At 46.3% G+C, this 258,894-nt stretch overlaps 1 protein-coding gene across 1 annotated transcript; it reads right to left on the bottom strand.

Moving 5' to 3' along the window:
• Window positions 1-17,601: 17,601 nt before the first annotated feature.
• Window positions 17,602-214,088, bottom strand: LOC142023740 (heparan sulfate glucosamine 3-O-sulfotransferase 3A1-like). Its single transcript, XM_075015012.1, has 4 exons — window positions 213,977-214,088; window positions 121,943-122,840; window positions 56,589-57,302; window positions 17,602-18,013 (listed from the first exon to the last, which is right to left on the bottom strand). Exons 1-3 carry the CDS (start codon window positions 214,086-214,088, stop codon window positions 56,684-56,686), a joined length of 1,629 nt encoding a protein of 542 aa, XP_074871113.1. The 3' UTR covers window positions 17,602-18,013; window positions 56,589-56,683.
• Between the last annotated feature and the right edge of the window lie 44,806 nt (window positions 214,089-258,894).

Here is a 258,894-nt window from a genome sequence, read left to right as displayed (position 1 = left end):
CTCCAAGCTGGATTCATTCCTCTCCCTGTCCAGTTTTCAGCTACAGAAGCAAAATTGGGTCAGCCAGAACCACTGAGCTCCCCAAGGCAATAACACTAATGATAAGAATAGCTCAAGTTAGGAAACTATCCAGGCTTTGTAAATGTTTTATCCTCTGCCTCCTCTATTTCCAAACACCTGTCTTCAGGGCCCTCCTCAGCTTTGCTGTCCCAGCTGTCCAGAAAGCAGAGATCAGGTTCATGAGGCATCACTTGCCTGTAAGAGAGGAAGTAGGAGCAGAAACCCACTGGCTCCATTTCTCATAATACTGTAGAGTCAGACCGTGGATTCTCTTTTGCATCTACAGCAGGACCCAAAGGAGTGGAAGTAACATGAAACAGAGCCTGCCCCATGTGAAAGCCCCTTTGTGTGATTCCAGTGGGACAAAGGAACAGTACAGCTGACCTGAATGGGTGTCTGAGGATTCTCCTGGTGTGGAGATGTATATGGGTTGCACCTCCCCAAACCAGAATTCTCTGGTGCAAGAGGCAATTAGGAGGAAGGTTGGTGGCTGGGCATCCTGCTGGGTCGGGGCTTAGCAACAGGAGGCCTATACAGGGGAAGCCCAGTGGGTCTTGTGTCCACAGGGCCAGAGCTGTGTTCGTAGTCCAGCAGTGGTTGGAGCCAGCACCCTCAGGGCCAGGGCCATGTCCAGCAGCCCAGCTGTGTCTGGAGCCAACACCCCTGGGACTAGGGCCACATCAAACAGCCCAGATGTGTCTGAAGCTGGCCTCTGCAGGGCTGGCAGCTGAGGCTGCATCTGGCAGCCCAACTACATCTAGGGACAGGGCCGGAGTCTGGGGCCAGGCCAGGGGTAAGAGAACCACGGGGGCAGAAGGTGAGGGGGCTGGAGGCAGGGGTTCCAGCAAGGAAGAAGTGGAGTCAGCAGCAGGGAAGTGCAGGAGGTTGGAGCAGCGGGGCACTTCCCTTCAACCAACTGATTGTTTGGGACTGGTCAGATCCCGAGGGTGCCAGACAAGGATGGTGCAACCTGTATAGCTAAATCATTGGCGTGCTGAGGACAGGAGAAGGTGAAGTCCAAGGAGTCCATCACCTACCCTTGCAGTCTGTGTGCCAGGGCCTGAACTGGTGTCTGGCTGCTCCCAGTACCATCTCTTCCCTGGTGCATCTTACACTCCTGTAGCCACTATGCAGGGAAAGTGCAGACAAGAGACCTCTGCCTCCTGCTAGTCCAGAGAACCTGCAGACCACAGGTTACTCTGGGCTTTTCAGGCCATCTAAACATGTCCGTCAAGCCTTGTCGGCTGAACGAAGCTGACCTGAGGAAGAGCTCTTCGTGGCCCTAAAGCTTGCCCGGCTCACCAACAGAAGTTGGTCCAATGAAAAAATCACCTTCTTGCCCATGACTCCTTTTATGGTTCAATGTCTTCGTTTTGCACCATGCAAATAGCCTGTGAACTGATGTCCTTTATATAGGGGCTTGTTATAGGCCAGGGTACCCTAAACGTTAACAGCAGATGCAAATTAAATTCAGGTTGCTGCACATTTGAAAGGCCTCTTCTGTTTGCTGGCAGGCAGGCAGCATTGTATATTCACTCAGACCCTGTAAGAGGGGCTTTTAACACTTTTGAATGGTTCCTGGGTCATTCCATAGAAACAAGTCGGACAAAACTGAAGCTGGAGGTAGAGATCAGTGTGAGCCTTACCGAATACTGACATGATGCAAATGGTAGGGTTCTTTCAATCCGGTGAGTCCTACTGAGCAGTATTTGGGGTCACAGTGAGTACGGGAGGTACTTAGGGCTATGCCACTCAGGAGCCCATCATTGTGCTGGGGTTTTTGTTTGCAGAAAAGGACAATCAGCTGAGGGCACCAGGGTTTTATTGCACCCAAATTTCTCTCCACCCCAACACACTAAGGCTAGAGACCAGAGCATCCACCTCCAGGAATGGAGCGATTGTGCAGGTGACTCATTCATCCTCAGCTCGATGAGAGCTTGTTAGCGCGTGCCATTGCCGCCGGCGTCTGTTTTCTCTGGGTAGAAACAGCCGTGGTTAAATCGAGGGTGAGGCGAGGGCAGACACTGCTAGATTGGAATTGCTGCAGCAATCGGTCAAGGGGACTTGCATCACTCACCCCCACCCAACCAGGATTCAAGCCCTGTAGGTTCCAGCCCTTCTGTGAGGTCAGTGGGTTGTGCAGGGACAGGCCCAGGCTCTTGTACCGGAATGCCACAGGCTCTCAGAACCTTTCACAATGGCCCCCTCAGAGAACAAGAGGCTGTGACTTTCCCAGCCGCCAGTCGGCTGTGTCCCACCATCGAACCCTCTGCTATTTGGATTCCACTCACTTCCGTGCATTCAAGGAGTGAGATTCCAGCTGCTGTTTATACCTTGTAGCAGCACTGGTAATTCCAGCACTCTTGTGGCTGGAATTCTCCATTCTACCTTAGGGATGAGGCCTGGGCTGCTGCTCTTCTCATGCGTACACTGTCACTTGCTGCAGAGCAGGGGCTGCTCAGGAGGGAAATCATAGCCAATGGCTCATGTGAGACCATAGCCTGGTCAGCAGCTACAGATAGAGGCCAAGGGCCAGCTCCTAAGCCGGTGTAGTTTAGCCTCAGCATGACTCCTCTGAAGTCCGCAGAGTTATGCCAATTTACTCCAGTTGAGGCTGTGGTCCCCGAAGTCCTTTTTTGCTCTTTATTTTTTTGTCCACTTTTCCTCTCCTTGGATTAGAGCCGACATCTGTAAAGCTATTATGGTCTCTGCAGCAGCGTAACTTCCATAGATTGTTTGCTTTGAAAGCCCTATAAACGGCTTTACAGGCTCTAATAATAGTCTGCAGATGCAGAGGAGGAGGACTTGATGGTCAATTAATGCAAAAAGTATCCGGTGTTTTGCATGGATCCTACTCCTTGCCTTTGAAATATGACGACCTCTTAACAGGCTACTCAAAATTCTACTGAGTAGCACAAAACAAAACAAAACAATCTGAAGCAGGGCCACGTAGCAGGCAGCTCTTTCCTGAGCTGCCTGTACACTGTTGCTCATAAACTCTTGAAAAAGGCTTCCATGGGCCTTTCAAACTGTGACGGCTCCTTCACAAAAGCACCATTCAGCTGGCAGGAGCTGGGGAGGTTTTTTATAGAGCTGAACGGGAAAACGTTCTGGCAGAAAACACTAGTCAGTTAATGTGGGTGAAGTGCCCCCGCCCCAGCCCCCGGGGCAGGCCCTGACGCTCCCCACCCACCTGGGACTGAGTAACTCGGCAGAGAGAGAACGACCCCATGGCAGCATGGATGCACATTCAGGGGCTGAATCAGCTGAAATAAGCCCCAGAAAGAGAAGCATGAAAATCACTGTTCAGGTGACAGGGGATTATTCTGAGGTCTGCCTGACATGCCAGGCTGGATCAGACACAAGGAAATGGCTCCAAGCGTCAGTGTGCTTTGGTTTATTTCGTTAGCTCTTTGCCTTGCAGCCCTTCACACTGTCAGTTGTTCCAGCTCCTGTGAGCTGACGGACTCGATGAGCCCACAGGAGCAGCTTCTGGGATATTTCTGCATTGCACATGCTCAGACCAAAATGTTCCTCTCACAGGCATCTGAATCCACCAACCTACTGAGGTTCCTAGGCCTGAAACCACAGAAGGGCCTGAAATGTTGTGCTGCTCTGCACCACGACGCCTAATGTTCAGGTGCCTAGAAGCTCCCAGGAACAGCCCTGTGACAGGCTCCTTAGGCCGCTAGGCAATGAACGGTGCCTGAGAACGGGATCCCCCAGGCCAGCAGCCTTGGCAGGGAGCTGCTGAAGCTATCCAAGGGGAAATGGCAGCAACTGGGTGGGGCCAATCCCACCCTTGGAGTTTGGAGCCTATGTCCAGGCTTCGGGGAGGTGCCTTCCTCAGCTTGTGATTCATGACCTGGAAAAGACAAACATTCAGCTGCCTGAATCCTATATGGAGGGGATTCAGTCCTTGGGTGTGCTCAGAGGCCATCTAACACCACACAGAATGGCTGCTGGGTCGGGGGATGACACCTGCCTTCTAGCAGTGAGCTCGGTAGTTAGAGCACTCACCCAGGAACTGGGGAACCCCTGCCCCACGTGCACCTTCTGCCTAAGGAGCAGAGATTCAAACAGAGCTCTAACACCCCTCAAGTGAGGGCCCTCCCCGCTGAGCTACGGGATAGTTGGAGGACACATTCTCTCCTACTGCACTTGTTCCACTTCAATTAAATGACTGAATGATAATTTGGCCAGTAGGCAGGGCACTCACCTGGCAGGTGTGAGACCCTGGTCTCAGCTCAAGCAGGGCGGGGCTTGAGCCAGGTGCACAGTGGCTCTCACATTCTGGGTGAGTGCCCTAGCCTCCAGGTAGAAGGGAGGACCTCTCCCCTTGCATCTGTTTTGTGTGAACTTTGATGGTCCCAGTCCTGTAGGGGCCTCTAAGCACCCCAGCCCCTGCATGTGACTTATACACCTGCATGCTTACCTTCCCGGTTGTGAATTGCTGTGGGGCATGGGCAGGATACAGGTACCCGGACTCCTAGAGGGAGAGACTGGGCTAGGGGGTACTGGAGAAGTGAGGTGGGAGAGAAGTGAGCTGGGAGCTGCTAGGGTGAGGGCTGGGAGAGAAGAGCTCCTCCAGTGTGTTTCACTGCTCCTGTTTATCTGCAGCCTGGCCCGCTGATGGGGCTGGGGCAAGTGCTCCCTGGGGCAGTGATTCAAAAGTGTCCAGGACTTCAGCAGTGGAGACGGTTGGACCCCTGGGCCCTTTTGAATCACCACTGGAGCGCTGCATGGTGTGCTCCGTGTGGCTCTGAGGGGTGGCTGGGGGGGTTATGGTGTGGCATATGCCAGGTGGCACTGGGGTCTGGCTGCCCAGCCCCACCTCTTCCTCCCAAGGCCCCTCCCCTTCCTGGACTGTGGAGCCGAGCCCTCCCCACACCTTGCCCAGGGGTCCAGGAAGTCTGTTGAACACCCCGTCTATAGCTACTCGTAAAACCAGTGCCCCAGCTGGGAGCAGACATGCCAGAGACCCCTTGAGCTGAGGGGACTCTAATCAGAGACCTGTCCACACTGTTAGCATTATCACCCTGCTTCTTTTCAGCAGACCGTATTGCGCGTCTCTGATAATGCAACAGCAGAGACTGTCCTCCTCCACCGTTAGATACATCTGGCCCGAGCCAAAGCCCATCGAACTCAGCTGGAGTCTTTCCACTGATGTCATTGGCTATTGGGTTGGGCACACAAAAAATGGCCTTGGTTGCTCCCCTCGTCAGGTTGTAACCAAGGGCTAGCTAAGTGTGCAGATTAATGACCAGTCATTCAGGGAGAGGGGACTGCAGCCATGGTGGCATGGCTAAAATGCAAGGGAATGAATCTCTGCTGTAACCTCTACTATGGCAGATAGTGGGAACTGATCTCGTGTCTGCATCACCAGTTTTACGCACTTTTGCAGCTCTTTTGAACTGAGTTTGAGCCGACAAGGCCTAGAAGTGGCAGCCTGCAAAGCGAGGATATGAGCTCCTGCTGCTGATATAGAATGTTCCGTTGTGCATTGTTCATATGTCCTGTGGGACATGAGCACTATGGGGATGAAGCCAGTGGTAGGGATGCAAGAACACAGTCAGCTGTGGGAGATTGAAGAGTGCCTGTCCCCCACAGTACCTAAGACTTAAACTAGCAACAAATCAGCTCCTGAGGACTAGTTCCTCAGGTGACACCAGTGGCCTAACGGCATTAACTAATAGAGTGTTTCTGATTCACACGAGCTGAATATTGGGCCCAAAAGTTTCAGAGACTGGTTTAGGAGCAATCCCAAGTTCAGATGCTTTTCTGAGCCACAGACAAAACAATCCAAACTTCCTGGGTCACAAAACGGCCTGGTAGGTTCATGAGAACAGCCTTCCTCTGGCCCTGACCCTAAGCAGACAGAATGACATGGAAAAATATAGAACTTTTTTGAGGTGAATGGTGGTTTTGGTCTTGGTCAAAGGTTTGGACCAGTCTCTATGTGAGTCCTGAGTCCAGAGTTCTGCGAGACCTGGAGTATTAAAAAGACTTCAAATCACAAGCTACAGACATTCATAAACAGATGAGTGAGGTACATCCTTTGCAACAAATGAGGAGCTTTGGAACAGAGCAGGAGAAGAACCACTTGATGTTCAAATCAAGGGAAGAAAGTGGGAATGGCTAGGCCACACTCTCAGAAAACCATCATCCAGCACAGCCCATCAAGCTCTCACATGGAACCCACAAGGAAAACGCAAAAGAGGAGGACCTCAGGCAACATGGAGAAGATCTACTGAGACAGCAGGACAACAACTGGGGTACTCCTGGAGTCAGCAAGAAGTTTTGTCTTGAGACAGAGTGAAGTGAAGGAGACTTGTAGATGACCTATGCTCCCCTTGGAGTACAAGGGTTTGAGTCAAGTCTGTACAAGTCAGACTGACTGCTCCTTTCCCTTAACTTCGAGTTTTGATCCAGCTGCAGACAGTCAAATGTGCAATAGTGTACTGAGGCAACTAGTGTGATTGTGGTTTGGGGGAGTGCAGGAGTCAAAGAATAATGGATCTGATTCTCATTTACATTAAGCCCTCTTTCCATTGTTCTGGGTAACGGATAATTTACACTGCCCTGCACTGTAAAGGTCCGATTCTGCTTTAAATATAAATACAAACTTGAGCAAGTATAAGCCCCTCCATATAGCCAAAGTGATGAAAAAGGCTTTAATGTAAATGAGTATCAGGCCCTTATTGTAAAAAGAATCAGGCTTAATGTGTTCACACTTTCAGTTTCAGGGCCATGAATGTAACCACTGCAGAAGCAGGAAAGATGCCAGATGTATTTACTTTGGCCAGATGGGCTGTTTTCTCCAGTTTTCTGTCTGCAAAGGAAATTGAATGTGTGCAGTTGCATGTTTGCCTCTACCTTACACTGTAGCTACTTTATGTACCTGTGACTTCACCCCTCCAGCGCAGCGAGCACTGGCATTTGAGGCGTTTGCATGTCGGAGTGCTTGGGGTTCACGTCTGCACAGGACCAGTGGGGACATAAAAGTTTGAATGGGACCTTTATGAAGAAGGAGCCAACATTCCCTGTTCTCAGCCAGTAAGCGGCTTCCAAGCACTTTGCAGTAACATGAAACCAAGGATGCTCAAGCTGACAAACCCTGTTTGCGTCAACTAAAGAAAAGCAGCTCTCTGCCAGCTGACGGAAATGGACTCCAGACCTACTCCCAGGGAGGAAGACATTCACTAACTGTTCAAAGATGTGAGGAATAAGTTTCCTAACCAGGCTGATGATGACAATTACAGACTGATACAGGCTCAGCATCTGCATCCTCTAGCTGGTCAATTTCTCATCACAGTCAGCAAATCTATTCACTGAGAATGCTGAGTGAGACTGATTGATCATGGGGGAAGGAGGACAGAGGGCTGGGAATCCACAGAGGATGGATAACATGGGCCTTCCAGGCACAGATTCTGAGGCAACCTTTCTTCATGAGGTTCTTTTTGCACGGAACATGATCTGTAGAGCCCTGCATGGACACAAAATTTGTATCTACATCTGTATTTGCAAAAATGAGCCATGGATATCCACATCCATACCTGTGGATTTGCAGGGCTCTACAGATCTGAAGGGATATGTAAATTTAAACCTAACTGAAATATCTGTGTCAATGTGGCATGGAATGACTTTGTGTTAATTTGCACCTCTTGGTGTTCTGAACATTCATTCTGTGTTCTGAAATATCAGCCAGGTTGGCTACTGTATCTCTGTCTCTCCTTTAATTTGTTTCTCATGTGGCAGTGAAAAATCCCCCAACAATCCCACTTTGTTTGCTGTTTATTCCAAATGAGTTACTGCTACCTTAATGAACAGAAGCCTGTTAATATACATGTAATGATGCTGCTAGCTTGGTCATCAGTGGGGCTAGAACTCAGGGCTGCTGGGTGTAAAAGAGCAAGCCTGCACTGATAGATCAAAAAAGTCAGGTGTGTTCTCAGACCCATGAATCCCTTTGAATGGTCCCCACACTAGAAGGCAACAAAAAAGGTTTGTGCAGGTTGCCTCAGAATTGAGAACCTCAAACTGTTTTGGAGCCAGACATCCATTCTCTCACGTGGAGAATTTTGATTTTTTTCTAAATTGGAATGAAACCAAACGTCAGAATAACCAAATCTTCCACCAGACAGAGCTAGCTTTCTGTATCCCAGAAAAGATTGCCAGGTGCTCAGATACTGCAGGAATGGGGAGTATACAAGTACCTGAGATGTGTACACTCTTCAGATATTTGTAGACTGTTATTTTTGTGCCTTGTTTGGATAACTGATGTGTGTAGAGCTTCTCGTTTTTTCCATAAAAGCCAGTCCAGCCAGCCCCCTGTTGTTTTTGTTCCCTTTGGTTGAATTCACTGTTCCTTATTAATGTCTCTCCGATGATAGGAATGGAATGAAACATCCAGGTCTGGATGCACCAGAGCCTTCACGAGGGTAACATTTTTCAAAGGCAGCTCATTTAGGCTACAGCTGCACTACAGAGTCATTTTGAAATAACTTGTGGTCATCAATGCTATGTAACTGCTATTTCAAAATCAATTCAAAATGGCGAATGCGTTCTTTTGAAATTGGTAAAGCTCATTGCAGGAGGAATAGCGCCTAAAGAGATGCTGTTGAGATGAGGAACAGTGCTTATTTTGACAATGTCTAACTCAGGTAGCTCAGACGGTAAGGTTGTTTCATAACCCACTGGGGGAGAGTTTACCGAGCTGAGTCATGTGGTTTCCCATTGAGCTACTGAACAGAATCCAGGAGGCCACAGTGAAGCAGCTGCTTTTGAGGAGCTTCTTGTAGGCATACCCTCAGTAGCAACGATGTGCAGACACCGACCTGAGACTGGGCTGTACAATGGGGCATGAACTTGAGTAGAGTAGCCAAGTCCTGTGACAAAGGCAGATAAATGGGCCCTTTGATAGTTTCACTCTGTAACTCAATCCACATGGAGGAGACATTTCCACAACTGCACAACGCACATTGTAATCTGTGCAAAGCACAGCCCTCTTGATGCCTTGATCCGCCTTTCCCATGAGAATCTGGGGTTGGGCAGAAGGTGGGTACACTCCTACCCAGGGCCACATCCTTCCATCTTAGCAAGCCCTGGAGCAGGCAGGAAAGCAGAGGAGGAGGAGGAGGAGGAGGGGGAAAAGCTGCCTGTAGCAGCAAGCTTGTCTCTGAGCTGCTGTCTTCTCAGCAACGTGAGGAACAGCAGCCAGGGGTCTTCTGACCACCCCTGGCTGTGGTTTTTTTGGGTGTCTGGATCTCCTTGTGCTTACCCCAGGTTGAGGTGGCTGAAAGTGCAGGTCTGCTGTGGTGATGAAGGGGCAGTTGTGCAGAGCACTTCCCATCCAAAGCTGCTGAGGAAGGCAGGAGAGCTGCTGTTGCTTGGTGAAACCAACACTCCTGCCCCGCCAAGCTGGACGTGCGGTGGTAACAATGGGAGCCCTACTACCCAAAGCAGCTTGTGTGCAAGGAGGTGGGAAGCAGGCGATGTTTTTAGCCTTGTCACATCTTGCTATGGGCACCATGCCATGCGTGCCTGCGGCAGAGTCTGATTCTTACATCTGTAGAGTTCATTCTTACATTATTTATGGCATGTGTTTCAAAAACAACATTGGCCACCGTGGCCAAACTTCCCGTATTTTGTTAATGCAAAGCTGTGTGCTTGACAAGTCCTGAAAGAAAATCTGACAGCACAGGATTGCTCTGCAAGCCAGATTATGCGGTTGTGTTGTTAAAGCTACTGACTGAGAATTGCCTTTGCAAAGCCGGTCAAGAACCAAAAGCAGGGCCTATCCCTCTTGACAACTTGTGGACCCAAATTGTGCTCTCCCTTTGTCTAGCGGCAACAACCAGTCCTGCCAAGCTGGCTTACAAGCAAACTTTTGCAAAGGGGAATTTACAAAGTAGAAAAGCAGCCCAGGGACACCCTACTGGGGGGTTCAAAGTATTCTTAGGGAGGGACTATCACACTTCAAAGGAGCTGTTGCAAGGAGGATCTCTGTGCTCCTTCGAGTGCCCACTGCACTGGGTTAGCTTCAGAGCCTCCTTAAATGTATGCACAAATGGTTCAGTGACTTACAATCCAGCAAAAATCCATTGACTTGAGTAGGGAACCTTCCGAGAATGTTACAGGCTCGATTTGCCCCAACTCTAATGGACTGGCATGCTATGTAGTTAGTGAAGAATATGGCCCTGTGTCTACACAGTAGGAAGCTACCCTATTCACCAAGTAGAACAGCACATTCCAATTTCTTCAGCAATCTCCTTGTCCTTGCTCTGACGTGTGCTGGTCCAGCCTCAAGAAAGTAAAGATTTACTACACAAAAATTGGGAGAAGGGGACTTAAAAGCTTGGGCTTTTTGGGCTCCTTTCCTGAGGAAGTAGAATGGCCTGGTGTATAGAGCAGTGGATGGAAACCTGCCTTCTAATACCATCTCTGGCACAGCCTTCTTGATGACCTTTAGACATTGTCCCTCTCTGCCTCAGGATGATCCATACCTCCCTTGTAGAGCACTCTGAGATCATGATGGAGTTAGCATTGTGCTGTATTGGGTTGGTGTAACCTGCTGATACATAGAATTGGAAAAATACAGAGAAAAGCCACAAAAATGATTAGGTGTATGGAGTAGTTCTGTGTAAGGTGAGATTTAAAAGACAGGGGCTGTGCAGCTTAGACAAGGGATGGCAAAGTTGGGATATTATAGCGGTCTGTAAATCAAGAGTGGTATGGAGAAAGTGAATAAGGAAATGTTATTTACCCCTTCACCTAACAAAAGAACCAGGGAGCACCCAGTTAAATTAATAGGCAGTAGGTTTAAAACATTACCAGAAAAGGTCATACAATGCAGAGTTGGTCTTTGGAACTTGTTAGAGGATGTGGTTGTTGCATTAAACTAGTGTGAGAGAAAAGGCCAAAACACCGGCTTCAGTGGTGAACACAGAGAAGCAAAATCTGTTTCACGGACTTCAATAGGTTAAAGTGAACAAACCAGGACTAATAGAGGCCCATTTTGAACCAATCTGGCACTCACCTTATTTGTGATTCATTCCAAATCTTGCACTATCGTCAGCATTAGCTAACAAAGGCCTTGCATTGTACATTCTAAGCTCATTAGGCAGAGGCATGTTTTGGTAGCAGAAGCAGGGAGGCAAAGAGGGGAGTTAAATGTATTTTGCAATTCCAGCTTGAGTCATTAGTCTGACTTTAGAAAAAAAAATCCCCCATAGTTTGTTTCCTTCACCGCTTCGGAATTGTGCATAGCATTGCTGGCAAAGAACGGCCATGCTTCCCCCCAGTGATAGCTGCATTTCAGGACGGGTGGTCAAGCCCAAGATATGCTGGGCCAAGTTCACCCCAAATGACAATCCATTGGTCTTAGAGGCATTTATACCAGGGATGAATTTGGTTTAATGCTAGTCTGTAAAGTAATTTGAGATCCTCAGAGGAAAGATGTATATATTTAAATTAGTCAGGCCCAAATACTGCCACTGTTCTTCACTTTGTAGTACCTTACTCAAGGCTAATCATAAGGAACCTGATTGTGTCCTCAGTGTTAAGCAGAAATCCACCTTGAAGTTGGTGAGGTGTTTGGCTTAAAACATGATGTAGCCACCACCTTCAGACAGCTTTCACTCGCAGTCAGTGCGGGTAACGGGATTGTTTTCCACCTGCATGAAATCTGAGAATTGCTACACCCAGGGAAAAATGCTGTGCTTTAAGTGCAGTAAACTAACTGGTTAAGCCTCATCACAACTTTGTTTCTTACCATCTATGTTTCAATATTTTCCTTCCCTTCCAGTAACCTTCCTTGCTCTAATTCAGTCACTTATCAGAGGTGATTTCCATTTGGGCTAATAATAATTCAGGTTTTATTGCAGCCCTCGCTGCTCTGAAGAGCCATTTATTTCTCTTTATCACAGTCCAATTATTTCAGTAAAGACATTGTCTAATATGTCTTAGCCACTGTGACAAGGGCCTTCACAGAGGCCAGAGAGCCCCAAGTCCCAGCCAGAGAAGTGGTGATGGTTTCACAGAAATCTGACCTACTCTCTTCTCACAGGAACTCGCTCCTGAATGGTGTGCTCAGAACAAAACTGAATGCTTGTTTCTTTGATGTAGCTTTCTCCGAGCACAGTGGTTCTCAAACATCATTGCCCTGCGATCCCCTTCTGGCAACAAAAATTATTGCATGAACCCAGGAGGGAGGATCCCAGCCTGAGCCTGCCCAAGCCTCATTGCCGGAGGTGGGGGGACCCAACCCTGAGCCCCACTGCTTTGGGCAAAGGGGCCAAAGCTGAAGCTTAAGGGTTCAGCCCCTGGCAGGGAGTCTGCAATCTGAGCCCTGCTGCCCTGGGCGGAAGCCCCCAGGATTGACCCCCAGCAGTGGGGCTTGGGCTACAGTGCCAGGCCCCACCGAGTTTGAGCCAGCCCTGGTGACCCCATTCAAAAGAGGTTCGAGCCACTTTTGGGTCCTGACCCACTATTTTAGAGCAGCAACCTTAGTACGGCCTTCACAGCACACAGCTCATTTCCCCTTACTCCCCCTCATGCTGAGGTGTGTACCACACCCACCCGCTTTCTCTCATAAACCAAATTCCCTCCTATGAGCCGAGCAAGCCATTCCTGCTGCAGGCTGGGAAGGAGCTGAGACAGGGGAAAGAATGCTATTGTAACCTTTTGTTTTAAATAGGCAGTGCTTCGTCATCATGCTACAGAGGAGAGATTATAATCATTTGAGTATGAAAAGAACCTGAGTAAATTCCCATAAAGCAGGGGATACCGACGGTGGTTTGGCCAGCGTTCTCTCTTGATTAAAAACAGAAACAAAGGCTTGATTCAATGCGTATTCGACTCATCGGAAGACTCCCATTGACTTCAGTGGACTGGGGATTTGGCTGTTAATGCCCAGGGCTGTGACTGAACCACTAAGGATGGCAGAGTCTCTGCACGACCAGTGCCTTGATATTCAACTCATTGCTTTGGAATTGAAAGTTGCCCTATACCACCAAATCCCATTCCACTCTATTTTGCAGCTGTTCTCCTTTGGAACAGTGGAAAGCACCAATAAATTGCACCAGGACAGCAATGTCTGGCTGTCCCACTTCAGCAATGGACTCTTAAAGAGAGGTTCTAAAACACTGTTGGTTTATTAAGCATATCTTATGTCTGAATTGGCCATAACTGCATTGCGTGCTGAAGATGTAATGAGTATAATAATAACCTTTTCCAACATTTCATTTTGAAGCCCCATTTACCTGAAATGAGCTGCTTCCAATAAATATTTCAAAACATATTGCCCCTCCACCATAGCGCTCACAACTTACAAAGCAAACAGGAATGTTTTAATTTTGACAAAATGGGTATCGTTCACAGACCGGCCTTTATTCAGCGCATGGTCTTGTGGCTAAATGCCTTGCTGAGTATCACGTCCCAGGGTGTTACTTTAACTGAAGCGATAAGAAATGTCATTAAAAAGTAATGTGCCTCTGCTTTGACAATCATATTAGTAAACATTGGCAATGCCGTAGGTTGTGTGCCAGGCAGGCCGATGTTAATGGGTGTAGTAACATATACAATAGCGCTTTATCAAACCTTCTTGTTCATCTAGATTTGCAGATGACCAAAAAAAAACAAACAACCCCAAGTCTGGAGGTGTGTTTGTGTGTATGAAACCAGCATTTAAATATGCTTTGAGTTAGGATGTGAACTTACAAAATCCAAGGAATTCAACTCGAGGGCTCCCTTATAGGAGCTGATGACTTTGGACAGTGCAAAGTGACAATGTTCTGAGGGTTGCCTTGAGGTGCTACTCTCACCATGCACAGTCTCCTGTCTCCATGCGTGAACCCACCAGGGACAAGAGGGTATCTTCTGAAGGAGCATGCAGCCGAGATTAAAAAGACCCAGGGAAATACTGTGCTCACTCCAGCCATTTGGCCATGATAGCCTCACTTGCTCTCCTCCTGACCCCCCAGTTCAGCTGCTTCCCGAGCCCCTAGACAGACTGACTCCACCAGAGCACGATACAGATCTCCCACACTCTCTCTCTAGCCTGGCTGGGAGCCTGAGTCCAAAACCAGAGCTGCAGTTAATCTTTCTCAGCCAAAGCCCCACTAAGCCCTTATGCAGACTCAGAGGGCTTCAGCCACACGTGTTGTGTTGGCAGAGGGGTGTAGCTATGACAGTGAGCATCACCTGGATGGAAACCACAGGCATGGATCCCACCTCGTCTGTCACTCTCCTCCTTTCTACTTTGCCGGCAGACAATGCAGCACAGAATGAATATGTATTTGCTGCTTCTGAACGTAAAACAGAAGACATAATGGGCAATTTGTTAGGCAGGCAGTAGAACATAGCCCCGCGGTCCCAGCAGCATGGTGTGTGCTTTAAAACGCTTCATCAGGAAGACTGGGCTTAATGACATAACACAGGGAGGGCAACTTTGTGGCTTTTCACTAGAGCTGGGAATAAATGGGCTAGACAGGCACAGCCCTGATCACAGCAGCTGAGTCACTGTAGCTGGGAATGACTGTAGGCGCTGAAGTTTATCAGTCGGTCAACCCATACTTTCAGGGTCTGTTTAGACTTTAGCAGTGTTGTTTTCATATGATTTGGGTGGTAATAGAATCGTTTGCTAGATGAAACAAGCCTGACAAATATCACACCCCAAGAGATGGTTAAGTCAACAGAGGAATTCTCTTGCGTCCACTTGGCTTTCACTTCTACCTAAAAGAGCATCAGGAGGAGGAGGAGGGAGAAAAATTGTTCTCCTTGCCGCCTGAGGATAGGGCAAGAAGCAATAAGCTTAAACTGTAGCATGAGAGGTTTCAGCTGGACATTAGGAAACACTTCCTAGCTGTGAGGGTGGTTAAACACCAGAATAAGTTGCTTAGGGAGGTTGTGGAGGCTCCATCGCTGGAGATATTTAAGAGTAGGTTAGCTAGACATCTCTCAGGGATGAGCGGTGGTTGGTCCTGCCATGAGGGCTGGGGATTGGACTCCGATGACCTCTCCAGTTCTAGTGTTCTATGATTCTTAGAGGGGTGGATTAACTACCTTGATTGAAATAAAACAAAACAAAGCCAAACACCTCCTTCCATCGCTGCAGCGAGTGTCTGAATTACAACAGCATGGCATAGAACTTGTAGCGTAGACGTGGCCTAAGTAACTATTGATTCTGTAGCTAAGTGGTTCTCAACCTGTGGTCCATGGATCCCTGGGGGTCAGTAGATTATGTGGAAGGGTCTGCAAATAGTTACCATAGGTTAGCGGTTTTCTACCTGTGCTCCAAAGGCATCTGCACCTCCATTTGAAATTTTTTAGGGGTCTGCAAATGAAAATAGGTTAGCAACTACTGCTCTGGATCGCTGTGTGGTGAAGCTCTGTTCATAATGGGGTGCCTCAAGCCCTTTGGCTCTGCCCCTTGAGCTGGAGGGAGCAGGCTTCAGCTCTCCCAGCTGTTCTCATCGGGGCAGCCACACTACCTTGTCCTTCCCTAGCAGGGCAGTCAGCCCTGGCTGGGGGGAAGAGGCACTCTCCCTCTCCTGATGTGCTCTGGCTATTCCTTATTTTCCTCGTACTGTCTCCCACACTCCCCCCACCTCTCTCATTCACCTCCCCAGCTCTGCTGGCCTCTACTGCTTTTATGCCTTCCAGCAGTCAGCTCAGCTGGTCCCTGTTAATTGAGTGTGGGCTGCCACACCCTACTCCCTCCACCTGGGAGCTTAATTAGTTCTCTGTGTTCTTCCCCTAGCCCAGGCTGGGCCCTGGGCTGCCTTTCCCCCTTCCCCCTGGGGTCTGCTGGGCTGACCCTGTTACAGTGGAGAGGGGTGTAGGCAAGGCTGTGGGAAGACATGCTGGGCCCCTGGCCAAGGTGGAAGGGGGTCTAGCTCCATGCCCCCAGAAGGGGTAGGCCACAGGCAGAAGTGGTGGGGATGGGACCCGGAGTGTGCTGCATGGGGCTTCCTCAGTCATTTAAGGGCCTGCTGCTGCACGGGGTCTTGTTCAATCACTGAGCCCTGGGGCAGCTGGCCACTTGGGGACAGTTGGACAGGGGCAGCCCCCAGAGCCTGGCTCCCTGTACCAGGTGGAGGGGCTGTGGGAGGGCAGGGCCACCCCCCATAGCCTCGCTCCCTACCCAGACAGTCTGCAGGCCATCGGGGGCTGTTGGAGGGGAGCAGCCCCCCAGACACTGCCCCCCCCCAGACAGCCTATAGTCTGCAGGGGAGGGGAAGCCCACTGGAGGCTGGGGGCAGCTCCCAGAACCAGGAGGGGGTGTCATGCACAGAGGCTGGGCCCCCACAGACAGCCTGGAGGCAGCAGGGGGCATTGGAGGTGGGGGAAAGCTCCTGGAGCCTGGACAGCCTCTGGAGCACCCCACCCAACAGGTTGCAGGATGGAGAGCAGTGAAAGCTGGGGGTGGCCCCCAAAGCACACTGCAGGGTCGGGAGGCAGCTGGAAGCTGGGGTCAGACCTCGGAGTGCTGACACCCCTCCACAGGCTGCAGGCTGGGGGGCAGCTGGAGGCCAGGGCTGCCGCACAGAACCCCAGCCCCCACCAAACAAGAACACAGCCACAGATACCTCCCTCCCGGGAGGAGCTGCTGGCTGGGCAGTGCTGCCCCGGCCCCCTTGGAGAAGCTGCTGCAGCAGCAGCATCACCCTCACAGCCCCCGGTGGCCATGGTGCCCCCGTCCCTGGCCTCTCAGTCCCCTGTCCTGAGATCCCATCCTGACTTCCTTACCTCCCACGTGCCTTGACTTCTGCACCCCACCCCCTTGCTTTGAGCCCCCCGCTTTAGCCCCCACCCACCCCCTGTCCCTCCTCACCCCCAAGCCCTCACTCCAGCCTTCCTCTTTCTTCGTTTTTGAAAAATATAATCATTGAGAAAAAGCTTAGCCATTTTTCACTTATTTTCAAAGAAATTACTTCTACCAGCTTTTGTGTGTGTGTGTGTGTGTGTGTGTGTGTGAGAGAGAGAGAGAGAGAGAGAATGACAAGGTTGGAAGAAAAATTTTCAGTCACCTCTAGTATTAATGTTCAGGATTTTATAACCTCGTTACATTTCTTGCCTGAGACATTAGGACTCCAAGGCTACTCCCATTCCCCAGTTTCTTGCCCTTCTAAAGGAAGTACAATACAATACAATAAAACTTTTGAGTGGTTGGAAGACAGACAGAGTCACTTTGAAATTTAAGGGGAAGGGAACTTCTCTCTGCTCTGAGCGAGCGTTGCAGAAGGAGAGCTTGCAGTGAACTAACTCCCATAAACTCTCTTCAAGTCAGACAATAAATTAAAGGATGTGAACAGAGAGAGTTTATGTTTATAACGTCTTTGGAGAGTCCTAGAAATGGCCCAAGGAAGAATGATATGATTGGCTTCTACTGGGGTCAAGTTTTGAAACTATGTTTCATTCAGTCACTTAAAATCTCACCGGCTCCCAAGGATGGTGCTACTATTACAAAGGCAAACCATTTTCTATTCAGTAGTGTAATCAAAGTAGTCATATAGTTAAAGACACCAGCTGTCTCCTTCTGTGACTGGCTCAGTTGCAAACTACAGAATGGAAAACATATGCAACATGTATTAAACATTTTTAATTCCAACAGAGGAGTTCCATTTGCAGAAGGTAAGTAATTAACAATAATAATGTCACTGGTGACAAAAATATTTACCTTTGTTTACACACGTTTGCTCACTGACACAATCACGGCCTCACCTGCTAATGTCCTTCTTCCATGCCTAAGGTTTCAGGAAGTCCCTCTAGCTGGTGAAACTTCCGTGCCCCTTGTTTCTTCCTCTTGCAGATGATCTGCAATTTTCAGCTAGAGCTGAGTGAATAGCTCACAGTGAATAATAGCTTTGTCTTCTTCCTTGCCACTGTCTTACTCGGCACTGGTGACTTTTATAGCCTTCTTCCAAAATTCTGGACTGCGCACCTGGTTGCCCTGCAAACCATAGAACCACAGAAGATAAGGGTTGGAAGACACCACAGAAAGTCATCTAGTCCAACCCCCTGCTCAAAACATGATTCGTCCAGCCAGAGCTTTGACAAGCTTGACCTTAAAAACCTCTAAGGATAGAAATTCTACCACCTCCATTGGTAAATCATTCCAGAGTTTCACCGTTCTCCTAGTGAAAGAGCTTTTCCTAATATCCACCTTAGACCTCCCACATTGCTACTTGAGACCTTTGCTCCTTGTTCAGTCATCTTTCATATGAGACTAGCCTAGCTCCATCTTCACTGCACTGTCTCTCCCCTCAGCTTAGTATCATATATGAATTTGCTGAGAGTGCAAGCCAGCCTATCATCCAGATCATTAAGAATGACATCGAATGCCCCAGGACCAACTCCTCAGCACTCTGCTTGATACTGGATGCCAACTAGACATCGTGTTGTTGATCATGTTGAGGCCAATGATCTAACCAGTTTTCTGTCCACCTTATAATCCATTCTTTCAAACTATATTTCTCGGCAAGAATGCTGTGGCAGACAGTATCAAAACCTTTGCTTAAGTCAAGGTATATCACATCTACCACTTTCCACATATCCCACAGAGCCAGTAATTTCATCATAGAAGGCAGCTAGGATGGTCAGGCATTATTTGCCCTTGATGACTCTATGCTGACTATCCCAGATCATCTTCCTCTCCTCCAAGTGTTTCAAAATGGATTCTTTGAGGAACTGCTCCATGATTTTTCCAGGGACTGAGGTGAGGCTGATCAGTGTGTAGTTCCCTGGATCTTCCTTCATACCTTTTTAAAAGATGGTCACTACAGTTGCCTTTTTCCAATCATCCAGGACCTGCCCTGATCTCCAAGAGCTTGCAAAGATAATGGCCAATGGCACTGCAATCACATCGGCCAACTTTCTCCACACCTCAGATGCATTAGATCTGGCCCCATGCACATGTCCACCTTTTCTAAATGGTCCTTAATCTGTTGTTCACTATTGAAGGCTGCCCACCTCCTTCCCGTTCTGTGTTGCCCAGTGCAGCAGGCTGGGAGCTGACCTTCTCTGTGAAAACAGATGCAAAAAAAAAGCCTTGAGTACTTCACTTTTTTCCACATCCTCCGTCTGTAGGTTGACTTCCCCATCCAATACTGGTCCCACACCTTCCCTGACCTTCTTCTTGTTCCTAACATACCAGTAGAACCCCTTCTTATTATACTTCACATCTCTTGCCAGCTGCAACTCCAGTTACATTGTGGCCTTTCTGATTAGAACTGACCATGCTTAAGCAATATTTTCGTACTCCTCCCTAGTTATCTGTTCATATTTCTTATAATATTCTTTTTTCTGCTTAATCTCACCCAAGATTTCTTTTTTAAGACAAGCTGGTCATCTGCCATATTTACTATTCTTCTTGAACTTTGGGTGGGTTTATTCCTGTGCCCTAAAACCATAATAGAAAACATACTCAAAACAATCAGCTTAATCCCCAAATGGATTGCAAAATTCTGCAATACATTTGTCTATTCCCTTTGGTCTTCAGATTGGTTTTTTTTTAATTGAATTGTTACAATTGCATATACAGCGCACATTTCAGCTGATGCACAACTGGAGCTGCTTGGAAAATATTTTTGTCATTGTAATCAAAGTTTTCCATAGAAAGTTTTGAGTTTTGAGGAAAAAATTAAAAACTAAACTATTGTAATCTCAGAACTAGGAACCTGCTGACAACTATGAACTCAAATATAAAAACTGGTAAGTTATGGAGAATCCACCATTTAGACCAGTTGAAACCAGCAAGTGGCCCAAGCCCCACACTGCAGAAGAAGCCATCCTGGCCCACCCTTACTAATTAAACATTTTTTCCTAACTCCAAACATGGGATCAGTCAGATCATGAGTATTTTGGCAAAACTCACGAGCCAATCACCTGGGGAAAACTTCTCTGTAATAACTCAGAGCCATGGTGCACAATAGTCGTCCTTCTTTGTGAGTTTTGGTGGTGCACTGTGGCATTTTCATGGCCACAGTTTACCACACAAAATGGAAGTCAGACAGTGATCCCAGTTTATAGAGGAGAATGAGAACACGGGACACCCAAATCACAACACCTGTGAGGTGCTCGGATAATTCTGAATTAAAATGGCTTTGGCTTTTTGTGAAAGCGTTTTTGAAATTTGTCAGTTTTGGGGTGTTCACTTTTATGACAAAAAATACCAAAATTTCCCACAGAAAGCAGACACTTCTCCTGATGAACCTTGATTTGCCAACAATCTGATTTTGCATTGAAAAACAGATTTGATGGAAATTTTCAGCCAGTCCTATGCGTAACTTCTTCAGCCTAAGTTAACTACATGAATGACCATGCCAATTTCAAACTGTATTCTTATTATAGTGTTGGAAATTTGTAGGATAATTTTCATCTTGAATAAGCTAGCCAAGAAAGGAACCCAGTCAAAGAACAGAAACTCTGCCTCATGTGACAAGGGATTTGAGGGCTTGTCTACACTTCCATGAAGATCAACCTGGTCGGGGTTGATCTTCTGGAGTTCGATTTCACGCATCTGGTAAAGATGCATGAAATCAATCTGTCTGGAGTCAGCAGTCAACCCCTTTATGCCTTGTTACTGCGAGGAGTAAGGGAGGTCGATGGGAGAAATGCTCCTGTTGACCTTCCTTAGTGGAGACTGTCACAAAAGTCATTTTCTGATATGTCAATTCTAGCTGCGCAATTGCCATAGCTAGAAGTGCGTATCTGAAATTGACTTTCAGGTCTAGTGTAGACCTGGCCTAAGTGACCAGGACAGTATAAATGTGAATCTTATAGTCACTTATATCTTCTTCTAACCATAATCTCATCTATAGGGTCAGGTCTTCAAGCCCTTCAAGAGTATATAAATATTCATTTCTTAGATTTCTTTTGCAAAGTTTTACAGACAACCAAGTTCTTGACTCCAATCCTCCTTTTCCAACCAGGCTTTGGCCCAGATGCGATCGACTTCTTACCAGTATATGTGTATGATCTTAAACACCATTCTGGCAAATATTCAGAGACAGGCACTTCATACCTCATTCGTCTGCAGTGTTTGTGATGATAAATCCCAAGGGTGGGGTTTTCAGAAGCACTCAGACTAGGCCTGTCTCTGCTACTGTTGAAATCAAAGGCAGTTTGCCCTCTGAGTTGAAAAGGAGCAGAAGTAGGCCGATGCCCCATGCTTTGCAAGTGTCCAAAGGCTCACAGAAGAAATGCAAACAGGGCTGAATCGAAATTCACATTCAAATATTCAGAGAAGATTGTTTCAGCTCTTTGCTCATTTCAGCTGCTGGTTGGCGAAGTAGGTCTCTCTAATGCATCGATTTTGTTTGGCTGCTTCTTCTGTGGCAACAACAGCTCTTTCTGCCTAGCCAAAGCCCTTTCATCTCTTTCTGCTCCCCACCAAATCCAATCTGACCCTTGAGATCATGGAAATTTCCACGGCCTCACAACCTGCATGGGAATTGATTTCAGCTTGTCCTGCTCCCAAGTTATTTCTCCCACTGGTGTCCCACCAGCTTCCATGACTACTTATTCTGCCCAATGAGGCTGTGCCCATGACAACAAGCCCATGCATGGGCCCACAAGTTTGGCACACAGAGTACCTCCTGACTGAGGCATGGCTGAGTGCTGGCATAGATGTTTATTCATAAGCTCCTTACCCAAGGATCCTGCTAACTCTGTGGTTCGTGCCTAGTGATCTTTTTAAGCAAGATGGGAGAGGGGAAGGATAACTCAGTCCAGTCTTTCCCTAGCTGGCGCCACAGAAAAATGGATGATTAATTCATTTATAATTTCACTGAGGATAATATGTGCTCTGTGTTCCTCCCATACGCCTGGGGCTCAGAAACCGAACCCACAGCCAAAGCCTTGGTCTGCAATTCCTTTAAAGAATGACGGCATATAGTAGGTTTTGATTACACCTTATTTAAACCTTGATTAAACCATGGCTTGATTATTCATGTGTCTGGGTATTCATGTGATGTCCTAAGTGATTATTTCAGTGGCATAGGAAGCACTGCTCAGTATGACCACAGTCAGCTAGCTTCAGGCGAAAGAAAGAAAGAAAGACGAAGAAAGAAAGGGCTTTCAACACCAATACCATCATATAAATGGAGCTTTAATTTCAGTAAATATAGGAGTTTGGGGAATTAAACAATGTACTGCAGACGCTGAAGTCAAACACACCAGCCTTGTATTAGTATGTGGAAACTGACAAAAAAATGTGAAATGGAGCAGCACAGTTTTCTTGGCTAGTAAGAAGAACCTGTGTTACTCTTCTATAGTACAAGCTCCCAAAATGATGGGAAATGCAGCCATCTCTGGCGTGGAGGGCAAAAGGCAGCTAAGATTGCCAACTGGTGCCGAGAGCTTTTTCTCAATAATATGATTAACAATAATTTTGGTGAGGAACAATGGTGAAAGCCCCGTCTGTCAAGAAAAGCACTATAGGACGTCCAGTATCTTGGCAGAGTACGCTGGGTGTCACATTATGAAGGCTTTTCTGAAGGGTCTTTGCACAGTAGAATCGTAGAATCCTAGACCTGGAAGGGACCTCAGGAGGTTATCGAGTCCAGCCCCCTGCCCAAAGCAGGATCAACCCAAACTCAATCATCCCACCCAGGACTTTGTCAAGCCAGGAATCAAAAACCTCTAGGGATGGAGATTCCACCACCTCTCTAGGTATTGCATTTCAGTGCTGCTCCACCTTCCTGGTGAAATAGGTTTTCCTAATATCCAACCTACACCTCTCCCACTGCAACTTGAGACCATTGCTCCTTGTTCCGCCATCCATCACTACTGAGAACAGCCTCTCTCCATCCATTTTAGAACTGTCTTTAGGAAATTGAAGGCTGCTATCAGATTGCCCCTCCCTCTTCTGTTCTGCAAACTAAATAAGCCCAAATCCCTCAGCCTCTTCTCATAGGTCATATGCTCCAGACCCCTAATTATTTTCATTGCCCTCCACTGGACCCACTCTAAGGCATCCACATCATTTGTATACGGGGGCGGGGGAGGGCAGAACTGGATGCAATACTCCAGATGTGGCCTCACCAGTGCCAAATAAAGAGGAATAATCTCTCTAGATCTGCTCAACATGCTCTTCCTACTGCACTCCAATAAGCCATTAGCCTTCTTGGATACAAGGACACACTGTTGACTCATATGCAGATTTTCATCCACTGTAATCCCCAATGCAGTGCATGGACTTGGTTTAACACCATCAGAAGGATGGAGGCATGTGATGTGTAGAATGCAATGTAACAGAATGAACGGGGACACATTTCTTTTAGTCATGTGAGTTTTATGTTGACCACATCGTCTTGTACCAGAACTAAACACAGAGATCCCAAATTCTTTCAGCTCAACCTTGTGTTACTGTGTACATAGACTACTTCAGACACAGGCTCCCGGGGTAATTCTATCACAGAAACAGCACAAAAATTTGCAAGCTGCTTTGAATAATTGCATCTGATCAAAGGGCTAAGTTTGCATATGTTCAGAGACAGGACCCATTTGCTAGCCAAACTGTGTGGTTAGAGGCAATAATAGGAAGAACTTAAGAAACTTCATGCCCGGCTTATGTGTAGCTCATGTTTGTCATGGATCCCACTGGTTCCAGTCATCATGCCTCAATTGGAGTATTGTGTTCAGTTCTGGGCACCACATTTCAAGAAAGATGTGGAGAAACTGGAGAAGATCCAAAGAAGAGCAACAAGAATTATTAAAGGTCAAGAGAACCTGAACTATGCGAGAAGAAGACTGAAAGAACTGGGCTTGTTTGGTTTGGAGAAGAGAAGACTGAGATATGATAGTGGTTTACAAGTATCTAAAAGAGCGTCACAAGAAGGAAGGAGAAAAATTGTTCTCCTTGCCCTCTGATGGTAGGATGAAAAACAATGGGCTTAAACTGAAGCAAGGGAGGTTTAGGCTGGACACTAGGAAAAACTTGCTAACTGTCAGGGTAGTTAAACACTGGAATAAATTGCCGAGGGAGGTTGTGGAATCTCCATCATTGGAGATATATAACAGCAGGTTAGACAGACATCAGGGATGGTCTCGACAGTGCCTTCTGGGAGTTGTAGTTTGACTCCCTCATTCTCCCATTGTCTTCTATACATCAAGCTTTCTGGTTGGACTACATTTATCATGAATTATAGACTTTCCCCTTGTTGAGAAGTGGTGCATCATGGGAGTCTCTGGTGATGTTGTATCATGGGAGACGTAACTTGGTGAGGGAGTGCGGGTTATGGAGCACCATGGGGACATTGGGTAACAAATTCACAGCTCCTTTGGGACCCTGTGGCAGTATATTGCAACTGACTATTTTGTGTTTGGCCAAACACCAGAAGTTTTTTTGGTTTTCAGAAGTTGTGGGTTTTTAAATTAAAAATTTGATTTTTTTAACAGAAAATAGATACTTTCGAAAAAAAATCTTCAGTTTTTATGGAAAGTTTTGAACTAGTCCTAACTAAATGTGGTTGTAAGAGCCAAAAGGAACAGAAATTTGCCAGTTCAGTTAATTCAGAGTATTTGGAATTCAGATGGTTTTCTTTGTATGCAGTCTACAGATTCAGAATTACTAACAAATTATCTAGAGAGTTTCAAAATCTAGCTTTGAGCAAATTGCAGTCTGTTCACAGGAATTCTATAAACTGATCAAAATCATCATGGCTACATCTACACGAACCCCAAACTTCGAAATGGCCACGCAAATGGCCATTTCGAAGTTTACTAATGAAGCGCTGAAATGCATATTCAGCGTTACATTAGCATGCGGGCGGCCGCGGCACTTCGAAATTGACGTGCCTCGCTGCTGCGCGTCTCGTCCCGATGGGGCTCCTTTTCGAAAGGACCCCCGCCTACTTCGAAGTCCCCTTACTCCTATGAGCAGATGGGAATAAGGGGACTTCGAAGTAGGTGGGGTCCTTTCAAAAAGGAGCCCCGTCGGGATGAGACGCGCAGCAGTGAGGCGCGTCAATTTCGAAGTGCCGCGGCCGCCCGCATGCTAATGAAGCGCTGAATATACATTTCAGCGCTTCATTAGTAAACTTCGAAATGGCCATCTGCGTGGCCATTTCGAAGTTTGGGGCTTGTGTAGACACGGCCCATGTGAATTACTGGTTATGCATTTTTATGTTTTATTACAGTGATGTTTGGAGGCACCAGACCAGAAATGACTCCGATTGTGCTAGGCACTGTATAGATAGAGCGCATTAGACAGGTCCTTCTCCAAAGAACTTATAGCGCCTTGTCCTATTGTGTAATGGTAGGCAATCTGCATTCAAGACTCAGCAATTTAAGGACATGCTGAAGGCACACATGAAAAAATGTGGCATTGGTGTTGATGCTTGGGAGAACCACGCCCAGGACTCTTGGCAGTGGAGAGCAGTAATCCACAAGGGGAGAGTCTATAACAGAGCAAGAAATTAAATGTGAGTTTCTCAAATACCAGACTAACCTGCTAACTAACAGACCATCCATCCTTCTGTGTGCCAGAGCGGGAGTTAAACCCAGATCACCTGCATCCGTGGCTGGAATAACTTGCCTGGGGCTGGTAGATTTTGTGGGGACCTCTAGGTTCTGGAGTGAAGCCAAAATGATAGGGTCAGAGTGCAGGAGGGGGTCGAGGCAAAAGTTGGGTGTACAGGGGGGACTCAGGGCAAGAGATGGAAATGGAAGTGCAAGGTCCGAGTGGGAGTTAATGTATAGGAGGGAGCTCAGTGCAGGAGGTGGTTTGTGGAGGCAGGGTCTGGTGGGGTGTTAGGCTGCAGGGAAGGAATCATGACAGAAAGTAAGGGTGCAGCCTCTGAGTGGACATTAGGGTGCAGAAGGGGCTTCAGGGCTGGAGGCTTGGGTGGGGACCATGGTCTGGGCAGGAGGGAGGGTACAGAAGGAACTCAGGGCCGGGGTGTGGGGCTGAGCAGGAGACAGGTCAGAGAGGGGATCAGGGCTTGTGCAGGGGGGTTGTAGTGCAGGGTGCTAACTTGGGCAGCTCCCCTTTAGTGGTTCTGGCCCTGGGAAAAGGAGGTCAGGGGTAGGTGGCTCTGTGCCCTGCCCTGCCCTGCACTTGCCTGCAGGCACCCATTGGCCATGATTTGCCACCCATGGGAGCTGCAAGGGTAGAGCCTGTAGACAATGGAAGGATGCAGGTGGAAGGAGGTTCAGACAGTTGCTCCAGACCAGTGGAGGCAGTGAGAAGAATGGGATCCTATGACGCCTCGTTCCCCACCAGGCAGGGCCAGAATTCAGGGTTTTTAGCTGCTGTAACCCCAACCCCAGGCTATGGGGGCCCTGCAGAAAGAAGTGCACTTTTGGTAGCCGAGAAATCTATTTGTGGGGGCTCCTCCCCTTTACCCTGAGCCCTGGTCTGCAGCCCCTAAAGCCCCTTTCTTAATCCAGCCCCTCCTGCCTCTCTGTCGCGAGGGTCCTTACCTAAAAGGACCCATCTTCCTCCTGACACTGTCATGTTGTCCTCCAGCCGACTCGCTGGGCAACCTGTTATTTCAGGATCATGTGAGAAAAGATTTGAACATGGCCTGCCCTTAGACATGAGATCAGCTCAGAATGGCATTCATGACTGACACATTTTTACACCCTGAGCGCCATCCCCAGATCAATCTAGCACCTGGTGTCGATGCAGCGGGTCTGACAAAAGAACCTTCCATTGACCTTGCAACTCCTCTCCAATATGCTGGGCCCCCCGCCATCTTCTACACCACGGGTGCCCCTTACGGGCCAGGCCATGATCTTTGTCCATGGAGTTGGGAAAGCACTGGTATACCAAGGCAGGCTTTGGCCTTTGCTGCTTTTACTTTACCTGCTGACCAGTTCCTCTCAGGATCTATTCAGAGCAGTTTCATAAATGACCCACCCCCATGCTCTGCTTCAAAGGAAGGAGCCACTCATAAAGCATGGGGATCTCCTTTGTCATTACTTGAAACTCTGTCCTTCCCCGCCCCCCAGCATGTCCCCCTTCTCCAGCTTGAGTTCAGCAGGATGAAAGTTTTGATCCCAGCTGTCGACCGCATGAGCAACAGCCTTAACTCCTGGGGACTTTGATGCTGGTTCCAACCTCCAGCTTTTTCCTCAACTCCTTGTTGGTAGAGGAGGCACTCCTGAAGAGGAGGAAGTTAACTCAGCTACTGTACAAACGAGCATAATATGAATGGTGCCCAGGGAGGCATTTGGCCCTCATTAACAGGAGTTCAGTAGCTGTTTTGTCATTTTTCTTGTTTGTCATAAAAAATAAATACAGTTTAATAGATGATCTAACTGAGCAGGTTTTGGCAACCAAACTGGCCATGTCCCATTATAAGCTTGATGTGTGTAATTTAAAGCAAGCTGGGATATAAAACCATTTCCAGCTCAGGCAGGAGAGAGTGAGAGAGATTTAGATTTTGATTGTGCAGAAATGAAAAACAGCACATTCTTGGGGAGTGTATTAAATCATGCAGCATGTTTTATGGCGCTCAGGCAATAAGCTGCCTATTTTGGAATACTTAATCATGGCTTTTTTTTTTCAATTGAAAAGTTTGCATTGTTTTAAAAAAGATGTTTTATGGGAAAGGAACAGCTTAAGAACCTTAATAGATTGTATGGAGGCCAGGAAGGAATTTGAAGGGCACTTCCTGTGCACTGGTAGGTCAAAATTGCCATCAGTTAGTAAAAATTTAAGAAATGTCCCTTTAGACTCTAGGGAAATTCAATAGATGATGGGGGACAAAAAATATAACAAAAAACCTGGGTTTCAGACTGGTGGCGTGTCTAGATTTGGAGCAAGGTTAGGGAACTGAATTTAATAAGCATCTCCACTTTCACAGAACAGCATTAGGACTTGATTAGCTGGAGCCCACTGGGCTGGTGTGAACTTTCATTAGGAGAATTACCACTCACACAGCCTCATGGTAGCCACCCAGTGGAACACTCGCGTTATGCCCTGATTGGTCGGACCGCTGCTTGCTCTTATTTGAATTTCATCACTAGCTCTTACAGTACAGCACAGAATTCTGCTCCTGGAGGGAGCTACATGATACAACAGCAGTAACCTGGGCTGCATGTGTCTAACTGAAAATAGAGGGCCAGATTTTGTTTTTTTGGGTGTAAATCAGCAAAACTCTATTGAAGACAGGAGATTTATAGCAGCTGAAGATATGGCCCAGGACTGGGCCCAAAGGAAATTTCCTAGGTCCTGAACAAGCGTACATCTGTGTAGCTCCACTTCCGTCAATGAAGGTGGGCTGATTTACGTCACCTGATCATCTAGGTCCCAGTGTTAAATTCTCAGGTTAGATGACCAGTGCAATTGAGGACTAACTCCATGGAAGTCATCGAGTTTCTCCAGAACTGAATGAGTCTAAGTGAAACAGGAAACTGATTATTAGTATATTATATAATAATAATAATGTCACCCTGCTTTTGAGGATGAGATGGAAAATCTCAGTTCATGACAAAGCATCTTCGCACTGCTTATAGGCCAGTTTGGGAAGAGCAACATTGACTGCACTGACCAGAGCTGCTTTGGTCTGGTTGTGTTCTACACTATATTCAGAGGTGGGGGAATATTGCAAAAATGTATTTATAGCCTGGCTGGTAGCATCGCCTATTATTAAGTTTGACAAATTCTTCCCATTTGAAGAGCCTATGTTCAACTGCTTCTAACTTTGCCAAAGTTTTAATCTTTTGGGCTGACATTTTCTACGCTTGATGTGTTCCTCAGTTTCTGGGGCTTGAGACTCTGCGATCTGATCTGCAAAAGGGCTGAAGTCACTGGCCGCTCTGCTTTGAACAGCTCAAGTGCTCCTGAAAGCTAAAGACTCTGAAAAATCAGGTCCTTTGTGTCCCAGATTGGATACCCAAAATTAGTGGGTTCTTTTGACCTTAGTGGCTCTGTGTATCAGTTCCCCATTTGTAAAATGAGGATAACAATACTGCCTCATCTCAGGGTGTTGTGAACAAGCCCACTGACATGGGAGGGGGCAACTGAGACAGATGCCTCAGGGCCCAGCGATTCAAAAAGGGCTTGGGGCTCCTAGCCTCTGCCACCACCACTGTGGCAACAGTGGCAGCCCTGGGCCCTTTAAACCAGAAACTGAACACTTGGCAGTATAGGTTGCTTCTAGAGGACATCTCTTTTGTACTCAGTTCTGGAACACAGTTGGCCTGCTCAGTGTCTCTGTGACCCCATTCAGGGCTCCTTAAATCAAGCATCCCCCCCGCCAAAGTTTTCACAAGCTTCTCTGCTATAAACGGGGAACATCTTGCTTCTGGTATATTTCATGTAGTTCATATTTAACCTCGACTCCTGCTAACTAGCACAAAGTTTCCCCCTTGACCTGAATGCAATCGCCCAGCTAGCACTGGGAATATTTGGCTCATTGTTTTAAATCAGAGAAAACAACTGAATGTAATTGACCGCCATGAGTTTACCATATTTTAGGTAACAGGCTGCACCTGTGTATAACCCTGGGCTTGACACCCACTCTTTGAGCTTGCTAGGCAGGTGAATGCGCAGGGGAAATGAGGGGAATGATACTTCCCAAAATCCTCTGCCAAAGCCAAATGGCTCCCTCAGTAGCTTGCTGTAATTAAAAGCTTGGCCACTCCGAAAGCCCTGTCTTGCCCAAAGGCCTAGGCAATTAGATGGACTGCTGAAGTTGCCTGGAAGGTTAACAAATTCAACCTCTCTTGGATCAAGGGAGTAAAGGAGTTCCAAAGCCAAGGACTCTGCATGGGAAACGGCCTGTCAGCACTTCTGCCACGTTTCTGTGGAAGGTGCTCAATTTCAAGCACGTCTCCTGATGACAGCTGTGGCAGTGAGCACCAGCTCTCCTGGAGTCAGGTTCCAAACCACTCAGGGCTTTCAAGTCAATGTCTTGAACTTCACCTGTAAACATGCTGGCAAGCAGTGCAGGGTTCAGAGTACTGGTGTTGTGTGCTCCCCATGCACAAGGCTTCTGCTTGACACACGTCCTCCAAACAGACCTTAGACAGGACCTAAGAGGTGCACAGACCCCTCTGTAGAGGAGTAAACTCCACCCAGTATTTATCACTATACTTGCCGGTCCCATGGGCTATTACGTGAGATACACTTGAAATAGTATCAAATATCATACTAATTAAAACACATGGCAGGACAAAATACATTCTAGGATGTACTTCGCAATTTTCTTTGTCAGATTAAGCTCCGTGGTCAGGCTGTGTTTCACCTGGGCACTGGCCCAGCTAGTTGAGTTGAAATAGATTGATTTTCTGTTAAAATACTTCAGTGTTGGGTATGTTTTTTTTAAATGACGAAAAAGCCTGTATTTTTATGGCAAGGATGTACTTCTTGTGAAAAGTTTTGATCCTTCAAAATCCCAGGTTTCCACTGAAAAACAGTTTTGATGGACAATTTTCAACCAGTCTTATTTTTAAACAGGCTCAACAGTACAGCAATGCATGCATTCTGCAGTAATACCTAGGTAACTCCAAAGGCCAGGACACCTTACCGATCTGACTATGCTAGGCTTCAGATACACCCTGTGATAGGCTTGTGTGATGAGTGGGGTCTTTCTTACACTGCCAGATGTGAAATTATGAAGTTAAATTTCTGAACAGCCACCTGAAAATACCTCAACAGACTTTCTTCGCAAGTTAAAAGGGGTACTTGCATCATGCTACAATGAGTCTTATTTTTTGGCCATGGGTGTGTTAGAAGATGACTTCTCCAGAGTTATGTATACATGGAATTGTACTTTGGTTAAGAGGCAATAGATACAGTATCAGATAAGTAAGAGACCTTGGACTTTTGTAGTGAAAACTTCCTGCAAAAGTTGCCCTCTACTGGCTTGTATGGGAATTCTCACACCTTATATGGCAAGGACCTGATTCTGTCCTCAGACTCAAGGGCACTGACTTGGTGGGCACTTTGGGGCTGGAGGACCCACAGAAAAAACTAGTGGCTGCTCAGCCCCCACAGGCAGCACCAGATCGGCTCCTCCCCCCACCCCACTCCCGTGCCACCCACTGCCAGTGATCAGCTGGTCAGCTGTGTGCAGGAGATGTTAGGAGGAATGAGGGCAGGAAGAGGTGGTGGGGAGACTGGGGCAGGAAGAGACATAGGTGTGGGGTCTTGGGAGAAGCAGGTTGACCCCCTCTCCCTCATGAGGAACTCGGCACTTCTTCTCAGATGCGTCCAGTGCCTCCTGACGTTCCTGGAAGCTGGACAGCCATATGCAGGGGCAGCCCTATAAGTCTATTCTCAGAGCCACAGTGAGAGTGACAGGTCAGGAGCCTGAGGCTGGGGACACAAGACTGGGGCTCAGGAGATGAAGCTTCAGTTCCTGGCTCAGCCACGGTCTTGCTCTGTGAGCGGAAGCAGCTGCAGTTGGACTCCAGAGGGTGCCTTGGCAGGGAGGAATGGCTGGAATGCAAATCAAGGCTGGCTGGAGGTGAGGACTTGAACACAGGACCTCTGGAGCTTAGGGCAGGAGCCGCTACACTTTGAGCTAAAAGCCCATCCGCTCTCAGATCAAGGTGTAGAGGAGACTCCTTCTTTCTCTGTGTAAGTGGTCCAGGTGCCACTGCATGGGACAGTGACCTGCATCTAGGCAGGTGGGTTACAGAAACGTGGCAGGAGTTAGCTAGTATTGTGGTCCCCTGACTTCATTTGCATCCGCCAAGCCCCAGATCCATTCTTCCCCTTGAGTATCCTCTGCTGGGGAAAATTGGTGTAGCTGTCTTGACCACCATGGCATTACACTGACTTACACCAACAGAGGATCAGGCCCTGTCTGCTTACCAGAAGAACTTGGGTTCTGCTTGGTGTCTCGTACAACAGAGAATTCATCTGTTCTACTCCGTGTTTCCCACATGTGGGGTCCATGTACTTCTGCAGCCTATTCAGCAAAACTGAAACTTTTTGTGTAATTATGGGGAAAATGCCTCAATCGGTGTAAATCAACAGAGTTCCTCTGCTTCAATGGAGCCACGCCAATTTACATCAGCCAAGGATCTGGTCCAGAAACTCCCCTGCAGACCTGACCCTATAGTCCAGTCTTCTATCATTGATTTTGTTTTCTCCGCTCCTTTCCGAAGAACGTTGGGCTGACACACTTGGGCTGCGTAAATAGTTAATCACTACCTTAGTGCTTGCTCATGCCTAGCTGACTTGGAAATGTGCAATCACAGTTCATTATGTATGGAGGTAATTAAGTGTGACAGGTCAGGGATCTGGATTTGGCTCTACTAGCTTGTCTCCTGCCAAATACCAATCAGATGCTGCATTTTTCCAAAGTCATCTCCTTCTGATGGGTTGGAGAGGGATTTACCTTCATACAAAGACAGCGCATCCTCCCCACCCCCTACTTCTCTTGTATTTTATTAATGGGCCAGACGACGATTTCACCAAAATTGTTGTGCTTCTGATGCTAGTCCAGCTGGGGGGTGGGGCTGCCTCTGAGAGACGGAGCCGGCCGTCCAAGCGTTGGCCAGGTCTGGTTACTTTCCTTCCTTGTACTGTAAGTGGAAAACCAGAGAGCAGTTTTAGAGAGGTAAATGCAGGATGGATTTTTTTCCCCATTCTGTTGCTGACTTGGTTCACGCCAACAGATGAGTGATCAATAAGACTGGATACGTGAAAAAGGAAACTCAGCCCAACCCTAGGCCTTTGGTTCTCTAGGGACGTGTTTTGCGGATTAAAGGTTAACTCTGCTGCTCAGGGAAACAATCTAAAAATACTTCCCCCCATGTGGCCCATGGCTGTTTTCCTTGTATCAGGGATAATTATGGCAGGCTAAGAAATGAGACCTTTCTCCTTTGATTCTTTCCATGGTTTGTCTTGGTCTGGCTTTTGCTTGAGTAATAAATGGTCACAATGATCTATGTATAAGCGGCAGAGCTCCCGCCACTGGCTTTAACAGTCTCTCTGTATTATCATCATCGTCTGCTGTTGTTACTAGTTTAGTGACTGAAGCAGAAACTGTCGGTTGATCTTGCACCATTGAAATCAGTGGTGGATTTGTCATGCGACGGATGCAAGAGACAGCACTTAGGGAACATTGAGCTGAGGAGGACAGGACTTATCAGTGCCTTTGGCGGTCTCTGTGAGTCTTATCATCTGTGTGGGAAAGCAGGTCTCTGTTTCTCCTCTTTTGCTGACCATATTTGTGCACAGGGGAGGAAAAATTTTGTTCATGAGAATGTTTGTGGCAAAGTGTCATGAATAGCTACAGTTGCTCATGCAAATTTGCACCCACGCAATTATGCCCCTCTGAAGGTCTGGTCTGATGCTCTCGCATATGACTAGAGTGCAATATACACAGCAGTTAGTGTTAATTGCAAAGCTGCTTAATTACATGGCGCACAGGGAAAAGAAAGGAGGCTTCCAGCAAAGTTCACGCTGATGTATATGAAATCAAATTTATGCACTAAAATATGACAATCAGAGAACCCAATGTAGACATCAAGGGCTGAATTCTGACTTCCCAAGAACTTTTTGGATTAAATTCATCCAATGCACTAGGCCTGTGCAGCACAAGAGCTCCTTCAAATCCTTCTTTGAGGTGGGACTCAAGTACAGCATCAACCTAGAGCAGCTGCCTTTGCAAAGAGGTGAAATCCCCCTGCACTAGGGCAGAATTTCTCCCCAAACTCGTATAAATGAACACTACATCCAGCGGTCCCCAGCCTCAGCACATGTGCTGGTGTAACCCACATGCCTAGGTGTGGATCACTGTCCCATGTAGTGGCATCTAGACCACTTACAGGGAGAAAGAATGAATCTCCTCTACAGCCTGAGCTGAGCCACCAGCTGGCTTTTAGCTCAAACTGTACAGGCTCCTGCATGAGCTGCAGAGGCCCCTGGTTTGCACAGGATAACACTGCTCCACTGAAGCTGAGGATTGGGTTAGTAATGCTAAATTGTTATTATTTGTGTCCCTGGACCGCTGCACTAGTCATGGCCCATGACCAAAAGACAGTCTCTGCCCCACACTTGCGTCGTAAATCTAAGAGGTAAATGTCTCACATTTACAATTATCTCAATTAAAACTTGAACTCACTGAGAGATGATACATATACTCTGCATAATGTTTCCTTGTATTTTTTCAAAAACAATGAGAAGTCACCATGGTACCTTATATACAAACAGAATGTCTGGAGCATAAGCTTTTATGGGGAAAGACCTGCTTTGTGTTTTTTCAGTGTTTCGTTGAAGCAAAGGAAAAATCAGCTTTACTTTGGGCGGCTGTTGGGGGGGATGAGGGAGGGGGAGGGAAGAATGGTTGCCAAAAAAACAGAAAATTCGGATCAAAAATAAAAAATTCAGTGAAAATTACCATTTTGATCAAATATCCAATTCTCATCAAGAAAGGTGCTGACAAAAGAACACTTCAGATGAATAACTGCTGGTTTTCTTTGTCTTAAAGTGTGTTAGGTCTGTTTTGACTTCAGAGTTCATCCCAGTGGGAGCACCCTGGTGCCTTTGAAATGAGGACTTTGAGAGTGAAATCAGCAGGGGTTATGGAGAGGTGAGCCCTGAATTAGAGGCAGACCAGCATCTTGTTAAGTAAAAAGAGGGAGTAAAACAGACCAGGAAATCTATTGGAATAATGGACTCTGCTGGTATAAATAACTGAATCAAAACCATGCCTGGACTAAGTGGCCCATCTGACAGGCAGCATATACAGTTCTCCTTGTGACATGCAAGAAGCCAAATGGGCAGCATACGGTGCCTCCAGACCACAGAAGGGGGACAGGAATGATGCTAAGCACGGCTGTGGTAGGCAGCTCCTTTTCCCTCTGCTGTCTGGCCTCTTCTTTCCTTTGACTCATATGGCCTCAATTCCTTCCTCAGCAAACAGTGGGGTCTGGAGGGGACATCACACTGCCCACATGAACAAGCAGAGAAGCTAGGCTTTCCTACCTGAGGCAGCCCAATGGGAGCTGACGAATACTAATGCAATTCCATTGAGAAATTGAGGCTGGGAAGCAGGAAAAAATTCCTAATGGTGCCATGTAGTCCACAGTGGCAGAGCCTCCCAAAGGGGAGTGGCAGATGCCCCATTGGTTTGGGTCAATTGAGGCAAGATTGGACAAAGCACAGAAGCATACACTCTAAAGAACAATCCTGAAGTGGCAGGAGCATGGCCACGTGTGGGCAAATAGGTCTACACTCACTCTGCCTTCTCTGATTTCAATGAAAGATTTGATTAGAAACCATGGGCACCTCAAGTGAGAGGATCCCGTGTAAACAAAGACTTTCAGTAAATGGTGATTGCATAGCTACGGGGTGAAAATCACTCGTGCAGTGGGTTAGCATAAGGCCAATGGAGTAAAAGACCTATACATCAGAATTCTGCAAAGGGGTGCTGGCCAGAGGTGAACTGAACGTTTGGGTAAACTCAAGTATGTTTCCCATGACAAGGAACCAGAGACATGCAATTTAATCCCAGATCAGAATGTAGGTCCCAATTCTGTTCCCACCAGAAGGTGCAGGTAGTTTGAATCTGGGATTTTGGTCTCGTCAGACTCATCATTACTTGGTCATTGCATTGTAAGCCAGATGCCTGGTTGGCTTCAGCAGATTCAGCTCCCTTTCGTGGTGAACTTGGTCTCTTGAGTTAAAAGTGAAGAAAGAAGTTGTATCGCAATCCCCAGCGTTCAGAAATGAAACCACTACCATCTAACAACCACAAATGAAATCAGCCCAGGTTTGGGACAGTCTACTAAGAGACCGCTTGTTAACAACATGTGTCTGAGGCGACCTCACAGGGTTCCTTCCAAGGAGAGGAGCTTCAGTTATGCACTCAGTTCTCTTCCAGTAACTACCTCATATTGTACCATGCCTAAGAGAGGCCACACACAAAACTAAGGTCCCGCTTGTTCTGTTGAAATGCACTTTGAGTGATGCTGTCACTATATAATAACTCCATCGGTGAGACAAGTACAGTCCTTATGTAGATAGGGAGACTACTACTGTTGGGTTGCTCGACAGCCCCAGTCTCTCAGCGTCTCCACTGTGCTGAGCGTATACTCTATTTTGATCTGCTGGAATGTCAGCTACTGATTACAAACACAGAGGGTTTTTCAAAGCAGAAAGCAACCCCCGGCATTGTCATATGTGATCTGTACATCCACTTCCCAACAATACCCGACACTCAGGCAGTGTCAGTTGATGACAGCTACATTTCCAGTAAAACTGGGACCAGAGTGCTTAAAAAGGATGAAGATGTTTTGTTTGTTTTTTCTTGATCCTCATTAGTAAGTTGTGTTCAGCTACAGAGGCAAACAGCTGCCCAGAGCCTAAGTGGAGCCAGTGAAGTACTGATGGCGCAAGGTGTATATGCTCTGAGGAGTCCCTCTGTGCTTTCTCTGCCACAGGCAGAAAGGATAAATAAAAGGCTCCTCATTTATTTATGATGCAAATAGCAATTGTGCTTTAAGACTCAATTATTTATTTAAAGCCGCTACTCTCAGAGGCCCTGACTTTTGGTGTACACAAGGCATCTGTCTGGTTTTACTACCCGTAAATGGCCATTTTGCTACTCTGGTTGTTGCCATTACTATTGTCAAAAACCTGCAGCGCAAAGCAAAAGCTTCACCGGGGCAAGGGGAGCGCCACTCAGGTCCTGCTTCGTTAGTGGAAATAGCGCCCCAGCTGCACAGTCTGTACACCCCCCAGTTATATCATAAGCATTGCTGCCCATCCTGCACTATCTAGGGCGCTGTCCCAGGTGAACAGAAATCCTGCTGGTTGGTAGGTGGAGTTTCCCCATTAAGGGAGAAGGGGCAGTTGCTTTGGTCTTCCAGTCTGACTTCCTGCATAACACAGGCCGAGGGCTTCTCTGAATTATTTTTTGCTACGGGTCCAGTAGCTGTTGTAGATTCGAGAAGAGACCTCTTAGAAAAAAACATCCAGCCTAAATTTAGGCCAGGTCTACTCTAGACCTGAAAGTCAGTCCTAGATATGCAATTCCAGCTACAATCGACTCATCTGGCCAACTCCACTGAGGGAGGTTGACAGGAGAAACTAGACGCACAAAATCGAACCCCAGAAGAGGGACCCTGAGTGGGTCAATCTTCTGCGGTAGTGTAGACCTGTTCTTTGAGAAGCTAAATAAACTCAGTGCCTGGTGCCTCTCATTATAAGGCATGCTCTCTCCTCCCTTTGCTTGCATGGCTCTTCTCTGACTCACTCCAATTTATTAACATCTTTCCTGAACTGTGAACACCAGACCTGGACACAGTATTATAGTAGTGGTCACACCTATGCTAAGAACAGAAGGAGGCAAAATAACTTCCCTGTTCTCTGGTTACACATCGAAGAATCTATCACTCCATCACTCTGGGAACTCATGTTTCCCTGACTGTCCTCTAGGAACATCAATTTCTTTTCAATCACTGTTTCACAGAGAAGACCCTCATCCTATAAGGACCATATAGTCTACGTCTACACTAGCCCCAAACTTCGAAATGGCCACGCAAATGGCCATTTCGAAGTTTGGGGCTTGTGTAGACACGGCCATAATGTTACATTTAGCCAGACTGAAGCGTACGCTTGTGCCCAGCTTAGCAAACAATCCAGATTGCTGTGTATCAGTTGGCAAGTCTGTCAAACATTATGTGGACAGTTTATGAAGCAAACAAACCAACTCCCTTGCCCCTCCCCTGGATTCCCACTTTTGACAGAAGTAACTGGCGGCAGATGAAGCATCGGTATGTTCTTTCTACCAGAAGGAAAAAGCCTTTTTAAGCCTGAAAAGCCAACAAATAAGATGTCCTGGGGTGTCTGGGGAGAAGTGAGGAGTTTGGGGATGTGAATGAAGCTATATGGAGCTTCCTTTCAAAATATTTAGCAAGCTTCATGTCTGAGTAAATGGCACCAACTGAAGACAAGCAGTGTAGGAGTAAATAGGCTGCCTCCCGCGTGAGTTAAGGTGACCTATCAGCAGACCCATAGCGCAGGGATGCGCCTGGATAAACACCTGGCAGTGTCCAACCAGAAATGTAATGTGAACTAAAATACAACAGACAGGGGGTGTGGCAGGGCTGGGCCACTCACTATGGGGATCAGGAGGAGCACAAAGACTCCCATTGTTGAACACAAGGTGCTTTGATGCCCAGTCAGGAAACCCCCTTAGCAAAACAAAACGTGGCCTCTGTCCGCCCTAAGGGACACGGGGATACATTCTCCAGGCCCTCTGGTCTGTGTGTTTAGACTCATGCCACACTGAATCCCATCTAGGGGGAAGAGCCACTTGGCAAGGCTATGAATAGCGGCTTTCATCGGCTGTCATTTCCCATTACGGCCAATATGACATGGAAGTGCACTTGCAGTGGCCTTGAAGCTTGGGAGTTCAGCAGGGCCCTGAGAAGGGGAATTTCCTCTGCATCCTGAGGCACAGAGATATTGATCCCCATTCTCTCTTTGCTCTATTGAGCCTTTCAGATTTAATCCTGTAAACGCAACTTCATCTGAGCGTGCGGGTTCACTAAAGCCCACTGACTACAGGGCAATGGCTCACCTCTGCCTGGTGGGGCTCGCAGACGTGACCCAGGCCTCAGTGCGTGTTATGACATCTGAAATGGGCAGTGCTGGAGGGTTCAGTCCCAGCCAGCTTGATACAGCTCTGCACCCTTCTAACCTGAATAGGTGACAGATTTAAGACAAACAAAAGGAAGCTTTTCTTTGCACAGCGCACACCTGTGGAACTCCTCGCCAGAGCATGTTGTGAAGACCCAGACTTCAACAGTGTTCAAAAAAAGAACTAGATAAGTTCATGGACCTTAGACCCATCAGTACTCATTAGCTAGGATGGGTAGGAATGGGCCCTAGCCTTTCTTTGTCAGAGGCTGGAAATGGATGACAGGTGAGGAATCACTCAATGATTACCTGTTCTGTTCATTCTCTCTCTGGCATCTGGCATTGGCCACTATCCAAAGACAGGATGCTGGGCTAGATGGACCTTTGGTCTGACCCAGTATGGCTGTTCTTATGTTCTTACGGCTGGGAGCCTGACAACAGGGGTTTTCGGAGACCTTCTCAATCAACATTCCGGCCATTCTGCTAGTGCAGAGAGGTTTGTCCTATTGTTTTGGGGTGAATTTTCCTTTCTGCCTCACCTGTGTGTGCTGTCTGTGCACCAGGTGGCCACCAATGCCACTCCATAGCTGTGTCTACACGTGCACGCTACTTCGAAGTAGCGGCACTAACTTCGAAATAGCGCCCGTCGCGGCTACATGCGTCGGGCGCTATTTCGAAGTTAACTTCGACGTTAGGTGGTGAGACGTCGAAGTCGCTAACCTCATGAGGGGATCGGAATAGCGCCCTACTTCGACGTTCAATGTCGAAGTAGGGACCGTGTAGATGATCCGCGTCCCGCAACGTCGAAATTGCCGGGTCCTCCATGGCGGCCATCAGCTGGGGGGTTGAGAGATGCTCTCTCTCCAGCCCCTGCGGGGCTCTATGGTCACCGTGGGCAGCAGCCCTTAGCCCAGGGCTTCTGGCTGCTGCTGCCGCAGCTGGGGATCCATGCTGCACGCACAGGGTCTGCAACCAGTTGTCGGCTCTGTGGATCTTGTGTTGTTTAGTGCAACTGGGTCTGGGAGGAGCCCTTTAAGGGAGCGGCTTGCTGTTGAGTCCGCCCTGTGACCCTGTCTGCAGCTGTGCCTGGCACCCTTATTTCGATGTGTGCTACTTTGGCGTGTAGACGTACCCTCGCAGCGCCTATTTCGATGTGGTGCCGCGCAACGTCGAAGTTGAACATCGACGTTGCCAGCCCTGGAGGACGTGTAGACGTTATTCATCGAAATAGCCTATTTCGATGTTGCTACATCGAAATAAGCTATTTCGATGTTGGCTTCACGTGTAGACATAGCCCATATGTGGCTGAGTTTCAGGGCTTGGATGCATGTCACTTTAAAGAATAGAAGCATGTCAGAGGAAGACACAGGAGTCTAACAATGGAAGGTGCTCGGTGCAGAGCATTTTAAAATACCCTTAATTAGGTGCTTAAATGGGAGTTAAGGGCCTCTGAAAAATCTGCCTTCCTCCCTGCATCATCCATGGCAGAGACATCGTTATTTTAACTAGCAGGAACAGACTCCGAAGAGCCTTGTGGTGCCAGCCACACAGCCCAAGATAGAATATCAAGTGTGAACCTACCAGCGAGTTGTAAGAGAAAGCCAATGGTGACCATGTCCAGGGAATTCTGTGATACTAGGGGCAGGGTGGACCTGACTGGTTTGCATACACAATAGTAAGCTTCTTGTCACTAAGATGTCACCTCCTGAACAGAGGCAGTGTGGGCTAGTGGAAAAGGCTCTGGATGGAGTGTGGAAACTGGGTTCTATTTCTGAGTCTGCTATTGTTCTCTTGTGACTGTGGGTAAGTTGCCTCTTTGTGCCTCAGTTTCCCCAACTTTAAAATGGGGGTTAATGGCTCCCATGCTAAACATGTGGAAGTCTCTGACTGGAAAGCAAGCAGTACTATTGCTCGTCTTACAATATTAAATTAGTCCATTTTGAAAGGGAAATTTCTTAGTGCCAGCTTTAAAGTTCTCCACTGGAAAATAATACGACAGGCGTCTGTGCTAGCAAGATGGGTGGTGGGGACACACTGTCTGATGTTGATGCATACATTTGTCAGGGTATAGGGAGCGGGATAATTCCTTGGGCTCTCTAGCATCTCCCCAGTGCAAAGCCACAACCCACCCGCCCCCCCACCATGTCTCGACCCACATTACACAAGCACACAACATCAGAAAGCCACCTGAGTGTGTCAATGCACTAACCAGCAAAGCCACAAGCAGTGAACACACATGCACACAGAGCAGCGCTTTGCACTGGGGAGCTTTTAAAATGAATTGTGCCAAGCTCATCAAATACCATTTTGAATCTGTCATTCCTTTCATTTTCACCAGACATAAATTTTAATGTCGCCTGTCTCATTTCTTGCTGGAGACAAGCATTCTGCTGCTGGAAGGAACAGGGGCTGCGTCTGTGCTGGTGAAATGAATTTTCTACTTGGGGGGCCGCCAGCAGAAGCAGATGAGTTTTATGATAACAAATTGGAAAGGAGATAAAAAGGTAGACGGGAGATTCTTGGATTATGAGGCTCAGCTTTTTTTTTTTTCAATTCTGGGTCTTGGTTATTGGGACTTTTATTTTACTTGACTCGCCAGGAATGCTGCTACATTTCAGCTATAAAATATGTGAGCGATAGAGCTGGTTAGCAGCCTCCAGGGTCTGCAGGGTTCTGGATCCCTAGTCCTGGCATAGGGTTTAATTCCAGTGTTGTAGGCAGGTCTCCAAATAAAGGCAATGTGGGGAGTTCTGCGACACTGCAAGGCAACAGGCTATATGGGGGAAGGGAAAGCAGGCAGAGCTTCTCTAATGCTGCAGGCTGGGACCGAGCCAGAGAGAGAGGAGCCCATGGGTATGTGGAGCATGAGAGGGTCATAGAACGTTAGGGTTGGAAGAGACCTCAGGAGATCATCACGTCCGACCCCCTCTGAAAGCAGGGCCAACCCCAACCAAATCATTCCAGCCACCGCTCTGTCAAGCCTGGCCCTAAAAACTCTACGGATGGAGAGTCCACCACCTCCCCAGGCAGCTCATGGCAGCACTTCACCACCCACCTAGTGAAATAATTTTTCCTAATATCTAACGTAGACCTCCCCCACTGGAACTTGAGACCATTGCTCCTTGTTCTGCCAGCTGCCAACACTGAGAACAGCCTGGCTCCATCTTCTTTGCAACCCCCATTCAAGTAGTTGAAGGCAGCTATCACAACCCCCTCGCCTCCCTCAGTCTTTGCCACTGATCAAATGCAGCTTAGATTTTAATGGCTAGGGATTTCGGGCAAGTGTTTTCCAGCCTGTTTTGACACAAAGCCTGGCATGGCATTGCTATCTCTCAGTGCTGCTGTCTCCAGGTCTTCATCTTAACTACTCTTTTTCCAGCAGTGCATTATGAAGAGTGGGAACTGGGCTCAAATGTTCAAAAGAAACAAGTCCAGACCTACATATATTTCCATGAATAAAAATTCTGGAATACTTTAATTGCAAAAATGTGAACAGCTACTGAGAACGTGAATGAATCCCTGAAGGCTGATGAATTCCAGAGGAGACATTTATGCATCCGAGAGTTCCCATTGGATAAAAGATTATTCATGACTTACTTCTGTTTAAAAGATTTGGGGGACCAGAAGGAATACCATGTGCCTTGGTTGACTCATCGCTACTGAATGGGAATAGTTCTTAATCAACACACGGACTGCAAATTGTTTGTCCAAACTTCTTAGCAAAGAGCAACAGATGGGGATGCATTTGCAGGAACGAGCATTCATTCGAGAGCAATTTGTGAACAGAAATTAAGGATAATGTCAGTGCTTAAAAAGGTTGGGCCCCATCCTTGTGAAAAAATTAAGTGAAAAATAAAATACCAATTGCATATTCACTGCAGAAATGTAAAGACCGATGTTTGTTCAGTGATGGACTGGGGGCATCTGGATCACTCTACTGACCTATAAGGAGCGGAGGAAATGAAGGCACTTTTCTGCTATTGCTGGGTCCGAGGCATCTGTTTTGGGGACTACAGTGGTGACTTGTGACAGAGATGAATATCTGAGTGCACTCCCTTGCTGACTGCTCTGAGCCTAACCAAACTGCTTGCACTCGTACCTGTCTGGCGGCAGTGCTTACAGCTGGAGAGCCCTGGGATGCTTTGGGGCATCCAGTTTAACAATCCCTTTGCTGCCTCTGGGGCACTCTGTCTACCTCTGTCCCTGGTGGGGCTCACCCAGCCTTTGTCACTGCAATTTCTCCATGAGGTCTAGATGCTCTTTAGTTCCTGAAGCTGAGGCCAAAAGCCCCACATATAGGAATCTACAGACTTAGAGCCCGGGACCATAGAGAAGGGCAGCTGGGCCACCAGTGATTCTGTTTAGGCTGGGTTTCTGCAGGAGGACCGGGTGCAGCTAGGCCCTGCAGCAAGTTCTGCCCCATAGTGCCTCAGTGGCAGCTTCCTGCAGCCCCCTGATTGGCTCATGATGTCATATAAACCAGTGTGCTGCTATGGGGAGTGAATGACACACGTCAGCCTCAGGAGGCCGGGGGAGGGCACTCGCCGGGCAGGAACGTTCTCCACTGGATGACCAGCATCACCGTCTGGGCTATGTCAGGCCTTTGCCTGGAGGAGCGCTGCATCAGGAAATGGTGGGTGAGAGTTACTGACAGTTGACAGTGGTTGAATAACCTGGGGGGGTTTTCTCCTATTGTTCAGAAACTACATGAGTGGTGCTTTTACACCATCAACATATGAAGCAAACAGTGTTGTGCTCCTTAGCCTTGAGGATGATGTCTGTGATAATGGCTTAGGAAGAAGTGGGGCAAAGTGAGGTCCTCCCGGGGAAACAAACACACCTCTAATAATTGCATCTGACATGTGTCGAGTACCTTTTGTGCCAAAGGATCCCAAAGCAATTTACCAACTATGTATACGAATCACTTCACCCGCCTCAGAAATGCAGCCACCTCTGGGGAGGAAGCTAGCAGCTGTTTACCATTGCACAGCAAGGCTGCACACCGGTCCCGGGCAGGAAGCGAAGAAGGATGCCTTAGTCAGTTGGACTTGCAGTGAAGTTTATGAAGGTCAGATGTCGATGTTGCCTTTTTAATTGCCATGCCCCCATTCAGGGTCGCCAAAGGACTTACTGTCTTGCTCCTGCCAAGGTGCTGCAGTCTCCAAAAACTCACCAGTGATGTGGGCATTGCTATTAAACCTCTTCGCAAAATTGTTACCTCCATCATGCAATGGCAGCAATGTCGCACTGGGGCACCCAGTCATTGCTGACTGTGAGAAGGATAGCAAGGTTTTTGTTTTAGGTCTCCGCTGTTGGTGCTAAACAAGCCTTGTCTTGCTTAGAATCCTAGAATCACAGGGTTGGAAGACACCTCCGGAGGTCATTAAGCCCAAGCCCCTGCTCAAAGAAGGACCAATCCCAACTAAATCATCCTAGCCAGGGCTTTGTCAAGAGGAGCTTTAAAAATCTCTAGGGATGAAGATTCCACCCGCTTAGCATGTGACATCAAACAGAACAGCCCGGGGCAGAGTTCCCTGTAAGCTGCATGCTCCGCCCAGAAGAGATTCAGGGGCTGCCCAGCTGATTAGAGAACACTCACAGCTCTCAGCATAGGTTCCTATGGCGGTGCACATCCCTCAGTGATGTATTCTACCCCTGGATTGAAAATAATAGAGGGAGTCTTGCCAAGGGGGTAGGTTTACACCCACCAAACCTAGCAATACATCTTCATGCCCCGTGTAGTAGTTGCAATATGATAAGCTGTGTCCCTGCATATTAAATGTGACTGTCTTTTCACTCTGTGCTTATAGTACCTACTACAACAGGGTCCTGGTCCACCCCTAGGTGCCTCACATGCTATGGCAATACAGCTAATGACTCATTAAACCCTCTTTATAGGAGAAAATGCAAAAGCCAGCTGTATGTATGCGGAATGCTTGGCAATTAGATTAGTGATTTATTTTGCACATCCTATTTTTCCCTATTGCTTTCAATTATGGACCACACTGGAGAGGGTGGATAGCAATGAGCAGGATGAAAGCCTGTTGATTCTGTTCCATAAGTTCTGACCTAGAGGAGATCATATTTCCCAGCCCATGTCTTTTAGTCATTTCCTTTAGTTGTAATTTGCATTCCCCAAATCATGGGCCTTGGGGGAGAGAACGAAAGAAATTACCTGGAGAAAATGCAGGTCCCTGAGCCAGCTCCCCCACGGGGGTAAATCTGAAGGGTGCCATGCTGATTTGCACCAGCTGTCAGTCTAGCCTCCTACAAATCAGTCAAAGGACTTTTAAGTGTCAGGACAGATTCTGATCCCACACTGATTTCACACCCGTAGAGATCGGCAGAAGTAGAAAAATATTAATCTTTTTTTCATGCATGTTTCCTTCGCAAGTTGCCTTTCAGACAGGGCAGAGCCTCTTAAAAAGTAGGCCTGTAGCAGCTGTAATTGTCAGATAATTCCTTTAGTTCTTTCAAGGCCTATGAGTGAGGGCCCACAAACATCTGGGGGAAGTAGATGACAGGCTGTGAGCAGGGAATACTTGTAAAGACCATTGACAGTCAGAGAGGCTGCATTCAATTCAAAGAGCATGGATCTCCGCAACAGGTTGAACCTCTCGAATCTGGCACTCTCTCATCCTGCAACATCTGGCATGATTTCAGTTAGCCGGACGACCACTTATCATGGGTGTGGCCAAGTTTCCCATGGCCCCATAAAGTTTTTTTTACAGGCACCAGCCCTGCCTCTCAGTGTTCTGTGCTGTTATTTAGCTCTAATTTAGTCCTAAATGTCTTCTAAGAGCCCTGTAAGCAGTGGAAGTGTTGGTAATGTGCTAGACAGTATTGACCTCCTGCAGTCTGGCATATTCTCGTTTGGCACCTGTCAGGCCCTGAGGTCTACAGTTGACCTCTATCCTCCCCCCATCTTGCAAGAATTAAGGAAAGTCAACAGGAGTGTTTCTACCATCAACCTCACTCAGTGAGGACTGCCAGGTAAGTCAATTGTAGATATGCTGACTCCAGCTACGCATCTGATGTAGCTGGAATTGCATATCTACAATCCATTTGAAGGTCTCGTGTAGACCTGGCCCAAGATTTTCTGGTCTGGTTCCTAAAGTTAGGCTCCTATGACTTAAACCCTAAAATCACCAAGGTTCCTGAGGCCTGCTCTCCAGTGAAAAGTTAGGTGGACCCAGCTACTTCACTCAGGGGTGTGAAAAAGCCACACCCCTGACCAACACAGCTAAGCTTGCCTCACTCCCAGTACAGGTAGTGCTGCATGAACAGAGTTTGCCTGTTGATCTCTCAGGCAGTTACTCACCTGTGCTGACCAGAGACCTCCTCCCATCAGCACAGATAGCGTTCATACTGAAGCACTACAGAGCATGGCTGCCACACTCTGACAATCCAAGCATGGACGATCTCTACTTTCGAGCAAGTAATTTGATTTTCCAAATATGCCGAGCTCTTGTTGAATTCATAAGGCTTTCAGTCAGATCCACAGAAATGGGAGTGGTCTGCACGTCTGAAAATTAGGTCCCAAATATCTCGCCAGGGATTCCACTTTGCACCAGGAACACAGGAGTTCTAATCATGCAACAGCATCACCTCTTGTTTGCAATGTCACACATCCATTAAAAATGGTCATGAAGCCAAGTCTATTTGCATGCAAAATACCTTTGGTGAAAAAGCAAATGAAGTGAGGTATGCAGATTATTATTTCACATCTAAGCTGAACTATTCCTTTATACAGTGCTTGCCATGCGGCATGAGAGCCTTCTGAACACCACACAATTATTTCCTTATTTAAACTAAACTCTTTAGTTATACTTGGGGTAGTCCTGTTTGGGTGGGGTGTAGAACCCACGTTGTTAACTCCGGATAACAATAATTAAAAGAAAATAAAATCAAAACACCTCAGGAAATAAATGGAACATTTTTCTGTAAAAGCCAAAAGATTATATTAAACTTCTGTGGTCTAATAAACTATGATGAAGGTTGGGAACATATTTTTCCTGGGACTTAATCTGTTTATACATTGAAAAAAAGTAAATAGAATATCACTTTACTTGACCACACAGCGAACCTGATACAGCATGACTCTGCTGCTGCATGTTTCCTGGTTAAAAATTTCCACCTTAAGTTTCACTTAATGAACCGAAAGTGGAGTATATTCAACTTTGTATGCCGTGTGTGATATCCTGGCTCCACTGAAGTAGACTTTGACGGGGCCAGCATTCCACCCTTCGTGTCTTCAGCTGAGCTCAACTGATTTACATCCACTAGGCTTTGACCTCAATCAAGTATCTGCCCCTTTTGGTACAGACGTTAGTCATTTGGAAGACTTCCCTAAATCAGAGAAGTGTGGAATGGACCAATTGATTAATAGGCATGAGCATTCAGGGCCAGATTTTTCAAGGTGTTTAGGTGCCTAAAGAGGCAAGTATAGTATGTGCCTAAGTGACAGAACAGGATGAAATTTTTCATCCAGGCAGAGTGAAGCAATTTGTGGATTTGGGTTGGTTTTGGAGAATTGTTTCAGCTGTAAAGGAGCTATCAATCCAGCGGAGATGTGTAAACAATTTTTTCAATGCTTCTGAAACTCTCACATTGGAGAAACCCTCCCAAAATCACAACAAGACAGTTTATTTCAAGTGGGCCAAAGCATTTTGGGGGACTTTGCTCATAATTTCATTTTGCCAAAATGCTTGTGGATTGAGGTGACACAGTACGCACCTCACTCTGGCCATCCCCAAGTCTTTTCTTTTGCCACCAAATTAACAAATGTGGTCATCATGCAGCTCTCCCTAGTGAGATTTATTTTAACAGCATTTAGGCAGGCAGGCACTTATCAAAACTCCAGTAGGTACTTGTCTGTCTCTGGCAGGGCCTAGACGCCTTTGGAATCTGGCCAACAGATCATGAGGGCCACAGAAATTCCTGTTTGGTAAATAAGAGTACAATGAATTTACACCAGCGTGAGAGAATAATTCACCCCTTGTTTCAAACCATTTTAAACATCTGTATGTACATGGGATCATTGCTCCTAACATAATTATTTTCAAGTGAAGAAAACTCTTAGAAATGAATAATTTTTCATTTTAATATAGATCATATACCTTCCCACACCTTTGCATGAAAGCTATCAACAAAAACAAAGCACAGCCTTTCAATACCCGTAAACTTTATTAAATGTGTGCTTCTTCAGTCTTAAATTAAATTAAAAATTAATCTGGTCCATACAGAAATAGAACCAAAGAGGGGGAAGCAGATGATCACAAAGCAATGGAAAACCAGAAAACATGTACAAACAAGATGTTATTTCTCTGTTTGAAAATACACAGCCACGTCCCCTATGCCGGAGAACTAACTCAACACAAGCTAATGTATGTGAGGCGCCAAAGAGGAGGCTGGGTATCAGAATTATTTAAAATAAATTAAATTAAATTCAGGACATAAATTTTCATATACCAAGAACGTCATTGCTTGAAATAACTTATGCTGATATCTGGCCCCTGCTGGACTATCAATTGCATTAAAATACAGAAGCCTCATTTCTTTGTAATCCCACAGCATCGTGGTGTGTAGGTTCATTTCTAGTGTTCGAAATATTTGGATAAGACAGTTCTTTGTGAGGTTATGATATATCCTGTGGCAAAGAATTAGCCCAACAGACTAATGTTGATGCAGCAGCTTTTTTTGCAGGAAAGCACAATAACAAAAACCCTTTGAACACAACAGTGGAAAGTTCACTAGCTGCCCTTGAAAAGTAAAACCTGTTAGTCTGCCTTGTTCAGATCCCAGCAGGTCGGTCCCGGTTCAGCAGTCTACCCTGATTCAGCAAAGCATCTAAGCATGTGCCCAGTGCCCAGCTTCTTAAAGGTATTTCCACGCCTAATTCTCTTGGAAATCAAAGGGAGCTAGGTGCCTAGCTGCCTTGGAGGATCTGGGCTTAAATGCTTTGCAGAATTGGGCTGGATTTAAGCATGTGCTTAAGTGCTTTGCAGGACTGGGGATGCTGAGTCTGATCCAAAACTCAGGGAAGTCAATGGAAAGACGTAGTGGGGGTTTTTGCCCCATTGCACCAAAGCTGTGTGCTGACTTTGAGCTGCGAGCGCACCCATGTGCCACACAAAAGGAAGCGCCACATACCCAGCAGGTCTGATCACAAGGCTGTTAGCTACTGAAAACCACTGGAGGTCCAATTGTGTACTCATGCCCTGAACTCCCACCTGGCCTGATTCCAACATCACACCCATTTACCCCGGTGCATTGCTATTAGTCACAATATGATAGCACCCTGGAGCCAGTCATGAGCCTGGATCCCTTTGTGCTAGGTGTGTACAAACATAAACCAACACCACTCATTTCAGAGGAGACTGATGCAGAGTGGTAATGTGATCAGATTGAGGGTAAGTGGGAGGGGCCTCTGTGTAACCGAGAGAAGGCTACGACCTTCCATCCTGATACAGAGCTTTAAAGAGCCACTGTGAAAGGCTAAATGGTGGATATGAAACCCTTATCTGGGCCCAAGAACACTGCAGCTTATTAAAAATGGAAGATTTTTAGAAACCTAATTCACTTTTTACCACTAAGTCCACTCTCCCCTCCCCCCCGCCACTTTACTCCAATGGGGGGGAAAAAAAAAATCAAACACTTTAAATCAATTTCACTTCCCAGTTCTTCCCACTTACTTAGTTCTGTTGAGCTGTGGGTTTCCCTAGACAGGGGACAGGTTAAATTCATCCCACACCCTTGTTGAGGCCTTTCAAAGGGGACTAAAGACTTAAAAGCCCTTTGGTTCCAGATCCTCAAAGTTAGTTTAGAAGCTAACTTTCACTGACTTCACTTAAATACCTTTCAGGCTCTGAGGCTTATATTGTATTAGATTTCAGTGGGATTTGCAGGCTTAACTTTTCTTAGGCGACTAGGAAAAGGGCAAGCTTCAGTCAATCAGGGGAATTTTCAAAAGTACCAAAATGATTTAGGCGTATTGCAAGTCAGTGGACAGGCAAAATGAGTCAAAGGTAGAATGACAGGGCTAAGAGTTTGTCAACACACCAAAGCTGCATCACAACTGGTCTAGGTAAAGCAGTACAGTCCTTATAATGCAGACAGAGTTACTTTAGTATAAAGATGTGTTATAGTTGTACACTTCTTCCTGAACGGGACAGGGACTAAGCTCTGCAGGGATCAGCCATTGTTATACCAGTCTCTGTCCACATCAGTCAAGTGGCTGTAAGAATATTGGTTAACCCCGGCTCACTCCCTGCCCAAACAGCTGTCATGGTACAAACTCTGTATATGCAGCAGGCCTACCGTGTCTCGCAAAAAACATCACGTTCAGACCTACATGTCCTTGTGCCTGTGAAACCAGCTCCGTGTGCCTCAGACACGTAGTATGTTTAAAAATCCCACCTCTTACTTTTGTGAAACATTTTTGTTGTGTAACAAAGCATCATTTTTGACCCTCAACAACTCTACAGTGTCCCTTTCAAATGATGCCATTTGCTCAGTAACTAAGGAGTTGAGGCTCATTCCCGCAGCTGGTGCCATAAGGATGTTGGTTTTGATGCCTACTAGCTGTCATAAGGTTCAGGGGGAGAACCCTGATGCATCCCTCTACCTCTGTCTTTGCATCACTATTTGTTCCTGAGTTATCCCACTGAATGCTTTTATTGCATAGCTAGTAACAGCAACAGACTTAAAGATTAAAAGGAAACTATCACTTCATAAAACCTACTGCTCCGTGATTCTGTTAACAAATGATTTAAACGGGCTGATCATCTTCTCAAATGGAGATGATGGCTTACAAGGGATCCGAGACACCAAGGCTACATCTAACTAGAGGGTTTTGTTGACAAAACTCACGGATCATCTACACACAAAATGTGTTTTGTCTACAGAAATTGTCGACCAAAGAGCCATGCAGATGCTCCAGGGGTTGGGGGCAGGGGCATGTGTTGACAGAGCAGGTCAAAAGATCAATCCACTTTTAGGTGTAGACACGATCTGTCGACAGAAGTTTTGTTGGAACAGGTCTTCCAACAGTAATGACTGTAAACAGATGCTTCTAGTGTAAATGTAGCCTCTGTCTGGTAAGCCAGTGGGAAAAATGGAAAGTCAAGACTGACTTTTTTCCCTGTGTGAGGTTGCTTCACTGGCATTCTTAGGAATTCCCAATGCCTGGGCCTGTGGCTCCTGGGCTAAATGCAGCAGTGGACATAAGTTAAGAAGGATTTTTGGTGTTCTTTGTACCTCCATCTGATCAACCTGCAGGACTGCTAGGCTCTCTCCAGGTATGTCTACGCTCCCATCAGTGCTCTGAATGCAGACTGAGGAGCCAGACCCAAGCTCGCTTTAACCCAGCTAGCATACACGTCAAGAGCAGGGAAGCTGCAGCAGCAGTGCATGGCCCGTACAAACCTCCCAGAACCCTGGCTAGTCACTTGGGTGGCTAGCTTGTGTGGGCATGCCTTCAGTGATATTGGTAACCAAGTTAGCCAGAATAAAGCTAGCTTGTATATAGCTGAATATGTTGCAATCACATGTCCCTGGCAGTGCAGACAGATCCTCAGATCTTAGAATCATGGATTCCTAGGGTTGGAAGAGACCCAGGAGGACACTGAGTCCAGTCCCCTGCCCACAGCAGGACCAACCCCAACTAAATCATCCCACCCAGGACTTTGTCAAGAAGGGACTTAAAAACATCTAGGGGTGGAGGTCCTACCACCTCTCTGTGTAACACATGCCAGTGTTGCTAAGCAGGGCCCAGAAAATTTGAGCGAGTATGAGCATTCAGAGCTACCTCAGTGACCTAGGAGAACAAATCCAACTGGCTTTCAAGACAACTGTGTCGCTTCTCAATATCCCACGCAGGAACGCCAAGATAGCACCTGGGAGCTAATTCACCCATTCCTTTGAACCCACCTCTAGCACGCCGTGCGTGTTTAGTCCAGGCTGCAAAATGACACTGAGGTTTGTTGATTAGTAACAGAGAGAAAGGTTGTTGAGGTTTGTTGACTGCCTTAAGAACTTGCAGCCACTGGAATCACCAGAAGCAAATAAAATGTTCAGCCATTATAAATAAATATTTTTAAATGAGTATATATTCCACTGCCAGGAAGTTCAAAGTTCAAATGACTCCCTCTTGCACAGTAATGTAGCTTTGGAGGGTGGGGAAAACACTGTGTAATGTAAATATACAAGAGAGCGTCTCACATCAGTCAGAGCTGTCTGGAAACACACTCAAATAGGCCACGTTTCAGAGAAGGCTTTCGTTTCCCTTCAATGTGAGAAATACTGTAGCCTTCTTTAAAAGCAAGGGAAGTTGGCACCAGACCTCAAATGCACCTTTTCAAAGTGCTGGGGAGGGGAGTAGTTATTCAGATGCGCAAGTCCCCTTCCTCTGAACGGATGTAGTATGGCCAAAACAAAAAGGGCACAGCCTGAAAGCTTCCACTGCTGGTTTGGACAAAATGTACTGGGACCCCGCCCCCAAACTAGGGATCTGATCTATGGCTGATTGAAATCAATAGGAAGCTTTCCAGTGAGCGCAGTAGTGTTTGATCAGGCTTTCGATGCTTGAACGGAGCCAGCATTTCATCCACAAATTGAAAAACGTGCTGGGTGCCAGAATCAAGTCACCTTGATGACTTCAGGCTTTGGTGAACGTCACAATGCAGCTGTACCTCAGCCCTGCAAGGAACCAGCCACTGTCTTGTTGTTAGGCTTAACTGCTATGGCACGAAGGAGGTGATGTCTTTGCTCAACGGTCAAGCCTTGGAACCAGTGGTGGAACGCGGTGTGGTCACCTATATTGAGATTGCTGTTCAAAGAGAAACACCAGCAGGACAGCTGTACCCAAACTAGTGGCCTGAATGACACAAAGCAAGCGCTTTGTGTACATCCCTTTTGTCAAGCTAGGTGATAGCAAAACAAATAAAAAAAGGGGCAGTTTGCTGGTTCCCCTGATAGCTGAGCATGACGACAAACTATAATGCTGGTCAACGCATTTCATCTGAAATTTCACAGAAATATTACAGTAAAAGATGGAAAAGAAACACACAGGGTCATTGATTTTTGCTAAAAACATCTGCCAACCTGCTCGGTTTCTCACATTTTGAGCCAGTGAATGGAAGTGAGGGGAGGCTGACAGGGAAGCTTAACATGGAAAAAAAAGTTAACAGCATTTCCGCTTACCCAAAAGAAACTTTCGGGTTTGAGTTTTAGGTGAAAGCCAGGGCACACGTTGTTTTACTCAGCTGAGATGCTCCTGTGGCTTTTTAGAACCACAGCTGGCCCAGATCTGAACAACAGGTGACCCCTGTAGTCACTACGACCCCAGCCCTTAGACAGACAGCAGCAAAGATTAAGACAAAGGGAGCCACTGTGGACTCAAGCGAGCGCGGTGGCTTTGCTTTGTTCTGGGCTGGGTTGGACTGATCTGATCTCTACCTTCTGTTCATTTGCTTAAGACAGTTTAAAATGTTCACACGGCTGTTCTACACCATAGGATCTGGCCAATTAAAGTGGGAGCTGGAACATTCTGAAACAAGAACTGAGACAGGAGGAGGACCCTGTTGGCTGGAGGTAATCGGGACACTGTGTCTCGCATGCTGGGCAGACAGCAGAGAAGATGACTTCACGGTTTTCTGGCTCTCTACTGTTAGCTTGCTGGCCAGCTGTGACTGGCCTTGGTATGAGAAAACCTGAGCTCACATCAGGCTTTATGGGATCAACAGGTGGAAGAAAGTCTTGGGGCCCAGCCCTTCAGAGAGCCTGGCAAACATTAACATGATTTTAATTAGACTGGGAAGTTGGTCCTCTCTGTGAACCCACCTGAGCGTGGTTCTGCAGCGGTAAGTGCAACAGCTCCCTGAGCCACTGCAGCCTCAGCACTGTTTAACTCTTCTCTTCATCTGGGCCAGAAAAAAGCTGGGAAGTAGACTCAGGTGTAAGGCCCAGCTCTAACGTCCTCTTTAACCGCGGTGCTGCTGGTGGCCGATGATGCATTGGTGGCCCTGGACTCTTTTCTTTGCCTTCAGCACAGGTAGACAGGAACAGGAGGGACCCTCTGCAGGGCTAGTGGTTAATTTTAAACACAGCACCTTGACCTCCCTGATGATGACATTATTGCCTTCAAATACTTCCTTTACTCTCCTGTGTTGTGATGCTTAAAAAAACCCAAATAATCTTGACATTTCAGCAGCTGGTGTGCTGTGACCACTGCTTTTCATGCTGACTGTCTCCTTGTTACCCGGTGCTCCCCTGGCTGTCTCCATCGTTTGTCTGAGACATTAAACTCCTTCTGCAGAGACTCATGTTTTGGTCCTTTTCAATGGCATTCTAATCCATGAAGTGCATAAACTACTGTGAATACAACAATAATAACCTAATGAGGCTGATGACAAAAGGTCCATCTAGCTCAGTATCCTGTCTTCTGAGAGTGGCCAGTGTCAGGCCCTCAAGGGAATGAAGAGAACATGGAATCATCCAGGAATCTCTCCCCTGTCACCCATACCCAGCTTCCGGCAAACAGAGGCTAGGACACCAGTTCTGCCCATCCTGGAGAGGAGCCACTGGTGGACCTGACCTCCACGAACTTCTCTGGCTCTTTTTTTGAACCTCGTTATAGTCCTGGCCTTCACAACAGTCTCCAGCAAGAGGTTCCACAGGCTGACTGTGTGCTGTGTGAAGAAATAATTCCTTTTGTTTATTTTAACCCTAATGCCTATTGATTTCACTTGATGACCCTCCTACTCCTTATGTTATGAGAAGGAATTAATAACATTTACTTACTTACGTTCTCTGATTTTATAGACCTCAATCTGTAGGTGCCCTGGATTCACCTTCATTGCTTAGTCATCCCTTTTCTAGCTGAAAAGTCCCAGTCTAATTTCTCTTTGTACAGAGGCTATTCCATATGCCCTCATCATTTTTGTTGCCCTTTTCCTGAATGTTTTCCCATTCCAATATATCTTTTTTGAGACGGAGGCAACCATATCTGCATACAGTATTGAAGATGGGAGAAGAACATGGACTTATATAGAATCAATATATTTCCTGATTTCCAAAAATCATGTTGACTTCTCCCAAACAAATTAGGTTCCCCTCTTTGTCTGACAATGTTGTTCTTTACGGTCAGGTACTGTGATAAGGCATCAAGAATGCCTGGTATTGTAACAAGAAGGATTATTTTACTAACATAATTTTTTAAAAAATCTCATAAACTCAGTCTGCTCTTTCTTGTTTTCTCCCTGCACCTAGGAAAACACTGCCAGTTTGTTCTTAGAAATGCAGCCATTAGATTCTCACCACCCTTGTGAATGAGGTTTTCCCTTCCATCACTGTTTTTTTTTTTTTCAAATTAACCTTTGCTACAATATTTTCTGAAGTCAAGAGGGTCTTGGTCAACTTATTCCTGACTCTGGCTTAGCAAGATACCTCACACACATCTCCTAATCATGTAATTCTGTATTTAAGAATATACAGGACATGCAATCTCCCCCACAATAACGTCCCACAAAGGCCACAACCTCAAACTCTGTGGATGACGTCCAGTGGGAGGCATGTTGACTTTGTGAAGTTTCTGAATGGGAGACTTGAAAGGGCCAGGTGAGCAATGAAATAGTGACATGGGGAAGAGTACGGGTTGAACCTCTCTAATCTGGAACTTTCTTGTCTGGCAACATCCACAATCCAGCATGATTTTAGCTAGCCAGGGGATCACTTATCGTAAGTTTAGCCAAGTTTCCTGCAGTCCCATAAAGTTTGTTTACAGTTTGTTTACCAGTCTGGCTCTCAGTGTTCTGTGCTGTTATTCAGCTGTAATTTACCCCTAAATGTCTTCTAAAATCCCAGTAAGAAGCACTGGTAAGGTGCTAAACAATATTAACCTCCATCATCCAGCAAATTCTCTCATCTAGCACTGGTCAGGTTCCAAGGGTGCTGGAAAAGAAAGGTTCAACCTGTACAATGATGGGAGAAGCTGCTTCAGAGCCATTTGGCTGGACAATGGCCTTTAAATTACAGTGCAATTCTCATGTCAAAATCTACTTGTTCCCTTCCCCCACTTTCTTCATCCAACCCCCAAATTATTTCAATTTTATCTTAACCGACCCTTTTCCCCAGGCACCAAAAAAATGCCTTTCTGCTTTTTGAACCAACACCCCAAAATTTCACAGGAAAATTGATAAAAAGAGAAAATACATTTTGATCAAAAATTTTCCACAGGATAAAGATGACTCTACCCAGTCTGTGATTTTCAGATGCCTTTAGAGCCTTAACTCCCATTTTCAAAACTGACTAAGATACATATGAAAGGCACCTGGGCACCTCCCATAGGAGTTAGGTACCTACATATATTTAAAAATCTGTCCCTCAGTCACCAAGGGACAAATTTGTAAAGGTATTTAGGTGCTGTGGTGCTTGCTGTTGCAATATGTAGCTGATTTAGGAGCCTAGGTTACATTTTAAAAAGTGATTTAGGCATTTAAGAGCCTTAAGCTTAATGACTGGCAATGTGATTTCGGCTTTTAAGAGACTAAATAATTTTTGATGAGATGTGGGTGTCTAAGTCAGTTAGGTCTTACGAGGCTGAGCATGGCAATGCCCAAACATCTTTTATAATGTGGGCCTCAAAAGCTTAAATCCTATTGACTTTCATTGAGAGCTGGGCTCATCTATGTGCCTATCTCATTTAAAAATGGTATGCAGGCTTCTAAGTCACTTAGGCACATTTGATAATGTTACTCCTCAACTCTTCTACAGATACAATGTCAGATCCTGGAACCATTGACAAAAATGACCAGATCCTTGTTGAATTCAATAGCACCAAGCTTTGGCCCACAGCCTGGTCCACAGAAGCAGACACCAACCTGCTGCTAACAGAGAAAAGAAAACAAACCAAGCAGTGACATCGTGTCAAAGAAACAAATAGAATGAAAAACATTTTCAGCACAACACTTACATTTTTGTATTTTTCTCTTCTCTACCAATATGTAAAAATATATATGTATATATATATTATATTTTTCTTTTCTTAAATTATTCTTTTTTTCAGCCTCAGTCCCAGCCGAAGTCGTGCCCAGTCATCTGGTAAAACTTCATGTTGAAAGGCCTGTAGAACTCCCGCAGTCTCTGCACCACCTCTCGGTCTATGTTGGGGTGGGTCCTGCCTTTCGTCTTCCCCAGGCAGTGGGGTTTGCTGCTGCCTTCAGCCTTCTTCAGGCAGGGGAAGCCCTTGGTTTTGTTGAAGTAGAAGTGTTTGTCGGTGATGATCCTCTTGAGGCCCAGAAAGTCCTGGACCCTGCCCAGCTCCCCGGCGGGGTCGCTGATCAGCCGCTCCCCACTGACAAAGAGGATCTGCCCAATGGGGAAGTAGAGCAGCCAGTTCTCCAGGTGCTTGGCATAGATGCCTATCTGGATGGCGCTCCACGAGGTGTCAATCAGGCCTGTAGTCCTGTTTTTGAAGGTCAGGCTCTCAAAGGTGGGGATATCAGGCTTCTTCGAGAGAGTCTGCGTGTAATCAGAGATGGCTCGGGTCACGGGGTCCCGCACCACCACGATGAGCTTGGTGCCCTTTGACATGGCGGAGATTCGAGCGGGCGCTTCCTTGGTGACGAAGTAGCTGGGGGTTTTCTCCATAGTGATCTGCCCGTCAAGGGTTCTGGGCATCAGGTCCCTAACCAGCAGAGTGACAGAGATAGAGAGAGAGAGAAAATATTAACAACGAACATCATTGGAGATGGAGCACGTGAATACAGGCCACAGCATGGCTGACAGGATGGTGACTTGGGAGTAAGCACTGGGGTGACCAAGAAGTTAACTCTACCTCCTCCTGCACAGATGGTGAAGAGGAAGGGCTATTATATCCTAATTCAGCAACGTACTAAACACAGGCCTAATTTCAAGTACGTGAGCAGCCCCATTAACGGCACTGAGATTGTATGTTTCTTCAAGTGAGGCATGTCCTGAGAACTTTGCTGAATCAAGGCCTATGGGGGCTCTTCAGGAGACAGAAGGGGAAAACCGGGCTCCAAATCAAGGATCATGGGCAGGCCTGGGTCCAAGTAAGGGGCTTTCCTAAATGCTTGGTGGGTGACTTGATTTGTTGCTATGATCTTACTGACCCTACTTATATTGCTCCATTTGCATCTTCTTCCCTATTCCTTAATTGGATCAATTCATTAACCAAACAGTTCCAGCCTCACATGGTACCTCCTGGTTGTGTCAATAACAGAAATGCAGCCGGCACAAGGATCATCTCTTTCTTGCCATTCATTAAGGAGTATTCCAAAGGCTGAGAGCATGAAACCACCCTGGTAGCTAGGGGGCAGAGACTATCACCGTGAAACATAACAGAGAAGAACACAACACCATACTAATAAAGCCAACGCAACAAGAAAAGTAACATTATCTCATGATCCATTACCAATGGAGTCACCATAAATACATCCAAGAATTTTGGTGGGAACCAGTTCAGGCTTCTGGGGCTGATCTACATTGAGATATAGCCTGGAGTAACTATTCAGTTCTAGCTCCCCATGGGGACACTCTCGGCTTACTCTGCTTTGGAACCGGTTAAGCTAATCCATACAAACGCACGGTCAGTGAAGAAAGTGGACTGAAAACTATTCAAGAGCACCAACATGATCTTTGGATCAATACAGGTGTTACTAATGATACTGCCTATTTATGTTCAATGGGACCAAATTCTAAAGGAACAAAGTCCAGAAGTTACTGGGGCTCTAGTTTCTCTGAGGATGCTATACTGTCCCAGTGCATCCACGAAATGGGATCATTTCAGAGGTGATGTTAAACCTTTATGCACAGAGAAATGAGTCTGAGTAAATATGAAGGATTTTAAGGTAATTACATGTGTCATAGAAGTTCTGTGTGATCAGACCTAACTCATGGCAAGGTATGGGATTGCTACGAAGCAAAAGGCAGGCTCCAAATCTTGAAACTACCTGTAGAGGCAAGTCAAAGGGCGACAGAAAGGAAACGCGGTTACCATGATGGAGAACAGAGGCATTGGAAGACTTACCCCGGGTCACACAGAGCATGTTGCCCAGCAGTGAATTAAGTCTAAAGCCTCCCGAGTCCCAGTCTAGTGCATTATCCACAAAATCATTCATCCTGTTGTCATTGAAGTTGAGCAGCCACAGTGTGTGAGCTGCACCATGTCTGGTCCCCTTAGACTCACGCCACCATACTTGGTCACCTCTGAACCAGCCCAACATCAGCAAAATGCCAGGGTTTCAAAGGCACCTGCCCTGGGCCAAGCAAGATGCTACCTCTGATCTACTTTTTTTTGGTGTGAATTCCCATTGCAAACAGTTCTGCCTGCTCGTCTAAGCAAGACAACTGTGCATGGGCATTAAGTTTGAACTCTGTGTGAATCAGTGCTCTCAAAGAAACCACTCCCTTTGCCCCTGAAAAAACACAAGTTGTAGTCAAACCAGCAACTGACCCCAAGCCTTTGACCTCCTGCCGGCACTAGAACTTAGTGCCATGATGAACTGCCCCCATCTATACTGTGGTTACTATCTGACCATGGCCACATCTGGATTGGAAACCTCTGCAAAACCCCAGCAAAATTAAAGCCATTGATCAAAAAGGGCCCGTGAAAACCCGGTCTGAGTTGTTAGGTTACAAATGAGATAGAAACAGCTGATTGCTTCTTAAGGACTGTCATGTGTAGCAGATGCTTGCACCATGTGCAGCGAACTGACCCTTGACAAGCCTGTGGACAAGCTGGACAGGGCAGTTTTTATGACTAGCTTTACTTGTGCAGCAGCGCGGACTGTAGCAAGGCCCATTTTGCAGGTATTCTTAAGTCAGCTGTTCCACTGAGACATGACACAGAAGAGCCACAGTAACTCAATGGGTCTATCTGTTATCAGTAAAGGGAGGGGCTACGGAAAGGGCAACCCACCATTGCAAATGAAGAGCTTCGTTTCCTTCTATTTGTTGTTTGCTAACTCTTACAACCCCAGCTGGATTGTCCCAGTTAGGAGTTGAAGCCTTTCTGGGAGATCCTTCTTTTAGTGGGGCTCTAGGTCCTATCTAACTGCTCAAGAGGAGAAGACGATTTCCTGGAAAAGGAGACTTTGGGATGGTTGGACTTATTCATATTTGGCCATTTGTAATGCATAGCTACTTCCTCCAGTCTCTGCCTACCAGGGCCTGTTCCCCACTTGAGCCTAACAACTCCTCAGGAACAAAGTGGCTGGAGGAAACCTCTGTGGTGCTTATGCCACTGAGGCCGGGACAGTGCCCTGAGGCTGAGCACGCAGCCTACAGACAATGGTCTCCATTTGAGTAGCCTGAGGTGGATACAATCCTGGCTGCTCCGGCTCCATGGCCTTCGAACGACTCACACCAAAGATGAATGTGGCTCAGGCAGGACATGGGTTCTCAACCTGGAGGTTGTGGCCCAACCGGGCCAAGTGGGGGAGGTGTATATCAGTGCTCTCCCCAAGCCCTTCCCATTGTAACAAGGGCTCAACAGCATGGAAATGGCCAGCAACACCAGCCGAGAGAGTCCAGCTAACAGACTAGGGACTGCTAATTTTCTACACCTGTTGTCGTAGCCAGTTAATGCAGAGCCATCGGTCATTATATGCCCCAGTGTTGCTGAAGTCAGACACACCACAGATACCAGAGCAGACCTGCAAACCCCTTCTTCTAGATTCACGGCATGACATGCCTTGCAGACAGGCGATCAACAATGCAAAGCAGTGCCCTTTTCCCATCCCAACCCAACTCGAAGGGGTACCAGTCCCTCGAAACAACAGCAGAGGATTTCATGCAGCTATTGACCACAGGGGACGAAAGCTTTGTTTCACTGCATCTCTCCTTCCTAGCTCAGATTTGCAAAGCGAAGTTACTAAATCTGACCGAGCCCAACGAGTCCAGTGCTTAGGTGTTTTTGGTAGTTTCATTGAGGACCTGCCTGCATCTTTTAATGTTTATAGACCTTTAAAAATCTGTCCCTCAGACCTTATAGCTCTATCCATCCATCCTGTAAATGAGCTCAACCCCAGCTCGATCTCATGAGCTCACAGCCCAAGATGACAATGTGCCTTATTATTGTTATTACATGTCTGAGGTCTCACGGGATATCATTTTTGTGTCCAGAAGAAAAGCTGGAAAACAGCCAGATTCTCAAAATTGCTCAGCACCTCAGAGCTGCCACTGAGAGTAACGGGACTGCAGTCTAAGTCCTGGCTTGACAAGTTCCTAGTTGGGATGGGCCCTGTTTTCAGCAGGGGGCTGGACTCAGTGACCTCCTGAGGTCTCTTCCTACCCTATGGCTATGTCCACATTACACAGTTTTTTCAACAAAATGGCCATTTTGTCAATAAAACCCGTGGGGTGTCCAGATTGCGAAGTGCATTCTGTAGACAGCAAATGGACAGAACTCAGCACTTTTGTTTACAGTTGTTCCCCGCTTGCCACGAGGAAGATGCTGCAGAGATCTGTTGACAGAAAAGGCCTCCAGGACATCGTGCAGTGTTGTTTTGCCAATATAGCAGCCGGGCAGTCTGGTCACCCTCTGTCAACAGAGCAGATCACTCTTTCGATGTGCCATGGTCTCTGGACATGCTCTGTTGAGAGTTGTGTCGCAAGACGTTTTCTGACACAAACTTCTGCCAAGAAATCCCTGCAATCTAGACACAGTCTATGATTCTCTTACTTCTCGAAATCAGGTGTGTACATAGGAATGGTAGGGCATTGAGCCCTTTTTAAACTCATAGGAGCTTCCAGAGGAGTTGTAGGGAAGAATTCAATTCTCTTCAGCCATGGAAGCTGTATTTTTTTTTTTTTAAAAGTAGGTACACATGTATAGATTCACATTTTACTCAGTTTCAGAAACATCCATTTATAGCAGAAGGTAAATTTTTTCCCTTCTCAGAAAGCATCAACTATCAGATCCTGGCATTGCAACTATCACTGCATTGTCAGGCCTGGGAGGCTGGATGCAAACAGCTGCTACCGCCTCCAGCTTGGTTTTAGCTTTTTCCTCTAAACATGAAACACGGAGCACAATTAGCAATAAAGCCAAAAGAAGCAGAGACCAGATCCTGGATGGTGGCAGCTCATTTCAAACAGCATCCACTGCCTTGATGTCTATGCGCCTCTTACTGACGCGACAGCCAGTACCTGCAGCCTGACTGGGAAAACAAAGGAAAATTTCCCTCCACAAATTGGGCACTTTTCTCTCAATTGCAGCAGTTGGCTTTGGCCTCAAAACCTTTATGGGCTCTGTTACAACTAGGCAAGGACTGAATGAGTCAGTGGATAGGATGCAGTGAGAGATCCATGATCCCCAGGTCAATCGAGCCAGGCCTCCAACGCTTTGGGAAAGCTGAAGTGGATCCTGTTGCAAACCAGTCAATGAGGCAACGGCAGCTCATGCCCTAAAAACCGTGAATTCGAACGTAGGCAGCGGGGACAGAGAAAGCCACTTTAACCACCGCCTCTGGAGTCAATGGACACTGACCCTTATGGGAATGCAAACTCAGTGGGTGTCTGGGTCTGGTGAATAACAACGCCACGTGTCACCTGTTTGCCCAATTGGCTCGGCCAGGCTCAGCATTCAGTTGTCTGTGCTGGATCTATGCTGCAACAGTCACTTGTGACAACACTGTCTTGCTGGGTTGTGCTATGACATTATGGCGCTAACCCTGTGTCATTGCAGTAGAATGACCCAAACTGACCCAGGGATAATCTGCTAATCATCCCCATGTCACTGACACCCCCTGTCAGAGGAAGGGCTGGTGTGTGTGGCCTTCCTTCAAGTGGATTAGGTAAGGCACTGGACCCGAAAGAACTAATTAACTCTCCTTTAGTTGAACACAGTCGTTAGAATCATTTCTACTACAATCCTTTCCTTCCTTGGCAGTCACTCGATAACAAGTAGGATGTCTTCATGCCACCCTCCTATTTGCGAGTCTGTTGATGGCTGACCAGCCTGAATGTGAAGCGGCAGGTCTCAACACAGAAGGGACAGGTATTGGTAGCTGTTGGAGGAGCATGGGGCAGTTTTTGCCACTCTTTTCTTCTCTGTCTCTCCTCGTCTGCACTGCGGTGGGACCTCTCTAATGGTGCTACCCCTTGCAGATTACTGCTCTGCACTAGGGACAGTCGTGGACACGCTTCTCCCAAGCGTTGACACCGATGCTGCACTTTTTCACGTGTGCCTTCAGCATTCTGTTACAATATTTACTCACTTGTATTTCTTCACTTTAGATCCCTGGCACAACTCCTGCTCAGGCCAGGTCCGCACTAGACCTGAAAGTCAATCCTAGATTTTCAATTTCAGCTCTGGCAATTGCATAGCTGGAATCTGTATCTAGGTTCGACTTATCTGGCCGTTCTCCCAGAGGGAGGTTGATGGGAGAAACTCTCCCATTGACCTCCCTTACTCCTCATGATAAGGAGTACCAGGGTCAACTGTCAAGCCCTGATAGTTCGATTTTGCGGGTTCCCACCAGGCATGCGAAATTGAACCCTGGACGATCAACTCTGGTCAGGTTGATCTCCCAGTGAGTACAGAGGTACTTTCACATGCTGCCTAGCACATACATGACAAATGGCAACTTTTTCAAGAATGTAAAGGAGGCTTTAAAGAACTAGTTTCAGCTGGGCTACAGAGCCTACATTTCTCTATGGGTTATTTGAGTCTAGCTCAGGCTGGTAGCAACTGGAAGTCAGTACTGTGATCCATGAGCTGTACGCAGTGAAGTGACTGTGACATAAATTGACACTTTCATAACAATTCCTAATGGACAAAAAAAAGACCCATCATAAACGGCACCTCTGCTGGAAGTCGTTGTCTTTGCATGGCTGACGTAAAAGTAGAGCAACAATTATAATTTTACATTCGGATGGTTAAGCCAGATAATTGCATTGGCAGCAGCAAAGTGTACAGCTGTGATGCCTCCTACATGGTTGTGTATCAGGCACTGAGTCAGTGTATGTTCCATGGTCGGTTCTAGGTTACCACAGACGCATGCTGCAGTGTCTCTAATTTTCCATTTGAGCAGCAAGTACCCACATCTGCCATAGGTTGTGCAGATGTGGTTTAGCGCTACCCATGAGCTTTGTGGGACGTTGAAGCCAGGGATTTTCCACGTCACGTCTTTCATGAGGTGGTTATGACGTTGCTAACTCTGCTCAGCTTCCCAAGGTTCAACAGTTCCACTGCTGAAAGTAAAACACGTGTCCATGTGATTTTACATGGCAGTGAGGAATGCTGTTAAGGTCCTGGTGGATAGGAAGAAATTCATTTTTCACCATCCTCTGGAACTCCCCAAAACCCACTGGGAATTGCTGGGAGTGAGAGGGATGAACTGAGCTTTGAGAACTAAGCTATGGAAGTACACTGCTGTATGAACTTTACCGAGCAAAAAAGGGCCCAAATCATATGCACCAATCACTGGCACTTACATGGAATCTACTACTGTCCAGCTGAGTGCTGTGCAGTATTTTGTGCAATTAGCCTCACAACCCACTATGACATAGGGTAGCATCACAGACCCATTTTACAGACAAGGAACTGAGGCTGATCTACGCTATGTCACCTAAGAAGTCTGTAGTGGAGGAAGGAACTCCCAAGTCCCTCACTACAGGAACTCTACTCAGCTATTAAAGGACAGAAAGGTACTTGGGCAGGGTGCACATTGCAGCGCTCCCAGTATGTGGTGGATGGTTCCCGTATGCACAGCTGCATAAAAGGGAGTTGTCTCCTGTCCTGTCCCAGCAGCTTGCTGATGGGCTGATTGTACTATTAGGTGCAGAGCCCTGGGACACTAACGGAGGGGGCAATCAGCAGGGCGAGAGGAGCTCAATCAGTGAGGATCCTATTTCCATGCCAATGCCATTGAGCACAGCATACACCAGAGGATGCAGAAGTTACTGGGAAAACAGTGTCATGCACTGAAGCTGATGTTTATGCTTATCGTTGGCTTTATTCCTGCTTCCCAGGCCACGGCTCCTAAAGGGCATGCAGGCCACTAAGTATCTGCCAAACACCGATGGGAATGAATCAGAAGTGAAGCCGAAGCACAATGACAACTTGTTTACTCAAAGCTAGGTTTTCCGGAAGGCACAAAGTCATTAAAAGTCCAGGGACTTCAAGCACCGCGGTCCCAGGACCGCGTGGCCTGGAGTCTTATTGATGTTATGACGTGGAGTTTACAGCGAAATACAAGGGCTGCACTCAGTCTCCTTGGCTCTTGGCTGTACAACACATTCAGTGGACATCACAGACCTGGACGGAACTGTGCTGACAACTGGGAGGAAATCACCATTCCCACTCAGCACGCAGGCACCATTTCAGGCTATGCAACAGGACAAAGATTCAGCCCAACAGCTGTGACAAGCACTAGAGATACATGCCAGGCAAGAGAGGAAAGGTAAGCTCCCTGCCCTAGGTGCAGAGGGGCTGTGAAGCCACCATGTAATGCTGCAGCTGTGAGGGTTCAGCACACATGTAGCCCTAAAGCACCCCTCTGCAGAGAAGGGCAGGACAAGAGGATCCCTGTAGGAACTTCTCCCTGGGTCTCATCAGTGCATTAACATGCGGGGGAGCCACCACGGAGATGAGTTCCTGCTGCAGAGGGTGGACAATGACATCTCCAAAGCCTGGCAATCATTGCACCGTGTAGCCATACCATTGGGGATCAGTCCAGCCCCAGGGTTAGGACCCACCCCCTAGAGAAGAGGCAGGGTTTTCGTTGCTAATGTTGGTGATAAATCACTTCCAGTGACACTCAGAAGATATGGGAACATTTTTGCCACAGCTCAATGTTTTTCATTACAATGGAAAAAACTGGCCCTTTCTCCCCAGTCTTACAAATTGGTAAACAGTGTCCGACATTTCCATACTGACCTTCCTCCTAGGGAGCCTTATCAACTGCAGACAGGAAAGAATTACTCTCAGCCATTGATGAAATGCGGCCACTTCTGGGGTGGAACTTGGCAGCTGTTTAACAACTGCACAGCATGGTTACACATCATCTTAGGAGAGGAAGTGAAGCAAGACAATATCTTACACACTCTGAAGACTACCCTTTGTTTCCAATCTGCCAGGTCAGAAATTACTGGTTAGACCTGCAGTCCCTCGCATGGCCAAATAGTGCCAGCAAAGTCACTGGCGCTGCTCACAGGAGTAGAAGAAGTGAGCATGATCAGTCTCTTTGCTTGATTAGTGCATCTCTCTTGCTGCCCTTCTGGATAACCTGGTGTGCCCTATATCCCCATGCTATCAACTTGCTATTCAGGTCCATTCTCTGAGCATAAGGATAAGGCTGTTGTGTTGGCGTCTGGCCAAAAAAATGGAATCTGTTTGTCACATGTGCAGGAGAAGTCCCACTGTAATCTAAGGATCTCTCAAGATCATACTAGTAGAAGGAATGAGCCCTACTTGCAACATATACGCATATAAGGCTTACCTACTAACACACTAATATGCACATCCGAGCCTGTAGCTTTACTGGGGTTAGATCATATTTTGTGTGTTTACACGCACATGAGCTGTGACACAATGGGATGCTCCCCCTGAAAGACAAGAGTCTAAATCTGTATTGCAACAACTTTGGCCATTGAAGGACATAACTGGAATCCTTCATCAGTGTTCATTCTTCAGGTGTTTTCTGTTCAAATGAATAATAAATAGTAAACCTAGAACTTTCTAACCATAGAGTGTAAAACACTTTACAAAGGAAGTCAGTAGCATTACCCCCATTTCACAGATTGAAAAACCGAGGCACAGCCCAGTAAAATGACTCACCCAAGGAAACTAAGCAGGTAAGTAGATGAGTCAGAGCCAGATCCCAGATTTCTAGAGCTGCAGTCCAATGAGTTTTGGGTGAGTAAAGGCTCCAGCCCTAGGTGAATTTAGAATGCAACCAGCAAACAGCTTTCTTGTTTTCAACAGAAAGCAGCCAATAAAGAGCTGTTCCCATGCTAGCATAAGGCTCCCCACTCCTGGCTGTGAAGAACTGGTGGATGCAGTCCCACACCATGAAAGAATGAATCCCAGGAATAAAGGTGGGACTATTTCAAGAAGGAGGCAGAGGGAGTATTTCAAGAAGGAGGCAGAGGGAGCTGTCCTTGGTGTTGTGTGGTTCATTTTTCTAAGCTTCGGTAAGGTAGATCATTACTTTTCAGCGTGAACTTGGTTCCTAAAACCAGAATAACTTTTTCCCCTTATTAAAGATAAATCCCATCAAATATGACCATTCCCAATGGGATTTCCAGCTTTGATCCCACAGGGATAACACAAGGCTAGCTTCTGATTGCCAAAAGTTGGGTCTGGACAACAGTAATGGATCACATGTACTCCCTCTGTTCTGAACACTCGCTTTGAAGTAGCTGGCATTGGCAGAAGACATGATACAGGGCTAGACCGACCATTGGTCTGACCCAGTATGGCCACTCTTATGTTTTTCAGTACTTGGACATTGTGGGATAGGACTGAACACCTAACAGCAGCAAACCACACTTGCCAACCAGACTTCTTGCTACCGGCAGAGAAAGGCCTGGTGTGTATATCCTCAAGGATACATCTCTGTCAGTGACATCAGTGTTACAAATGATTTAATCGGATGCTACTTCAGCTGCAGCAGCAGTGATGTGTCTTTGCTCTGCTGGGTGACAGCATGATTAAAAATGAAGCCTGCTTGTTAATGCAGAATTATCACGGCTTTGCATATGTGGCAGGTGGAGATAAAACAAAACACATTTCCTTTGCTGCTGAAAGTCAACAACATACACGGCATTAAAACAGATTGGCCCAATAAGCCACCTAGTATTTGAGACGGGGTAAAGGCATTTGGAGGTCCTTTGTCCCTGTCTCACAGTGGTTTGGGCCTCAATTTCTTGTTTGCTGTTTTTCTATCTACATTTCAGATATCACCCACCTGGGTAAATACACTAGCGGTCTATTTATTAACTGGATCGGAGTGAGAAAATCAGACCACATTCACCCTAGAAGCAAAGAAATCCAGCCTTCTCCACAAAGCTAGGTGATTTCCCTGTTCCTCATGCATGGAGGTGAGTAGCACAGGGAAGATTACTGGGCAGAAATTTTTCAACACAATGGTTTTGGGGCCAGAAAACGCTGATTAATTGAAACCAAAAAACTTTTCAGATGAAAGGATGAGGTTCAATAAAACTCTTTTGTGGCAGGTTTCTCAGGTCAAGGATGGAATTACTGGTTAAAACCAGTGAGAGCCCTAAGCACTGAATGATGGAGAGTCAGTCACTGTCTCTGGCCTATCAATATTTAATTATTTATACACACTAGAACAGTTCTGACATGAAAAACTAAGCAAGACTTACCCCCTTCTGATTAAGGCACTCACTTGGGATGTCCCGGGGAGAGAGTCAGATTCAAGCCCTGTCTTTGTCTAACTTGAACATGTCTCTCCCAACTTAGCGTTCTAATCACAAGGATACTGGCTGTCGTGGAGCTCGGGGCTCTCATATTAAAAAAATATTGAAAGGCCTCAGTTATCATTCTGTCTCTCTCTCTCTCTCTCTCTCACATGGTTTTCATAAAAAAAGCAAAAACAAAACCACCCCCTCCCCCCCAAAAAAAAAAAAAGGTCTCAATTTTGTCCCCATACTGAACAGGACATTTTTTTGAAATTTTAAAAATGTTTGTAGAATGGGAAAACCATTCACTGACCATGTCTAACTGGGAAAAACAACTAAGGTTCCAGCCATGTATGGTCTTCACTGGTCACAAGAAACTTAAAATGGCCTTAAGGTGGATCCAGACAGAGAGAACTTCTGAATTCCTACTGAGCCTAGACAGATGGGCATGCCTAGTTCTCTACCTACGTTCTTCTGTGGGCACCCATCATTTCTTCTTTCATTCCCACAAACATCTTCTCTAGTCACACAATTTGACTAGAAAATTTCCCTGCATCTATTCCCCAGCTGCAGCTTGTTCTGGATGCAAGCTGAAGCGATACCACTGGGAAGCAGCATGGACATATGGAACCTTCCCCAGAAAGAATGGAACAACTGGACCATAGATACATAGGGTGCCTTCTCAGCAGGACATCCAGGTCCGGGCTCACACTAGCTGGTGCGACAGACTGGCATTGATGCTGTCCAGGGATGACTTGGACATGAGTCATTTCTCCCAGTCACAGCATTTAGTTCTCCTTCAGGAAAACACAGTTGGTCCTCCTCTTTTCTCAAACTGGTTTTAAGAGATGACCTTTCAGTGCTACTTCCTTGAAAACAAAACTTGTTATCACAGCAGATTTGCTTTCCCCCCACAGCTCTCAAAAGCAGAACTAAAATTTGCACAAGACCAGACAATGAAAGGGAAACTGCTGTCTTGTGACCGATAATTTGCTGCATCTGCATGGTTTGCATATGTACATGAACTAAAGCCAGAGTCTGCCTCTGCCTAAAAATATTAAACCTATCCCTAACGTTTGGCTGATATGAGTAATATTTCCAATCAGCTACTCTCTCTTGGTGTGAGCCGTCCAATGAGACTATCAAGTTTTCTTTGATTAACTACTTAGGCAAAAATGACTGACTGAGCCTACTTCTCCCTTTCCTTGGGTGCCAGATGAAAAATCAATCAATGAAAAGAGCCATTCCAGCTTCTAATCAAGACTCTGTGGGAATGGAAAAGCCAAAAAGACGGTGGAAAAGATTCAGAGACATCAAGAAGGAAAAGAGAAGGAGATGTTTGCATTAAATGACTTATGAGCCTTATGCAACACCCATTAACGTCAAGGACAAGTCTGTCCATTGGTCTTAGTGGAAGTTGGATTGGGCCACAGCCATGTAGAGAGAAACGAAGGAAAGTGAGATATGGACATAGACACAGTGAGCAGCTAAGGACTTAACTGAAGGTGACAGTGACTGATTTTGTATTCTGTGTTTCTACAGAACTCAGGACAATACGCTGCGTCCGTGACTGGAGCTGCTAAGCGAAGGCAAGATGTCCAGTCCAACTGTCTTGAAAAGGCTGGTGTCACTACAGAAACATTTGCTACTGCTGCTAGGGTTTTATGTTGAACTTCAATACAGAAACACATATGGGAGCTAGAAGGTACACTTCAGACAATCAGCGACAGAAGTGACGCAGAACTGTCCACGATATCAGTGAAAAAGTCCAGTACTACTGGTTTATAGATATAACGGACACTAAGGTTTCCCTCAGCACAGGGAAAAGGGGCTCATCTATGAGGGACTCATTAAACATTTGAAGCATCTTATTAGGCAGGATGGCAAGGAAATGTATATAGAGTTTGGGAAGGAAGCCATCTGACCCAGGGCCCCAACCCATAATTTTGTGTTCTTAATCACTTCAAAACAAAACAAAAACAAAAACAAAACAAGTCCTGTAACATCTTAAAGACTTAACATTATTTATTAGATGATGAGATTTTGTGGGACAGACAATGACTACACTATTTTGGTAAGTCGGAGTATTTACTCACTTTACATTCCAGGAAATACAATTAAAATTCAGGGCCACTCAGCTGAGTGTTAAGAATTATTTTTGGATGTCTAGTCTTACAAAAGAAGGCAACAGAGTGTTTGTGTCACTTGTTCTACTACAGTCCAACCTGCTCCCCCTAGAGAAGTCCGTGAGGATGGAGCAATCTATGGATGAGGTGTCTTGGACACTTATTTCACAAAGTTTAGATTACTTTTGCCAAATGCTTGCCAAGGAATGGGGGAGAGCGAGCTCTGGAACAGGGGAAGGAAGAGCACAGGAAAAGAAGTTCAAGCAAAAAACATACAAACATGAAACATACACGTAACAACTCTGTACCACGCATAGTAGGGCTCAACGAAAAGACAACAATTATCAAAAGCTAAACACAACGAACAAAACCCAATCACAAGTTGTGGAAGGGGCAGGCTGGAAAGACACGCCAGGTAGGCCAGGAGATCCACCATCATCCATTAAATATGAAATTAATTCTTAGTAGTAACAGGCATCTTATTTTTAATCTTTCCCCTTAAGAAGATAGAAAGGGAACATGTGCTCCAGAAACGTAATACTTATTAACTGGTATATCAAGGACACACCTGTCTGTTATCTCCTATTTGGCATTGGTTTGCCAAGCCAAACACCAGAATATTAACATAGCTTGGTGCATGGAGAGACATTGTACAGAATTACTTACCCAGGGCCATCTGCTTCCCCCACTTTTATTTGACAGCCAAAGTTTCAGCTTCCCTTTGACATATTAAATAGGCCTATCACAAACAGGAAAGAAATCAAATTGGTCCCCCAAATTATCCATTTCTCTGCCAAGGAGCACAACAAACCATTCAGTTGGACAAGTAATACTTCTGCATCCCTTCAGGTTCATGTACTTGAGGTCTGAGCTTAAAAGGTGTCAGAGTAAGAAAAGGGCTGAAGAAGTTGGGAGGGAGCTTGGGGTGGGGGCAGAAATCACTGAACATGTAGCTCAGCAACCTACACTGATCCTCTCCTCTGGTCCACTGACGACACAACTACAGCGCTGAGCTCCTGTGCAGCCATCTCTTGCACTTTCAGCACATGCCGGACTGTGAGGACCCCAGCAGTCACGCCTGGACAAACAGCAAGGTCTCCCCGGGACCCACTTCTAAAAGGGGTGCTGGAGTCCTCAAATTTCTACGGGTCAATGGAATGCTGCACCACCTGGAGGTGATCTCTTTGATGTACATCAGTGCCACGCTGCCACCCAGGCCTTGTATAGGCACAAACAAATGGTTTGTGTTGATTAGGGTGTTGATTCATTAATGCTCTAGCATATCCACCAGAGCAGCAGCACTTGCAATTACTTGCACACAATTTAAACAAATCCACTCCCTGGTCAGATCACACCCATGAGATCAACTGGGGATGAGCTGTTCCCTTAATTCACCTGCAGGGTGCTTCATCTTCAGCCAGTCGGGGAGAATCAATAGGTATGTCCCAAAAGTTAATAAAGTATCAGCTTGGGACAGAAGAAACATTCCAAACCCATAAGTCAGTCAGTCACAGTAACTGGAGAAGCTCGAAAGTGTAGGTAGTAGCAGAAAGAACCATTTGGAGGTAAACTTCATATAAAAAAAGAACAGGTACTCAATTCACCATGGACTATTGTTTAAAAAATGGGTTCCGGAACACGTCCAGTTCCTCACAAACCTTATGTGATACTGAGCTGGAAACTTTATCAAATATTTGAGCCCTGGCTGCTTCGAAAAGCTCCTTTGCTGTACTAACTCTGTGCAGCCACTGCTTTTGCAAACTGTCAGAACAAATCTCCCCCCTGCCCCAACCCAACAGTACTTTCTTTCCCACAAGCTAGCTGCCTTACTTCCTCTTTTACAGTAAATCTGACAATCGGTGCACAAGGTTTGGCATCCAAGGCTAGCTTAGGAGCCAGAGACCTAAGTGCTCTTTCTAAATCTAATTTAAAAATCATCAGGCAAGCTAAGCACTTTGGAAAGGAGCCAAGGAACAAATTCTTCCTCTGCTCCTTTAGGTACTCTTGTAATTCTCAAATTATTGCAACAAGACTTTCCTTCGAGGTCTGCCACTTTAAGTCTAAGAGAAGAGATGTCTGAGAGGCAGAATCCTTATCTTCCACTGATGATATTCTCCCTTCTGCGGTCTTCACCTGTCTTATCAGCCCTGCACAAGAGGAGTTAATAAAGGTAACAGTCAGTTTTAAATTTGTGGCCTTGAAACGTGCTATATCCTCACTCCTACAACTGTCTCCAGAATGGCTATCACGGAGCCAGTGTGCTCAGTACAGGTTGAACCTCTCTCATTCAGCACCCTTGGCACCTGACCAATGCCGGACGAGAGAATTTGCCAGACCTTGTTCAGGAGATGCAGGGTCTACATCCTCATCTTTTGGCTATTTGTAAACCTCCTGGTAGACATTCACCTGCTGACCAGAGACTTTGGGTTACTTTTTTCCTTTCCTGGGGGAGCTGGTCAGGTAATTGGGACGGAAATAGGTACAGTACGTTGCTCTAGAGGTCAGGAAATCCACGCTGCAAAGCTCCCCTCCCTCTCACCAAGACTCTCGGTGCTTATTTTTTTTCCACCATTTTCACTAGCATGGTGCTATGCGTTCCAAGACAGTGCAATCCAACAGAAAGGCCACTGGATTGAGAGTTAGGAGTGACGAGTATATTTATTCATCTTGCTTAAGGATTTTGAAGGCATGTTTCACCTTAGCTGAAGATGAAACTCCACCACTGCCTGATCGATGGGCTGTTTCAGCTCTACGTGTACTGCACAATCTCCATTTCTATCACTCAGGGATCGTCTTTAGGGCCTCCTGCCAGAGCAGGAACAACCATTACAGCCACATCAGTGATAAGACTCCCATCAATGTTTTTAATATACCACCAAACTCAGGAACAACTTTAAAAACAAAGTGTTTACAGACCCGTTCAGATTTAACGTACAGGAACCTGACAAAACCGTAAACAACTTTAGAAATGCTGTTGCGCTCTACCCACTTCTTGGGTTCAAGTAAAAACTGTATTTTCGCTGCTGAGCGTGTTTTAAAATGGGCTTATTGTTAAAGAATATCTCTGTGTAAAAGTGACACCAAATTACGTGCGTCTGCTTCCCATGTGTTTTTGAGTCAGGTCAGACATTTCCTTCATCTACGAAAAACATTAGCACTTTTGATCCCATTAGCACTACAGATTCATGACAGCTGTAAGAGAGCAAACTGATTTCCATCCTGCACCATCAATTAACTAACACTGTCAGGTAAATTACAAGTGCAGAATCTTTAGGCCTGTTCCTGTGAGGTGCTGAGCATCCTCCAGTCTGTCTAAGGTACTATTACCACAACCATCTGAACCCCTCACCTCCTAACTTTTCATGTACTTTTCCTGAGAACGCTCATCTGAGGTAGAGAAGTACTACTATGCCTAGTGCATGGTTGAGAAACTAAGGCAGAAAGTAACTAAAGATCAGATGTTTAAAAGGGACTGAGGCAGCTAAAATGCAGACAGGCAGATAGTGGGCTTTTCAAAAGTGCCTAATTACCAAAATCCCACTAGATGCCTGTTTGCATCTTTAGGTTCCTAAATTCTTTTATAAATTCAGACTTATGGTCACTTTGGCTAGGTCTACACAGCAGTGTGGTTTTGGAATAAGGTATTCTGGGCGACTTTTTCTGAAATAGCTTATTTCAAATTAGCGTATGTATACACAAAATGCGTATGGAAATAACGCTCAACTATGTCAAAATAGAGCATTCACACACCACAGTTCCCATTTTAGCTTAGAGCCCCGGGAAGCACTGTGGTTTATTTCTAAATGGCCCCATTCCCTGCCTATATAGCCCCTATTCTGAAATACGTATTGTGGACTAGGTGCTATTCCTCGTAGAATGAGGTTTACAGAATTTGAAATAAGCCATCCACTATTTTGAAGTTATTTCAAAATAGCAGTTTTGCTGTGAAAATGTTCGCAAAGTTAGTTCAGAATAGCAGTGGTTATTCCAGAGTAATTTTGCTGTGTAGACTTACCCTTTGTGAGAAAGCAGGGGCCAGAATTCTGATCTTCCAGACGCTGGGCTGCCACTCTAACCAGTGGACAAGCCTGCCTGTGTGAACTGGTAGAGACCTGGCTGAGCTTGAGGTTCTGGCTGCTAGAAAAATCATCTTTGATGCTCACATAGAACACAGCAGATCCAGAAATCCCTGAGTGGCAATAAGTACAGGATCCCACGCCTTTATTTTTAGAGAGTTAATTTTATGAACTCTTCTCATGCTTTAAAAGCAGTAATATGCTGAGCAACTCTGCCCAGTGCTGATTACAATTCCTTTTCATAGAAAGGTGCCTCATTCTTTCCCTCTGAAATTAAACTGCTCTGTGGCTTGGTGCTGAAATACAGTTACTGATCTCAGGCGCTCCCAGAGACATCTTTATGGAGGAGGACGCCTCTATTTATTCAAGCAAGCCTCGGTATTTATGTATCTCATTACATCTGCAGCCTGTAGCATCTGTTTCCACGCTAGATCTGTCAAGCAGCATCTTATCAGCAGAGTTCCTTCTATTCACTCCACTCCTTTCACCTCCCTGATAAGTAACCTGATCCTCATTCTAACCTCTTTTAAATAACAGAAGGGAGAGAGGGCTAAACAGACAGCCTGAAAGACAGCAAAGCAAGGGCTTGGTGTGCTCTGCACATGTCAGAGCAGCAGGGCTTGACAGATCCAGGGCTGAAGTCAGCCCCTTAATTAGTTAAACTAGGATAATTGCAAGACTGCTGTCCTATAGTCACACGATTGCTTTCATACATAAGGATCACAAAGTCCTTTACAAGCTTTGCAGACATGCACACTATTGACCACCAGGGCTGGGCAATAAGCTGCAGATGGTTCTCCAGAGGTGAGCCACTGGTGACACATTTACCTGTGTGTTTGTAGGTCGGGCCGCTGGCAGCTCCCGTTGGCTGTGGATCACTGATCTTGGCTAAGGGGAGCTGAGGAAAGCAGTGCAGACCATTGGACGGGAATGGCAAGCCATGGCAACCAGGAGCAGAGAGCAGCCGTATCTGCGGACATGCAGGCAAATAAAGTACCAGCAGCCCTCCAGGGGCTTATCCTGCTGAACTGCATGTCTCCCACAGGCCACTTATAGCTCACCATGGACCACACATATGGGAATCTTCTGACACTCAAGTACAATCTGGAGAAACCTGACTGACTCTGGTGGAGCTACTCAAGATCTTACAAAGCTTTTCTAGACCAATGCACTGCCCTGGGGAATTCCTGCAAGGGACGGTTAACAAGCAAAGGACATTGCTGCTCTGGTCTTGATCATCTTCCATGTGACCAGAAGAAGTGTGATCTACTGGTCCTCCCTCTCAGACCAAACTTCTTGTACCAGTTGCCTATCCTTGCTTTAGCTTTGGAAATTGCAGATAGCACCTCTCATTAGGGCCCTTCCAAATTCACAGACATGCAAAATTCATCACAGGTGGTGGAAACTGGTGTCCTCCAATAATATCTGGCTTTTTCTGTGCTGTCACCCTACATGGATTTCATGGGGGAGACCAGCATTTCTCACATGACTCCAGGAGCTGAGTCTTTAAGACAAACACCAAATATCATAAGATATGATAAAAATCACAAGAATTGGTGACACTGTAAGAAATGCTGGAAGTCCCATTGTTTGGCTAAAGCACACATGAATCTCCTGGAATGACCGTTCTTGCATTGGTCATTAAACAGTCTGGATGGTACAGCTTTCCATCCCAGATTCCCACAATGCACTGGTGAATCAGATGTGTGGTTTTCAGACGCTCTCCCTCCCCAGACACATACACACACCCTGAGCAGCTCCACGGATTGGGCCATCTTGCCCAAGTTTGTGCTCTCAGGATGTTTTGCTAACAAGATCCTTTCACTAGCCTAAAGAAGTTTCACCGCCCTCCCAGCTCCCCAACAAGCAGAACATTCATCTCCAGAACTTATGGCTTCCCCTCCTCCTCAAGAGAAAACACAAAAAACCTCACATACTTGGGCTTGGGAAAAGCAGCAATTAGTTGGATGGGAAATAAACTGGTCCTACAACAATGACGACACCTCCGCCCAGGAGAAAGAACTCAGCCTCAATGCACCGAGGCGCTCGCAAGGCTCCCCGCCGGCATGCAGGGCTCATTAGTTCACACCGGGGTGATAATCCCAAACCCTGGACCAGCCGTCAACATTTAAAGAATTCCATCTGGGAATCTGAGTTTAAAGGGCCTTGTCCAATGGTTGAGCCTCAAAATGCGCCAGGTCTTAAATCTGCTGTAATCCTACATAACAAGTGGGCGGGGTGTGGGAAGAAAAATGTCACCCTGTGGTCAGAGTGGGTTTAGGGCTGTCAGTAACGTACTGGAAGTAACGGTGGCTATTGTGCAAACTGCCATGCAGTTTGCACGTTTGTGTGAGCGCCACCCACTGGTGAGCACATATTACAGAGATCTTCTGTGCCCAGTCCATGGAGGAGCTCACCGGAGGAGCCACTTAAAAAGCTGTGGCTCAGGCTGTAAAAGTTAATGCTTTCAGCACTCCGGTTCAGTAGCCAAGATCGTGGCTGTCACACAGCGGAAATCAGAGTCCTCCTGTTTGAGCTCTGGGAGCTGAGGAAGGGGAGAGCTAACTGTGAGGCCAACCCTTTCTGCGCCAGCTGGCAGACCAGGCGTTGCATGCCCGCCGCCGGCACTGAAAGAACCTCTCAGCCGATGCTCCTCCACGGGTACCCTGGCAGCGTGCATCTCTCCCCAGTGGGCAGGATGCCTCCAGAAACAGCCAGGTACTGGTACAGGACCTGCCAACATGCCCCACAGCAGCAGTGGGTCCTAGGGTCGTAGAACATCGCCTTGTTGTGTGTTTGCATAGCACCCAGCACACTGCGCTCCTGGCCCATGACTAGGCAAGACATTTTGCTAAGAGGGACCACCCATAGGCCCCACCCCCTGTAGCTCCCAGTGGCAGCGATTTGTCGTTCCCGGTCAATGGGAGCTGCGAGACATGGCAGCCAGAACCTCCCTACAGTCCTTTCACCCGAGGGCACCATTCCCACTGTGAGCTGTGGGGGACAGTGCCTGAGGACCATCAACATCTGCAAGACGTCTTGCAGCCTGCAATGAACTTCCCTTAAAGGACCACATGTGATTGCCCACCACTGCTCTACAGTCATACAACAGCAACAGGTAGTGCACTGCTACAGCCTCTTTTGTGGGAGGGTCCCAAAGCATTGTACTCTGATGGGCTGATTAAGCCTCGTGGCATAAACATCATGGTTATGCTACAACTGTTTTATGGGGGGCGGGGGGGAACTGAGGCACACAGCAGGTAAGTAACTTGCTTGAAGTCAGAGTGCAGAGAATTGGCAGAGGTAGAAAGAGACCCCAAAGTCCTGAGAATCTCTTATTTTAAACCAATTCTCTAGGGAGACTTTTTTTCAATATTTAAACCACCTCCCTGCAGCACTGTGGGACTGGTCACGTCATCACCATTACATCCCAGCAGCTGAGAGTCAAACTCGGTCACTTGCTGGTCATGCTAACTTTAAACCTCCTTGCACCTAAGAAAATACCCCAGAGAAATTTTGCATCAACCCTTCCACATCTCCAAAAGAGGGATATGAACTCAGGTCTCGAGCTACTGATGCACAGAGGAGTATTATTAACCTATTGTGCTCCAGCTCTCAGCTTGCAGACAGGAAGGACTGCATTTTATCTCCTAACGATATGTGAAATGCATCAGCAGCTTTGACAGGCGAACTGGCGGCAGAATAAAATTGTTCATCAACAGAGCTGTTCCTGAATAACTCCACGTGCAAAGCGCTAGGGTCATCTGCACTTTGCTGTGAATTCAGAGACAGAAACAATCCAAGGTGAGAAGCAAACACGTACAGCATCACAAGATAATGACAGAGTGTAGGCTTACGATTAGTCACAGTTAGGATTTCTAGTCCAGACCCTCGGATGGTGTAAAGCAGTAGAGGCAATGGAGCTGTGCCAGTTTACCCCAGCTGGGGATCTCGCCTTCTGCGTGCATGCAGCCTTGAGAACCGCAGGTTACAATCCCTCCCGCCCCCCCATGTTGTAAAGGCAGTGCCTGAAGGAACAGTGGGGTTGGACCATACTGTCCCCCCACTGTGATTTCAGTGGTAGAATTAACCAACCTGTTAAACAGAAATACCTTTTGCCTGAGTCTATCAAGCTATCTTCCTTCCCTTCCACACTTGCCACTATTTTGGTAGCTCCCAGGGACACCAGCGTCATGCACTCACTTTACGTAATGATCCAATCAAGCCCAGCATCTTACGTTCCCAAGGGTTTCCAAACACTTCAAGAGTTTGAGCCCTAATCCCAAGAGGCAGCAAGCACCCTGAAATCCTCCCAGTTTCGATGCCTCACAGAAAAGACTCCTTAGTTCAGAGATGCACAAAGTAGGGGATGGGGGAAGGGACTTTACATTTCATAAGCACGATCAGCTGCTGGGTCTCAGGCTCATCCATCTCATTAAAAATGTTGAACTATGTTATTGTTTTTATGTCTGTGTATTTACATTTCTATACCAATTAATAAGCATTTTTTTTTCCTTTCTACATACTTATTTTCTTACACACACCGAAAAGGTGTTTTTTTATATGAACCCATAGCCAAAATTTCCATAATTTTGGATTACAATAGAGAGGTGGGGGAGGTCCCACTAATTAGAGACTGAAAGGGGGGCCCCTGACTTAAAAAGTTTGCTCACCCCTGCTAGTCAATACATGCTTCACTAACACTCTTTGCCGCAGCACCTGGCTGCTCCTTAGAGGTCTTCTTTATAGTATGTCTACACAGCAAAGTTACTTCCAAATAACTTTGCTAGCATCTACATCAGTGGTTTTCAACTGCTTTGCTGCAACACAGGGGTGTGCCATGAGAACTGTCCAAGTGTGCTGTGAAGTTCCGTCAATTTCCCTCCCCCCCATCCCCCCCGGCTCTTTGCAAAGTCACTGTATGTGTGCGGTGAGGGCATGAAATCAAAGACTCCATCCTAGCTGAGACTCAAGCAGCAAGGCTGCCTGAGTCCCTACTGGAACAGGGTTCATACATTTCCACTCAAAGCAGGTTTGCAAAGAGCCACGGGGCAGGGGGGGGAATTGATGGCCCATGCCAGCCTTACTGCCTGAGTCTCAGCTGGCACAGGGTTAGTTAATTTCCCCCACCACAGGGGTTCTTTGCAGATCCACCATGAGGTGAAATGCCAAAGTTGCAGGAGCCCATTCATGCCAGGAGGCAGCTGAAATTCTGCTTCCTGGCCCAAACTAGCTTATGTGGAGCCTGCCTCCTGTGTCAAGGAAGGAGGGAGGGAGGGACCCTGCTGGAGCTGACACAGTTTAAATGCCGTATCCCAGCTCTAATATGTTGGCCAGGAGGGGTGATGTTTATGAGCAATCGATTCAGCTGAGAAAAGCGGGTGTGCTGTGGAATTGTCTGTCTCATTGAAGTGTGCTGCGTTACCGGAAAGGTTGGGGACCACTGATTTTCACAATGCATCCATTATTTCAAAATAGTGGTTGGCTTATTACGAAACGGGTAGACTGCATTCCACAAGGAACAGCACCGATTTCAAAATTGCTATTTCGAAATATTGCTGCTGTTGGGTAGACCCAGCCTGAGCTGCAGATCTAGCTTGATCCAGTGCGGCTTTTGAGGCTTTACAGAAAGCACAGGGCAGAGCAGGACAGCTGCTCCTTGCCCTCTCTTTGTTACTGGATCTGAAGCATCAGTGAAGCCTTGCTGATTGGCTTGCTAACGATGGAACCAGAACCCTAAGGGACCGGGCAGGGATAAAAAGGAAGGCACAGAAGGGTGGGGAAAATGGGAGGGAAGAGAGCCCTGAACACAGCTTATTACTGATTACAAACCCCCTCCATAATTGCTGTGGTCAATTATTGATGAACAATGCTTTTCCTTTCAGGTTGTCAGGTAACCTGAGACCCGGCTGTCAGCAGTGTTTTGTCTCCTAAGGAAGGAAACAGTGGCCACGAGAGGGAAATCCAGCATCCCACCATCCTCTGATTGGACTGGAAAACGGACTTGTATGAAGAAGATCCCAAAAGGAGGATATTTCAGAAAGTGCATCTGGGCTTCTCCCAGAGGCGCGGTGGGCTCCTAAGTGCTATTGACAAGCAGAACCCCTTTGATGCCATTAGCTGAGCAGACCATTGATTTTCCTTTCGTTAACAAGAAAATCATTTGAGTTTATATAATCTGAGCACTTGATGGCCCCTTTCGTCTTCCTGACTGGCTGGTTCTGTGCAGTTGTTTTTTCAGTGTTCTCACTTGCACAAGCAAACAGTTTCAATTGCCCTGGTATTTTCTAACATTTGCTGCAGTGGCTGCATCCTGCCCGAGTACTCTCTTGGCACTTTCCCTGGTCCCTGTGAGCTGTCCACCCAGCGAGACTGGGCTATTGTAGTCCAGGGCCTTCAAACCACCCACACATGGGAGGCTTCATACAGCCCCACCTCCTGCGTCATGGCTCCGCAATGCTTGGGGTTGGTGGTGTGGGCAGTAAAAATCAATCATTCACACAAATGCCATCCACTGGGCTGACAGGATACCCGCCTTGGCTTGTGTCCCCCTCATGAAGACCCCTACCGCCAGCAGCGTGATCAATAGGTTGGTGAGCCCCCATGTGATCCTGGCGCTCAAGGCCTTCGCACTGGGCCTGCTGGCTCATCTGTCCTTGCCACCCACCATATGCAGGGGGCCTCTGATCTGGCTGTTCTCTCCCCAACCCCTTTGCTGATCTGTTGATCTTCCCACCCCATGGGAAACGAGGAAATGGTATTTTCCTGTGTCTTTAAAATAACGTCCCTCCTCCCCAAGCCCACAGGCCTGTCAAATATCCTGCACCAGCAACGGCCAACAATTAACAACATTATAACAATAATAACAACAACATCTTTCTCCTTTTTTGTCCTGACTTTTTAAAGGGCTTTAAAGTGGGTAAATGTAATGCACCCCTCTAGGTGTGTAGTCTCAGAGAGGTAGCCGTTGATGAGGTTCAGCACTGGGGCAGGGCTGAACCCCCTGTGGGGTGAGGGCAGATAAGGACTTCCTCTCATATCAGATGCTGCTACCACAAAGAGCCCAGTGGCACAGGGAGGCCCTAGGACATCTGTCACTTGCTAAATCAACAGTGAATTATAACAAGCAAAGCAAATGGGCCCTGCTCCAATCCCGATGTCATCAGTGCAGCTCCCAAATTAGAAGTGATTTCTTATTTCCTTGACAGACCGGCCTGGATACATTCAAGTTGCTTATTGGCTGTTTTGTTTGCTTCTTAATAAAAACCGACACCCCTTACTGTGGGCTTACACAGACACCTCCATCGTCTCCCATCCCGGTGATTCCCATTGTGCTTTATAATGTTAAAGGAGTTCTCTCTCACTGCCTCACGACCTCATGTTGTGTGCAAAGTGAAAACATGACGACATCAAGTTAGGATGGAAACATTTCACACGCCTTCTGCACAGGTGTAAATGATGACTCAAGCTGCAAGGAGCTGGCCAGTCAGTCAGCTCAGTGGTTGCCGTTTTCTTTGCTTTTTTAAACACATTTTTAAAAAATGCCTCAGTGTAGAGCTGGTTAAAGATACCACATGGACAGCTCTGGAGATGTGAACACAGATCTCTACAGGCCCCAGAGAGGAAGGGGCAAAGGGGGAATTGAATAGCCAGGTCCTGGGGCTCCCAGCCACCACAGCTGCTACTATGGGAGTGGTGGTGACCACAGCCCCAGGCTCTTTATATCACTGCGTGAGTGTGGCATCACAAGCTCCACGTGGCTCTGAGAGCTTGCTGGCCCTGGCTCCGCCCCTTCCACCTGAGGCCACGCCCCTTCCAGGGGACTGAGTCCCCTCCACCAACTTTGCCCAGGCATGCAGAGGCTACTGGCTCTGCTGGAGCTCTAGAATCCTCTGCTTCACCATTGCAAGGGACCTGGTATCACAAACTTCTGCCAGAATGGGCTGGTTGGTACAGGAGACAGGCACAATCAGATTTCTGGGCCTGAACCAATATCCTAGGTCTGAGCCCTGCCTAAGCTTTGTGGACATGTCTGCTTTCTCGTCCTGGATTGGAATTTTGCAACTGATCCATAACTTTCTTCACATTCCAGTAGTACCTAAGGGCATCAGCTAAGACTGAACCAACTGTGGTGCTCATAAACGTGGCACCAGATTGCATTGTGCCCTGAAGATCTCGTAAGCTAAATAGAAAAGACAGACCCAGCATATGAGGAAGAAAGTACTATCTTCACTTTCCAGATGAGAAACTGAGGCACACAGCAATGAAGGCCCAGGTTTTTTTAAAGACTATTTTTTTCAAATAGCCTTTACTGTGATTAAGGTTTTTTTACTGTGCTCAAATTATCAAAGTCTAAGTGATTTTAGGAACCTAAATGCTTTCAAAGGGATATAGGCACCAAGACTGAATGGGATGGTCTTCTACATTGCTAAATCCCTTTTGGGAACGAAAATCAGGCATCTAAAGCTATTAGTTATTGCAACACAAAGCACAACGTCTATGTACGTTCTTATGTACGTAGCTTTAAAAATCTGGGCCTAAGTGAGCTACCCTAGATGACGGTGGGAGTCTGTAAGCAGAGCTAAGAATAGACGATAGGTCTCCAGAGTGCCACAGGAATGCCTTAATCTCAAGACCATCCTCCTCTCAGGACTCAAATACTTCACATCCAACCCTAGCCAAATGGTAGGGTTTAGAAATCCTGATCCAATTTTTTTTTTTTTTTTTTTTTTTTTTTAAAGCTTGAAGCCATCTCAGTTTGTGGGGCTGAGCTCCTAGCACTTCTGCACAAGGCAGAAGTAACTCGTTGGATACGTCTACACTAGAGAGTTCTGTCAACAAAACTTGGAGTGTCTACACATAAAATGTGTTTTGTCAACAGTCAGTCAATAAAACTTGGCACTTCCGCCAACAGCGTTCTGTCTCTCTGTGATGGGGAATAATGCCTTTGTCAACAGTTTCTGGTTCACAAAAACACCGTGTAGCTACTACGCGGGGAGGCGGGGGAGGGCACACACTGTCAACAGACAGGGCTTCCAGGTCACCAGGAAGCCCTGTTCGCTGAGCTTCCAGTTGGCTGTTCTGTCAAGAGAGCTGCAGGGCAGCCTGGCCATGCTCTGTCAGTAGAGCTGATCGCTCTTTCGGTTTGCTTTCATGTGTGGACATGATCGGTCGACAGAAGTTTTGCAAGAAGATCTCTTCCAACAGTATCTTCTATCAAAATATCCCTGTAGTGTAAGTAAACATTGTCAACTGGGGGTGGGGGATGACCATCAAGTGAGCTGTGAACTACCACAGATGGATTGGAGCTTTTATATTTGGGAAATGTTCATTTCAACCCTCATACTGGGGGAAAATGAGAAACCTCAATGAAAAGAAAATCCCACTTTGCCTTGATTTGAGAAGCTTAAAAAGAAACAAACACTGCCACGTCCAAGTTCCGACTAAGCAAGACACCTTAAAAAGGAAGGTTGGAGAACTGTCTATTATTTGAATGTCTCTCTCTAGGCCTCATTTTTTGATAAATTAGCTTCAGCTTCATTACTTCATGATATATTTCCCCTGACATTTAATTATACTTACCCCAAACACATTAAGCCAATCAGTCTGAACAGCTTCTTATTAATATGCAAATTTCTCCTTTGAAAACCCATGAATCTGTGAAAAATCTCTTTAGGCTTCAATTAGGTCCACTCAGGAAGTTGTGTACCTCACAGAGACACTCATTCCATTCACTCCCTGGATGAGTCAGCATTCACTAGTTGTTCCAGCTAACTACTCTGGCAGCGGCTTGTGGCCAGCGGAGGCGGAGATGGGGGATGAGGGGCAAGGAGAGGGAGAGGACAGAATGGAACACCGATGACAAGCCACTTAAAAGATACAGCCAGTAATTGGGAAATCATGGGCTTTTCTGAAAGCATGAGTGGTCATGTGTGTCTGAATGGCCCATGGAGAGCACATGCCCTGAGAAACAGGCTTCTTTGGTTTGACATTTTTGGAAGAAGTTTCATTTTTCACTTCAAACTGATATTTTGGAACTCAATTCACTGTTTTTTTTTTTAAAAATATATATATATATATATAAAAATTAAAAAAGTCAAAATTTGAACAAAACATTTTGATTTTATTGAAACATTGCAAATGACCACAAACCTTTTTCTCACTAGACGTTTCATTTTTTCCCATTTTTGTTCCATTTTGCAAATGTTCTCTGAAATAACAGAATTTCCTGCAAAATAAGAAATCCAGTTCCTGCCCAGCTCTACCGAGGACCCAACATGTCTAGCCACTGGAGGGGGACAAACGGCAAGGAAGAATCAGAAGGGACTTCACGAAAGTCAACTGACGGACATCAGGAACTGAAATGTGATCACCGCACTCATTTCACACAAGCCACTGAACTGGTAGAGCAAGAACTTGTCACTAATGAAAGCACGGACGTTAGCAGCCTAGTTAAGGATGATCCAGTCTTACATTACCAGTTCCCTCTGCACTCACAACTCAAGTTATCTTGAAGATGTTTTTTCCCATGTTTTCAATTACCCCCAGGGCAATTTCACAGTTGGGCCACACGCTCCTGTGTGTAAATAAATAATTACCACACAAAACGCCCCAAATCTGGCCCCACCACACCCACTCCCCATTAGAGTTTGGGGCCTCCTGGGCCAGTCCTCCCAGTAGAGGGGTGTGAAAGAGGAAGACAGAGAGAATATGAAGGCAGGAGAGCTTTGAGGCAAAGATTTCTGTCCCTTCAGTCCTGCTGCAGAGGGGAGGGGATTAGAAACAGTGAATGATGGGCTGAGCAAGTGTGAAAAACTGGGGTGGGGGTGGGGACAATAGGTACCTATATAAGACAAAACTCCAAATATCGCGACTGTTCTTATGAAATCAGGACACTTGATCACCCTAGGCTCAGGTAACAGTGTTGGCTCAAACTACAGAGCACAACTAGATGACAAGGACACCTAAGCCGCTGTCTACTTTCAGCCCACTTGGACTTAAAACCCACTTTCAATGACGTTTGGCCAGTGACTGCATAGCTGAGAGAAATAAAGTGATGTCCTAGGACCTGCGTGCTGAGAAGCCCATCTGCTCAGCCCAGGCCAGGGCCAGAAGCAGCCTCCATTGTGAGTCAGCGGTGACTACATCCGTCCATTACAGAGCAATGATTGAGAGATGACAAGCAAAACACCAAAGCTATCATTCGGACCGAGAGCGCAGGCTGCGCAGGAGATCTCACGAGAAGGGGCTTTGCTTGGTTTCAGGATTTCCAAACATGCTGAAGAAAAGCCAAGAGAGCAGCTTTGCCTGTGGTATTGGGGGATATATACTTCTGGTCCCAGCCACAGCCCACAAGTGCAGAGACGTATGGTGTGGGGTAAGAGAGATTGAAAATGAGCTAGTTGAAAAATGAGTCAAACCCATAGTGAAAAAAGAACTTTTTCCATCAAAATCTGAACTTTCTGCCAAAATAATAATACATAATAATACTCAGAAGTTGGTATTTTTCTTTCCGTCATCTTTAATCAACAGCATCCTAGGACAGTCTGTGGGCAGCTCGTCAAGAGCTGTGGTTTAGTATTTGAAGACAGGATTCTTATTTTAACTAACCAGTTCGTTAGTGTTCACTACATCCCTACTGGCCTTTCTAAATGCCCATTGCGCTGCAGTATCTACTTACTGTGCATGCCTCGTAGGTACACATCTCTCCACCCAAATAATAAATCCCTCATGACTCTCTTTGAGGGGGGATTATTTAACTCGGTATCTGAGTGACAAGACCCTTCCAAAAATACCAGCGTGCTTTTCTCTAGGCTTGAGATGGTGCTCTCAGAAGCAGCTCTCGCTGGGGTACGCCTGTGAACAGAGGCCAGCTGTGCCCATGTGAGTGACATTTCCCTGCAGAACACTCGGATGGTAAGCAAGAAAAGTTTGTCTGCCACACTGTCTGTGGGTGACAGCTCACACTTAGTCACTCCCGAGGCCATGAGCCAGGCAGAAAAGCAAGCTTTCAAATCTCGCAGCCCATGTTGTGGCATGTGTGTTAAACTCTTCTCCCTCCTCAGTGACCGTGCAAATAACTTGTGCCTTTAAAGAACTCGCCCTGGCACGGAGGCTGGATGGAGAGAAAGGTAAAGACCTTCATGTTTTACTTCCCCAGGGTAAGATGACTAGAGGACAGACATGCCAACATGCTGGCAGCAAATGCAGGTCTTTTGGCTTCTGACTGCTAGCAAAGAAGTCTCTGCTTGGGGGCTACTGAAAGGTGCAGCAAAGTCTCAAATTCACAGCAAAACGGGGGCTGGTTTCCCATGCAGAAACTCAGTGATTGACTAATATACTTTACTTTAGTAAAACATACATATGCTGCATTTTGGGCCCTCTGAGCTGGGAAGGATTCCAAGCTCACTTTGTAAGATGCCACTTTCAATTTTTCTATTTATACTGGGCTCATCCCAGGTGTTCTACCTGCTGCTGCTGCTCCTAAGACAGCACAGGGATCCGTTGAAATTATTCCAAAGAGCACCAGGATTCCAACCTAACTCATCGGAAGGGCATAAGAGAATATATTCCATACTTCCACAGTCCTTCTGACTATAGAACACACATTGCATAGTTCAGGCTGGTCTGAAAACAGACTGGATAGAACTGGCTGAAAAGAAAAAAAATATATATAGAATAATTTTTCATCAAAACAATTAAGTTACATCAAAATCAAAATGCTTTGTGGGAACATGGGCAAAAGTCTCAAAAGGAATTGTTGAGTTTTGATGAGGTGAAATGTTTCATTTTGATTCATAGATTATATTAAAATGTAAGTGTTGATGGATTTGCAGTTGATACTATATTAAACATTTTAATGTATCAGTCAAACCAAAATGAATCAAGACGATAAAAATCAAAACAGCGCATTTACCTCATCAGAACTAAACAATTCATCATGATCCATGACAAATGTTTGGACCGTTTTTTATTTCCTGCAATTTTCATTTTGCACGACATTTTGGCTTTTCCATCTGATTTTCTCTGGAAAAAAGTCAAAATGTTGGAATTTCCCATTGACTGCAAATTTCAGTTCCCAATCAGATTCATTGCTGAATTGCTTTCTTTCAAGACCAGGTCTGCAGTTTATCCCAAGAACAAGCACAACAGAGAGACAAGGGGTGCATGTTATGGACCACATTTCCCTACCAATGGAGCTCAAACCTACACGGGGTTTAGAGCTATGAAGAGTTCATTCCTCATGGGCTAATCAGAACTTGAGCTCTCTAAGGCCTTGTCTACACTCACCAGCGCTGTCAACCTCATCCAGCAAAGCAAACAGCTCAGCTGAAGTCAATATACCTACTGTGGCACCTTACGGGGGCTGCTCTCCCGCTGACACTAGCTACTCTTCTCATCTCAGTGGAGTCCTGGTATTGATGGATGTGAGCTTGGAGATTGTTTTATTGTAGACACGATAAATAGATAGCAGGTGGATTGGCTGATCCACCAAGTAGTGCACACAAGGCCTACGGCTACCAACAAGAGCACCGATTCCTTTTCTGATACATGTGCCTGTCCACTAGGAACCAGGCTGAAAGCACTGCCCATAGAGTTTGCCTTCTGACACAAACACCCAGCCGCTCCTTTCAACTGGAGCTGGCTTTGAACCATGACATTAACACGGGACAGAAAGATGAAAGGCTCAGTGAACTCTTCCCAATATGCCAGCCATTCTCTGTCAAGGCACACACCTTGTTAACCAGCACTGTGGCATCTCCCCCACACCTGTGTCCCCAGACAGGGCAGGGAAGTGACGAATGACAGAACAAGGAGCAATGGTCTCAAGTTGCAATGGTGAAGGTCTATGCTGGATATTAGGAAAAACTATTCCATCAGGAGGGTGGTGAAGCACTGGAATGCATTACCTAGAGAGGTGGTGGAATCTCCATCCCTGCAGGTTTTTAAGTCCCAGCTTGACAAAGTCCTGGATGGGATGATTTAGTTGGGGTTGGTCCTGCTTCGGGCAGGGGACTGGACTCAATGACCTCCTGAGGGCTATTCCAGCCCTAGGATTCTACGAAGGGAAAGCAGCTGAAAATGAGGAGGGGCTGAGGTCTGTAACTTTGTCTTTCTTCCAGCAGGAGCCAAGTCTCAGCACTTCTCGCTGGAATAATAAACCAATTACGCTCTTACTGTTTCATTTCAATGGGAAGAAATGATGCCAAGGCCGAAATGTTTATATAGTAAGATCAGGGAGGAAGTATAAAACAACCTGGGAAGAAGAAGAGGAATGAAAGATGGAGGGAGGGAAATTAAGGGGGGGGGGGTCCTGACAAATACACAATCATACTTCACAGCAGTAGATCGGTACCCTGCACCTCTAAGCACACCTGAACTGGCCAAGCAAATCCCCTTCCTCTCTCTTTTTTCTAGAGCAAGTAGCATATTTTGCATTTGGGAAAATGAGGCCCAGAAAGATTAAGTGACTTGAACAAGGTCACAACAGGAATCTGCAGCACTGTCCAGAATTAACCCAGCTCTCCCAAATCCAAGTCCAGTGTCTTGCCCACAAAGCCACCTTTCCTCTTTACCGGCCTGACAGTTTTCCCTTCACATTTGCGTATGACCCGGCTTGTCTTTAAGGCTGATTTGTCAGCCATTTCACTGCTGGAAACAGTCAAGAAATCTTTTTGGTTTTGAATGAACTTAGGAAGGGTAAAAAAAGTCAAGCTTTGTCGTGCCTTTGTTTTAAAAAAAAAAAAAAAGAGGAGCCAGTACTCAGCCAGCCGCCTGCCCACCCCCAGACAATCCTGCAGCTGGGGCTGCTGAAGTGCCAGCACTCAGTCCTGGCAAGTACCAGCACAAAAACAGCACTGGTCAAGCTAAATCAGAGAAAGGGGCTGCAGCAAGAAGCAGCAGCAAACAAAATCTTCTCCTACATCCCCACATCTGATGAAGTGAGTCTGTGCTCACGAAAGCTCATGCTCAAAGCTTTTCTGTTAGTCTATAAGGTGCCACAGGACCCTTCGTTGCTGCTTCTCCTGCTTTGTGAGGCTTAATCCCCACCCACAGGAAGATCCAACCCCAGAGAGGAAAAAGTAATTCAGTTTCCAGCTCCATTCAGCCTACCAAGAACTGGCCCAGTTCACCTGTCCAGGTGATCTCGATGGCACTTAGTCCTGCTTGGAGTTCAGGGGGCAGGACTCAACGATCTCTCAAGGGTGCCTCCAGTTCTAGTATTCTATGGTTTTAAATCCACCAAACCATTCCACAGAGACCAAACGATGCTAAGAACTTTCAAGTACCCCTGACCTCAATGACACGGGAACCACCACCTTCAAAGGGCCATTAGGCAGCCAACAAACCACTCAGCCATCCAACCGCGCAAGCCCCGAGTGCAATTTCTGCTGTAAAACGAACGCCAGTAGGTTGACTTGCCGCTGAACCAACGGCTTGTCAACAGAACCCGATATCCTTCCTTGCAATCGGCCAGGGGATGAGGAGGGGCCTCTCCCACCCTATATAAATATATGCAAGATCAAATCTGTTAAAATTATACCCGCCACTTTGTTTTCTAAAGGTCCCAGTTTATTCTTGGTTACAAGAATGAGGATAACGATGAGGCCGGCTAGGAACACAATCCCTTCCTGTATAAACAATGTAGCCTTCGCTGACTTTAAGTGCATCATATGGCATATATTTTATGTATGTTTATATATATATTTTTCAAACTGACTGGAGACACAGAGTGATCTTATATCATCTAGAAACAACAATCTTATTTGGACTTCTGGCAGCTTTCCCTGCAATCATCCCTGTCACAGCTGCCCCTCATCTCCCCTGCGGGCTGCCGGTGTATTTTGTCCTCTGCCCCCATTATTTTTCACAAAGGCATATAAATCACCGTGGAAACTCTTATTATCTTATTTTCCCTCTGCTTCCCTCTTGTCTGTTTTGAGAAAAATTAATGCATTTGTCTCCAGAAAAAATGTGCAGTCTCTATAATTCAGTTTTAAAACAAGCACAACTAGCAAATGGAAAAGCCCAGGGTAGGCGACTCATTTTTCATGCGAGTAATTGAACCCTTCCCTTCGATTTTTCCTTTGGGTGTTAAAGACAACTGATGCCTTCATGGAATTTGCTGCAATCTTGCACATGAAAGGGAAAAAGCAAGGCAGATCACATACAACCAGCTGCATGTTTAGAGAGGACTTTTCAGCTGAGGCTAAGAGTTTGCAAGAATGACTAGTGATTTTGGACACTCTACTTAAGACATCTTATGGGCAACAGATTTTCAGTAAGCGGATGCCCAGCAATTCTGTAAAACAGACCTCTCTACAGTGATTCAAACTGGGCACCCAAAAACCACAGTGCCCCCAAAATCATTAGCAGTCTTGGAAAATCTTGAAAAGGCGGGAAAATAACACATCCAGCACCCCAAATACCTGATGTGTGGGAACACTGATTGGTGGATGTGATGCAAACCAAGCTATTTAATCTCTATTTATTTCTGCATAAAAATCTCTCTCCTCTACAGATGCTAATGGCAGTTATGGTCTGTGTATCAAAACTGGAGCATGCCATCCACCCACAAAAAGGCAACATGAATTCATTTAATTCATTTGACAGTCTCTCTCACTAGCTGCGTCTACACGTGCACGCTACTTCGAAGTAGCGGCACTAACTTCGAAATAGCGCCCGTCACGTCTACACGCGTCGGGCGCTATTTCGAAGTTGAAATCGACGTTAGGCGGCGAGACGTCGAAGTCGCTAACCCCATGAGGGGATGGGAATAGCGCCCTACTTCGACGTTCAACATCGAAGTAGGGACGTGTAGACGATCCGCGTCCCGCAACATCGAAATAGCGGGGTCCTCCATGGCGGCCATCAGCTGGGGGGTTGAGAGATACTCTCTCTCCAGCCCTTGCGGGGCTCTGTGGTCACCGTGGGCAGCAGCCCTTAGCCCAGGGCTTCTGGCTGCTGCTGCTGCAGCTGGGGGTCCGTGCTGCATATACAGGGTCTGCAACCAGTTGTTGGCTCTGTGTATCTTGCACTGTTTAATGAAAGTGTGTCTGGGAGGGGCCCTTTAAGGGAGCGGCTTGCTGTTGAGTCCGCCCTGTGACCCTGTCTGCAGCTGTGCCTGGCTCCCTTATTTCGATGTGTGCTACTTTGCCGTGTAGACGTTCCCTCGCTGCGCCTATTTCGATGTTGGGCTGAGCAACGTCGAAGTTGAACATCGACGTTGCCAGCCCTGGAGGACGTGTAGACGTTATTCATCGAAATAGCCTATTTCGATGTCGCAACATCGAAATAAGCTATTTCGAAGTTGGGTGCACGTGTAGACGTAGCCACTGAGTGCAGAGTGTTCTTCTAACCCTGGAATAGTACAGCCAGTTATAGACTAGTTGATGTAAATTTAAAACATATGAACGGCCACGCAGGGTCAGACAAAATGTCCATCTAGCCCAGTGTCCCATCTTCTGACAGTGGCCAATGCCAAATGTCCCAGCGGGAGCAAACGGAACAGGTAATCATCAAGTCATCCCTTTCCTAATGGAGGGATCGTCCCATTTAGAATGCTGGACTTGCATTAATCACAGACATTCATCCCAACTCTCATAACAGTACAAGTTATGGAACTAGCTAACATGGGCACGGCTGAGGCTCAGCAGGGTGGGAAGCTAAGCAGGAGGGTAGGCTGAGTGCAGGCTTAGCGGGGGGGGGCAAGGCAGTTGTAAGGGTCGAGGTTGAGCACAGTAGGTTTGGACACAGGGGTTCAAGCAGGGGGACCCAGATATGGGGTGGGGGGTCCAACTGCATAGGGGGTGGGTCTGACCCAGGCCTGGCATCCCCAACCCTGTGCTCTTGTAGTGGTGATTTAGCACTCCGCTGGCTGTTCCAGGAGCCTGAAACGATGGACTCGCGCAGCTGGGGAGGGAGAGCACATCGGAGGAACAGCCACGAGTGAAACCCGAGGAGAGGAGCTTTTGGCAGAGGAGCCCTTGAGACAGGGTGCGCGACAGTGGCAGCGTTTAGAGGAGACAGCAGGCAGCAGAGCTGTTGCAGGGCCAATGAGATCTGAGGGCATTTCAAAGACTCTAGTTACATTTGTTTAACACATGTGAGCACTTGGGTATAGCAGGAGATGGGTGTTGGGGTTCCCTCCCCCTGAATGAGGACTTTGCAAAGGGAACCACAAGCTTCAGAGGGTACTTAATTGAGTGGGGCAGGGCCAGGAACCAATTCTAGCTCCGATGACGTATAATCATAAATTGGAACTTAACGACTGTTCCAAGACCCTTCTCTCCAGCGCTTTTTTCAGTTTCATTTCAAAGGTCTGAGCCAATGGAATTTCCTTCCCTGCCCTTCCTTGGAAGACAGTTGTACACACCATGCCACAAGGTCATACTCCCTGATGCTGGCCCTTTCCCCTTCTCTCCTCCTAGATAGACTGGCTTGGATCATCCAGAGCCAGTCCACATCAATTTTCAGCCCTCAGAATACACTGCAATGTGCCAGGTATTCTTTATATATGCATCTGGGCTCATCAACTGACAGTTTTATGATAGAGATGGCCATCTAAAGGGAATCCCCTCAGAGAATATACACTGTTTCACATTATGTTGAGAAGTGACTTCTTTATATAGCACTATATTTTCTGTTCTGCTGCTCCCAGGCAAAAAAAATTCCTCTATTTGTATTACAAAAGGAGTGACCGACCTCTGGTTATGAGCTCACTTCTATCGAGTGACACAAGTTTACCCATGAAGTCATTTTCACAGTTCCAGTGCCAATTCTTTGTCCTTTTGCGAGAAGGACCTGAACTGGTAGGAAAGGGCTCCCTGTTTTCCTGCTCAAGTGAAAAAGCAGAGTGACAAAGGGGATTGGGGGACCTTAAACAGGATTGCACCAGCCTGATTTGCAAATTCAGGCTAAGGAAAGGGACAGAGCAGCAGAGAACTAACTGGGCATTCCCAGGACTCCCATCTCGGCCTCCGCAAGCCTGCTGTCTAACAAAGGATTTTAGCCACAGTTCCAAAGGTCACAAATTAAGAGGTTTTCTCCCAAAGCCTCTCTACTCAGTTATTCCCACCTCACACCTGGGAATGTGGCACTGTTTCACCTTATATCAGACGGAGTCATATGGAGAGGGAGAGAGAGAGAGTCATGTGCATGCAGGCCCATGCTTTCTGGTGAACAGTCAAGTGAGATGCCAGGGGTGAATTATTCTGCATGCAGTGGCACAGAAAGCTAAAGCCATTGTCCACAATTAGAGGCCAGTTCTGTCTACTGTCCAAGCACTTGAGCTCCAGGTAGCTTTGGGCCTGTCATGTTGGAGTCAGTGAATTTTGTAAGACTCAGACCAGTCAGTTACAGAAAGAAGCAGCCAAATGCAAAAAAGATGAATGGCCAAAAAGGACCCCAATTAGTGCCCTTACTTCTAGAAGTCAGCTTGAGCCACTTGGGCCTCAGATCAGTAGGCCCTCCTGGCCTGAGCCAACTGCAGATATTTGGCCCTTAATAAGTGTCCCTGGGTTTTAGACACATTTTTGGATTCTGTTAGTCACCAGTGGATTCTCCCATGCAATAGCTCCCTGTACTGGGTGCTAAATCACAAACAAAACAAACCTTTCCTGGATTCCTGATCTTAGTTAGAACACGTGTTCCCAAAAGAAGGAGAAAAGATGAACAGAGAGCTTCAGTAACTGGGGCTGCCACTGCACACAGGTGACCCTTCCTCGTCTGGCACCTACAGGACCTGACTGGTGCCAAATGAGATAATTTGCCAGATCATGGGAGGTCAATATTGACTTCCACATTAGCAACACTTCCACTGCTTACTGGGCTCCTAGGAGACATTTAGGGGTAAATCAGAGCTAAACAACAGCACAGAACACTGAGAGCCAGGACTGGTGACTGTAAACAAACTTTTGAGACCATGTGAAACTTGGCCACAACCATGATAAGCGGTCACCCGGCTAACTAAAATCATGCCGGATTAAGGATGTTGCCGGATGAGAGAGTGCTACACTAGAAAGGTTCAGCCTGTACCACTGTAGGCCGGTTACTGATATTGTAGGACCCACAGCTTCCTACTTTTGCTGCAACATCATGGAATTCAATATCATCCCCCCCATATCAATGTTAATGAAGAGGCCAGACCACTGATTTCAAACAATCCCGTCCACTCAGTAAATTGGAAGTAAGCAAACAACATACATTAATATGGCTAAATGTAAATGTATACATGTAGGAACAAAGAATAGAAGCCACACTTATAGAATGAAGGATTCTATACTGGGAAGCAGAGAGTCATGATGAACAGTAGGGTGGTCATGAGGGATAATCAAGATGAATAATTGTGGCTAAAAGGGCTAATGTGATCCTGGGATGCAATAAATAGGGAAAGTAGAGGAAGTGAATAAGGATGTGCTAGTTACTCCTTCTCATAACACTATAACTAGGGATCATCAAATGACATTAAACGACAGCAGGTTTAAAACAACTTGTGGAACCTGTCAACCTGTGGAACTCCTTGCTAGAGGAAGTTGTGAAGGTGAAGACTAGAACAGGATTTAAAACAGAACTAGATAAATTCATGGAGGATAGGTCCATCAATTATTAGCAATGATGGGTGGGAATGGTGTCCATAATCTCTGTTTGCCAGAAGCTCAGAATGGGCAACGGGATGGATTACTTGATAACGACCTGTTCTGTTCATTCCTCTGGGGCATCTGGCATTAGCCACTGTCAGAAGACAAGATACTGGGTTACATGCTCCTTTGGTCTAACTCAGTATAACAGTTCTTATGCCTCTGCTGTATACATCGGACATACTGGACAAACACTTCACCAAAGAATGAATGGGCACAGAGCAGACGTTAGGAACCTGAATACACATAGGCCTGTCAGTGAACATTTCAATGGAGTGGGCCATTCTGTTAAAGACCTGAGAATATGCATTCTACAACAAAGAAACTTTAATAACAGATTACAAAGGGAGATGTGTGAACTGGGGTTCATACTCAAATTCAATACAATAACATGACCACAACACAAATAGCAATTACCTTCCGCACTACAAGGACTGTTTCCCTTCCTTTGGTGGTATTAATGATCTCAGGCAGGACACTTAGTATCTTGCACCCCTCTCCACCCCCATACCCCTTGCTTTAGTTGTATGCATCTGATTTGTCATTTTTTATTTAAAAACAATTTTTTTGGACTGCTGTGTTATATCACTGTTGGCCTGTACTGGAAACGGCATATCTCCAGATCTGAACAAGTGGGTCTGCCCCACCAAAGCTCATCACCGAATAAATTATTTTGTTAGTCTTTAAAGTGTTACATGGCTGCTGGTTTGTTTTGTTAGAATACAGACTGACATGGCTACCTCCCTGTTACTTCTGAAAAATGTTCAAGCACTGAGCTCTGTATTTAGGTCAAACCAATCCTTGGCTAAACCAATGTCACATCTCAGAGAGGCAGATTACCTACACTGACAGAAAACACCTTTCCATCAACACAGGAAAAATCTAAACTATGGTGCCACAGCATCATCCCTATAGCTGCATTACTATAACAACTGCTGTGCAGACAAGATCTCAGTTGGCTCCTCTGAGGCATCTTAAACTTGGCCACCAAAATCAGCATTCCCTTTTGAAATCACTAACCCTGATATTTCAAAGTAATCTCCAAAAAGCCTGTCACCACCATCTAGTTTCTGTTTTTAATTCTATTGGGTTTTTCATCAGCAGAGAGTTTGATCTGGAAAGGGGGCTCCTTTTTGTTTCCCAAAAGGCTGCACGTTCACAACAATGCCATAGTTCCTGCAGCCATCAGTTGTGCTGTTGCAATGGTATCAACTCTGGAAGGGCCAACTGCAGGAACCAGGGAACTGGCAAAAAACAGAGAACCTGTTTTCATGCAAATGAGCCTCATGACAATAGTAATAATATGAAAAGAAAAGGGAAGATGAGCAATGCATTAAACACATCAGCAACAGTGATTCTACAGCAAATGCTTTTCAAGGGTTCCCACCAGGAGCTCCAAGCTTTATTTTACCCTCCTAAATCAAAGCAAACCGATTCCCATCAGCTAAACCACCAGCACAATGGAACCTGGTTCACTATTGTTTAGAAACACAGTGCACATGTGAGATGCTATTGTCCCTCATTTGATTAATGAAGCAATCCCACTGATGGGGCAGTCCATGCACAGCACCTTGTTACTGACCCTAGCCAGGGACATACCCTTGGTCCATTAACTCCTCCAGCCCTCCCCTTTCCTACCAGCGTCAAGTGATGGTTTATGAAAAGATAAACGCACACAATAATCCTGGGTGAAGGGCACTGATGTATGTGGTGTTAATGAATGAAATAATCAGTTTGGTAATAAACAGCCTGTATATTTGTCAAGAGGGAACAAGCAGGACATTAGCATGCTACCACTACAGAATCTTTATCTCCTGGGCTTGTGTTTGACAACCACCCTGAGATAGTCCATGAATAAAATAGGGAGTAGTACACAGACATAATTAAACTGCCAGTGTGGATGTACCTAAATGAACTTGATATCTTAATGACACTAGATAGCATGCCAGCAATGCGGGTAGGAAAGCGACATGCATAATGAAGGCAGACATCGGGGCTGTCAATGAGGCGTCCCCCTTAGGGGAACAGCCTCACGAACAGCAGCTCCCTGAGCCGCCTTGTTATCCTAGCAGGACTTGCCATCCCTTTGGATTGGTTTGCATTCTCGAGTGGAGAGCTGTGTTTTATCAGAGCCGGAGGTGGCTTGTTCCCCTCGCATCTGTGTTGGAGGCTGTTTTTGATGGGATTTAGAAAAGGTTGCTTTCAACGTGTGGCCTCTCTGTCCAAGCTAGATCTACATCCTGTCCATCCCAGTTGTATTGACTCTCAGCAGATGCGAGGTGCTACAGAGCATAAGATTTGGCCTGAGAACTTGTTTTACCAGTGATCTACTATGAACCTTTAGGGAAGTCCTATTACACCACTACCATCCCATTTCCCCTTCCTTCCTTGGTCTTGACTATTCAGACTGCAGGCTTCTTCGAACAGAGACTATCTCTCAGCCTGCATCTGTAGCATACACAGGCTCTTGATGGTATCGTAATACTAATAAATAACTGAACGCAGCTAAGCACTGCAGAGCCCATGGATCTGCTGAAGGGACCAGACTGCACCAGTTCTGCCGCTGATGCCAGAAAATCGACTACATGGCAGACAATCCAGTCTCACAGTAAAGGCAGAAAGGGCCTCCCTCCACCTAATCATTTTCTCCTCCACGCTGGCAGTTCAAACGTGACTCACCAGCTTTCAAAGCCTCAAGCCCCTGCCAACTGAGCTACTGTCAAATGTTTATTAGCAGTTGCTGGTAGCAAGGCTTTTATCTTCAGCCACCGAAAGGCAGGGAGGAAGGGGGACGGTGTGTGTGTATATAGACACTAACCTACAATGTACTCACTTGCCACTAGAGATGAGCCTTCAATAATGGAAAGTCAATGAAAGGCAACGAAGAGCCAGACACACTTTGACTTTCATCACTGTCAGTTCTTCATGAATACAAAAGACCTGAGTCTCCAAGGCTAGCCACATATTTCTGAAAGCCCTCAAAATTACTGAACTTTTGAGATGAATAATAAATGGACTCCAGGCCAGAAACATGCATATAAAGATCAAGTGGAGAACTCTACGAAGTACAATCATTCATCCCCAGCTTACTGTGTGCATGATCTCTCCTAATAGGGACCCCACCCACATCTTAGCACATGAGGATACCAGAAATCAAGCTGATTAGATTCACTGTTGAGCCACCACACTTATACCAGCAAGAATGAAAAAAGAGTCTTCTTAGACCTGAGCTACATGTAAAAGATTAAATACACAGGGTGAGGGACACAGGCCACTTTCTGCCTTTCCAGCTACCTGGACTCAAACATTTGCTCTATTTTCCTTCCACCAGCAGAACCTAAAGGAAAAAAACTTCCCAAACTCAGAAAGTTCCTGGCACTGTGGAATTTGCTTTCTCATTTATACTCCAGGGTCTTGTTTTGTCAGTAAGCAGCCACCTGAATTAGAGGCTTACTTACTGTCTGGGGGTTCATTTAGCTAAGCCTCATAATAACTTATTTAGGGCACTGAGTCTACAAGGAGAGTGGGATTTACTCTGCCTTGGCAGGTGCATTCTATTTCAATAGACCAGCCTAATGAACAATCAAGAGCTCTGTGGTGATAGAGCTCAGCTCCCTGAGCAAAGCAGGAATGAAGCCTCAGCCCAGAAAGCGAAGGAAGCCACTGAACAAACTTCACTTTTGCTCGTTGTGGCAGACTGTTTGTAACACAGAGGAAAGTTTTTGAGGGACAAACAAGAAGAGGTGCCTTACGCATTCAGAGCCCCCCACTGACTCACTGTCTCTTCAGGTATGAGTGCACTGGAACACACCAGAGATGGGCATCTCACTTAGAAGTGCTCCAAATAAGAAACATACTAACATAAGAATAGCCCTACGGGGTCAGACCAAATGTCCACCCAGCCCAGTATCCTGTCTGCCGACAGTGGCCAATGCCAGGTGTCTCCAAGGGAATGAACTGAACAGATCCAGATCCCTGTCTGTGAACTGAAACATGCCAGGACTACCCCTAAATATACACTAGAGTCTTACATCACAGACCACAGACATCTATTATTAATAGCCCTGCTTCCATACTCCCTCCTTTGGAGAGGAAAGGTAGGCATTCACGTGGCACGCGGCTCAGGAGGTAATTGCCAGTTATTGCTCTAATGGTTCCAATTTTAGCAGCAAATGAGCAATGTACAGTATTTGTCTTATTACAGAAATAATCATGGGAAATTAAAGGGCACACCACAGAGAGGGAACATTTGACCAGTTTTGCTAGATATAACCATGCCAATGCAGACATTTGACAGGAGAAGAGCCCCTGCCTGCTGCTGCTATCATTGCAATATATTTAAACATAAAAAGTTCAGAGTTTATGTAACTAACCAACACAAAATGGATCCACTTTCTTTGTACTAGGTGGGTTGCCTAGGTGTCCAAGAAATCATTATAAAACCAGCATGGACATTCCAGATGTGAACTCATTCTGTCTCCCTCTGCGAGGAGATACGGAAAACTGCTTAGTGGAAACAAGAAGAAGGAAAGTACAGCCAGTTTGGGGAGGGAAAAAATAAGATTCAACAGATGCAACAGCCCCAACTGCCTTAGGGAAAGTCAACTTGGAACGCGACTCATTGGAATTAATGTAGTAAATTACAAAGCAAAAATGAGCTATTAAAAAGAGCTAAAAATAAATAACTATTGTCCGGGCCAGAAAAGGAAAGGGCTGGTTCAGAAAAGCTCTAATCTAAATAATCAGATTCAGAAATGAAGAAGTTGCTTACCAAGTAATTATTTCCATCTTTGCAGGAGGGATTATGGAACTGTAGAGCAAAACCAAATGCAGACTGTCCTGGGCAGCAAAGAAAGGAAAATCAGGGGTGTTTAGTTAGCTTTATATATGCAAGGAACAACCTCACAACCAGGATTATGGAGGAAGGGAATCTGGATTCATTCAAGAGCAAACTGTGCATAGTCCCAGGCAAACGGCATTCAAAGCAGAATGCCATCACTTCACATTTGCCAAAGTCTTCGCAGATCTTAACAACTGGCTCCTAACAGCCCAGCTGAGAGGAAGGGAAGCATCATTATCCACATTTAGGGGCCAGAAAATGCTGGGGTGGCCAGAAAGTGAGTTCCCAAGGTCACACAGCAAAACGGTTGCAGAGCCAGGATTAGAATTTACCAGTTACATGTGACAACTGGCATTGCCTGCAAAGGTGTTATAGGGATGCCAAAATCCTCCTGTCCTGATTCTCAGCTGGTGTCATCCATGGACTTCAATGAAACCAGACAGATTTACACCAGCTGAGGATCTGATCCTCACTCCCAATTATTTAACCACTGCACTCTTCTGTGAAAAGCTCATCCCCGTGCAGCACTTGTACGAGATAGCAGTGGTGATTCATTAGATTAAACAACTCTGCCAACCCTAGGAGATTAAAGGCACTTTAAATATGGAGCCTTAGATTTAGAACTGTTATTTAATACTGCTTAGATTACAAGGCAAATCCACTTTATAAAACATATTCTGGTTTTGATTTGCCCAGTGAGAGAAGCTAAGGACTGCATGTCTGGAAAGCTACTTTTTCTGAGCTTCCACCAACGGGATTCTAACAGAGTCAGAAATACTGGGCGGATCAAACAATGAAAGACCCACCCTCTCATACCAAATACCATTACAAATGCTCCCCTCCATCCCGCCGCCAAACATAACAAAACCAACCCTCTCGACAACTGGGGTTTTTTATAACTTTCTATGGCCCTGGATCAAGATGAACTTTCTGTCTCATCTGCCTGGCTGGAGGAGCCGGGAGCTCTCTGATGAATGGATTAGTCAGGCTGTCTAGTTTTACTTGAGCAGTGTCGCCACCTCCCACAGCTATCTCAGTTTTATGGCTTCTTCTAGCAATTCTCTTCCAGTGAGTTGCTCCAGGCAGAGCAAAAGGCACTCTGCTCCAGCGGACAGGGCACAGGCATAGGACTAAGTGGCCTTGGGGTCTGGCTCAGCCACTGACCTTCTCAATCTTCCACAGTCCTTCTGCCCTCTGAACGTCTCAGAGTCCCAAATGCTGAGACTAGCCTGCAACCCTCATGCCAAGAAATGTATCAACCCTGGTCCTTCGGCCAGCCGGCTGAGAGCCCTAACTTGCCGTGCCATCAGCCCTCTCCAGGGTCCTCCCTGAACAGCTCTGCTCCTTCTCTCCCTCCCGGGCGAGCGTCCATGAGAGGGGGCTTGTACTTGTACTTGTGCAAACCCCTCCGCTAAGAACCCCATGTCCCTCTCCTCCCAGCCCACTCTCAGGGCAGATCTACACTAGGCAGGAAAGTCGATTGTAGATAGGCAATTCTAGCGATGTCAATTGCGTAGCTAGAATCGACTTATCTGGCCGTCTTCAAAGAGGTAGGTCAACCTCCCTCACTTCTCACGATATCAAGGAGTACAGCGGTTGACCGCCAACCCCAGATAGTCAGTTTCACACATCTCTCCCAGGTGCATGAAATCGAACTCCGAAAGACTGACCCAGACTGGGTCAATCTTCCATGTAGTCTAGACGTATCTCTAGTTCCTTTCCTCTTCAAGCCCTTCTTGACTCCCCAGTTCATGGCCTCCTCTCTCTGCCAGAGGTTCTGTGACCCTAAATATTAGGGGCCTCATTCTCCTCTCATGCCTGTGCAAATCATGAGTAACGCTACTGAAGTCAATGAGGGACAGCAATGCAAAATGAGCAGAAGGGGCAGAGGAATCAGGCCCAAAGGGCACTGTGTAAGGCAGGGGACATTCGTGGGACCTGAGGAAACTTGCAATGCACAAACAGCTTTATCTAAAGCCCACAGAACTCCATGGAGAGCCAGAGCCTTCCACACTGGCTATAAATGCACTGACCAGGGAGGGAAAGGGGTCTGCCTGCAAAACGAGAGACAGGTGGGTCAGCTCTGGAGGGAAATTCCTGCACAGTTCCCAGCAGCAATGTAGGTGTCTCCCAAGAGAAAAACAGAAGCTGGAGCTTTTTGACTGCACAGGGTTCTTTTCTTCTAACAAAGCGCTGTAATAGGATAAGCCAAACATTTAGCCCCTGGGCTTAAGAGATCAGATAGAGCTCTGCTTCCCCTCCACCTCTTTACTGATCATTTCCTTGGAAGCATTTATCCAAGGATGCTAATTGGCTTGAGCAATTCTTAAATGCATTTACCATCTTTTGCAGATCCCCCTGCAGATCCGGAGAGGCCAGGTAATTGGAGCAACTGATGGACAGCAGAAACTCTATCCCGTCCAGGAAAGAAAGCAAAAAAAAAAAAAAAACAACCCAAAATAAATACAAAACAACCCCCCCCCCCATACACACACACAAAAATCTGTATCTTATTGCACTCTGAACAGTTGCAATTATAGTCAGGGGATGAGAGAGGAGATGGGCAATCTAAGAGGAGGCTCCGAGGAGCTACGTATCAAATGGCAAGAAAAAGACCTGGATGCTCTTGCCAAAGCCATGCTGTCGCTTGCAGCAGGCACTAGACTTAGACATGATGATTAGTTCCAGGGCCACCCTAGATCTCCTAGTGACTGCACATGAGAGAGAGAGAGAGAGAGAGAGCGAGCACGATGCGGTGGGCAGGGCAGACAAGTCAATTGTTCAAAAACAACAAGAAGTTCTGCAGCTCCTTATAGACTAACCGATTGTGGAGCATAAGCTTTCGTAGGATGTAAAACTCACAAGCTACTCTACAGGATGTGATCTGAAGAGAAAGCAAACCCCTTCTATGAATTGTTTTGGTAACCTATGTGGCAAGTGAGGAGAGAGATCATGACGCTGAAGCCTCCTCAAATGTGGGCATTAACACACCCAAAGTGAGGTTTAACAAAGCCCCAGGGTGTCATAGCATCAATCTTGGCCTGGCCAAGGGAAACTCAAGGAAAAAGCCTCCCTGTAGGGAGAGGAAAAATGTCTCAGTGTCTCCATTCGTTTTGAAATGCACAGCAGGGCTTGTCTGTCCACTAGGTCAGCTGAGCGCGCTGTGTCAGACACAGCATATCCTGTCACAAGTGTGACCGCTGAGGCAAACAAAGGGGAGAACGAAACGCCATCCAACTCCTGACACTGCCGTTCCACCAGGCCTCCTCTGATTTTCCTTACACCCTGGGATTTAATTGCCCTAAAAAGTGCCCAGTGTGAAAGCACGATTCAAAACCTGAGGAAACGCAGTCCCGATGAAAAAGCTTTGGGTGCTCCAACCTTTCTGTCTTCATCTCTCTCTTCCTGCATCTCATTTCCCCGATGGCCAAGCTCTTGAATTTATGGGCTGTAAGTTTTGGTATCCCACATGGACGGAAAAACACTGAAAAGATTTCCAGGGGCTAAACCCAAGCCAAAGAATCAAATATCAAGGCACAAAACACTAGGCACCAGAGTTTCTGCAGCCTACAGACAGGCTCCACAACTGTAAAAAAAAATCTTATATTCACTATGACAGTATTTATTTTAGTCTTTAAAACACGGGGGAGGGGGACTTTTGGCAAACTTGTGTTAACTGCAGGGCCTGTGGGTTTTTTTTTTTCTTTTAAACAGGGGAAGTGTATATCATAAAAGGCTCACGAACACTACAAACTAAAGCCAGCCAGCTGTCCACTAGTTCCGCTAGAGTAAAAAGAGTTGCACATAACGCTAATGAGCCCCTTTGTCAGATCCTTTCTTGTCCTTTTGGGGCAGGGTATCCATGCCATTTCATTGCACATGGCGGGGGGGACCGTGCTGGGACATACAGGCGCTGTGTAATGGAAAGTAAGCTGGTATACCTTCCACAGAGAGGAGCAGGAAAAGCAGCAGTTCAGCTGAGCAGAGGGCGTAAGAAGGTGCATGTTAAATGAGGCCCCCCCCTTCATTCTAATGGACATCATCTTCTAGAGCAGACAATGCAACATGGCTCCATAGCACGCCCTACCTCCACCCTTCCAATGAATCCCACCCAGGCCTCTCCACCACCCAAAGCCCTGGGTCTGCTCTGTGCCTGCAGCACCGGGAGTGGGGGGATATCGGCCCTTTCCAAGCTGGCCCAAGGATGCAGGAAGTGGGGGTTTCTCTACACTCCAGCTAGTCCTGCTGCCACGACTCCTACAGGGCTTACAGCAGTGGGAGGTGCCCCATCACTGCACCAGCCCAACTGTCTGCACAGGGTCCAACAAGCCTGGTAGTGCCTAAGTTACAGAACCACAGACTCCTCCACACCAGCCTACGTGTTGGTAAATGTCAATTCTACCCAATACACAGAGGTACATATTTCCATTGATAATAATCAAAATGTACACAGGAACAGTGTGAGAAAAATGCCACTTGAGATAATAATAATAAAATAATAATAATAATAAATATATTTTGATTTAAGCACATTTACTTTGTATATTTCAACAGGTGGCATTGGCAATTTGTGTTTTAATGGTTATTAAGTTTGAAGTGGTTGAATCTCAGCATCTACTGTCATTAAATAATGGTCTGGCCCTCCCCATATAATTTCCCATAACTGGGAAAACTGAAATGAATAAAAATCGAAGGGGTAAATGCTTATTACCTATAATTTTGTGCAACTGTGAAAAATTTAAATACGCTTTAAAATGAACATTGATATTGTTCAATAAAATTATAAAAAAGTTAAATTCTGCCAACACTACCTATAAGTCACATTTGAAACAAACCTTGCTGCAGAGCCACTAGTCTAATTCCAGAGCCACTTTGCAGTTTAACCCAGATTTGCCCAATGCAGCCATGACCAGAGTCCTTCCCACTGTATCTAAATCTCTCGTCCCACTCAGGTTCTCTCTGACTCCTTTACCAATTACAACTAAAGGGAGAGAATCCATGCTGTAACAAGCACAGGTCTGGATGTTCCGGTTGCTGAAGAATAGGGTGCATAAAAATCAATGATTAAAAAAAAATAAATCAGGTGTTCATTTAAATCAGATTTTTTCAAATCAGCAAAATACTAAATTTCTCAATTAAAAAATAACAGTCAAAATTAAATCTCATCACATATATGCTACACCTATACTTACAGTCTCATAAAGCGAATGAATGGCTTTAGTCTGTCAAGCCCAAAAACCAGTTCTTGCCGCTTGAAAGTTCTGGGCTTTCCAATTTCTGAATCTCAGCAGACTAAAAAGTAACACGTAAAGACAGACAAGCTAGATCCGGTTTGCTTTTGTTCCATGCATACAAGGTGGTGGCACATGGCAAAGGAGTTAGTTAAGACCTTGTCTCATGATAAAGAGAAAGAACAGAGGCAGCACAGAAAGCAACAGTGGAGTGACATAGAAACAAAAAGGGAAGACACTGTTCAGAACTCACACAGCATCCTGTATTCCCCCACAGAAAAACTCTCATGGCTTCTGGGTAAGACAGATCCTATCTGAGAATATTTTGAAGAAATTCATTCCTGGGGTAAACAAGGAAAGTGTGTCGAGTGTAAGCAGTGCAAGAAAACGATACTGGGCCTAGTTGCAAGAATGAAACATAAGGAAAACTGCTTACTGGGAGAAAATGATGTGGATGAACTGGTTTAGTAACTTAATTCACTTTGCAATGCATCATTCTACAAAACTCTCTCTCTCTCTCTCTCTCTCTCTCTCTCTCTCTATGCCTTTTACTATAAGTGTGACTTGACAAGTGAATTCCCAAGCTGTTTGCTGTGTTGGATGTAGTCAGGGAAAAAACATTTAGGCTACGTCTACACGTGCACCCAACTTCGAAATAGCTTATTTCGATATTGCGACATCGAAATAGGCTATTTCGATGAATAACGTCTACACGTCCTCCAGGGCTGGCAACGTCGATGTTCAACTTCGACGTTGCTCAGCCCAACATCGAAATAGGCACAACGAGGGAACGTCTACACGTCAAAGTAGCACACATCGAAATAAGGGAGCCAGGCACAGCTGCAGACAGGGTCACGGGGCGGACTCAACAGCAAGCCGCTCCCTTAAAGGGCCCCTCCCAGACACACTTTCATTAAACAGTGCAAGATACACAGAGCCAACAACTAGTTGCAGACCCTGTATATACAGCACGGACCCCCAGCTGCAGCAGCAGCAGCCAGAAGCCCTGGGCTAAGGGCTGCTGCCCACGGTGACCACAGAGCCCCGCAAGGGCTGGAGAGAGAGTATCTCTCAACCCCCCAGCTGATGGCCGCCATGGAGGACCCCGCTATTTCGATGTTGCGGGACGCGGATCGTCTACACGTCCCTACTTCGATGTTGAACGTCGAAGTAGGGCGCTATTCCCATCCGCTCATGGGGATAGCGACTTCGACGTCTCGCCGCCTAACGTCGATTTCAACTTCGAAATAGCGCCCAACACGTGTAGACGTGACGGGCGCTATTTCGAAGTTACTGCCGCTACTTCGAAGTAGCGTGCACGTGTAGACGCAGCCTTAGTTTACCTAATTCTTGTGGCTTGTTTTAATTAGTTAACTAGGTTTGGAATCTACAAGTATAGCATACAGGAAGACACAAATATAGTTACCAGTTGCAACTGTGATTTTTTATATTAAATAATACATGCCCCTTATTTTGGAACATCATTGCCATAGGCCATAATGGTCAAGCCATAAAGTCTATGCCCTATTTTACATCAACATGATGCCATTCTGCATATGCTTTCTCAAAAAAAGTACCAGTAAGTTCTACAGAGCTTACTCCAAAATTAAGCATACTCAAAGTACAGTCAGTCTTAGTTTTATGGGTTAACTTAATTCAAGGTCTCTTTCAGTGATTTAGATCACCTTGGTTTAAAATGAATCCACTCTGCTGCAGAATGAGCTGTGGATGTTCTGAAATGGACCAAGGCACAGGCGGAAATGACATAACAGATCAGAATTGGGTGGAAGCTGGACTCCACAAATCATTCTTTAGTTAGGCAAGGAAGACAGTTGTATATTTAAAAACAAAACAAAACAAAACAAAAAAAACCCATGACATAAAAGAATGGATCTCATGTATTGAAGAAACTCAGACAACTTGAAAACCAGCAGCCTGTAGCCCAGGAGGGCTGGCAGGTCCCAACTGCTAAAGCAAGCAAACTGCTTTCACTTTCAACAAAAGCAGGAAGCCATCTGCTAGTGATTGCTCTGCCTTGTGCAGACAGCCTGGAGTAGGGGAATTTTTACATCTCAGCAGGGCAAGAGCCCTGGTTGAGCAGTATCACTTGCTGATGAGGTGGGTTGGAGGAAGGGTGGGGCGGGTTTCGTAACCAGAGATTTCCCTCTGGCAGCCCTGGATTTTGGGGTGGGTGTTAAGGGCATGTGTATGAATGAGTTGGGGACAGAGTATTAATTTTTGAACGGTATGTTTTCGGATGAAGGCAAAGACACTTGAATGTCAGCACTGCAGAGATGAGTGCATCAGAAGCTGAGACATCCATACATAAGCCAGGATCTGGACGTTAGCTGTCGCTTCGCCAAATGGCCTCCTCATCATCCGTAATTAGGAAACAATGAACAGATGAAGCCTATAAAAACACACACTCACCCCTGAAATCGGCAAATACAGCCTCGCTTTTCAGCCGGGGCTCAGGGATTTCTCCAAGCCCTGATGTGCAATGTCAGGAACAGCCAGGCAGGTTTGAATGCAGCACCACTAGACCACATATTGTATGCTGCCCTGCCAGTGACGAGTGACCTGCTGCCTCCCTGCAGGCAGGGCAGACTGGCGCGGGCACAACTGAAACAACTTCCATGGAGCTGCGTCTGCCAATGGCGAGGCTGAACCTGACTTGAAGCGTCCAACACCATCCAACTTGCGCAGCGTACTTGGGTCAGAGTGTGAAGTGCTTCCCCTGTCTCGGCCCCTTCGGAGACTCTGCAGCCAGCTGCTTGCACTTCCTGCTGTTCTTTATTCCTGAAAGTATGAATGTGAATTTATTGCCCCTGAAAGCGAGGGGCCCTCAGCACAGGCTGCATGCAGGCACTGCAGAAGCAACAGGCGGCGGGTGGCAGGGGGGGGAAGCACCCACCATCCTTTGCTAATGAACCTCCCTCCCGACCTTAATCAGCTGGAGGTGCAGGGTCCCTCATAGGTCTACTGAATATTTGCCCTTCGCAGGAAATCACATTCTGGGTTATAGTGGCGATTGAGGCCCCAACCTGGTTCCAACCAACTGTCGTGTGGGGAGCAAGGGCCAGGCTTGAACAGCTCCAGCTAATTGCTCTTTTTGCAATCCCCACCTCTCCCCCTCTCAGGCCTTCTCAAACACACAATCCCGTTTTCCCCCTCTCAGCCGCCCCTGGGCAATGGAGACTCCTTGACACCCTGACACTGCTATTACAAGGATTAAAGGAGATAATGGCCAGTTACTTGAGTACACAGAGAACAAGAGGGAGGCATGCGTCTAATGGCAAACACTGGCAGACTCTGTTGTCAAGGGGCACAGCAGAACACTCATGCTTTCCTTACTAATCCCCTGCAGAGCCCCAGATAATGCACTTTACCTACTTGTGTCAGGCACGGTATTAATTAACTCAGCTGGGAGGGGATGGGGGGATAGTGCTGAGAGATTTGGGCTCTCAGCATAATGGCACAAGCAGAGAGCGGGCCCCCAACTGCCCAGTGGGTCAGAGAGGAACACAGCCCCCTGGTGCCAAGTGAAATGGGAACGAGGATCGACTTCGTCCTTTGAAGCAGCCTGGGCAAGGGGCTGCAAGAGACAGGGTGCTGGACTAGGTGGTTCACTGTTGCATGGCCACATGAAGTCCCACCTCACAGAGATCTTTGTGACGACTTCTCATCTCCGATCTGCTCTCGCTGCTTCCTGCCAGCCCCGTCCCTTAACTTGTCAAATCAAGACTCTGGATTTCCATCCTTTTCTGTACCAGCAGCAGCTGCTGGCTCCCCTTTGCTCCCACCCCCCACACACAGCCCCAGTCTCCTTCCCCTTTCTTGGTCCCCTGCCTGTCTCCCACTTCCAAACTGAGCTGGGAGTCCTTCCCCGCCGGCACACCCTGTCCGACAACTGCGGATGCTCTATTGCTGTGATGCACATCGCATGTTCATAAGAAGCCCCACCATGGCACCGAGCGCCAGCCAGCCCCAGTGGGAGCGTACTCTTTCCCCATCTTGAAGCTGCTCTTTGTCTAACTGATTTGCAAGCCCTTTAAGGCAGGGGCTACCTCTTTCCACATACCTACACAGCACCTAAGCAAATCAGGTCATGATCTCGCCTGGGGCCTATGCAATAGATACACATAAAATCAGTGACCCAGCAGATGCAGTCAGACAAAGAGATTCAGGTGTGCCATAGGTGGTCTATAGAAGCCACCAGACATGTTCTCCTTAGCTATACAAGTGGTATACACAGTCTGTGCCCATTCCCTGTGTGATCAGAGCTGAAAGACCATGTGCCTTTGTGGCCCAATATAATATCAGATGCAGCGGAGGTAACGCTGAGCACTCAATGGGACAATACCTGGCTTTAGGTCTTTCTTTTGAAGGATGTAAACTGTCCTGATTATTTCACAGTCACCTTCATTCAGATACTAGTCTGAGAAAAGCCATAAATAAATATTAACATCCATACTGTGAGCGGCCAGGCTCTGCCAAAACACCCCTATCATCCAATGCCACTGCATGGATCCTAAATTGTTTTGTAGATTGCAGGCAAAGGATCACTTCCCAACCACTGAAATTCACCAGCCCTGGGCTGGAATCCAGCAATCAGTGGATGCTGGTCAAAAGCGCCCATCAGTTTGGGAAGCGGGAACAAACAGTAGTGCAGCCGCTTGTAACCACTGGATCAATTTTTAGGGATGGAGACTAGAATTACCTGAGCTGGCCGACAGCCAGGACAACAGGACTGACGCTGTGTAAAAGGAGTCAGGAGAACTTTCAATGACCTCAAGCAGAAGGACCACTATGTCCGCTATAGAATGAAAGGTAGCACCTCCGACCGTACACTGGGAACACCACGCTGGAAAGACACTGCCCAACAGAACCTCACCTCCACATCTTTCACCTGCCTTGGCGCTCCCCCACCCCACCACAACAAGAAAACAACAACTGCTATTACATGCCTAGGCAGCAAGAGGTCCTATGTTGTAGCACCAGCTCTGCCTCTGACTTACTAGTTGACCATGAGCTAGTCAATATACCTTCCTGCCTCAGTTTGCCCATCTGTAAAATGAAGATTATGATAATTCCAATTACCTGATGAGTACGTTGAAGACTCATTAGTCAATGTCTGAATGCGACTCTGAACATCAAAAGGGCAAAGTATTACCACAATGGGGAAGCTGTTATCATTGGTAAAGGAGGGAGAGGAAACATTTCCAAGGGGCTGCACGAGGGTTAACACACCACTATTGTCGTTGCACCCAGGAGCCCCAGTCGTGGATCAAAGCGGTCAGTGGAGAACAGCACAGAGGAGTCCATCCTTGGCCCGGACATCCCTGCATTCTGAAAGATCTCCACATGTGTCTCAATTCTCCGGTGCAATGATGGAGCATGGCCTCCACTGCCCTGAATACCACTACTCCCAGAGATAATACTCAGGCTAGGTCTACGGTACCAAGAAAAATCAATGTAAGATATGCAACTCCAGCTACATGAACTGCATAGCCGGAGTTGGTGTCTCCAAAATCTATTTCTTCTGCTGTGCTCAGAGCAGGAGGTTGACCAGAGAAACTCCCTTGTTGACTTCCCTCACTCCTTACTGTTTAGGAGTACCAGGGGGTGACTGTGGAGCCCTAATGGTTTAATACAATGCGGCTTCACTCGGTGTGCTAAATCAAACCCTGGAAGACCGACCACCAACACACTGATCTTCTGGTAAGTGTATCTGTACCCCTAGACTCTAGACTAACCCAGCCGTCATTGAAATCAACAGGACTATTTCCATTAACTTCGCTGAAGTTTGCATGGGCCCTGTGAATCTGTGGGGCAGTCTGCAGATGGAGAAAATATGTCTGCATATATAAGGGTACTGCAGTTCCATAAATCTGAAGGGGCTTTACAACATTCTATTCACTGGTGTATGAGGTGTTTGTTGACATTCAACATTTAGCATTCTCTGAAAAGTGAAGCTAAACCGGTTGGCATTGCTCTTTACAGTCCTGGTATTCCTCGCTTTAGCCAGTCAGAATGTGAAATTTCTGTCCTGCAGGGAAGTACAACAGTTCAAAATTTCTCATGGAACAAACACTAATAAACATAATTTGGGACCAGTCAAAACAGTTCCGTTTGGTACCATCAACACAGGATGATATGAAATAGTATATCATATTCAATACAACAAATTAAGATCTTATCAAAGGTGAAACAAAAAAGCTGTAGTGAAAAGCTCTGACGTTAACAAAACAAAAAACACAAACATCAAAATGATTTCTTTCAACGCTTTCCATCTATAGATTCATTGACGATCAACACGTTCCCACAAAAACTTTCAATGTGAATGAAGCTGTCTTTCCCAACAAACAACCTGTTCCACTAAAATTTTTTCCACCAGTTCTCCCCAGTGACATGCGATTGGAGTGTCCCACACTGCAGAAGAATATATTAAAACATCACAAACAAAATCTTCCTTATTGAAATTGAGCAAAACCAAACCGTATCACAATAAACCAAACTGCAATCCCAGCACGAGCAAAACTCTCATTGAAATCAAACCCTTCAGCCCACCAGACCAGTGGTGCTCAACCAGAGGTATATGTACCCTTGGCGCTAAGCAGAGTTCTGTTTCTCAACTTTTTTATGAATTAAAAAAATTGGAATTATTTTATGTTCATCTATTTTTTTTTATTTACCCTTTATGCACAGTCATAAGTATGATGGCAAGTTTATTGCCTATTGGCCATTTCTTCCAGCCAACCAGTTATGATGAAGTTGTTTAAATAAATGTGTTGCAACAGTCAAGCACCCCTGCGGTAAAGCATCGAAAAACCCTAAACAAGAAATCAATGCCAAACGCAGTTTCTGGCTTCCAAAGCATCCCACAGGCTGAAGTGGGGATTTTTTGTCTTCTTTTTGCAGTGTCCTCTGTTGCAGCAGTAAACAAGGAACGAGATTTGTAGAATCCAGAAGACTGGGGACATGCAGACAACAGCACTGCAACAGATGGTGCTGCAACAGGAAAATTACTTTATAAACTTCTCTGCAAAGACAAGAAAGCAATGACCATGACAGGAACAAAGCCAGGAGAACCTTGCAGAACCACATAGTTGATAAAAAAAGAAACACCAAGAATAATTCGACTGCAAAACTACGTTCATTTACTCTCTGATTAGGGGCCTAATTCTGATTACTTGGATGAGGAATGAAGGTGGAGCCAACAGGCTTACTCCCTGTGAGTAAGGATTCCTCCCATCAGGCTACCAGGATCAGGTCCCTTCATTTGCAAACTGTGTGGAATCTTTGCCTAGCGATTGAATTTTCCAGAAAGTAGATGTGCGCCAAGAGGGCTTGAAACAGAGAAATCTGGGGTGAGGAAGCGAATAAGTATATATCGCTAAACTGCAAGGGTGCAATCCTCCAGTCCCTATTCACACACCTAGCCAAACCAATTTACTCTGGGCTCCTCCTGTGAGTAAGTGCTGTAAGGCTGTCCCCAGGAATGTAACTACAGCTGCAACCTAATCCGCTTCCCTTCTATAATAAAGGCACTTAATGAGAATTTGCAAAGATTTATGACCACAACAATCACGTCTTCTCCCCTTATCCCCTTCCTCCTCCTCTTTCAGCACACACAGTTTGGGTTACTCCAATATTCTCTAGGGAAAGAAAAACATAATTAGTCTCTACGAAGTGTTAATGTGTACAGGAGAGAGATCGGACAGCATTTTTATCCTCAGGTTTTCTCAACACTCACCTCTGCTGAGCACTTGGGAAAGAAACGATTCCTCTTATTATGCTTCAAACGACATGGGGACAAAATCCTGGCTCCAGTGACGTGAACAGGAATTCTGTCATTGCCTGAGTGGAGCCAGGTCATACCCAGGGACCAAAGACACAATACAAATTACAAGCAGAGTCCCCCTGAACATACCAGCACTAGTGGCCTCTGTGACAGATATCTGGGTAAGTGAGAGTTTGGAAGATCAAAGATAGGACCAGCTACTCAATACAAATGGAGGTAAGTCTATCCCTCTTCTGCTGCCACTGCACTTCCCAACTTGGGTCTAGACAAGCCCTGGCTGTGCTGAAGCTTTCACCAAAACCCCACAAAGGTCTGGTCTACCCTGAAGAGTTACCTAGCAAAGCCATGTCCATCGGGGGGAGGAGGGGGCAGTGAACACAAACACACCTGGACTGGCACAGCTGAGCTGACAACCTCCAGTGACTCCACAGCTAGGCCTACCAAATTGCCACATTTGGAATAGTGTGTCCAATTCGGCCCCCTGCTCCCATTACCAAAAGGATATGGATGCAAGGGAGCAAGTCCAGCAGAGGGCAACAAAAATGATTTGGGGGCTGGAGCACGTGACTCACGAGGAGGGATTTAGGCGTATTTTACCTATAGAAGAGTGAGGGGGATGTGATGACAGCCTTCAACTACCTGAAGGAGAATTGCGAAGAGGATGGAGAGAGGCTGTCCTCAGTGGTGACAAATGACAGAACAAGGAGCAATGGTCTCTTGTTGCAGTGGGGGAGGTCTAGCTTGGATATTGGGGAAATCTATTTCACCAGGAGGGTGGTGAAGCACTGGAATGGGTTACCTAGAGAGGTGGCGCAATCTCCATCTCTAGAGGTCTCTAAGCCCAGGCTTGACAAAGCCCTGGCTGAGATGATTTAGTTGGGATTGGTCCTGCTTTGAGCGGGAGGGAGGGGGGAAGACACGACTTGATCACCTCCAATCTTATAATTCTTTGATTCTAAGAGGGTCTCTACCACCACAACTAGCTTTGTTTGGGGAAGTGCTGATCCTACACTGATGGAAACCCCGCTTCTGTCAGTGCAATCTCCTACAGTAGACAGACCCCCAGGTGAGCTGCCTGAGTCTGACCCTGCCTTCCCCTAAGGTACATTCTTGGGTCATTCACTCAAGATGCTACCCATGTAATTGCAATCACACTGCTATTTTTGGGCACGAGCACAAGCAGCGCTATCACTTGCATGCCTACCCAAGCTGGAAATTACATGGCCCTGCTGCTGCGTGGGCATATCCTCAGTCTTAATGGCAGGAAAATGGATTTAATCCCTTCCCATGACAGCCAAATGGCATTTCAACACTGGATTTCCATGAAACTGGGCACAGAGAGTTTAGCCGCAGAAAATCTTTGATATATCAGGCCCAGACTGCTCAGCACCTACAAACAAAACTGAGTCTTCAACAAAGCTCCACTCCCATGCAGACATTCAGACACGAGGCCACGCTTCTGAAAGAGCTGCCAGCTCTGCAAGGGAAACCTGGTTGCAAGAATTGCAATGTGAGCTGATGGGTGCGGGGCACTCAAGAACATCTGACTGCCAACTCTACCTACCTGGGACCAAGGGTCTTTTGAAAACCTAGCCCAGTCACAAACCTGCTGATGTAAACAACGAGTTACCCTACATGGCTAGAAATGAAAGGAAATCCCCTTAGGCAAGAAATCAGCAGTGATATTTATTTGAAAAGAACCAAAACAACCAAAACACACCCTATGGCTTATTCCCCCAAAACATTATCCACCCAGCGTTAAGTTTGGGCCCCACCAAGTGCTAGGGATGTGGAATCAAATGTTGCTCCTTTAATTTTCCGCCATGGAAATACACTAGATGGCGCTCAACATCACACAGTGAAGAGATGCGAGGAAAACTACCTAAAGACTCCCAAGCAACCTCAGATTCTGCAGATGCAAAAACTAAGACACAGAGTAGCTAAGCAATTTGCCCAAGGTCACACAGGAAGTCTGCAACACAGCAGGGATCTGAGCCTGGTCTCCTGAGACAAGCGTAGTGCGTGAACTGCTGACCAACCCTTTCTCTCTCTGATGATGTCCGTCTTTTTCTTATGCTGCATTTGAAGACAGCAGCCTTCATCGCCCACTTGCCACATTTTCAAATGAGCTTCCTGCTATCCCTCAGCTTCCTTGAAATGGCCACAAATCAACCTTACTGTATTCACCTCCTTGAGACCTCTCCTTTGCCACAAGACCTACAAAAATCTCAACAACAGTCAGTGTACTCGGACCACTCTCCCTCACGCTGGCCAAAACTGTCTCATTGTACTCCCCTCTCAGTCTGACCAGTTGTCTCTTGTCTGTACTGCAATCCCATTGGGGCACGGATTGGCTTTTGGCTCTGTCTGTGCAGCACCAAGGGTTTGTAATCCCCTACTGCAGTACGCACACACACAAATCAGGGAACCCACTATCTTTTCTACCCCGCTAAGCTCAATATAAGTAGGTTCAGAATCACTGGTGCAGTCTGCAGGCAATGCCATCATGTTTGGGAAATGGCAGAGTTCATAAAATGAGGCACCTTCCCCCCAAACATGTCCAGTTTGGCTTTCATGCCGTTAAGTTTTCCTGCACTCCAGCCTTCACAACACAAACCCACGCTTGGAACCAAGGAACCAGACAAAAACCAAACACCACCATCCTTGAATACAAATATAGGGAAGCTTACATCAGCTTTCATGGCCAAACTTCCAACACTGAGCACATACTGCCCGTGTACATAAACCAGGAATTAAAAAGAGAATCAAATGCCGTAATGTCATTAACAGGCCACAGAGAATACAAACTACATAAAGACTCGCGGTGGGGACCCATCAACAACTAGAAACAAATGACTGTCAGCCACACTGTGTGATGAAGGGGAAAAAATCTCATTTAGCCTGAGGAAATGGGTACGGGACATAAAATCTCCCTACTAGGCCTAGCAGTATGAGTGTGGATGGTTGCGGCTCCCAATCGCTAAAGCATCTCCCCTGAGAGTGAAGAGGGCTTTAGGGATTTACAGCAAGTTGTTTGCTCTGAGCAGTGCTTTACTCAGGATGGTTGGGCCATCTGGTCTGATCTGGGCAGCTCTCACTCCTCCGGCCTCATGCTAGTTCTTTTTAAAATATTTCCCTCCTTGAAAACATGTAATTCTACCCAAAATGCATATGCTCCCTCTGCTCACTGGCCGAGTGGCGAATGGCTCCCACTCCATTCCTTTGAGCTATGCTGTCCAGACAAGCTCTGGACACAGGACCTCCAATCCCAGAGGCTCACATTTCACCTCAAACTGTGCGTGTGTGACCCAGGGCTTGAGGCACAGGGGCTGGGAAAGTCACAGCACAAGGGGGCCCATTACAGCTGCTCCCAGCTGCTCTGAGGTTTTCCTCCCATCCTTTTCAGGAACTGAACGACTCTCGGCTCGGGTTGACCCTCCTGCATTAATGGTCACATTGGTAAAAACCCAAAAGGATATTGATACAAAGACACGGGACTTCCTAGATCTTGAGACATCAGGGAAGAAATGCCCGCCATCCCACTACCCCCGCCAGAGAAATCCTTCATCTCTTGCAGAACACTGTAGCTTAATGACATTAGCCCGGCTTTCTCTAGTGCAAGTGGCTGCAACATTACAAAGGCAGGGAGATTAAAACATATTAAATAAATAAGTCTCTATGACTGGCAGCATGAAGACATTCCGATGGGTGACTGAGGTGGTGCACAGCTAGCAACGGGTCAGAAACAGGGAGGCTCAAACACATTTTTCTTTCAGACGTTTCTTGCTCAACTGCATTAACCCCATAAACTTGAAGTTTCCCCCAGGCTCTATACAGTCACGTGTCAGAGAGACAGGGCAGTAGCTCTGTTAAAACACAGGCTCACCTGCTATTGAACTCTGTCAACTCAATAGACTTGTTCAGGACGAGAGCAGGGATTTCTGCGTTTTAAAGTCAATGAGACCATTGTGGGCAGTATTCCCTCCTTCCTTCCCTCATGAACTGAGTCTTTGCAAAACTGAAATGGAGAAAGCTGTTGTAGGCTCTGAACGTCTCTGGATATTCGACTCACAGGCAAATGCACATGTAGGTATCATACCTCCCAAATACTGTAGTCTCTGTGATTGTGTTTTTACATAAGAGCAGCTGCCTTTAAAACAGACGCAATGCAGCCTAAGAGGAGAGGTGATTATTCCACTTGATTTAACATACAGCATTTTAGATCAGTTACATTTACTGTCTGGAATCACAGAAAATGTTGGGACTTCACAGCTTTGCTGCAAGCTCCCTGACTTTGGAGCTTGCTATCGTACACTTTAATCCATCGATTAAAAATAATCTGATCTTGCTGCACTTCTGGCTCCCCAAACACTGACCTCCCTATTAAAGGCTCTCACGATAAAAGATGAACTTTAGTAGCGGTTGCATGTTACTCCAAATAGATCCAAATCATCCATTAGTCTCTGTGATCAGAGCTGCTTTTCTTTTCAGCCTGTGAGGGGCACTGTTGAGACAATATACAGTCAAATCTGTATTTAAACAATATTATAGAGTCTAATATACAGTCTCTCAAGAGTCCAAAGACAGCAACTTCATGAAACATGTAAAATCCACTGCTTCCCTGACTCTTCCCTTTGGTCTGCTATTTCACTGCCACTGTCAATAAACATCTATGAATATTAGCATCAAAAGGCTTTTCTATTTCAGCATAATGACCCTGGCCCTTTTTGTTACGTTTTAGGTAAGGCATTCAGTGTCCATGGAGATTCCCTAAGGCTACCAAAAGTGAACTAAAATGTTTATATCCTGTAATGGTGCTGTTTAGTCTGCCTGCTTGAAAATAAAAATAAATCTGAAACCTAAGATGGTGACTCCAAAGACAAGCAATCAAGAGATACTAGCAAACATATGGCAATATTCCCAGTATTTGGTGGGACTCAAAGAGTACGACAAATGCATGTAAAGATTTTTTTAAAAATAATGTGATTAAATGGAGCCGTTTAACTGATTGCTGATTTTCTGACCATGCGGTTCTGACATCTCTGGAGCTCCATGTTAGTAAGGATTACTCCCAGGAGTAAGGGTTGCAGGTTTGGGGCCCTTGTAATGAATAATCCCACACAAAGAATGCACTGTACAAGCAAAACAGTGAAACTCAGCCTGGACAGCTAGAGAACAGAAGCAATTAATGTAAACACTCAAGTATCAAATGGTAGAACACAGTGATTACACAAAGAGCCTGGGGGGAACTGTTCACTTGGGCAAGAGCTAGCAGATCCAGCCCAAATTCTGACAATTAAATACCCTCAACTAAGAGAAATCCATTCTGCAATAACATATATGTCTGGTATATGATATGATTTTGTCATCTGTGCTCACACAAGACTTCCTGGACTGGGCTAATCCAGTGCCATCTCCTCTGTGATGACTCAAGGAATCCTCTATCGAAGAAACAGATTTCCTGAATTACCCACCACAAATAATGGCAGACCTGTTCCAAAGCCACGTGTTTATTTTTCAAAGTCAAGAGCTGATTAAAGTTCTTGAGGTTTTCAGATTTGGTTTGAAGGTCTCCTTTCTGATACAGAGTCAATGCATGAAAAATTGGATAAGTGCACACTAAAAATACCACTCTGCAGACAGCTTTGGCCCTCGCAAAAGGAAATCTTTATTCTCACACAAAAAGCACACCCTGCAATCTGAGAAAATAAGGTGCATTCTGCATATTACGACATACGGAAGTATCATGGTCTCTTCCCTTTGAAAAAAGCACTGCACAAAACTCCAGCTAGATTCTGACTATGACGATACTGATTTCATTATAATCATCACAGTCTTAACCCAGTACTGCCCTCCACTAAAACAACAGAGTTGAATGTCAATTGGATAGAAGTTTTAAGGTGACTTCAAGTCCCTTCTTTTTTTTATCAGATGCAAAATCCCAATATTTCTATTGTGCAAAAGTTGGATCTGAGAATAAGTTGTCCTCCCAGTCATTTTCATATGAATTTGCCAGAGGACACAACTTTATTAACTTTAAATTACTGACGCATCAGGGGAAAAAAACTAACTAATATCACTGGGAATACCGCCTGTGGCTTTAATTTCTGTTCTCTCATTGTCAAGGGCTTCCACTTATTTTCCTTTCTTGTTAATGAAAAATTAATTACTTTAGCAAAACACAAAACAAAAACATCTTAACACTTGCAATCACTAAACATTTTATTAATACTCAGATTGGCTAAAATTATATGGATGTAATTTACGGTTTTCTTCACACTTAACATGAAGGAAATATATTTTTAAAGGTTCTGGGTTCTTAAGGGCTTTTCACGTTCATTTGTTTTATTCTGTAATATCTGATAACATATTTATTTCCACACTGAGTTGTTCCTTAAAAATACAGCCTTACATAATTTTTTTTTCCAGGGATTACTACCTTATTCTACAAATAGAACAGTAAGTTTAAGAGAACTTTGTTTTGAGACTTTGCTGTACATAATATTTTTCCTCATTAAAAAGAAAGATGAGCCAGATATTTTACCAAAAAAAGAACAAAGGCAGGGCTCTCCAGCATACAGCTAAGTTTTCATCTACTTCTCAGTTTAGTTTTTCTACGATGAGACTTAATTTAAAACACAAGAAGTTCAGCTTTCTTGCAAGGAGACTTATTTTGAAGACTCTCTAAAGAAATATTCACACCAGAATGTCACCTAACATTATCAGCCAAATAAACTTTCTCAATTTTACACTCTTGAGGAATCCCATCATGTGTATGAAGTACGCCTGCAACTTCTTAGCTCAGCATTTCACTTGATTTTTTAAAAGTCTTTAAGATCGCCATAGCAGAAAAACACAAATGATAGGACATTAGCCCTGACTTTCGAAATATAGTTAGACCATATACAGTAAACTCTTTCAAATCCAACACTCTATCATCCAGAACTTTCACATAACCGTAAGTTTTAACCATTTTAACCACAAGTAAATGTTAGTTACACACATCTCATAGAACTGAAAGGGACCTCTGGAGGTCATCGAGTCCAGTCCCCTGCTCTCTTCGCTGGCCCAAGCACCATCCCCTCCTCTCCCACCCCTCTCGTTTTTTTTTAAATAAAATTTATTTGCCCCAGATCCCTAAGTGGCCCCCTCAAGGATTGAACTCTCAACCATGGATTTAGAAGGCCAATTACTTTTTCCCTACGTACAGTATAGCAAAAGTAAACACAAATAAATACAGCAAATACAGTATTAGTTTACCATGTACATTACCACTGTTGTTGGTAAATAAAGTACTCTGCCCACATTTCTGTTTCTTTATATATAATCTTGTTTTTCTTTCGTGTTATGCAATGCTAGGTATACCTCTCTATTATCCAGAATATTTAAATATCCTGCAATCTCCTGATCCCAGGGCTGCCAGATATGAGAGTTTACTGGATAACTTGTGCCAGGTCTATACTACAGACGTAACCTGACATAAGGCAACTTATGTCTCCCTAACTCTGCATGCATCTACACTAAAGCGTCACTTCTTCTGATATAATCTGTCCACTACCCTGATTTAATTCCACATCTGCAAGAGACCCCATTCCTGTCTGCTTCTTCATGCCTATACTTTGCCATCACCCCACCCTCACTCTACCCGTTCCCTACACTCCAGGGAGCGTAGTGTGGACAGGTAAAACTGATGCAGTAACTCCAGAGAGGTGGCCGTGTCCGTCTGTATTCTAACAAAACAAACCAGCAGTCATGTAGCACTTTAAAGACTAACACATTTATTTACTAGGTGAGCTGCTGTCATGGGACAGACCCACTCCTCCAGTAATTGCAGTGGCTGTATTTCGACATAGTTTATGTTAACTTAATTTTGTAGCATCAACTTACTCTTAGCCTTCAAAATATACCTTAAAACATCCCAACCATTTCCAAAACACCCCTTACATGGCCCTTCCCTTCCTTAACAAGGAGCGGGAGAAGGTCTGAGTGTGTGTAGCTTTTCTGTTTGTTTTAATCACTAAGAAGCCCTGGGAAGAAAACAAGCCAGTCACTAAGAGGATCATTCACGCTAAGTGGCTGAAAACTTTTGAAGCCTGTTTCAGGAGCTGACTGTCCCGGAGAGAAACCCTCCTTAGTTTTCTGTGGGCACCACACACCTGGGATTCCCCCTACCCGGACAGGATTAGGAAAAGTGGGGTGCTGTTTCCCCGTTCCCTCCCCAACCCTGTATCCACCTTGCTGGTGGAACTGAGGACAAATGAGACATTGCTGATGCTGTCCCATGACCTGACCCAAGCGGGCATTTGGGAAGGGAGGCAGGACACTGGAGAGCAGAAGAAGCTTTGAGATCAGGGTTGGAAGGGGGCACTATGAGGCTGAGGAGCGCCTTTGGGGGTCGGGGCTGGGAAGCTGGGGGCTACAGGGACCAGGGGAGAGGGAATCATGATTATCAGCCATATAGAAAGGATGATCATCATGCCCCTCTGTGTGCGCTATGGCCAGGCAGTGACACCCGTTGAGGGACATGGTGGTGGCGATGATCAGTGCTATAGAAATAAAGGGCAGTGAGGCACCATAGGGGCTGGGGCTATGGGGTGTCTTTAGGGATCAGGGCTATGGGAGCAAATCTAAGGGCTACAGTAGTTTTGGGGATCAGGGCTGGTGGGGGTTTGGGGAGCAGGGCCATGGGGGTTGGGTATTGGGGTTCCAGGCTACAGGGAGCAGGAGGAGGGGAGGGTCTGGGGGCTATAGGGGTTGGGGTTCCAGGCTATGGGGAGGCATGGGTGATGAGGGTTCCAGGTTACGGTGAGCAGATGAGGGGGAGGGTCTGGGGGCTATGGGGGTTGGGGTTCCATGCTGTGGGGAGGCGTGGGTGATGGGGGTTCCAGGGTACGGGGAGCAGAAAAGGGGGAGGGTCTGGGGGCTATGGGGATTGGGGTTCCAGGCCGTGGGGAGGGGTTAGAGATTGGGGTTCCAGGCTGCCGGAGCAGGACGGGGAGGGCCTGGGGGCTATGGGGGTTGGGGTTCCAGAGCGTGGGGAGGGGTTGGACATCAGGGTTCCAGGCCGGGGGGAGGGGTTGGAAATCGGGGTTCCAGGCCGGGGGGAGGGGTCGGGGAGGGGGGTTCTAGGCTACCGGAGCAGGACGGGGAGGGTATGGGGGCGCTGGGGGTCAGGGCTGGGCAGGGAACCTCCGCCCCGGCCGGCCCTCCCCTACCTGTACCAGGCGAGGCCCCGCTCGTAGCCGCGGTCGAAGAAGTGGGGCTCGGCGCCGGCGGCCCGCACGTCGGGGTGCACCCGCAGGAACTCCAGCAGCGCCCGTGTGCCGCCCTTCTTCACGCCCACGATGATGGCCTGCGGCAGCCGCTTGCTGCCCTCGCCCAGCAGCAGCGCCAGCGCGCCGGGGGGCTCCCCGCCGCCGCCGCCGCCCGACCCCGCGCCCCGGCCGGGCGCCTCGGGCCGCCGCCGCGGCCTCGGCCGCCTCCGCCGGGCCTGCCAGGGAGGCAGCGCGGCTGGGGAGCCCGGCAGCGGCCCGCCGCGTTGGGGGGCGGCCGCCAGCAGGGGCGCGGGCGGGCCGGGGCAGCGCGGGGCCAGGCAGTAGCACACGTAGAGGGAGGTGAGCAGGGACATGAGCATGAGCAGCAGCTTCCTGAGGACGCCGCGGGGCAGGGGCTCGGGGCCGGCGGCGGGGGCAGGCGGCCCGCTCCCGGCCATGCTAGGCGGCCCCCCAGCGGCCAGCGGCGGGGAGCCGGGCCGCCCCGGGCCGCATCGCCCCCGCCCCGAGCCGGCGCGGCCGCCTGGGGGCTCTGCAGGGCGAGGCTTCAGGGGGGCATCAGCCGCGGGGCTCCGCAGCGACGAGCGCGCCCGCAGGCTGCGACCCGCCCCTGGCCGGGGGCTGCTGTCACCGCCCCGCCGGCTGCGGCCGCACGTGCAGCCGGAGCAAACTTCTGCGAAGGCAGCGAGCGGGACGCGCCCCGCAGCCGGGGCGCTGCGGAGCGCAGAGCCGGGGGGCGGGCAGCCCGGCTGGCGCTCCAATGGGGGCAGAGGGGCGTGGGCTGCGCTCCGCACCCCGCCCCTGCTCGCCGGCTCTCGCAGCCCCCACCGGCGCCACGGTCCTGTCGGCACAAGCTCGGGCAGACCGGGGGGCGGGGGGGAACAGCTCGTAACTCGCCCCCAGCGTCTGCGGGCTGCCGCTGAACCAACCCGCAGTTGGCTTCTCTGTAGGGAGGAGGCGCCGGTAAGATTGGGCGTAGGGGGGCTCTGGAGCCAGGCCCTGGGGTTCTGCAGGCGTTGGGCTAAAGCCCTGTCCAGCTGCACAGTGACTGGTTTACTTTCTAGTGCGGTGTGAAAGCCTCCCGGAGGATTGTGTGCTCTCCCCAGCACTCGACAGGAGCGCTGAACCGTTCTGCACACAGGATCTCACCTGTTAGGGTCGATGGGGTTTCCATGATTTCTGCAGAACTCTCCTTTAAGCCGTCTTCTAGAATTTCATTGCGAGCTGGTTCAGAATTGTGGGAAAAGGCTCTCGGTTCTGTGAAACTCCCTTTCCCCTCGGGGCAAGACAGCCCCACCCAGATCTGGCTTTGTACGCATCCATCCATCTAGGTTTTCATGTTCTATCCATCATGGGGGTGTAGGAGCACACATTTGTGATTTAGGCCCTGATCTTGCAAACATTTATGAACATGAGTACCTTTACATAAACCAGTCGTCCCACTAAAGTCAATAAGACTACTCAGCAGGGTTCCCACTAATATTTTCCATCGATGGGTGGACAAAATTTTGTTATGTGCACCAAGGCATGGGGGCTGAGCACCCCAATAGAAACATGCTGCTAGTTGTGGGTGCTGTGAGCTCTCCGCTAATCAGCTGAGTGGCACCTAAATCTCTCCTGGGCAGCCACCTAGTGCTGAGCTTACAGGGAACACTGTAAATGTGTGAAATTAGTCTCCTGCATAAATCCTTTCAGGATTCTGGTTGCAGGCTAGCAGGAGGCAATTTACAAGGCACACGAAGTCCTGAAACCAGGTACAGTCCCAATTATTTCAATGGACTTTGTGCTTTCAGGATTGATTGCTTGAGGGGGCTCTCAGTTTATGATAAATATAAATGTATTGCTTTCAGTATGTATTATCCTGTGAGAATAAATAACATGTTGAAAATAGCTATCAGCTTCATGCCTGAAATGTCTGATACTAAGAGGTCCATTATTTCATTGCCTGTGGGAATGTCCTTTTAATGTGAAATGTTTGCCATACATTACAGAGTTTTTAAGGAAACTTGCACATGGAACACTGGACTTAGATCTTTTCTTCTGTTTATGTGATGTGAATCTAGCCAAGCAATAAACTTCAGCTACTTGGAAGTAAAGCTTGTGCATTTTCAGATTATTGAATGAAGAGAAAAAAAATGCAATGAATATTATTTAGCTATCTGCAGCATGGGTTATGGCTGCAGACAGAAATCAGACTACAATACATAACAAATATTTACAATGAATGCCTTTATTAGGTCTGCTTAGAAATTTGACAACTTTTTTTCTCATTTAGCAAAGAAACATCCTTAATGTACAATTTCCAGCCTCTCGTCCCACTCCTGATACATGGTAACCAGAGAAGGTTGCTTATCTAAAATTAGGAAACTACTTTATGGACCACAGGCAAGATTTTCTGAGGTACTTAGGTACTTTAAGATGCATAATGTTGCACCTAGTAGTATTTACTAAAGGGCCTGAAGATGGTAGGCATTTAACTCCAGCTAGAATCCATCTGCATCCTTAAATCCCTAAATGTTTTGTAAATGTATCCAATACAAAGCCGACAGAAGTCACCAAACAAACTTAGCTACTTCGGTGATATTGGAAGCAGATCCTATATAACAAATCTGATCAATTTAAGACAGCTTTCAAGTCTCAGAGGAGTAGCTGTGTTAGTCTTTATCCACAAAAAGAACGAGAAATCCTGTGGCACTTTACAGACTAACAGGTTTATTGAGTATAAGCTTTCATAGCCAAAGATCCACTTCGTCAGATGCCCATGACACAGTTAGAATTCTACACCCTGGTTGTTACTCTTTTCCAGACAGTTCCAGAATAAAAGTGTTATTTTACTGTAGAGGGAGGGCAACAAAATCAAGAAAGAGCAAAAGTGAAGCTTCCATCCAAGAGCTCATTGACACGGGGGCATCTTGGGTGTGCATGCACAAGTCCCATTCATTTCATTTAGAGTAAAAGGCAGGGATCTGGAGGCAGAGTTTGGCACTAATTGTGATTCAGGGTTAAGTGTCATTGACATTTCTATTCAAAATTCATGCTTCTGGGTGTAAATGCTCCTGGATACGGTACTTCTACTGTTAGAAATATTAGGTGAGTACAATTTGTTTTTTTTATATTCCTGAACATAAGTAACTCAACTGTTTCAAAACAAAAAGCAGTCAAGTAGCACTTTAAAGACTAGCAAAAAGTGCTACTTGACTGCTTTTTGTTTTGATAGTGTATAGACTAGCACGGCTTCCTCTTTGTTACTATTCAACCGTTTCAGTTTCAGTACAAAATAATCCTATTTCAGAGCAATTCTTGTGATATTTCAGGAAGTTTACACTTCAGACAAAGGGGTGTTCAGTCTGTTTGGGTTCCAGAATGCCTTGTGTGGGGCAGGTTTCTTTAAGGGAAACACAAGCAGGTATGTGAAGCTGTGAATGTTATTCAAGTTATTAGGGGAAAAAGCTTTTGCGGGTGATTTCTGAAAGACCCTAAAGGCTCTGGATCCATCTAATCTTCCTTGGAAGTTCATTTTACAGCCAGAGACTGACATTGATTGATTGCCAGTGTAATCCAGTTTGAGTTTCCACATGTCTTTGTTTCACTTTCTTCTTCTCCTCCTCCTCATTTAAATTGCTTATTAATGTTAAAGATGTTATAAATAAACGAAAAAGAAGTATAAAATTCTGCAGGTGCTAAAGGGCTGGTTCCTGAGCTGATCACAGTATTTTCTCAACCAGATTCCTTGTTTACAGCTGAATCTCAGAAAACATTGTTTTTCTTTAGTCACTCAGGCAAACTTTTTTTTGGAAGGAAAAGGAGTGAAATGGAAGAAGTTCATTGTTAAAATGTTTTTAGTGCTTAGGAGTTGCAAGACTTGATCTAAAGCCCATTGAAGTCAATGGAACTTCAGCACATGCTTAGAGTAAACTGCATGAGGCTTTTGCTGAATCAGGGACATAATGTGTTTCATCAGTAAATTTCAGAGCTCTTTTCAAGGGTGGTTGAGCATCTTTATCCACCTTTTTACCAATGGGAACCGAAGCATTAGGAGGTGAAATAGCCCTCCAAGTCAGAGCACAGCTGGGAACGGATCTTAGGACTAGTTATTCTCAGGCCTTTGTCCTTAGCCTGGAATCGTACTGCCCTGCCTGACCAGCAGATACTGGTGCTAATGTTACTTACAGATCAGAGAGCACTGCCCACACCAACTCACTAGTTTCTTTGGCTTCTCCTTGTTGGGGGAATTGATCCATCCCGTGTCTGGCCCCAGCCCAACTAAATGATATTACTGTAAATGTTTCTCTTTGTCCCATTTCTGGCAATGAGCACGGTTCTCCCACTGAAGTTAACGGCAAGACACTTGCTGACTTCAATGGGAGAAGATCTGTTCTACGATCTGCAAATACAGTCGACATCTTCAAAAGTGGTTAGTGGCGGGGAGGGGTGCTCAGTTTTGGCAGGGTTACAAATTAAGAGGCACCATAAAGGGACCTGATTTGTGGGAAGTGCTGAGCAGACACCATCTGAAAAGTGGGTCCCAGCAGACGGGTGTTAGGTGCCTAGAAGCAGGACTCCCATTTGCACATGTTCTCTAACTTAAGAAGGTTTGTTCCAACCTATTTAGGAGTCTGTGGGCCTGCAAGTTACAGCACATTATGCCTTGGATGTGTCGTTAATGGGTGGCCAATGACAGCCTCCAATGGCATGTCACTATTTTTTTTTTAAACTAGCAACTCCCCTAATGGTGATAGGACCAGGCATTAAATTGGGAATTTGGGGGTGAGGCGACAGGGGCATGGAGGGCTGCACATCCTGACATCTCATTATAAGGGTGGAAGCCAAAGGGAGTTGCTTGGTGTCAGGAAATTATCCCAGAAAAAAATATCCCATTGTACCGGGGAGGTGGGGTGATGAACAGAGGAGAGAGAGCCAGATTAATAAGCAAGGGGCAGGCTGACCCCGAAGTGGTTTGTGTGACAAAAGCCCCTTCATTTAGAATGAATAGAGACAATAGCTAATGGGGATGGGCCAGCAGCAGCCTGAGGATTTGAGAGCCGGGAGGAGAGGAGTCAATAGAGGGTCCTGTTTTACCCAAATCCTCTATTGATCAGTAATCTCCTGGGCTTTCCCCTCCTTGAAACTGCACTGAAAGTTCAAGGGCTTTTTGCCTCTGAATTGTGTGGACGTACGTATTGTCTGCGAAAAATTCCAGTGAGGCCACCCAACTCATAGCATGGGTGATCCAGCTGGAGACATATTTAAAGCTGGCCCTTGGAAAGCAAATGCTGTTGCATGGATCACTGGGCTGCAGAGCTTTCTCTTGCACTCTGGCTTTGTCCCATTGGGTTTTCATCTTGGATCGGAGCAGTTGGGGTCTCAGGGCTCTGTGGTCTGCAAATATCCCTTGCTTTCCTTCAATGCAGGGGGAAAACCCATAGGTCCATGAGGGTATTGCAGGGGGGTCTGTGAACAAAATAAAAATAATCATAGACAATAAGTTTTAAATAAATTGCAAAGTTACATCCAATTATTGTATTTAAATGAAACATCTTCCAATAATGATATTAACTGCTGTCCAAAATTCTATGTTATGGATCCTGTTTCATTTAGTGACATGTATGTAATGGCTAGAATTGGCTTTGGGGGAGGTATGCGAACAGTTTTGGGGGGGGGGTGATTGGAGGTTTGTGAGGTTGACTGGGGGTCCACTCTCATGAAGAGGTTGGGAGCCACTAAGACCGCCAGGATGAAAGATGACCTGGTGTTTTACTGGAGGAACATTCTGATGGGATTGGCACAGAGCTCAATGGAACAACAGGCCAGGATTGTTCTGGGTTTCTAATTTTTCCTTGATCTCTACCAGCAAATGAGACTAGGTGCATCCTTAGTGGGTGGGGGTTTGACAGAGTGAGGACAGCTCCTTGTCTGGTGGAGATGAGTAGGTCACTGAGACTGACTCCAGGGCAGCTACGCTGGTTCACATTAGCTCAGGATCTGGCCCATTGTGTACATCTCACCCAGAAGCTCATTTCCTTCTCAGGGGCTCTCTCACCTTCCTCTGCATGTGCATGTGGGTCACTTGCCAGGATTGTCTGGGATGACTCACTCGTTTCCCTGCCATTGTGGAATCCCTGAGCACTGACGCACCTGACTCACGCCTGTGGCCCGTATCACCTGGTCTGCTGTGGGTCTCATTTCAGTTGTTAGGGGGTGCTGCTGGCCTGTGATATACACAGGAGGTCAGGCTACAGGATTCAATGGTCCTTTGGCCTTAAGCACTATGACTCTACATCAAATTTATCAGAAAATGAGTGTTTTTCCCCTAGAAAAATGTGATTTATAGGTTTTTCTGAAGCGAAATGGATAATTTAAGGAAAGCAGACCCTGCTCCCCCGCCAGATCAGTCACCAGCATAGTCAGTATCGGTATGCACACACTAAGTTATCCTGGGTGTATGGCTTGCAGGAAAGCAGGTGGTAATTCTCTGAGCAGAATACCAAGAGTGCACTGGAAAATCTTGCTTTAGCTGCTGCAGGAGGCAGTGTCCCCTTAAGCCTGTTGTCTGTATCCAGGGCTGAAAATCAGCTTCACCCACCTGGTATCCGATACCCTGTCCCAGGCAGGGAATAAAGATAAACCAGCATGACTAGCAAGCTGGTGTAAGGAGAGGGGACATCTGGGAGATGCTGAGGTAGGAACACCTGCCCATGAATTAATAAGTGCCAGTAAGACGAGGAGGCAGAACAGGATTCAAAACCTTTCCAGCTTCTTGATAGAAAAACTTTGTGCTGTGATCAGTGACTTGGTTGTCCCAGGCACGCTACTGATTTCTACAGAGCCAAAGAAGTGGATTGTGCCCTCCCTGAGACTCCGTGTGATTCCAATAAGGGAGGAGAGACTTTGGCCCTGAATGCTGCATTCTGTTGTACAGAATACAACTTGGGGGGGGGCGGGGGGGGGAAATGGATCTAAAGTTCTAATGAGCCTGTAAACCAGACTGATTCCCACACCTTTCCATATGATATGGAAGCTGGTGGTTTATTACACGGGTTTCCATAGCCTTCCAACCGATCAAATATCCTGTAAAATCAGTTCTGCCAACAGGTCCCAGCATGCCCAGGACCAGCTGGAGAAAGGGGTGGGTGCCCAGCTGGGAATTTCCATCTTTCGCCGCAGTCTGAGTTTCCATTTCAGTTTTTTAAAAGAAGTCTCCAGCTGCTTTGTTAGCCAAGATATCTTAAAAGCAGGACCTGAGTGTACCCAGCACAGCAGTGCCTGTCTGAGTTTGCAGAGAGCCTGACCTCGAAGGTCCACTGTTTGACCTGCCCCATTCTTTTCAGTGAATGCCAGCTCAGATGCTGAATGATGACACTTTAAATGGCAACTTTGTTTGCTATTTCACTGCTCATCAAAGCACATGCTGGCCTTTAGCAACACCAGCTGGGACTGGAAGGGCCATGATGGGGTCCATTTTCCTGGGAAACATGAAATAAATGGCGAAAGGCCCTACACTGCCAAGCACAGCAGAGGGCACTGTATTTACAGCCTTGCATGGGGCAGGGTCTGCTCTCCCACCTTTTGTAACCCTTCGCTCCCCGAGGAGATGAGCTAGGAGGTGGTGAATGCCCAGTACATCATGTACTCCAAACCTCCTTGCTAGGTGCTTCACCTGCATTGCTGCACTAAGAGCCCTTCCCTAGTTAACGTGAGACACTGCACTGCACTGTATCAGGAAGTACAGCATCAGGAGCAAGCAGGCTGGAGACTGTATGGTTTAGTTCAGGGTACTCTAAGAGTCTGAATCTAATTTAATTTCTGCCCCAGATAATCTTCTTCCCCTCCGGCATAACCAGGGGCATCTTTGGGATAAGCTGGTGGGGGGCTTGGGCTGAGGGGGAGACTCTTTGGATGGGGGATGTTGGGATATGGGGGGTTGTTCAGTCAGAGAGGGGATGGGGAGGTGAGGTGTTTGGGCTAAGGGAAGGGTCAGGCTGTTTGGGTGAGGGGTGGGGTTTTTGGGTTGAGGGGTTGTGTGTTCAGGCTGAGTAGGGGACTGTGTGCGGGCTGGGGTGGGGGATTGTAGGGGCCTTGCAGGGGGTTCAGTCTGAGCAGGGCTGAGGTGATGGCATGTTTGAGCCAAGTGGGGAGTGGGATGCTCTTTGGGCCTAGCAGGGGTGGAGTGGAGGCAAACCAGGAGTGGCTGGAGCAGAGCAGGGGGACAGTGGATGGGCCCTCTGGAGAGCCGAGGTTGTGGGGGTGGTAGTCCATGTTTACAAAAAACCCACACACAGAAACTCCTGCCTACCAGCCTGCATTCCTGTCCCTGATTCTACAGGAAATTTTAGCATGTGCGATCCCTTAAACCCACCAGTAGCCCATGGCTGCAGTGGGACCAGTCCCAAGCTTGCTGTTATGCCTGTGCGTTAGCATGTTACTGAATAACATCTGAAGAGCTGCATTGGATTCTTATCTTCACATACAATCTTCTCCAGATTCTGATGCTAAAAAACTAATGCAGCTCACAAGCCACTCACTGCCTTGGACACACAACTCATAGAAGTTACAAGCCAGTATCTTGCATGTTACTATTCCAATGTCGTTTAAAGACCAAATATACATAAGAGCATCTGCTCCTCTGTGGGACAGAGGCCTTGTCTTGAGACCAGTCTGCTAAGTCCTCACATGCTGCAGCCATACAGTCATCGAGCCACATGGCCCAGAGCCCAACCGACACAACCACAGTGACTGGCATGAAGGGTTATGTCATATCCATGCACCTTTGCAATGCTCTTACTTACCCCTGCTTGTGTCAATTCACAGAGGTCAGCATTTTCTTGGCCCTTCAATGGGTTTCTAGAGAGGTCAAGTGCAAGAATCTACCTCTACAACTCTCTTTGTGTGGCCTACATAGAACCAGGAATGGCTGCATCCTTGTCCTTTCTACTGTCCCAGAAGCAAGCAGCTACAGAGCCAAGGAGAGGAATCTGCCTTCCTTCCCATCCCTCCTGCACTGCAGCCTGTGAAGTGGAGCCCCCAGAGCAGAGGAAAGGGCAGTGAACCACTCTGTGCCTGGCAAAAGTATTTTATGAGTTAATTCATGTGTGCAAAGCACCTGGAGAGCCTTGGATGAAAGGCAGTTTCCATATAAAACAAATATAAAATAGGTCCTACTATTACTGAGTCATGCCAAGTGTTTCACATCTGAAGCTAGCTGTGACACACACAGACTTCCTCACAAAAATTCCTGCTTACAGGAATGTGTGGGGTGCCTTTTTTTAAACGTGGACAGCAATATTGTAAATATAAAGGAGTTCAAAATAGTCATGCAATGATTGTAGATAAGTGAGGTTAATGAAAATTTTGAGTGGAAATGGTGATTGGTAAAATAATTTTGTTATAAAGTACTATACATGCACACAGCAACAAACATTTTATAGAAATTATCTCCTGGGATCTTGATGTCATATTGTCAGTGAAAAACAAGAGTCCAAAATATTTGTCCCTTCCCTTTCCTCTTGCTAGCAGCCAAGGGCATGCTGGGAAGTGTAATCCTTTCTCTCCTCCAGGGCTAGCTCTCAAGCAGGGAGCTCACCACAGAACTACAGCTCCCAGGCTGCCTTGAGTTCCTCCATCAGACCCTGCAAGCTCCACCTGCACAGTGCAGCAGAGAGGAAGAGAGAGAAACCGGATATGGTGGGTGTTTGTGCTCATCACACACATACACTCCCCTGCATTTGGGGCTGCCACATACACAGTCTGTATATTTCATGGACAAGTCGGTGTCCCAGTAACTCAGTATCTCCCGCACCTTGACAAAAGCCACAAGACAGGCCAGGTTGGCATGTGAGTACAACCTCCTCTTTGTGCAAACTTCATTCATGGAGCAGTGTGTTACTTGGGATTGTCTGGCAAGCTGAATTATCAGCCCACCTCTAACATTAATTACAGCCTTCAGTTACTGCTGGTAAATATTTACCAGAGTTCTGCAAAGGAAGCCCACAAACTGTTCCCTGATATCACTTTGTACGGGTCACTCGAGACAGCTTTATTAGCTATGATGGGGACTAGACACTTTCCTGCGGCCAGTCAGGTGATTTTGAAACAGTTACTTCTCTGGTTTATTACCACTGTTTGTGTGTTGCTTTTCTCGTGTCCAGCTGACCAGTGCTGCTGGTTGGATACAATCACAATTCAGCACACTCTGAAATGGCAGTAAATACCACTCGGGGTGCTTCATTTTTAAAATATTCTCAGTTTTTAAAGAAGTCCAAGCCAAACCACACAAGGAAAATTGAACTCTATATCTGATTCACAGTCCTGGATTAAAATACCAGGTATCTTTCCACTGCCAATATCAGGGGAATTTGCAGCAAGTTCTTGAGGACAGGTTACGGAAGTGGGAGCCACAACACCAGGGTCCTCCCTCCCCATCTTCACCCTGAGGCTTCCTCTGGAACTCAGAGCAATTGACATCACCACCCTCTGCCTCAGTTTCTGTGAAATAGAGCTAACAATGCTCAAATACCTTAGTAAAATGCTTTGAGATGTATAGGTGAGAAGCCTGAAATAATGGCAGATGGTGAGAAGCTATGAAAGAAAACCAAACGCGCTCTCATCACAACAGGCCTGAGCCAAAGCCCACTTAGTTAATGGGGCTCTGAGAGGGTAGACCCAAACCCCAGATTGAAACTCTCCTGAACTTAATTGGGACTGTGGTGGGTGGCAAAACCCAGATGTGAAATCATGGTATATCTCTCATGCACATTATTCTGATCCAGGCTCCCAGTGCATTCACTGGATCATCTTGGCTCTCCATGATGTTTCTGCTAAGATGTCCCTTTCTCCTTGAAAGGTTTTGCATCAGGGTTCCTGCTCAATTCTGGCTGAGGATCCAGGCTGGCGACCGCCCCAGATAACAAGACTCTTGGTTTGGCCAGGTGGGGTGGATTGCAATAGGTAAAGTGCTAACAAATTCAATCAAAGCAGTGACAAGGAATGCTTCTTTCTGCTGGACTAGGGAGTGACAGAGACAAACTCAGATCCTGGCATGCGAAATTTGCCTTCCCTAAATCTCCTTGGCTACGTCTACACGTGCACCCAACTTCGAAATAGCTTATTTCGATGTTGCGACATCGAAATAGGCTATTTCGATGAATAACGTCTACACGTCCTCCAGGGCCGGCAACGTCGATGTTCAACTTCGACGTTGCTCAGCCCAACATCGAAATAGGCACCGCGAGGGAACGTCTACACGTCAAAGTAGCACACATCGAAATAAGGGAGCCAGGCACAGCTGCAGACAGGGTCACGGGGCGGACTCAACAGCAAGCCGCTCCCTTAAAGGGCCCCTCCCAGACACACTTTCATTCAACAGTGCAAGATACACAGAGCCAACAACTAGTTGCAGACCCTGTATATGCAGCACGGACCCCCAGCTGCAGCAGCAGCAGCCAGAAGCCCTGGGCTAAGGGCTGCTGCCCACGGTAACCACAGAGCCCCGCACGGGCTGGAGAGAGAGTATCTCTCAACCCCCCAGCTGATGGCCGCCATGGAGGACCCCGCTATTTCGATGTTGCGGGACGCGGATCGTCTACACGTCCCTACTTCGATGTTGAACGTCGAAGTAGGGCGCTATTCCCATCCGCTCATGGGGATAGCGACTTCGACGTCTCGCCGCCTAACGTCGATTTCAACTTCGAAATAGCGCCCAACACGTGTAGACGTGACGGGCGCTATTTCGAAGTTACTGCCGCTACTTCGAAGTAGCGTGCACGTGTAGACGCAGCCCTTGTCTGTTTGGGGTGGATACAGCACCCTCTAAGTCTTGTCCCACAGGACTGTGCAGAATTGCTGTGCTCTGTTAAAAAAGTGGCAACATTGCTTCCCAGAGGTGGTTACATTAGTAGTGGGTGAAGTGATCTTTGTAGAAATCCATGAAGCTTTGAGACCCTGCTGGGGATGAAAGGCATTGTGCAAATGAAAGGGGAAAGAAGAAACACCAAAGGCAACTAATACCATAGGAGAACGTGAGAGGGAAATGATAGTCCTAGTATTAATTTATCAGTCTCTCCATCATTTGCCTGCCTGCCCATCTGCCTCCTTACACAGTGCCTCTGTCTGACACAAAAATTAGCATTGGTGAGTGGGGAATTCGCCTGGGATTGGAAAGTTTATACAGAAATGGATTGTGAGGATTTTCTCTTTTCTTCTGAGGAATTAGCTGATGCCTTTTTGCAGCAACCTGAAACTCCAGCCTCTCCAATGGCAATAGTTTACGTGCACTGGGCAAACCTGGAAGCAGAACAGAAAGCGAGTCAAGGCTGGGAACACTTTGTTCTAATGCATTCTGAGGACATTTTTAGGGCTGGGTTTTGAACAACTTTGGAACACAAAATGCAGGTGTAATGTCACGTCCGATTTGCATGGGCAATTATCCTGACTGTGCAGGTCATTACCTGATTTGTACAGGCAACTTGTCCACTGGAATGGTTTGGAAAATCTGGTCCTTATTGTTTCACAGAACGGAATCACCCTGTCTACAGCAGAAGATTTTACTGGGGTGCAGCTGCCGATGCTGCAATGTTGCTAGCGCATGTGCACGCTCACCTGTCTTTGCTGATGCCAGGTGCCTGCACTGCAGCAGACTATACTGGCAAAAGATGCACTGCACTGCAGGTGTGTCCACCAGGCGACCTGCAGCACCATGAGATTCAAGTGTGGACCACCACAGAGATGTGCCAAAGTCAAGTTTTACCAGTAAAACCGTAGCATGGCCATGCTGTTGTGCACCTGCATCTATGGGTATGTCTCGACTAGACAACATGGTCAAGGGTAGCTGACCCCTAGTGTCAATCTCAACCAACTAAATGAAGAGACAAGGTGTTATCCCTCATTTAAACTAAAAAGGTTGACTTGAGGTCGGAATTAATTAACCTCAACCCACCTATGCTCAATTGTTTTTCCTGGTCCAGATTTAGCCAATGTGTAAGAACTGGGTCCTTTTCTAGTTTCCCAGGTGATCCCTCTCTGTTCCTAAGGATCCCTCTCTTCATTCTGCTCTCTTCCTGCCTGGGCCCTATATCTTACAAAACCCATGTCTCTCAGTGAATTGTCCTTCGGAATATGCCTACTGCTGGCATCTGAACAGATATACTGTAGTGGGTCCCACCAACAAAAGATCAAGATTTGTAACCCACATCCTTTGGAATATGCTTAGAGGGCATCCCCACCCCCAAAGCTAAGCCAAAACCAATCTCAAGAGTTTTCCTTATTGCCCCTTCCTGCTTCCCAGTGCTGAAGCCTCTTAACAATGAGATGGAAAAGCAGAGCTAAGGAAATGGGAATAAACAGGAGGTTGTCATTTAGGTAATGGCCTCGCCACATATTTTCTAGTGTTGCATGCAGTCGGCATGGCTGGGAAAGAGAGGTACACGGAACTAACAGGGCCCATGAGCATTGCATTGTGTCATTTAGTTTTGGTTAAGGTTGAGAGCTTGAGTGGTTGATCCCCGCAGTTGTTTGTCTTGGTTTGATCATAGTGGGTTGCCTGGTCTTGTGTATCTAGCAGTGTGTATTGGTGTATAGTGCAGTGCTGGGCCAGGATGCTGCTGCAGTACATATAGACAATAATGTTCATGCACATGTGAGTATTTGCATATATAAGAAAATTTGCATGTATGATTGTGGCATGTGTGTGTATTCATACTTGTACGCATGAATACATGTGTATGTCTTATGTCTGCATAACTGCTTGCATGTTTGTATGCAAACATGTATGACCACATTCAAATGTTCATATGCATATGTGTAATATGTGCATGGATTTGTGTGCCTGCAAAGGTGTGGAGTGCAAGTGTCTTTGAACATGGATTTGCATGCATGTATGTGGACTTGATACCACATGAATGCGGAGGAGAACACTTGTAGGCTGAGGCTGCCTATGTGAACCATATATGAGAAAACTCCAGCCACCTTGCTAATCACTTTGGTCATTAGAGGATTTATTATTGGCCCAGTAAAGTTCGCACATACAACGAGTGGAATGAACCTCAGGGGGGTTCTCCTGGGAAATGACTGACATACTGGACTCATTTCAGGCTGGGAAGAGGTCGTCCATAGCATATACTATTTTTTCTACTGGCCTGTTCCTTTAAGCCTGCAATCCTCCCCCTCTTTGTTTTACTATTTATTTATTTATTTTGGTCTATTAATATCAACAAAACCTGCCAGGGTACCTCACCACCAGAGTTCAGCCATAGCAAATCCTCCAGACTCCAACCATGCCGTCAGCTTTCCCTGCCAGCCCCACTGCCTGAGTAAACTGTCTAAGTACTGTATGTACCCACATGACAAACGGAGGCTGGGGAGGCAATGCTTGATGTGCCCCATGGGGACAAGCCACCGCTTCCACACCTCCCTGTTGTTATAATATTTGTGCCCTTATCTCCACTTCGACATGACTATTCCCATTCACTTCGTGATACAAATTTGGCACAGCCTGACATAAACTTCATTACTTCGGGCCACCAAGGGAGAAAGTCATTGTTGTAAACTTTCTCTCCTCACCCTCTGCCCCCACACCTCCTTCTCCTTGCTCAGTTGCATTATTTCTTTACAAGCCAACAAGAACAGAACCAAATGTTTCACATCTTCTCTCACCGTTTGGCCATTTGCATGAGAATCCGCAGGCAGTGTTTCAATGATGCACAACTTGCTGGCTGAGAATGGGGGCTGGGGCCAGCTTTCAGAGCCCCTTCTTGCTTCTGCCAGATGTCCTGGGTTAGGACACAAAAGAGACACACCCAGAGCTTTAACAAACCACCTTCTTTTGGGTACTAATCGCTCATGAGAAGGAGGGGGTTTTGGGTGCCGGTGAATATCACAGAACTGATCCCCAACCTCGGGTCAACCCTTTTTAACCTCAGCATTTAAGGGCTCTGTTGTAAGCATTCCTACTTTCTTGCATCAGATCTATGAAGCAAAAGCTAGTTTTAGGGCTAAAGGGGCAGGTTTTGTTTAACAAATCAATAGTGGCAATTCTAATGGCAGATCATACTGTCTAGGTGGGTTTGGCATCAGCTAGGAAGGAGGTTGAAAGAAAAAAATCTACCTCCCAGAAACTGCCAAAAGACAACACAAAACCCCCCTTAAATATCCCCTTCCCCAACACTTGCCCCCCCGAAAAGTCTTCTTCCACCTCTGTCCCCCCTCTGAAATGCAGCCCCTTGTCTGCTGAAGAATGTACTGGCCCGCATGTCATCCTTTAAATCAGTGCCAGTAGGTGGGGTTGGCATGTGCAGAGCTCTGGCGAGACAGCAAGCTGAGATTTTCTGGAAGACATTTGATCTTTTTCCTTGCTGGCCAGTCGTTATGAGCTGTTATTTGACTGCCCCAGCAGTCGATGAAAGGGTTGATATTGACTTGAGCTGGTAAACATGCTTTGAAAATTGTAACTGGGAAAATGATACTTTGAGGCCACCCTGCTCCAGGTCCAATTTTCTAGCTAGCAACCATCCCTATTAACCGCTCATATCCAGGAATTCTGTGGCTAAATGAATGCTTGAGGAGGATGTATATGCATGGTACAGGTCTGCAGGTTCCATCGAGTTAACTGCTCTGAATTTGACTTCTAAGCATTGGTTTTTGGCATTGAAGGGCCATCCAGGCTTTGCCACCAGTGATGCTGGATGGACAAGATCCTTGTTTCTCTCTGGGCACGATAGAACTGAGGTCATAGATCACATGGTGGTCCCTGGAGTGATTCCAACACTGTCAGTTCACACGCAAGGCCGTGCTTTTCTGCGTAGCTGGCTTGCTGGTTCTGGGCATGCTTGGGACCTGGCGTGTCCATCTCACCATGAGGTGAATGGAGAAACCCACCCCATAAACCCAGTGACAATTATCCTGGGAGCTAGTTCCTATGGATCAGATTTCAGCTCCCAGGGCTGGGTTCAGGATTTTCTGCATCTGTCGTGTCCAAAATTTTTAGATTGCTCTTAAGCTGGTAGCATTTAAATTGATCCTGTCCATTCTCAGCCTCTTCCATCTCAGGATCCCATCTCACCAGGCCCATCCCTTCCCTTCGCAATGAATAATGTGGGAAAGGCAGGATGTTCTCCAAGCCCCTGGCACCTGTTGAGGTGCTGGCCCTCAGCTGTTCTTCAGCTGCATTGTGTTATCAGAGCCTGCTGCTTGGAATTCATCCCTCATGCTAGTAAAAGAAGACTTTATCCCTACCTAGCATCTCCCAACATCACTATGGCTATGTCTACACTAGCACACTACGTGGAAGTAGCCTATTTCGAAGTAAGAACATCGAAATAGGCTACTTCGACGTGTATCGTCTACACGTCCTCCAGGGCTGGTGCCATCGACGTTCAATGTCGAAGTAGTGACGGAGAACGTCGAAAGGAGCCACCCCGGAAGGAAATGCGGAGTGTCCACACACACAAGCGCTCCCTGTCAAAATAAGGGGCCAGCAATGCACCAAGCTGCTCCCTTAAAGGGCCCCTCCCAGACACACTCAGCCTGCACAGCATGAAATCCACAGAGCCGACAACCGGTTGCAGACCCTGTGCACACAGCATGGACCCCCAGCTGCAGCAGCAGCAGCAGCCAGGAGCCCTGGGCTAAGGGCTGCTGCATGCGGCGACCCTAGAGCCCCACAAGGGCTGGACAGAGCGTCTCTCACCCCTCAGCTGATGGCCGCCATGGAGGACCCTGTTATTTCGACGTAGCGGGATGCAGATCGTTTACACACGCCCTACTTCGATGTTGAACATCGAAGTAGGGTGCTATTCCCATCTTCGGATACGAATAGCGACTTCGACGTCTCGACGCCTGACGTCGATTTCAACGTCGAAATAGCGCACGGTGCATGTAGACGTGATGCATACTATTTCGACATTTTGCAAGCTACTTCGAAGTAGCCGGCTAGTGTAGATGCACCCTATGGGTATAAGGAAGGAGAGCATGATTTGCCCTGTTTTAGAGAGGGCTGGATGGGGGCACAGCTAGGGTCAGAGCTAGCTCCAAATCCACTGAGATCAGCGGGAGTTTTTCCACTGACGTCACTGCACTGAGCCCAAGTCAGGGATGTACTTCTAATACCATGGAGAAGCTCCACCACTCTTCATCCCTAGGCCTCTCTCCACCATTAACTGAAACAAGGGGAATGAGTGCCTGCTTTCACCATTCATTGGGGAGACAGGAAACAATATCACGAAGACAGACATCATTGAACTGGACAGACAAGTGGGATCATAAGGAAGGTGGCGCTTGGGTTAGGTTCAGGTCCCTGACTACCGGTGTGACTGTGGGCAAGTCACTTAGGCTGCTGCTACCCTACCATTCTCCCATCAGAGGTGCCACAGTAATGAGGCAATTTGAAGCAGGCTAATGGGGTGCTAACAGGCGCCTCATTAGCATAATGGTGGCCACGCGAACAGACTTCGAATTGCAGATTGACAGTGAGGATGGGGGCAGCTTTGGAATAAGTGCCCCACTTGGACATTCCCTTACTCCCACAGCACTAGACTGGAGTAAGGGAATGTCCAAGTGGGGCACTTATTTCGAAGCTGCCCCCATCTTCACTGTCAATCTGCAATTCGAAGTCTGTTCACGTGGCTTCCATTATTCTAATGAGGTACTGAATATGCATGTTAGCGCCTCATTAGCGTGCTTCGAATTGTCTCATTACCATGCCACCTCTGACCGGAGAATGGTAGTGTAGCAGCAGCCTTAGTGTCTACCTCCCACTGAAATCAATTGGTGTTAGACATCTAAATACCCTTGTGAGTCCTCCCCTCTCCCCATGTCTCATTTCCTTATCTGTGCAAAAGGGATAATAGCATCTCCCTACCTCCCAGGGGCACTGTAAGGATAAAGATGCTAATGATTGTCGGGGTGCAATAGTAATGCAATGGGCCCATATAAGTCTTAAGACCTAAATCTAATTTAAAGTGAGTTGTACTGAGACTGTTTATAATGCACTGGAAGTTCCCTACCCATACAGTGTATTGGGATGCACCAGTTCTAGTTTGGATTAGGGTGACCCTGTGCATACAGTGAATTTGTTCTGTGACCCCATCCTCCTCTTACAGACAGCTCTGTGCCAGGCCCACTTGTTCACATAATCCATTTGATTGGCGAGGCAGCCTGAAGACAATTTAGCCCTGATTGGGTAAGCAGACTAAGGGCAAAGGGGTAGGCGAGTGTTTTAATGTTCTCTGGTTTTGCATCAGCCAAGCTGAGGACAGAATTTCAAAGCTGCTCAAAGGATCGGCATGCCTTACATGTCCAAATCCCCTAGGCCTGAGACTGGCAATGTTTTCAATCTTGGGATGCCCTCTGCATGGGAACCCTCCCAGGTAGCACTAAGGGAAGTGCAGGTGATTATGAGACCCTGATACCTATTTGCAGCTCACCTGGGAATCAGGTTAAGAACCTCTGATCTAGGTGGCTTGCAAAATTTGAACCTTAGGTCATTTAGATAGCCAGATCCAGATCCTCAGATGTGTTTTAGGATCCTACCAATAATTTCAAGTTAATTACATCGATTGAAGTTGAGAGCCTAAATTGCATCTAAGGATCTGCATTCTTACTTGTGCTTGTGCTCAATTCTTCAACTTTCAGATGACTTAGAAAGCACCGACAAGGACCTGCTGGCACTAAATAAAACCTACAACTATTTGTCAGGTGCAAAATTCAAGACCCCGTTAAAGCCAGACCAAAAATCAAATGCTGTCCTCCCAATGCAAGGCACAAGTGCGAGGCAGGAGTGCCTCTGACTTGGGCTGTCCCCTTGTGTCAGGGTGCATTTCTTCCCACGAGTGAGCTTTGTAAAAGGCTGCCTTTATTTCTTTCTTTGTGAACCTACCCAAAAAGTAGCTCACAACTCTAAATAGTTTCAAAATAAAGTGACTCAAGAAATGAAATGAGTGCAATGCCAGGCAATTTGTGACCCTCTACAGGGCTGAAACCTTGATCAGATTTAGAGCAGTTAACTTGTCGGCCTTGGGAGAGTGCAAAGTAGGAGACAATCTAGTCTGAGCTGGGTTTTGTTTGTTTTATTTTTTCAGTGCAGGAGCACCTGCTAGGTCAGAAAACAGTTGGCCGCACCAAGCAGGTGTTGCCTGGCCCCCTGGAGATGCTTTCCAGGCCTCTCCTGCAGAATGAAGCCCCAGGAAGAGCATGGCTCAGCTGGCTTTCAGGCATGATGTTTTTACTATCACTTTGTTTAAATGATGCTTTCACCATATGTCTGACATCACAGTTAATCCAGATTTATGGCAAACATGCAATCTCAGGATCCCAGCTCTGAAATCCTCCCTGTTCCTACTCAGTACTTCACACAGCCAAGGAAAGGCAAGTCCCAGGGCCAGCCAGCAACAGAGGCTGCTGTGGGAGAGGGTCACAGGGTATAATACTCAGCTACTTCATTGTCTCAAAGCCTCAGCGTTCACACTTCACAGCAGGGCAGGGTGGCACCCGCTGAGGCAGTGTAGGTGTTCCCACAGACTTCAATGGATTAGGCCCTCAGAGAGCACAACTGCATGATGCCATGTTGAGGGGGTACAGGGAGGAAACAGATTGTTCCCGGTTAGAACCCCCTAGCCACTACGGCAGCCCATGAGCCCAGATGAGCAAGAGGGCTTTCCCTGGGTTAGTGGAGGATGGGGCTGCCTCCCGGCAGGTGGGGCTGTGGCGGTGGGGAGGTGGGTGGAATGCAGAGGAGAAACAGGGAGAGGGGAGGTGGGCAGAGAAGAGCTGGACTGGGTAGCAGACTTTTGGGTGCCTTGGCCCAAATTCTGACCTCACAGTGGTGTCAATCTTGCGTAACCCCTTCCAGTCAGACTGTGACACCGAGTGAGGACAGGGTACAAGGCCTGTCACAACGGAGGTCCCTGCAATTGAAGGAGCACCAGGGCTGTCCCCTGGGGGGCAGGAAAGAGGCAAGGCCATGACCCTGCCACTTCTGCTCACTTTCCCTGTGTGGTGTGGGCAGGAGCCTTTCCTCCTTCAGAGACAGCAGGTGATGCTGAGTTTAGAGATGTCCCTCGTCTCTCAAGTGCCTTGACATCTGTGAGGTGCCAGAGGTGTCAGCTTCCCCCAGGACAGCGGAATCCCACAGCCGGTCTTCAGCGCTGGCCCTGGCTGGGCTCAGCTGCAGCATCGGGGGAGGGACGGGGTGGGGGCCGTGTGTGTGTGTGTGTGGGGGGGGGTGTTTTCCCATAGAGGAGCAAACACCACACCCAGGGTCCAGTCCCCTCACGCACTGCACGAGTCTAGACTGGATTCTAAACTCTGGGGCTTGGACCCACCAGTGTAGCTCAGAACCGGCACAGAGGACCCGAGCAAGGCCCGGCATGCTCCAGGGTATCCGCAGACAGACACCCACATATACCCTTCGAAGCTGGCTTGATAACTACGTGAAAGGCCCGCTCACTGCGTTGGAGGGATGCTAGCTGCTGTACATCCCCTCGGGGAATAAAAAGGCACGTGAGGAGGCAGTCAGTAGAAGGGCCCTCAGACCATCAGGCCTTTGAGGTGGTCCTGCGTGCTTGGCTCGTGAGACACTAATGATGAAAACCGTTTTGTATTGTCCTTTTAGGAGTCAGCCTCACAGACTGGGGATGTATTCCCAACCGGCATGTTATATGAGGCCCAGTTCCACGCAGGCCCATGTTACACACTCCTAGCTGGGTGTTGTTAAGCAGGTGAAGTCACCTTTTCTGATACCCCCATCATGCTGATAGGGTCTCCTCCCGTTCAGATGACTCCTCTCTGGTTAAAGCACCCAGAACAGGTACCAGAAACAACCTATGACTGTCTTGCAAGGTTTCGCAGACCCAGAGCCTTGAAAGTAGTTTGTAGCCAAACTTCCAGGCAGCAGTTTGTCACTGCAAGCCTCCCTCGTGGCATTCAGTGGTCAGCGCTCTGGGCCCGATCCTGCAAAGCACCGAGCACTAGCGCTGGTCAGAACACTTTCACCTCAAGGGCATTGCAGCCAAGCGTGCTTCTTCACTGGAGCTGACACGCTTTGCAGCGATGTTTTGGTTTGGACTGAGCCTTCCCTGGAAAGGTGTGTTAAGTGAGCATGATCGGCCATGAAACAGGCTGTCCTAAGTCAGGCAGCGTAGGGAGGTGCAGTTGGCTCTCCCACATCCCTGGCCAGTGCATGCCCATGTACATTTAAAAAACCTCCTTCTCATTCCCAGGCCAAACCAAAACAGAGAAATGTGGAAAGCTGCTGTGAAATGGAACATTCCTCTGGTCAGCCAAGTGAGCACCCCCACGCCAGTGTGCTTAGAGCCCTCATCTCCCACTGAAGGGCTGGGCCTGCAGGTCCAACCCAAAATGCAGAGGGCCTGAAAATGAAGGGCTCCACCCCACCGCCCCCTGCCCTTCCTGGTAGGTCTTGAGGCAGTTTTGTTAAGAGCTCCAGGATTTGGACACCTGTGGCCAATGGGAGAGGGCACTCAGCAGAGGTTTCTCAGCTGTGGGATTCACTCCTCCTGTTCGCTCACCAGAGTGAACCTTGCTGACCTTTAGACAACGGTGTATAAGGCCCGTCTATTTTTTCAGGCCGTTGCCTGAGGAATGTGCTAAGCTCTGCTCCCTGGCAGAGCTGGCGAATCTCTTTGAAGTTGACATTTATCAGTAAATTGCATGTTTGGTTTCCCAGCTGAGACACACGTGCTGCTATGGCCTACGTTGGAGGCCTACCTCCCCATTGTCCTGCACTGCATGCAGCCATTTTGCACCAGAGCAAAGACCTGCCCCACTCTGAACAGTGGTGATTTGCAGCCATCTTGTGGTGTTTGTGACTGCACCTGGTGCAGGTCATGGTGAGTCAGGTCCTGCTTTGTTTGTCTTGCACCAGTGTAGTGACAGGGAGGGAGAGGCAGAGGTACATGCCCTAGTGCAGACATGCTGCACCAATGTAAAGAAAGGGATGCACCCACTTCTTCTCTGAGCAGCCCAGAGGGGGCCATCTAAAACTAAATGAACAGCAAGCCTGAGCTGTGTGGTGAATTCCATTCATGTCTGGGCCGAAATTCAGGGCTCGCACTTTTCCCTCTGCTCTGCTGCAACAACCACACTAGCCCCAGCTGGGAATTTGTGTTGTACCGCTCCGAGGTTAGGACCTATGAGTGAGAAGGCCAAACTCCATGGAATGGGGCCAGGTGAGCCGCAGGGCATCGTTCTCTCTCTCCCCACTTTTGCTGAGGGAGAGATGTGTTGAACCTTGAATTCCCCTCCCACCGCGCAGCTCCCTACCTCCTTCCTTATCCAAGAAGTTTTTATATTGAATAGCCAATCACTCTAAAAATGCCAGTAGCACCAGCATTGGCTTCATGCTCATGTGGCCATTGATGGGCTGGACAGCCCAGGGGTTAGGGGGCTCCTTGGGACAGCAAAGTTCAAATTGCCCCTCTTCCATGGCCTTCCTATGTGACCTTAAGCACTTGGCGTCCGTGGGCTTCAGTGTTCCAGCTGTACATAACAGCCCTGCCCTGCCTTACAGGGTCTGGGGAGGACCAACGTGTTAAAGGCTGGGAGGAGTTCTCCGTGCCCCCTAGGCTGAGCACCATGCAAGGCATGTTCATGAGCAGGTGGGGGAGAAGAGGAAAAGGGTCAGAACTAAACACGCCAGCAAACAGTAGGGGCACACCCGTGTTTGTGAACTAGGGTGGCATTTCTCAGAGGCGTCCACCAGGGGCTTTCCTGTGGCCACAACAGCCTCCTGGGCGGTGACGGGGGACAAAGCAGTGGCACTCTTTCCCTGCTGCTCCAGAGTATGCTGCTCTGGTCCCAGGTTCCAGCCAAGCAGCGGCAGGAGCTCACCTTGAGTGGCCATGCTCCGGCCACATGGCTTCATCCCCTTGCTGCAGACTCTGGCCCTGGGCACCGCGCCCTGGAAGTTGGCTCTGACCCCCAGCTACGGCCATACACCTCCTGCATTGCCACTGGCCATGCAGCAGAGGATGCCAGCCCCTGGCTTTGATCACGCAGTGGTACAGCTCACCACCCACCTCCGTCGTCCCTGGCTCCTGCTGCCTCCCCCACCCCACATTATCCTACCTTTACCCCAGTCCCTGCTGCTCACTCTGCTCACCGCCCCCATCCAGGACTCAAGTTGCTGAGAAAGGTGATATTAACAAACATACAAACATCATTTGTTCACAGCAGATTTATTAGCTTGCTGCGAGGCTGTGGCAAGTAATTCACTATATATTTTAGAGCATGTCTGTCTGTCCGTCTGTGGTGCTACATTTGAGGCCACCAAAAATTTGTTGGGAAACCCCCTTGAACCAGGCGACGATGATTACAGGAGCAGCTGGAGGGCTCTGGCCCCGTTGTCCTGAACACTGTACATATAACAGAAAGACGATCCCTGCCTGAAAGCAATAATGCAGCAGGGTTCTGGTCCAGCCTAGTTTCATGCATATACTTAACTTTTACACCCACCAGGAGCTGGAACAATTTGTATAGTGGGCTTACTAAGAGCCAGTGGCCCAAACTGTAAACCCTGAACACGATGGAAACCATTCCAAGCCAGGGACTGTGGCAACTCCGATTTCCAGCATCTTGGGGAAGGAGTCCCATTTGCACCTGGATGAACTCCTGCATGAGGCCTTGCAGAAGCTAGGAGTGGCTGTTTAAACCAGGAATCCAATTCAGTGCAACTTACAAGAATCTTACCTGAAAACAAGTGGCTAGCACACTGCCGAGTGTGACTTGACTGTCTGATTTTCTATCTGTTTTACTTCACCAGTAATTCCCTACTTTCGTAACCAGATGGGAGTATGTTTGCTCTGTTTGATGGAGCCAACAAAATAGATCTCAAACAGATAACAACATGGCTGCTGGGGCTGGCATTTTGCAAGCCAGTCTGGAGTTTGCTCCTGGCATATGAGGTGCGTGGAAGTAACTGAGCCAAAAATCTCTCGTGTCCCTATAAAATGTAGAGCTATAGCACAAATGCCATTTTTGTCCTCCAATAAACTGAGCAAAACAAGTGACTGCAAACAAAGGGCTAACATGGGCAGAACTGGCTTTGCTAAAAGTGCTGCCCTGTGGCAGTATTTGATAGTCCGTGCAAGGCTCTGTATTCTGATGCCAGGCAATCAAGAGCAATTTAGCAACACTGCATTGGGACTTGAGGTAGAATTAATTGCTCTTAAATTGCATCCTTCCAGCAATCTGATAATCTGGTCCAGCAGGAAGGTGATGATGGCCAATAAACATTCCCTCCTCCCTACAGAAAAAACCTCCCCAAGAATTTGAAGCTTAGAAAGGAGCTCTTTTTTAAAAAAATCACCTGAACAATTCTTCCCTTTGGTTTGAAGATGATTCTTATATCTATCTCTAAATGTAACAGGTATCTCCAGAGATTCATAAACAGACGAGCACATGGGCGAGCACACACAACTAGCTGTCATCAGGCCTCCAAATTACATCTCCCCAACTTTCTGAGTTTTAGTTTGAGGCAGTTCTTAGCATACAGACACTTTCATAAAAGCGCCTTCAGCTAAAGGCCTCAGCATGCTTTACAAACAATGATGAATCAAATCCCACATCGTCCATGGACTCCATTATAGAGACATACTGTACCTCTGTGAGATGGCTTACATACAGCAAACTGATGGCAGAGGTAGGAATGGAAACTGGGAGTCCACTGCTGTCACCCTACACTGATTTATATTAGGGAAAAAAACAGATTCCTACTGGCAGAATTTGGTCCATTGCAATTACTTGTTAAATCTCTCCTCTTTACATGTGGCACAAGCAATACAGGCAGAGTTTCCAAAGGGGACCTAGGAGTTGGCATCCATTGACTTCCCCCAATTCCCACAGGTGCCTTTGAAAAAATCACAGTTTAAAGCACCTAGACTGAAATCTCGGAGAATTTTCTTCCAGTGTCATAACCATCTGACTCCATTTTGGGGGAGGTGAATAGAAAGGCACCATGCTTTATTCAATCCTAAAATATGCTGGTGTAAGCTTGCAGTATAATTGGAGTTATTTCAGGTTTACATTGGTGTACCTCGGGGCAGAATTTGACCCCATATGCATAATTTATTACTTAATATTGGCCGATTTGCTTATATTGATGCCTTGGTCTAACAAGAGGAGACAGGGAAACCCTCCACAACACTGTTCCTGTCACCCCCAAATTAGATTTTATTAACACAGATCACCCACAGCAAAGCCAGCCTACCAAATCCATTAATCCTCTATCACCATCAATATTATCATTGCCACAAACCCAATAGAAAGCATTTGTCAGCTCTCAGTAATAAGCCCTGAGCTAGCATGAAGATCTCTGTCTTTCACCGGGTGGCTCACAGTATGTTATGAAATATTTATGAACCACCAGCCAGATGTCATCTCAAGCATTTTGTTTATGATGTTCACAGTGGGCACAGGGCCTGAAGAGCACAAGCACTTCTCGGCAGTGTCACCGTCAGGTTCAGACACTCCCCCACACATGACAAGAAGAAAACGACCCAACAAAAAGAGGGGTTGAATATCCCAGAAGAAAGTGGCAGCTGTCGAGGTTAGGGCTTATCCAGTCCCAGCAGTGACACATACTTCCTGCAAAACATTCAAGATAACATATTTGCTCTCACCAAATAAGCAAGGAAACCCCACCACATACCTTAAAAAAGTTGAGATGAGGACTAGTCAAAAAAGTTCTCTCAAGGCTTTCCTCCTCCTCCATAAAAAACTGAGTTAGTGACAAAAGTTTGTTTTGTTGCTCAAAAAAATGTTTTCTATAGAAAGTTTTGATTGGCCTAGATAAATTGGAGGATTGGGCCAAAAGAAATTTTATGAGGTTCAGCAAGAACAAGGGCAGAGTCCTGCACTTGGAACAGAAGAATCCCAAACATTGGTGCAGGCTGGGGACTGACTGGCTAAGTAGCTGTTCAGCAGAAAAGGACCTGGGGATGACAGCGAATGAAAGGCTGGATAGAAGTCATCAGTGTGCCCTTGTAGACAAGAAGGCTAATGGCATATTGGGGTGCATTTCCAACAGATCTAAAGAACTTATTATTCCCCAGTTCTGCCCCCCTCCCACCAGTATAGAAAGGATGTGGATATATTGCAGAGGGTCCAATGGAGAGCAATGAAAATGATTAGGGGGCTGGAGCACATGACCTATGAGGAGAAGCTGAGGGATTTGAGCTTATTTAGTTTGCAGAAGAGAAGTGTGAGGGGCGATTTGATAGCAGCCTTCAACTTCCTGAAGGGGAGCTCTAACGAGGATGGAGAGAGGCCATTCTCAGTAGTGATGGATGACAGAACAAGGAGTAATGGTCTCAAGTAACAAAGGGGGAGGTGTAGGCTGGGTATTAGGCAAAATTATTTCACTGGAGGGTGGTGAAGCACTGGAATGCATTACCGAGAGAGGTGATGGAATCTCCATCCCTAGAGATTTTGAAGTTATGGCTTGACAAGGTCCTGGCTGGGATAATTTAGTTAGGGCTGATCCTACATTAAAAAGGGGGCTGGACCTGATGACCTCCTGAGGTCCCTTCAAGCCCTAGGATTCTATGATTCCATCTTTTTTTTTTTTTTTTTGTCAAAAAGTCACATAGTTGAAGACCGAAATAAGAAGACTGAAGAATGTTTCAGCCAAACTTTTTAGACAAAAATCTCCCTAGAATTCAGAAATGGTGCCATGGTGTACTGAGAGCTTCATGATTGTATTCTCTATTGGCTGAGCTCCCCAGGGATACTCCATCTCCCATGAAGCACTGAGGGCTGCATCTGTATAATGTGGGCTGCATCTCTGGGATGGATGTATTACCTGTCCATCTACAAAAAATAAGTAAAATAAAATTAAATTAAGGATTAGTATTGGCTCTATGGTAGCAGTATCATTCCAGTTGATCTAGTAGCTTTCATTTCACCACAGGCAAATGTCTGCTGAGAGCATTTTGAATTAGCAAGATAAACTGTTCCAATTAATTCATTTACCTTAACGTTAACCTGGCAGAGTGCACTGCCACCCTCACTTCTGCATTGCTGCTGATGGCACAGCAGGGCTGAATGCATGAAGAACACAGCTGCTGGTGCTGCCTACAGAGCCCAGGGAAATGGAAACACTCTTCTACCCACCTTGAAAGACTACAGTAGGGGTCTTATGTGTACTGCTGTACTGAGGGAAGCTCTGGGAGCTGCGGGAAAAGTCCACAAGCACACTAAGGGGGGTGATGACATTATGAGCACTGAAGTTTCTGAAGCAGCATTGCAGAACTAGGATATATATATATATCTCGTAGAGCTGGAAGGGACCTTGAGAGGTCATTGAATCCAGTCCCCTGCCCCCTTTGGGAGCAGGGCAAGTGACGGAAAAGCCAGGGGCCAATTTACTTTTTTCATACTTTAGGCTTAGGCCTTTAAACATTTTTAGAAGGGGAGGGGATGGGAGGGATAGGTCCAACCAACCAAAGATGCAATTAATCCCAAGACAGCATGCGTAAGACCCCAGTACTTCTTAACTCCCACTTTTGTCTTCAGCATATGGCTGAAGTGTTACCTAATTTATCCAATCATGGACCAGACTTTCATGGTGCTTGGTGCCGCACAAATATACCCCCAAAGGGCAGCCCTGTCCCAGAGAATTTACAATTCAAATACAAGCCAAAAGACAGATGGCTACAGAGAGGTGAGCAGAAACATTGTCTCTTGACAGGTGCCTTTGACTGGATGATGATGACTTTAGACAATCCAAAAGCTCCCTTGGTTTCTTTCACAGGAATCCCTGGCTTTAACAGAATCCCACAAGCTCTCTGTTTAAAGAGAAAATACTTGAATTCATTTTCATCCTTCTTAAGAGAAAAACACAAAACATGGTTTTCATAACCTGATTAGTGCAGGAAAGAATGCTTCCTAGAGCTTCCCCCGGTACTTGAAAGTACAGGGACATGAGCTTAGCCTGGCTAAGGTTGGCTTAGGCTGAGGCCTCAGCTACTCGCAGAGTTACACAAATTTAACAAAAAGCATTTTAAAATGTTTTTGCTAAAGAGGTGCCAGTTCGTGTGTGGACACTCTTAATTCAGATCAACCATGGCTACAATCACCTTAGCTTAAGTGAAGTCCTTGATGACTTCATCTAATATAAGCTTCAACCTTCCAGCATGATTCAAACCAAAATACACACCTATTTCACTAAACTGGGTATTAAAAAAAATCTGATTTTAGTTATACAGGTTGTCCCTCTCTCTCTCATCTAACAACATCCATAACTCAGTCTAATTTCAGTTAGCTGGACAGCGACTTAGCATGGGTGTGGCCAAATTTTCTCTGGGCCCATAAAGTTTGTTTACAGCCACCAGTCCTGGCGCTCAGTGTTTCATGCTGTTATTTAGCTATAAAAGTTACTCCTAAATGTCTTCTAAAAGCCTAGTTAGCGGTGAAAGAGTTGGTAATGCGCTAGACAATATTGACTTCCTCCAGTTCAGCAAATCCTCTTCTCCAGCATCGGTCAGGACCCAAGAGTGCCAGCGAGAGAGGCTGGACATGTACTGGTGAAAGCAAATCCTGATTCTTCGTGTTTCTTCTGTACATTGATGCAAATCAGTCCACAAATGTTCAAACATAAGGCCAGATCCTCAGCAGGTGTGAATTGCCACAGCTCTCCTGAAGCCAATGGAGCATGGAAGGTCTGCCTCATAAAGAGCACCTGATCTTCCGCCCTAACCTGAATGACGAAGCCACTGATGTGAATATTTACATATTATTTGCCATCCATCTAACAACCTTTCACACCACAGTTTTTCTTGTCTTGCAGCACTTTTCACAGTACAGACAGGGAGAGAGAGAATGCGGGCAATTTGTCTTCTGGCTAAAGAGGTTGGATCAATATATTGCAATGGGAGAGCTATTCCTAGAAGAGTAATCATCTTCCCATGGGAAGGTATTGCTGTGCAGACCAGCACCAAGAAACAAATTGCATAATACTGGCCAAAGCCTGGAGAGTCCCACTGCCCCCATTATATTCTTTCCTCTCCACACAGAAGGCAGAGGCCTGGCCAGAGCCAGGATTTGCACATGGATGCAGTGTAGCCATCTCCATGTACTAGGAACTCACAAGACAGACCCTGTAAAGTCACAAAATGAAGCTTCTTTAAGCTCTCAAAAGGAATGAACAAAACTTACAGAGAATTCAGCAAGCGAATCACTCATACACATAATAATCACACATACACACGATAATTCCTTTTCAGTACTCACAGAATCACGGGCACTTTCTCATGCTCCTCTACTAACATCATATATGCCATCATGTGCCAACAATGCCCAGATGCTTTGTATATTGGACAGACTTCTAACTCCCACAGACAAAGGGTCAATGGGCACAAAACAGACATCAAAACACTCCAGATCCACAAAACAGTTAGTCAACATTTTAATGGAATGGGGCATTCTGTCAATGACCTAAAGGTATGTGTGTTACTGAAAAGGAATTATCGCACCGTTTTGGAAAGAGAAACGGCCGAGCTGGCTTTTATATTCAAATTCGGCACATTAACACGTGGTTTAAATCGTGATGGGAACTTTCTGAGTCACTATAGGGGCTTGTCTGCATACTTGGCTCAGTCTAATTCTTGACGTTCTCCCCCACGTCTCCACTCTCTGATTTGCTCACCTTGATTATCTTTTTCTGATTTGTCCTCCTTGCTTTCTGTTTTTGGTTCTCTGTGCCTTAAATATTGAGTCTGTCCTGGTCTGGCTATGGTCTGAAGAAGTGGGTCTGTCCCATGAAAGCTCACCTAATAAACCATTTTGCTAGTCTTTAAAGTGCTACTTGTTTTGATGTTTTTTGTTTTGTTTTGATAAAGATTCATATTCATATGCTCCTTTTTGTTTTGATAAAGATTCATATGTCATTTCATGTTTCAAACACCTTTCTGGAGGACAAGTATCAGAGAGGTAGCCGAGTTAGTTTGTATCTTCAAAAACAAGAAGTAGTCCTGTGGCACCTTATAGACTAAAAGATATTTTGGAGCATAAGCTTTCGTGGGCAAAGAGCCACTTGCATCTGCTTATGCTCCAAAATATCTCTTAGTCTACAAGGTGCCACAGGAGTTGTTGGTATTCCGAAGGACAGTGATCCATGCTGGTGGTGGTTTCTGCTCAATAAGAATGCAAAGCAGAGTGGACTGATGCATGTTCATTTTCATCATCGGAATCAGACGTCACCAGCAGAAAGTTGCTTTTCTTTTATGGTGATTTGATTTCTGCAGTTTCCTCATCAGAGATTTGTTCTTTCAAGACTTCTGAAAGCACATTCCCCACCTCATCCTTCTCAGATTTTGGAAGGCACTTCAGGTTCATACACCTTGGGTTCAGTGCCGAATCAGACTGTTCTCACTGGAGACCACTCTCCACAGAGCAGGGTGCTGGTAACATGTAGCACCTACACCACAGGAGACTGGGAGGGAAGCAGAAATAGTTTTCCTCTGAAGACATCAGTAAAGTGTATGAACACAGCCTGTCTCTAGACCATCTGGCTGCTGATAATACAATATTAATAACCACACGCAAGTAAACCAGGCTTCCCTGGAGGAGCAGGGTTTCAACTAGACAATGTCAAAAAAATTGATGTAATCCAAGTTCTGATGCCACTGATAGCAGCTGGCTTTGGAGGAGGGGTTGGGTTGGGACTATCTTCTTATGTATTTACATGGCTTCTAATATAGTTCCCGAAAGGGTCCAATGTTTCAGAGGGGTGTCTTTGGAAGACGAAGGATTAAAGATTGATTCAGCTGAAAGCCTGGCAGCCACAGGTCAGAAGACATCTCAGGGAGTGTGTGAGCACTGTCCTGTGAGGCTGAGCACATTCCAGTGGGAGACGCAGCTCGGTGGTGAAATGGTCAGGCAGATGAATAAGCTGATAAGGAGTTTGGTCTGTTATGTGAGGATAAACTAGCGTGAAAAGGTGCCCCAAGGTGCAGCTCCCTAGTTATAATGCGCAGTAATGTGTATGAGAGGGACATCACACTCACGCTGTACTGGAGATGTTCCCACCTCCCACACCATCCACTTTTTCCCCACGTACTCAAGGCTTTACTGTCACAAGCTGGTAAAGGACAATAGGGATGGGAAATATGGAGTAGGGAAGGTTTTACTTCTACATAAATCCTCATGATCCTGACTCCCTGGTGACCCCAGCAGGCCCCCAGAGCTCTGCAGGGATTAACTCAGCTCTTCTGGGCTCAGCCACCACACCCTTCGCTTGCAGCCTGTGTTCCAAAGGCTCACCTAGCTCCCCCTAATGTAAAATGCTTTTTGTGCACCTGTGACATACGTGCCCTGAGGAAAGGAGAGTCTGGGAGGAGATGCGGACAGGGACATCTGGATTAACTGGAAGGTATCTGTGATAGGAAGGAGGAAGATGGATTGGCCTGGGGCAGTTCTTTTTGAATCAAAGAACAGCAGGCAGGGGCATCTGGGTGGGACAGGGATTAGCGTGCATCTCACCATTTTTGTGCGGGGCATTTCAAACCAGGGCAGCTGCTGTTACAAGAATTTGGGTGAAGTCCCATTGCACTTAGGGATGGATAAGAACTAGTATAGGTTTCCCAATGTGATAACTAAGGATACCCACCAAACATCCAGATAATGTGCAGGGGGTCTGGATAATATCGCAGTCCCTGAATTTAAACAATAGCACCTCTGTAATTGCTCCGCGCTAGAGCAGTTCTTTGGCTGCTGAGGGTTGGATGACTGGCAGATGTTTCTCTGGGAAGGTACCATTTTCAGAGAGCGTTATTCCCAATCATAGCATCCTTCCAATGACAAACAGGCCAGTAACACCAGAAGAGCTGTTTTATCCATGGTGGGGAGGGTCTTCTAGCCTGCAGTACATGTGAAACTTTTGCAATGGAAAGTGAAGCAATTTTAAATTCTGAGACAGGTTTTTATTGTTGTTGAAAACAAACACGTTTCATGATTCAAGTGACTCTGGAACCATTTGGTTGGAATTTCCATTTAGCACCAGACCAATTCTGACCTGAAAAGCAGCAGCTTTCCTAGCGCGAAAAGCTCCTTCTGACTGACAGGGGTCACTACACATCAGCACTCCAACTTTGAAATCCAAACGGCTCTGCTTTAGGACCCAGTGGCATAAAATTCAGCAGAAATGCAACGCCTGCGTGGGGTGGTATAGTAAAACACTGTCGGGGGGAGGGGAGCAGGCACAGTCATTTTCATGTGTGTGTGTGTGTAAAACACTATCTCCAGAGACAGAGCTCCCCTAGCAATGCAGAATGGGCAAAGGCATGGAGCAGGAAAGAGCTGGCTTAGCAGCAATTACCAGACCTGGCTGAGAGATCCTGAGGTGGGCCTCACCTCAGGTTGCTAGGTGTGTGGTATTTGACCGGAAAGCCTAGTTGAAAAGGCTGGTGTCCCTGCTTGGCACTTCCAACTGAGCCACTTGTGGGATTAGAAAGTTGGCAACCCTAGCCTCACCCAGAGTTACCCAGCCAGTACCCACTGAAATCATGTAAACCCAAGCTCGGCAAGCTACTTGGCTAACTACTTATCTATGAAGAAACTTCATTCAGTTCTACCTCAGAGCTGAGACAGGATGGTCCAGTGAACTGGTCTATGAGTCAGGGAATCTAAGCCTTAGTCCTGGCCCAGCTACTGAGCTTAGACCAGGCATTTAGCCTGTTTCTGCTCTGATTAATTTAGGCTATTATTGCACCTCAGAGAGCAGGGCTGTGGTTTGTACAGCACCTACCACAACGCAACTGGACAGTGTGCAATAGCTGTATCCAGCTCCGAGGGCTTTAACAAAAAAAGTCAAGATTTAATTCAAATTCTTCCTCCCTCCACATCCACGCTTCAGAAATCCCTAAACTCACACCCCAGTAAGGAGTACTTCTATTAACAAAGCCCCAGCACAGCTACGTTCCTGTAGGTGGCCATTCCCCTGGCAACTCTAATGCCTAATTGGAAGCCCTCTGGGGCTATAAAGAATTTTAAAGAAAGCTGGGTTCCTTCCCCAGAGTCCATTTTGGGAAAGGGTGGTCCCTCCTGTGTCTCTCTGGGTGATTGTCAGCTCATCTGGCTATCCATTTTCTTCATTCCAGGCTCTACAGAACTCCGCCCCAACACAACATAGCTCAGTCTGGTTGGGTTCCCTCAGTGCTATTGCAATATAAATAATTGTAATAATAAACAGCACAAGGAGATTGAAATGAGAAAGTGAATAATCAAAAAACTCTGCTCCCGAGTTCTCTCGGTGCATTGACAGTTGAGTCTCCCACTGAATTCAGGCCAACAGAGCTGTTATACAGAAAGTTTGCTTCTGCAGAAACTATAGTGTATATTTCATCTGACACTGGTTAAAGCAATTTCAAACCACCTGTAGGATCACATTGTAAGGTTTTCCCAGAATGATCAAACAAATGGGCTATGAGGTCAGGTACCTACTTCAGAGACGGCAAATATTTGATACTTTTGTGTTAGAGGAACCCCTCTTTCACCAACAAAGTAGCTGGATGGTTATGCAGGGCTGTCCGTAGGAGGAAAATTCTTTTCTGACCACCTGAGGCCATCTGCTTTGCTCTAAAGCTTACAGACTAGCCGATGCCTTGCTATAAACATAGTGTTGTCAACTCTTGTGGTTTTATAGAAAGTCTCACGGTGTTTGGAATTTTTCCTAAAGCCCCAGCTTCTCGAATACAAGGATTTTATGGCAATCTTAGTTTTCATTGCTTTGCAAAATGATAAAATTATTTTGAAAGCCTTTCCCATGCATGCAAATGGGAACTGCATGCTCTGAGCCTTAACCTTAGACCAGCTGTGTAAACTAAAAGTAAAAGGCAACTCTTTGTGAAAAACACCTATGCTGCAGTTACATGACAGTGATCTGCCAACAGATGTCACTGCCTGAAGAGATTTCCTGACAAAACTTCTGTCGACAGAGTGGCCGAAATGTCTGGCAGCTGTCTCGACAAAACAGGTACCTGGAAGCACAGCAGACATGGCTGCCCATTTTTCTGGATGCCCTGTCTGTTGAAAAAAGCCCACCACCCCAGTCCCTGAGCATCCACACAGACTTTTTGTCGACAGAATCTGTCAACAGCAGTGGTATGCCTCATGGCTGAGAGGCAGAATACTTCCCGTGAAAGTGCTGAGTTTTGTCAACGAACTGTCAACAAAACACATTTTGTGTGTGGATGTTCCACAAAACTGGGATTTTGCTGGCAAAATTTGCTAGTGTAACCATAGCCCAAGACTAGATACAACTGGGCCAGATTCTCCCCCCTCCTGAGAATTAGGCACAATTCCAGTCCTACTGCAAGAATCAGAGAGTTAGCTGTGTTAGTCTGTATCTTTGAGAACAACAAGAAGTCCCGTGGCACATTATAGATTAACAGATATTTTGGAGCATCAGCTTTCATGGGCAAAGACCCGGTTCATCAGACACAACCAAAATATCTGTCAGTCTATAAGGTGTCTACTGCAAGAATGTAACCGGAGCACCAGATTTGTGTTGACCTTATGATTGCTAGGTGAAAATCAGCTGCTTATGAAGATAATCTATCAGTGAGATATCCTGCATATCTTAAAATCCTATTCTAAAGTTCCATTTTACTCACCCACCCACCCACTGTGTCTGTGCAGACATGCTAAATTTAGTAGCTGCTTATTTAGTTATCTAAAGTGTTCTAACTAATCACTGCCTTTTCCTTTATAGACTGCCGGTTGGGTCTCGAGGCAAGCTGGAATGGAGCAAATGGACAATGGGGAACATGGAGCTGCATTCAAAGAGGGGTCTTGTTATTTTTGTACCAATTACAAGTTTATGGATCAGGCTGAAAGGTGTTTAATATGTTGTAATATTTAGACACACTTGGCTCCAACATTTATAGGGGCTGTTTGTAGCAACAAGGAACATGCGCTCACCCTGTAAGTATGTGGTGCTCACATAAAAACTGCACAGATGTGCTGGCGAAAAGAAAAGAAACCCAAATCGACCTGAGAAATGGGGAACAAGTGTTTCTGGTTGCATTGTGGGCACCAAGTGGGAAGGTGAGGAGGTAAGTGATACCTGTCATGCTTTCTCCCATCAGCTGCTGCCTACGTTTATATGGTATTTTCTTTTCAGGTCCCAAACCCCATTGCACAATATTATAAAAATGCTATAAAATATTTTACAGCATCGTACAACTGTATTTCTGCCAGGGCGTTTAACCCCTGAGTTGCATCTCCTCTAGCAGATGCCTGGCATGTGTCCAATCAAAAAGCGACTCAGACAAATCTGTGGATGCATTTTATAGTCTGGGGTCTCTGTAGAGGCATCTGAAAGGTGCCAGATGGGCAGTCTGAAGTAGATAACTCATGGAATCAACAGCAGCTGGTTCAATGCCCCACACTTCTCTGCCCTGGGGCATCAGTCTGATCTATGTGCCAGAGTGGAGATTAACATCCATGTCTACACTTGGGAGAAACTTGCCCAGGACTGTCCCCACTGGAGAGTGGTAATCTGTGAGGGGGGTGGAACAATCTGAGAGGTCCTGCTGCAGCACAGATGATGGAGAAGAAGAAAAGAGGGGCAAAAACTGCACCCCCCTGACCCCGCCAACAGCTACCAACACCTGCCCCTTCTGTGATAAGACCTGCAGCTCCAGAATCAGATGGGTCAGCCAAGAGAGGGTGACATGAAGACATCCTACTCATTACTGAATGACTGCAAGATTCTTGGACTATTCTGTGTTCATCCCTTGCTAAAGCACCACACAGTGCTGATTCTGGTGATGGATTTGGTGAAGTGGACACTTCACTGCTAGGAGCCTGACTGAGACTCACCAAATTCTTTAGCAGGGAGACCACAGAGGGGTACAACTGTTGGACCCTACTGATACCTGAGAAAATTTGAACCAGCCATCTCCAAGAGGTAAAACGTCCAGATTCCATTGATAGACCTGCGTGGGGCAAAGTCATAATGCATCACAATGGATTTAGAAATTACAGAGGTTTGTTTTCAGTCTGATTTGAAATGAATGAAACCTTTTGAAATCTTCGGCAAAAAGGCAGGGAACCCTAGTCCTGAGGCAGTCTTCCAGGCAGCCCTCCAGGGGCAATGGGGCCAAGGGCCTGGAAGCTCTGTTCTCCAACAGCTCACCAAGAGGGCTGTATCAGACATTGAACTAGGTTCTGCTGCAACTTCATCAAACTTGCACTATCTCTTCAAAACATTCCCAGTGAGGCAAATTGTCATTTGCAGATGAAATATTTTGGTTTCCTTCAGAGGACTTCCAGCCAGTTCCGCTCATTTGCATGTGTCTGAGTGTACCATAGTGGCCAGATCACTGGGCTCCGACACCGGAGATGTGGGCTCCATTCTCAGCTCTGCCACTAGTCTGCAAGGTGATCTTGGGCAAGTCGTTTCCCTCTGCCATGCCTCATTTCCTCCATCTGTGCAATGGGGATAATGATACCAGCTTCCTTTGTAAAATGTTTTGTGCTCTACTGATGAAAGATGCTGGATAAAGAGGGAGAGCAGCATGGTGTTGGAGAAGGAGACATCCCTGTTCTTGAGACCTGCTACCCCTTCAGACTGAAAGTGAGAAATTGAGCCCTTTGAATCTACTCTATCGAGGAAGGGCTGAGTGCTTAGCCCGTTAGACCCTTGTACTGGGCATGCCTGGATCATAAGTATGGAAGCAGGGACACATCTCAGAATGGGGCGGGGCATGGAGAATCCAGCTGGCCCCCACTCCTCCCAATAAATATTGCAGCCAGCTTGGGAATTTTTTATATGGGTTGGAAAATTCCAATGAGTTCCTGAGGCCAAAGGCCCTTCTTTTGCAGATGTTGGATTCTGCCGCTGCCAGCAGTCAGCCCTTGGCCTATCGTTTGTTGTAAAGAAAGTGCAAAAATTAGCCAGCTGTACTTGAGAGATTTTCATCTTTTCCTCACCTTTAATCAGAAAAATACGCAATAAGCGGGTCTGACGGGATTTATTCTGGCCTGGGGAAAACTCACCCCTGCTCAGTGGCCTATAAGCCACTTAAAACTCACTTAAACCTTAGTTTCAGGAATTAAGTGGACCAAAGTGGTGTTTTAGCTTTGGGCTGGCCCATGCCCTGAAGGTGAATTTTCACCCTGCACCACAGACCCACATAGAACCCTGGGAGACAGAAACTGAGGTACCTTTTGTCTACAGCGAGTGAGAACACATTGCAAGTTGTGCTTCGTTGTCTGCCTCCCAGGACTATGATTTGGTGTGTGGTGCTGAGTCCCAGGCTAGAGCAGCCTAGAAGACAAACAGTTCCTCAATGTACTGAATCCCAAGGTGATATTTTGTTTCCAGCCTGAGTGTTCAGTCGCTTTCCCTCCATCCCTTCCTCTTTGAAATCCTAAAGCAACCTGCGGTGTTCCATGTCACCAGAGACATTGCAATAGTTTAACGAGGCGCTTGTGCCAACATTTCCCCACAGGCCAGAGGGCTTGCAGGGAAGGGCCGTGAGAGAATGGGGGGATCTATTCAGTTTTCCTGTTTAAACAAAATGGGTTCCATAAACATAAAAGAGAAAGCCGTTCTTGGCGGATACACGTATAGTATGAGCCTTGACTGGGAGTGTTTATACTTTGTTTCTGGAACCCAAATGAAATCAAACAGAGGTCTATAATGGGAACCATTCGGCACAGCTTTAATTACAGTGCTTGCTACCACCGCCTCCCAGGTATTAATTAATAGCAGAGCACAGGGGCCAGCTGGCACAACTTGAAAAGGGGGCGAGGGTGAGATCCTTGGGTGAAACTCGGGGTCTCCTATCTTAGACAGTGCCTGCTGTCAGGTTCCATCCGCTCCATTCCAAAAGCAAAGGGTTTTCTCCTCAGAATGCGGACATTCCCACCAGGCCCACAGAAGGCCTACGAAGCCATGAGCCAGCTGCTTCCAGAGACCCCCATTGTGCTGGGCACTGTAGCGAGACAATACAGTGTCTCCCGCCATGGAGAGCTTACCAGCTCCATGCACAAGACAGAAGGGGGACCAGTGATGATGCAGCTTGCCCGAGGTCACAGAGCCGCTCATGAGCTGAGACAGCGACAGGTCTCTTGGTAACTGCGTGGTACTTCATAGAATCCTAGGGCTGGGAGAGACCTCAAGAGGGGGTCCTCAGTTTGCTAGGCCACACTGCAGCTCTGTAGTGCACTGGCTTAACTCTGTTCCTGAGTCAGGGAAATTCTCTCCCCAGGCTGTAGCTGCTTTTGGACAATCTCTCCAAAAGGGGTGCCTCAGTGGGGCTGGAGTGGGGGAGCCGAATTTGGCCGGTAGTGTTTTACTCTTGGCTGGTGAATTGACGGTGTCGGAGGTTGTAGCGAGGTGCTGTGGCTTTCCGGCTTCCCTTGCCCCCACTCATCCACCCCACAGCCCCATAGGCAGAGGAATCCTCCCAGAGGCCTTGGTAGGCAGAGCCAGAGCACCCTTGCCCCACCCTCAGAGACTGACACACAAGGCAGGAAATGGCGGAGTGGGCTGCACAGAGCTCATTAAAAGAGTGGCCACTGAGCCTAAAAGACAGCCCTGACCGGGCTCCTGAGAACTGGGGCTGAATGGCCTGTGCCAGACCTCCAGACTGGTGAGACTGGTCAACCGGGCAGGGCCACTCGTTTGTTCTGTTTGTCCACCACCTGTCGGCATGGGTCCTGCTCCATAAATGGGAATCCCATCTGCTATCATAATCCATTCTAATAAACAGCAATAATAAGGTCCAGCAACTCCCACAATAAGGTCCTCTCTGGGGCCTGCGTGGACTCTTGTGCTTGGTGAGGGACATTGCATAAACAGCAGGAGTTTCTGATACCCAACTGTCTGGTCTGTTATTTACAGAAATTAGGCACATATACAGAGTGAGCCTCACCCCCAAAAGGTTATTATCCTTGGAGATGGCAAACCAGAGGTTCTCTTTTTTGTACCCTTGGGCATCTCTGGCTGGTTCTAGTCGATGGCATGCGGGCGAAGGATCATGATAAGCCCAGGCTTAACGTTGGGAATCAGGGTCACTGTAATTTCCTGTTAATGCAATGAGCATGGTGCATCACCTGCATCATGTCATCTTCTACCACTAATACTAACGATGATGATGATAAATAAAGGCTGGCCAATGCCCTCCTACAAAGTCTGAAGATATGAAGCAATCAGCAGTGCCCGGGGAAATTCACCCAAGATCTTTTTCACAGATGTGTGTTCTGGTGCAGGCCTTTCCCTCCAGCTTGGTGCCGTTTGCAAAAGTTTGACCATTTTCTAATTGCTCATGCATACCGACAATAAAAGCAAAGCCAGTGCTAGGCAGAAGCAGGCTAAACAATTATTTAGGGGCCCAAGCAACTCCAGGGGGCCCCCACTCATTTTTTCTTATAAAAGCACGTCTGTTTTATTGCTTCAGGGGCCCCAAAATATTCCTGCTGAGGGGCACCTCTGGGCTAGCATCAGCTGTGCATAAAATACATGCACACAAGCTGTAACATTTATTTACGTCCTCAAAAGAATCATAGAAATGTAGGGCTGGAAGATCCCTCTGCTGGGGCAGGATTCAGTGTACTCACCTATTCCCTAGGGGTGTTTGTCTAACCAGTTTTTAAAAAGCTCCAGTGATGGAGATTCCACAACCTCCTCACAAACATTCGTTCTGGAGAATAGGCTTTACAAGCACATGAGCCGTCACTGCTGAAGTCAGTGGAGTTATTCATGTGCACAAGGACATTTCCCTGAATCAGGCCGTGCAGAATTAGGATTATAAATGTTGGGACAGGGTCTGTCATTTGGTAAAAGGGAGATTTTCAAATGGGCCCACAGGAGTTGGAGCAGCTCCCCAGCTGAAAGAGAATGGGCTTGCTGTCCTAAATTCAACAAGAGTTTTTGAAAATCACCACCTATATTTGGACAGGTGCCTAGAACAACAGAGCCCTAACCTTCTTGACACCTTTAGGAGCTATAACAATATGGAGATTAAATAATGCAATTAATAGAAGCAGTAACAGTAACAATGTATTGGAGTTGTACCATTGCTGCTATTCAGAGTGTAGGTTGTTTCCTGCCCTTAACTATTCTACACAAAAATACACAAAAGTACAGATGCTTGAAGAGGCCAACATCCACACATTAAATGAGTTGCACCCAAGCAGCCACACATACACAATGCGACTATATGTAAACACACACCAAAGCACACAAATCCAAGTGCAGACAGACGTAAATCAGATAGAATTCCTATTATTAAGCCACAGACAAATACATGTATACACTACATACACATTTATTATTAGGGATGTAGCATCAGGGATACTTCTGCATTAAGGGACAGATCCTCAGCTAGTTCAAAGTGATGTAGCTCTATTGGTTCCATAGAGCTGATCCTGGTGGAGTTATGCTGATTTATGCCCTCTGAAGATCTGGCCTTGTTTTCATTTTATATCCAAACAAGTTGCCCGGTGAATTGGAAGCTAAACTTCAACCATTCTGAATCTAGGAGTTAAACACTGTCCTGAAATTGAAATAGACCATTGTGCATTATGTCCATTCTGTCTCTGCCTGTATCTCTACTGATATGGAGGACCATTGCACAGAGAGAAAAGACGTGGTGGCCCTTTCATTAAAGAATTACGTCTTTTCTTCAGCCTAGCCCTACTTTACTGGTTAGTGGTTTCCATCTTTCATCATGCAAAGTGAAATGATTAAAAGAGAATTACTGGAATTCCGCACATCCCCATCACAGATCAGGCCTGGTCATTTGGAAAATAAGTAATGGGGATCATTTGTTAATGTCACTGTTAAGTGATGATTTTTTAATGCTTAACTCGCAGGGCATATTTCCTCTTTATTTCCAACTTTGTTTGTAGATCTGTTAATTTAATTAAATCTCTGCTGTCAAAGCAATGTTCAAGATGAGCAACTGTGAAAGATACCTGGCTTGCGCTGGATAATTAGAGCATGGGGTGGGAAGGTTGGGAATGGCTCAGATTCCTAGCAGAAACTGACATACCTGGTAGAATATAGCCACTTCTGAACGATGCCTGCTCTCAGCGAAACCTGTTCATTTTTTTATTCAATGTGATGCTCCATTTAGAATTTTCTTTTTAAACAACGAAAAAGCATGTTAAAATACTTGCCCTGACTGAAACGCATGAAATGTTCCCATCAGCCCCAAACTGTATTTGTCCCTTTTCAAGCTGCCAGCTTCTATGAGGCATCACTATGATAAGCAGTTGCAATGTGCAAACCAGGCAGCAACAGTCTCTTTTTGTTGTTGTTGTTGTTAGCGTGAGGGCCCCAGCTTTCCAGACTTCATTTAAGTTACTAATTCACATCCATTAGGTTGAATTTCAGTTTCAAAAGAAATTCCATTTGTACCACAATAAACAGAATGGAATTGCATGGTTATGAGTCAGTGGAATTTCCCTTTAAGAGGCCTGTAAGTGACTGGTGGTCTTCAAAGCATTTAAATCCAATGCACGCTGGGGTCCACAGTGTGAACAAGGGGACCATTTATTGAGCCCATGATTGCAGCCAGGTGATGGTGTCCCCAGGGGCCTCCCCTTTCCGCACAAACGCTTTTATCCATCCAGGATCATCTTTGGGCAAAACTTCATCTAATTTGTTCAACAGCCTTTGCACCAAGGGAGAACATTGTGTCGCTGTTTTTCCATTAGGAGGGATTTTAATGAATGCCTTGGTTTGTCCCATGGAGTAGATCTCACCACGGCTTTCTGCCCGACAAAGGCCAGTCCTGCAAACAGGAACAGAGAGGGGAGCTACTGAGGGGAGATTCTGGAGTAGCACAATGTCCATTGGGACTGCTTGTGTATAAGTAGAGCCATCCCCGCCACAGGATGAGGTGGGGTGGTCACCCCAGACCCTGTGCTTCTGGGGGCCCCATGCAGGCTGCCTCAGCTCTCCAGTGGAGAGAATGGGGCAGGATTACCTGGGGCAAGGTGCAGCAGCAGGTGGCATCAGCAGCAGGAGGTCGCCCCCCCGCTGTACTCACCCTGCGAGCAGCGCCAGTGGCAGCCTACTGCACTGTGCCTTCCCAGCACACTGAGCCCTGCTTCTCTGCACCAGTATGAAGCAGCCTCTGCTCCCCAGCACCTGTACCAGAAGCAGGGCTCTGTAGGCCAGGAGGGGAGCTTAGGGGAGGTGAGTCCCTCCTGCTACTGTGCCCGCCGCACCCTGCCCCAGGTGATCCCTGGCCTGGTTGGTCAGAGAGGGGAAAAGGGGTAGGTTGGAGTTGGAATCGGGGAGGGGCAGGCCTGCCATTCAGCAGAGTTGCCCAGGCCGCCCCCCTTGGGACGACCCTAGCAATAAGATGCAAAGTGGTGGCATCCAAGGATACCAAGTACGTGCTAAACACAGGTACTCGCATGTGGGTCTTCATAGTCACAGTAGACGCTGTAAATGAAGTCCTCAATTGAAACTATAAAGGGCGCGATCCATAGTCTATGCAGACTGAAGGATTCCTACTGCTAAACACAAGGACAGGGGATCATGCAGCCAGTCCAACAGGGGTCCTCAAACCCCCAGGAACCATAAATCATGTCTAATGAGAGAGCAATGAGGGAAACTTTTCTTGATGCTGGGAGACAGGGAGGGACAGTGGAGACAGTGTTGTGCTATACTGCAGCTGGACACTGGGTCAAGGTCTGCCATTAATGGCAGACTGAAGGGATCATAATCCAAACAGTGCATAGCCCTGTTCTGGGTGGGTTGTCTCTACCCCCAGAAGATACTCAAGGTTATCTGCCTGCCCTTTTTTTTAAGAATGTCTTGGCTATGTTAGTGCAGTTTAGCCCACCACTAAAGACTTGTTCATTTGAATTCAAGTGGTGTACTTGAGTGCAGCCCACAGGGCTTTAGAGAACGTTAGGCAACATGCCTGGTGACAAACAGAGTAAAACTATCAGCTATCCTTGGTTAAAAATACAGCGGTCCAGGTCCAGTGCCCTGCCCAATGGAACAGTCATTCTCAACCAGGGCCATATGTCCGCTTGGGGCTACGCCAAGGTCTTCCCGGGGGTGCATCTTGTCACCTAGATATTTGCCTAGTTTTACAACAGGCTACTTTAGGAAAAAAAACCTAGAAAATTCAGTACAGTCTAAAAGTTCCTTCAGATGATGACTTGTTTCTATTGCTTCATATGACTTACACTGAAATGTAAGTATAATATTTCTATTCCAATTCATTTATTTGATAAGAAGATGGTAGAAAGTCAGCAAGTTTTCGGTCATTGTCTTTTGGAATATTTGTGCATGATTTTGTAAGTAAGCAGTTTTTAAGTGAGGCATAACTTGGTGTTATTCAAAACATATCTGACTCCTAAAAAGGGTACGCTAATTTGGAAAGGTTGAATGGCACTTGTTTCAAGACCTCAGATTACTTAAGGACGATGTTTCTCAACTGGTAGTATGTTTATCCTTACACAAGGGAAGTCTGGGGGTACTTATACTTTTAAAGGGGCACTTTATAAGCAACAACCACTGGCGAGTGGAACATGTGACACACACTGAATTACTGAAAGCCAGGTGGTGCCACAGGGTCACACCCCACGGCGGGGCTCTGTCTTCACTGCTGAATTAACTCAAGTTGTTTACAGGAAGGTTAATTCTCTGGAGATAGTCTCATTTAAGAGAAAGCACCTATGTCATGCTGTAACAATCAAATTGCTATGTCCACACTGGCCCTGTACTTACTCCTCTGTGAAGCTGAGATTCCTGGGAGAACTTCTCATGGTTCTTAGAGCTGCAGTCAACTGAGCTGTTCTCTGAATTCTAACTAAGAAAGAATTTGTCTGTCCTTTCTGGGCACATGGGAGGAAAGGTGGAAGGCTACACTCAAGTGGCACTATGGGGTGCTGTGTTGCAGAACCAGCCTGGGAACACTGAAGGGAAAAAGTCAGGGAGCCCACTGGAGCTGATAAAAAAGCAATGTCTCCACTTTCTTAGGGACTAAGGAAAGAAGGAGACAGATTCATTTTTCTCAGAGAAAGAGGGCCAATGAAGGAGGTGTAACTCTGTTAAATTGTTACAAAACGTGGACCAACTGGAAAGAGTCCAGGTGAATGTAACAAAAATGGAAAAAGGTTCAGAAAACCTGACCTATAAGTAAGGTTAAAATAACTGGGCATGTTTAGTCTTGAGAAACCAGGAGCTTTTTCAGTTATGTTAAGGGCTCTCCGTGTCTAATGAAGGTAGGACAAGAAGTAATGGACTCAACATGAAGCCAAGGAGGTTTAGGTCAGACATTTAAGAAAAAAATTCCATCTCTAAAGGCACCTAAGCTCTGCAAGAGGCTCCAAGGGAGGTTTTGGAATCCCCACTGTTGGAGGTTATTAAGAACAGATTGGACAAACACCTGTCAAGTAAGGTCTAAGTATACTTGGTCCTGCCTCAGCACATGGGTCTGGACTTGACCTTTTGTGGTCCTTTCCAGCCATATAATGTTATGATTCCAGTTTTTCTGTATCCTCTTTATCCCAGCTCTGGATTTGGCTAAAATCTCCTTAGGAACTAAAAAGTTACAAAAAGTATTTGTAAATAAATGCTTAAAAATAGCTGAAATATACACAATCTTCATGGGGAATGGAGAGAGCAGCTGCTGCACGTAGGGTTGAGCGAACACACAAAATATGTTGTTGGTTGTAAATGTTTAGAGGAAAGTTCCAGGAGACTGTATCAACTGGGGCCTTGAATGAGAAGCATGACATGGATGGGTAGCGTGGATAGATTATGTGTTATCGCGGTCAGTATCCCATAGAATCCTAAGATGCATTTTCTATTCTGCATCGTGCTTGGCCTTTGGGGTGTGTTGCAAAGTGCAAGCAGAAGTAAAACTCTTGGAAGTACCACTTTTATTCTTTAAAATGCTGCTCTCTCTCATAATGTATGCAAGGGATGTCGAAGCCCTGAGCTGGCCTTTTGCATGGCAACTCATGGGCTAAGTCCAACTCCTAATGAAGTCCATTGTAACTGCCCCAGTGACCCCAATCACAGGCTCTAAAATTAACATAGATTTATGATTGCTTGGGCTTTTTATGCACTTTCCCTGCATTGTTGATAGAAAATAAGGACAGGCCAAGAAGAATACTGCAGATTCCAGCCGCCCTGAATTTAGGGAAGGAAAATATCTGCGCTTTGTACATGGAGTCTATCTCTTGTGGAAAGGAACTCCTCCCTGACCTCACCTCTCCCCTGCCCACTGTCACTAGTTTCAGACTGACTTCCTGGGGTTTTTTTTCCCCTGGAAAGAGTTTTAACATTAATTTTGTTCAGATTATTTTACAGAGTCAAATGAGCAGACCAGCTGGAAAATGTTAATATAAGAAAGAAAGAAAGATAGAAAGAAAGAAAGTTACAGGGACAGATCTATGTGTTCAGTTTTTACCCTCCATGGTATTCCACCCTCAAAACTGCAGTGTTGGATTACCTTGTGGTAGTGGGTGACTACCATCTGCCTGTATTGTTCATTATCTTTGTTTGTCTGCCTGTCTTCCTACTGAGCATTATACTGCACACCAAGCCAGACAATGCAAAAATAACAATATTTTAATTACATTCAGCATGTCCAAGTCTCCTGTATTAGGTGGACATTGGGCCACTGAAATGTGATGTTGTTTTGGGTCTGGGCAGGGTCTGGGTTAATCAGTGTCTCAGGTGACACCAGTGGTTTCCATTCTGCTACTGTGCAATAAAGGTTTAATGAAGAAAACAACCCACTGGGCTCTGTAATGAGCCATCAACATTTGGTTGGAATAGTCCATATTAAAGGCATGCAATTGGCTTCTTGAAAACAAAGCCGTGTCTCTCCCAGCTATTCCTCCCAGGATAAAATTTGGTACCCAGCCAGTGCATTACGACAGTTGTTTTGGGAAACTCTGATTCAGAACAAGCCCTCAGTCAGTAATGAGGCTTGTCCAAATGGCCTGGGACTACCCTTGTTTTCCTTTCAATTAACGCTTTCGGATGAAGAATGCAAATCATTTTCCAAACAGAGAAGAAGCAGAAGGGGGAGGTAACAGGACAAGGCGGGGGTGGGGAGCAAAAGGAGGTATGAACCTCCAGCTCACTGAATCTAATCTTGATTTGTCTTGTGGACTGTAAAACCCTTTAATGGTGACTGTGAGTGAGTTCAGAATTAATAACCTTTTAACTGTGTGTCATTAATGAAGAAGGTTATGGCACATTCTTGCCCCATCAAGTTACATTATAGCAACATTCATTGGCCATTAACCAAATGTGCTGAGTGCTGCTTTCCGGGTAGCAGTTTGCTGGGAGAGGGGTTTCTGGACAGGGAGATGATAGGTGAGTGCTGGGGGGGGAGGTGACCACTGCTTATTTGGGGACAATTAGGTGACATCTAGTGGTAAAATGCTGCCCTGGAAGTAGCAGAGGGGAGATTGATGAGGTCTGATTCTGCCAGTGGGGTCACTAAAGGGCTTCCCCTTCCTCTTGAGCAAAGTGAAAGAGGGTCAGATTTTTGCCAAAGTAGTGTTTCCCCAGACAGGGTCAGAATATGCAGCCTGGTGTAAATCAGCATAATTGCATTGACTTTCCATTGACACCAAGCATGGATCTGCTCCTTAGCTTTAAAGCAAACTCCCCCACTCACTTCTAATTTTACAGACTGTCTATCTAATAAACCCACTGTCTAAGTGCCTCTTTCACTGGCTGACATTCACTGCTGTGCACAGAAACAGCACAGGGTCTAGGTATCACTGATGACTCACTCAGCCCTTGGTTGAGAAAGGATGAGACTCATATGCAGAGTTCATCAAACACATTTCTCAAATGAAAAAAAGTTTCCATTTAAAATTTAGCCTATACACATCATTCTAAATTTTTTTCATTTTTTAGGGGGAGGGGTCCCCTGATCTTCTGGTTTTCTGATGAAATGTCATCACACACACACCCCACCCCGCTCAGTTTTTACTTTTTTGCAGTTTTGCCCTTTTTGATTTCTGGTTTCTCTTTGTTTCTGCCTTCTTTTCTCCTAATTCAGCAACAGCCTGGGGAAAAGCAACGGGCAGTGAAATGGTGCAAAATCAAAAAAAAGGAGGGGAGACAACTCCTTCCTCACCTAAATGGAAACAAAAATGTCTGGGAAAAAAGTTAAATCTGTGAAAAGTTGCTCCTTTCCAAAACGTGCAGATTAAAAACAATTTCACCACTTTCAAATCTTTTTGTGAATGCTCTTTACCAGTTTTGACATGAGCTACTCATCAGTATTTTACTCACCACCAGGAAGTTGAACTCCTGGCTCAAAAAAGTATACTGGTCCAAACGCTTAGCTGATGTAAATAAGCAGAGCTTTGTTGACTTGACCTGCTTAACTACAATTCAGGCAAAGTTAGAATCTGGCATTATGTGGTAAAATGCACAGTTTGGGAGTACTTCATTTGTCATGGGACACATCCTACCATCCCAGTTTTCTCTCAGGTTAAATTCCCAGAGCAGCCAATGGGAGTTTTCCTAGGTAAGGACTGAGGGTGAAATTTATGGCATCAAATTCTGTCCTCAGTTACATAGTGTAACTCCAGACAATTTAATAGCTCTTTTGGATCTTCTCTGTGCAACTAACTGCAGAATTTGGTCCAGGTCTGTTAGACGGTTCACGAGGCAGTGAGGCAGTACACACACTGCAATCACTTCATGTCCACTGGAAGGGCATTCGTAGCCTCAGAACCCACTGAGATGCAAAGGTAGCGGACCCTCTGGTAAATGAATTCATGTGACCCCAACCTCCTGGTCTCAGAACGCACAAGGCATCATGGTCTGTCTAATGTCATTCCAGGCATATCCAGTTAGCCCCTCACTCTTCTCCTTTCTTTGAGTTATGGAAGCGCTAAATAAATAGCAGGGGAAAAGTTGACAATATAATTGATGAATTGTTTACCATCGCCCATGCATATAGTTACCATAGTCCATTGGTTTCCACCCATCAGTTTTTCCCACCACTATTACTAAAGTGACACACATGTAATGCAAGAGCACGTAAAGTGAGGTGCATGCTGACTGAGCTGTGTGGTCCCTCAGCATCCAAACAAAGTGCTGCTAAGGTTCAATCATCACAGCCCACAAATTCTAGGTACGCAAGCACAGTTAGAACAACTACCTTATTCTGGGAAAACAGCTGGGTTATGACACTCTTCTGGCCAACTGAGATGGAGGCCATCCACTCAGTAGCCTAGCTTGCCTACTGCTAATCCACCAGCTCTGGGCCTCAGTTACCTCAGAGGGTTCTACTGGGACATTGGATGTCTGCCCCTATGGATTGTCTTGCACACTAGATGTTTAGAATAGACTCCAACAGCCACCATGAAAGGTTCCATATCTCATCACTAAGAACCTGGCCCAAAGATTATAGACGTAAGTGGCAATACTCTTTGTGATGTCATTGGGGGCTGGACTGCACCCATAATCCATACGTTATGCAAGCAATATTAAGTTTCCCCTCTTGAACCCCTCCTGCATAACGAGCACTTGTGAGGCTACATAAAGAAGCTACTACAGAGAATTTCTTTCCAGGTGTTTCACTCCTGGGTCTAGCCCAGATGTTCAGGATCTAACTGATTGTCACATCTGGGCTTGGGAAGTAATTTTCTGCCAGGTCTGATTGGCAGAGACCTTGAAGGGTTTTGCATTCCTCTGCAGCATGGGGCATGAGTCCCTTGCTGCTTTGAACTACAGGAAATGACGGAGTCTCTGTAACTTGAAATCTTTCAATCTGGATCTGAGGACTTTAGTGACTCAGCCAGATGTTAGTGGTCTGCTATGGGATTGGGTGGTGGAGGTTCTGTGGCCTACAATGTTCTGTGGGGCTGACAGCCACTGCGGACCTGGGGGGCAAGGTGTGGAGGGGCTTACTCCATGTCGTCCTCTGAAACTGCTTGGAGCCACAGAGCGCTGCTCCCAGGGTGCTCCCAGCCACTGCCTCTGCTACTGCCGCAGCAGCGATAGCTGGGAACTCCAGGCCTCTATGCCATTGCCTTCCTTGTCCCCCACCACAAGCCTCCTTTCAGCCGGCCTGACACTCTGCAAGAGGTCAGACAAGGTGAATATGGCGGTCCCTCCTGGCCTATGGGTCTAAAGCTTATTAAGCTGTACTATTGCCCACTTTACAGGTAATGTGCTACACGCTCTACAGCTAGGAAGGAAAGTGGGCACAGTAGTTTGGATGCTAGTTGAGGACTTAGACTTTAGTGCATGTGCCCACTCCACCAGACATGTCTTGTGTGACTCTGAGATGGTGCCATAGTCACACAGCTTCTCGGGTTTTCATTTGTAAAATTGAAGTTTTGAGGCTCAATGCCTTGAGGAGGAGGAGGTGCTCAGATATTTGTGCAAATGGGGAGTGGAAAAGGACATCAGCAAGGAGTCAGGACACATAACAGCACATGTAGTGAATCAGCCATGGAAGTGCAACTGACTAGAAAGAAAACAGAAATCGACCAGGGGAGGGCAAAGTAAACTCAACATTGAACATGTTCTCAGTGAGACACATAATTATACACTTCAATGTACATGCTTTCTAGTTCAGGCTATGTCTACACTTCTGGGAAGATCGACCCTAACTGGGTTGATCTTCCAGAGTTTGATTTTGCACTCTTGGTGGAGATGCACGAAATCAAACAGTCTGGGGCAGGCAGTCGACCCCTGTACTCCTTAATCTCACGAGGAGTAAAGGAGATCGATGGGCGAAACTCTCTGCATGGGTGGCCAGGTAAGTCGACTGAAGACAAGTTGATCCTAGCTACACAACTGCTGTAGTTAGAACTGTGTATCTGCAATCAACTCACCTGCTTAGAGTAGACCAAGCCTCCATGGTAGAGGCAGACAAATGCCAGGATTTCTTGAGTTTCTGATCTGATTTTTCTCTTTCACCATTTTAGTTTGCGAAAGCAACGAGGGGTCCAACAGATCCAGACTAACACGGCTACCCCTGTGATACATGACACCGTTTTAGTCTGGTCATTTCTTGTCTAATTGGTCAAACACTTCCCCCTCCTTTTCCCCCCCAAAATGAAAGCTCAATTCTCTTGGATAATTTAACTTGTTATAAAATATTGAGAATTAAAACCTAATGGAAAAGAACTAAAATAAATATTTTATATTTGACTAGCTCCCAAACTCCAGAATGGAAAGCTGTTAGATACTGTTCTATTTATTCAGCAGGGAAAAAAAGTTTACTGCTAGGAAAAACTTATAGCTCATTTATTTATTCCCCCTGCAGCTGTGGGCTGCAAATTGTGGTGAAGGGGAAGTGGGATGGAGTGGGGGAGGGGAGGAGAGCTTTGCTCACTGAAAGGCTGTAAATGTTGGTGCATTGTTATCAATATTTTCGCTGCAAAATGAGACATTTAAAATCGCCTTGTGGCATTCCACCTTGTGTGTGTGCTGCAAACAGGACACACAGACGAGGGCCGTGTGTGGCTTCAGCTGAGAGTGGAAAACAGTCATAGAGCTGTCCTAAAAGGATTTGGGGCAGAGGAGCCACTCACCTGGTCTTTGGGGCAGGCAAGATGGTGAAGCTCCAGCCCTGCTGGCCTCTCTCTTGTAGCTGCAGCTGCAGCTGCCTGCCGTGGCCACTCTTTGTATCATGTCCCTCCTGCCTGTGTGCCTCCCTCCTCCTCTTGCTCCCTACTTTTCCATGTTCTACAAAATCCTGGGATTTCGGGCACCTCCCACTCTCCAGCACAACCAACCCCTGAGCTTGGCTTAAGTTAGGCTAAGAGGAAGCTGCACACCAAGTGTTGTGGTCATAGCTCTAATGGTTTAACAGACAGACAGATTCTAAAATATAGAGAGAGATTTGCAGACAAATCCTTATCTGAGTGGGATGAGCAGACTGTGACAGAGGTGTGCTCTAAGCGGGCAAAGCACCAGACTAGGGAACTCGTGAGGGATTGGTTCTGTGTTTGCTTTGGCTTCTGGGTGACCTTGTGTGAGTCATTTCACTGTTCCGTGACTCAGTTTCCCCATCTGTAAGTGGGATTCACCATACTGCTCCCTTCTGTAAAGTGCTTTGAGATCTGCTGAGACAAAGTATTGTGTAAGAACGATGCTTTGTTTTATTAGGTGGGAACTGGTGCTGTGGATGTCAGTTGGTGTAGTAGGTACTCACAGCACAGAATGGCAGCTCTGGTCTTGTTCCAAGTCCATTTGAGTCAGTCAGCAAAGTCCCATTGACTTCAATGGGCTTTAGGGAAGAATTTTCACAATCAAAATACACAATGCACGATTGAAATAGTGGTGTCAAATGCATTTGCCTTGCAAACACACACACGTCAAAGCTTCACAAAACAAAGCAGCCATCACGTAGCATTTTAAAGACTAACAAGGTAGTTGGATCTGAAGAAGTGGGTCTGCCCCACGAAAACGCATCGCCTAATAAATTATTTTTTAGTCTTAAAAGTGCTACGTGACGGCTTTTTTGTTTTGTGAAGATACGGACTAACACAGCTACCCCCTGTGACTATGGAAAGCTGATCTACCTTCAGGGATACTCCCAGACAACGAAGTGAATGTGGGACTTATGAAGGGTATGTGGGGAATAACATCCTTCAGCTGCAGAAATGCCACAGTACAGACAAGACCTCTAGGAACTTCTCATGGTGCCACCTTTCTCTGGTGGGTCATGTCAATGGGAAAGAGTGGTTGAGACCCTGTTTAGGGCCTGATCCAATGCTCATTGAAGGCAGGAGAATGGCTCATGGATGTCAATAGACATTGGATGAAATCTATGTCCATTTTATAAGTACATATTAGTTATTTAACTCCCACTGGTCCTTGAAGCTTTTTCTATAGAGCTCCCACCAGCCTTCTAGCACTGACTCTTCTTCTACTTCTGGACAAGTCCAGGGTTTGTATGGCCTGGATAGACTGGGTGTGGGAAGGGGCAAGCCCTCCTCTTGGCTAATGGTGGAGCAAGGAGGTATCACATGGGAGGCGGTCGCCTGGCTGCAGCCCCCTTTGTGTCCCTTCCCAGCAGTCACCACTGTTTGTGGGCTGCTAAAATGTGGCAAGCAGAGGCACAGACCCAATTGGAAAGTTGACCTGGGGTCTGCAGTGGTATTCCCTAGCTTGAAGACAGCCTGAACGGGGGTGTTATGAATATTGCACGTTCTCAGCCCGGCAGTTGACCCAGCAGAAGAAAGGGCACTAAACTGTGGGCTTCTCTGTGGACAACACTGCTGGGCTTGACCTGTAGATGGAGGTATTCACATACTTTAGATTGATCAGAAAAATGGAATCCCTTTTCAGGGACTGGAAACGTTATTTTCTTATTTTGCAGACTCTTCAGATCAGTGATACCCTGACTGAGAGTTGTGAACAACAAGCAGCACGCGTGGTATTAAAACACTGTGCGATTTAATTATTAACTAATCCAAGTTATTCATCAGTCAGGATGCTTCTCCTTTGCCATTGCTCAATTGTAGCTGATAAACTTACACTTACAGAGAGTTAGTTTGTATCTTCATAAAACCAAAAAGCAGTCCTGCAGCACTAACAAAATAATTGATGAGGTGATGAGCTTTTGAGGGACAGACCCATGAAATTCTGAATTTCCAGCTCTGAAGAAGTGGGTCAGTCTCACAAAAGCTCATCACCGAATCACTTATTTTGTTAGCCTTTAAAGTGCTACAGGACTGCTTTTTTGTTTTGTGAAACTAATATTTTATAGTCATTTTGCGGTGAGAATCACATATACTAAATATGTTCCATTGTGCTGTTTAAATACGACTATAGCAGTGTTTCTCAACCTTTTCTATGAAGTAGCTCTTTTTAAAAAAAAAATTATAAGTACTCCCAGACTTCACTGTCCCACGTAGTGACACGTAGACCACTTACAGAGAACAAATGAGTCTTCTCTACAGCCTCAGCTAAGAACCAGCTGGCTTTTAGCTCAAACGTTTAGCTCAGGTTTGAGTCTGCCTGTGGGCAGTTACACTTGCATGAGTTAGCTGGATGGCATTGATCATGGAAAGATAAAATGCTTGTCACTCTGAACATAGACCCCAATACAGTGTAGCATTTAAACTCATGGGTAACTTTAAACTCATGGATGAATCCCATTGACTTCAGCTGGACTTCAGATTAAAGCAAGTATTTCAGGAAAGCTCGCTATTCAGGCAGCATTTAAATACAGGTTTAAGTTCTAAGCATGTGCCCAACTCCCACTAAAGTCAGTGAGACTTACATGCTTAAACATAAGCAAGAATTCAAGTACTGCCTTGATCAGGGATGCCTTCCTACAGAGGTTTGAAATTGTTCTGCAGCTTTCGACAGCATATTCTTGACCAGCTCTGTCTCTTGCTATTTTTGTAGGGAACCAGGAGAGGCAGGGCAATGGACCATGTGCCATAAGGAGGGGACCTATAGTCAGGCCTATGGATGCAGGGAGGAGCAAAGGGGGTAGTTGCTCCAGGATCTGGTGATACCAAAGGGCCCAGAGCTCCCAGCTGCCATGAGGAGAAGCCAGTGGAGCCCCACATCCTTTCATTTGCTGCCAGAGCATCGCGTGGTGCACTCCAGGCAGAGCTGGGCCCTGGGAAATGAAGTTGCCATCTGGACAGTGCTGAGGTCTGGTTGCCTGGCCCCGCCCCTTCTGCCCGAGGCCCCACCCTTTGCTGGGACACGAACCAGCCCCCTTCCCCTCCCACCGCCGCCTTACCCAGGGGCCAGGTGAGGCCATGGGCCTCGCTGCCAGCGACATGAAAACTTTGGAGAAGGGCTGTCACAAGTCGAGCCCTGCACAGACACGCAAACATGGCGCCGCATCTGGTCTGCGTCTGCAGTGCCCAACTCATCGTCCCATCCACACCCCGGATTTCACTTGCCCCCGTGCAGCCAACCATCTGAGGGAGGGGTATGGAGCATAGATCAGCAGGGGGTGGGGTGGGCATGGTCATGCAGGGAAGAGGCAGGCTGCATGAAGGCGAGTACCAGGGGTAAGGGGCAATGGGGAAGGGGGGTCGGGGCAGCACAGGGCCAGGGCGAGGGTCTTGGGAGGAGGATGGGGGAAGTGAAGTGACTTGTATTGTGTGTTGCTGCTTCCAGGGGCTCTGACCGACAGCACCCAGCTGCAGCTGCGTCTGTCAGATCACAGCAGGGCAGAGGGGTACAGTGATGGGGCCCTGCCCATTCCAGTCCCATGGTGGCAGGGGGGACACTGCTGCCCAGGAACTAGCCGGTGCCCTGGGTGTTGCCCCCGCCAGCATCATCTCCAGCCCCAGCCCCAGCCCCAGCCCCAGCCGCAGCCCCACAGAGCTGGGTCCTCCCTACTCGGAGGGGAGCAGCTCGCTGCTTTGCTGGGAGCCGTCTTCTCCCAGATATGAGTCACCTCCCCCCTACGTGCTCCCAGCTGCACTAGCCAGCAGCACAGAATAGCACGTGGGGTGGGCAGCATGTGCCCCTGAGCTGGACCCAAGTCAGTGCTCACCAGGTGGGGGAGGATGGGGGCTGGCCAGGGCCAGCACTTGGACCCTTTTGCAGGGAAATTTTGGAGCTTGTTGTGTCCCTTCCCTGCCAGCAGAATAAGGGCCTGTCCTGGTACACCTCCCCTCCCTGGCCTGGTGACTGGGTGGAGGGTGGGGCAGCGACCCCTGCATGGGTATCTTCTGCACTATCTGTAGAAATCTACATCTGCATCCTCCGATGTGGACATCCTCAGATCTCCAGCAGTAAGGGAGATCCAATTTTTCTTTCTAATTGATCTGGGTTTTCATGTAGTTCCCTCTGAATCTGCTTTATATGTTGAAGAGGTTTTAATTTGTGTTAGGATACATTTAAGATTTCATGGATCAACCAAAGGACCTTATTATCAGGTTGCCTCTGCACTGGGCCCTTAACTACATGTCTGTGCCATGATGTCTAACTGATATATGGCACTAAGGAAGCCTGGAGAGAGGAAGAGACAGAGAAAGTAGATGGGACTTCTTAAAAAATTATTGAGAATCTCCGTTCAGAAATAGTCAGCTACAAAGGGGGAATCTGTTCAGCTCATTATCCTTTAATTATGAAAAACGAGCAAGACAAAAACCTCCCCCATTGGTGATTATATTGCAATTCATAAAGCAACTTCAGGTTTCCTTGAAGTAGTTATAAAGCTGGCAACAATATTTCTGATTTATTGTGCCATCTGGGGACAGACAGAACTGTATGGCATTCTCAAAATCTGTTGACATCCATTCTGATCTACGTTTTGATTGTAAACATCTCCCTGTTGTTTCAAAGCATCAGAAGCCAGCATTGTGCTGTGTAAGAAAACAGCATCAACAAGGCTCAATTTATAATTTCACATAAACCTGGATGATGGTCATCATTTTGAAACATCAGGTGAAATGCAGGAGTTGACTGAGTGTCTTTTTGACTCTGCACTAAATTCAACCCTGAGAGTTTGACACAAACACCCTCACTGGTGTGAAACTTACCAAATAATTTACATACATTTGCCTGAGAAAGGAAATCACTTTTTCTAGATGTCCATAATAAGCAAATAGAGATATTGCCGTGGAATGTTACAGGATATATTTCTACATCAAACTGTATATTGTAGTTGCATTGCTTTATTTCCTCTTTGCCTTAAACCTAATACTCTCACTGTCTTTGTTATCAGTTTATATCGCTGTCAGTAACCTACAACTACTCTGGCTTTTTGTCTCATGCAGTGTGGCTGAAATACAGTGTTCTGATGGCAACAGGCGGCTGCTGTTAAGTCTCTGGAAATTCACCATCTACATCCAAAAGATAAACATGTCCCCTATTTGCTTTAGAACTGATACATTAAAAGCAATGAAATTACAAGTAAAAATGTGATCTCTGCAGCTGTGGCGGTATGCAGAGGACCCAAAAGGTAGAGTGTATTGTCTCCCAATAATTCCGTTTAAACAGACTGTTTCTCTTTTGTGCAAGTCAATAAAGCTAGTGGAAATGACTCTGTGAGCTCAGTTGTCTGTTTGCTTTATCAGCATGGGAAATTTAAAGCTAAACATACAAAGTGTCTATTTGTAGAGACATAATATAATGTCCATGGAATTCCGTTTCCAACAACAGTGAATCATGTGTTTCAATCCCAACAAGTACTTAATATAGTGAGTCCATAAGAAATATGATGAACGTGCTCCAGAAGTGATGAAAGGACCTTCAGTTTTCCTCATGCTAGAAAATCACTGTGAAAACATACATAGAGTTGAGACAAAATTGACAAATTTATCCTAATGGGTAAAGAAAACAGACTATGCCTGAATCCCCAGATAAAAAAAGAGTGTGAGATACATAAGTTAATGGAATTCACCTGTAGCTGGGTTTAACCCCAGCTGAAGATCTGGTGCAGTATATTCTAGTGACCAGCTGATAAACAGAGTCTTTGTGACATAAACTGCCTCCCCCTCTGGGCTTCTTCCTTTAATTCCTCCCTCACGAAGCTGCATACTGATTGGTTCTATTTTTATATGGTTAAATTGGATGTTACCAATGATTGTGTAATTGTTCTGCACCACAGGAAAAGAAAGTGAAGAGAGCTCCAGAAAATACCTGCTGAAATGCTGTAGGCCCTGACCACGAGCATAAAATACCAGTGGAAGCATTTGACCTTCCTTAAAAAGGGGGAGGGGGAGGCATTCTTTAGACTCTTTCAAACAATGTCAGTCTGTCACTTTTCAGACTCTTTAATTTTTTCCAGCTGTAAATCAATCATCCTATTAACTCTTCTCAAAAGTCTCCCACAAAGTTATCTGGGGACCGGCTGCCTGACAAGCCATTTTTGCAGAGCCTTGAGAATAACGTTCCTCTTGTGCACTTGCCGTGATGTCATGAGTATTCACTTATGGCTTTAAGTGATCCCCTGTCACAAAGCCTCCTTCTTCACACGCTGCAATTATTCCGCTATGAAAGCGTATTACGTTAGGTTTCTTGTTTTAAGAGTGATATCACTCCTTGCTTTAATGTCCAGCCGGCACAGCAATTTTCACACCCCGACACTGTGCTAGCTGATTGAATCCTTTAGTTTATGTGGCTGCCTGCATAAGGCTGCCATTGATGTGTCTTACATGTGCAGAAGGCAAAGGGGCTCTGATTGATTTGAACATGGATACATATAATATTATGTGTTTGTTCCTATGAAGTGGACATGGCCAAAAATCACCCCGTTTTCCAATGTCCTGGTCTCTGCCAATTATATCTCCATGGCTAGAGATGAGACAAAATGTGGGGAGGGCTCTGAGAAGTGAGTCTGCCCAATTAAAGCTCATCACCGAATACATTATTTTTCTAAAGTGCTACATGACTGTTTTTTTTAATTTCCCAGCTGTCTGGTTGATGCGTCTCACCCACATGCTCAGGGAACATCTACACTTACTGGGAGATCGACCCAATGAGTGTCGATCTTCTGGGGTTCGATTCTGCACGCCTAGCGGGGACGTGTGAAATCATACTACTGTGGTCGACAATCAACTCCTGTATTCCTCATTTTCGTGAGGAGTAAGGGAAGTTTCTCTCGCCGACCTCCCTCATTGAGCACGGTGAGGTAAGTCTATCATAGATACGTTGATTCCAGCTATGTAATTGCCATAGGTGGAATTGTGTATCTAGAATTGACTTTAAGGTCTAGTGTAGACCTTCCCTCAGGATCTTACTGGCTGCCATATTTAGGTTGGGGAAGAAATTCTGCCCCCCTCCCCCAAAAAGGTGGGGAGAGACCCCCTGAGAGGACAGGTTCATCTCCCTCTACAGTGTGGCGCATGAGTCACTTGCTGGTTATAACTAGAGTAAATGGTGGGTTCTCTGTAATTTGAAGTCTTTAAACCCGGGTCTGAAGACTTCAGTGACTCAGCCAGAGGTTATTGGCTTCTTAGAAGAGAGGCTGGGTGAGATTATGTGACCTGCAAGAGGCCATCAAGTCCTGGCTCCCGCCTTGATGAATCAGATTAGCAACAACACTGCACACTAGCATGGCCAATCTGTGCTGCATCACCAATGTATTCTGACTAAAAGGCTGTTTAAGTGACTTACATGAGGGTGATCATCTAGTTGCATGGAGCTTTCTCAGGGATTTTTATTCCACTCCCTCTCAGCCCCCGACTTTGCTTCTGGTGTAGCAAGCGATGAGATTGGTATATTCTCTTGCTGCTCCAACCTTCAGCTGCATATTTAGTTTCCCTGACAGCACAGCAGCCAAGCGTACATTAGACCAGCCCAGATGCTGCTGTAACATGGTGGTGTGGGACCACTACATAAAAACATAAGGACAGCCATGCTGAGTCAGACCAATGGCCCGTCTAGCTCAGTACTGTGTTTTTGGACTGTGGTCAATGCTAGGTGCTTCAGAGGCAATGAACAGAACCATCAAGCGATCCACATCCTCTGTCGCTCATAGCCCATGTTTGGCAAACAGAGATGAGGCACACTGAAGAGCATGGTTCTGCATCCCTGCTCATCCTGGATAGCAGCCATCAATGGGCTTTGCCTCCATGGACTTATCTAGCTCTTTTCTGTTCAAGTAGCAGCAGCCTGGGCTCCCCTACCCACCACCCCTGTGGCCCCAAGGAAGGGGGAACACGAACCTGCTAAGATTCATTAGGCTGCTGAGGCCTGCCTAGGCTGTTGGGCCCGACTGTGACATTAACTAGGCCACTGGGCCTGACTGTGACATTGATTAGGTTGCTGAGGCCTGCCTAGGCCACCCAGCCAGACTGAGCTCTTAACTAGGCAGCTGAGGCCTGGCTGTGGGTTGGAAGTCTTCAGCAGAGGCATAGGGCTGCAGGCCCTGCCACATGCTGGTATGTGTATATCTTACCCAGGAGAGCTCATTACCTAATAAATACACTTGTTAGTCTCTGCATTGCTACAGGACTGCTTGTTTTGTGAAGCTACAGACTGACATAGCTGCTCCTCCTGGAGGGGAAGTGCCGTCACCTCTGCTCTGTGTGTTTCCTCAGAGGCTCGAAAGTGTGCAGTGCAAATCTGTCCGACTCCGCTTTCCTAGCAGGGGGCCTAGTTTTCAGAAGGCTCCAATGGACATGAGCCCTGTTGCTGATAGGGCAAATTTAATTCCCAAATTCCACAGCATATTTACCACTGGCACTTTGGAATTTGTGCCCCAAGGGCGGCTCATTGGAACTGATTACTACTGTGCCATTCTGCCTGCAAGGTGCTTGGTGTAACTGACAGACATTTCACTAGCAATTTATTATTGGGAGTGACTGTGTCTTTGTGGTTTCAAGTGCCAGCAAAAGGTCAGAATCTATTTGCAATTACCCTAGTGTAAATTCAGCAAAGTCAATACTAGTATTATGGGTTTACATGGCTGCAATGGAGAGCAGGATGTGGCCTAAAACGTTAAACGGAGCTCTTTGGTAGGGAGTCAAGACGTGCCCCATGGCCAGGCGTAGCTTGCAATTCCACCACGTGCGAGGATCACAAAAGGATGAGAGGGAATGGAACTCCAGAACAGGATCGCCTCCCTATGGGTTGATGTCATCTGCATGTTCATCTCCATCCCCCATACAAAGAAGCACGCTGTGCTACGCTTTGCGGGAGACATCCAGGGTTAGATCTTCAGTTGAAATCAACAGACCAATGCTGATTTACACCACATAGGATCTGGACTCACACTAGCTCGAAGGTGAATCTTAGGGAGAATGAGCGAGAGTTTAAAGAGCACGCCCCAGCTGGGCTGACAGCAGGATTTGGTGCCACACAGCTGTTGCACCAGGAAGGAAGGATGGTCTAGAGCCTGGGTCCTAGCCCCTTATCTGAAAGTCATCTTCATTTGTGGAGGAACAACTTTTACCAGGAGGGTGGGGAAATGGAGGGGAGTAAACAGGATAACAGGGGAATACTGTGCGACTATTGAATGACCCAGAGCATGGACAATGAGACACAGCCTCTGGCACATTTCCAGCCCACTGGGTCAATTCCAGCCTGGGAAGGAAATGACTGCAACTGACTTCAATGTGCTGGTTGTTCAAGGGCCAGTGTGAAATAAGTTGCTAGGCTCAGTCTAGTTCAGACTGCACGAATTGGCCTTGTGGTTTTTGTGCTAAAACCAGACTGCATGCCAGGGAAGTGGAATGTTGAAAGATCGCAGAAAGCTGGTATATTTTGAACCCTTAAAACGTGGAATTCATAGACTCATAGACGATTAGGGCTGGAAGGGACCTCAGAAAGCCATCTAGCCCAGCCTCCTGCTCAAAGTATTCCAGGCCTGTTTGTGAGCATACATACACCGCTTTCTTTTAAATATAGGTGTGTATTTGCTTAACCTGGCCTGCACAGAAATGTGGCTTCTGACTCAGGCTGTGCAAACTTAGGTAGATCACCAACCTCTCAATGCCTCCTTTCTTCTTTCTGGCAACAATACTATCTACCAAATCTGCAATCTGCATTGGAGAACCAAGCATGAGAACTGCTGCATAAACACTATATCATTAATCATTATTACTATTGCACCGAATATAACCATGATGGTTATGCTGTATTGTCGAAGCCCCTTAGGTAGAGCCTTGAGCAGATACAAAATTCATGTCTGAGGATGTGGATAACCATGGATATAGGGACATTTGTGGAGCTGCAGGGCTCAGCTAGGAATCGCAGCAGCAAAAGCAGCAGCCTGTCAAATCACCTCTTGCAGGAGCCAGCCCCTACCCTGGGCAGCCCCTTGGGCAGGGCTGTTCCACCCTCACCTTGATCACTGGTAGGGGCAGAAGACTCACTGGCAGCTAATCGTGGTCATGCTAGTGCAGGGGTGGGCAGTAATTTTCACAGAGGGACCATTCCACCAATGTTGGTGCTGGCTATGGGCTGGCTGTGGGCCCCCTGGGAGGGGCAGGACATTGGGCAGAAGATGGGGTGGGGGTTACAGAGAGAGACAAAGCGTGTGTGTGCGAGAAAGAGAAACACTTTGTGTGTGTAACACAGACTGTGAGCTGCAGGTCATCCCTTCCCCACCTCCTACAGCTGGGATCAGCTCCCATTCCTTCCCTCTCACATAGTGCCAAAAAGCTTCTGGTCCCATTCTGGTGTGAGTCCTGGCATAAACTGGTGGAGGGTGGGGCAGGTGACCGTGCTGCTCTACCACCACCACACAGATTACCTTGGGAAGACGTGACCCCAGGTACCACAAGAGGTGGGTAAGTTCTAGGGGCCCAGCCAGGCAGAGAGGTCCAAAAGTGTGCGAGAGATGTATGGAAGAGAGTGGTGTCACCACTCCCTGTATGAACCCTCCCACCTGAAAGAGAAGAAGGTATTACCGAGTATTTCTTTTTAACAAGGCTGAGTCAACTTGATGTTAATTTCAACGTTTCTATGCATTGCTTTGATTGATTGATGTTGAACTTGCTCCAATCTGAGTAATGTTGCCAGGTGTCCTGCATTCAACATAGAGGAGTATGGTCACCCAAGTCATCACAAACTGACATAATGCAGGCAATGCAGGACAATGACCTGAGTAGGGGGAGTGTGCGAGAGGTGGGTGCTGTCCTATTATAGAAAGCCTTTCAACTCAAGACTCCTCAGGTTCACATGCCACTTTGCTCATCCCCTCTGTGGTGGCACACACAGGTGAACTCTTTAATGGCACACAGCAACGCTACAAAACAATCTAGGCCAGGTAGCAAATTAGCCTATTTCATTCAGTTCTAGTGATCCGGAGATAGTAGACACACAGAATGTAATGCCCAGAGCTGGAATTGGATCAGGACACCAGGCTAACTCCACAAGGGCTCTCTAACGACCACCATGGGTGAGTACCTCTGGTTTATATCCCACGCAGAAAATGAAATAAAGAGATGCATTATCTTTAGCAACTTTGACTTCCGTAAAGAATGTAGAGGTTTTTTCTGTGCTCCGTAGAGTCTTCCATAAGGCCCTACAGAACCTGTATCTTCCCCACTGTCTGGGGTAAAGCGACTTCCGATTCAAGGGTTAGGTGTCCTGGCTTCCATCAGCATGGAAATAAATACACCCTTTGCAACATGCACCTTTTTATCAATGGTCTGACTCACTTAACAACTCTCCAAAATCTTTGCTCTAGAAGAGGTACATCAAGAAGCCCAGGGCTCTCTCCAGATGTATCCTAATGCTTCTTGGTTCTTGGCAATACCCACCCTTGCCAGCTCCTTTAAGCTTCCAGAGGAAGAAAAGGAGACGCAGGAGAAAGGTAATGACTAAAGAGCGGCAAAAATTTGGCGAGTTTCAGGGGAACTTTTATTGAGTTTCTTTGGACATTGTTTTTTACCCTCTGGCTGTGCAGCAGCTGGGCTTGAAGTCTATTATGAATCATATTAAGAAAGTTCTCCAAATGGGCAAAAGCACCAAATGCTTGTAAGGAAAAGCTGGAATAAGGAATTAATGACATGGGAAAGGTTATTGTTTATTATTATAATTAGCCAAATAATACTGGGCTTAATAGCGTTCAGACATAGACAGCAGAGAGGCAGAAGGTTCTGGGCTGTAATCGCAGTTCAGAATGTCTTAGACCAAGGATGAGCAATGGTCCCAGAGCAACTCCAGGGCTGTAAATTTGTCACTCTTCCAGGAGCTCTGCTGAAGTGAGCAACTCTATGAAAGCAGGTTGTAAGTGCATAGACTGGCAGCTTGAGAACTAATTTGAGAACAATGGTGTGTGTGGGTGTGTGTGCGAGAGACAGAGAGACAGAGAAACGCCTCTTGACCTCAATGGGAGTAGAGTTAGTCCAAGGCTGACTGATGCCCTCTTGGCACCCAAAGACTTGATCCAAGTCCATCTGTGGTCCATGGAGATCTTTCCATTGGCCTCTGCAGGCTTTGAATCAGATCCCAGAAAAGCTGTAGGGCCTAATGCAGGGCTGGGCAATAAGCAGTCTGGGGGCCAGATGTAGTTTGCCAGGGTTGGCCCCAAGTGGTTCGCCAGACGCCTTGTGGCCGCTTGCAGCTCCTGTTGGCTGTGCTTTGCTGTTCCTGGCTGCTGGAAGCTGCAGGAGGTGGTAGCCTGGCTTGTTCTGTCTCCCGCAGCTCCCAGTGGCTAGGAAAGGTGAACCACTGCCCACAGGAGCTGCAAGCATCTGTACCTGTTGGCATGCAGGTAAATAAAGCGTCTGGCGACTAACCCTGGAGCTAACCCTGGCCATTTATTTCCCACCCTGACCTAATGTTAAGCTATGAGCTCCTCCAAGAAAAAGTCACTGTAAGCAAGAGGAAGGAGCTGGATCTTGTATGCCCCCTACGTACTTGGGCTGACAAGGGAGAGTTTCTTGAGGTACTTTAAAAAGCTTTAATGATCTTTGATTTGTTACTAAAGTACAGGAAGGAGAAAGACCCCAGATATCACTTCATGATAGATAGCCAACGTGAGGCTGAGGGGCTGTAGAGCACTTACAAGTAATAGACCCATGACCCACTTGACATTGATTTACACTGCAGGCTCTCCTGTGGGGTGATGCTGCGCAGCAGGAAGCTTTACACGGGAAATGGAGTATTCTTAAAACCACTAGCTGGTTATTTCATGATGACCTGTGCAGCGACTGCTCCTTCAGACTCAACAATCAGTGGGGCTGAAGCATAATCCCAGCCAATAAACAAATGCACCAGCTGGCATCAGTGCGCTGGCAAGAACGCTGAGGCAAAGCCAGACTTTGTGACTGTCGCTTCAAACAACTCCACAACCTCCGGCAAGCGGGGTATCCTCAGAGGGTCTCAAATCGGGGGTGTGTGAAGAGCTTACACACTCTCACGGCCTGTGTGAATGAGTCCCAGTTCCAGTGAGCTCATCCTTTCAGGGCATGGCTGAAGCATAGTAATAAGAAGAAACTTGCTGTACACATTCTGCATGTTGATGTCCGTAGGACCTCTGGACTGATTGTTGGTGGGAGTCAGTAGCTATTGCTCCTGTTGATTTCGGCTATAACTGCTCAGCACGTGTGAAAATCAGGCACATCCATGGTCTGGTATGATTTTAGTTAGCCAGATAGCTACTTATCATGGGCATGGCCAAGTTTCCCGCATTCTTGCTGTTATTTAGCTCTGATTTACCCTAAATGTCTTCTAAGAGCCTAGTGGAGGCGTTGGTAATTCATTTGCCGGCAGTGATGTGTATATATACATCCAACAGAGGCTGACTATAGGGCAAATGATTCCCACCAGATGCCCTGTGAGGTAAGTTTTTCCACCAGGTAAAAGAAATAAAAGCCCGAATTTAAATGCAGGGAAATTGTTTCTCTTGGAGTTCCAAAAAAGCAGCAGTAGTAATTTACAGAGTGAATGGAGGTTTCTGTGCACACAATAATGTTTGTCTTGGAGAAGAAACCATCATAAATCTGTGGCCTGCACCATTGCAAGGATTATCTCAGCTAATTTCAAGACCAAGTTAATTAACCAGCACTTGTTGCCATGTTAATTAGCCAAGGGTGACCTCAGATGCATTTGTCCTTTTTGTGATATTTAGCCTGAATGGGAGAATGTGCACCTGTGGCAAAGCTGTGGCATAAACAGACTTGAAGCCTACTTTGAGGTGGGTAAATATACCCCCACCCTTCTGGGTTAATGTGCTAGTAAAAAGGACTATGGCCGTCTCAGAGGGGTAACCATATTAGTCTGTGGCTTCACAAAAAAACCAACCAGTCCTGTAGCACCTTAAGGACCAACAATTTTATTTATCAGGTCATGAGCTTTTCTGGATAAGACCCACTTCTGCTCCAGAATCTGAAGAAGTGGGTCAGGAGAAACCTAAACATCTTTTGGCTGCACAGGTGCGTGAACGCTAGCATCCTGGAAGAGTCGAACATTACCAGCTTGGAAACCATTATCATTCATCAACAACTTTGTTTTCTGAGTAGGAGGAAGGACAGAGGAGTGTTGAAGGCCTGAGGAAGTGATATAAGGACATGCTGAAGACACACATGAAAAAGTGCAGCGCTGGCGTCAACACTTGGGAGAACCTTGCCCAGGATCGTCTCCGGTACAGACGGTAATTCATGAGAGGTCCCGCCGTGGTTCAGATAAGGAGAGGCAGAGAAGGAGAACAGAGCAGTAAAAACTGTCTTGCACCCAACACCTGCCACTTCTGTGATAAGACCTGCCACTCCAGAATCAGCTGGTCAGCCATCAATGGACTCACAAATAAAAAGGTGACTTGAAGACTTCTTACTCATTATCAAGTGACCACCGAGAAAGAAAGGGCTGCTTGTTTTTTTGTGGATTGTGGCAGGACCTTTCCACTTCTTCCTTTTTGGCCTTGTAAAACTGTACCTTTGCTTTGGGTTTGTTATGCCAGGTTTTTGGAAATAGTCATTGGTACAGTAGTTGCCCTGAAATTTTTTCCAATACAACTTTTTGCAATCAGGTAAGGTTAGTGCTGTATTCCCTAAACTTAATATAGGGAATACTTGTTTTGTTAGCAATAAGTAATGCACCAGGGATGCAGAATTTAGGAAAATTATCTTTATTGGGCATGCACAAAGAGGCCAAGTTATATGGTAAGATCCCTGTTTTTAGAAGCTGTCTGGCCACCAGCTTGCACACCTAAGCTCCAGGTATCGCACAAAACTAAGTCACCCCTGAAACCGAATCCTTCCTCTCCAGTTCCATTCATTATATTACAATGCTAAGAGTCCTTGGGCACCTTCCTGTCAGGTGGCATTTTCTAAAAGCGGTCTAATTCTGCCCCTTTTGAAGTCAGTGGTAAAACTCGCATTGATGTCAACAGAGGCAGATACTGAGAGCTTTTGAAAATCTCTCATGGTTACAAAGAAGGTTGAAAATCACTGTGGGGTGCCACTAAGTCACTGAAGCCACAGCTGGTTGAACTATCATTCGTTTGACAGCAGTGTGATTAAGTGGCCAAGTCACAAACTTGGAGCAAGGAAATATCTGTATTTTGATCTTGTCTTTTGTACTTATTCTGTCTAATGCCTTGGGCCAGTCACTTAATGGCCCTGCCTCAGTTTCCCCATATGTAAAATGGAAATGATAATATGCATCTACTTCTCAGAGGTGCTAGGACTGGCTAATATTTCTAAAGCGCAGAGTCAGTGGGTGATATGTAATTCCTGTTGTGTGGGGCTGCAGGCAGTGCTGGATGTCACAGCCTGGGTCCCTCCCTGCCACCAGCAGGGCTCCTGGCTGGGCTCTCGACTGAACCTGGGCTCCCCACAGTGAGGCTGCCCAACAGTAGCTGGATGCAGCAGCCAGATGCAGCACTGTGGCTTCCTGCCCCAGGCTCCTCAGGGTGGGCTGCCATCAGGGCTCCCTGCCACCAGTAGGACTCTGCAGTTCCAGGCATAGCCGGAGTGGTCTGGTTCAAGTGCCCTCTGCTCCAGAAACATCCATGATCCTGCTGGACAAGTGATGTTGCTGGATGAGAGTGTGCCGGCCAAGGGACTTCCAGCCTGTATTATTATTATTATTATTTTTACTGTTACTATTATTAAGAATCACTTACATTAGAACACTATTATTTAACTTGTAAGATGTTTCCTTCTCCCCATCACAAAAGCTTTGTCAGGACTCAGATTTAAAGATGCACTGTTATGTTAGTTATCTTGATCTAACCCCAGGAAAAGCTCTGGGCACGACAAAGCCTTTTTTACTTAGCACACGCAATGCTAGCCAAGTTAAGGCCATTAACTACCAGACTTACATGGCTCCCGCAGCCATAGTATCCAAGCTACTCACAGTTCTTTAATGTTTTACAGAAGGGGAACATGACACGAAGTGACTCTGCCCAAGGTCATAGGGCAAGATTTTGGCAAGGCAAGGAACTCATCTCAAAAGCTGTCAAGCCTAGCACCTTAACTTCAAGACCATACTACCCCCCTAACACAGATGGAAGAATTTAGAGTTGGAGGCTTGGTCTACAATGGGAAAGTAAGTAGATTTCAGATACGCAATTCTGGCTATGGCAATTGCATAGCTAGAATCACCCTATCTGCAATCGACTTACCTGGCCATCCTCACTGAGGAAGGCCAGTGGGAGAGTTTCTTCCATCAACCTCCTTTACTCCTTGCAATAGTGAGGAGTGCAGGGGTCAACTGCTGACCCCTGATAGGTCAATTTCATGCATCCCTAGCAGGAGTGCAAAATCAAACCCCAGAAGATTGACCATGAGCAGACTGAGTAACGTAGACATGGCCTAACTCAATTCAACTTGCCTAATCTTGACTAGAGTTTTAGAAAGGGGAAGATCTATCTGGCTAAAACAGTGTAACACCTTTAAATCCTGCTCTAGACATAGGCACAGTCCTGAGAAATTTATCTGACCAACTGGAGAATTTTTCCCTATAAACAAGTTGAAAGTCCCACCTTGAACTGGTTCACAAAAGATGAAGTTTTCCTAATTTCCTTGCCTGCGCACTGCCCCATCTTACCGTGACTCCCCTGGGCTAACTTTGAGAACCTTCTTAACAGCTGAATCCATCCCAGCTGAAATAGTTTGTTGTTGTTATTAACCAACTATTATCCTTTCAAAAAGTCTGCATGAAAATCCCTAAGCTCTTTTCAGTTTCTTCTAAGGAACTTCTATGAATCACTGTTTTCATAGGATTGTGCTGCTCAGCAAATCATAAGCTGGAAATGAGATGCTAATTGACACAATCAAGTTTGTCTCATATAAGTACCTAAATGAAGAACACCAGTTAAATGGGGAAGGGGGCAAGAGGAAGAGAGGATATTTGGAGACACAGGACTGTGTGCTATTTGGAGACAGTTTAATTTTCTGCTGCAGTTCTGTATTTCATTTCGAAAAGAATGAAACAGCCAGTGTGCAACAGAGGATTACTTTCCAAAATTAAAGTTGTGCATCTAACTTGTTTCATCTCTGGAACGTTACTTTCTTTTGCACCATTACTAAAAATGAGAGCACTGGAGAAAGCTTGTCTCTCTTGCTACTCATAAGAAAATGAGTTGGTTTGGATTTGCTCATAAAGATGTCAGTGGGTTTCTCTCAGAGGCTTCATCAACATAACAAATAGATCCCCAAATGATTGCCAATGTTCTATACAAGCCAGAGCAGTTTTCAATGCTTTGCAGAACACTATTGGACATGATTTTCATCATCTGACAGTTACAGGAAAAACGTTGCAAACAGCATCAACCTTGGTACAACATTTCTCAATCTAGCCAAAGCTTTTAGCACAGCTGGTCTCACAGGCCTCTGAAAACTGCTTGCTAAATTTGGGTGTCCAGATAAGTTTATTAACATTGTTTTGTAATTCCATGAAGGCACAGCTGCACGATAGTGATATCATAGATCCATTTCCCATCGTGAATGGAGTGAAACAAGGATGCATTCTCTGTCCTAGCCTTTTTTGGGTTGTTCTTTGCTGGGATGGTGGAGAAAGCCAATTTTTGCATTGACAAGCTCTTGCAGGTCTCTTAGTCTACATGCAAATTTCAAGGTGATTGAAGCATTATCCAGGAACTGATCTAAACCAATGATTGCATTTTGGTCACACAGTCTGGAGCATCACTACAAGGTTTTACAACCCAGTTTGCTGAGGTGGTTTGGTGCTTGAGCCTTAACTATCAGCCAAACAAAAACAGCCACCCACTCTACGGCTTTATCGAGATCCATCAGGAAGCTGGAAGGTACAGGCTGAACCTCTCTAGTCCAGCACTCTCTCATCCGACAAAGCACTTTAGCAGAGCCAGGATTTGAACCCAAGTCCCCGCATTCCAGTCCAGAGCCCCTTTGCTGCACGAGAGACAGACTGATTCTGTGTTGTAACGCTGTGTGATGCTCATGAGGGGATGCTGTGTCATATCATCATCAAGGTGCATCTGCGCATGGTGGCAGAACTTCATTACTTGGCAAAGTCAACTTTACAGTGGTACGATGCCAAGTGGGGACCCTTGGGCAAATCTACCCACGTCTCTGACAATTTTGTGTCCTTGTGCCAACACCAACCATTCACGTTTGCTCATTCTTCCGTTCTGCCAGCAGAGAATATGGAAAAGCCCCACTCCACCAGGTGGACTCTCTGGGATGTGATTAGGGCAGCCCAGAAAGTTTTCCGGAAGTAAGCAGGTCAGCTGACATAAAAGGCAAAATCATTCCTTATTTTCAGCTCCTTTTCCTCCCTTGTTCACATGTATTACACTTCAGTGCCTTTCATTGCAAGTTAGTAATGGTACATAATGCATGAATAGCTAGGGGTTTCTGTTGTTAATGTGGTGTAAGGTTACACCTGAGCAGAAGGTAGAGCTGAGAACTAAACATGATCCCAGCCTCTGTTATTTGACCACCAAATATGCGTTGCTCACATTGTCCTGTATCTGATGTTTCTTTTGTTTTTACTGGACAATCATACATCCCAGCAGTCTCAAATATCCTTCTATCTTTGTAATGTCAGAAATTTCCCGCAAGGCTTGGCTGATTTGGAAGAGTATTCCTACTCATCCAAATATAATTAGACAGGTGGAGTTATAATGGCATAACTCTATGGTGGGGACACTTATTTTGTAGTCACGGTGAGGATTTTTTTGGTGCAGCACAACCTCCCGCCCGGTGACATATGCTAAAGTGAAACAGGCACTTATTTAGGACAGTGTAATGAATATGGCACTGAACACGGCCTCACTAGACCCGGGCGCTAGCCTCAGCTTGTAACTGGGTGCCCTTGGCACCAGTTCAACTCAACTACTCATATTTCACATCTGTGAAACAAGGTGGACAATATCAACCTCTGAAATCTACTGCTCAGAAGCTGTGTAGAAGGAGGAGGTGTTATCACTATGCTGGAATAAGTGTCCAGGCAGGGGGTTATTTTGGTATTACTATGTCAGTTTAATTTAATTCTTACCAAAAATACTTCCCTGTTACCATCTCTGGCATGGAGTGTAGTACCTCTGGACAACACACATCAACCCTTGGCAACAGTTCAGGTCAGGGAATGAGAACTATTGTGCCTGGAGCTGTTCTATAAAAAGGGGGTTTTTCCTTAAATTTTCATGAAAAAATTAGTCTATTTTTGAATGAAAAATTTCAAATTTTAAGATTTGTGAGAAATTTTCAGTGCACAAAATGTAATTACTCAAATAAGAATTTTTCCAGGACCAGGGACAATTTTCTCTACTCTGGTGTTAAGTGCCATGGAATCTTTAACAGCAAATCTCATTGCATGCTCAAAATTTCACTAGCATGAGACCCCCCATTCACACAATGCTAGAGTGCTGGTTGAATGCTCATACAGAGGAGAAGTAATTAAGCAAATAATTGGACACTGTAGCTTCCAACAGATAATTTGGAGCAAACCTGATTGCGTGTCTATTGTAAATTAAACAACATGTACATTTTTGTTGGAAAAATACGTAATTTATAAACATATTCAAGTTTTGTGTTAAAATCAATTGAACAAATTTGTCATTGGGAGAGAATAGCATAGAGCATGTATTGGCTTACCTTACTATATTAGCTATTTACTTTCCCTAGGCTATGTCTTCTCTATGCAGAAGATCAGCTCAGTTCAGGGTCAATTTGCTGGGGTTTTATTTTGTGCACCTAATAGGAATGCATGAAATCAAACTATCTGGGGTCAGCAGTTGGCCCCTGTACTCCTCAATATCACCAGGGGTGAGGGAGGTCAACGGGACGGTTTCTCCCATCAACGTCCATCTATGTGGATGGCCAGGTAAAGCAATTGTGGATAAGTCAATTCTAGCTATGCAATTGCTGTAGCTAGAATTGCGTATCTACAATTGACTTGAATGTCTAGTGTAGACATGGCCTTAGAGTGCCTACCTACTGGCACTACTAGCTCCTTGGGTCAATGCCCATCCTTTTTGTTCTGTGTTTGTACAGTGCCTAGCGTAATGGGGTGCTAGGCCATAACCTGGGCTCCTAAAGCAGTACCACAATGCAAATAATGATTAGCAATATAGATGTAAATGGAGTAAAGGGAGGAAGAATATTTACACATACCTGGTCACCTGTCTGGAAGAAATGCATTAGCCAAACACAAGTTATTAGGCTTAAAATAAGAGTAAGCAGGTGAAATTTAAGGAGCAGAGTTATACAAGAAGTCAGACTAGATCAGGAGTGGGCAAACATTTTGGTCCAAGGGCCTCATCAGAGTATGGAAACTGTATGGAGGGCCATGAATGATCATGAAATTAGGGTGGGGAGATGAAGGCTCTGGCTGGGGGTGAGCTCTAGGGAAGGGCCAGGGATAGTGCAGTAGGACTGAGTGGTTCAGAAGACAGGAGGGGGCTCTGGGCTGTGCATGTGTTTGGAGTGAGGGGAACAGGGGGATGAGGACTCTGGCTAGGGGTGGGGACTCTCATGGTTCCTTCAGCCCTTCAGTTCTGTGACTCTGAATCTGTACAGCAACGAAGGGTCCTGTGGCACCTTATAGACTAACTGAAAAGTTTAGAGCATGAGCTTTCGTGAGTTAACTCACTTCTTCAGATGCTGGTCCTGGAAATCTGCAAGGCCAGGTATAAATAGGCCAGAGCAAGGCTGGGGATAACGAGGTTAGCTCAGTCAGGCAGGCTGAGTTGTATTGTCATCAGTAGATCTGGAGGTGTGAACTCCAAGAGAGGATTAAACAAAGTTTGATTAAACAAAGACTGTGAATGGCTGGCTAAATACAAAAGCAGCTTCCCCTCTCTTGGAGTTCACACCTCCAGATCTACTGATGACAATACAACTCAGCCTGCCTGACTGAGCTAACCTCGTTATCCCCAGCCTTGCTCTGGCCTATTTATACCTGGCCTTGCAGATTTCCAGGACCAGCATCTGAAGAAGTGAGTTAACTCACGAAAGCTCATGCTCTAAACTTTTCTGTTAGTCTATAAGGTGCCACAGGACCCTTCGTTGCTGCTACAGATCCAGACTAACACGGCTACCCCTCTGATACTTGAATCTGTACATTTATTTAACTGGGAAGGACTTGAGACACATGAGCAGTAAACTGTATGGTCTGCCTTGCATTTGATAATTACACAGTGCAAAGAAACAGTTGCAAAACTTAGGCCTACGATGAACACAGACCCTGGGAGAAAGCTAACATTGAACCTTCTGAAGCCATCTTTGCCCCTGCAGGAAATGCAGGTGCATTATTTGCTTCTGGCCCATCACGCAGTTTTGAGGTAAGGCCTTCTGAGCCTCAGTTTGGTTTGAGTCGAATCAATGAAGCACCACAGCATTAGCTTACATTACATAAGACTTACCCAACAGCAGAGTGGGCCGTTTGGAGCAATGGTGGTAGGAAGTAGATCACTGGCACATCAGGATGAAATATTTTACTTGCTCCTGTTACAAACAACACCTAATACAACAGGGGTTGAAAGATAGCAGAGATTAGATACCTCTCTCTCTTCTGTTGGGTTTCTTGGTGAATTCAGCACTTTGTAAGCATTGGTGTGGCAGCTCCTGAGATTGTATCACAAGTCTCGCAATCTATAAAACTTGTGTTAAAGTTCTAGCTCCTGGAGTCCTGGGATTATATGAAAAGTCCCAGATTTCATTTAAAGGGAGGACTGTCCAGCCTTCCCAGTTTCGAGGAAAAGCTTGAGAATGTGAACATTTAAAGGCTACAAGACTGGAGGACACATAAAAGAACCCCCACAGATTATTTTTAAAAAGCTCATAATTTTTATGCCATTTGAAGGTTCTTAGACTGGATTGCCGATTTCACAACAGGGTTTAATTCCATCCCTGTCAGGGTATTTATGTGGGTACCTTCACCCCATCTCAGCCACACAAACCAAAATATATGCAAAAAATATTCAGGAGAAAGCAGACAATACATCTGAAATTAACCAATATGGCAAATCTCACCAATGCCATGCAAATGCACACTAAGAAAAGAGCCACGTGCCCAGGCACAGGAATTTGAAAACAAGCTTCAGGGACACCAGCACAGGAGTATAAACCCAGCACTGACAGGGAAGAGGCAAGGGTTGCTGTATATGTTCAGGTGGTCCCACCACTCTGGCTCTGCTACTCAGCATGGGAGGGAGGAAGGATTTAGACAAAGCTGACATTGCAGATAGCAAAGGGGAAGCCCTAAAAAGGAGTGACTCTTGAATTAGCAGGAGTCCCCAGTCCAGAGTCCCTCCCTCCCCCCAGCTCTGTGAGGAATCCCCAGGAGAAAGGCCAGAAGGAAGAGCCTGACTGGGCTATCTGGCCACAAGGACTCCAGGAAATCTGCTCCCTGGGCATGCCTGATTGGAGGTGATGCCCTGGAGCTTTTTTGCTTTGTGTTGGAATATTTGCTTTTCTTAATGCATAACAAAATAAGCAGGCCCTGGCCCGCTGCAAAGACACTAGGGCATAGGCACTGACTGGGCCAGCCTCAAGATGGCGAGAAACACCAGCCCTGGTAAGGAGACACTCTAGGCCAGACACCTCCATGTAGGCTGAGCAGGTTTAAAATGGTGTAGGTTTGTGAAACTCCATATGTTTGTGTGCTCTCTCTCTCTCTCTTTCTTTGCTGGATTGTCCTTACTGTTCAGTTTCTTGTTGTCATAAACCAATTACCCTGTCCAGATATTTGGTAAACGTCCACTGTTATCATCCCAAGACCCTGATTTCATTTAGACCGTCCCTGTGCTAGCTTTCTGAATGAATTTTATTCCGGTGAGGCCTCAAAGAAATGAATGATCTGTCATTCCAAATTCGAAACCTCGGCTGCAATCTGATCTGTTTGAGCCTGGCCCAGAAGAACCCTGCCTCATCCTAATTGTCATCTTTGGGCTATTTTTAGGCAATGCAACTGCCACCCTTTGGATATGATGCCATGAAGTGAGTATGAAGGATGACAATTGATTATCTCAAGCTGTGCGGTGCGGTATTAGGGAGAGAGGCCTCAGCTGTGTCCCATCCTGCCCACTCTACAAGATGAACTATTCCATTTTCATCCCTCTTAATTAAAGTGGGTAGAACACTTACAAGGGGAAGCAAAAGGTTATGCTCAGTAAACAATGGGCCTTGCAATTAAAAGAAAATGCTCCTATAAAACCTGAATAAGAGTCAAATGCTTTAATTTGTCCTCCGCTGCCTTTCACTGCACAGTGCTCTTTACATCCATGAGACAAGACACATCCCTGTCCCGAATGTGCTGCAGAGACCAGACCATGCCCAGAGCACATGCCTTGATGCATATCACACCAGGGAGTACGTAGCCTGTGGGTAAGCGGGCGCTATTTCCAGATCTGAAGATGTGGGTCTGCCCCATGAAAGTTGATCACCTAATAAATTATTTTGTTAGCCTTTAAAGTGCTACATGACTGTTTGTGTGTTTTGATTAGCCTGTGTACGCAAGTCTAACAAAAGTCAGAAGGGGTAAGGAATTCTGTTGTGCAAAGCTTTTAAGTGAACCATGACAATATAAACAGCAATTTTTAAGATGGGAGTCTCAGGCTAATATTGAATCCTCTCCTTACCTACATGTTTGAAAAAGCTCCCTTCGATTATTATAAGGGGAAGAATTTGTAACATCTGTTTCCACTCTTCCAGCACTGCCAGATTTTGCAATGTTGTTATGAATCTGGTGATTTTCACTAAAGCCCCAGCTCCTTGAGTCATAGGATTAGGCCTCAGCTGGAGCGCTGGGCACCACATTTTGGGAAAGATGTAGAGAAATTGTATAGGGTCCAGAGAAGAGCAACTAAAATGATTAAAGGTCTAGCAAATATGACCTATGAGAGAAGATTAAAAGAGTTGCATTAGTTTCACTTGGAAAAGAGAAGGCTGGCAGGGGACACGATCACAGCTTTCAAGTATCTAAAAGGGTGTTATACAAAGAGGAAGGAGGAAAGTTATCCGCCTTGGCCTTTGATGATAGGACAAGAAGCAATGGGCTTAAATTGCAGCTGGGGAGGTTTGGGTTGGACAATAGGAAAAATTTCCTAACAGTCAGGGTTGTTGAGCATGGAAATAAATTGCCAAGGATGGTTGTTGAATCTCCATCATTGGAGATATTTAAGAACAGGTTAGGTAAATATCTAATAGGAATGATAAAGATGGTGCTTGGTCCTGCTGTGATTCTATGGTTGTTGAGTGAGGATCTCTACTTACAGTTTTTGAAAAACTGAATTTCTCTTAGTCTTCAGAGTTGCAGTAAAAGTTTGACAACACAACCCCTACTGCTATTAAACTAGACAGTAAATTAGAAAGAATCCAAATATCATCATTTTTAAAATGACATGATTTTTAAGGACAATATGATTTTTTTTAGCTCAGACTCCTGTTTTTTGAATGCTTGGAGCTAGCAAAGAGGCTTACCACCCTGTATTCAGTTTATTTACTTTTTGCACTTCACTTGGGGTAGATAGGGAACTTTACTGGTCAGTTTCGTGTTTAATCAGTTGCCCCTGTGGCTTCTAGTGGGACTTATGAATAAATAGATCTTATGCTGGCTGTCTATGAATGGACCAATGTCACCCAGATTGAACCTGTTCTTGCTCCCATTGAAATCAGTTGTAAACCTCCCTTTGATTTCAAAGGTGCACAATCCACCCCAGTGTTGTATGTTATTTTTTCTCTGCCACTTTGATTGTGTGGCCTCCCAGACTATACACAAATAGTTGTGTGTGAGAACTTCTGGTGTGAACACTCATGCACATCTACTTTTGTACAAATATTTCCAGGCAAAAACGTTTATGACATTCTCCCTGTCTGTGACTCTTCAGGACAGCAAAATTCTAATCACACAAATAAGGCTGCTACTCTTGTCACAGTGCATGTGAGTCTCTTTTATTGAAAGACAATGTTTGGATGTCCTTTTCTGAGATACTGCACAGCTCTGGCAAGCTTGGGCTGAGCCTTGGTACCAATCACATCTGGAGAATGAACTAGAAAAGGGAAGTCCACCTGGAAAGGTTTCCACATTCCTTATCAGCCAAATGATCCAGTACAACATCTGCTGTACGAGCTCAATCCTGAAGTGTCCTGGGCCCTTCTAACAGGTACCACATACCCTTAGCTTGCAGGATCAAACCATAAAGGACGGGGCGCTTGCAATGCATGTCCATGCCAGATTTAAATGCACTCATCAGGGGATTCTGGCCTGACAAGTGGATTATTCCAGATACACAGAACTAAGGAGAGCAGTACACTTCCAGTTGTTGTAGGCAGAGGTCACTGGGAGGATGTCTGTGTATGGGAGGTACAGGTCATGTTCTTCTTAAATTCATCTGTGTCTTCTCAGTGGTTTCTGTTTCCCTGTTCTTGCTACCTCATCTTTCCATGGAGGAGGACTTTTCTCTGCTTCCTGCTGTGTCTGATTTGGAGATAATTTGTGGTGTGATTTGTAAGGAATTCTTCCATGCACCAAACACCCAACCTGGACTGATGCAGATCATCTAACCTGCTTAGCCACAATGTCTTGGTGCCCAGTGTTAATGCCCAAGCGTAAAAGATATTCACCCTTTTTTTTATAATTGAAGCAAAATGAACAGCGCTGCATAATTACTACACAAGCAATTTGCAGAAGTGCCTTGAGTTTATGAACAGATACAGATTTTGTACCAGGAGAACTGTCAGAGTGTGATTTTTGAGTTCAAATGATGCATGTAGACAAATTTCTCTCAGTGGTCATTTTAAGTAAACTCGATTAAGGTTCACAAGAGTGAGGTTTAGTTCCCTCTTCTGCCACAGTAACCCTGTATGACTTTAGGGAAGTCACTTAGCCTCTCTGTACCTCTCATCTCCATCCATAACATGTGAATAACAACTGCTTTCCTCCATCCTTTCTCTTGTCAATTTAGATTGTAAGCTCTTAGGGGCAAGGATTGTCTCTTATGGTATGTTTGCCTTCGTCTCAGTTGGGCTCCCTGGGTGTTAATAATCTCCTGTACTTTGTAAAAACATCAGGATTTCCAAGAACATTCTTGTCAGAAAACTCATTTGTAGGAAGCAAACAGACAAGGGGGGCCCCCAGTGTAGGTTAAGCAAATGCACATGAAAACTCAAGGACCCATGGAACCATGAAAGGTCAGGCCTGGAGTATAATGTCTGATCAGACACAGACACTTAGGTCAAGTCTACATTAGACCTTAAAGTCAATTGTAGATATGTAATTCCAGCTATGGTGATTGCATAGCTGGAACTGAGGTATCTACAATCGACTTACCTGGCCATCTTCACTGAGGGAGGTTGATGGAAGAAACTCTTCCATAGACCTTCCTTACTCCTTGTGAGACTGAGGACTGTCAATCCCCATAGTTCGATTTCACATATCCCCGCTAGGGTCATGAAATTGAACATCTGAATATCGATTCTCCACAGAGGAGGAGGAGGAGACTGAGAACGAAAATCCTTTTGTGCAATTGTTCATTTTACAGCTAAATACAAGGTTTGAACTAAATTTATTTAGCAGAAGCACTTGCCACACATTTCAGGATGAAGTTTCTTCATGGAACGTTAAGTATTGTTTCAGGGGCACACTTGACTTCTGTAAATCTCCCTGGATGAGCAAACTTTTAGGTTATCCTGCCTGTTTGCCTGACAGTTCATGATAATGCTAACACAACGAAACCCCCGAATCACACTCTCTCCAACTGCAATCCTTTATGTCTCACTGTCAAAACCACACGCGGCTCTTTCAGTTCCTCCCAGCTGCTCCCCATTCTCCTTTCACCCAGAGTAGTGCTGGACAGATCCCGGTTTGAGGGGCAAATTCTGCGCTCATTTAGACTGTGTCAATCCAGAGTGCACTCATGGACTCCTCAAAGTCAGTGTTGACCATTCATTTGTGGCCTGCAGGCTTAAGAAATGGGATGTAGATTGGAAGTTGGAACATGCTTATGTTTACACAAACCCCTCCCCTCCTGTTGCTTCTCCCAGTTGGACTTAGAAAACTGATTAGGGTGTGGTAGAGGGAAGGTCCCCTGGGGCCAATTAACCAGAGACTTGAATAACATCCAGACCTTATTAGAGGATCACTGTAAAGGACCTCTTGAATTTACAGCCTGATCCCCTTTATGGGATGTTCTCTTACAAATAGACATGCAAAAAAGATGCAGGAGGACTTTGAACCTAAACCGATTTTTGCTTATGCAGACAGCAAGACTTGGACACCAGTGTTGGCAACTTGTGCGCGTGAGTTTGCATCCCAGTATACTCAAGTGGCAAAAGACGACCTCTTCTCTCAGCAGGAATGCAAACTAACTGCAAAGGCCACCTTCAGGACAAAGACATGACATTGCAGCTGGCTGTTGGCATAAAATTATCGGCTAGAAAGCATAACACTCCACACTTCTACATCTACTTTAACGTGCTGGGGGACACTGCTGCATCATTGACTGGAGATGAAAGTTAAACAATCCTGTCTGTAAGAATGACTCTTAATTATCCAGCATCTTTAGAACCAATAACAGAAGGATACTGGTAGAACTGGCAATAGACAAGGTCAGAAAAATGGGCTACAAATAGACACTTTGCATATTTCACTTGCAAATTTTAAGGGACACAATTAAAATGAAATCTAGTCAATCCCAGAGAATAAGCTAAAAGTAGTTGCAGGTGTCGTTTCTCATCCAGGTCTGTCTTTCTTTCTTTCTTTCTTTCTTTTTCTTTCACAAAAAGGGGGAAGACTAAGTATAGGACAGTAGTAAAACTATATGCAGTGATTTTAGATGCTGCCTGTAATCAAAAACTGGAAAATATTTTCTGACAGAAAAGTGACATTGTGAAGTTGTCAGTGTGCCTTTAAGAGGACAGATGTAATACTGCAATGCATATGTGGGAGTTAGCTTCCTCTGCATGCAGCTCAGGGCTGCACTTTTTAAGTCCTGACCTCCAGTGTTGCCCCCACAGCTGTGAACTCACTTAAAGGGAAGGCCATTTAAAAACCAGGCTTCAGATAGCTTCTTCTCTGCAGCAAACTTCATCAGACTCTATTTGCAGAGTAATCACCAGAATGCCTAGTTCTTATTTACCCTTCTCATCAGTAAATCTCAATGCCTCATGCATAGTTCCCAGCGTAGGAACAACCTATAAGGTCACTCCTTTGCTGCTGTGATGAAGTCTGAGCTGGGAGCAGAGCACAGAGTGATGGAGAAAGGCAAAGATTCCAGACGGCCTCTTCTGGTGCTGCTGTGTGGACGAGATTAGTCAGACAAACCCTGCTCACCTGTACATTAAGATGCTTGCTCTACTCTTGGACCCTGCTCTAGATTTGAGCTAAGGAATAGGGTATGTAGGTAAGGGATGGGAAGCCTTCAGCCCTTGGACTTCTCGTATGAGACAAGATAACGGAAGGTATTTCAGCAACAGTTCACATTGAATTATGAAGTTAACACAGTTGCCCGTTTGGAAGTGCAACAGAACAGAGCGCCTGGATGTGCACATCATAAAGGCCTGATCAGAAGCCTGGAGATGCCAATGGATTTCAGCCAGGGTTGGATCAAGCCCATGCATTGCTCAACAGACATTCAGACTAAGGTCTGGGCTTCTGCACTGGGAACAGCTCCAGAAGCCCTGGAGAGTGAAAAGCCATTTCCAGGAAGCCTCACTGGAGTCACCCAGGTTTCTACTGGCAGAACAATCAAATCACCCTCATGCATCACCTATCCTATGAGAAGCCAACTGGACGTACCAGTTTCTGCAGACTCCAGCAAGATGTCCTAGTCACGTTGCCCTTTTGATTTACAGCGGCATGAATTTCACGTGAGGCAGTAGTATTTTATCAGTCTGAGGACAGGCTAGAGACGAATGGCTCAGCCTTACAGAGGTAAACACATCCGCCTTTGACAGGCCTTTCTTTCATTAAGGATGAAATGACTGATGTAGTTCCAATAGTCCAGCTGTGGGGAAAGGCACCAGCAAGCCCATTATCAGCCATCTCCAGGAAAGAGGAATGCTTTAGGTAGTAATGTGGTCCTGGATACTCTAGGCGCTGTTGAATGGGAGACCAGCAAATTGGGAGCTTGGTTTTAAATCTGCCAAACAGAGCTAGGAGTTTCTCTTCATGGTGCTCTAAACCAGTGGTTTCCACCCTGGTGGTCCACAAGGAGATTGGAAGGGGTCTGTGAAAAAAATCACAGATAAATAAAAGCAGGTGTCAGTGCCAGATGTAGAACAGCTCAGTCTCTGCAGCTGCATTCACAAAGCCAGTGATGCTGGCCAACAACCAAACTGAGATATTCCTTTCCTTCAGGGGAGTGGTAACTCAGCTGATTCTTGGAAGAAACCACAGGCTGCCTTAGCAAACCAGAGGTGAATCTATACCTAGGCTTTTGCAACAGCTTAGGGACGTGCAAGGAGACACTTGGATGTAGCTCACAGACTGCATTAGGCTTCCAGAAATGCCTGATGTCTATTTAAACAACACATTTCTAAAGAATGACTCAGGGCAGGAACTCCAGCCAACTGAGCCATCCTAGCACAGACAGGCTGAAAGATTATGGAAGTCATAGAATCCTAGGAATGCAAGGGACCTCAGGAAGTCATTGAGTCCAGTCCTCTGCCCAAAGCAGGATCAACCCTATCTAAATAATCCCAGCCAAGGCTTTGTCAAGCCAGGACTTAAAAACCTCTAGGGATGGAGATTCCACCGCCTCTCTAGGTAAGTCCCTGGGACATGAGAAAATGCAACCAACTGGGTAAATGTGTCACTCGAACCTTGGTAGCCTCTCCCAGTTGATTTTTTCCAAGTTGTGTTCTTTTTTATTTCTGGGCTTCTTGGCAGTACCAAGTGGTGTTGGTAGCGCAGTCATAGATTGTATCTAGACACAGGTAGATCAATCAATCCAGGAACAAACAACATCATTCATTTTTCACGTTCACTATCTTGATACAGCTTGAACCTCTCTCGTCTGGCACCCTGGGGACCTGACGGGTGCTGGATCAGAGAATTTGCTGGAGTACAGGAGGTCAATATTGTCTCGCAGCATTACCAACAATTCCACTGCTTACTGGACTCTTAGAAGATATCTAGGGGTAAATTAAAACTAAACAACAGCATATAAAAGTGAGAGCCAGGACAGGTGGCTGTAAACAAATGTTATGAGACTATGTGAAACTTGGCCACATGCATGATAACTGGTTATCTGCCTAACTAAAGTCATGCTGGATTATGGGTGTTGTCAGATGAGAGAGTGACAGACTAGAGAGGTTCAACTTGTACTTCACGAACCTTTGGAGAACTATTCCAGCTGCTGTGTTAAGTGGTACACTTGGGTGAGGTGGTGCTGAATTCTGAATGCTCCAGTACATGATAGACTCCAAGGAGTTTTCCTTCAAGAAGTGGAATACAGTCTCAATCAAAATGTTTGGTGGGAACCTGTCAATCTGGATGAAAATGTCAAGAAAGTAGTCAGAGTGACTTGCTCCCCCTTTCCTGTTTCATTGTGGAATAATTTTTTGGTTTGCAATGACACAGTTTCCCACGGCTGGGAAGTCCCACTTCAAGACCAGTTTGCACATGGAGTTTAGGAGATCTTTTGTGCCGTCGCACTGTAGTTCAGTCAATATAATACAGGCCTGCTCCTGCTCCCATGAGTCTCACAAGGAGGCCTCCAGTGGCAGGAGCAGCAGGCCCCATGTGCTATTCAGGGGAGCTTCTGAGTCCCAATAAAGCTAGTAGAGAGGGTTTACAAAATTGCATTTGGGGGGTCACCCTGATGCTAACAACCTCCCAAGAAGCATCCAGCTTGGAAAGGCAGCGACACCATGTCAAGCACGTGTCCCAAAACAAGTAAAGTGACTGCCCCATGAGCTCCCTGACAGACGGCTGAGGCTCTCCCGTCTCCCTTTGAGTTAGATCTGATTTACCAGAAGGCAGCTCGTGAGCTCTGGTCTTGTGCTCCTGAAACCTTGGGCTCTCAGCTCCCTTCACTAATGAGGCCCCACGGCCTGCTTTTCTCTTTTCCTTTTAAAGGGCCCAAACACCCCACCCAAGGAGAATGTACTTGAAAGAACAAGATACTTCCTTTGTAGCAAGAAACAAATGATGATTAATGTGTTAGTTGTAATTAATCTGCAGTGACAGATTAGCGGCACAGTGGCGGTGCCTTTCCTTGCTACAGGAGCCAGTGCTGATAGGACAGCTGGTGAGAGGGGACACCAAATTCAATTTGCTCCTCATTTGCATACATATGACAACCATCTGTGCTAATAGCACTGCAATGTCTCTATTAGGCGCTCTTCTCGGGTGCTGGCTCACCTAGATTCCAATTAGGCCTTTAAGTGGGGAAGCTTAAAGCATAAATATTTGCCAAGGGGAAAGGATGGCTGAGTGTGCTGCAGTGTATATTGCCTTTTCCTTCAGCCAGAAGGCTGAATTCAGGTAAGGCTCTGCTGGTGCAGTTCTTATCCTAGATTAGCTTTTCCCCAGCTCTCCTCCCCAAGGCACCCTCCACCCAAATTCTACAAGCACCGGCTCGCGGTGAAATATTTAAGCCCTCAGTAGCAAATCTGAAAGCAGAGTTGAGCAGTGTTCCCGGTAAGCTGGGCACTTGGCTGGCGGGCCAGGAGGGATTCAGGTGCAGCCCAGCTGATCAGCTTAGCGCCCACAGCCAGTCACGTCAGGCACCATGCGTGTCTATTGGTGGTGCGCCTTTATACGTGCACATAACAAGATTTATTCTGCCCACGGCTGGAAAAAATTAGAGGGAACCCTGGTGTTGGGCAAAACTCAGAAGGGCTTTTTTTGCGGCACTGACTGTGTGTAGGCTGGAATTCTCCTGGGAACTGGCTGTCTCGTGAGATCCCAGTGCTAGCCTCATGAGGAGAGTATGCCACACTGGGGCACTGATTTGCCTTGTGCTTTTTGGCCCTGCTGTTCTGAACCTGGATGAGCAGAAGCAGCCACAACGACACGTTGTGAAGAATATTAACCGGGCTTTTTCTGGAGTGCATTGCCTAGAGAGGTGGTGGCATTCCCACCCCGAGAGGTTTTTAAGTCCTGGCTTGACAAAGTTCTGGCCGGGATGATTTAGTTAGGTTTGGTCCTGCTTTGGGCAGAGTGCTTGGCAATGGAGCAGAGACCACCCCCAGGGTTTGATCCCTGCCAAAGCTCACCCTCTGCTGTCGTCTCTATGGTCAATACCCCTGTGCTGGGAGGATATGGGCTGGCTCTGGTAGGCTGCCCTGACTGGACACAGGTGTACTGTGTGGCCATGCCCCAGCTCAGACAAGAGGCCCAACTCCCATAGGCTGGTTGCTCCTTGGATGCTGCTTGTCAGTGGCTCTTTTCCCTTGAGACCTGTTCCCAGCTCTCCAGAACATCTTCACTTGCCAGAGCTGGGGAGGGATACAAGCCCCCTGGACAGGCTAACGTTGTTCCCCTGGCTGGCAAACTTCAAGCGCAGCATCCAGCTCTCCCCTGCCCCGCTGCCCTCCCCCAGACAAATTAGGTTTCCTGTCAGAACTGTCTTTAGTACCGAATGATTTTCGCCTGTGTTCTTCAGCTTGTGCTGTTGGAGAAATACATTTCCCCGGAGAGCTGGAATGGGTTTAAGGTTAAAGGCCAGTCCATCAATCTCCCCCTTGCCTGTCTCTTTTACCCCTACGGCTAAGGCAATTCAGCGTGGCGTTTAAGGAACGGCCTTCATACAAACAAAGGCCACTCGTGAATGCGCCCACCTCTGTCTCTGTGATGGGCGCAAAGGGCGGAGTCTTTCAGCGAGTAAAGGAATGAGCTGATTTAGTCAGCACTTCTGGGGAGCTGTAAATAGGGAGCAGCTTTTGTTCTTCCTGTCCTTCTCCCATTTATGCATCAGGTTGCTAAGTTTGCCTGTTGCTGAGCTGTTGTGAAGAGACAGACCAGCCTAGTTTCCAAGGTTGCAAGAGCAGGAGAAAAGCTGCAAACCCCGAGAACTGTGTGTACAGGGCTGCACAGTCTTGTGCGGGTTAATCCTGAGCAGGGTGCTGGGAACACCAGGAGATGGTACATGCTGAACTCCCTTCGCATTGTTTTCTGGAAGGGACAAGGGTTTGTGCTCCACTCCCCAGCCAATGTGCCCAGGGATTCAGCCTGGGGGTATGTCTACATAGCAAAGTTATTTCAAAATAAATTTGTGAGCATCTACACAACGTAACCAGCTTAGTTTGTAATTGGTAAACCTCATTCCACGAGGAATGGCACCTATTTTGAAATAGGCACTGAGTAGACAGGGAATGGGGCTATTTTGATATAAACTCTTCTGGACGAGTTTATTTAGAAATAAAGCTGTTATGTAGACAGTGCAATCAGGGGCTCTAATCCGAAATGGGCTCTGTTGCGTGTGGACACACTATTTCAGGATAAGTTTTGCTCCGTGCTTTTTTTTATGCCAGTACATGTCAGGACTAAGTACCAGCACCTTGGCAGCCCCAGCCATGGGAACCTCAGTGGGGAAGGGAGAGGAGCTGAATGAGTACCAACTTCTTTTTTTGTTTTTTTTTTTTTACAAAAGAAAGTACAGGTTTTGTTTACTTTAGGGCTGCCCTGTAGTGTGGACGCATTATTCCAGAACAGTTTATTTTGGAATAATAACATCAGAATAAGCTAGTCCAGGATAACTCTGTAGTGTAGACATACTTGGGATTTCAGGCTATGTCTGGTACAGCCAGGATCACAATATGCAGCTCATGTAAATGGACCCACACTAGCTTGACACTAGCTAGCCTGCAGGCTACATGAGCTGCCAGTTACAGCCCTGGTTGCAGGGTAGATATAGTCTAAGACAGTGTTTCTTAAGCTATTTGAGACCACAGAACACCAAACAATAATATTTTTCTGCAGAACACCTATGAAAATTTTCATCGAAAACAAATGTATTGTCAGACCAAAAACAAACAAACAAACAAACCAGCAACATATACAGCAAAATCAGACTGAAGTAATTTAATCATGTATCATAGAAATGAGGACGTAACATTGTATCTGGTTTGAACGACAGAAAATAGAGACTGTCAGTGTATGATATCCAAAAAGTGCCAGAGGCTCACGGCACACCTGCAAGTTGTTCACAGAATGCATGTGTTCCGCAGAACAAAGTTTAAGAAACTCTGCTCTAGGGGCATGGGAGCACAATCCGCTGGCAACCTTTATATGGAGGCCATGTGCCTCCACACTGCCTTCCTCTTACCTCCTGGCCTCTGGTACCTATCCCGCTCCAGCCCAGCTCTCAATGCGCCCTGCAGACCAGGAACACCCCTGAAGTTGGAATTAATGTCTGCAAACGTCCCCCTTTACCCGCACAGGGTTGGGTAGCTCTGAGGCTGCAAAGAGCAGCTGCTTTGTCTCTGCAGCACAGCACCCCATCTGACCCTCGAAACTTACAGATTGGGTTTACTAGACATTTCCAAAGTCCTAATCTGGGGGTTTCACTCGGGGAAGTGTTCCACCCCTAGGCTGTAGGTATGAACCAGAAGCTCTTCAGCTCGTCAGCAGCTGCTGTTCCAGCATCCACAGGCTGCAGATTCTAAGTTAACCCAAACCAGCATGATCTAGTGTCACGTTTCATACTTGACTCTACCGTTAGTTTAATCCTCCACCCAATAAGGGCACGGAAACGTGACTCCTACACCGATCCATACAGTGCAGGTGCTACATAAAATCAACTTCAGGCAGAGAGTTGCTGTCTGGAGATATTTGCAAATAATGTCAAATGACCAATAAATGTAAACGTTCCTTGCTTGGGAATTTGTGACCACTGAGAAGCAAAACTCAGCACCAAGTTAGCTCGTGTGAATTAGTCTCCCACCTCTGTAAACAACATATATCTAGGACTACCCAAGTAGCTGGACTGCTTAAGACTGAGTGAATCTGACCTACAGATATGCTCCTTATTATGCTGTCATCTATACCCCTCCCAATTTCCAATGTATTTCTCCTCCCAACATCTGCACGAGATAGGAAAATCCCTGTTCTGCCAACAGAGAACTGAGGCACAGAGAGGCTAAGTGGCATGCCTAAGATCAAGTAGGAAATCATTGGCAGAGCAGGGACTTTAACTCAGCTCCCCCAAATCCTAGGTAAGTGCCTGAACAATTGCACCATCTTTCTTAGCATGCAGCCCAAGATAAGCCTTTCCATGGGCTGTCTGGAGATGTCAACCTGGGAACTTGAGCATCAAAATGCAGAGCTCTACCATTTGAGTTTATGTGATGGGTGGGAGGTGACACATCAGCCCTCAGAGGAGAGCGCTCTCTGACTCCTGGTAAGGAGCATCTCTGCTATTTCCAAGCTGGCCATGTCTTGCATTGCTTCCTCCAGCCCAAGACCAGGGGGGCCATCTAAGCAGAGGCACTGAGCTTACCCACAGAGATGGCCTTGATGGCTGCTTGGGCCATGTGGCTGTGTGGAAGGAAAGTACAGTGTCAGAAGCCCTGACTTCACAAGCTTGGATCAGTTATGCCGTTTGGTGGTGTTTGACAACGCTGGAAGCTGCAGGCGTTTCCCTAGGAGGATGGGGCAGGGCTCAGGCTCTGCAGTGCCCAGGCACACAGACTCTCTGGTTTCACTGTGTACAGGAAGATTGTTGGTAAAACGAACCAGGCAGCACATTTCTGGGCAACTCTTGCTTTCTGGGAATCCCGCTATTAATCGCATCAGAACTGCTACCCCGGATCAGACCCATGGTCTGTATTGCCCAATGCCTTGTCTTCCAACAGTGGCTTCTGCCAGATGCTTTACAGGGAATACGCAGAATGTGGCAAATTATCGAGTGATCCATCCCTTCTGGGCCAGCCTGAAGGGGAGCTCTAAAGAGGAAGGTGAGGAACTGTCCTCAGTGGTGTCAGATGGCAGAACAAGGAGTAATGGTCTGAAGTTGAAGAGGGAGAGGTGTAGGTTGGATATTAGGAAAAACTACTTCACCAGGCGGGTGGTGAAGCATTGGAACGCGTTGCCTAGAGAGGTGGTGGATTCTCCATCCCTTGAGGTTTTTAAGTCTCAGCTGGACAAGGTCCTGGCTGGGATGACTTAGTTGGGGTTGATCCTGCTTGAAGCAGGGGGCTGGACTAGATGACCTCCTGAGGTCCCTTCCAGCCATGTGATTCTGTGATTCGGTCTCCCCTTCCAGTGGTCTTACAGAGCAGCCGGAAGGGGCTGTAGTGGTAATCCAGCCTATCCCCCTGCACATCACAGGCTGCTGAACCTCACCCATCCACTCTTGTAATAGACCCCTAACCTCTGGAGGAGACCCTGGAGTTTTCAAATCCTGTACAGAGGAGTCTGGGGGCAGCACATGGGGCAGCTGATCTCAAGGGGTACAAGTGGTTATCAATACTGAGGGAAAACACAGCCACACACAAACTCACATCCCAGAACCCCACTACTGCTGCCAGCCACCAGAGTTACCTCAGGGAGAGAGATGTACCAGAGAGGTCACCATGTTAGTCTGTATCTGCAAAAACAACAAGAAGTCCTGTGGCACCTTACAGACTAACAGATATTTTGGAGCATAAGATGCATCTGATGAAACGGGTCTTTGCCCACAAAAGTTTATACGCCAATAAATCTGTTGGTCTATAAGGTGCCACAGGAATTCTCGTTGTTTCTGAGACAGAGAGGGGTAGCTGTGTTAGTCAGTAGCTTCACAAAAACACAAGCAGTCCTGTAGCACCTTAAAGACTAACACATTTATTTATTAGCTTTCATGGGCATGAGTTTGGTAGTACCCTACTAATAGATCTTTGCATTACGAACCTCAAAATTAAAAATTAATAAGTGTGGGTTGATCAATTTCACTTTTCTACTGAGGAAAGCCTGATCAGAATGCATTTGCCTCTTGTCTCCTAACCCTCTGCTTTCTCTGCCCAACACAAGTGAGCTCGGGGTAAATTCCCTAGGCAAAGCCACAACGCAGGCAGCTTCTGTGGAGCACATAGATGAAGCCTGGTGGTGTATGTTACGCTGCAGCAGGTGCAGAGTCTGCATGTGTCACTCACAGATTTAACTTTATTTCCTCTAGAAACAAAAGCCAGGGGGGCCAGGAGGGAGAATCTCTTCTGGGGCTCATCTGGTGCAATTAGGAATGATCTAACCTTTCCTGGGGATGATCCGCTGAGGTCTCCTGATAGAGATGGGACAGCTGGCAGGGGCAGCAGCTAGCAAAGTGGGGAACGAGATGAACACTGCACGGCTGGGTATTTATCTAGCACTTGTGTAGCACTGAGCTGAGCACCAGGGACATGAGACTGACAATTCCCAGTGTGCAGCAGTGCAATGCTGAAATTCCAGCCATTTCACTCCTTCAGCTCCCAACACTTTCTTGTGCATGTTGAGACCCTGGTTCTGCCATCACCATGCCAGTGTTGCAAAATCACAGTGCTCTCAGGTTGATTAGCTGTCGGTCCTGCCTATATTAGGTATACCTGCGCCGGTGGCAGAGCTGGGCCCGTTTACACGAGCTGAGGGTCTGGTGCTCCATTTCCACCACTCTGGTGGAAAAGTAGCACAAGTCTCTAGCTCAGGGGTGAGCAAACCTTTTGCTTTTCACCCCTGCAATTAGCAGGCCCCTCCCGCTGCACAACCTGTCTAATGGAATCCAAACCGATGGAAATTTCGGTTATGTTCATATGAAAAAAAAAAAAAGCCTTACGGCAAGTGTAAGACAATGTCTGTCGAATGTAAAATCTTTATGAATCGGCCTAGTAATGTGACTACACAGTCATAAAACCAGCAACAGATTTCAACATTTGCGATGAGATGGATGAGCCTGAGACCTAGCAGCCAATCATGCTGCACCCCTGATGAAATTTGATGCCCCCCCACTTTGTTCACCCTTGGCCTAGCCCCTCAGAAAGCCTGCCTTGGTTAGAACAATTGGCTGAAGAAAACCCAGAAGCCTCCCCGCAATCTTGCCACACAATTAACAGACAACATCATGTTCTGAGGGAGGCGTGTGCCTAGAAGAAGATTGATATGATAAATAATGCAGCCCCCGCTGTGGCACGTTTGAATTATAGAGCAAGACTCTCATTGGAGACAGAGACATGCTAATTACCCTTCACCGGGGAGATTTCCTTATTCCACTATCCATGCAGGGTCCTGACAGCATTAAGTGCATCCCTCTTTGCTGCTTTAATAATCAGCACTGAACCTAAGGAGCCCGTGTGCTGTCATTAATGATTCCCATCTACACAGCAAATTGATGCTGACAAAATAGTCCCTGGCTCTCGTGTTTACAAACAGAAAAGCCACTGAGGTTAGTTTATGCACACCGTTATCTGCACTGGAGACAAGCAGTTATCAATACTGAGAGAAACCAGGGGAAGAAGTCGGCGCCTGAACCATAAAGTACGAAGCAGAGAGAACAGAGCTGGGAGGGATGGACAGGAGCTCCCTCTGTTGTGCATAGGTGGAGCAAGGGGAAAGACTGGCGAGTCACTCGGGAGAGGATGGGTGGCCCAGTGGTCAGGGCACCAGCTATAGGTGCTGACTTTCCCTCCAGCTGAGGGTGAGGGGGTGATTCCTGCCCCTATAACACACACACACCTAGGTGTAGTTCCCTGTCCCATGTGGTGGCACCTAGACCACTTACACAGAGAAAGAATAAGTCTCTGCTACAGCCTTGGCTGGCTTTTAGCTCAAGTTGTCGACTGTCCTGGTCAGAGTCACAAATATGCTGCATCTATGAGCAGCTGCATGGGATTCTGGAGCAGGGGCCCGATGAGTGTCCCAAAGCTGGCCCTGGCTATCTCCCAAATGACTCTTCAGGCAGCCTTGGGCAACGACGTTGTTTGTTTAAGAGCAGGTTAAATAGACACCTGTCAGGGATGGTCTAGACGGTGCTTGGTCTGCTGAGAGGGCAGGGGATGGGACTCGATGATCTCTCGAGATCCCTTCCAGTTACAGTGTTCTGTAAGGAAGAGGAGGAGGAGGAGAATGCTCAGCAGGCCAGGGGAGCATTTGATCTCACCAGCAGCCAGGACCTTTTTTACTACTTGGGACCCAATCCCTCCTCCCAGGACACATTGCTGCTAGACCATGACAGTGGGAAGGGACTTCTGGTGAGTTCACCTTTTTAACCGTGCTACAAGTGAGTTAAGCTGATAGGGTGTGATCTGTGGCAGCCATTCTACCTCCACAGTGGGGCTCCCCAGAGCAGGTTGTTAAAGCGTCTGGAGATGGCACGGGAGTCCTCCCTGCACATCTCCACAAAGCTCTCACAGGGGTACTTTTTAATCCTGCTCCCAAGGTCTGTGGGGACGGCTGCCTTCTTCCAGCCTGCACTGTAGGACACCTTTCCCCACCAAGCCAGCAGGAAGCAATCTCGTGTCACTGCAGCACAAAACGCAGCAATGTAAGGTCCAGGTTTCTGGCCACATTCACTCAGCACCCGTTTCCTATCCTTCCGTGTGATTCAAAGAAGATGGATATCATGCGTGGCAACCTGGATGGAGCAAGGGAAGCTAGGTAAGGGAGTGTCTATGCAGCAAAGCTATTTCGGACTGATGGGTGCTATTCTGAAATAACTTTGCAAGCATCTACACAGCAACCCACTATTTTGAAATATTTCTGCTGCCTACTTCCCCGGCTCCTCCAGCTATTTGGCTTTCACAGTGCCGAAGGCCAAAAAACCCACAAAACAAACAAAAAATAAAAAAGAACACACCTATCATTGCTAAAGCCCTGTAAATCAGTGTAAATTCTATCTATTTGCAAATCCACAGATATCCACAGGTATCTGCACCCACAGATCATCTTTGTGGCTATGGATGTGGATACGAATTCAAATTTTGTATCCGTGCAGGGCTGTACTCACGACCACCGAATGATAAATCAGGGTAAGTCACATGATTTCCCTGCTTTACCTTTGTTTTCCACCCAAGTTGTCAGCTGACTGTAACTTACAATAGCATTAGCATCAGCCTAGAATTTTGCTCCAGCTGAGCAAATGTGGGTGCTCCCTCTGAAATGGGGAGGTCGATTACTGGTAATACCTAGCCACTAGAAAATTCAAGTGCCTAGAGACTTTGGGGAAAAGCATACGCTTGTAGTGATTCCTTTGACTAAAGAATCAGAGCAGTGAAGTCAAGTCAGTAGTTGACTTCTAATTCTATTCAAAATGGTCAAATCACTAGAGGGGGACAAAGAGCTACAATTTTTAGCAGTTCAGGCCATGTAACTGAAGACAGCCAGCCAGATTCCTCTCTCTTATACACTCACGTCAATCCAGGGTGACTTGGACTCCATCGGACTCACTCTGCATTATACTGCCATAAGTGGTTTACACTGTAAAATTAAATTCTGCCTCATCACTGTGTGCACAAATGGTCAACAGTAGGTGGCCTGGGGCTTTTGAGTTCTCAGCAGTGAAGTTTTCTTCATCCAGTTTTTTCATCTGGAATTGCACAGAGTTAGTCCTTGTGATTAAGCAGGCTGCCAGCTGCTTGACACACAAGCCTTGTTCAGATATGTGAGCCCTCTCTGCAGCCACCCAACAGCAGAGTGGGGATGGAAGAATGGACATTGGACCTGCTAGTTCTAGGCCACCAGCAAATTCCCCTACGCTGGCTCTCCAGACAGGTGCTGCTGGGGATGCCAAAGTCCTGTTGTATGTGAGCTGAGCAGCTCCACAGAAGGCTTGCCCTGAGCAGAGGTCTCAGGCTTTTGGGCAACAGAGGCTGAGGGAGGAAGTTTCCTCCTTTGTCACTTACTGATAAAGATACATGTGACACCCCCTGGGGCAAAATACATCCCCTAGATAACTTCATAGCCTGTACTGATATTACCACAGGGAAGAATGGGTCTCACTTGATGTAAAAAAGGGTCTAGACGACAGAAGGCAGCAGGGAAGGACTCTGGCTCTAGATTAGATTTCTCCAGGCAGGAGAAAAGCAGATTGATGTATGGTAGGATTTATAATGGATCTGCTGGGAATAGCATAGGCAGTTTTGTTGCATGGTTTATGATCTGCTATCCCATCACATTATGGAGCTCACATGTGATTTAATTTCAGCTTCATTTACTTCAAAGGGTAACTTGCCTTTGTATTGTGTCATCATGTGCAGCTGTAAATGCACAGTCACAGTGTGCAACAGCATTTCTTTATTGAAACGAGGAGGCACAGAGCACGGTAGCAGTTCTGGCTGTATCTAGTAGAGACTCACCTCTACGCAGGGTTGGATCCGTGGGGATGAGGATCAGCAGGGCTCTGCCCCGGGTCAATAGAGCGTCCAGGCTCCATATACATTGAATAGCCACAGTGAGCTTCAGCAGCATCGTGGAAATGTCTATCAGAGCCACTCATTACCTGGCTAAATCTGCCAAATGCTGCATTGCGGCAAAGGGCGCCTTAGGCTCCTCCATCCAGTCGGTGTCAAAGGTTGATTCTGAGGGCAGGAGCAGAGCTATTGTTCACCTAACTCTACTCAGCCATTTGCTAGCGCACCTCAGGACTCCCCCCTGAGGGAAGGGCATGTGGTCATCCCCATTGGGTAGGTGAGGAAGCGAAGCACAGAGCAAACGGAGACTTGCTCAAGGCCATCCACGGAGGCAGCGGAAGAGCAGGGAATTGATGATTGGCATCCTAGATCCTAGGCTAGAGCGTTCTGCCCTCCCTTTCTACTTCCGGGCGCTCTGTGGGGAAGAACCCCACACCCCGCTGAAGAACACGGTTAAACCAGTGCAATTGTGTGTTCACACCACATTGGTTCAACTTGTTCATGCAAAGTGGTTTTAGACCAGGGTTAAACTGAGCACCACGATTTACATCATCCCTTTTGGGGTAATGAAAAGTCCAACAGGTAACAGTCTAATGGCCTTACAAAGGGGTCTTAGTCTCACAGCTTTCCCTTGGGGGGTTTCCACTGCCATTAGCCCCTTTGGAGGGATCAGAGGGCCCAGGACTCACCTCTGGAATCTCCTAAACAAGAAACATAGAAACTAACTAGTTTCTGCTTTCCTCAGGCTTGTCCTCCTCCCCCCACTGAATGCCTCACAGGACACCCCTCCCTGGGAGTCCAGATCTAGCCCTTGTCTAGCCTCACAGCCAGCACTTAGCTCCACTCACAGGAACTGCTTTGCCTGTCTCTTTGCTGGCGTTCCCTGTCAGGGGAGGATCCCAGACCCAGTCTTCTGCCTGGGCTCTCTCATCACAACTTCAGTCAAGCCAGAGAATAACTATGGTGACTACTCAGCCTCCTTTAATCCTCAGCTTCTTCTTGTGTTATCACCACCCTGCTCTTTTCCAAGCTGATTTCCACCCATGAATCCTGGTCCACTCTCCAGGTGCACCCAGTAGCATAACTGGCCCCTCAGGCCCACATTAACTCATTCAGGGCCTTTACTCTTCCCAGACTCTGCAGGGTCCTTTCCAACATCTGTTAAGAGCAATGCTAACCAAGTCTTTCTCCCTGGAGGCCTAGATCCTCTCTGAAGTTTTCAGTGTCTACCTTAGCTAGAACCCAAACCTCAGGGCTAGAACCCTGGCTTCTGGCTCCAGGCTGATCACAGAAGCTTGCTCTACACCTGGACTTTTACCAGTTCACCCACCTAGGTAGCTGTTCCCAAGACACGCCTCCCCCCCCCCAAGGCCACCTGCTTGCCATCATCTGCCCTTAATGACCTCTTTATTAGCCATCCAGCTTCTCTCAGCTGCAATTCATCCTTAATTCAAATCACCCAGCTTCACTCCAGCTAGGCTTAACTCTAACTGGAGCCTGGCCCACCCTTATGGTGCAGTCGCGTACACTAATTGTTTTCCAGGTGCAAATAATTGTCTCTCAGCCACAACCCATTAAAGCCTCATTCCAGGATCTCTTCATTTAGACACACTTTCTGGTAGTTCCTCACATTCTTTTCCCTTCATAAGTGTGGCCTTATGCATCCTTTATAACATGTGCACATACACACAGCCCCAGCTCCAGGAGTCCTGTGACTACATGAGAACCACAGTTTTTATTTTTTAAAAAAAGTTAGTCTAATACTTACAGAAGGTTGGAGGGAAACAAAGCAGAGAACAAGTAACAGAGAGGAAGCCTTGCTAGTCTATACACTATCAAAACAAAAAGCAGTCAAGTAGCACTTCGAAGACTAGCAAAATAGATTATTGGGTGAGTTTTCATGGGACAGACCCACCTGCTAGTCTTTGAAGTGCTACTTGACTGCTTTTTGTTTTGAAAGCTGAGAAACTAGAGGAGAAGCAGCCCCACTCCAAAACTACTGTATAATTATGATACATTTTTAAATACTATATTTTGAGGCATGACTCAATTTTTTTAAGCCTTAGATTTGGCACTACTGGATACATAGGCTTGATCAGAAGCTTACTGAAAACATGGCTTTGAATAAAGTGCAAACTTATTTCCCATTACAAATCTGGTTGAAAAAAACAAGCTACCTACTGCAGCATGAAGCCAATCTGTGCTATTCACAGCAACGACAGGTCAATAAGTCAAATTTTGTGGCCACATTGAAAAAAGGCTGCAAAATAGCATGACTCATAATTTTTGTAATTCTTCCTGCAAGCACCAGAGTAATCCAATCCCGTGTTTTCAGGAACGTCACTAAGTGATAGTTCCTTCATCCCCCACATGGTCCATACAGCAGACAGCTGAGTAGACGTGTTGTGTTTTCCTTTTGTATGGTTTTGGGAGGGTTTCCTTTTTTTAAGATTTTGGGAAGTTGGTTCATTACTTGCAATTGTTTCATGCGACTGTACCTTGGCTCAAATTGTGCACTATGTCTCTGATGATTTGCAAGGGCAGCTTATTATTCATGGGAAACCCCACTGCTCCAGCCAACTCACGGCTGCTATTCCTGCACCTGGACTGGATGACTGAACATTTAATAATCAGGGGAAAGAGGAGAGAGCAAAGACATTTTAAAATGGCCTCATGGAAATGATTGCACAAAGGCGCTCAGAGATACTCGGAGTCCCGTGTTAGCCGTGCTGGAAAAGCCCACCCCTCAGCTGGGAAAGGCACTCATACCACAGCCTGTGGATCCCCTGGGTTCTCTTCCATTACCATCCCTTTGATGAGGCTGGAAGGTCAGTCGACTGCCGTACTGCTTGGGGAGCACAGTGTCAGAGAAATAACAGTTTCAGATTTCACACACTAACAGCCATGGTTTCCTTTTCCTTGAAAAAATAATTCCTAGGAAGTGAAATGCAGAGGTGCAGTAAGGCAATGTGATTAATATTCAGAAAGGGCCAGATCCTGGAACGGGCACCTTGGCTGAGTACAAAGGCTGTGCACAAGGGATTTCTGCTGGGCGTGGGGTCTCGAATCTTCTCTCCCAGGCCACAAAGCAAAAGAGGAGACATGCCACAGCCACGGGGTCATAAATTATATAGCAGCTGTTGTGCCTGGGCCTTGCTGGGCTTCAGCTTGCAAATCGGAGTAGTCATGACTCAGCCATCCCATCCCCCTCATCTCACCAGCTCACTCCTGGGGCATAAGGAAGCCATCCCTCTGGTGAGGGCAGTGACAGGCCTGGCTTCCAGATCCCCTCTGCAGACTCCCATAGCTGAGCTGGCCAGGTCCAGCGACCTTTGTGTTTTAGGCTCCAGTGCATGGTGGCAGCGGCTGCCTTGCAATTTTTTAAATGCACCAAGTCCTGGAAACCAGAAGCCACGCTTTTCACTGTCAGCCATAACTCAGCCATAGTCCTGAAGGAGCGCAATGCACCACATTTGTGTTAGGGTCACAACCCAAGGGCTGAGTTAGTCACCGCAGGACTCGTGTGCATTTAGAACCTCAGCCGTGCATTGCAGCAACCCAGTTTCTTTGCACACAGAGTGTGGGACTCAGTCTGCCCTGGGCAATCCCTGTAAATCTTTGCAAAGGCAGCAAGGCTTGCGCAGAGAAGGAGAGCTGCCTGCCAGTGCAGACCCAACAGCAGCAGAGGTGTGAAATGCTGACACACCAGCTGCCAGGCCCATTTACATCAGCCCGATTGGTCTCATAGGACAATAATAGATGTAGAACAAATGATGATGGGGAGCCGAAAGTGCTATTACTCATTATTGAAACTTTGGATTATTCTCTGGCCAGTGCTAAAACCATAAAGCTGGCAGCCAGCGGCCAAGCCCTCCGTAACCTCTGTCACTGAACTAAAAGCTTTCTGAGGGCGAACAGAAGTGCCATAAATCTTGGGGGTGACATTAAACATTTGTCACAGAATCACTTAGGCCTTCTTTTAATCTCTTCCTTTCAGCGAGCTCATCATAACAAATAACAAGGGGACGTAACCCCCGCCAGAGGAGCCCCCGTCCCACGGCTGCCGGAAACAACCAGTGGCTCTTAATCGACCAGACAGGCCAGCTGATCAGTAAGACCAGTGCGCTGTGTGGTCTTGGAGTCCCCTCCTAAATGGACACAGGCCCTGCGATGTTTACACCGGCTGCCTGTTGCTGCAATGACACTGGCCCTGCAAATGTTTTAACTTGGGGGGTTGTGTGTTTTTTGTTTTGGGACCATCCTTTAATCTTGCTCCAGGCCAGGAAGGAAAGTAAACTATTTACATTGCCGGCGTTAAAGGAGATTGTTCCTGCGTTAACGTTGCATTTGGGAGTGTTAAATCTGTCTCTCCTGGTAAACTAGGGATGGGTTTTATCAGATGGCTTGTCCAAAGATGAATCCCACCCATGACTTGTCATTCCTCTGCCTGGGTGTTTCCTTATTCACCTTTCTCTGAGATGAAAGGAGTGTGCAAAGCCCCCATCGAAAGGAATGCAGTGGCTGGGGAGAGCACCCTTGTACGATGCATTTTGAAGCTGTACATTTCTGTAATCAGGTAAGAGAGAGGCCAACAATCCCAGCTAGAGAAACGCCACGCTAATGAACGGGATTTCTCAGTGGTTAGAGCATTGTTCTTGTGAATCTAGGGTTGTGAGTTCCCTCCTTGAGGGGGCCTTTCAAGGGCCTGGGATAGGTTAAATTAAAAATCTCTCTCAGGGAGGACAACAGGTCCTGCTGTGAGAGCAGGGCACTAAACTTGATAACTTCTTGAGGCCCCTTCCAGTTTTATGATATGAACAAGTCTGCCCAAGTCCTGCACACACACTTCTGCCATCCCAGTCCTGGGCTACAGAGCCACCACTTTCTGGGAGAGAGCACAAAGGAAGTAGAACTTCACCAAAAGTGCACTAGACTCAGTCCTCCATTGGAGAAGTCACCAAGCCTAGTTTTACATACGTAATGAATGAAACTGATGATATCAATACTTTGCATTTCCATGGCTTCTCCAGCAGCTTCAGATCAAAGCAGCTCTGTCTGCTGGAGAAGTCTCTGCTGTACAAATGGGCAGACAAAGGCATGGAAAGGTTCATGACACACCCTTGGTAAATCAGCAAACATATGGGAGAACCAAGAAGAGGCCTTAGCACCCAGCCCTATATCTTCTTCCTCACCAAATCTCATATAGGAAAAACATGGCAGAAGTGTGGGTCCCTTTGAGCCCAGGACACAGTGGAATGGCTGGTTTCACTTCCTTTTCTCTGCCTTGAATTACTGTTTCCAAAGTCTTGCTGGGAGTTGACATTTGACCACTGGACTTACCAACTCAACAATTTTGCTGCTCCAAATTAGAGAACCCTGACACTGACCAACAATAACTGCTAATCAGATTCATTCCCCACTGATGAGCCTTCCCCACAACTGCTCGACAGCAGGTCCTCCTTCATAGCTGATAAGTCCTCCTGAAACCCAGCCATCCTAACCCATTGAGAAGTAATTTTCAATCCTTTGACAACACAGGACTAAAGAGAGCTCCCTGTAGGCCTGAGTGGGGAGGTCTCAGCTCAAACATAATATAAATGTGCCCAAGCCAAAACTCTGGATCTAAACTCCTTTGAAAACTGGAAGTTAAGATGAGGATCAGTCCCGAACTTCAGGTCCACATCTCCATCAAGACCATCACCAAAGCCCTGGAGCAGACACCTTTGAGTGCTAGGAAAATTCGGATCTGGAGCAGAAATTTGCAGCTCTGGCTCATCTTTAACATTAGCTCTGGCCTCATCTGCCCCATGTACACACTCTGGAGCCCAGGAGTGACAAAGAAGCATAACTCAATTCCCCGCTCCCAGCTAAACAAAATAAGAACACTTACAAATTATTAATGTTTTCCCAACAAGAAATCAAACCCAAGCATGGACCATATATTGCCCTCAGCTGCACCATCCCAAACTCACTGATGTCAGTATTTTTTCCTGGTGTAAGTGAAAGGAGAATTTTCTCCAGTGACAATGGGGATACGGGCCAAAAAAAAAAAAATGCACCTAAGCTGCTCATGCAAACACCTCTTCTTCATCTGGCGGTCATAAGTAACTGTTGGTAGCCTTGAGAGATGCCCGGCCCTCTATGCCCCTGTCTAAATTTTAATTGCTGAAAGGGGATCCCCACCACCCTGCCTGTCTGGGGAGCCCTCCCAGCATCCACTCCCCTCACAAGTACCAGTCAACCCTACAGGCAGTCATCCCTCTTACGAGTTGGTCCTGCTTTAGGCAGGGGGCTGGACTTGATGACCTCCTAAGGTCTCTTCCAGCCCTTGGATTCTGTGATTCTATGAGTTCAATCCCTATTCTGAATGGAGCTTAGGTGCATGGTGCTTAGCTTCGGGCCTGAACCACATGCAATGGGCAGGTCAGGTAATTGCAGCCAGCTTCTTGAATTTAATGGAAATATTGGGGTCATGAACAGGCCCTGCCGTTAACAGGTGAGGCGGTTTAGAGATCTGCTGCTGAGTCAAACGAGGAGCTTTTCCTCTGGCGGGGTGGCTGGACAAACACCAAAGAAAAGGGTCTCCTCATTGTGAAAGACAATAATATCTGGCTCCAGCCCTTCTGGAGTATTTGGTTATCTAACTCCCTCTGAATTCAATCATAGTTGCATCCCATTGAGTATCCATCTAAGTTAATTATGCTAGTACCAATCACTTACAAAGAGTCAGTAATGCACCTGTGATTCACACACAAACAGTGTCTCCAAAATGCCTGGCGGGAATTTACTGTTCTTCTGTCACAAAACAGAATTCAAAGTCAGAATTAAACCTCCACCCATCTTTAAGCTGGTCACAGCGGATTAGAAGAGATGACTTCTCATTGATTTGGCCAGATAAATCCTTAAAAAGTGCCCTGGGGCCCTTGGAGTTCTGAGTCCAGACCTATCCTTCAATAATGGGATGTAATGTACCTTTAGGAATTATTATGTAGAGGGAATGGCTTTACTGGTTACAGCAGATGACTGAAAATTAGGACTCCTGGGTAAGCAAGGAGCAAATAGATCTTTTTTTTTTTTTTTTGGACTTTCCAGTGAACTGAAAAAAAGGGGGGAGAAAAACTCATTTTGGGTTAAATAAAACATTTTGTTCAACCTGAAAAGAAACATTTAGTTTTGATTTTGTGCATTTTTTCATGTTTTAAAATATTGTATTATATCAACAGGAATTTCAAACCCTTGAGTCATTTTGGTGTTGTCAAATCGGCATATTTTTCTGAAAAAAAAGCAGTCACAAATTATAAAGTGCTACTTCTGGTTTCTGTTCCTAGATATACTGTATAATCTTATGGAATTCAGCTAATCTTTCTGTTCCATAGAAACCCACCTTTAGGGTGAGTATAGTACAATACTAGCTGCCTCACAGGTTTGCTGCAAGGGTTAACTAGTGCTCATAAAGTGTGTTGGGATCTTCAAAGGAAAGATGTTAGAGAAATGCAAAGAATTATTAACGTGCATTTAAAAGAGCTCTGACCTTCCATAAATATTAATGCATTACAGTGAGGTTTCACCATGCAAACAAATGCCAAACGTTCTAAAATATTGATACTAATGTCCCCATTGTAGTCTCCAGAGAGTAGCCATCGGAGGAGTCTATTGAAAAAACAAAGAGGTTAAAAGCAGCTGGAGTGGGAAAGCCTTGAAGTTCAGAGCACCGCAGTGGATTTAACCAGAGAAGATGAGTCTGTTAATGGAAATATTGATTGTTTCGGAGGTTCACGGCTGCCAAACCAACCTGCACATATGGTACCAGTTTTATTGATATATGAATGAGATTAAACATGACACCTGTGTCAAGCAAATCCCTGGGTACCATTTAACTAACACTTAAAGCAGCTGCTTTTGAAAGATTACTTTCAGGCAAAGGCCACCCAAATAGAACAATATAATCACCGTAAGTACTTTCCCAGTTCCCGACAAATGGGAATTCTTGCCTTCTGGTTGCACAAACTAACAGTATTAGTGAAATTCAAACAAAGGGGCAAGTAGTACCTGGATTTTCTCTCTGGCTATGTGTTGGCATCAGATCTCCTGCTGTGATCACCAGGCCCAATCATAGGGCTCTTGGGGCCTCCCTCTTATTAAACTGGAAAAGGGTCTCCTTGTGATTTTGAGCTGTCTGACAGAGTGTTCCTTTCCAGGTGGGATTTCATGTGAAATGAAAAGGAGTTTGGGGATGCTCCAAATACATTAGGCTCTGAGCTGGCTCATTAGAGGAGGTCTTGGAACAAATTGATACACTAAACAGTAATAAGTCACCAGGACCAGATGGTATACACTCAAGAGTTCTGAAAGAACTCAAATGTAAAATTGCAGGACTACTAACAGTGGTTTGTAACCTAGTCTTTAAATCAGCTGACTGGAGGATAGCTAATGTGGTGCCATTTTTTTTAAAAAGGGCTCTAGAGGTGATCCTGGAAATTACAGGTGGGCAAGTCTAACTTTAGTGCCAGGCAAACTGGTTGAAACTTCAGTAACGACACATAGGTTAACATAATTCGCTGGAGGAGAATCAACATGTTTTTTGTAATGGGAAATTGTCGTTCACCATTCTACTACAATTCTTGGAGGGGGTCTAATAAGCATGTGGAGAAGGGGGAGCTGGTGGATATAGTGTACTTATATTTTTAAAAATCATTTGACAAGGTCCCACACCAAAGACTCTTAAGCAAAATTGTAATGCCGTAATAGGAAAACCCTTTCGTGGCTTGATAATTCATTAAAAGACGGCAAACAAAGTGTAAGAATAAATGGTCCATTTTGAGAATGGAGAGGGGTAACTAGTGGTATGCCCCAGGGAGTTGATACTGGGAGTAATCTTCAACATATTGAAAAATGATCTGGAGAAAGGGGTAGCCAGTGAGGTCGCAACATTTGCAGATGGCAGAAAACTGCTTAAGACAATTAAGTCCAAAACAGACTGTGAAGAGCTTCAAAAGGATGTCACAAAACCAGGTGACTGGGCAACAAAATGGAAAATGAAATTTAATGTTGATAAATACAAAGTAATGCATCTTGGAAAACTCGAGAGATCTTGGACCCATTGGGAAAGTTCTCTGAAACATCTACTCCATGTGCAGCAGCAGTCAAAAAACCATTGTCCTCTAGGTGACAGCTCCTAACATACCTAAAGACTGTGACCAGGTCCCTCCTCGGCGTTCCTTTTTTTCAAGATTAAACACTTTTCTTTAACTTGTCCTCATAGGTCAGGTTTTCTAACCCTTTTCTTATTTTTGTTGTTCTCCACTGGACTCTCTCCAATTTGCCTACATCTTAACATGTACCACCGAAAACAGGACACACTACTCCAGCTGAGGCCTCACCACTGCCGAGTGAAGCTGGTTCACAAGAGACACTCCTGTTGATACACCCCAGGTTGATATTAGCCTTTTTTTGCAACTGTATCATGTCGCTGGGTCAGATTCAGTTTGTGATCCACTGTATGCCCCAGACCCTTTACTGCTAGCTCACAGGTGATCCCCATTTTGTATTTGCATGTTGAATTTTTCCTTGCTAAGAGTAATACTGTACACTTGTCCTAACTGAATTTCATCTTGTTGATTTCAGAGCAATTCTTCAGTTCATCATAGTCATTTTGAACTCATGTTTAACCTTCACCAGTGCACCATCAGCCCTGAGGAAGCTTGGAAAGCCAAATGGACCATACAAGAAGTCACAAATGAACACCTTGTGGAAAAACCCAGCAGAGAAGGTTGTAGAATCATAGGATTGGAAGGGACTTCACAAGGTTATCCAGTCCAGTTCCATGCACTCATGGCAGGACTAAATATTATCTAGACCATCCCTGACAGGTGTTTGTTTAACCTGCTCTCAAAAACCTACAATGATGGAGATTCCATCACCTCCCTAGGCAATTTATTTCACTGCTTGGTCTCCCTGATAGGAAGTTTTTTTCCTAATCTCCAACCTACATCACCCTTGCTGAAATTTAAGGTCATTTCTTTTTGTCCTGTCATCCAGAGGTTAAGAACTCTTCTTCTCCCTCTTCCTTGTAACAACTTTTTTGTACTTGTAAACTTATGTCTCCTCTTAATAGTATCTTCTTCTCCAAACTAAGCAAACCAATATTGAGTCTGTTCTGGTCTGGCTATGGTCTGAAGAAGTGGGTCTGTCCCACGAAAGCTCACCTAATAAACTATTTTGCTAGTCTTTAAAGTGCTACTTGACTGCTTTCTATTTTTTTTCAATCTTCTCTCATACATCATGTTTTCTAGACCTTTAATCATTTTTAACTTCTCTCTGGACTTTCTCTAACTTTCTTCCACCCTTTTAGTTTGACATATGGAATCATGTTGTATACAATTTTTCAACTAGCTGTGCAGCAACCTTATAGTAATGTCATCTAGACCACATTTTCTTAATTTGCCTGTGAGACTGTCATGAGGTGCCATTTCAAAAATTATTCTAAAATCAGGACATATCTTTTCTAGTGTGTTCCTTATATTCACAAGGTCAATAACCTTGTCAAGGAAGGAAATTAGATTGGTTTGGCATGATTTGTTCTTGACAAATCTATGTGGGCTATTAGTTGTTACTCTATTGTCCTCCAGATGTTTAAGAGACCTCCATTTCGGTAGATGGTCCCTTATTATATCTTCACCTACCCTGGGGACTTCAATATTTTTTCTTTAGCCATAGAGGCATTTTCCTCAGTTTTGTGTCTCCGAATAAGTATTTCCCCAATTATCATATCAGGCTGTCTTTCCCCAGCCTGTGATGATCTTGGAAAACCTAGGAGACAGGCAGGCTCTTTGAGGATTCAAGCAACACATGAAGCAGGTTGTGAAGGGTGTATAACAATCACAGTGTGCCGGCACCTGCTCCCTTAAGCCAGTCTAGTTCTTCCATGGGTGGCTCTTTCGTGACTTCTATTTCTTTACCTCCCAATAACTGTGGGAGATTTTTGTGTGTGGAGTAAAGGCATATAACTGTCCATCCATCTTTTGGAAGCAATAGCAAGATTCTTGAGTAAATTATTCCAGAGTGACATGTTCAATTAATAATCAATTTCATCGTTTATTATATTTACCATCTAATCTAGCTGTCCATCCTCTGGGTCAATCTTCACAGTTAAAGCTGAAGACAATCTTCTGCAAAACTGATAACTGAAGTAGGGCTGGGGGATGTGTTCAAAAGCAATTAATAGGTTATTCATGACTTGGCTCTTAGCAGGTTAACTATGGAGAAATCAGCAGCCCCTCAGCGGTCACGCACACACTTGCCAATCTTATATGATTAACCAGATGAGAAGAACCAACTGCTTTAATTGCTAAGTAAAGCCAAGATGTGATCTGATGGGAATCTGAGCCCAGATACCACCCCAATAGGGGTTGTCAACATAGAGCTGGTTGGAGGATCAAGGCCCACTGCATAGGAGCGTTACAGAAATGTCTAAGGGATTTAGGAGCACAAGTCCCATTGACTTTCAAGAGCATGGTTAGTTGATTAATAATACATTACAACACAGCCAACCCCCTGGGGCTGGCTGTTTTATTGTGGGGGCAAAAGTAATTTCAGTGTGTCTTGTGGTTCTAAATCCATTAGGTGCTTTTGAAAAATCTCTTTCATAGTTCAGGAAACAACTAAGCATTTGGGTTGCAGAACACAAGATGAACACCAGAGATGTACTGGTTGTGTCATAGCTTCATGAAGTTGCTTGAGTTGGCAACACTGGTGGCTTATGGTTGTGCTTAGTGGCACAGTTTCCCCATTTAGCAACTGGTGTAAAATCTAATGCAGACAAAGCACATACACAACACCTTAATTGCAGCATCTGCCCCCAGCTCTTTGGCAAAATCCTACCTTTTATCCTCTGCCCAGTCCTGCTGCACTTTGCTGAATGCTGATGCGGCTTGTGACAGCAACATCAGGTTTATAAAGGCATCATCTGCCAATGTCAAAAGTGACACAACAGAAAAGGACAGTCTGCCACTCCCTGTGTTCTGATCCTCTGCCGACAGCATTGGTAGTTCAGTCATGCCTGAAAACCACAAACAGATAACTTCTGCCGGACAGCCTCTCAACCTACCAGGATTTCTAATAACGTGACATGCAATATTTTGTCTTCCAATATTTCCACCATTGTGTTTCTTGTGTTTTTGACAAATTGTCCTCAACCGAGCCAGGAGCTTTGGGTGTATATGAAAGCTTCTTCTAAAAGGCTCAGCTAATATCCCTGGCTGGTCTTTGCCCTAGATTTACCAGTGTCTCAAAGTCTGAGAAGGAGTCTAGGCTGCTGCCCCCTTTCCACCTTATTTCATTGTTAAGTTCAGCAGATGTAGTAGGAAGACCGCCTGAGACAAACACTCTTCTATCAGAGGCCTGGTATGAGGCAGGAGCCGCTCACAGAATTTGACAACAACAGGGCTGGTACTGAAGAAATACCATTCCTAAGGAGTGCTAAGTACAGCATGCTCACACAAACACATGCCAATTGCAAGTTGTACCAGAACATCCCAGTATTAAGAATGGTACAGAAATATTCCGCCAGGATAACAGGAACACACTGATCCCGCTTAAAAGATAAGGTCAGGATGACACATAACAGAGCTGTCTTGCTTGAACCGCCATGTACAAGATGATGGCTGATAACTGTTCCATTGGGGGCAGTAATAGTGTTAGAGGCGCAGTACTAATGTTTGTACTGGGATATAAAGATGTATGTCAGAGAAGGATCATGGTCTGGCCTAGGGAAGAACAGAAAGTCCAGAAGTTCACTGGTTCATGGTTAAGGGCATACGTGTATTGGTGGTCCAATAGTCTAAGGAATACTAGTACTGTTCTTGGTCAACAGACTTCATTCCTTAACAGCGCTTGTGGTCGTTTGGCTGATCTCTCACAGCCTGCCGGACCAGCTGTCTGCACAGGGCTAGGGTGGCACACAGCGGGAACCCATACACGCCACCAAACACCTGTCAGCATCTAACTAGAATACATATCATGGCTACAATGCCAAACAATAACTAATAAAGAGCCTTTTGCCATGGTCCGAATCAGACCTTATGTACACATGCCTCTAGCAAGGTTACCTCTACACTGCAGTAGGCACAGACTAGGCCTGCTCAAGCTGGAAAAACAGCCATGTACCAAGATACCCCAGGGAGCAGCGCAGTCTAGCCACCTAAGTACAAACCATCTGGATACCCACATGTATCCTGGGGCAGCCAGCTCAACCTGGTGCCTGTGCTACCCCTGGCTACACTACTATGTTGAGTTTGCTAGCCTCACGCAGAGCTCATGAGTGTCTGTCAACCCATGCTGGGAAGCACACTCCTAGCTGCAGTGTAGACAGACACTGAGAGGCAGCTGCACTGAACGTTCAGTTGTGTCAAGGACAGGCTGTGGGTGGCCATGTCAAGTAGCTAGAGACAGAATCTGCAGTCACAGACAGGTGTTGAGTCGGCTGGGTCAGGGTACCAAGCAGGAAAGTAGGGGCAGCAACTACAAGTCAAATACCAGGTGAGCAGAGTTCAGCCCAGCTGTTCAGACAGCTGCCTGTTCCTGCTGGCATACATAGGGTCAGTGAGCCAATCAGCCATTCTGGGGCACCACCAATGGGACCTCGTGGGCAGAGCCTCGCACTGGGGTGGGGCTTTAGGGGGTCTCAGGTAAGAAGTGCGTGCGAGCTGCAAGGCGGCAGATTGGAACAAGGTGGTTCCTGAATCAGAAGCTGGTATAAGTGAGCAGAGCAAACTCCATTGGCCTCAGGAGCTATGCCAGTTCACAGCACCTGAAGATCTAGCTATGGTCATGAACCTCCCTAAAAGCAGGGCAGGCAGTGCTGCCCTAACCACGGTTACAGCTTCTACGCTGTACTGCCCCACTTCTTCCCCCAGTGCCCTGGCCCCTGCTTGCTCCTCTTCCTCCCTTCACTCACCCTTATGGCTGGTGAAAAGTGATGGGACCATGGATCCCTGCCCCCACCATTCTGGCACTCTTGTGACCTCCTGCCTGTGTTACTGGTTACCAGGCAGCTTTGATGTCAATAATGTTTCCTTGTGCTCCTCAGTTTGTGTCCATCTCTTGTACTGTGGTTGTGAACTCTTTAGGGCAGGGGCTGTTTTTTGTTCTGTTTTGTGCAGCACGAAGCACAACGGGGCCTGATCCATGACAGACAATAATGTGAGCTAGTGCCATGCAGTACGTAGAAATCTGCCCCCTGGAATCAGATACCTTTTGACTTTTCAACCCTACAGTCCTGCCTGTGTGGAGACTTATGATTCTGTTCCAGCAACATGCTTAGCACCTGACTGCTTCTGGTGTCACCGCCTCTGCTGCTTTAGCATCCCTTGTGTATTTTGAGACCCTCTATGGTTGTTAGGAAAGAGAAGATTAAAAAGACTGGCACTTCCAGGACATCAGAGATACAAAGGGTCCCTTTATCCAGGAGACATCTCTGCATTGTGTGTAGTATTTTACCTGTTCAAACGGCCACTCCTGGAGCCCTGAAGTACAGCCATGTGCCAGTTAAGTATGGATTTTCACTTATGATTCTCTCCTCCCCCATAGCTCGATAGTTTTGCAGGTTGAGAAATCCCCTTAATCTCCAGTGAGGGGTTTAATGCTGCACGTGCTGTTCAAAAACTGCTACATTAATGGCTCTGAGAGGATGATTTTCCACAGTCTTCTGGGACTGATATCTCTTATTAACTCTTCATGGTCCTGTAAGAGGGGGATGAATGCTTTGCTGGTGGCCCAGTGTACAACATAAACCTTTCATTGACTTAGGGGTGTCAGTCTCATCTTGCTGACAGCTATTGTACACACTGAGTGACACCCGGGTAAAGGAACAAAGCATTAGGCTTACTCTAGGGAAGTGCCATGTTAGAGTTACCGCAGAAGCCCAGAGCTGCCCCAGAATCTTGCCTAAGAGCAAGAAGTTAGTTTCATATTCTTTAAGTACATCTGCATCGGGGCTGACAGCCTCAGTGGGCCCCTGGGCAAGGGGGGGCCCTACCCTGCACCCCAGGAAGGGGCCTGGCCTCAGGCAGAAGGGGTGGGGCTGGAGGCAGTCAACCTGCAGAACCACCGGGACTGCAATGCACCCCCTATTCCAGCCTGTGGTGCTCATCAGCACATCTGCCCTTAACTGCTGCCCGGGGTGCTCCAGTAGCAATTTAAAGTACTCACAAACAACTGTAGCAGCCATGGCAGCTGGGAGCTCTGGGCCCTTTTGTATCACCACGCCCCAGAGCAACTGCTCTCTTTGGCCTCCTGCCGGCAGGCTTGTGCACCTGTGCCATTTCACGTAATTGGCGCATCAGATCGAACATCCTTAGATGCTGCTGTAAGTGCCAGGTGGCAACAACCACTTTTTGGCCAAGTTTGGCCATTGGGAAAACATGGGACAACTTCCCAAATGACACATTTCACTGAACAGGATGTTAAACACACTGGAGCCGTGTCTACACGTGCACGCTACTTCGAAGTAGCGGCACTAACTTCAAAATAGCGCCCGTCACGGCTACACGCGCCGGGCGCTATTTCAAAGTTAACTTCGACATTAGGCGGCGAGACGTTGAAGTCACTAACCCCATGAAGGGATAGGAATAGCGCCCTACTTCGACGTTCAACGTCGAAGTAGGGACCGTGTAGTCGTTGCACGTCCTGCAACTTCGAAATAGCGGGGTCTGCCATGGCGACCATCAGCTGAGGGGTTGAGAGACGCTCTCTCTCCAGCCCCTGCGGGGCTCTATGGTCACCATGGGCAGCAGCCCTTAGCCCAGGGCTTCTGGCTGCTGCTGCGGCAGCTGGGGATCCATGATGCAGGCACAGGGTCTGCAACCAGTTGTCAGCTCTGTGTATCTTGTGTTGTTTAGTGCAACTGTGTCTGGGAGGGGCCCTTTAAGGGAGCGGCTTGCTGTTGAGTCCGCCCTGTGATCCTGTCTGCAGCTGTGCCTGGCACCCTTATTTCGATGTGTGCTACTTTGGCATGTAGACGTTCCCTCGCAGCGCCTATTTCGATGTGGTGCCACGCAACGTCGAAGTTGAACATCAACGTTGCCAGCCCTGGAGGACGTGTAGACGTTACTCATCGAAATAGCCTATTTCAATGTTGCTACATCGAAATAAGCTATTTCGATGTAGGCTTCACGTGTAGACGTAGCCTATCGCTGTTAGCATAGGCAGGGCCCTCCATATTTAAAACCGTGCTTGGTGTCAGCCATCATAATGACATAGGCCATGCTGCTTTAGGACACTGGAGGATCTGGCCTGAGAGCCTCAAAATTTACAGCCTATAGCTTCTGTTTGCATAATATTTTTTCCGACCATCACTGAGGCAACCCAGAAGAAAGGGGACCCCTCTCCAGACTCAACCACAAAAAAGAAAACATCTCTTGGAAGCTGCAGTGAAAGCAGCTAGTCACATCAGAGCTAGCCCTTTCATTGGGAAAGAGGTTTCAGCCCTATATACATGCTCAACTCACCTCCCCAGGTGAGGAAAATGATGATGGGTCATGTGATTCAATTAGGCTCAGTGGGATAAATAAGGGAGAGGGCTGGGGCTAGGGAAAATGAGATGGTACTAAATGTTTGGACAAGCTGGTAGCAAGTGAGACATGGTCAAATCAGAGGGGTAGCTTACCAGGGCAGAGGGGAAGCAACAGAAAACAGAAATGACCCTGACTGATCAGGTATGATCACAGACAGAGTGGGAACAGTCAGGGAAGAGGCTTTTATAAATCAATCAGAGCTAGCTGATCTTACCTGAGTTTGACACAGGCCTTGTAACACACACACACACACACACCCCGTAGTGAGAGAGGAAGTTGGGGAGAATGGTGAAGAACATGAACACTACCAGAGACAGTGGGGAAGGTGAGGAGGTCTCACAGGAAGCGTTTGGGGTCCCTGCTCCTGGAAACCTCAGGACTCAGCCAGAGGCTGCAAAGGACTGGTTACTCAGCCTGGTCAGACCAGGCAGCTCCTACCTGCTGCACTTTGAGCCAAGGGATCAAAGCCAGAACCCTGGCAAGGGCAAATGGGCCCCATACTATGGACTGAACAGAGGACTGGGGCTCAGGAATGGCACTGATCCTTCCACACAAGGTATCTTCAGGGACCTAGAGAAGCTAGTGCAGAGCCAGGTGACCTCTTGTAGCCTGTGAGAGGTGGTTGATGGGTGCAGAAAGACTGTGAGGTGCTGGAGGAGAGCACAAGGCAGGCAGAGGTCTTGAAGGACTCCAGGTGGGAAACAGGCCTGAAAATACCTCCTTAGGAAATGGCAGGAGGCAACCCAAAGGAGCCCAAGAGATGCTGAAAATGGTGTGTGCTCTGTGGCCAGAATTAGACAGGATACCTGCCTTGGGAAGAAGGGACTGGCCCAATTTGAGACTAAGGCAAAGAATGTGTCCTTCTTGCTTTGAATTTAGACTAGGGATTGCTGCTATCCTGTCGGGGGGAACTTTTGTTACAGGGCTTAACCAGAGGGCCAAGTCACTGCAGTAGGCAAACCAGACAGTGGAAGTTCTCAGGGAGGGTGGTGAAATGGGAACCTGAGGCAGAAGTACTCCAGAACCATCTCTGGCCATGTAGGGGTGCTCAGGAGGCACTTATCTTGCTCTATGGAGTATTTTTAGCCCAGCTAAAACATTTGAAAGAAAAAGGAAAATAAATGAATACTCAAATTGTTAATTCCTTGACCACCAGGTCTAATGGCTGGGTTAATGGGTTTCCAGCCTTGTCCAAGTCCAGAAGGGTGTGGAGCTGGAGGTTAGGGTTCAATGATGCTGGAACAATTCTTAGGTGGAGGTGCTAAGCTGTGTCCCTGCCCAGTCCCACCTTACGCTGGACACACATCTGACTGGCCCAAGCTGGGGCCACAGCTCAGTGGGGTGGTGGAGCCCCCAGCTGCTAGGATCCCAGGGCTAAACAGAGAAGTCTGCAAGGCCAGCAGCCAGGACTCCCAGATGCAGCAAAGATAGTGGCTGGGGTCCCCTAGACCTCATGGCCAGGACCTATTCTTCAGCCTGTTTTAAAATAAAGCTTATTTTTTATTATTTTTTTATTTACTATTTTAGAGTCTCAAAATATCCAGAATTTTGAAATGGGCTATCTCTTCAGTATCTGCAGATGGATACAACATCATCATCATCTGTAGCTCTTAGGCAGTGCTTGTCATTCAACCCACTTTACAAAAGAGGTCAGTAGCATTCTGTTACACAGATGGGGATACTGAGGCACAGAGCCAGGCTGTGACTAGTCCAAGGTCCCTCACCAGGCCAGTGGCAGATCTGGGCATGGAACTCAGGTCTCTCTAATCGCTGTCCAGTGCTTTATCTGCTAGACCACACAATGGAGGGTTTTGCTCAAATAGGGTCCTGAAATATCACCAGGCTTCATGCAAGTAGGGAGGAAGGATCCCTCCTGGTTGGCCATAGATGTGGGAGATTCAGGCTGAATTCCCTGTCTCTCTGCAGATTGTCTCTGTGATCATGGGCAAGTCACTTAATCTCCTGGTGCCTCAGTTTCCCCACTCAGAGCCCAGAAAGAAGGTGAGCACTGTCCATGGAAACATCATGATCTGATGCCCCTGTAGGTACCTGAATACATAGATGTGGATTCATGACCATAAACCAATTTTCCTAGGCTGAAACAAAAGTAATGCTTGATGCCTTTAATAAACCTAGGCATGCTAGTCATGGATGGGGACTTGTGCAAAGTGTGGCAAACATGTCAGAACTAAAAGATGGGCCATGCCCCCAAAAGTTGGCAGTTCAAGTACTTTACAGGAAGACCTTCCAGCACTAATGGTTTGGTTGCAAACTTTCCCTCTGCTAGGCTAACATAGCTCATTATTTCACAGCTGGTCGGTGCTCCCAGGCCCCAGCTGAGCCCACCAGCCCTATTCAGCAAAGCGCCAGAGCGCGGGCTTCTCTGGAAGCATGTCCCAAAGACCACTAGGTGGCAACATCCCTGAAATGCCTGCTCCAAGCTAAACATGTGCCCCAGTGCTGTGCTGACCCGAGATGGATTTCAGCACATGCTGGATTAGTATCTCTGCGCTGGCAGGAGGCGCTCCGAGCTCTCCTCACCTCCTGTGGCTTGCGGCCTCTTTGGATGACATCATCCACTTGGAAGGAATATTCAGTCTCCCGTGGGGCTGTGTGGGAAATGACTTCACACCTGTCCTGCTTAATGCAAGGCATTCGGTGGGCAAAGATCCCTTTCATTAAAACCGATAGATGACACTTCCTCACCATAGTCACAATTCAAAGCATCCTGATCAAAGTGCTGGGAATTAGGATGTTGACATGGGATAATTATGCCTCTCTTCACACTGGCACCAGTGGGTAGCTCTCCTTCGTTCCTTTCCCTTTACGCGCCACCTGGCAGTTGAAAGCATCTGCACAGAGCTGGTGGTTGTAGATGTATTTGCTGACTCTGAAGGTCAGCAAATCCCACTATGATTAGGCCTTGAGGTGACAAAACCAAACCTTGACTGTTACAAGTGAGGTAGTTCAGTGTAGAGAGAAAAGCCTAAAAATAAACCCTAGTAGCCTTTTAAGGCAGCTGAGCACAATGCAAAATCCATGTTATAAGCAGGCAGGTTTGCATAGCGAATGGGAGAACTACAAAGCCAATTTTGAGGAGCAGTGATATTATACTTGTCTCTGGTATTGCAGCACATTTAGAATGTTGTGAGCTAAGATATGCAAAAACCAGAGGAAAAGTCAACACAGCCATGGGGGAAATACACAGGGACAAATTTCAGCTTGGAGTTTAACTCCTGTGGCTCCAGCGAGATTGATCCAGGCATGTAGTTGGTCCACAATGCTTATCCTGATTTACAAAGAAACCTAAGCGAGTTAGGTGCCCAACTCTCTTTGAAATCTAATCGAATTTAGTAGCTCCTATTGGTAGCTCCTTTGAGTTCCATTGAAAACCACACCTAACTAAACTAAAAGCACCTGAGGGTCCAGATTCCGGCCAGGGACTGCGATGGATTTTTCTTGCATAACCCCATTGTTTAACTATTCCTTGTGAGTATTTTGCCCAGTCTGCCTCACATTTCAGCTCAGCCATGTTTACAAATGTCTTTATAGTCACATCTCTGCAAGCACTTCCAGGAACAACTTTCAGAATCGGACCTTCCTAAAATACCACTAGCTTTGCCCATTGTCTCTGCTCTCTCTGGTAGTAAGCAGAGAGGTGATTAGATCATGCCATGCTCTATTCATATGAACGTTTCTAAATTCACAAATTGCCAACCAGTTCCAGAAGACACCATGGGCCAGATCTAATGCCCAGTGAAATGAGAGGGTTGAGCCCAATAGACTTCAACAGGTGTTGTAGTGAGTCCTCTGTGAATGGACTCACTCTTCTATGGGAAAAATCAGGAAATTCCTCCAGGTAGATTGTGAGCGCTGGTCCTAAAGTGATTCTGTCAAGTGTTTTAACAGTCTTAAAAAGATATTCACCTGGCCTCAGTGAAATCAGCTTATGCAGGATGGTTATTAATGTTTTTGAAAGTGCAGTCTGCTGATGTTATCTGGAAACATTTGGGGAATGAGGCAGTCCGATTCATCAAATTTTCTGGTTAACAGAGAGGTGTAATTGATCAGAAATGTGCACCCCTTATGTGTGGGCCATGTCTATGCTAGAGAGTTTGTCGACAGAAGGAGCCTTCTGTCGACATAACTCAGGGACCGCCTACCCCCATAAAGCGTTCTGCCGACAGATCTCTGCATTTGTCTCAACAGTGTTACCCCTTGAAAATTTGAGGAATCACACTTCTGTCCACAGAGGGGGCTGCCAGTTCACCGGGTAGCCCTCTCTGCAGACCTTCCGGTCTCCCATTCTGTCAACAGAGGGCAGGGCAGCCTGGCTGCTTTCTGCTGACAGAGCAATTCATTCTGTCGATCTGCATTTGTGTGTAGATGCACTGTGTCGACAGACATTACGGTTGACAGATGCTTTCTAGTGTAGCTGTAGCTGTAGATGGCAATTTGAATAAACCCCAGAACACTAAATTTTCACTTACCGTATAAAGACAACAATCACTACACCTGTATCACATTAAAATTTAACACTTTGCTTAAGGCATTTATATAGCTATTTATATACTCAATGAACATGGATGTGTAAACTTCTGCTGTACTTCACTGCTGCTGGCCCTCAGCTTCTGAAGTCACCATGTGCTCCGACACTGGCACAGCTTCAGAATGTAGGTCTGGAGTGTCACCACTGTCGGTCAGTAAAGAAAAAAAAGGTATAGTGCCATTTGTGAAATTTCCCAGTTAACCAAGAATTCTGGTTAGTAAAGAGTTGGATAACAAAGAGTGTGCTGTACTTTCTCCATCTTCTTCTTTTTTTCTTAACACACATTCTCCTTGGATCCCCACTCCAAAGAGGCAAGTGGCCGGGATTTCAATGTTACACTTTACTGCTGTGTAACCAGAGAGACCCATTGGAAATTAATATTTCATAGCAGACCTTTCCATTCCTGCACTGCTCCATTTATCCCACATCTCACCATCTTCTTCCCCAAGTGCCTGGCACACTTCACATCGACACTGAGCAGTGTGGACACTTCAAAACCAAAGCAACACTGCACACCCATAATTATTCCCCTGGGAGTAGCCATTCAGATTAATCAATCTCCCCCTGTGCACACACAGCCAGCCAGCCACTTACCCAAGACCTGTTAAATTCTTGAGGCAACTGTGTAACTGATAAAACACAACAAACCAAACCTGTTAGGCTTGAGTGGGGGAAAAACCTGCCCCTCACTGGTAGAAAGGAAATATCTGTACACAATGGGTCCTCTCTAGCAAATTACCTCCTTCCCCCATGCCTGCAAGCCACTCACACTAATAGGGTCTAATTCTCCGCTGGTGGCATTGCAGCCATTCCTACTGAAATGTCACCTGACGTGACAAACAGAGCTTTATGATATCTTAGCATGAGTATGCCAGCAAATCGGCTGAGCTATGCAAGAGAAATGTCATGTTTATACAAGTTTATTTTTCATAACCAGCTACCCAGGGAGGTAAGCAGCTGGAAACACATTATGAGAGTCATTACAATATTTAAACACAAGCCGGGTAATGTGGATAAACAATAACACTTCTACAGCTAGCACATTCCTGCTCCAAAGCCTGGCAGCCTAATGGGCGCTTTCTCTCCGTCTCTGGTGTCCAAAGAGTTAAAGGAATTTCCTTCCCAGCTGACATCTCTGTCTGATGTTATGTGGCACTTTAATACTATTTAACTTCCACACTAAGATCTGGGTAGAGGCATCCATGGTCAGGTGATCTGTCTGGCTACAGGAGTGGTGTTGGCACAGGTGATGCAGCCTGTCCAAACCATGCTCATTGTACTAGGACTCCCTCCTATGAACTCCCTTTCAAGTTCCCCTGTTTGTGATCCCCTGTTCGCAGAGCCTCTGGCTTTTAAGGCCTTCTCTCCCAACTCAGCCCAAACCCCTCATTCACCACACATAGGGAGAATGATCCCAAGGCTGACTGAGAATGATCAAGAGTGATCAAGGGAACAAAGGCTCAGATAGTCTCCAGATACACCGGCCCAACTGACACAGCAACTGAAATAACTTGAGAAAGAAGAAAAATGCAAACAAGATTGGGAAGGGAATTTTTCATGAGAATATAGTAGTTTTTCAGGTCCACAAGTTGATTTCTGCTCAGAGACCTAACCCAGGAAAGCCAATAACCAGAGGACTTGCCTAGGAAGTGGAACACACAGTTTCAAGTCTTTGCTCTCTGGGTATCAGCCAGCAATCTCTTGTGCACTTCCTACATCCTAGGTCATTGCCCTGATGACTGGGCTATAGGGTCATCTGATGCTGGCCTCCTGGAAATTTATTTATACCAAGTGAGACAACTACTAAGTAGTGACTGAGCAACCGATGCCAGCATAGCCAATGGGCTGGTGATTAGGGTGCTCCCCTGGACTATGTGAGATCTTGTCCCTGGGCTGAAGCAGAAAGAGGAAGGACTGGAAAATGGGGGCACATCTCTCTCTCTCTCTCTCTCTCTCTCTCTCTCACTCCCTCTCTCTCCATTTTCACCAAAACAACAACAACCCAAAACCAGCCCTGCCAAGCTCTGATTTCATTCCACCACAGACTATGAAAGAAAGTCCAAAATCTTAGATGTTCATTGGAGGGGAAAATCTACTTACGAGGCTACGCAGAGATATTGATTACTGCCAGGGGAACTGAGAAGCCACAGGCCAGATTTACATCTCCTGGCAGTGGCTGTGGCCCACTGGCTTCACTGAAGCTTATCCAGTTTACATGAACTGGAGACCGGTCTTGGTAGTAATCGCCACTCATTGTAGGAGTTTCACTAATCTTTTTTATTCCAGTTAGATGGACGTAGTGCTTCTGAAATTCATGGTGACAAATCTTTCTCTATACAATGAGGAAAAACTGGTTAGGAGTTCTGTATGTTTCTCCCATGTGCTGCCCCACCAGTGCATGCTGCTGGATGTTGGGTGGGTGTTTTAATTTCATGGCCATTTAATCCTTGGCCTTTTCTGAAGTTGCCACAAAAAAGCCCATTCTTACAGGTAGTTACACGGGATGGACACATGTCTGCTGGGAAATGGAGTGAGATCACAAACTGATTTCACATATGCAACCAGATTTCAACTGGTGTGACCTACAGGTAGACGACACTAGACAGCTGCTAATTTGCTCTGCTTTTCCAAGTCCCCCAAATAGACTTGTTCATCCAAATAAAGCCCATGGATAGTTTGTGAAGTCACAGTAAAGCCCCAGAGAAGTAACAGTGTCATAAGTTGAGGGGTGTGGAGCCAAGAGATTAGGGTCTTAAGAACAAGAGAATGGATAGCCATGACAAAGTTACATCTAAATGACTTGGAAGAACATGAATTAAACTCACTCAGTTGCTCTAGAAAAGAGTTCTTGTGCTCATAGGACCCATTCAGGCCCCCACTGAAGTCACCTCAAGATGTTTCATTAATGTCAATGGGAATTGGACGTAGCGTGTAATGTTGAATCTGAACAGCAGGAGTACCAGCTGAATTGGCCTGTTCTAGGGTGCTGCGTATGATGCTGGATTCCATTGGAATTTCCCATCCCTAGTCTAGCCATGATTAAAATGCACCCTCAAGTAGACCTTCACCTGGTGTAAATTGTTTCTCTGGAGCTGCCAGAGCTAGGGATCTGCTCCATGGGATCGAATTCATTTGTAAAGCACCAGAGTTACATTAGGCATGAATATGGCCCACTATCACAGGAGCAAAGAAGTCTCGGGCACCAAATTTTGCTCTAGTCTAGAGGCTCTTTGGCATCTCTTGTTCTAGTGGAGAGAAAGATAATGCCATCATTGATCTAGCCCATCAGGTGCAGAGATAAACATCTCTGATTGTATCTAAAAAAAATAGAAAACATCTGACAATAAATTATCATCCACCCCAGCCAGCCTGTCTGCCCATGAGGAGAGCTGGGGCTTTGATCTGTTCCTTTCATGCCGGGGAGCTGGCATACAGAGGCTTCCTTTTGACTTTACAGCCCCTCATCTCCGGGTGACATGACAAGCAGCTTGTCAAGATCCATAGCAGATGCTCAGGAAGAAGCCACAGCCGTGCCTCTGAGAGGGATTGTCTCCAGATTCACCTCTGTAAATGTCAGACACACCATGTTCTTCTCAGCAGATCACTGGTGCCTTCCATTAAAGGAAGCTTTCCTTCGAGGTGCTGGTGCTATGTTTTTTTATGTAGAAAAACACATGGTGCGATTTTTAGGACATAAGCAACACAGAGGTCCTGTAGTTGCCCTCTGCAGAAGGGTGGATTTTCATGTTTCTGTATCGTCCATTACATCCATGTGGGACCAAGAGGACTCAACTGAACTTAGGACCCTGTTGCACCCTGTACTGTACATATATTGCACCTCCTGCCCTGCCGTGTCGTCAGCAGCACAGGTCAAACCTGGGATGTCTGGATCTAAAAGCACAAGCTTCTGATGCATGAGCCAAAATACCTCTATTAGTCAAGGCTGTAACAGATGCTGAGCCACAGCTGTAGATAGGCAGAAAATGCAGGTCTCCTGGCTGCTCTGTCAGTAACCTGGTGCTAGACTGCTTGCTCTGGTCTTGGCAGTTAAGTGAAGGAGGAGCTGACTATCAATTACTTTGACCTAAAATGCCATCTCCCATTTTCAACACTACTCATCTAGGTCTGACTCTGGTCTCAACTGCACCAGAATAAAAGAGCCTTGATCCAGTGGGAATGAATGGAATTACTGTGGAGTTACAGAGGAATAACTGAGACCCAACAGTGGACAAAGCGGGTCTTTACCCATGACAGCTCACGCTCCAGAACATCTGTTAGTCTGTAAGGTGCCACAGGACTTCTTGTTTTCCAAGATACAGACTAACTCAGCTACCTCTCTGATAATGGCCAGTTGCTCAGCGCGGGATCACAAATGGCCTTTGCTGTGATGCTCAGAGTTACAACTCCTGCTAACTCTTAAGCCCCTAGGAGATCACAGGAGCAGCGCTGGGCTCCACAAAGCAGAGGCGGGTGCCGGGGCTCCCTCCCCGTGCAAGGAATGTGCAGAGATACATGCCTGAGACTACTCTGATCCACAACAACTAGCATGTTAGGTGGGCAGCCACTTGAGTGAATCATCTGGAAATGCCAAGGAGAGGAGCCTAACCCTGGGACTTGGGCCCCAAAGTACCTTTGTGTCTTCCACCCTGGCTGAGCTGGAATCTTAAGAAGTTTTTGATTATTTTCTCTTTTAAAAGAAAGTTCTTTACTTCACCCTTAACGCTTTTCTTGCCCTTTACAAAGTGATGGGAATGAGGTTGGATGTTTTGCAAGCTTCTGGCAAGGTTTAATAACATAGTACGGTTCTTTTCCAGCAGACTGCACTACCAATAGGCTCAGATGGAGAACAAATCTATTGCCCTGGAGCAAATTGGCCACTTCATGTGTCTCTTGCAGCTCCAGGGGTAGCCGGGGACCAGACCTCATGCAGCGAGCCATGCACTGATTTGCTCTTGAAGCCAGCAGCATGAGATCTGTGAACCCCTCAGATGCAAATAGCACCTTGTTCTCCAGAGCCATGGCCAAAGATAAAGGGAAGAATAGAGTTACACCAGAGCAAACATAGGAGAACTACCCTGAAACCAGTGGAATTACTGAGTTTTAATTAAGGTAAATGAAGTCAGCCTTTGTCTCAATTACTTTTAGGTAACATAGATTGACATTTTCATCTGAAAGTTTTCCCTTCCAAAACAGGCTGATTGAGAAATTTTCACAAAAAATCCCCCTTTTACCAAAACTTTCCAGACTTTTGTTTGGGGGTGAAGGAGGAAAAACCCTCCTTTTTTTTTTTTTTTAAATTTTAGCTGTTTAGTTGATGGGTTTTTAAATGATAGGCAGATAAAATAGCAATTTATTCACTGTAATAATAGTAAACTTCTAGTTTAGCTTCATAAAAATGCAATAACAAAATATTGCAACAAACCAAATGAAAACAATTTGATGATCCCTTATAACAATAGCCATGAGGGCTGCTTGCTGAATTTTGCCCAGTCCTTTTGGACAAAAGGAAGAAGCCCAGGCTATGTTATTTCAGCAGACCCAGGCAGCCTGATGCATGACACTGCCTTAAACTGGAGTCCATTACAGGCTATGTGCCTCCATTTGGAAGGCAGGTCACTTTTAATGCCACAGTGGAACATCCTAGCTTGAATTTCCTACAAGATCTGGAAGATGTTTGAAGTTACGCATCACGTCAGCATTGAGATGAAGTGGATGGCTTCCCCCGTATCTCAGCTGCCAAAACGGAGACCAGAGAGAGCTATGGGTGCATCCCACAAAGGGGGAAGTGTAGGCAAATCACTGCCAGGGAACGTCTCTTTCATCTTTCTAGAAGCCAGGAGATAAAAATAAGCAAATGCTCATGTGACTGTCTTGCCAGGTGGTGTTGGGAGCAATAGGGATGATTTCAAAGTTCAAGGGGTCCCTCTTAAAAAGGTTAGTTCAGGAGCTCACCCAGAATTCCAGGATCACTAGCTAACTTCTTTTTGTGCATTTAGCTGGCAGTACTCCTTCCTCCTTCCCTGCAAAATGCACTGCGCCAATGTTTGAAGCCAGGAAAGGGTTCTTAGGTGAAAGGGGAACACTGCATCAGTCTGGGAAAACACAGCGGTTACATGTCTAAGAGTGAACAAGTAAACTAGTTGTCCCTGGTAATTTTGCTTGAAATCTATTAGCTTCCTTGGGCTTTCAGGGGACTGTGCAGGGAGGAACATGACAAAGGAACTTTCCTCCCCACTCTGGACTTTCTGCTTGAGCTAGGTGGCCTGCATCCCCAGTGGCCAGTGCTGCACTGTCCCAAGGGAGCATGGGCTACTGAAAAAAGGGTGTGGCCAGGCCCTGTGTTCCCTCTAAGCTGAGTGCTTGGGTGGCAGCCCAGGAGCGATTCAAGTGGTGTCCAGCTGATTAGCAGAGTGCCCACAGCCAGCCACAGGTGTTTCTATTGGTGGTGCACATCCACACATGCTTCAGTGAACATAATAAAAGTTATTCCACCCTGGATGGAAGAAACTAGAGGGAACACTGGCCAAGCCTCAAGCAACATGCAACACATCCTACCTGGGAGGTGGGGGAGAGCAGGACAGGGTAGGGCCTGCTTCTACGTTCCTGCTTCCCAGCCAGGCAGGCTTACGCCTGCAGGATGGCTCCTATGTCACTCCACTCTTCTTTAAGAGCCTCCAACAGGCAAGGTCAGGATTTTCAGAACAAGTTTCATTTTATCAGCTTTGCACCCACTTGCACTAGCCAAGAACCTGGCCTAACATTTTAAGTTCCAGTGGCCGTTTCTCAGCCTGCCCGACCCCCTTCCCCGGTGGCGACCCTCTTACTGAGATGTGACACTATCGCTGAGGGAAGGAGAAAGGGCAGGAGATTGGGAGTCTGTTTCCACCCAGGAATATGCCATATTTTTCCCAAATGACTACACATGAAGCTGCTGCTGAGCTGGTTTGGCCTTCTCTGCTGCTAGGCTCTCAGTCAGCTTCTATTCCAGATCACCTCCTAGTAAAGTGAGGTTCCTTCTGCACCGGAAAGTGCTCAGTTGCAGGTGGGAAGGGTGTGGAAAGCTCATCCTGCCACCAACACTCAGCAACTGAGACACACATGCAGGCACCTCCTCAGCTGTGGCTGATTGATGGCCCATTGAGGGCTGGCATAAGCTGCTGCAGATGAGAGATCAGCTCAGGCTGAATTGTAAGCCAAATTCACACCTACACCGGACTCAAGCCTAAATGAGCTGGTCCCAAGATGGTCCCATTACTTGCTAAATTAATGTCTTCTCACACACCTGAGTCAGTGCTGCTGCCCACTGCTGCTGTACTACCTGTGGAGTGAGTGGCGCACACCTTCCTGGCACACTCACTCCATAGCATGGCGAGATGGTGACCAGCAGGAACTGACCACACAACTGTCACCATGCCAACGCCAAGGCAAGCAGGAGAGCTGACCCAGGCCCATCCTGAGAGGGTCCAGTTGTGTTCCCACCACCTGTCTTAGCCCTCGCACTGCTCGTCGGGTCCTGTCAGTTTCAGGTCAGCGGCATGGCTCTACTGCAGAGTGGCCAGAAGGAGGTTGCCAAGGAGTTTGAGGGGGACTCTGCCTCACTATGGACCCCTAGGAAGTGGTGTGAGAAGTCAAAGCCTCCAAGGAGAAAGTTCTGGAGAAAGTTGCTCCGGAAAAAGGCTTGGAAACACTTGTAAAAATAGCTCACAAAACAGCAGTGGGTCAGAGGAAGCTGCCCTTAGCTGCTTCACCCCTTACCCATGACCAGGAAAAGGGAGGTAACACCTCTCTCACAACAGTGCCAGAGGCCAACGTTTATTGAGTCAAGACTGAGGCTAAAGAGCTGTCATAAATCACTAGTGGTTTGTTGGTTGGATTCTATAATCCCCCAGATGGGACGGGACTAGAAATGTATGTCCGGACAGCTCAGACGGGAGGCTTCTAGCCTGGCTCGATGGACTGGCGTGAGCTCCGCTAGCTCTAGCATGGTAAAAATAGCTTGGAAGTTGTGGCTCCCTCTGGAGTTGAGCTCTGAACCCCATCCCCAGCCCTCAGAGCCCAAGGTGCCACTTCTGAGTCCTGTCTACACGGCTCTTTTTGCAGTCTGTCAACCCAGGCTGGGGAAGGGAGGCTCACTGCTGTGGGCTGTATAGATATACCCTAAGTGACTTGGCTGGTGGCTGAGATGTGAGAAGGGGTGACCCACTACATGCTGTAAGGGGCAGGTACCAAGAGGTGCCAGTGTTAAAGAGGCTTCAAGTATTAGTCAGAGTGAAAAATAACCAGCAGAATGTTTCGTAGTGGCAGAGGTTGAACAAAGTGGAAGAGGAGCAATAAACCATCTGACAGAGGACAGGAGGACCTCATCACAGATGGCCATCAAATGTTTATCCAATAAAAGCAAATATTTAAGTCTATGAATAAGCAATGCAATTTTCTTGGTTTCTAGGCATCCAAACAAAAAAAGGTTAATTGATGTGAGAAATGTAGTTTTCTGTATTGATGGTCAGTTGGTTCCACTAACAGAAGAACTGACTCAAACTTTCCACCAGTCCTAGATGAATACAGGGTTTGGGTAAAGAGAGATCAAATACCTTCTGATATTTTCCCATTTCCCTCACCATTGTAGTTGCAGACAGAAGTAGAAGCAAAAATGATTAAATATTGTGAGATGGTCTTGCCGCATGGCATTTCCAACTGAACGAGAAGAAAAATGGCCAGAAATGTTTGAAGAGAGCTTTTCCTTATGAGGTTATCAGCCCATTTCTATGGACCCACAAGTTCAGAGAAGTATCAGAGAGATGGGGTGCTTAGATAAAACAAAACACTTCCACGTTCTTCTTCTGCTTCGTCGTGTTGTGAGAGATGCGGGTCAAGATGAAAATTTAAGCTCTAGAGCTTAAATGTGGCCAGACCTCTGCGTCCAGAGTTCTGATTCAGCCCATCTTTTGCACCATGCAAATAGCCCCATTCCTTGTGTTCTCTAAGGCTTTGATCTGAGAATCAGTAATGTAGCTCTCAACCCTTCAAGAACCAAAGAGGTGACACTGTCCTTTTTAATGAGTGATGGGAACCCAAATTAAGGCTCATGATATAAAAAAAGAATGACGCTTGAAAGGATCCCTCATTATTTCTGATGTCAAATATTTTACAGGGAAATCAGAGATCAGAGCAGATCTGTGGGGAAGGTGATGAATTTGGATCCAAGGGAGTGATGTTCTGCACCTCGTTGCATGGTGCAGCAGAATGTGAGGCGATTAGCTGCCAGGGTACAGTGACGTCACTTCAGCTTTGATTGCTACAGTAATGAGCTTGTGAAAGGCGAGATGGTGTCTCTCTCAGAAGTGTCAGACGTATGTCACATGTCCCTGGAGATACAAATCTGTCAGGGATGTATGTCTGTGGATTTAAATGAAAACTAATGTTATTTTGTATTATGAGAAAATAGCTTTGAAACTCATTAATTTCAAATGAATTTCACTCTAGGAGTTTGGCCTCATTTGAAACACTAGGTCAAACCCATGCAAACCATTTATTTTTGGTTTTGCTTAACTAATCCAGTGGAGTTCCTCATTTACAACTGCCTAAAGAGACAAAAACGTGGTTGACCTTTGTTTTCTTGTCCCACAAACATTTGCAATGACAACTCTTTTCCAAATTGGAAATGTCAAAATACTGGAAATTTTTATCAACTGAATTTCTGAAAAAAGGGGGTGAACGGTTCCATTTCAGTAATTTTGTACATTTCATCCATTTTTTTTAAATTGTAGTTGAACTTTGAGTTTGAAATTTTCAACATTTTGAGTCAAGAAATTTGAAGCTGCCCATTTCCTGTGAAAAGTTTAGGTTTCACCAAATTGGCATTTTTAAAGAGTTTTATTCCAGATTAGTTCAAGAAGAGACTCACCCTGCCCCCGTCCCCACCCCAATGTCTGTTCACTGTTTGCAGCTATTTATCAGGTTTTATCAAGCATAAGTTCTGTGCCATTTTCTCCCTGGAACCTCATTTATACACTGACTGTACACACACTTAAGCATGTGCATAATTTTATTCATGTGAATAATTTCTATTCATTTCTTCGGGACACCTTGCATGAGCAAATGATATGTATGTGATTCTGTTTTTAAATGGATCGAAACCTTAAACTCTGTTTCCAAAAATGTCTTATTTATCCATAAATTTCTGAAAATACAGGTCAGCTTCTCAAGTGCTATAATCTGCATAAAAAGTTGATGTTTACAAAAGACCTAATTTACACAGACTAAAGAACTTTGTTTTAAAGATGATCCACCAGGAGGAAAAAGCAGTTGATGAAAAGTTTAGTAAATAAACAGGTTGAGTTCACTCCATATATTCACAGTGGGTGATAAATCAGAGCTGGTCAAAATATTTTTGGTTTCTTTGCCATCAAATCTCAACTGATTCAAAGAAATTCACTAATTTATTTGGTGACAACTTAGTTGGGAAAGTTCTTGAGTGCAGGAAAGAGAGAGATAGGGACTTTCCAATGTCTGGTGGTAATGGTCAGCAACTGCCTGATATTCAGGGTAAAATTTGAGAAATATTTTTTGAGTTTTTCAACTTTTCACAAATAATCCAGTGGCTGTATGAATACTGATGAATACACATAACTAGGGTTGGCCAGAAAAATCACCATTTCATTTCACAAAACACTGAGAGATTTCAAAAATTGTTTTCCTTCTGATGTGGAAAAAGGCCAAGATGGTTTGAGAGTCTTGGCGATGAAGAGACTGACCATGATACTGTAAGGTCACTGGGATTGGATATGAAGAAGCCATGTTCAACTCCCCTGTTCCAAATCGGGATGAGTAGGTTAAACAAATAACAAATAATGAAGCTATTTTTTTTTTCTGTCATCCAATCAGGAAACAGAAATAATACTAGTCCATATCTTAGAATCGTAGAATGGTAGAACTGGAAGGGACCTCAAGACGTCATCAAGTCCTCATGGCAGGACCAGCTGCTATCTATATCATCCCTGTTAGATATTTATCCAATCTGTTCTTAAATATCTCCGACGATGAAGATTCTACAACCACCCTTGGCAATTTATTCCAATACCTCAACAACCTAACAGTTAAGAATTTTTCCCTAATGTCTAACCTAAACCTTCCTTGCTTCAGTTTATGCCCATTGCTTCTTGTCCTATCGTTAGAAGCTAAGAAGAATATATTTTCTTCCTCCTCTTTGTAGCACCCTTTTAGGTATTTGAAAGCTGTTGTCATGTCCCCTCTCAGCCTTCTCTTTTTCCAAACTCAACAAATCCAATTCTTTTAATCTAATCTCATAGGTCATATTTTCTAGATCTTTAATCATTTTAGTTGATCTTCTCTGGATCCTCTCCAATTTCTCCACGTCTTTCCTACAATGTGCTGCCCAGAACTGGGTACAGTACTCCAACTGAGGCCTAATCAGTGCAGAATAGAGTAGAAGGATTACTTCTCATGTCTTGCTCACAATGCTCCAGTTAATGCATCCCAAAATCATGTTACTTTTTTTTCCAGCAGTGTCACATGGTTGACTCATACTCCACTTGTGGTCTGCTGTGACCCTAGATCTTTTTCTGCAGTACTCCTTCCTAGGGAGTCATTTCCCATTTTGTATGTGTGAAACTGCTTGTTCCTCCCTAAGTGGAATACTCTGCACTTGTCCCTACTGAACTTCATCCTACTTTCCTCAGACTTCCTCCAGTTTGCCCAGATCATTTTGAATTCTGACGCTATCCTCCAAAGCACTTACAACCTCTCCCAGCTTGGTCTCATCTGCAAACTTGATTAACGTACTCTCTATGCCCTTATCTAAATCATCAGTGAAGATATTGAACAGAACTGTCCCCAAAACTGACCTCTGTGGAACCTCACTTGTTCTTCCCTTCCAGCATTACCATGAATAACTATTCTCTGTGAATGGTTCTCCATAAAATTATGCACACACCTGACAGTAGCCCCAACTACTGGTTGCATTTCCCGAGCTTACTGATAAGAAGACCATGTGATACTGTATCAAATGCTTTACTAAGATCTCGGTATACCATGTCCACCACTTCCCTTTACCCACCAAGCTTGTTATCCTATAAAAGACAGCTATCAGGTTGGTTTGACATGAAATCCATTCACAATTTATTTGCAAACCACGTGCACATAATAAATGAGAACTGCAGCTTGTTGGGAAGGAAAATTTTTAGCTGTGAAATTTTGAGGAGGGACGCAAATCATTCTCGTCAACATGTTTTTACAATACTTTCAAATTCTTGTTCAAAAACCAAATGGCTACAAAATATTCAGTCTTAGCCAACTGGCACCTGGCTTTTCACTCAGGTGGTGAAGGCTCACACTCTAAGCTCTAATAGTCCCAGCTTTGACTGCCTGCAGAAGATCGAGGTCTGCTGGCGTTGGAGGTGCACATCATGACATTACCCTATTGCCCAATGCCTACAAACAGGAGCTGATCCAGGCTCTGGTTGCTGCCGCGCACACCTGGGTGGCCTACAGGGTATCCGGGGTGGGGGGCAGACTCTGGGGGCAGCCCTGCCTTCCAACAGCCCCTCTGCAGGCTGTCTGGGGAGGAACCAGGCTCTGGGGAGATACTCCATCTCCAGCTGCTCTCCCCACTCCGCCTCCACAAATCTGCAGGCAGGCTGGGCAGGGCCAGGCTGCAGGGGCTGCCCCTTCTCCAGCTCCCCCCTCAGTCTGCTGGGTGTCTGCAGGGGCAGACTCTGGGGGGCTGCCCCCCTCTAACAGGCCCCACCAGCCTGCAGACTGTCTGCGTGGGGTGAGGTTCTGGGGGCTGCCTCCCTTCAACATCCCCCTCTGCATCCTGTTGGCTCTCCATGGCCAGGGAGCTCTGGGATGGGGCAGAGGAGCTACTTACTGGGTCTTTGTGGTGATGCCCCACTCTGCTGGACACTCTCAGTATCCTTCTGTCTGTGCCCCCCCACCCCATTTTGCCTCCTTTCTCTTTCTTTCCCCTCCCTTACCATGCTCTGGGAAATCCTGGGAATTCAGGCATTTCCCATTTTCCAGTACAACCAACCCCTATCCTTGGTTTGAGTTAGGGTAAGAGGAAGCTGCTTACCACATTTTGTTGTCGTAACTCTTATGGGTTTAAGAGAAGTTCCTGAACAAATATAGCACGGACAGAAGGGCGGACAGATTCGGTGTGGCAACTCTGAGCTGGAATCCTGAAACCCCACTGCATGTATTGATAGAGGCACTTTTCAAGGGAAGTCTTCACTTTCCACCTGTGTGTAATCATCCCCCAACTAACACACAAAGTGGAAAGGCAGGAGAGCAAAACTTACACATAAAAAGACCATTGAGTATATTCCCTGTGTGGTTTTCACTTTATGTTGGTGTCACCTTTGGCACATTCTGCTTTATGAGCGTTAACTAAACGAGTCTCGCAGGACCCAGGAGAAAGATGTTTCATCCCCATTTCGCAAAGAGCTAAACCGAAGCACAGAGAAATGGATTAGGTGATTTGACAAGGTCACAGAGTTAATTCTGTATGAGAGCTAAGACTAGAACCCAGGTTTCCTTGCTCTGTGCTTTGGACCTTAACACCTGGAATGTCCTCTGCACTCCATTTTTAAATGGCTACTTCTGAGAAATCTGCTGAAGACTTCTTGTTCAACATTGGCATCCTCACAGATGCAAAAGGGAAACTGTGAAACAGCTGGTCAGGTTCCCAAGTACACTGCACATGACTGGCTCTGATTCAGAAAGCACAGGCCGTCCTGTATAAACCGGGAATCGGCAAACTGGCGCCCCGTTTATAAACATGAGCGCTGGCAGCAAATGCTCACAAAGTCTCAGCTTTGTAAATTGTTCCCTGATGTTTTAATTTAGCACAGAAACTAAAATCAGATTGGGCCAGATTCTATAGCCCTCTCCTAGTTTCTACTCAAGTCCCTGTTGATTGAACAAGTTATGGCTAAAACCTGCAGGAATGTGGCCCAACAGAGAACGGAAGCCAAATCTTGTTTCCACTGCAGCTTAGAGCAAACCATGTAAATTCCATCAGTCAGAGTGACCTCATGCTGTCATTCTGCCTGTAATAACACGTCACATGTCTTTCCATGCATTCTCTGAGAACAGAAACAACATGAGCCCACATACCTTGGTAGAATCCAAATTATTCATTATATGGGCTCTGAAAACACCTTTGAGCCAATTATTAGTTACCCAATTAGTGCGCAAACATCTAAGGTTTTGACGAAAGAATAAAGAGTCTTTTTAGTGTTTGGACCAATGTAACAAGTCCTGAGAACATGAGGCATCTCAGGACTATGTAACTTTAGGAAATGGCTTCCATTCCTGGTATGGGCTGACTGGGTTGTAAACGCACTAATGGAGCTACCAGGCATGTTTTTGATTAAATTAAATTAATCAAACATGAAACATTTTTTGGAGACACATGTTTCAACCAAGTCTTTCTAAAAGCCAGTGTTTTGAGCTTCATAAGCCTGGTGGTTCTGGTATTAACTGGGCTGTGAAAGAGCCAGGTTCAAGGCCTTGTTCTGCTCCTTGTAAATGCTCTGGGATGAATCAAGCAGTTCAGATCAGCTGGTGCCCAGTCCACCAGACTATAGAACATCTGACACAAGCATATTTGCTATTCTTGGCTGAAAAACTCAGGTTTTGATTTGAAAACCAACAACTCAATACAATTCTGTTCTCACAAAAACCATCAAACAGTCTTGTCTTTGATCCAGCGTGGAACAAAAACGGACTCTGAGCCTCTAAGGCTACGTCTACATGGCAGCATTTTTTTTTTTTTTGGAATAAGCTGTTCTGGAAGAGAATTTGAAATAGAACATCTACACACAAAATGCATATTGAAATAGCTCTCAGCTATTTCGAAATAGAGCCTCCAGACGGACTGGCCAGCAGGGCACCCTGGGTAGGGCTGGAAGCCCCCCAATTTGGAATAGCCCCATTCCCTGTCTATACAACTTTATTCCAAAATACCTATTTTGTAATAGGCTCTATTCCTCATACAATGAGGTTTACAGCTTTCCAAATAAGCTGTCAGCTATAATGAGATTATTTTAAAATAGCGGTATTGCTGTGGAGATGCTTGCAAAGTTATTTCAGAATAGCAGTCATTGTTCTGAAATAACTGCTGTGTAGACACACTCTAAAGTTGTCATGCGATGGAATGTGCATCCTCCAGAGACTTACTCATGTAATGGGGCAGATTAACAAGAACAAATCTATCCTGGTTGGAAACAAACTACTTCCCACTCTCCCTGTATAAAGATACATGTCTTTCTCTAGCAGGTAACACTCTGACCTGCTCTGTGACCCTAGGCATGTTGCTTTATGTCTCTGTGCCTTGTCTAGTTATACTATAAGGTCTTTGAAGAAGACGGCGTCTATCTGTACAGCCCCTTCCACAATGGGGCCCTGCCTGTTTGCTGCAGGCCTGTACATGTTGCTGTGTAGTCATAGCCCACAATCAACAGCTTCAAATGTTCAAATATCAGGGCACTTCAAAAAAATATTTTCAGAAGCATCTGGCATTGGCCCTGGGTGTGATCCAGGGTGTGATCTAGACTGGTGATTCCTATACTGCATTGCCTGTTATTTAGCGATGTAGGTAGCCAATGCAGATTATACTGATGCTGTCTCTTTCTTTTTATTGCCCATTTCTGATTTTTGCCACATTTTTCCTAATAATACAACAGCCTCAAAACTTTAACTGTTAAAATGTGTGTGTACAGAGCAATCGAAGACCTGCAGCTGGCCCAGGTCAGCTGACAAAGCCCTAGGCTGTGCAGTTAAAAATTGCAGTGTAGTTACATTAAGATTCACACTGGAGCACAGGCTCTGAAATCCCACCCCTTTTCCAGAGTTTTAGAATACAGGCTCCACCTGAGACCTGCATGTCTATATTGCAAGTTTTAGCTGGGTATCACAGAGCAGGTGAACCTGAGTCAGTTGACCCAGGCTCTGAAATTTGGTGCTATGTGTATTTTTATTGCACTGCAAACTTATCCGTCGATTAGTATATGTGTTTTGAGAGTGATTGTGTGTGGGGTTGTGGGGTGATATTCTAGGGTGCCGGTGGAAGAGCATCTGGCAGTAGCAATGACAACAAACCAGCCCATGTCCTGCCCACTCCCATTTCCAGTATAAAACCTTTCTCAGCTTTGCAAGATCTTAGCTATTAAACTTCATTACTAATCATTTCTAGATAAAGACAATTGGAGTAAGTGAGCTGTTCGTCAAACATGAAAAGAAGAGAAGCTAAAGTTTAACAAGTTATTTTGATCAGTGTTTTCAAAGACTCATTCAATTACAGCTGCATCACCTAAATGGGAAGGGTTGTTCTTTTATTTATATCTTGCTAAAGAGAATATTAGATCTCATTGTCTGCCTTCCCTTTTATTTCTGCTGCTCAAATGCTCAAGCAAAAGCCCTGCTTTATAAACAACCAAGCTGGGAGTGAAAAAGAACTAGAATTAAGTTAAAGGATGTAAAATTTGTGTGTGTGTGTGTTTTACAGTCGGAACTTCTTTGTGGAACTGCTGATGTGTTCAAATGATGAGAGCAAATCCTGATTACAGTACTGCTCAGCTCTGCTAGTCCAAGTGGCTGACTGATCTCTGCAGATAACTGAAACTGTTTCAGAGACATGAGTTTGGAAACGAAGCATGGGAAAAGAGATTACGGTTTTAGGATTTGTCACATGCATCATATGGAAAACAAGAAGGCTGTGTGTGCTGGAATGAAATTGGCAAGGGGAAACAGAGAATGGTGCACTGGGGACACCAAGCTCTTGCTGGAGAGGGAAGATGCTGAATCCAGATGCTGGAGCATTTGCAATGGGAAGCCTCTTGGGTTTCATAGCTCTGAGTCACACTCTGCCACCATAGTTTTTCCCATGCTCATCTTATTAGTCTGATTCTTTTATATTTAGGGACTGATCCAAAGCTAGCTGAAGTCAATGGGATTTTTTTTTCCATCAGGTTCCATTAGCTTCAGTTTAGATCCCCTGATTTTATTTGCATAGGCACAATTATAGAGCTAGCGGCTTATCGAATTGACAGAGTAAATCAGAATCCAGCCCTCTGGCTACTCTGGTGCTTTAGAGACAACATTGACCCATGGAACTGTCCAAGGTTTGTTATAAGAGCTGAGAATGGTGTTCATCCCTTTCCCACATTTAGAACTCATCTCAGCCCCAAGGCTTTGCTGAGATTCTGAAGCAGTAACGTGCTCACTCACCACACATACATATTGTGCTGGTTTCTGAACCAAATTGGAGAGTTCAAAAATACCAGAAAAAAAACAGTGCTGGGGGTATTTTTTTTACTAGGACTAGATGGAGAAGAACTTGGAATCATGCCAATATTTAAGATGTCTCTAGCCCTGTTCTGTAGATTAATGCAATACAAATAGCTTTGCAAAGTACACAAAAGAATCATTTGGCTGTTTATGTGAAATGACCCTAAGTTCCAAGTCTGTATGGCTCATTTTCCTACTTGTAGGGTTTTCTCTGGGTGTTAATCACTGTTGTCTCGAGCAGCAGACCTGAACCAAATTCAGCATCTAGAGCCTGGCCAATCAGGTGTTAGATAATTATGTTGTGCCTTGATACTGAGCGGGCACTGTGTGTTATAGGTCCCCTTCTGTGCCCAATTGAGAGGCTAGTGGTCTGTTACACCTACTGTTAAGGACCCCGTTAGCTCAAGTAGTAGCAGCTCACGCTTTAGGCTGCGCAAGGAGTGTTCTGTGTAAGCTAAGTGCTTGGGCAGCCACCTGGGAGAGATTCAGGTGCCCCCCAGCTGATTACCAGAATGCCCACAGCTGGCAGCATGTGCAGCATGATGGAAACACATTTGAACATGCTTTGCTCATGAATAGAAAAAAATTCCAGGGAACACTGTGTGGAAACACCCATTTAGGTCACAACTGCATATACTATTCCTATCCTGAAATATTGCATGGTGTTAGTATGCGTAACAATCATAGAATCATAGAACACTAGAACTGGAAGGGACCTCGAGAGGTCGTCGAGTACAGTCTCTGCCCTTATGGCAGGAACAATGTGTATATACCTGCCAAACTGAAGTGTCCACTTCATGCATCTGATGAAGTGGGTTTCAGCCCATAAAAGCTTATGCTCAAATAAATTTGCCAGTCTTTAAGGTGTCACAGGATTCCTTGTTGCTTTTGCTGAAACAGACGAACAGTGCAGTTTCAGAGAGGTAGCTGTGTTAATCAGCTACAGCATTCCACCCCAGAGATGGCTGCAAGTCAGTGAACAGTGAAGTGCCTCTGTACATAGTTTGTACAATGCTTTGTGCTTTGCAATCCTTCAGCGTGAAAAGTAGCATGTGGGCATCATATACATAAATCTAAAATGTTGTTATTTAGGATACAGCTATGAAACTGGGGTCTGCACTAGCCCAAATACAGGTCAGCTTTAATCATTTGCACTGATAAAGGAGAAATGTTCTGAGGTAAATAGTAAGAAGTTTAATGAGACCAAATCCAAAGTACTCCACTTAAGAAGGAACAATCACCTTCACACATGCAGAATTGGAAACAACTGTCTGTGAAGAAGTACTGCAGAAAGGGATCTAAGGGTCATTGTAGACCACAAGCTAAATTTGAGTCAACAGTGTGATGATGTTGCAAAAAAAAGCAAACATGATTCTGGGATGCATTAGCAAGAGTGTTGTGAGCAAGACACAAGAATTCATTCTTCCACTCCACTCTATGCTGATAAGGCCTCACTTGGAGTATTGAGGCCGGTTCTGGGCACCACATTTCAAGAAAGTGGTAGAGAAATCGGAGAAGGTCCAGAGAGGAACAACAAGAATGATGAAAGGTCTAGAGAATATCAGCTATGAGAGAAGACTGGAAGAACTGGTTTTGTATAGTTTAGAATACAAAAGACCTAGTGGGGACATAATAGGGGTTTACAAGTACCTAAAAGAGGGTTACCAGGGAGAGGGAAAATGTTGTTTTTCTTTGCTTCTTGTTCTATCCTCAGAGGCTACTTGCTTAAACTGCAGCAAGGAAAGTGACATTAGGAAAAACTACCTAACTGTCATGCTGGTTAAACACTGGAATAAATTCCTTCGGGAGCTTGTGGAATCTCCGTCGCTGGAGATATGTAAGAGCAGGTTAGATGGACTTCTATCAGGGATGGTATAGATGGTTCTTGGTCCTGCCTTGAGGTCCCTTCCAATTCTAGTGTTCTATGGTTCTGATTGTTCTGTCATCTCTGACAACTGAAGAGATATAGCTCCCTATAGATCATCTATTGTAATAACAAAGGATTGTTGCAATCAGCATGGGCTAGTAGGAAGACTCTGTAAAGGAAACTAGAATAAGAGTTATATAACAGGAAAATGTACTCCTCTTTGGAGTGATAGTTACACCTGATTTAGCTGCTGAAGGAAGGGAAAAACCCAAGACATTAAACCTCTTATCATCCCGATAAAGCAATATTGGAAAAACCTGTTATTTGGCAGCAAATGGGTTTGTTAACTTCTAAAGGGGTATGTGTTCGAATGTGATAGGGAAAGAAGCATTCATGAGAATGTTCATTGGATCAAACGATGAATTAATCCTTTGAAGAAAACTAGCATTTCAAATCTGCAACTTTAAACAATCTGTCAGGAGTCTGAGTCACAGAAATGCAGCTTAATCCTCTTCATCACAGCGGGATGCAGGGACGGTGTGTTTTGTGGCATGGCTCTGACAGGGCTGTGGGCAAACAAGAGCTATATCTGCTCATGTGGGACTGACTCCCTGTCTACCGACAGCACATAATCATCTCAAGCCTGGCCAGAGTTGCCCTTTAAAAGCTCTGCATTCCTCCTTCCCTCTGCTCTGACTCTCAAAGTCGGCCTCAGAGGCCAGGGAGGAGCCTTCTGAGAAGAAAGGGAACTGATGGGGGGAGAAATTCTTTGGAAAATTTGCTGCCTTTTATTCTCAGGATCTCCCGTTGTGCACCTCCTCCATTATTGGGATCAAGCAAATTTTCCCTCCCAGAATGTCATGCCCAAAAGTAGAAGTATAATATCTGGCTTCTCCCAACACACTTAAGAAACAAAGGCCAGGAAATGGCTGAGTCCAGCCACTGCTTGCTGCATTTGCTGTGATCTTACAGAGAAGCGCTGTGCTTTCTGCACCGCCCAACTGTTTTGTCTGCTACACACCTTTCAAAGCCCTGTTGGCTTCAGCCCTGCTGTTCATGGGCTCCTACCCAATGCCCTTTGTTGCTGAGAAATGAGTCAGTAATGTGCTCTTGCTGGTGTATTTCATTCCCCACTTGAGCTCTACCTTTCTCCTCCTCTGCCAGGACGTACACTCTGCAGGGCAATCCCCATCTCCTTCACCACCCTGAGGTGCGTCATGCCATTGTGTAGGGTCCCAGGAAGATCAACATGACTGGGTATTTCTGGGAATAGCCTGCATGAAACAGATGGTGTATTCTTCCAATGCCGTCTCCATCTGCTGGCCATAGAAACACTGTGTCTCAAAGTAACATAGCTTCCTCCGGGCTTCCGAAAGGTGAGGCAGGGAGTGCATGGGTAGGGTGACCACATCTCCCCGTTCCAAATACGGGATGGGGAGATATGCGGGGAGGGGCAGTTCCTTCCAGCTCCATCTAGCCCTGAGGAGCTGGGAAGGAGGCGGCAGCCGCCTGCCATCCCCGGAGTCCCGGGAAGTGGAGCCGCTGGCCCACCCACCTGGGGAAGCAGCAGGGACTCAGCAGCCACCCATGCTCCCCCACTTTCCCAAGGCTCAGGGAAGTGAAGACTGTGCAGCTGCTGGTGGAAAAGGTCAGCAAGGGAGGGCCCAAATATGGGACAATTAATCCCTTTTAAACAATAAGCTGGGATGCCTTTTTGGCATCCCCAGCAGGGGACAGTCCTGCCTAACGTGGGATGGATGGTCAACATGTGCATAGTGGACTTCCTACAGCACCCTGCGACATCAGCAAGATGCTCTCCTGTGGCACCTCAGAACATGCTCTGTCTTGGACTGATTTAGCAGCTCAAAGCAGAGAAAGTCACATCCCTCTTATTGACGATACCAGCTCATACTTGTGCAGCTTGGGGCTCCCAGAGCTAGTGTAACTGCCCAAAGGCAGATTTGAACCTGGCACCTCTGGAGCTCAGTGCAGGAGCCTCCACAGTGTGAATCAAAAGCCACCTATTTCTCAGCTAAGGCTGTAGAGGAGCCTCTTTTCTTCTTTGTGTAAATGCTCTTGGTGCCCCTACATGGCACCATGAACCACACCCGTGGCTGAATGGGTCACACCAAGGACTGGTTAAAAAGTGACTAAAATATTTTGCTGACTCTTTTCCTCTGGGTTTTTAAAAATCTAATTGACTGTGTTGGTTGGGAGAGAGACCTGGAATCTAGTTCCATCTGCGCTCCAGGTTAGTGGGGGGATAACTGGCAAGTGACTTCAACTTCCTGTGTCTCTGTTTTCCTGCTGGGATGGAGACATTGCCATCCTTTGCAGAGCCCTTTGAAATCTGCTGCTGAAAAGTGCTACAGAGGCCTGAGTCCGTGTGGCTGATAACATTCAGTAAGATGGATATGACTTTTCATTTGTGAGTTGACCTGGATTGCCGTTGGTCTTCAACCAACTGGTCCCTGTTAGATGAGCTCTTGTCTTGTAAGAGCGCTCGCTGAAAATGCGTCTTTTGGCTGCCATGGAAGCACACCCTGTTTCACAGTGAACAGGAAATGAAGGTGTGAGTGGCATGTCTCCAGGTGGGAAAATAACACCCCATGATGTAGTCATCTAGCAAGTTACATGAGGAGGGGGCTTTGCTGGACCTTTTGCATGCACCTAGGATGGCACATAGTTGCTTTGTCTGTCTAGCCTAGTCCTATAGTGGTCTTTCCCAAATGGTGGGCTGTTGTGCTGCAGGAAGGCTATAGCTGCTTGTGGGTCTAGTGCTGTGGGGAAGTACTGGGGGAAAGAGCCTGCCCCACATTCACCCTGCAGGGGTAGATCTTGTCTGAGGGGCTGGGTCCAATGCCCAGCTCCCACATTGGGTGTTGCAACCTGGCACACAGAAACCTGAATGAGCTGGAATCTGTGCGCCAGGTTGCAATGACCGAGGAAGGTAGCCAGGCCCAGCCCTTTGTGCTGTGGTGGGTGGTCAATGGCCACAAGGCAGGAGAAGTGGTGGCACTGATGGAAAGAGAAGGATGCTGACTCCCCACTCCTAGTTTGGACCCTTCTGGGTGGCAGAAAAATACCATAGACAGGAAATGCGTCACCTTAGTACCGAGTCTGGGAATCATGGTCTTTTACCTGGGTATCTAAGCATCTGGGTTGGCTCTAAGATAGATCAAGTAGAGGGATGAGGTTAGGCTCATAGTTACCACTTCTTCTTTGCTGCAGAATACGGTGGGTAAAGCCCACCTGCAGTGAATGTCCCAGCTGGAGCCAGAGCTCATGCTGCACTGCACAAGGAACATCCAGGTCAAGAGATGTTCCCATGCGTCTGAAAGCACCAGATTTAGGCAAGTGGGGTGTGCCACTGGGCTGCCAGGTGTGAGGTATGGATTCAGGCAGGCTGATGCTCTACAGCCTGTGAGATCCAGAGAACCAAGGTCTCTTTCCAGCTCTACCACTGTCCAACTCTGGTGCAGCTGGAGATGTATTTTGCAGCTAAGGCAGATGTACATGCACTAGCTTTGAGTAAGCTAATGTGCTAAAAAGAGCACGTTAGCAACAGCAGCATGGATTAGTTGCCCAAGGAAAATCCTGGTCAAGAGCCTGGATAGCTATTCAGGTAGCTACTCCAACACGCCCTAGCTGTACTGGTTTTTAAGGGATAAACTTAATTAAAGCTACAGATCAACCATCTTCCCTAGCTCAAAACTGAGTGATTGGGCAGCAAAATGGCAAATGAAATTTAATGTGGGTAAGTGTAAGGTAATGCATGTTGGAAAAAATAACCCAAACTACACGTACTACATGATGGGGTCAAATTTAGCTACGACAGATCAGGAAAGGGATCTTGGAGTTATAGTGGATAGTTCTCTGAAGACATCCACGCAGTGTGCAGCGGCAGTTAGTAAGGCAAATAGGATGTTAAGAATTATTAAAAAAGGGATCGATAAGAAGACAAAAGATATCATACTTCCCCTATATAAAACTATGGTACGCCCACATCTTGAGTACTGCGTGCAGATGTGGTCTCCTCACCTCAAAAAAGATATATTGGCATTAGAAAAGGTTCAGAAAAGGGCAACTAAGATGATTAGGGGCTTGGAACGGGTCCCATATGGGGAGAGGCTAAAGAGACTGGGACTTTTCAGTTTGGAAAAGAGGCGATTGAGGGGCGATATGATAGAGGTATATAAAATCATGAATGGTGTGGAGAAAGTGAATATAGAAAAATTATTTACCTTTTCCCATAATACAAGAACTAGGCGACACCAAATGAAATTGATGGGTAGTAGGTTCAAAACTAATAAAAGGAAATTTTTCTTCACACAGCGCACAGTCAACCTGTGGAACTCCTTGCCCGAGGAGGCTGTGAAGGCCAGGACTCTATTAGGGTTTAAAAAAGAGCTTGATAAATTTTTGCAGGTTAGGTCCATAAATGGCTATTAGCCAGGGATAAAGTATGGTGCCCTAGCCTTCAGAACAAGGGGAGGAGATGGATGGCAGGAGATAAATCACTTGATCATTGTCTTCTGTTCTCCTTCTCTGGGGCACCTGGCATTGG

This window comes from Carettochelys insculpta, chromosome 20 (genome assembly GCF_033958435.1).
Source record: "Carettochelys insculpta isolate YL-2023 chromosome 20, ASM3395843v1, whole genome shotgun sequence".
Classification (NCBI taxonomy): Eukaryota; Metazoa; Chordata; order Testudines; family Carettochelyidae; genus Carettochelys; species Carettochelys insculpta.
This window is presented reverse-complemented; position numbering and strand designations above follow the sequence as displayed.

Excerpts from the sequence above, each read along its gene's own strand:
- LOC142023740 (XM_075015012.1), bottom strand. The coding sequence starts at position 214,088 with ATGCTGCTGAAGCTCACTGTGGCTATTCAATGTATATGGAGCCTGGAC. Across the intron at positions 122,841-213,976 it reads GGATCCAACCCTGCGTAGAG|GACCGTGGCGCCGGTGGGGG; the intron begins GTGAGTCTCTAC and ends TTGTGCCGACAG. Across the intron at positions 57,303-121,942 it reads CGGGGCCTCGCCTGGTACAG|GGACCTGATGCCCAGAACCC; the intron begins GTAGGGGAGGGC and ends TCTGCTGGTTAG.